Below are 235,968 nucleotides of genomic sequence, written 5' to 3'. Positions count from 1 at the left end.
GGAAGTCCTTTTTGCGTAAGACGAAATTCAATACCTCGGAAAGTTTCAGACTGCACGTGTGCAGGCAGGCTGTATAAAAAACTTGCGAACGCGTGGCGGTCCAATTTATTCTTTGCACTCTGCGGAATTCTTTCCATAATCTTTCAGAACTGAAATAAATTCAAGGGTGAGTGAAAAAAAAAAAAAATTTCAATGTATAATTTCGATTCTGTCTTTTTCAAGTAAGATGTCTGATTATTTTTTATTTTATTTATTTATTTTTTGGCAGATTTTTCCTAAATTTATATCACGTTGCAATGGACAAATGATTGTTTTTCAAGTTTTCAACTTTGCATTGATACGTGTTGAGCATGTATATATTTTTTATTTTTGGAATGGACAAGCGTTCAACGAGTCACAAAATGAAATTTTCCAAAACGTGAAAATCGAGGTAAAAATCTATTTGACAGAATATTTTATGCGAAGGAAGTCGAAGTATAGAAAAATAAAAATAGGAAAGCGCAAGCATAGAAAAGCAAAACGGAGAATCGTAGTAATTTTGATATATTCTTATTCATTCTGCCATTGTATTTTTTGTCTTTTTATACTTTGACCATTCGTCATTCTCACTTTTTATCCTTCGATTTTCTATTTCAAAAATCTTATACAACGGACTTTCGCATCTATGAAAATTCGATACTTTGCCCTTCCTATTTTCTGATCCTTCTACGTTTTCACCTCTACCCGAAAATATTACGGTCAGGATATAAAATTTTTAAAACACCCGAAAATCGGATCTGCAGAATTTCACAATGTACAAATTTTACTTCACTTAAAGCTATGATATATAGAATCGTCAGAAGTCTGATGACTTCGTATTGTGCTTCTCTATACTTGAACTGAAATTTACGTTTTGTTTTTTTTTCCCCTATATTTTGATGGTACGAGATATTCGCCTATAAACTTTGAGTCGTCTTGAATATCTCTTAATCGATCAGAATTAGTAGATTTCTGTTTCAGCACTTTTTTGTAGAGCGTGAAATTTCTTGTAACAATTTATGTCTAGACAGTTTATAAGTCAAACTGTTTACGAGAGAAAAAAAAGTTCAAAAATTTTCCGATTTTTCTCACCTGTTATTTAAATGGAAAATGGAAAAAATAAAACAGGCATCTCTAAATATCAATATTAAAAGCTCATATTTTGCTGAGATATTCTAATTGAGATGTTCTACCGAAATTTTTATGCGCGTTTGAAAATAAAAAAAAAAGGGAAAATACGTTCTAATTCGTTTCATCCAAAAATGGTGAAATGTGAAATTGCACAAAAAATCATGAAACGATCGAGTTACGAGTTCAAACAGAATTAGCCTGAAAGATTCATCATTCTAATAAATAGTAATATACTTCAACATGTGATTCAGGTTTTCAGGATCGAAGACAAGATGATCCCTATTTACATCAATTCGAATGAAATGTGATGTCAAACATTCGTAATGTCGAAGAATAGAAAATCATTAAATTGTTAGAGACATCTGGATTGGAAAAATACTGTAGTGAATTAATCTGAGTCCCGTTTTCAATTTATTTTATTTATTTTTACATCTACTGAAATTGTTGTAATTTCAGACCAACGACCACCCTTCAATATATTAAGAGCACTTTTCAAACTTTGGTTTTTGTTATCTGCTTTGATAAAAAAAAAAATGACGATGCGACAAATATAACATGCATACTCGCTCGAAATTAGGTGAGCCAAATTATTTGAACTCACTTAAAGCGATGCTGACAGACATAACGTTGTTTGAAGTGACTTGAGGACATTTAAACTTCATAACGTGTATACAAATGAAATAGCGTAGCCATGTGAAAAGAAGTGAAGTGTTTGATCGGAGTGCCACTTGAAGTAATTTGACATCGATTGCAGTCGATTGAAGTAAAGCAAAGGCGTTTTAAATTCCCAAGTGCACTCTAAGTCGCCTTTTCTTGAACTCGGGTGTTACTTTTATCAGACAATATCGCGTTTTATCGAAGTATTGGATTTCAAACGGGCGGAGGAAAAATTGAATATCTTACACGTAGGTTTTACCGAGACACTCGATGATAAGCAAATTGGAAAATCGTAAAAGTCAGGAGCACATGTGCGTAAGTTGAGTTGAAATTGGATGACGCATAAAAACGGACGCCTGAGTACCTACAACTTCACAGCAATCAGTCTTTTTCGTTCATCTATCTACTCAGGTTACGCAAGAAACTGTACCGTCTCCGTTTATTTGTCTACAAACGAACTCCGAGGTCCGAAACCACTTATTTTTCGATCGGACTGCGTAAGACACTCGTATTCAACTTCGGTTCTCATATATTGGCTTGACTGTTTGAACTGCTACTCGAAATCACTTGAGAACAAACGGTATTCCAATTTCGTATTAAAGGTAATAAAAAATAAAGTCAGAGCAACGACTGCCTGACTTACGTAAACGACCAAATTTACTTGTTCACGTCGGACAGATTGACGATAATTTTTTTATACGTCAGTTTTGTACAAACTCGAGTAAAATTATCGACAAGTATGTTTTCATACGTCGCGAATAGAAGCTTTCTGAATTTGTCCAGTTGCTGTAAAAAACGAAATTTTCCTCGGTATAAATTACAGTTTTCAATGAAAGTTATTCAGCATTATCGACAAACGAATACTAATAGATTCTAAAATTTGAATAGAACCGCTGCTCAAGTTACGAGTAAACCGAAACCACTCAAAGTGTAATCTCTCGATTAAATATTATATTTATATGGGTAACGTAAATAAAAAGTGGATGGATGTAAGCGCAAACAAAGATTCCGGGGAATTGGAGATTAAAATGTAAATTACCTCGCTGAAACACACAACTTATAGAATATGCGTCCGGCGTGAATTTAAAACCATGAATATGCAGGCTTTGCAACTATGAGAAAAAAATCCAAATCCAGCTGCGCATATTTAATTGTAGGTAATTTTCATCGGGCGTAAGGGTGGTTTTCGTAAAAGCCTGAAATAGACGCACCGGATACACCATGCGATAATCATTTTTACGGACTCAATAGGCAGTGCCCGTGATAAACGAGCTTAGATTACTCTCATGCATATCGTCAGCTGGGGCTTTCGAAAATACAATTATGCTAATCCAAGCACCGACGACCTCTGACAATGCCTCTAACCTTTCGATTAGAGCGCGATCGTTGATACCGATCGAGTTCAGTGCCCGCGCATATTTAACCGTAATCTATCGTACGAGTGAAACTTCACTACCAAACGTCGATTTTATCCCGATTCTTTAACGTTTTTCTATGGGTATAATTTTGTCGTCGTTTTTTTCAACTTTCACAAGATATTTTCAAATAAATTCGAATTGACACGTGTCCTCGAGTTCGCGTTGTGATGTTAAAGTACGATTCTGCTCTTCCATGGTAAAAATTCTGTTAAACGAAGAAACTGTCCAAAAACCGTTTATTTACGGTTTTTTGGTACGGTTTTTCTATCCGCGTCTAACGAAATTTTTACCAGGATTGCCGAAGGTCCGATTTAAATTGAGATTCGCTGTTTCTCCGAGCTTCCATAAATCAATCGACTAGAATCTTAGATATATTGAAAAATCGCGCAGCCTGCGGTGAAAAAAAAATTTTCACGTCGGACTGTACGAGATAGAGTTTCCAGAAAATATTTTATCAAAATTTTAGTACTCAAACTGACTTACAATTCGTCATAAACTTGATTTTCCGTATGTTCGCTTGCAACTCCAGAACCACTGAACCGATTTTGATTCGTTTTTTTTTTTGTGTATAGTTACGTCTGACTAGATTTTAGGCTTTATTTCGTTACGGTCAGATCAACAGTTTTGGAAATATAACGGCTTTCTCAACACCTCAGTTACGAAATTCAGTTTTTTTCTTCTTGGCGCGGAAGTTCATTTATACGTTTCCTGTATATTTTTCGACGCTGAACGCGAATCTGATGTGAAAAATTTAATAAAGCTGATAAAAACACCCGAAATGGGCTAAAAACTGGGTAAATTATCAACATTGTTTTAGACAGTGTTCTTGAATGAGATTTACGTGAATATATATATTTACAGACGGTACAATTTCAGGCCGAGAATATGCGCAACCCTCTATACTATCTATACGCACCCCTAAGGAGGGTGAAAACTACCCCTGCGCATTGAATTTAGTAAATCGAATGGCCATTCTGAGATCTCTGTTTGTCAACCAATGAATACCAAGCGTTTTTAATATACGTTCATCGTCAAATTTCTCCGCCAACAAAAAATTAACAAAAAATTCTCATCGTTCCAAAGTTCAATAATTTTTTTACCCCAAGATTGAAAAAAAAATACAGAACCTTGCACGAAGCATAAAAAAAAAAAAAAAAAAGAAAAAAGGGCGCCACTGTAGCGGCTTATGCGACTGAAAGGGTTAATCCGAATCGGAAGGGGATCGCATACTTATGCGAAGGCTGACTAAACTCTTACAGATAGGGTAAAATTGCTTTCAAGCTCCAGAAAAAACAAAAAAACAAGTTTGCCAGAACATACGGCTATGTCCAATAGTTTTTCCACAAAAGTAATAATTGAAAATATATTATCGAGCAGAGCCGTAACGGGCTGCTTCTGTTAAGACGTCGTTGCGAAGAGCGGTGAAAATTATCAGTTTATATCCACGGGAATGCACGATGTGAAAGAACCGCGTTCCTGCGCTGAAATACAATTATGCAAATGTTCCTTGTTCGGACGGGGTGAATGCAGGGAATTTTTGCAACCCCGCTGTAAACTCGGAGGGTGCATCAAAGCGCATGGCGTCGGGACGCCGCGTCGGGAGTTCGTTCTTCTGATAGTAAAGCGGGTGGTATGCGAAGAGCCTGGCGTCGTTAGTCGGCGGGAATCGTTCGGTGAATGAAGTGCTCTCGTGGAGCTAGACCGCGGAGAAATCCACTCCGAAAAGTGCCTGAAGTAAAATTTGTTCTTACCGAATCGCGCACGCATTCGTGACTTGATGTCACGGTGACGCGAAGTTACACGTTAAATGTGAGAGCAAATTTTTATTTATACACGAATGTCCGAGCCCGTGATTCGCGATAAATTGTGCTGAACGATTCCACGTGTTCGCTTGTGTTTTCAGGACCATTTTTCGCTTTAAAATCGAAGAATTAAGCTCGCGTTCATGCAATGTAATCAGCGCAGCTGTCGCTGTATGGAAAAAGTGAGCGAATAATTTTTCACCGTTACGTATTACGTTCAATTGACATTTGCGAGTGACTGGAAGAATAGTGCGATTCGAGAAGTGAAGACGATTTTTTTGTATGTTCGTTGGAAATTTTTGTTTTTTTTTTTCAACCACACAGAGATTTGTGATTGCGCTTTTCCAAGTGATTAACTTATTTGGAAATTGATGGATTGATCGAGCCGGAGCCTGACCTACCAATTTCAAACTTTTGACAGCTAATTGGCACGAATTGAAATTGAGTGAAAGTGATTCAACGAACTTCAATCGTGATTGGGAACAGTGCGTAGAATGAAAATTCAAATACTCAATATGAATTAGACCCAATTTTTCGAACTGAAAAATTATTCAGTTACAGAGAAAGGTAGGAGGAACAACGAGGCAGGTGACGGAGAGAGTGAATCGTGTCACTAATTAGTAAGTATACTTAAACACATTTTTCCACCATGATTTGTCATTTTTCATAAATTCTTAACAGGTGTAACGTAAATGCACTCGGGTTTTTTTTTTTTTTCATTTTTTACTCAAAGTGTAACTCGAGACGGTTGCTTAAAATTTTTATCTAGTAGAATAGAATTTGACGATGAAAATGGTGAAAAATATATTTGTTTAAACTCGTCGAACATTCGATGAAACAAGACTATGAAAAGGCGGTACTAACGACGTCGTTTATTTGACTCGAATATATATATATGTCTTGTCGAACCAGGCGAATCGAATAAATTACACAGGTGAACAAAAACAACTTTTTCTACCATTCATTCGTTAGGAATTAAACAAAGCGTGCTTAATAGATTCTCAAAAGCAAAATCCGAATCTGAACGTGAATCATCTCTGTCACACGATGCTGCAGTTATTTTTCTGTTCTTCTTCTCTTCTCTCGGACCCACGATAAACGTGGTTTTTTGGAAAACTGTGGAGAAAGAAGTAATTCGAAGACTAAAAATGACGAGTCATAATTCGAACCGCACTCTGGGATTTATTTCAGATTCTTGGCTTGTTGAAATGTTAAAAAAGAAACAGAAAAATGAAACGCCAAGTTTTCAAACAAGCAGATTACGATACACTGCATCCAAAACTCTAAATTTCCAGTTTTATTTTGCAATCAGATGATTTTCGTCTTCTCCGGAAATTCGAAATAATTGAATTTTCTTTGGAAATGTACGTTGAATATTTACCTTACATGTTTGTACTTAAATTGTGAACTTATAATCACCCCTATGTCGTTACGCTGCATGAATGTTTTATCAAGTCTCACAGTTATGCGTCGCATTATATATATTTTCGTCCCGATATCACTCGTGCGTTAAACCGCACCTTAGAAACTAATCGTGTAACTTTATCCTATTCTTTTCACTTTGTTAAGACATGAGCTTTTTTTTTTTTTTTTTTATCTTCAAACTGTATCGCGAAACAATTGAAATTCATAAACCAGACTCACGTAGTTTGCGAACTTGTAAAAAACTTGTAAAAATCCATTTGCAGTTCGATCGGAAAAATATTTGAACCGTAGAAAAGAGGATTGTCAAATTTCGAGTCAATCGTTCCATTTATCTCATTTTTCATATGTAAATGTATTTGATTTTTCTTCCTGATTTTTTTTTTTTCTATTCGACTAACAATTTGTTTGATTCAAATAACACGCAACAGAATCTAATAATTTGTTTAAAAGATAAATGCAATGATTTTTTGATTCTGTATTTATTTTCTAACAAAAAGTCAATATCAGTCAAGGACTAGTCCAATAATCAAGGCCTTTGAAATCCTTAAAATATTTGCTTTATTGATATTATAAAAATTTAATTTACGTAAACTTTATTCGATCAAAGCGATTATTTGACAATTTCAAATCGCCTAAAACTATCCGAAAAGACCTTAGACATTGGACAATATTTACTTGTTGATTGATCTTACGATTAGTAGATTAATTATATTTCAGTTCGTCATATTTGAATGAAACCAATTATTGATGGAATGAATATATGGGTATTTCTCACCAAATTCTCAAATTTAAGTCCCGAGTAATTAGTACCGAGTCACATGAATTTATTATCGATGTAACATTTGTATTTAAATGCGATTTATTTACAGTAAGATTATTTGAAACGAAAATCGAAACATCGTCATAGAAAAAAAAAAAATGCGGTTTCTTTTCAACACTGAAGTGAGTTGTGTGAAAAAGCATTTGGCTGAAATTATATCGAAATTGCATTTTTCTTTGTCATTACCTCACTGTACGTATATGAAGGTAAATCAATATGTATGAATGTTTGAATTGTTCTTATTGAGTTTTGGGGAATAAAATGCGTACAGAAAATGTTAAAGCAGTAGCTTTTATTCGAAGTCGTCGTTCCTTCGTCACATTTAAAAGTGAGGGAATGACTTGTGCAACATTATTATATCTAAACAACTTTAGATAAGATTGTCATTTGGACTTCATTAGTGTTTTTCTTCAGCTTATATAGCATGATTTTTCAATTTTCAACAGATATATATATATAGCGAAAAAACATAAAAGACAAAAGAAGTTGAGTGACGAAGAAAAGAAATTAAAAAGAGACAGTACATTGAAATGGACCTCATTTAGCAAAGCTTCTTATTTCCGCGATAAAAAATGTTTTGCTCCGTAGTAAAAAAATTTTATAAAATCAGAACTGAAATTTTGGAATTCGGTGAGAAATATCCATGTTTACTTGTACGACCCTTTGAGTCATAGTGGGAAGTATATCTTCCCATCTGTTTTATATCAATTTTTTGCATATTTAGAGAATTTTTCAAAATATCTATTTGCGGTTTTTTTGCTATTTCTGACAGTATACTAATAGAATTTCGATACCCTACAGTCGTTATTGCGATACGATGTGAATTCTCATTGTTAGAAACAATTTTATTGAAAAAGATCGTCAAAGTTGATGAAATAATTCATTACCGAGAAAGTTACCCCTCTACGCGTATACATGTTTTACATAAATTTTATGTTTTTGGTGTCGGTGATTACGAATCTTAAATCAGACATTGTGAATTCAAGATGGCGGATCGAAAAATTACGAATCTGAAATCAGACATTGTCAATCCAAGATGGCGGATCCAAAAATCTGATTTCAGATTCGTAATTTTTCGATCCGCCATCTTGAATTCACAATGTCTGATTTCAGATTCGTAATCAGCAAATTGTTGTCTTGTTAAAAAAGCTGACTTATTGTCAGTAGCATAAAGTATGACTCAAAGGTATAACAGGAATTTTTGTGACTGCGTGAAGTTCCGATTATCATTATCGCTATGTGAAAAAAAAAAGTATCGCATTGTCTGAGAAAATTGAGTTAACGACAAGAGAAACGAAACTTTCATTTTTCCTTCAAACAGGCTGGCTGGTTGACGTTGGTTGACGTTTTAATCACACTGCGGTCCAACCACGAAATCGGAAGCTGCGGTTTGGCCTCTGCGAGTTGATTTCTTGCGACTTCTGATTATTGTTACGTCATTTCGTAAGATCAACACGCATCACGCCACGTTGTCACTATTTGGATGTAAAATAACGCAATATTTTTGAGCCTCCTTGCCTGCATGCAAAAACCACATTCATCTCACATCGCGTTACGTGCGAAGTTCACGATCGTTTAACTTTCAACTCCTTCCATCCTGCGTTTCAGACCTTTGTCGTTCTTTTCAACAGACCGGGATGACTTCTCTGGCAAAACTCGTTCGCGCAACGAGTATTAAAATGTGTGATTCACCCTCTTGTTTAGAACCAAACGGGTCGAAAGAAAGAAGAATAAAATGAAATCGGGTGGGATGAAAAGAAATTTTAACCCTGCAGTTGCGCACTCGCGAACCTGATATCCCGGCATTGTTTATCAAACTTCGGTTAGAAAACTGCGCGTATGTTTTACGATCCCAGCATTGAAATACACAGATTAATCTACACTGAGAAAACTTTCATTTGTTAAAGTAACTGGGGAAAATTCAGTGAAACAGGTGTCGTTAAAAAAAAAAACTGTTTGAATATTGTTGGAATTACGAAAAACGAGGTACGCGTAAACATTTTTGCGCTATTGTCGATCCTTTTTTGGTAATTGCAACGCAAAATCAATTTCTGAGGTTTACTCTACTTTTTTAATCAAATAAGGCTTTAACGTCAATTTATTAATAATATGATAACAGTGATCGTAATGAGAAAGAATAGTAACGGATACCAGACTTTCGAATGAAAAAAAAAGAATAAAACTATATTTTTCGATTGTGGTAAAAAATGAAAATGGTCAAGGACTGAGCGGTAACCGGAAATAGAAATTTCTCTCATTGTCAGTGTATTACATTGAGTTTTCACGCTATGAAAAATAAGAGGAAGAACGATATTTTTTTTTTTGCGATATCGGAAACAAAATCAAGCAAAACACGGGATATTTCCTGAACACTGAAGCCGAATTTAATTGCAAAAAGTTTCTTCTTTTATAAATGACGGAACTTCAATAACCTGGAAACACGCGTTTTCAGCATATCCCGATGGAGTTTAACCTGAAAAAGGAGTATAATGAAATTTTCAACCAAAGCTTTAAGCCTTGAGCCACGTTTCGAACTTCGTTTGAACAAGGGAAAAGTTCATTCGTTGTTTACCTGCGACCAAAAGCCACTGGTAAACATGTTTTCCGCCATTTTTCACTGGCTAAATTTCGGAAACGGAACATGCAAGAGGTTCCGACCGAAACTGAAAATACAACGCGAATTCCAAGCAACAATTTCACTTTTGTTCGAACCCTCTCGCGTGTTTCATTGCCGATTTATAATATTTGTCCAAAGCATGATGAATACACGAATCTCGTGGTTTCAAACCCAATTAACAACCTACAGAAATGTTAAACTCGCCAGAAGCTTTTACGTAACAAATTAAATACCGAATAGAAAGTCGATCGTAAACGCGCACATAGTTTAATACCAGATAATTTTTCGCTGTTAAACAAAGTCGGTTATTACTAACTTACTCCAAAACTCATTCCAAGCTTCTAATTCGCCTCGTTCACGATACATATGTATATAATTCGGAAATTTTTCGGAAAAAGAAATAATATTTCTTCCAACTTTGATGGGTTGTTTAGAAACAGAAAGCTCACTGCAAATAAGAGATACTGCCTTTCGTATATATACTCAGCAGGCTCCGCTACGCGTCCTACGTTTTTAAAAAAAAAAAATAGAGACGTTCTTCGCGTCTTTGAACTTATCTTGCAACCCAATTTTTTTCCTTCACTCACCAATGGCTCTATTCCACTTCCGTCCGTCATAAATGACAGGTTCAAGGCTTGAAAGATTTTACGTCGTGCAACGAAGATGCGATTTTCATTTCACAATCCAGGTGTTAACTTGCTCAACGTTCTTATGCTACGAGTTACATTGTCGCAGGTCATCCTTGTACCGGACATTTTTTTTTTTTTTTTTACTACAAGTGAGAAAAAGAAAAAAAAAACCAAAAAAAAATAGGACGCATCAGTTTTTGGTAAAAAAAAAAAGAAAAAAAAATACGCGCGTCAACTATATTTCGTTTTTTATAAATGTAGCAGATTTCATTCAACGAAGTATGTATCACCGAAAAAAAAAAAAAAACCGAATCTGATTCTTTCTTCTACCGCAACTTTGAGTAAGATCAGCTCCTTTATTCTCTCCGTGGTGGCTGCGAAGGTGGATGAATGGATGGTGTGACGGCGGTTAATGCAACAAATGATTGAATTTGTCTTAATCACTCCGCGCGTTCGTTCATTCGTTCTTTCGTCGGACATCAATAGTTTCAGGAACGAGACTTTAATTGGAGTGAATTAGACTCGTCGCCACACTGCGAGGGTTGATACACATATATATATATATATATAAAAATAATATATATGTACGCACATTCGTGTATAACGTACAGCGATACAACCTCTTTTTATAGACTTCATGTGTTTAGAGTAACTGCGTCAACATCCTACCGTGATAAACACGACAAATGATGTATCTAAGGGTGCGTATGTATGTATGTACGTTTATACAATATATACATATACATACATACATATATATACATATATATATATAATATGTATAAAGTTCCAGCGGTATTGGGCTTGTAAATGGTTCCTTGTTTTCGGTAAAGTCTTGTTATTTTCACATTATGCAATCCGATCACGTGCAGCTCCATGAATACGTGCACAATTATCACCATGGTCTCATGGATCGAGATTTATAGTATAAAAGTGAAGTCACGTGGCGCAGAAAATACTGTCAAAAGAACAGTGTGCGAAGAGCGTGTATCGGTAGATTTTTTTTACACATTTCATTCACGATATTGGATTTTAAACTTACACTTTGTTTCGACAAATTCTTTAGTTCCTAAGTGATAAATCATTTTCTCAATGATTTAACGTTTGTTTTTGTCAGTGGGTTTTTTTTTCCAATTTTTGTCACACATAAACGAACAAACGTTCGATACACGTAGTCGCAAAATCTGTTCACGAAATATTTAGCTAAAACACATTTTTTTTTTGATTGTTTTTACCCGATGCCGAATTAGTTTTTAATCGCGCTTTATTTCCGAATCTTTCCGAAAGCAAAGAAAAAAAAAAAAAAAAAACCACATCAACAACGACGATCAAATTGTTTCAAGTCCGTCGGGACTTCGCATTTCGACCGCGAATCTGCTGGTGATTGTCACTTCCGGTTTGTAGATAAAAAAACAAAAGGAAAAAAAAAAACAAATACAATGATTATAAAGGACAATAGCCTGCAATCTTTCATCTGCAGCTTGTCGTCGGAGATTATTTTAAAAGCCACTGGAAACCACCGATTATCGCACGAAAGTCTGATAACGAATTGACAAAGAAGCAGGAACAGAAATAATATGAAAATAAGTTTTACATTGTAGTTTGAATGAATATCGACGAAATAGAATGTTAAATTTTATTTCATCGGGGACAAAGCTTGTCGATTCAATATATAAGGAAGACAAAAGGCAACGGTTATGATTCAAAAATTATTCACAATATTGATTAGTAAAACGTTGTTGTTTCGATTAACGAAAAGTTGCTTGAATTGAATGATTTTTTCGATTTTTGGTAACCCAAATTCCAGCAGCTCTTCTTTTCCACTGAAAACAATATTATAGCGAGGACTTACAAATAACACGATTTGCTGTCAATTCGACACTATCTGCTGCTAAATTTTCGTATTTAGTCCAAAAATTGGGGGGGAGGGGGGGGGGGGGGGGGGGATAAAAATTTCAACGCAATTTGACACTCGGCGATGAATGGAATGCGTCATCAACCCGTGATTACGAATCGTGTAAACAGCGAGTCGGAAACGTCACTCACCGCTGAGAAACACTCGAAGTTAGGATCCCAATTAACGAGTCGAGGCTCTCCAGACGATTAAAACAAGCATCATCTAGGTACCTAAAAATGACTTTTTGTCCTCGGTCGATATTTTAAGGATTCGTCAAACTTGTAGGTCTGTCAAAGTCTCGAAAGAAATAAATTACGTAACCGAAGTCAGCCGAGCTGAATTCGAATGAGACGCTGTTCCGTTATTTGCCAAAAATTGAAAAATCTTGTTGCGAATAAATCGCGTTTCTTAACGATTTTTTGAGACAAAATAATATCCGTTAAATTTTCATGAGAAACGTGATTTTTCTCATATTTTTGGTGACAGTTATTTCAGACTAAATACATTGGTTTAAATTTACTGACACCGTTTGAATTAAACTGTGAATACAGTCGAGTGGAACGGACCAATTAATAACAAATTCAGAGAGGTTACATTTGTTCTAGCTTTGTTTTTTTGTTTTTTTTTTTCTTTTTTCAACGCCAAAAGCGCAATTGCGATGCTAGTTGAATTTTAACGAAGTAGCAAATATTTCGCTTTATTTCTATTCGAATTCCCTACAAATTGAAAATTCACAAAGTTTTTTCCATAAAACAATTACAATTAGCTATTTCTCAGTAAAGGGCATGTATAGATATATATATATATAGAAAATTTTTTCGTGTTTGAAAAAGGTTGCGTCAACTCTTTTTAAAATTTATTTGTTTTGTTTTTTTTCTCAGCAGTCTGTACGGTTGATACATCTTTCAGAGGTTATTAGGAGGAGTGATAACTGCATGGTTGCTGGTATGTAATAACTAAACATCAATTTCATGCTCGTCAAATTCGTTCCGGTGGGTGAAAAAACTAATTAGTGTATAGCTACACATGGTTTGTTATAGAATCGATCGTTGCACATATTCGGCTTGAATTTCCACGTACGCACAACAAAAATATATACGTACATCTTTTTTATCTCTATGTATGGGGCGTTCCCCGCCAAGGTAACCAGGGTTTGACACTCGACCTCTCAAATTTGATCCGCAATTTTTTATAGCGTTATTCGAACTCTAAAATGCATTCAAATTTTTTCAGTTTTCGTTTGAGTAAATTTACTTTACTTATCATTTTTGAAAAGCAGCATGTCTTCTGAAGAGCTAATTGAAAAATTGAATGAAATGCTGGAATATGCAGAAAAATGTTTAAACAGCAGCTTGCAAAAGTCTAACTATTGAATCTAATTTTTTCAATTTTCATTTTTAGTAAATGCTCAAAAAAGAGTAAAAGCAAATGCCAGCTAGATCTGGGTCTGGGTTTAAAGGTTTTGATACCTGACTCAAGATTTTTGAGAATTTTCTCAAATTTTTAAATCACGTTCAAAGACTTGTTGGTTCTCAAAAATCATAAATAAGATAAATTGATTCAAAAAATTCTGAGAAACAGGTTAAATACCTTTTAGAGCTGGAAGAACAATATAAAAAATCTCGAACCAAATCCGAGAGGTCAAGGCCACACCCTGATCGATTTGGCGTGGAATACCCTATATATAAAACTCAAAGTCTGTCCGCATATTCGCTTATAACTCCGGAACTACTGAACCGATTTTGATTTATTTTTTTTCTGCGGATAGGTACAACATCTGGCCACGTCTTAAGCTATATTTCGTTACAACCAGATCAATAGTTTTGAAGATGTAACGATATTTGTAAACTAAGTCAGAACGGGATCACACACTTATACGAAAGGTGACTAAACTCTTACAGATAGAGGTTAGCTTAGATTAGGCTGTCATAAAAATATTCTTGATTGTAAGTAGATAGATCGTTTTATCTCGATAGAATTTTCATTTTGTTACATTAAATTTGGATGCGGCCGAAACCGGGACGGACGGTCAGTATTTATTTATGTATACTCATAATACTGTTGATCTAAACAGCTTACGTAACGAACGTTGAATGAGACGTATTAACTGCGTATCATGTAAGAAAGAACGCTTGTGGTCGGAACGCTTGAGCTAATTAGGTGTACAATTGGCTTTTCGTGGAACGCCTAACGGCCGAAGCAAAATGAATAATCTCCAACCACGGTTCCGGAAAACATACAGGCTTTGACTCGGATAAATCTTATCGAATTAACTTCGTGCCTTAGGGAGAGAAAAAAATACCATCTAATGGCGTAATTACAAAATGTACAGGCATGATAGATTGCATGAAGTTTACGGTCTCCGTGGTTCCAGGTTTCGGGATATAGAAATTTTTCTACTCTTACATCTCGAACCCAATTTTATAAATTTAGACTGCAGGATCTCCTCATTTATCGAAGAAATTTAATTTCATCTACTGCAATGAAAATGAATTTCTCCGGGCAGTTCGAATTAGATTATATAGATAATTCATCTGAATTAGATGACGAGCCAATTCTAATGCGCAAACTCTATTTGAACAGGAATATTAAAAAATGCTTCAACTTTAATTTTTTTTTTTATTATTTTCAAACGATGAATTCAAGCAACGAATAATATTGAAACAAAGAAAAAAACAGTTTCTCTCCGTTTTTTAAACCCTTTGATTGCAGACACTTTATAATTCTCCTTTTCGTTTAAAATCGTGCAGTCAATATTATGCTCAGGGTATAACGGACAAAATTTTAGTTCAGTAATCTATCGCTCTAATCAGTCGTTTTATGTTGGATTTCTTAATAGCTTGAGCCGGAGGATAAAGTCGTTGTAAATAACGGGCCAAGTGCTTCTGGGCCAGAGGTCCGTAATTCCTGTCCGTCATTGTGCACGTGTAAACTTTCGAAATCCTTCAACCGACAAGTTTTTACGCATGAGCCTGATCTGGTCTTTGCACCTACAACCTTATGGTGGTTGAGTGGTTCGAAGATAAGATTTTCGGATGGTCGGACGGAAGAAAAACCCGGGACTTATTCCCGTTTTTGCTGTTTAACGATAAGTGAATTCTAGCTTCCAATGCAAAAAACCAAGTGTTTTTAGTAAACTTTATTTTACTGATTATTACAGAAACGAATTACGTGCGGTCGTTCGTTTTAGGTTTAGTTTGATTTGTTTCGGGTAGGATTAGGTATACAAGCTTGCTGCAACCGATCAAGCAAACTTTTTAAACTCTCTACCATTTTTAACCTTACCAAAAATCCAGTTACGGAAAGAAATCGTATGGAATTTGGAAATAATCATATCCTCACGATCAGCCGAAGACCATGATGGTCTGTTAATCTTGAAGGATCTTCTTTGCTCATTGTATCCTCAACAAACTATCGAGATTAATGCAAAAACCAATTTCTACCCACTTTCCGTTAATCCTAAAATCATGTGAATGTCTGTTTCTTCCTTTGTGTGTCACGTTAACGAATGTCTGGTCAATGTCAAAGCATCTTTGACTGTAAAAGATAAAAGTGGCTCTGGCTAATTAGTGAAGAACCCCAGACATGTACATTTAATATATATACCAACCGATTCTTATCAGTACTTTAATTTACCACGCATAATTAGTGACCAATGCGGTGTGTAGACGTTTTCGTCCCGTATAACTGAAAATTGTATTTCCCAGCGATCATAAACTAGACGAAAAAGAAAAGCCCCGCATGACCTTTAACTTTTTCTTTCGCAGTCCTTGCCAGGGCTTTTTTTAGTAATAAGAATCTTATACAAGTTTGGCTTTTGTGCATATTTCGACTTTCTCGGGAATGAAATTGGTGAAAAAAAATGCGGTAAAACTGAAGTGGGTATCAAATTTGAAAAGCGAAAGTACTTATATATTATAAATTATGAAATACGAACGGTAGACTCGTTTCGATAACGATAAATGCTGCAGCTGTAACGGATATTACAATCATTCAGAGAAAAACCAACGGAAACGTTCTTTACATAACGCTAGTATGTTCGAAGCGTTTTTTCAACCCGTGTTTTCCGTACACAAAGCTCCAGTTTTTATGACGGTAGAGCGAGTCTGGCACTGCGCATGCGCGTAGAACCGAAAAATATCTATTCCTTACTGCGCGCACGCGCAGTCGCAAGTAAAACTGACATTGCGCGATCCTAACCTCAATTTTGTGCTTCGTACTCTTGTTACACAAAGAATCTTGTGCAACAAGGAATCAGCGATCTTTTCGCCTCGGTTATTTGCAATATTCGTCTTCGTCTCACCTGCGACTTAGTTTTAAATTTACGCTCGGCCCGAAAAGACCCGGTTTGCCTTCTTGCTACACAAAATAATATTCATCAGTCATCGTTTGCTTGGACTTAAAATTATCATAGATCTTAAAATGGACTGTTTGCAAGCCTGAGAGTGCGACGTATTTTCAGTATCGTGTAGCAATTGATCGGCACTACGTATTTCCGCAATTTCAAAAGCTGCAGATGCCGATGTCTGGAGGCTGTCATTCCCGCGCCTCACGCGGCAGATCGTAAAAAGCAATCGATCCGACTTGTGTACATATTGCGGGTGGTTAATTACGATTTCCCCGAGATATTATTCAACCTGCAATAATCCTAATCCGTCTGAACCCGCGTCAAATGTTGTTCGCAGAATTCGTTTGATACGCTCATCGCCAATTTCCATATCGCGGATTTCGCAGGAGAGACAAGACGGGTTGCCAGTTTGGCACCGGTATTAACCGGGAGAATAATTCACCGAGTACGAAGTCTGTTTAATTTGGGATATATAGTCCATGACATAGTGTCAATAAAACCAGCAACAGATCGTTCCGAGAGCGATATATACGCGCAATCAACTCACTCAACGCTCGATATTTGGGAATATTACCGTCTATAAGGATTTTCAAAGGTGGTTGCAAGGCCCCCACTAATTGGGCAAATAAATAGTTCATCGCGGAAAATATCGCGGCAGTAGCTTAGACGCGACGTCGTTTCTACAAAGCCTTAAAATCCTCGTCTGTGGATATTATCTAACTTGAATTATACCGCAATATGTGCCAGAATTTCGACGAGAATAAACGGCGGCTTCAACGCGATATAAAACATTTACATATTCGAAACGCTGTACGAGAGGATATAATAAGCCAATTTTAAACGCGAGGAGCCACTTCCGGCACCGAAACGATTCGGTTTTTCGAAACGGAACGTTAATAATGTTGCACGATGCACGTTACGGTTCTTGAATCGACTGTGCGGCTCAAAAATACTCCTCTAACACCGAACGGTAAATACGATGGGCTATTTTCACACTTTATGCACAAATACGATGCGCGTGAATTCGAATTAGAAATTCATCGATTAATCTACCTTCGGGGATTCGATGGGATTATAATGGTACAACACATAGCCAGTCAAATACGCAGTGCCCGATAATTGATTGTGTACGTTTGGGTCGTATTTGTATTTGGTCAAACTTCAGGTCCTGTTAATTATGACAGTGTTTGTTCTTTGGCGGGCAGTTATAACTAAAATCTAACAGCAGCTCTGCAAACACCACTTTTCATCACCATAAGACGCACATGTATTACCATGCGTCTCCTCACGGATTCAAATCTTGATGGTAAATTTTTTTCCTCTAGTGTCTGGGATCCCATCTGAATTCACTTTTGAATCAGCAACAACCGAGCTTAGCCGTTTTAGACTAGATACAAAGGAATTTGAATAAAATAAAAATTTAAGTGAATTTTTTACATCGGTCATGATTTGAGATATTTTTGCAAAGTTTCGTGACAAATTTTATTCGCCATAGATACAGTATCTCATGATGTACGAGCTACTCCAGTTTTTTCGCTGTTCGACTGAAATAAAATAAAAAATCATCACGTATATTTTTTTTTTAAATTCAAATTCTCATAAAAGAATTGAGAAAAATTTTGGCGGTAGGTTTTTTTGAAAGCGTTTGAAACCTGATCAGGAAATGTGGGGATATTTGTTTGCTCGTGTTTTAATAACCGTGATCGGACTATGCGGGGATTATTATACGAGACATCGGATGAGATATTTTGAGGAAGGGTGAGTAAATCGTCTTCACCACCAGTGCCGCAATAGCGTGAATCGTCGCCGCTGTGTAATTAAGGATTTTACGATTTTCACAACGGGCATTATACATACGCGCGGACCTGACAAACGTTCTAATTTTAAATTCACCCACACAGGACGGTTTTAATCGCTATTATAAGTCAGCTAGGATGTTTCAATGCTGAGAACATCGATGCCAGAAAATATTTTTGTTGTAAAAACTAACAGGATAAACAGAAAAGCTATTATAGTTCTTCTTCGGGTACACGCTCGAATAGCGCATACTATCAAGGACGGTGTAAAAGTTGAACGCCGATTTTATTAAATTTCATACAGAGAGAGGCAATTCACGAACCGGAAGTCATCATCGATCGAAACTTTTCACAAGACTACAATTTTGTTCGTTTTGAATTTTAACGTGGAAAGAATTTGTCCTCGCTATTTCCGAAAATGCTCTGCACCCAGAGCCCCGAAAGCGGGCAATTATGGAGAGACGGTGATTGTCCTAATTACTCTGCTATTCTTTATTGAGAAATTATTTTTCCGAATAAATCGCAACGTATTTTTCTCTGTCTATGAAAGTCATTAAAATATTCCAACAAAGCAAACTGCGGCAGACGTCTGCAGGCTACACGGCAATATTATTAAACAGACACTCGGATCAGTCATTTGGCCTTGCTCGAAGCATTTCTTAAGATCGTGCAGTATTCCTACCCTTACCGACCGAGCATCTTTTATCCACGAAATAAACGTAATTCCTAGTTCTCGTCTAACGATCTCAATATTGCTTGAAAACAGTCTAACGATGGATTATTTTACTTCTCATTCTTTCCGGAATTGCGCAACGCATCTCAGCCATGCACTTTTTGGCTCCTAAGATGCGGAAAATGTGGGATTACCAACACGTCTCGGGATATGAATAAATTTCTTGAATTCCGCTACAAAAGAGCGATGCACCGTCGAAATTCGAACCCTTTCGTCACGTTTGTTCGTTTAATATAGGAAAAAAAGAAGGGCGAGCTTACTCGGTCGGTAAGGGTAGGAGTGCTACATAACCTTAAACCTTACACGCTCCTTTATACGATCCCCCGTAAAATTCACGATATTTTTCGGCTGTCCAACGAACTTAATAAAGACATCGTAGAAGCTACCTCGTAAATGAATTCATGGTCACCAAAGTAGACACGTATCAAGCTTCTGCAGGAATGCAGCGATGTGTATTATATACGTGAGATCGAGTAGCTGTCGTGTTTGTGGGGAAATCCTACGGAGACATTGTCAGTGCAAATATTCGAAAAAAAGTTGTACCCACGTAGGTTTTACGTCTGCATCGCCGACACTCGGAGTGAATCGAGCTCAGGTACAAAGGAGATCGTAAATTGAGAGAACATCTGTCTTCGCTTGCGTATAACAGTGAAATACGCATGTAACCCAAATGATATCGCAAAAAAAAAATTTTTATTTGCAGTAGATCTTAGAAGACTGCAATAATGGTTTGAATGTTTTTGGAATCACAAGAAAATATGGTGCAAGTAATTATAATATTTATTGAAATTACACAAAGAATTGAAAACACAGAGATGGCCACATTTTTTAGTTAATTAAGGTCTCAACGTCAATTTTTTCACTCACTTACATCAAATTATCGCATATATTGTAATAGAATATAGTACGAGTGATTCTCTGGTTACAGCGACAAAATTCATTAGCATTCTATATCCAGAAATACATGTATATTTTTGTCATGGTAATAAACAAAAATAGTTGAGAAGCTAGAAATTTCTCTCGGTGTGTGTCTGGGTCAGTTTTTTTTTTTTTTTCTGTCCGGTTAAAGTTAGTAACCTTAACGTAATGAAATATTTAAAAAATCTTACTCTATTTTGCAAATTAATAACGATCGTAGATTGGTTAAGTTTGTAGAATTTGAATGGGAATTTTATGTGTTATGTACAGTTTACTCACTGATAAGAATTTCATTTGTTATAGTAACTAGAAAAATTCAGTAACACAGGAATCGTTAAAAGAACTGTTTGAATATTGTTGGAATTACGAAAAACGAGGTACGCGTAACCATTTTGCGCTATTGTCGATCCTTTTTTGGTAATTGCGACGCAAAATCAGTTTCTGAGGTTTACTATACTTTTTTAGTCAAATAAGGCTTTAACGTCAATTTATTAATGATATGGTAACAGTGATCGTAATGAGAAAGAATAGTAACGGATACCAGACTTTCCGATAATAGCTACAAAACTAATTTTCATTTTATACCTAGAACTATATTTTTCGATTGTGGTGAAAAATGAAAATATTTAAGGAGCGGTAACCGGAACTAAAAATTTATCTCAGTATTCAATTTCAGGTAGGTAACCCTAAGGCTGCGAAAAAGGAGTTTTTCCTCAAAAACTCATCGACACACCAACGTTACAAATTACCGAATTTTTTTCGTGATGATTCTTCCGAATTCGTATCAATAAGAGAGATCTCTGAATTTTTCCCATCGATTTTTCTTTCCCACACAGTATAGATAAGAGAAATTTTTTAATTTCCAACTTTGCATTTAGAATGTGTGTCCATTTGTTACTCAACGATGATTATCTAGTTGTATCCATAATTCTTCGCAAAGTCTGCAAAACATATATCCTTTGGTTTAGTACCTATAGTATATATACAATGTATGTATACGTATGTATAAGTAGGCATGGTAATATCACGTGCGTATTTCAAGGTCAAAAAAAAAATCTTTACAAAGGAAAAACTGAAGCTGAGGGCATCTTTTTACGTTCTCTTATCGCGCGACGCCTCTTGGATGTCAACCTCGGGTAATTAATCACTTTCCAAAAATCTCCTCCACGTGTTTAACAGACTTGAACCGTTTTTCTGTAAGACAAAATTTTTTCTCTCAACCCCACGTCTGTCACCGAGTTGCCTGCTGTGCACTTTTCACCGTTTGCGGTGAGGGTATTTTTTTCTTTTTTTTTTTTTCAAAAATGTGGTCATTTGGTCGATCAGTCCCCAAGGACGATTTTTGTTAGAAACTGGCCCGAAATAATAATTCATACTCAAGATATAATTGTGTTCGCAGCTATTCGAGAAATATGATTGATAATGAAGTATTTATTGATTTCTGTGAAAATTTTAACTTTGATTGTGGACAAATTATAACCTAGTGGAGATATAAGGTAACATTTCTGATTCAAAATAGGCAAAGAAAATAAATCTTCTACTTCTTTTTAGAGTCAGAATGATGTTAGAGCAAAATGTTGTAAAAATTTTCAAACGAATCATATTGCAGCAATGCAAAATCGAGAAATAAGCGAAACAACATTTTTTACGAAACACGACCGATCAAGCGAAATTTGAAATTCATTTTCTCGTGGTGAAAATTGAATTTTCTTTTACCGTAATGTTTTTAGTGAGTAATGTATGAATATGCAATTTAATTCGAGGATTCTCGTCGCTGCGGGAAATTTGAGCAGATGTTAAACTAGATTGGCTCCAATTTCCAGCAACTCGAACGAAAACAAACGGTATACGTGGTCGTGTATTCGCTCAAAAATTAATCAGAAGACAACGTGTTTTTACTTACGTTGTTGTTTTTATTAATATCACAGTGTCAACCGATCCAACATGTGCGAAATTTCACCGCAATTTCTAAGTTTGTTTTGTACCGTGAATTTTAATTATTTAAACACCGTATGGGATTTTCATTAAAAGCCGAAGTCTGCTCAGGGGCGGATAAGAGATCACATCAACTTTTTCCCACTCACCCTTGTTATTTTTACCTTCAACGGGGCACATACGAAAAATGATCTTATTAATACAGACAAACTAAGAATGAAATTGAATTACAATCGATTCGATTCGTCTCGAAAGCTTATTCAACTCCAATAGCGGCTTTTTTCCGTATCAACATTTCTCATGAGATACCTTGAAGTCTAATCGTTGTCCGAATTGAGCAACCGTAATTAAAAATTTGTAAATCAAACTTTTGAATACGTCTCCGACGGAGAAAGCTTGTCGTGATTCATAAATATTTGCATTCGGTATTTTTCTCTGCGAGATTTTTTCGTATCCACACGACGAGAGCATCCAAACCTTTCACGGTCTTTTTTGTACGACGCACCCTTTCCGGAGAGAAAATTGATGTTCCTGCCGAATGTAGCACTGATTGCGGGGAGGGTTGCCATGAATGCTGTGGAAAAAATGTTGGCACGTGATGAATTTTCACACCGCTTACCTACAATTCTGGATTTTCATTTTTCAACCCTTGACACTTTCAAAATTGTTACCAATGGAAATTACATATATGCGATATATTTTTCTTTTTTTTTTTTTGGAAAAAAAATGTTGGAATTACGCTTTTACTAATTGACGTAAGAATTAATTGAGCCATTTCAATTACTATTTCTTGTCAATTAGCCATACAAATTCTAAAAGGTCGGCCGTAAAAATTGTACAATGATTCGAATTCCTCGTTGCACAAGATGAAAAAGTTCAATCCATAAATAAAAAACCATCACCTTATCCTTCAGACTTTCGCTGGTGATGGTTAATATTTTCAAAATATTGTTGAAAAACTCATGTTATCTGACATGTTATCTGAGAATCATATCGAACCATATGAAAAAATATATGTTACGAGTTGTGGTTAGTCAAAGGTAAATATCTAACTTTTGTTTCTTTGATTTCAGGTGGTAACAAAAGATGAGATTTATAAAACTGTTACATCGTCTGCGAATCGGAAAAATCGATGGTTCCGAAGTATCTGAAGAACCGATAAATCGCGGTTTCGAATATTGGACAGATTCCACGTGTTAATGGAACGAATATTGCTTCTTGTATAGAAGATTGGCTGGTTCAATTTTCGATTTTTGTTCTGATTTCAAACTGGGCTGCTCTTATACAGATCGGCTTGAAAGAATCTCCTCAAGAGTAACACGTGTGAAGGAATAAAGGGTGTAATAAATGTGGATGAAATCGAGGATAAATCGCCGTCACATACGAATATCTCCGGTTCAACGGCAGATGTTTGATTACACTATAGTGCGAGTCATGACTAATCTCAATAACGATTTCTACGGTAAAGTTCCGGCATTTACTGCTGCAGACGTTGAACAGTGTTGATATTTTACGAGTAAAACGCAAGGAGGAAAATGAATTCATCTTATCTTTGGGGCGATGACGAAGAATGGGGTCCGAGGTACTTCTTCACCTACTACAGTCAGTTCGGTGAACGAAATGGAGCCAGCGGTGTCGAGGTGAGTCTCGCATTTAGATTATTCAGCATGGTTGGGTCTCACCGTTTGAATAAAAAATTAGGAAGCGAGATAAGACCGCTCGAAAAATCTCGAACAATGTTATTTGATCCAATGATAGCGGTGAGAAATGAAACCAAATCCCTACTACGTTATGGAAGTGAATCTGAACAAAATTGAATAACTCAAGCCAACGTATCAAAGATTCGACAAATGGTTTTTTCATTAGAATTGATCAAACCGTGATAATTTTGACTCTATTCCATCGATTTTGAGCTCAATTTACTTGTCACTGATTGGTTAAAAAACATTCACAACCTTATGGCAAAGCTGATGCGCCTAAATTCAACAATCGACGAAGATCGATCACCGAATTAATTCTTATCCACTTTGAAGATAATCGTTAAAAAAATTCTAGCGATATCTATAGATCTGTGAACAAAGTAAGCCTGAAACCATTATAATCGGTTTAAAAACGAATCAGTTTGAACGTTCTAATTAAGAAATATAATCTAGGATTGTTGGTATCTAAGTTGAGTTATTCGAATTTGCTTCGATTCATTCCCATTTTATAGTAACTTTTGGTTCAAACGGTGATAGTCATTCATTCTTAAACGATAAAGGGTGTTTACTGTTTCATACTCATTACTCTCTAATGTGACTAAAATATCACCTTTAAATTCCACCTGACACTGAGTTTGGGATGCGATTTTTCAGTGATTATTAAAACATTGTCAAATGAAATTTTATCCACATCCTTGCGCTAATAGTAGTAAAAGAATGACTGCTATAGGAATGTGGATACAGTATATCGATTAAACTGCACTAGTTTTGCAAACGAATAGATACTATATAATATAGCCGTGTCTCAAGATGCAGTAATCCTTTCCCAAGTTCTTTACAACTTGGTAATAAATCAATCCCACTCATTCCGTAGGCCAAGTACCCACAGTTTCTATCTCACATTAAAGCCACCCACGTTGCACTTTTTACAACTTTTCTTTTTTTCCCACCTTTTGCGAGCAATTAATTTTTTACCACATTGCACGATTATCTCCGTCTGTATCTTGGCAAAATATTTGACGAGCGGTGGAGGCTGCTTCAAAAGTTCGTAAGTGTATTCGAAAAATAATGAGAAAAACTTGAAGAGATTACTAATCGTTGGTAATTGCGAGAATCTAACGAGAAGCTCACGTTTCTTTTGAAAAGAAGTTTCTACCATAAGGCCCACACCTGTCGAGACTCCTACTGTTTTACCATAAAGCCACTATCTGTTTTATCGTAAGGCCCTTATCTGTTTTACCATAGGGTCCTGCCTGTCTTACCATAAGGCCCTACCTGTCATACCGAGGCTGGCCAAGAATCAATACTTCGTATTCATTGTATTATCATTCAATTATGCATTCAGCATTTACCAAATTATGATATTCACCGGCTACAAAGATTTCTTTAAAAATACAAAATTCCCAAATATTGAAATTATAAGCAAAAAATGATATATGGATGCTTCGTTTCATATTGCTTCGAATGTGTGTAGAATCTAGTAAATTCGTTCGATTTCACTCTACGATGGCACATTCTGTCAGAGAAATTAAACGAGTTTTCTTTTTTTTTTCTTTTATCATGCCGGTATCGTTCAGCATTGAATTTCACAAAACATTGCTCCGATATTGATTACGAACAATGAATAGCTATATTGTATTGACTGGTAAAAAAAAAAAGAAATTTGATTTTTGGCAAACCAACAAACCTTGACACACGACTCAAAGCACGCGTCAGGTATTGTATTCGAATATATGGTAGGAATTTGTACCTGTTTGTTGAACCAATGTGCTACACAGCTTGAGGCAAAAAAAAAAAAAAAAAACAAACGCGAATAAAAAGTTTGATTGTAAAATAAACCGGAAAAATATTGGACTGTTATATCGACACCACGCGCCGGGCTGCAATTGAACCCTCATGTAATAACTTATCGGAGTTTTTAACTCCCAGAGTTCAACGGACCTGCACGAAATTGTTACAGACATCCAAGTTTTTCGTACGATCTTGACTCGCTCAGTTCGTAGAATCAATGTACTGTGAAGAGTGGGAATTCGAATTGCTCGAATGATTTCCCTTGCCGCGTTTGCCTCGCTGAAAAAAAAGAAACGACTTCGTCAAACAACCAGTTGGTCTTTGAAACTAAGGGTGCAGCAATCAAGACCCTAGGTACCAGTGAAACATGTGGGCTTGATACTTCGTGCAGTGCTTTGCATATAAATTGGAAGCTTAAAGCATAGCTCATTACCGTAAACTGTGCGAATATGCTCCCCGACACACGTTGGCACATGCATTCAAATGTAATATGTTTCAAAGTGCTGCCTGAACGCGTCTGCTGTTACAAGTGGTTGCACCGGAAATCAACATTTCAACCTCTTCGGCACAGCTTGGGCAACTTTGAACACGATTTGAAACAAAGCCATTTTCCATTTCTCAATCTGTTCGCTCTTGATTTACCTTAGTTTCTTACTTGCGATTATTTTTTAGATCTTATGTTCTGATTTCGATTATGTAGGGAAACATCGAACCCAAAATACTAGATTTTAGTCTATCCACCATCTCTATTTTTTCTCATAATTGCAATATATTTCAAAAAATTTATTGTAGGAAATAACTCCTCTGGCTAATCGATGTATTGATAAAGTCCTGCAGACTTAATTACAAACTTGACGAAGTCAGCTTGAATGAAATGATACAAAAGCTGTTGGTTGACTCGTGAATTTTTCTTCCGGAATAAAAAATGTCTCAGGTTTCGAACAGAAGTTTTACGATTTTTTCACCAAATTTAAAAAACTTTGCTGACGTCTCTAACCGTTGTTGAAAAATTCGACAACTCGTTGACAATCAAATACGCTCTTTGGTGAAGATGCGAGAAAAAAAAAATATCAAAATCCACTTATCACTCTGCAGAAAATGTGGCGTAGAATTTAACACCGCTCCAACTCTACGAAAGATGCGTGACGCCGGTTTAGACGTGTAACATTTGGAGTTAAATTCAACACCGAACAGCTGCTGCGGAGCTGGAAGAACTATAAAATTTGAGCAAAGTGTGAAATTGAACACCGCGTTTTTTACACACCGTGCAGAACACTTGAAAAGCAAAAATAAAACTAGACGGGTTATACCGAGTGATGTGGGATTGCTTGAAACTTTTCGAACACAATTTAAATTGCCGATGTTTATCCTCGACTATTTTCCTATCCAAAAATTCATTGTTTCCAAAGTGAAAATTTCAAATTTCATTTTTTATTCCAGGTGGTTATTTTGGCCGTAACTTTCGTCATCGCCGTGATTGCCAACCTGGGTATCGCTGCCTGCGTTTTACGGTACAAGGAAATGCGGACTCCAACGAATCTCTGCCTCGTCAACCTTGCCGCAGCCGATCTCCTCTTCGCTCTTGGAGTGCCCGCCGTTGCTTACACTAGGCTCACACAGAAATGGAGACTCGGAGACTCTGTTTGCAGACTGCTGCCCTATTCTCAGGTAAGTCCGGGATTTAATATAACGATGCGTCAAGTGTACAGTCTCGGTGAAAATTGTTTTGACGAAAAAAGCAATCGCGTAAGTGATTAAAATCCAATAACGAGACTTTGAAACCATTCACCACGTTCCTTTACAAACGGGAAACCTCGATTATCGATAAGCGCAGAGAGATTCATACGTAAGAAATGTTAGTGAATTTTTGTAATGCGCAAAACGTATCGGCTAACTTTCTTGTTGATCAATTTTTTCATGCAATTAAAATTTCCGGCGATGATTTTTACCCTCAACTCGTTATCCAATCACAAAACCTTAGACTACATAGGTTTTACAGGTCACAATGAAATGAATCCATCTAATATTTCATCAAAACGTAAATTAAGTTTGAAACGAGCCTTGGTTTAACAAAAATAGACAAACTTTGATACGAGTTTAATCTTTCAATTTGTCTAAGGTTAAATTTAAAAGTTGAAGTTATTGAAGTTATTTGACAAATAATTTTCCTTTATCAAAATATACGGTTATTAATATTTGTTTTTCACGCGGAGGAAATATTCTGTGAATTAAATCAACTCAATTACGTTCTACAGTTTCGCTTTTTTATCCCAGACTTGATCATTTGTGTATTTATATTATTTTTTTCCCCTTTGGTACAAGGTTTCTTTACCGTAATTTCGTACCGCTGTTAAATGTTCAATTCGCGAATAATCAGTCGAGAGAAAAAAAAAAGAAAATGCTCGGAGCTACAAAAAGCAGCAATGTATCGGAGTTTGTTTTCGATTAAAGCTGACATCGCGGTTGTTGCCGTGAGTTGACACGGTCGTTCCGGAAATTAAGTGACCGCCGGTCTTTTAATAATGCCGAACATCAAACCAACCAACTGCAAAGTGTGTTCGCTGGCAATTAGTTTGATTAAAGTGCACGTTCACCGCGTTATCAAGCGATAAATTAATCACATTTCCGGGCTAAATACATACCCATGGTATACAAACATTTCCACGTGACGTGTCACAACTTTCCGCTTATTTAACAATAAGATTGAAATACTGAAATAATGTAACTAAATTGGAACGACCGTCGGCTGCACGAGTTCCGGTCCATTGTTCGGATTCTGAAATATTACAAGTTCCGGTGCGATTGACCGAGTAGGCAGATAACAATGTGCGCTTTTCAGACGGCATGACATAAAATTGACAAACTTTTGTCGACAGCTGGGCCGTGGAGTTTAAGTATAATGACAAGAAAAGGTAAACGGCATTGAGAAAGAAAATTTGCTGCCCTAACATCTGGTGCTAAAACGTAGAACGCTTCGACTGCCGGCTGTATTTAACTATAAAACTTGTTTTTCCATTTACTTTGTCTATATAGTGGCTTGCACAAAGCTTTCTCATGTGTCTTGAGGTATTCGCATAATTTTCCTTGTAATACGAATCTCCTTGTAGAATTGAGAGAAGATCTACAGAGATTCTAGATTTTGGTACGTATTTCAGATTCCGTGATGAATTTAGAAAATTTGTTTGAAACGCGAACGTTTTTCGCACTCCATAAGAAAACGGAGAGAACGGAGCGATGATAAAAGAGAAAAAATGGCGTTGCAAGAATTGAAAAAAAAAAAATAAAAATGTTCTCATTATTTTCTCATTGTAAACGTTGTTTATGGAATGAAATTCTGTTTTCTGACAAACCTTAAGTATATTTAAAAGAATTTTGGTCATTCCTTTTACGGTGAAAATATTCCGCCGAATATTGCATTTAAAAATTTTAGAACCGCGCGATTCCAAGTAGAAAAAAAAAAAAATAAAAAATTTCGCTGTTTTGATGCAAACCTTAAAAGATGTTTTCAAAGACACACAATGATTAGGTACTTTTGTTTCAGAAAAAATTATTTGGTTAAATTCAATTCAATGATGAACCGAAAAACGTTGATCATTTCCGAAATGTTTAGATATTTTGTTTGTCGAAACATTGAGAGAAAAATATTCATCACACTTTGACAGTATCGATCAATTAGCTTACAATTACCGCAATGCGCGACAACTTTGTGATTAATCGCTTATGATTAAAGTTGAAACGTGTAGAACGGACAGGCGGACAGTGACAAAATAGCCTCCGAAGATCGATTCCGTTCTTCAAACATCCCAGCAACTTTCAACCCTTGCATTCCAGACTTTGTTATACCCAAAGCAAGGCGCGAGATACGAGCGGTTGTATGCCCGACACGGGAAATAAGGCAACAACTCATGTCGTTTCACACCTTCGTAGTTCTGTAAGCGATTTTTGGGGTGTCGACGACCGCTTCGGCGTTCTGTCTTTGGTGTAAGGCCGAAATAGAGGAAACACGTGCGACGCGGCTGCTTCGTGCAGACGCAAAAAAGTTGAGAAAGAACGGTTTACCACGATTTTCAAAGGCCTCGCTCTGCTCGCGAAGCGCAATTCCCGCTCATCCGGTCTCTCAAACTTGTAACTTCTCAAGTATTTCGCGTCAGTGCGATTCGGAGCAAATTTAATATACGCAAATTTGAACTAAGCTGGTTCGGTTCACAGTCATTTTTTGAAACTTAACAGCGTGCGATTCGTCAATTTTTATTGCATCATGCTGCAATTTCGATACACAATTCTTATTGTTCGCAAGTCTGATGAAAATGGAGTGACGAGGAAAAGTGAGGATATTTAAATTGAAACAAATAAGTGTGCGAGAAATGTTAAATCGTTTCAGTTTACGTTACATTTCCTTCACGGTTCTTTCGATATTGGGCACGCTAAATTTTCGTTAACAGAAGAAACACGTTGCGATCAATTTTATCACGCTTCCGAATTGTACACGAGGTTTGTCTTCAAATTTTCGGCACTTACTGTCGTCGGAGAAAAACATGATCCGAAGTGTTTTTTGTGTCCATCGTACGTCTTAAAGTAGATCCTCAGGGACTGCCGAGGAAACACGTTTTTAACAACAAAAAGTGATTGTTCTAATTTTTTATTCCAAAAAACCGGACATTTTGGATTATATCGTAAAAGTTTTTTATTGGGACGAAAATGGGACGATAACTAAATCAGTACAAATATTCCAAGGATGAAGAATATACTTGTTAAAAAAATTTCAGATTTCGGGAACATCTGTACGAATACACCGTCATTTATGATCCCATTTTATATCCAGTAAAAACAAATTCAGAACATGATCGAAAATTTTGACTTCCTTTGGTACTCGTCGCGACGATCTTCGGGATTACCGTTGATCTGCGTGTTCTTTGTCGGTTTCGTTTTTCTAAAGTCGCACGCTTTCGGTGATCGGTGTCTATGTTTTTATTTGTACCTATTTCTTCCATACCAAAGTAGTCGGTGATTTACTACCCAGTAACGCAAGTACGTTAACACCTAAGAATGGATCGAACCGACGCATCACTAAGAGCTACGCCATTCGAAAAAGAGTAATGCGGCATGGACGGCGGTACGCATCATACATATGTATTTGAAATTTCGCAATTTTCTTCGATGCACAGAGCTTTCAGACAAATCCACTTATTCACGCTTTATCACCTGATCGGTACGTGTCGGTATGCGATGGATCGACTGATCTTATTACATGTAAATCTGAATATTATGCATGTAGACTAGCGGCCTAATGTCAGAGATGATCAGTATTCGGTCTTCTTCAATGTTTTCTTTCACCGTAAACGAGTGTCTTTGGTTCTCAGAAAATGTTTACGAGTTTGCAAAATTAAACTTGTCAAAAACAAGCTGAAAGGATTTGGAAGACTCGTGCTCTGATGTATCTTTGCGATATGCTTTGAGGCAATTCTTTCAATTCTTTCAATTTTTTTTTCGAAGACGAAGGATGGAAATTTGGTTTAAAAGAGTTTCACTTGCTGCCTAGAAGAAGGCCAGCCTCGACTTAGCCACAAATTGAACCCCATCCATTCCCGCTTATCTCTTACCCTACACGTGTCCGCCTGACATCAATCTTTTCAACTTACTTCAAGCAAAGATAAAGATCGAAGCTAATGGTACAAAGAAGCATTCCACCCAGCGTGAAAGAACCCGAGAAATAACGTGTAACGTGAATAAAAACGTTTTTGTATCTGTGTTCTGCCGCTCATCGTCGGTCATTTCTGATACGTGAACTGGTATCCCAAGAAATTTCGTTCCTGCGTCACTGTCCCATGATAGACGCCTTCTTGCTTCCAAATTTACAACTTTTGAACCATTCGTGTCATTCACTCGTCACGACTGATCCAACCACCGATCGTGTTTCAGTTTGTATGCGGTTTCGTATTGCTCTGGACGTTGACTCTGATATCGATGGACAGGCACAGATGCCTGGCCGTTGCACCGTACAGAAGTGCGCTAACCGGTCCTCGAGTCGTTGCTGCAAGCCTTATCACTTGGGTGATAGGAGCCTCGTTATTTTTGCCAGCCGCCTTCTGGTTCAAACCGAAGGTAAAGAGACTCTTTGGAAACGACGCACGTATCGCGATGGAGACTTCGCGAAACGAGAATTTGCGTTTCTAACACATGCGACATTTTGTATCATTCGCAGGAGGTAAACGGAGACGTTATTTGTACGCTGATATTTCCAAGGAACGAGTCTATCAACGTCTCTTTGTGCTTCACGATACCCATTATCATTCTCGCCTGCCTCTTACCCATGGGACTTTTGGTATACCATTATCAACGGATATTTCAGAGAATATTGGACACCAGAAATAGATGGGCTGTATCCTGTGTAGCGCAGGTAAGATTCCCACGCACATCCTATCGTCTGTGTTTCATGGAGAGATTTCATCCCCTTTGAAGCCAATCGACTCTTCGTGGCAGTCATATTCAGCGTCTCATCGATTTTATTTCAGTAATATAAGCAACTTCATCACTCACTTCCGTTTCATTGAAACGTAGATGACTTGGCCATGTTCGGCTATTTATTAAGTCGACATGAGAAATTTTACAGTATCTGCAGCTTCGTCGATACATTAAGTTCATTCTTTGTCGTATTTGAACATATTTTGTATGGTTTAAGAACACATCGATAAGATTTCAAACTTTTTCCGTCGATTCTTTGTTTTATAAAAATCCAACTACCAGAATATTCTTGATATTGTATTGTAATATTTTTACTACATTTTTCCGCTATCCATTCGCTTTTCTTTATATCGCAAGCCAGTGGCGTGGTTCAATGGTTGATCACAAGATTGCAAATTGGATACCAACTTTTAGAAGAATACCTTCAATGTTAGCCATGATTTAAACCAAAATCTATTCAGAAATTTAGGCAGGCAAACACCTGAAACCTTACCAACGTGAATTAGAAGATCGGATGTTCATAAAAAAGTTTTCAGTTACGCTGACGTGTCCGTTGATTAAATATGCTTCTGAATCAGTACACCGAGACAATCATTTGGCGATGTATATTGTTTTGACAGGGTGTCGTGGAAGGCGGAACCGTCCGACGGGACTCCGAATTGTCGGTTGTCAGTACGCTGGTTCCTTGGGCCGGTAGAAAATTGTCAACAGCTTCGATGTCCGGTCGGCAAGGACGCGCAGGAAGTTTGTCCCACCACGAAGAGATTCGTTTGCACAAGCACCTTCGGGTGGTGCGAATCCTGCTGCTAAACGTGGTGGCGGTTCTGGTGATGTGGCTGCCGATCACGATAGTGATGTTCCTGATATACATCGACGGCCGTCGTCCCAATGAGGACACGAACTTCTTCCTCAAGTCCCATCACTTTCTTTGGGCGTTGGTTATCGCCCAGTTGAACACCGTTGTCAACCCGCTGCTCTACGGCGTGTTTTCCGAAAACTTCCGGTCATGCTTCGCCAAGTTCTGGGGAAGGGGAAGGAACAACGACCGGACCGGAAGTGGGGAAAGAGGAAGCGGCGGGACCGGAACTCGCAAGGGTGGAAGGTCGCTTGAGGCTCTTCAGGACAGATTAGGACCCAGAACTCCTAGCAGTCTGCGAACCGGTGGCAGGCCACCCAAGAAGAGCTCGAGCTGCAGCATCGGAAGCATCATCGAAGTCCCGAGCTCTGAAAAGCTCTAGGTAATCCCCGTACTCATTGATCCCCGAAAACTTTGCTCACTGATTACCGAAATTGACGTGACGAGAACGGAAATTGGATTCGGACGTAAGTAATTTTCGTCCTGCGGCAAAGTTTCTTACACGGCAGTGTCCTCGTTATTAAATCAGACGGTGCCAGTCGATGTTTGTGACATCACGACGCGCTGTGCTCGCTGTCAGGATTTTCCATGACAATGCTAACTTTACGACCACGTGAATTTGTGTTTTTTCTTGCGACTTATTCGCAGTTTATCTATAATTCGCGAGCCAAATCAGAAACGGTATTGGCCAACTCGATGTTGGAGAAATTGTTCTATTGTTAATCAATTTTTAAATATGTATTAAATGTAACTTGGTAAATGTTCGCAAATGAAAATCTCTGTATTACTGATATTGCAGTAGACCCGATTTTTCAAAATCTGGATTTCTACCGGAAAAATCACTTTCTGTGTAATACATAATTGAGTCTCTGCTAGGACAACACCTAGGCTAAATGAATGGGCACTACGGCTGTTGATCACAAGCAACTTAGGAATAAAGCGATGTCATATAATTCGATGTCAGCAGCTGTCATCTTGTGCGTACATGTATAACATAATAATGTATATGTTAGGTTTATATCTGCGATATTTACTCAATTCGTAACATATATTTTTCGAAGTTAATTACTCACGTCGCGCGTCGTGTGTATATTTGTAAGAGCATAAAAAAAAAAATTTATTTTTAAATTCTCGCCCTCCCACCAACTCCATTAAAATAATACCCTCAACCTTTGTGGGATGTACTGGATTTTTTGTTTTTTTTTTTTTTCGGTTTATAAATACGATGCTATTATAATTAACCCATGCGAGAAACTGCGAAGTAATTACGCCTTTTATTATAGCGATGCGTGGTTTCCACGTGAACGATTTTATATCATTCTATACGATTGTATGTCAGGTTTACAAGTCGGGAAATAGAAAAAAAATCCAGCTTGTGTTCTAAATTTGGACATAAGATACTTTTTATTTCAACTTTGTACCAGTTTTTTATAAAACTGAATACTTTTTTACGCAATAATTGAATCGTGATTCCTTTGCGTGGAATGATTGACGGGTGAAATACAGGCACAAGACACTTACTTATTAAATAACTTATCTGTACATAACAGGCGTTGTAAAATATAAGAACAAGAAAATCGTAGACTAAAAATATTCTGTCACGTTCATCCAAAAAAAAAACTCTTGAGAATTAAGTTTCTTCTGACAATAAGATTAAAAGGCACAAGAACGAAAGTCCAAGATTGCTGTATCATGATGACACATTCCCATATGAATACTCTGTTCGTTTTATGCTGTAAAAATACTTCTCGTAATAATTTTCTCAAAGAATTGAGTCGTGGTAGATTTTCTCCTGTCCTTTCACATTGAAAACTTGTTTTCCAAATACGGCTGAAAAGTGATTGTGATGGGTACATTTTTTTTTAAATAGATATAAACTCAGATTACTGGACTTACATTTTGTAAACTGTGTGTATAAGTGTAATATGAGTGGAAGTTTTGATCGACATGTTTCTGCATTTGTGTATAAAGTGTACTTCAATTTGGAAACAAAAATATTTAAGACCTTAGATCCGAATGGTAGGTGCGAGGTGACCGTAACAAAACTCAGACGACGTTTTCGTGGTACAAACACTTTACTTAAAAATTTGTAAATATATAGTTCGTAAGCTAATAATTATAAATTTTTCTACTAACGTCGTATACATATATTAATGCCCAAGTTGTGAGTATTATTTTATTACATATTATTACAGTCAAATTTTATACAATTATCTATGATACAAATAATTATACACGATGTATATTCATGAATAAATGTATTTATTACGTCAGCTGACGAGAAGGTAAGAAAATGAAAATAAAACCGTGCTCACCCCATTCGAGGAAATGGGGAAAAATTGAAATGGTAAACTACGCAACTGTTGGGAGTCAAAATTAGCTTTATCACTTCTCTGACCGACGTTGATTAACTATTATACTATTGCAGGTTTCCGCCAGGCTCGTCCTTGGCTTTTTCTTCAAAGAACAATACAGCCGTGGAATGAGCGCGGGGGTGTGTCTGTCACGTGGAAAGTAGATAGACGTAAGGCCAACTGCGTCAGGTTCCCAAAGCGAGCTTCGAAATCTAGTCTCTTTATAATACGAACGGGCACATGGAACGACACCGAGGCTCGCGACGTGGTCCGTAAATCAATCGGATTGACTTCGATGTATGTGAATTTGTGTGCGTGCATTCACGTATGGTCTAGTTCCATAAAAATCGTTGTGCGTTTGCCGGGTATTTTTAGAGTTTCACATTTTCACGACGCACAGTATTTTTCAACGTGATTTCTAACAGGGTGTTCAATGTTTGGATCGACGCTACGATCTACTACTGTTTAGAAATGTTCAAGAGTTATGGCTAGACACAGTTAAAGCTTTATTGCTGCACGACGGGGATAAATCGTAGGTATTTAAGACGACTGACAATACGGAGGTGGATGGATGGCGTCAAACGATTTAGAATAATTACTCGGGGGACTGAATTTCCCGTGGTATCATTGAAGCTGTGGTATTTTAGTATAGAGTGTAAGATCTCGTCAGAAATACTGACTGGTTTTGTTTGCAATTAAATCGGTGATTTTTCATTTCATCAATTTCTTTCCATCGCAATTACGTCGGAAAATTGTGTGAATTAATATTCCCGGTAAATCGTTAAGTTTCAGACACCTTTTTTTTCTCAAGATACTGCCGCCTCCCTGTACTTTTCAAAACTAGTATGTTTTTATTTTCAGATACATATTTCTATAAAACAGAAATTTGACGTTTTTTCTACACGTCAATTTTCTTAGACACGAAATTTTTCTTGCAACCTATCGTATGAAGGGTGGGTAAATGATGACTCTTTGTTTATTGAGTATAAAAAGATCTCATTTATTGACATTCGGTTAGGTGTGTAATATAAACAAAATAGTGAAAAAAAATATTATTTCAAGCGACATTAAATTCCTTTCTCACACCATTTATTATAGAATTTAACTTCGCGATGTCTAGGTTGTTTTCAACTTTCAGGTTTTGCAGTGCAGTCAGCCTTGCTTTAAGAAAGTTGATCTTGCGTTCAGATATTTGTGACTCTGGCTGATGGCCTGCTGTGTCCTTGACGCAATTTTTAATCAGGCACCAAGAGGAGCCTTCTTCCGCCAAGGTGATCAAATCAGTGGTAACATCCAACTCATGATCGAGCATAGAATCCGGAACAGAGAGTTCGAATTGCTTTTCATTTTCAGCGACTTGTTTCGTAACAAATATTTTCCGCCCGCAACATTTCACCGATAATGAAAATAGACATTTCTCTGGCATAGATTGTCCGAATTCACAGTTCAGAACTGTTTGTTTCGCTCTTTTTTCCACACGCAGTTTCGGGACTAAAATATTCGGTTCACAAGTAGACATGCTGATTCTTTTCAGGACATTCTGTTGCTCGAGCAACTTATCGTCGATCGATTGCAGCTCTTTAACTTTTCTGCAAGTCTCATCGACGATCGAATTGATTTCTTCAAGCATTTCAGGTTTCAGGTTAAAGAAGTTATCTCTGTCATCCGTATCGTTAAATTTTTCATCCAATCTTGCTTCCACTGTTACCAACTCACCGCTTGAAGTTAGTCCTAGAATTTTAGAACCGTGACTGCATAGGCAGGTAATATTCTTTTCACTCAACTCGACGCTCTTGAGATTATCATTATCCAGGACTTTACGAATCTTGTAAGTCTTCGTACCGTCGGAATAAATGATCCACACGACGTTTTCTGAAACTTCGTCCATGATGGCATACGCTGTTTTAACCTTGTTATTAACTTTGACTTTTTCGAAACGAAGCTCGTTGTCCTTAGCATACATAAGAATAACAGCGTTTTTCTTCGTCACGTACAGCAGAGATGTGACTTTTTCGTTTTTCTCAATTTTCACGACATCGACGATAGGGCTAGAGGAGCTGTACAGAATTTTCACCGAGTTTTGGGCGATTTTATAAATCTCATACCCGTTGCTGAATATGCATATCTCGCCATCTCCAACGGATTCTTCTAGCATGACGGCCAGCAAATCTTTATCGACTTTATCTCCGAGTCCTACAAAACGTGTCGTGACGCCCTCTTTCGGTTTATGCTTCAGTAGGAGCTTGGACGTTTTCTCTTGTTTGTCGATCAAGTATATGTAGCCTTCCTCCAGTCTGAACACCTGATAAAATTTCGCGCCGATACCGATCGCAGATTTGCTCAGTACAGCGAACTGATAATTTTTCGCCAATTTGTAAACACCCGACGTGCTACATGTGACGAAAATTCTTTCGTTAAAACTTTGAACGCATTCAACTTTTCCCGGAACCAATATCGTCCGTGGGGTCGAATCGCCTGCCGCATCGTCGTAGTTCCATACTTTCAATTTGTTCGCATGCCAAGCGAACAATAATGTCTCACCGTAGAATTGGAGGATATCGAAATGCTCCGGAATAAAATCACCGCCTTCACTGTATAACCGCATCGCAATAAATCGATAATTGCGTATTTATTGACGTGTCTTGATTACGATTCCTTATTGGCACGTAACTGATTGTGAGTAAAAAAACTTAAAACTGATTTTAGCCCTAACCTCTTTTGCCATGTGCAAGGCACATGTAAGGGCGTGTTCAGCTGAATTTACAAAATGAATCAGGCGTTGATGAAGGAATTACTCGGCGGATAAGTAGAGTCGAGGACATAAAAGGTCTTGTTGGCGATCCTGTAGTTTCTTTATCGGCGGAAGCAGTCCCATAACAAATACCAGACCGTAATGGGGTAACCCGTTTTCAGCAGTCTTTAGTCATCGAATAAAGCAACGGATTAATGTGTGTATTTGAGCATTAGTTCAAAAATTGCTTCGTAACCTACCGCGATCTACAATTATAGCAGATCGGTACATTGTCTGCATCACCGGCATTACTGACTGACCTGCTGACAATGATCTTTCGTCTCTTCTTCTTTCAAATATTAGAAAAAGATGACGAACCGACGATACCGTCGGTAGGAGCGGGCTGCTTGCAGCGAATCTGGTGGATACAAGGCGAACAGTAAACTTCTGACTGTGCGCGAGGAGCTTCTAACAGCTCTTGAACGTTCACAGGCAGCAGAATGGCCTTGCATTGTGGATTTCACCGACCGAGCTTTCTGGATTAACGAAGTGATTCCGAGCACTCGTGCATTGTGCTGATTGTGCGTGATAACAGGCTGATACTAAACAAGATGTATATTTATACATTTTTCTCGAGCCCGATGGATTTGTGAACGGTGTTAACGGTGCCGGTGAGTCGCGGCAAGATTATTTACCCTCAAATCGCCATTTATACACTAAAATCACACAGCTATATAACTGATTTTCTGGCAATAAACCAGAGTCCGCCGCCTTGCCTTCGGCACGAGCGGATTCGCTTAATCATAAATGTATCAATGATCATTCTCTTAAAATTCTTGCACGTTGTTGTTGACTTAGATTCGAAGGCGTAGCTCCATTCAATCACACCTCACATCCACGTGCGTACGTGCCTAGGCACACGTTTTTCATTGTGTACGAAGTTCATACATGCCGTTTGATTTTCTATCCGTGCACACGCCGTCGCATTATGTCATAATTCGGTTCATCGGACGCCTCTCGAATTTTCCCTCACAACATTTTCATCCTGAATTTCACTTGTTTACAGATTCTTCCGACCCTCCTCCCCAAAAAAAATTTCAGCATCGTTCGGTACTTGAATTGAGGAAGCGAATCGATCACATAAAATTCTGTTTTTTCCGTAAGTTATTCGCTGCTTTAGCCGTCATCCCAAGCATACATTTTAATGGTTTCGGATATTTTATCATTCCGTTTTATCTACAGGCGTGTTTTCAATTAAAAACTCGTCAACGCTATTCGAATTTACTGTCTTTGATGGTTTCATAGAATTAGAGCCTCTTTAGTCTGTTGCCAATGCGACTACCTTTGGAATCTTATATTCGGCCGAAAACTTCAAATTTCAACTTTGAACCTGATGATTCTCGGTTACTGTTGATTCATTGATAATACAATTGTTTATACATTTTTATCAGTATATCAGCAGTGAAGCTCACACTTTACTCACGTGTCACTTACTTTGTCAGTCGGTTTATTTGCTTCAATCCTGTTTTTTTTTTTCTTCTTTATCAACTTTTGTGGAACGATAATTTTGAAACTAAAAATCGTAATTAATGCAGGTCGTCGGTATTTACCGTTATCAAAAATATCTTTTCATCCGATGGCTAAGAGTCTTGACGCATAATAATTAGGACTGATTTTGAACGGATCGTGATATTCGCATTTAAGTTCTCTGCGTCATTCTGCTTATCCATGTAACATAAATTGATTTTACGCGAATAATTGTTTTTCCGCCGCTGAATGTTGCACTGAATAAATTTTCGGATAGAGAAATGAGGATGATTATATGTTCCCAGTTTACCATGCATGCCATGCTTTGTTCTTTCATTTGTAGCTAAGTATATTGTTGATGCTAAAATTGGACGCTGTGGGATTTTATGCTAGTAGACCATCTATTATTAACTTATTCAACTGTTAACGACGATCATTATCATCTGTGGCTACATAATATCTGTGCTTAAGAAGATAAGCATATTTGCGAGAGTTTCCTTAATAGATGATACAAAAATTATAATTATTGAATGAAAATTGGCGAATATTTGTTGAATAATTCAGACAAGAAATATGAACTGATGAAGGCAACTTCAACTGGCGTCTAAGTAATTTCTCTGTCTTATAAAGATAACGTATGTTATGTACAATGTACCTTTGCAAAACAACGATGACCTAAATTTTTTGATTACGACACAGATAGTCACGTAAAAACGTGTTTATCTTGTCTTATGATCAAAATTGGCTTTGGGATTCATTGAATTATGTATTTTTGGTATCATGTATAATTCATGAGTTACCGAGACTCAGTTGTCGATGATTGACAAATAAAAAAAAAAAGGAAGGCTGGACACTTTCAATTCTACTGTTATCAGTAAACGATTCCCATCGTTGTCCAAAAATTTTTTGCTTTTGTACCTCACATTGAATTCAACAATCAGAGTTTTACACAATAACAATAATGATCATAATAATAATTGATATTCTACCTGCAATAAAATTATTCCAAGCTTTCTCTCGTCGCACTTCAATAGAATATTTCTTTTCCTCTGAATTCATATTGATACTCACAAAATTTATTATCACTCGCACCAAGTGACATGCTCCGTTCCACTCCATAGGTACGAAGACCTACGATCTTAATGTCCTTATATACACATCGTTTATCAGGGTGAACGAGAATAACCCAAAAATATTGACTGATATCCGTGAAGTACGTTACGTGGTCGGATAATAAAATTTCTCATCGAAACTTGTCCATTGAATTTGTTTCAAATTGTCTTGATTTGTTGATCGGTTAATGTGTGGAAGAATTAAATTAATTTAAAAAATTTCAGTCAAGTATGCGGTCTGAATTTCTTTCACAGACTCAGGACAGAGAAGCTTATTCTCTCTCAAACTAACAAGATATTTGTTTTAATCAATTGTTAAATCAAATCTTCACAATTGAAAAGATAAGCGATCATTTTTTTGCACTCGACGGAATGACGGTGTGCTTAATTACATCATATATATCACGATTACAAAATTTATTTCATTCAAAAGCATCCCTCACTTCAGAAACAGTACAAAAGAAATGTTGTTTCTTGTAATATCAACGAGTTTTCAATATAAGACAATTTTCTATTTATATCATATAAGATGAGGAGTCTTGCGATAACAATATTGCTGGGGTCAAGATAACCGTTGATAAAAACTACATGCACGCATGAATCACGAGACGATGGAACAAAGGTATCTGACTAGTTTGAAAATGCATGCTATATTTTTATTTATATTAAAAATTAGCATCTTTGCTCTAATTGTAAATGTATGTATGTTGTAGACTTTCTCATTTAGCATACAAATAAACGGGATCTACGACCCAATTGCTAGGTAAAATAATTGAAATACCGTTCCAGTTTCAAAATCTAATACGATAATATCCCGAGAAGATTTTTATTCCGTTGATCGCAGACGTGAAAATTAAAGAAGTTGATGAATAGATTGCACAGTTTTGAGTTTATGAGTAAAAATCAGAATTCGAACGAAGAGAACATTTTTTCTTGTAACCAAAACTTGTTAGGATAGAAAAAGTGCGGAAAATCGTTTGTTTCACTTGTTGTAACATTTCAATGCCGATTAACAAACATGTACGTCACTGCTTTTCTTAATTATACCATGAAAGTTTTAAGAACAATAGTGACTTATTTGGAATGCACTATATTTCTGTTTCAGGTGTGACTGAATTGTAATCCACAGCGACTGTTGAAGTCTCTCCAATACTGTGATAAGATCTTGAAATTTGGAGACACGATAAATGTTCTTAGATAAAGATTACTTCGCTCTGTTTGTGTTTGAACGAAGCGCCAACGCCAGAATTAATACCGAGTAACTTTAATCCCAAAGTTACGTGCTCAGATCCATTCCTCATCACGTATGCATCGTATTGTTTGTCGCAATAAAATCACATAAATACAAATAACGCAAAAGTCATATTGTCATATACGTTCCAAAAAACTTCTATCAAAATGGTTAAATATTTTGAAAGTAGTACAGTATTCCAATTCAGTTGGGAACAAGTTGCTCAAGGTTACTGGCATCGCTATCCAAATCCTCACAGGTCAGTGAATAAATTTAAAAACCACTTACCAATATTCGTAATGCAAAGTTTCAGTCTAATTTTTCACTCAACGTAATCATTGGACTCTGAGTCCTAACCCAAGGAAAGTCTTTACCTTGTGTTTTTACGTTTGATTGAATATTATTACAGCACCCATGTCTTATCCGAGGATACGATATCAAGAGAAGTGAAGAACAATAAACTATATTCGAAGAGACTTTTAACAAAAACAAACAGAGTGCCAAAATGGGGTGAACGGTTTATTAGTAAGAATGTCGTGAAAATTGTCGAAGAAAGTGTAGTCGACCCAAAAAAGAAAACCTTGACTACTTACACGAGAAATTTGGGATACGCCAAAGTTATGGTAGGGCCATAAAATAAATGACTGTTTGTAAACAACGAAATGTGGAACGGAATCGTTATTCGGAAATTCATCGAAATCTGTTCATATCCTCGTTAAATTTTCATAAATATATTTCGTTTTAGAGCGTCATTGAAAAGGTTGTGTACAAGGTGTCCGACGAGAATCCTAAATGGACGGTGGCTGTAAGATCGGCTTGGATTGACAGTCAAGTTTACGGATTCAGCCGGGCGATTCAGGCCTTTGGAATGGACAGATTTAGAAAGAACTGTGCGAAAATGTCGGGTGGATTCAATTACGTTTTGGCTCACATGTTTCCGGGAACTACGGAATATATGAATCCCAGCCTGGTGCAAATGGGATACATAGATAAGGTTTTAACAAGTTTTTATTTTGAGAGAATAGTTGACGATATGTTCAACGTTGCACGGTGGGCAAATCATAATTATCCGTGAGTGGTATAACCTTCGTATTTTTCATTTCAGACGGAGCAACCATCCATAGCGAAGTTGACACATGCTGCGGGTGATATCCAACATTCGTTCCACGATAAGGCTGAGAAGATGAAAGATGCTGCCAAGAAGGCGACCGATCTTGCCAAGCAAAAGGCTGGACCAATTTATGCGTCTTGTCAGCCAAGTCAGTCCTAATGGTATTATTCGATAAGTCTGTACGAACGTGTATAAAAATTAAATCACACCGCATGATAAAATATACATGTGTGAAATAAGTCTGCATTTTCGATGCGTCGATACTGATGTTCAATAACTGCAATGCAATTGTTTCTAGTAGTTTACAGGGAATAGAATTGTATAGATACGCTTAGAAGTACGTCCGAACAGTGTTTGTGAATTGTATGAATGTTATATATCCTGTGTTACGATTCCACGAGATACAGTACAGTATATTATTAATTTCAAATTCAGATTAGGTATAACTAACCATTCATAATGATGTTTCGAAAGACATTGTCTAAAATCTTATTTTTTCACAAGCATCATTCGTTTCTGATGTCATTCTTTTTTTTGTTTTTCATCTATGTTTCTTTTTTCTTATACAATTGCAAACTGAATACCGATGTGTTGTCATTGGCAAGAATTTATGTGTAAGTGTATATATAAAAGTCTTGATTCGCGTGTATGGCCGACATACGCATTTAAAGATTGGATTTTATTGCTCGTTTTTGATTCATTGTAAATATTTCAAGGTACAGTTTGAAAAAAAGAAAACGAAAAAAAAAACAATTGCTATGTAATAACTATATAAGAATCAATCATGTAGTCAAAACGCAAATATCAACAAATTCGTTCGATACGTTTCTAATTTTTCTCCACCTAAATCGTAGAACATATAGTATGTTATGTTAAAGTATTTTCTTATTTTGTTTTTTTTTCCATTTTAACTCTTGTCTTAAGAACTCGGGTTAAAAATCTTCGTTCGAAATATCCGTTGTATTGTTGTCGAGTAATTCTAACTTGCCATGTGTTTAAATATCGAAAATATATTACGCGTTATATGATACTGTATGCCATAAGTATACCTATAATTATAATGCAAATGAATATTCTGAAGAATACGATTAACGGTATTTAGATCTTTACTTGAAAAAGGTTTCGCAACCAGGGTATGGTTATTTCCACGGTGCCCCATAATTTAGTTATGCTTCCTCGTCAGTTGCATAATGGCAGGACGAGTGAACGACTAAACCTTTTAGATTTCGTTAAATGTGTGTACTTGTAAAAAATTAGGTTTTCAATTTTAAACAATAGCTGTTTGATCCCAGCGATGTAATCGTAGTGATAAATATGTCGCGAATATTTCGTCTAGTGAACAATTGCTGGTCTGAAAATTACCTCGATTCGAGTTTGAATTAAGAAAACCGTACAGAAAACTTATTATAAAACAAATCAAACGGTTGAACATAAATTTGTTATTAAAGCCACGGTAATTTTAGGTCCCCTGCATGTACCTGTAGTCTTAAGAAGCCTGAGGAATAATTTTTAGTACAAAAGTAAATGACTCGTCGAGGAAAGGAGATAGAGGAACTGGTATTACCTATAATATACTATATACATTTTAGATTAGGATTATTGACGTAGGTTGACTTTTGAAAATACATTGTTATCTGTTCATTTGCAATCGTATAACTGTGTATTCATTTTATGGATGAGGTTGAATAAAAAATCGTATATAGAAAACTTACCAGCTATTAATATCGTACTTAGGATCAACCATATTCGCACAAGTCAATCAGTCTGTAAATTATGATGAGAAATCTTTGCACGCATCGAGTGTCGTCTTGCAAAATTCCTCCGGACATTTAAATTCTAAACTTCGATGAATCTCATCGCGATATTTTTTTTTCATGCCGTGCAAGTTTATATTGAACCGGTCGAGGTATTATCTTATGTTTCTTCACCAGTTTTATACGTCGGAAATTTTTTATAAAGTCTGATTCAATTTGATTATCTACAATATTACTTCTACGTAGCTTTCTTACACAAACTAGTTCCTCTAATGCATTGCAATAATTCTTGTATTCAACACAAAAAAAGTTCATCCAATATTCATCAGAAATTCGATAACGACACGCTTGAGCACAGAATCGAATTTGCAATTGCCGTTTGTGACCTAAAATGTTGAATTAATCGTAAGAAACTTTGTTTTGTTTGTACTTAATTTGCCTAATCGTGCCTGACTAATTGAAAGTAAATTCTTATATTATGCTCGCGGTGTGAATGATGTTTTTTGGTGCGTTTCTCTTTTACTGTTTCATCGGGGACGAGACGCCGAATAATGACACCGTTTTTATCTACCATTATTAACAAATCTCCACTGTCGTCTCATGTCTCCAAAAATTTTGGTCTCTGTAAAATCCGACGAACAAAAATATTTGATACAATATCAATAAAAATTCATCCTTCGAATTTGACATAAAATTGATGTACAATGAAAATAAACAAAGTTAATTACGCGGGATAAGCTTTTACTGTTTCTTGGCTAAATCTCTTGATTAACTGTTCGCAGCGATTCAAGACTACGTGCAATCGTTTTCTCTCGTCAAATTAATTCTATATACTTTAACAATAAATTGGTCCAGTGTTTTTTAAAACCGGTTGAACTCTTGTACTCTTGCTTTTTTTTTGCGGCTTTCGAAGCCAATAACTTTTCCTCTTCGAATCGATTTAAAGCACCCTTTATAGACTTGTTAGACCCCGAGGAAGCCGAAAAAGAGATTCGGAACATCGTAGACCTATAACTAAAAAAATACAAAGAGAATACGTAAAAATTTTTCGTTTTTTGGCTGTAATTACGTCGGCATTGTCGCGATCTGCTAGACTGGATTTTCTATTTGTCGCTATAAAATATAAAAGGTAATCAAAATCAAGTGTGCATGTATATGGATATGAAGAATTATTTTATTTGAAAATTTTACATCGTTCTTTCGTTTTGTCTATAGTATACTGAACTTACGGTATCAGATTTAAACGTATATGACTTGAAAAGTTGACCGAGGCTCGAAATGCATAAACCCAAGTCTAAATTTGAATCATCATGTACTTGCTAATCGAGAAGCGGGTTGCACAACTTTTTTATTTGATAATAAACAAATAGATTTACAATATGTAGCTTAAGTTACGTGTTGTTCAGTGGAATGACAGCACTTAAATATCGTAAGAATTACAAAATAATAATTTAATATTCAAACGGTCGAAAACAGCCACTTGAAAAGGTAAATTTTTCGACCGTTATGCCCTGTGTTCGATAATGGTAGGACGATAAAACTGCTGATAAAAGAAAGCAGAACAATGCTATAGCGCATTTAATGATCTGTAGTAACTTTAACATGAACATGTATTATTCCATATTATATTCGCTACATTTTACACCGTTTCAGATGATCACGACCACCGTAAAGAGCGATGTGTGTATCTGAACAACTGCATAATGAGGCGGTCTACACCAACTCAGCCACTTTTTTTTATATCCTCTCGGATCTGTTCCACAATTGGTTATATAGTAGTAATACCTAAAGGTACTCTTTGTGAATTTGTTAATATTTTTTAAATTACTCGTTTCGGAAACGACCTTCTTTTTGTAAACCCGTATATCATGGAAGATTGAGGTAGGGTGAAAAAATTTATCACACGAAAAGTTATGTTTTTCTGTGAAGTATCCGGTGCAATATACGTTACATTTTTCATGGGATCAAAAGTCCTACTTACAGTGAAAAAAATAGAAATTATTTTTTTCTTTCAACGCGACACCTTTTATTTTGCTGTCAATTTTACAGGGCATTTGGCAGTGTGTTGGAAACGTATAATAAAATTGGCATCGTGGAACTCGAAATTCTTGCCGAGTAGAAAAAAATGTTTTACCGACAAGGTACACTTGAGTTCTGCTTTTCCATGAACTATTTAATGCGATAATGGGCAAGAATGTGATGTGAATGAATTGATGCGAAACTATGAATTCCAATTGTATGCAGAATGGGAAACGGAGAGTCGTTTCGCATGAATTAGTTTAAAGTTGGGTAAAAAATCGCACCTAGCTACAAGGCGATAACTCTTATGGATCATCGTAACAGTAAAACAGAAGCTGAATCGCAAAAAAATGGAAGACGAAGAAGTGAAGTGGGATAATATCTGTGTCTCCTGATGAGTTATTTGCTGAAGACTAAATAAAAAATTTGAGTTCTGTTGCGGCAGCTCATCACCAATTGAAGAAACGCTCGATGCACTTCGTGTGTCCACCGCACCAACGCTTCTGTTGCATCTCTCTTGAACAAGAACCACCAAACTTGGGTGGCTTCGTTAGTTTCCTGGTCCGCACCTCGAATCCCACTCCGCAGGATGCGCTGCAGGATGACCAAGAGCTCCAATGGCCCAAAACGCAGTCTACAGCTTGACCTGGACGGTACGAAACGCAACGGTTAATTGTTATTGTTGGAAAAGTAATGCAGTTACAAGGAAATCTAGTAACAGTGATCGTAATGAGAAAGAATAGTAACGTATACTAGACTTTCCGGTAACAGCTACAAAACTAATTTTCATTTTGTACCTGGTACTATATTTTTTGATTGTGGTGAAAAATGTAAATAGATAAGGACTGAACGGTAAACGGAACTAAAAATCAACCGCGCATGCGCCAAATAATCAAATCTCATTGGCCGGCGAAATCTTCCCGCAGCGATATTCTTGTCTGCGATGCAGGCGTGCCAACGTAAGAAAAATGTGTACGTTTGAATTTTCAAAGAGCATAAGCATTAAATTTCGACCGTTCTTTGCAGAATCAACTTTCCAGCCCGATAACGAATGCTTCCGAAACCTTTCCGAGTCACAGCCTCGATTATTTGATATTCTAACCTCGAAAATTCGTATCAACTACATCGCTGCCGGAAACATTTTGACAGCTGAAGACTTGGGATGGCCAGCCTGCAAGAACAGCCGATAAAACTCGCGCATGCGCAGTTGATTTTCAAGTTTCAAGAGATTGTCCCGGTACGAATACCGCTCATTGTCAGAATGACTTCAATAATCGATCACAAAATATACATGAGTTTCTCACGTGATGATTTTCTATGCACACGTTTAACGTGAGGCGATATGTGCCGATGACCATCGGGCGTAACCTTCCCAATGACGTTTGGCAAGGGAACTATAACTGGATTAGTTCTAGCAAGTTTGGTCCGCCTCCTTTTCGACCCTTTGAGGCCATCGGTAGCTCTATATATTCGTTCCTGAAAGCATACAATGTACCATTGCAACGTCACAAAAGACTGTATATCATTACTCTTAATCCAAAGTGTCCTTGACTCACCCTGGTTATATGAAAAGTCGCCAAAGGTGGAAGCGCCTCGAGCTCAGGATAGTAGAAGCTGTTCGCCGGGTGATCCGGATGCTGTGACGTGATCGCAATTATCGGCGACGTCGGTTCCGATGGCCAATCGGGGGCCGTGAAGGTGAAGCCGTTATCGGTCCCAGCGTCGAACGGCCCGACCTGCGGCAAAAGTAGAGATCCGCCATTTTCATAGGAGAATTTTCATCGAATTCCGACCACTTGCCTGAACCGATACGTTGCTTATCCATCTTCCATTCGAACAGAGTTCGTAGCTGTCCAATCCAACGAACCAGTCTGGCGATGGAACGATTTTTGATATCACTGAGACCTGAGAGAGAAATGTTGAGTTATCGGTGATGGCCTGGAGGGCATTTCCGACGATTTGGACATCGACAAGACTTTACCAAATGGTGTTTCCCGTCTGAGTAGAAGATTGTCTCGGTAGATCCGACACCTCGGACAACGGGGGGCGCCGCAAAAACGTCTTGAACGCCTTGCCTCTGCTCCAGAAGCTCTCCCACGCCCTTCTCAGCCACCATGCGAATTTCCTGTTTCGCTTCGGTTCCGTTACGCCATAATACGTAGGACGGATCGTGCACCATGCCTGTATAAATTGATCGAACCAGAATTGTTAGCGTGTCGGTATAAAATTGAATTGTTGATAGTGCCTTCGATGAAGTTATCCGAATCGAAAATTATCATCAATCCAATTGCATTTCGTGTAACTTAAGGAACTGATGTTGTGGTGAAATTTAATTGTGACGAATACAGACAGACTAATCGTCAGCGATGAACAATAAAATGAACTTGGGAGTTGAATAACATTAGAGAAAGTCGCGGCCTGATTGCCGCCGGCGTTTATTTAGCGCTGCGCTGTGACTCGTAACCTTTGACTTGGTCTCGTTTGAAAATTTTGAAGACTAAATTTCACTGTTATTTTTTACACGACATCCAATCTTTAATACAATTTGTTCATTTATTGTAACAAATTTAACACGATCAAATTACAGTACCAGAAATTGAAATAAACTATTTCTATGTTCGTTGCATAGGTCGAGTCTTTTCGAAAGTATAAACGTCACGGATAAACATTTTTTACGACGTCGAAACTGTACGTAAAATCGTCTACAAAAAATTAGATTTTACGATGTACGCAGCAAAAATTACACTTTGATAAGACAATCGCATGACGGTATACGCTGATCTTATTATTAACAATAAACTTGTCGCTGCATTTGCCATCGCTGTGGGCACTTCTCTTCATAACTGTGATTCATATCTTGAGAAAAATATAAGCGTTTACAACAATACAATTAAGATTTAAGATTATTACTGGATATGATTTCTGGAAAATAATAATCTATTTTTAGTTGAGTTCGTTTAGTTTGCTTTGATACGTGTAATATACCACATAACATGAAATCAACAACAATCAAGAAATTTTTTTACTCTGAATTATTTCAACATATTTTTTTTTGTGTTAAATATTATCTTTGTGTTGAATTTCCAAACACCTTCAGCGAACCAATTAGTTGTATCGATAAATTTTCGTTTCGCAAAAGAATCTGCGAGTCACTCCTTCACAATAAACCTTATCCGAAAATCAACTTGTACCTGTGCTTACGAAAAAATCTAAAAACAAGATGTAACTCGGTAAATTTTGCTGTGTAACCAAATTTACTTTATCGACTTTTGATTACAAGTATCGAGGTACGAACATAATATTAATGAAATTGCGTAGCTTTTTTCAAGCACAAATTCCGCGCATTTTTTTCCGATAAATGAAGGAGCTTTAAATATCCTCTTGAAATCGTATTAAAATAAGTCTGATCCTCTGAACGCATAAGAGCTCATTAGTAGTTCGACAAGACTGAGAAAAAAAAAAAAAACGGTTGCGAACATATGTAACTATCATTCGTAATTTAGTCATTCAATTGCGTGTCACCAGTTTCTTAAGTGAGAAGATTCGTGAGTGCCATTTATTACATAGTTGGAAGTTTCTTTCGGTTATGCCTCGCTTGGCTCGACTGTTCCAATTATGTTTCTACAGCTGTCTCTGGATAATACCATATTCGACTTAACAGCCGGGCCAGCAGAGACGACGCGATATCAAACCGTAATTAATTAAAATTAATTGAAAAAATAACACCGTGCAAGACGCGTGTAACGACTCCTTGGAACACCGAATCTATGTACGTACACTTCAAAGTTTCAACTGTCCAGCATCCTTATGATCTGATCCTCCTTCGCAGCGTTATAATTATTTCTGATTAATCTAACTCTGCGCCATGGGCTGAATCCGCGTATCGTGTATTACATACGCTGTGTGAAAGGCTCTTTTATGCGAATGTAATTCACCGTGAAAGCTACGTGCCAAGTTTGGACCTCCGGGTTACGACGTTTGAATCATTGATATCTTTTATATACAGTCATGATGTTTTCAAGATTTGTCTGGGAACACCAAGAAAAAATTCTTACTTTTGGTTACTGTACGGTATTCAACTATTTTCGTTTTTTACCATAACCGACATATGTCGGTCTCGGTATTAGAATGAAATAGTGAGTTTTGTAGTCGTCAATAAAAACTTTAGGATATAATCTTGGCATTCTTTTTCGTTACGGTCACTTGTACTAACTATGTTTTATTGTAATTAGATTATTCATGGCGTAGATATGATAGATTGATGTTACAGCGTTATTTGACTGAAGAAATTTAGCAAATTGAAGAAAGAGAATTAAAATCGCAATAAGGAGAAAGATTTGTATTGGCGACTAAAATTATTCTAAATAATAACTGGTAATATATTATTTTGCACTGCCAATTAAGAATGATTAAGCCGTTATTGTAACGGTATCTATTTAAAAGAAATTTCTCTCAATGAAGGGAAATGTCATGTCCAAAAATAATTCACAGTGGCTTTAATATTTTCCGCTTTTTCTAGTCGTTGAACTTGGTGAACTTGTATTAGGGCAAAAATAAAGATGATACAATATGAACGAGCGAAAAAGTGCAATGAGAGGAATTTACCTAGTAAACGTGAGAATTGAGCAGCTGGCCTGTAGAGCGGATACTGCTTTGGGAACGTTTCGTTTGACCAGTGCGTGTCCATCCGTAATTTGTAAACCGCCAACGTATTCGATTTGCAGATATCGTTGCGCGATACTCTTGCTTCGACGAAAATTGGCAGGATGATTAAGAACGATGCGAAAAACCACATCTTCAGATCTGCCATTTGAAACACGTGTTCTTCCGAATACCTTGATTCGTTCGCACGCGCAATGTTCGATTTATTTTTATCCACTGCCGATTTACCTCGATACCGATACGCGTTTCACCTTCATTACAAATTTCGACGTTGCACCGACGTGGTGCACAGCGTTTTCACAAAACTTCAAGATCCGCAGTTACTTGAGGCTTTTTAATCGAAGCTTCTCGTACTATCGGCCCGAGAACATCGTTTAGACGACTGCTACCGTAGTTTATTATCGAGCCGTCGCAAAGAAGTTCCGACATTGGTTGAACGAGTCGCGGTTTTAAGACGACGGGATTCACTCGACGCTTCACTTTCTAACGTTATCTTCCCCGTTTCGGTGCTATTATCTAAGACACGTGGGCGCAGCTCAGATGAGTGGGATCGGCGGTGAACCGAAGTCACGGCAGAACGTGGATGAGCTCTTTTACAGCATCGAAGTGCTGGGATGGTCGGGGCTCTCCGTTCCAGCAGCCTCGCCTTGCAAAACTGTTTGCCCCCGAAACTCTGCTCGATATTTATACCCGGTTACGTTACTCTGCCGACTTGAGATATTTCGAGAAACTTAACAAACGTCCAGAGACGATGCACGCCGGGCGTTATCCTTCGAGGATCGGCTGACAAGGTTTGGAATCCAATTCCTGTTTCAATTAACGACGTATCCCTCCCTCGATCACACATCGGCTCATCGATGTTGTTCGGATGCGAGGCCTGAAATTACACATCATTCTCTCGGACCAAGTACGATTCAGCTGTCGAATCTTAATACGACAACTTTGGCATTTATCGATAGATGAAATTTAGTCGATTTTTTACGGTTCTTTTATCGGCTGCTAATAACGATCGAGTTCTAGAGAGTGTCAAGCTACATTTATGTCGGTGTAATTCAAACGTGATGGAATAAAGCATAATTTTCTTCACCAATTTCCAAGGTGAATACTAATACCGATCGCCCTAACCGTGCTGGACCGCTGTCTTCTGATCCACGATCAATATGGCATCGTCGGAGGTGGGCGTGTGTCTGACATAGATTCAAGAAAGTGTAAGCTATCATACAAAAGCCGAGGACGTCGACACGTGAGATTGAGGCTTGCCCCCAGGTGCCGTTTTCAAAATATTCCTCCAGCATACTTGTAGCAGAACCAAAGCGAAATATTTTCTGTTGCATAACGTACAATAGACATCTATTTATAACTGAAGTACAGCCGCGAAACGGACCGTTGCAAATGCGTATAAGCGACTCTCCAGAATTGGTAGAACCGTGCTAAATCAGTGGAACTGTAACACATTGCATTTTAGTTTTGTTAGTTAAAGTCGAAACGTGAGAGCGCTTAATGACTCGAAGAGAAACACTTCGCAAAGAAAATCAAAATTTTAAGTGTAAATGAATTTTCGGTAATCGTGAACTGTTCGTTTAATTTCCAAGCTTCGAGATTACGATCTTAGGCTAATTCAAGTCAAGCAAATGTAAAGGCTCTCCTTTATTGTTTTTCAATTGGGCCACACTCACGCTCGGAATCTAAAAACAAACATACATTTCGGCAGTTTATTGCCGCGTTATGCAGTGGTTCTAATTCCCACTCAAATATGATACTCGTAAATCGCAAGTCAGCTCTGACTCATATCTTACGTCAGGATCGAAAAGGAGTTCCCACATAATTAGAAATTACGAAAATAATAAATAGCGGAAGATTTTTACGTACCAAAGTTGGTAAAAAGTTGTATCAAAATGGGTCACTTTGCAATAACATTTTACATGTCGTTGGAATTGCAAGCAAATGTGGGACACGTAACTATATGCATTACCTCCAAAGAAACCCTTTGGTATGAAAATCTGATTTTCTGGGAACAATTGATGGTATGAACGTACGACAAGCACATGCCTCAAATTTGTAATTTAAACGGCAACACGAATCAACACGAACAAACTATACGCGATGACGAAATTTTCCGCAACTTGATTTGACAAATTAATTTAGTTGGGTCATTTTTTGTACTTACATCCGAATATAATATTTGACTAAAAAAGTAGATTAAACCTCAGAAACTGATTTTGCGTTGCAATTACCAAAGAAGGATCGACAATAGCGCAAAATGATCAGGCGTACCTCGTTTTTCGTAATTCCAACAGTATTCAAACAGTTTTTTTAACGATACTTGTTTTACTCAATTTTTCTAGTTACTATGACAAATTAAATTTTTCTTAGTGTAGATGCTAAATTTCTCTCCTCGAGCTCACACTTTAAAACATTTTAAGATTACCTGGAGAACGAAGAATCTTTACTGATATGGTTTTTACAACGCGTACAAAGAACTTCAGCAGCCGTTAATTATTCAGGTAAATTATTTCTACGATCGGTCGCGATAAGCAACTGCTGACGTCTGTAAGGTGGGAAACCTGACTCCGTGAACTCAACGCGTTTGCTCTTGCAAATCTCCCTCCTTTTCCCACACGCCGCGGGCATTTATCTCACTCGATCCGCAGATCTCCGAATCTGCCTACGTCACTGATCCTTCCAAGCCGAATGGCAATTAACTAGATACCGAGAATATTCAGTGACGTCTCGCTTCTTCGTCGTACTCTCGGAAAGGGATAAAAAAAATTCCCAGCTTTATCCTTGTGACGAGATTTCAACTTGCGTATATCGGCGCCGCGAGATCGACCGATCCTGTCCTGCAAGTATTGAGGAAATTTAATATCGAATACTTAATCGTACTTTCAACCGTCTGGGCCAAAGGTCAATAAACCGCAGCATTATTGCGGAATGCATTTTGCAGCACACGGAAAGTAATTAATTCTGGAGTGTATAATGGGTACACCGCGTGTCTAGTGGCACAAGGTCCTAAGCGCCAAAAAGGCGATTTTAGTGGCAAAAGATGGTAGGAACAGATTATTTTTTTTTTGTCGCTACATTCGCTTCAAAAAAGTCGAAAGCACTTTGATCGATAAAAACGAGCAATTGAAAACCGTAATAGAAAAATATCGTACGTTGGTTGGTAGATACGATCGTTTCCAGCTGACAAATAATACAGCTGAAAGGAAACGAACACGGCAAAATTTCGTATCCACTAATTTTATTTGAAACACATGTTTTTATTGCAAACGCTGTAGAAATAGCCGAAACGCATGAATAAGTCGAAAACAACGCAAACTTTTAAATTGCCCTGAAAAATATTCTAACATCAAAGCAGAAGATCGTATCCATATTTTTTCACATCTGAAAATGCTTCAGAAATGTTCGGGACGCATAGATAAATCGAATTTGGAGGTTATTCAGAAAATTCCCAATTTTTACGCGTCAACATACGACCTTATACCTATAATGTATACGTATACTATTGATTAAAATGATGCTCTTTCGTGAAGTTGGGAACAAAAAGGCGCAGGCGCCAGTATATACGTCCTTCTTTTTTTAATTGTTAAATTACACAATCTCTAGGATTTTAAACAAAAGTTCTACATATAATGACAACAAGTCATGCAATATCACTTATGGCCTTTTACAATTACAGGGCCAATATACATATAGTGCGTCACTTTTCTCACTTCTAGTATCTTTTTTTTTCATATTCATTTTTTTGTCACTATACTTGAAAATCGATATGGCCGGGTGTAGAAAACTTGTAGATGCGTGGCACACGTGTAAGTATGGTAAATTCTTTGTTGCTCCTCAAAAGATGAGATCTTCAACTCTGAGAAAAACTTTGGAGTTTCGGTTTTATCGATAAATCAAAAATTCATGCCTTTTACGTGGTTATAACCGAATCGTCATAGGCAGAGTTGTTTAATTTCCTTGTTTCCAATTTTTTGTTTATTTCGTACATTCTTCAACCTTCTATTGAACGTATTTCAGGTGTTTCACGTCATTATTTTGAAAAAATAAATGATACAACTTTTTGATTTGTAAAATGCCAAACGGTCATATAATGTCACTTACGACCTTTTGACTTTAGATACGCGATACTGTTATCGGAAAGATCACCGCTTCCAAGTTTGACGTCACCAACGTGAATATAGAACCCCGAAATCTGCAGTGCCTATAATTGATCGTGATCGCGGTCAACAAGGAAAATTCTTCGGCTATGTTAATGCATCCTCCGCGTACAACAAATGTTCCTTGGATCGGACCCTTCCAAGCCACGCAGTCACCGTCCGTGCTGGAAAATGTACAAATTTTTATCATTGGCCGACTGTAACACATACTTATGAGTGCTGCCGACCAAGATTTCAAAGTGTGTGTTGGTACCGGCAGCGATGCCCATAGGAAGGGTTTTCTTTCGAGGGACATTCGCGTATATAAGACCTGAATTCACCTGGCCAGACTCAGTACACTTTCAATCACAACGTGGCCAAGAAGGGACTACCAACGGTGGTAATCAACCGTAACAGCAACACTTAAGTATTTACGTTATTGGACTGTTCGGCACATTCCTGAAGAGAGATAGTCAGACTGTCCATCATGAAATTAGCATTAACATCTCTTGTCATCGTTGCTGGTGAGTGATGTTACTAATGTACATTTAACTGATCAAACATTTTGTTGTTCCGTTTCCTTACCACATTTTTCCATTTTCTCGTGAAGTTCTTCGCACGTTTCATATTTCAATTGCACCGGTTGATTACCAATTTCTCCACTGAGCGAGTGTTATAATGGGCTAGACGATAGTCTGGATCTGAACAGTTTTTCGAGATGAATGAGATACATTTGTTACATAATCACTTTTGTCCTCTTGAATATGAACGAAGGATTCTTGTTGGTGATTGTCACTTTAATGAAGCTGCTTGGCGCGAAATTTTTGCACTCGATGTGCTTTTGGGGGTCAACTTGAACTCATCGTCAGCGGATGAGTTCCTCATTCATTGGAACAGCAAACGACCAAATTCCGAATCTGTCGCATAATCGGTACATTGACATTTCCACCTACAATCTTCTCATGCGATAGACGGTCGTATGTCTTATGCTACAATCATGAATGACCATTCGACGACTCATAATTCACCCTCACATGAATCCCAGTTTTGGCATGCTTCGTCCACGATGCATCAGCCCAGCGAAATTGGTGGGAAATAAACCAAGATGGTTCGGTGGCGCTCACAACCTCGAGGACGTCAACTTCCGCTCCGGCAACAGTGGCTACACTCCCTACAGCTTCCGGGTTGCCTGCCAACTGTCCATGCGTCACTACTCCTCAGTACAACCCAGTCTGTGGTGATAACAGAATCACCTATACCAATCCAGAAACGCTGAAATGTGCCCAAGATTGTGGCCTAGGTGAGTGTTTGTATCGCGGTTATGTCACGTGCTAACGTAGATATTTGAATGGGGATTAAGGAAGGTTTGCTTCATATTGTGGAGGATTTTTTTTTAAATACTTTCATTATACTGTCATTGTGTCACCCCTTACTGTAGTCATTTTGCAATCGTAATCACTTTGTAATCATAAAAACCTCTGCAATCTAACAGTCATTTTTTTGAATGTATGTTTTTTTGTAAAAATCGTGCCAGTAAGATAGATTTATTCGTTGCTCGTTCTTGAAATACAATAAAAAAGTTGACATTTTTTATGCTTTTTATTTAATTTATTTTCAATATGAAAATAACAGTAATAATCATAATAATCTACAAAAACATGTCTGTAGCATTAAGAGCATACAACGATCGCTCTAATCAATCTTCACGTCTGGCATCCCATCGTCAGCTAGGCGAGAAGTGTATGCAGTATACTTTGGTATACGCTATTTAACTTGTAAAAACAGAATCACTGATGTGATCACATATGATAACTTTTTTTTTTGTAATCACGGTAGCCCTGAAATTTGTTTGTGGCCATATGAAAAAGGGGAAATCTTTTGGAGTGATAAACATTTTTTATGTAGTCTCTGTGGTCTGCAATCACTGCTTCACTTTTTTCCGAGTAGCCGATCATTGCCTTGTGTCAAATCACGATCACGACTCGTATTACAGATATAATACAAATCATTTTTATTTCTTACCCAAGAATTGTTATTGAGTAACTTTAAAATTTTACCAACATTACCGATTCCATTGAAATGTTAGATCTGGAAGATAAAATCAGTTTCAGCTTTGGTATCTTAATATCGGATTTTTAATCTTCTACGATATTGATAGAAAATGTGGGTACGCTATATTTTTATGAAATGTAGAACTTTACTTTGAAATTTGAATGGTTTTATTCAACCCAATATTAGCAATGGGTATTTAATTATTGCATACTACCAGACGACCGTGATGAAAGGATAGAAATAGATTACGTAGACTACTGATTGAATGCGAATCGCTATATAAACAGTATCTATTGATTTCTCCTCACCGGAGAATCATTTCACTGATCGTGTTATACCATTTCGATAAATAATAAGTTATAATGCTTTGCCTCCTATTTTCAGCCGTGAAACTGCTCTTCCATGGACGCTGTGAAAAGCTTCCATAAGAAGTATAATTTGCCGGAGTCTTCAACATAATCGCAGTAATTAAACATCGTAAACTTGTACAAGAGCATACATGGAGATATCACAATACGACAGAGTAAAAAAGTGAACTTACCCAACAAACGTGAGAATTGAGCAGCTGGCCTGTAGAGCGGATACTGCTTTGGGAACGTTTCGTTTGACCAGTGCGTGTCCATCCGTAATTTGTAAACCGCCAACGTATTCGATTTGCAGATATCATTGCGCGATACTCTTGCTTCGACGAAAATTGGCAGGATGATTAAGAACGATGCGAGAAACCACATCTTCAGATCTGCCATTTGAAACACGTGTTCTTCCGAATACCTTGATTCGTTCGCACGCGCAATGTTCGATTTATTTTTATCCACTGCCGATTTATCTCGATACCGATACGCGTTTCACCTTCATTACAAATTTCGACGTTGCACCGACGTGATCCACTGCGTTTTCACAAAACTTCAGGATCCGCGGTTACTTGAGGCTTTTTAATCGAAGCTTCTCGTACTATCGGCCCGAGAACATCGTTTAGACGACTGCTACCGTAGTTTATTATCGAGCCGTCGCAAAGAAGTTCCGACATTGGTTGAACGAGTCGCGGTTTTAAGACGACGGGACTCACTTGACGCTTCACTTTCTAACGTTATCTTCCCCGTTTCGGTGCTATTATCTAAGACACGTGGGCGCAGCTCAGATGAGTGGGATCGGCGGTGAACCGAAGTCACGGAGGAACGTGGATGAGCTCTTTTACAGCATCGAAGTGCTGGGATGGTCGGGGCTCTCCGTTCCAGCAGCCTCGCCTTGCAAAACTGTTTGCCCCCGAAACTCTGCTCGATATTTATACCCGGTTACGTTACTCTGCCGACTTGAGATATTTCGAGAAACTTAACAAACGTCCAGAGACGATGCACGCCGGGCGTTATCCTTCGAGGATCGGCTGACAACGTTTGGAATCCAATTCCTGTTTCAATTAACGACGTATCCCTCCCTCGATCACACATCGGCTCATCGATGTTGTTCGGATGCGAGGCCTGAAATTGCACATCATTCTCTCGGACCAAGTCCGATTCAGCTGTCGAATCTTAATACGACAACTTTGGCATTTGTCGATAGATGAAATTTAGTCGATTTTTTACGGTTCTTTTATCGGCTGCTAATAACGATCGAGTTCTAGAGAGTGTCAAGCTACATTTATATCGGTGTAATTCAAACGTGATGGAATAAAGAATAATTTTCTTCACCAATTTCCAAGGTGAATACTAATACTGATCGCCCTAACAGTGCTGGACATCTATCTTCTTATCCACGATTAACAAAGCATCGTCGGAGGTGGGCGTGTGTCTGACACAGATTCAAGAAAGTATAAGCTATCATACCCCAGGCATCGTTCTCAAAATATTCCTCCAATGCACATACAGTAAAACCCAAGCGAAATAGTTTTTCTTGCACGAGGTATAGTAGATATCTATTTATGTGTGAAGTGCAACCGCGGAAACGATCGTCGGAAATAAACTACCCTCTAGAATCGGTAGAATCGTGTTCAAACAGTGGATCTGTAACATATTGCAGTTCATCTTCCTTACAGTAAGTCGAAATCGAAGCGTGACAGAGTGTTTTACGACTCGACGCTACTTCACAAACAAAAATGGATCTTAATTGAAAAGAAATTCTTGGTAAACGTAAATGTTTGTTGAGTTTTCAAGCTTTGAAATTACGATCTGAGGCTGATTGAAATCAAGCGAATGTAAATGCTTCCTTTATTCTTCTTCAGTTAGACAAGCGCTCGCTCGTAATACAAAAACAAACATACATTCGAAACGTTTATTACCGCGGCCCGCAGTCGTTCTTTAAGGAAGGGGAGGTACAGCTTGGACGGACTAAAATCATACCTATTTTTAGGAATTTTGTTTTTAAAAAAACCGAAAACACTTGGAGCAATTTCAGTTTAAGGGCTTTATTATTTATACTATCAGGATTGTTTTTTTCATTGAAATTAATAACAATATGGCGGCATGGCGCAAACAAGTATCGAACGACTCCGAACTCGAGGACTTTAATTTGCGGTGTCACATCTTCTGACATCACTGTCTAGCTTGTAACATTTACAAAAAACTTATGGGATAGAAATTCAAAAATTTAGCCACGAGGTCGAATCGATAAACAAGTTTTGAAGATTAGGTCCAAATTTCAAGTCGATAAGTTAAAAATTGACCGAGGAATCTGCGTCACCGTATTAAAGACGTGGTCGTTGGCTAATTATATTCGCCGTGCCGCCATTTTGTTATCAATTTAAATAAAAAAATTCTAAAATTTTCTTGAAATTTTAAGTAATACAGCCCTTAAACTCAAATCGCTCTGAGTACTTTTATTTTCTTAAAAAAAAAAAAAAAAAAACTCCTGAAAATATGTATGATTGATTTTAAACCGTCTCCAAGGTGTAGAATTACTGGATAGTTTTAGTAAAATGCATTATTTCACGACAAAATTTAATACAAGTAACCATTCAGTACGTAATTATAGTTTTAAGCACTACAATTTCTAGTTATTGTAACGTTATATCCTTTTGTTAATTTACTACAATGCTTTTAGTTTTATAAGGTCTCAAAACCAACTTCTTATTGTTACTTAGAAGAAAAAAAATTACAGTACAAGTGACTACGACAAAAGGAATAATATCACGTAGTATTTGTTTTGGTCAAAGTTGTGAAAATCATTTTTATTTCGTACCCAGTATATTTTTTTGTTACGATAAAAAAAAATTAAAATAGTTTAACATTGTACGATATATAAAACCGTACAACTAGAAATTCCTCTTTCCACTGAAGACGGAAGCTGCTTCATAAGATTCGCCTTTATAATCGCATTGTCCTTTCATTTATGTACAATATTGGTCGTACAAAATATTAAAAAAATGTTATCAATCTAATATTATTACCACCACAATTTATGAAATTTCGACATAAAATGTCGAATAAATAACCAATTGCAAGTTTCCTCACATAATGGTTTTTTTTTTTTCACTATAAAAAAAATTTTACGGTACAAAAATCTGAATTTCCAACAACAATTGACACGAAAAATTAGTCGAATGTTTGAAGAGTGAAGGAACGAGTAAATTCTGTTTCATAATTTTTCACATTTCCATTTCATTTCTCTATACAGGAAATTTCACCAGAAATGTAATTAATTCAAGACGATTGTAAAAATAAATTTCACTTCGTTTATCGGAACCTTGAACTCGAGTCAGGCTGGTTCTTTGACGATTGTTACCGTAATTCAATCTCGTTGGAATTCAGTTGACCTCGAATGTTCCGGGACTCAAAAACACTGTGCGAAATCAGTTGGTACGAACAAAGTGGGATATGCACATACCTTAAATTCGAACCTTGAACTCGATCTGTACGAATATTGCTGTAGCAAGAATCAACGAGGCGAAATAAGTATCACTTTTGTATAAGCACGCGTCTAACTTTGCGGTCTAACAGTTTGACCCAACAAAGTTAATTTAGACATTTGCAATCCTCGCACCGTTTTATATTTCAATAAATGAGGCTAATTCCCGCATGGTTGTGCAGAGAATAAGTCAACAGCCAAGTCACTATTCATACGCTCGTTCCCGACTACTTGATCCGAAAAACCTTCGGCAATTCTACGATGCCTTGACATTTTTAAACACGCGTCAAATTTCTATTCAGTACCAAAGTGACGATTTTTTTTTACCACACCAAATATGCACACAAGTTAAATGGTTTTATTATGAGTCCGGTTATTCGTCATCCTGCATTAGTTTTAACGGTAATTGAACCCATGAACTGTTTTGTCTTGCAGCTTGAACGATGGCTGGTATTTATCTTCGTTCGAGCTTCGAGTGTGAATCGTTGTGGATGTAATTTCTTATTCAACAATTTTACCCTGCGTAACGTCGCTCCGTGCGATTTATTCACAGAAATGAATATATGAGCAGTCAAATACTTTCATGTGAACTTTTGCCATTAGTGTTCATTTAGCGACGCCTTTTACGTTACGAGCTCGTTTTAAGTTGTTCCGAAATTGTATTCTAAACCAATCGCAGTTCGTATAATGCAACATTTCTTCGTCGATTTCGTTGCAGGAAAATATTCCGTTTACCTTTTTTTATTCACAATGTACATTACTCGAAATATTTCTCGTATGAATTATCCTTCAAATTGACTCTTATGGTGCAATTAAAGTTTGCGGAAAGTAGGTGGAATTAATTTAAGTTCAGCAAGTGACCGTAAACAGTGTAAAGAATACTCTTGATTCTAATAACTACGCAGCTGACGATGCCTAAGACGACACTTTCACAGCACAAATAACAATTCAATCTATCATAAAAATTGGTCCAATATTTTACGACCTTGGGCTTTGAATATTTTCGTACATGTTTGCGTGTGAAAAACACTGCCTAGCGAATGAGGAATTTTCAGAGAAATGGTTTGAAATATTCGAGGTAAGTCAGTTTTCCTCGTAAATTTTCTTTGAAAATTATCATCACAGCTGCTCACATTTAACTATTACCAATACGGTTTTTACATGTGCGCATCGAGAATTTCACCAGACGTGAATTGTTCGGATAAATTATTTCTGCGGTCGCGATGAGCGACCGACGAACGTCTGGAAAGTGGGAAGTCCAGCTGATTCTTCCTACGTGTAACGTATTTGTTACACCCTTGTTTTCCTTACGTGCCGGAAGCACATATCTTTCTGTAAATCCCCAAACCTGCCTACGTCACTGCACTACAAACTACAAAACTAATTTTAATTTTCTTCCTAGAACTGTATTTTTCGATTGCGGTAAAAAATGAAAATGGTGAAGGACTGAACGGTAGCCGGAACTAAAAATTTCTCTCAGTGCAAGCCGAGTAGTAATTTACAGCTATTGGGAATATTCAGCGATTGGAATCGCCAGAAGACACGATTTGAACTTGCGTAGACTCCGACCTAAAAATTTTGAGAAAATGGAAGATCGTATTTTGCAATTCAAATTTAGCATGCAGTCGTTGATTGGATAATTTTTTAACCGTCTCGGTCGAAGATGAACGCATCGAAGAATGATTCGGGAATGCTAATTAAAGTATTTACACGGAATGAAATTAATGTACATTTCAACTCAGATTTGACATAATTGCACCGCGATTCGAAACTTAAAAATGAACTCAAACGTGGAAATAAAAATTTTCCAGTATTTACTGTAATTTATGCAAATTCTACTAACAAATACGCTCCGTTTGATAATTACCACTCTTTTTTTCCGTGTACCATACCTCAGTTTCGTTATAATTACTTCTGGAAATTCTGTATTCGGTTATCATTGCATACGCTTGTTTTCCTTGTTTGTCGTACTGTCGAGTTTCGAAAGAACCAGAATTTTGATGAGCGTAAAAAGAAAAGAGGTAAACGGCTCGTCCCCACCGGAACGCTAATAACTGGAAATTATTACACAGCTTCCAAGTTCAACCTTATGAACATGAACATATAATCCGGAAATCCACAGATGGTTATAATTGACCGTGAGCACGTTGGACGAGGAATCCCGGGGCTACGGCAGTGTATTCACCGCGTATATAAAACTTGAGTTGACCTCGCCAGACTCAGTCGACTTTCAATCACAAAGTGGTAGAGACGGGACAACCAACGGCGGTAATCAAGCCTAACAGCAACACTTAAGTGTTTACGTTATTGGTCTGTTCGGCACATTCCTGAAGAGAGATAGTCAGACTGTCCATTATGAAAGTAGCAGTAACATCTCTTGTTATCGTTGCCGGTGAGTGATGCTACTAATGTACATTTAACTGCTCAAACATTTTTTTGTTCCGTTTCCTTACCACATTTTTCCATTTTCTCGTGAAATTCTTCGCACGTTTCATATTTCAATTGCATCGGTTGATTACCAATTTCTCCACTGAGCGAGTGTTATAATGGGCTGGGCGATAGTTCGGATCTGAACAGTTTTTCGAGATGAATGAGATACTTTTGTTACATAATCACTTTTGTCCTCTTGAATACGAACGAAGGATTCTTGTTGGTGATTGTCACTTTAATGAAGCTGCTTGGCGCGAAATTTTTGCACTCGATGTGCTTTTGGGGGTCAACTTGAACTCATCGTCAGCGGATGAGTTCCTCATTCGTTGGAACAGCAAACGACCAAATTCCGAATCTGTCGCATAATCGGTACATTGACATTTCCACCTACAATCTTCTCATGCGATAGACGGTCGTATGTCTTATGCTACAATCATGAATGACCATTCGACGACTCATAATTCTCCCTCACATGAATTCCAGTTTTGGCATGCTTCGTCCACGATGCATCAGCCCAGCAAAATTGGTGGGAAAGAGACCAAGATGGTTCAGTGGCGATCGCATCCTCGAGGACGTCAACTTCCGCTCCATCGACAGCAGCCCCGGCTTCCGGGATGCCTGCCAACTGTCCGTGCGTCACTACTCCGCAGTACAATCCAGTCTGTGGTGATAACCGAATCACCTACGATAATTTTGAAATACTGAAATGTGCTCAAAATTGTGGCGTAGGTGAGTATAAGATATGCGGTCATGCTTTGTCAACGAAGATATTCGAAGGTTTCAAAGGAGATTTGTTTCCTATTATGGATTTCTTTACAGCTTCGTATGTATTAATGTCTTATACCACGTAGGGAAATACGAGGTTGAAATATGAATAATCACTGTTAAGAGTGGAACCGGTATAAGCAATTTTTTGTTTTTACCTTTTCTTCGAGTTTATAAGAAAACGAAGAAAGAGATAAAAGTATTATGCATATGGTTAGAAGCCTAAGCAGAATTCGAAAACCATTCAAAAATTGTTCGCGACGGGCTCTTGGAGAAAATTATTTCATTTCGGTTGACCTGTAAGTTTTAAATTCATCTGGATAACGATTAGTGTATATATATTTACTTCTCAATGAATATTAGTGTCGTTTTTTTAAACTGCAGAAGTTATCACGCGTTGATAATTTACGCACAGAACCGGTTACGACAAAAACTGGTTTTTGCTGTTTGATTTAAGTGTAGGTGGTTGGAAGTGAAGTCGATGCACAAAATTGAGTGCCTGGATGAACCGGTTTTCCTTTTTTTTTTTTTGAGAGCACCATGACGCTCTTTTCAAAGACTGAATATTCATTGTTTTTATTTTTGCATATTTCACTCTGCGTTTTCGTTATTTAATCAAACACTTCCTCGTACGTTACGCATAATCAGTGGAAATATTGTAACATCTGTATTCTATCAGAAAATAGCAAGTATTTAAGTATAACGAATGAATAAGGATTGTTAGTCAATATTTATGCCATTTGAGGCGACGTTTTGAATTGTTTGTAAGAGGAATGTCCAGTTCGAGTTATTATTGTATAGGTAATTGTGACGCGAAAGTGACGCGTATAGATCCGAATGATTTTTATCTCTTATCTAAGAATTGTTAGCGAGGTGTTCCGATGTTTTAGGAATGAAAAGAATTTTATGCAAACGATCATGTTAGTGTTCAAAATCAGGAAAGCATAAATATTTGTTGACTGCATTTTTACAATTCTAATAATAATAACAATACTCGTGATTTCATCTAAAATATATATACACAATTATTATAAACAAATTTATCCACGAAAATATCCTGCGGCAATTAGAATTATCCATGATTGTTGAAAACTGTGATGCATATTTGAAGGTGATGTGAAATATGATTTTCAAATTGAAACGATTTCGTTTCAGATTTTGAAAATGACCATACTTAATGTTCACGTTGCTTAAATCTTATATTTTTCTATTACAAGATATATAATGTTTCACGTAATTCTCGTAATTAAGTTGGATTAAATGGTCGAAATAAGTTACACAGCTTTCTGATTGCGTGCAAATTGCTCCTCAACCGGTATTTACTACATTGTCATCTTGGGAGTATTATTTCACTGACAGCATGATGTCATTGCGATGAATGATTTATAATGTTTTGCCTTCCATTTTCAGGAGTAAATCTGCTCTTCAATGGACGCTGTGAGAAGCTCATATAAGAAGTGAACATCCCGCAAACCTTCAACCAAAAAGCCGCAATGAAATAACGTCTCTGTTCTCAATGTGTACGAGTGCTTGTGATTCTTTGTTATTTTACTGAGTTACCATGCTATTAACTTTTTATTAAGTAGAATATTTACTGATGATTTTCCACATTGCTGTGCCATAAAATATACACATGTAATTTCGTATTGAGAAACCTTTAAGTAGCTAATGTTATATAAAACAATAATCACTGGATATCTACATTTATTCATCTAACAATCAAATTATCATATATTATCTATATGAAACGCGATTCAAAGGCTCAACGAATACATGATTATTACAAACTTAGATTTTCAAAATTTACCAAATTTTGTACACGCTGCAATCGAAAAATTAAACCTTCCGCACATAATTTTATCAAAATTTATATGTGGGGGTCAAAACTTGGAAGAGAAAAATAACTACTGATCAGTGACACTTTCAACAATCAACATTTCGAACAATTCAACATTAGTTATTTTATTTTCACATATTTGAATTTTCGATATATCAGGCATTCGCAACAATGACTATTCCAAGTTTTAACCTTCACCGAATTTGTACATACTGTGCTGAAAAAAAGAATACTAAATTTTCGCGGGTTGCATATCATCAAGTGCCATCTCAGTGTGTATCAGATTGCCTGTGCTCAGGCGAAAGCCTCGCATAAATTGCCTGCTATTAGGCGCTAAAATTGCTCGGAACCTGAAATTCAGACGATCATGTAGATAACTGCAAACCAGCAGAAGATAAATGACGATACATTCAAGTAGAAATTAGTTGGGGTAAGCAAATGTAAGTGTGCTGCCCCCCCCCCCTTCTTGTCGACTAAGTACATCAGTCGAACTCCGGGTCGTCGCTAGAGGAGGAGCTCGGAATTTCTCCTCTTCTCTATCAACTGCTTTCGACAGGGCAAACGCCGAACGGCCATTTTGAACTTTGGTCGTAGAGGTAGAACGTCGGCGAAATTTCTTCGCAGTATCGTGCATGAAATGTGAAGTGCGGGACGTAGTTAGTGGCCGGTATCTGTTGGTTCGGGAAAAAAAGTGTGGAGTGATGGAGCGTCGTCCAACTAACCTTTGCTGAGAAAATGTTAACAAGAACCATACATCGAGGTGGTATGTAATGCAAACCGTATCCCAAGTTTTGCTTCCAGAGGTAAGTTTTACAATATTTTGATTCGCACGACCATTTGAAGACGGTTGATATTACGTACTTCAAATTCATGTAAATTATGTGAATCGACTCGAAGGACACGCGTGTTTCCCTTTCGATTTGACGATTTGAATTCATTATACTTATGTATTTTCCGATTATATGAGTAAGCTTATTGCGATGTTGTAGAAAATTTAATTTTTTGATATTTTTCAACAAAACGAAAAGTGTATTTCGATTCCACGACGTTCGTTTTGTATTAAAAGAGAGAGCTGACTCTGCCTCCTTGGATAACATCGAGATACTGATGTTATTCCAGTTCTTTTTGTTTTTAATAATGTTGAGAAAATGCCGGCTCGCAGCCTTGCATCTATTCGGCGACGGTGAGTCTTTTTTTTTTTTACTGTGTTCGTGTTGTATTCAGAGCGTAAGCAAAAGCGCCGACATCTTCTAGCGGGATTCTGTAGATGAAATTCGTTAACTAAGGATATCGTTAACCGCAATTAACGACGAGTGATTTTTAAATAATGGATGTTTAAGATGCATCGATGTTTGAAAAACGGATCGAAACATCGATTATTTCGTAATGGAATTTTTTTCAAATTAGATTAATATTCCATATATTATATAATATTAGATAAATTCCCAGTTCACATGTTATTTGATCAATATATTTCCAATCAATATTAAAAATTATACAATTTCACATTGGAAATAGTTGGGGTGCCAGATCGAGTCTTTAATCGGATGCTCCTGCATTTACTTCAAGAAAATCACAAAATTATTAATATGTAATCTTATCATCGTCACGCAGATTGAAAATAATTCATTTATTGTTTCATACGTATGTATAATTTAGTAAAATATTGTTCTATTCTTTATAGAACATTTGATACTCAGCTTGAAGATCAAAACCATAGTTATTCATTAGAAAATCTTGTAATAAGGTCTTAGTTGAAGGCTCTTCATAAAGAACCATTAATGGTGAATAATCACCAGATTCGAAAATCATTTTCGCCAACCTTAAAGTAGCGCGACCATTCTCATTTAAAGCCATTATTAATATTATTTTGGCTTACTCATTCAGAAAGTATATATATATATATAGTTAGGATAGTTAGATCAATCGTTCTCATTGATAAAACTGGTAAGGATTAACAGAGCATTTGAGATGCGACTGAATATCATACTTGTCGTGAAGTTAAATGACGAAATGGATAAATGATGGGATTCTGGGGTGAATGAATAGGTAATTAAAGTTTTTGCGATACTCCTTAACGAAACCAGCTTATGACGCGTGGCTTCTAGGGAAACGCTGAGATAAGCTGGTTTCGTTAGAAGGTATCGATTTGTGGTACCGAGGTGTGGGACGTCTCATTATATACTAAATTGTTAATTGTTAATGAAATCAAAGCACATCGTTATGATACAGTGACGGAAGGTGAAAATAACAAGACATACATATATAATCATAAAAATCAATTACATTGCTACAAACTAAATCTTTAGATTATTTCCCATTCTTTCCGGGTCAGAGAGCTCGAAAAATGAAGTTTTCGAAGTTCTTTGAAATGCTCTTTAATGAGGCCAGTCTGAGAACACATTCTCTCAGATGGCACCGAAGTCCCAACAATATTCACATATTGCTTCGATATTATAAGATTATTTGGAAATTAAAAATGAGGCTATATCAATATTAAAAATCTTTTACAAAGTATGAGGAGTAGAGTGCAAATTTTAATTTATTTATAAATATAACCACACATGAGCCGTCATTATGTTTAAAATTCATTCATTCATCCATTCATTCATTCGTTGGATATCGTTGAAATTATAAATCATTGTCAATCACTGTTTTTCGTCGAGGCACTATACTTTCTGATATCACTTTTAATGTTCTTCGTTTTATCGTCTCTTTTTAAATGTGGGCCTGGGTTTGGAGTGTTTAATTTTTAATTGAACAGGTATGTCCTCGTAGTTTAGATTTCCTTTATTCTCAGTTAGTCGACTATTTCAGAGAGGAACATCTCCGCACTTCCTTCCTCCTGGAGAGACGTAGACCAAGCCACTTAATCTTCTCCTTCTCAAATTTGACCAGGTTCCCCACTTCCTGAGTCTAGCCTAATCCGATAGTACCGTCTTCATTGCGCGGTTATATTTGAATCATTACAATATCATGGACAGCGCCGGAAATGAATGCTCAAGTGATTCCTAATGAACAAAGGGATTCTACAATGTAGATATCATTGGCTGGCTCAAATATTGCCGTATTTCCAGGCTGGTACTTTCATCGTTTATACTCGCACTCAAATTTTTCGATATAAGATAATCATGAATCTCTCAAATGCTTTTCGAAGACTTGGTCTGTTGGTCGAATTCTTTCTCTCATCAATGCGGCGGAGTATATTGCTCTGCGAATAGTACAAATTTGTTTCAGTATCTCTAGTACTTGTTACCTTCTATATCTTTAATCGGTGCTATTTCTTATCTGAATTATTCAACAATTTTACTGAGCAATGCTTATTTTCCTCGCTTCATTGAATTATTGCTTCATGATTGGTTAATTTTCTTTTATACAGTTCAATAGCGTTTCCAAAAATATACAAGCTCATTGTATTGCTTTATGATAGATATAATTCCCAAAATTTTATTAATTATCGAAAATCTTTACTTCAATATCCTTAGACCCTGGTTGTGTATGTCTTTTCCAAAATTGTCTAATAATACTTATAGTTTTGTGTTCTCTAAAGACTCGATAACTAAAGACTCGTTACTTATTTATCTATACCATCAATTGAGCGAAATAATGTATTTATTTGACCCTTGGGAGCTGATATTTTCTCAAGTTTAAACAGGTACAAGAGAAAAAGAAACTCATAAGAACTTGCGTCCTCGCCTGAAATTGAATCCAAATGATAATATGCTTCATATTATATTACAGACTACTATTCAAAACATTGCCTGATAAAGGTGGGGGGGAGGGGGTGTGCGTTCCAAAACCTAACCGTTGAGTTGAATTTAGTTGGATACAGCGTTGCCGGATGGGCGCAGAACACTGTCGCATGAATTCCCCCACTTGTGACGTCGGTACGGTACCTGGTGGAAATTTCCAGGTGCTGGACACTGGAATCGTTCGCACAGCTACAGTTAGACTCACATCAGTAGTTCGGGTCACCAATTACCGATAAAGTATTGAAATACACCGGACAACGGGCATTCTGTCGCTCTAATCGAACAAACCGAGGAAGGAGTAATTATTGGATAAAAGATTTAATTAACTGGCTTACCTTTTGAGAATAATCTGGATTTGATGACTCGCAGCGTAGATTGGCGAGAGGATTTAACGGAATGACTGACTTTAATATATTTGGATACTTTGATTAACTTGGACTTATTTTATAAGTTCAATATTTCAAGTCACAAAAACGTAGTTACTTAGTGTAAGATCTTAAATTAATATGACAAAATGGAGCTGAAAGCTCGCTGGACTTTTGGGCAGAGTAACGTTGTATGAAAAGTTTAAATGCAAAAGGCAAAAGGATTTTACCGCGAGATTGTACCGGAACAAGATGACGAATCTGGTGGTAGAAAACAAGAGGACGATCCGATGATCGGTCGCCGTTTTTATAGGTATCGATCGTTGCGCAGAACGATCTCCTTCTTTAGTTTTTGTCAACTTTTGTGCACCTTCTCCTTTTTCTAAGAATTATAATTAGGGCACGACATCTTCGCCGTATGCACGCCTGTGATCTTAGTTTTTTAGCTATTACTATGTTGCAAGCTTTTACATATGGTATAACGCTGCGCTAGTGCGGTGGTGTAGGTGCGGTGTCGTTGCTTTGTAATTTTCCATTCTGCGTGGACTTTGGTGTTGGGGCAGCAAGCCTCCCTTGGCCCCTCGGCTATCGTGCTTCTTCCCCCCTGTGGGCGTGATTTTAGCAGCTATTGCCTAATATGGTAATCGCAGTGCGTATGCGCTAGTGGTGACCCATTTTTTTTTCTTCGTTTTCTTTGTTCTGTTCTTGCAGAACAACCATTATCTGCAGGTTGAGCGCAACCGTGCAGTGATGAAGAAACATGCTAAACGGGAGTTTTCGAGGTATTCTCTCGTCGACCGTGAGCATATCTCTGTATGTCCTTTCCACCAGTAATGGGAAAGTCGAGAAGTCGAAATTCTGAGCATAGCTCTGTCTTACTGGTGTTAGTCCTTGTATAGGACCGACTGAATATAGGGGAGAGGATACTTCTGCAGTTTCCTCTTTTGCAGTGAAGTTGGGAATAGGTTCTTCCAACTTTTTGGGAGGGGGTGTGTTCCCTTCCCCTTCTTCTCCCTCCACTGCTGGGTCCGATTTCTCTGTCTGAGCAATCGGCCTTCGTTCTGAGGTTTGGTAGACTCCTGCTCGTATTTGAGCTCTACCTCATCCTCTTTTGCCCAATTTCCTTGGGCCTTTGCTTCATTAAAAGCTCGCATTCTTTCTCTGTTTCGATCCGGTTTTCCGGGAGTAGAGGAATGCTTCGTGTTTCTGCTAGTCATACTGACGATCGCGACATCCAATTTAATGGGAATTGAAGAAAAACGACTTCGTTCTTCGGTTTCGTGGTGTATGTTAGTGCCTTGTGCATTTTCGGGGTCACGATGCGCTGAATTCTAGTTCCTATTTACTTCTTAAATATTCTTACTATCCTGTTCGTTACAAAGTATATATTATAAGGGGGTCGTCTAGTGTTAAGGCTATTTTTTTAAATGCTTTTTTGGGGATTTTTTTTTGGACACACCATTAAAGTAAAAAAATTCTAAATTCCATGTCAGTTTTATTAACATTTGAACAAACTTTGTGTATTTTTTGAAGTTTATATATTAAACACAACCGGAGATACACCGTGCAACAGAAACACATATGGAAAAAAAAGTCCTCCACTGCTGCCATGATTCCGGCCGTTCTGTTTATCTGAAATCAAAAAACAGAACGCCATTTTGATTGTGAGACTTCAGGCTCTACGAGGAACTAAAATGATATCAGAATTCCAAAAAATTATATATTTTTTACGCTTTTGAAGAAAAAATTAAATTTCTCGCATTTTTTTGGGGTCTATTAAGCTGGTAAAAAGAAAACTAAAGAAGTAATCTCAATTATTTTAGATTAACTTGTAGTTATATATGGGCTGAACATGCTGTATAAATTTGAGCAGAATCGATCAACCAGTTTTTGAGATATTATGGCAGCAATTTGGAAAAATCGTGTTTCGAGAAAAACGCGTTTGAAAGTTATTGTATACATATATACACTGCATTTACGTCATAATTAAATTTCCGATCATATTTCAGTCTCCACGCATTAATAAATTATTCCGTTAATAAAATCGATGCCAACTTACCCTCATTATCTTCCCCACTGACAGCAGTCTTATTGAGCAAAGATTTCTTCTTTCTTTGAATCACCTAAAGCAAATCATAAAAGGAGCTGGTGAATTTGTGTATCAAAATTAGACGAATTTTCAAGTCCGGTAAGTTGAGAAACTTGTGGCAAACTTCTTCAACACATCATCAATAACTGGCTCACTCACATTGTTGGTAAAATTGTGCATGGTATTGATGTGTTTATTTTGTTCCGTTCCAAGCTGAGTGCGATTGAAAATTGCTGACGGGTGCAACCAAACTTTGAACATTCGTTGGTAGACAATTGCGAATGTCCTGAAAATAATGTAACAGCGATACAAAATTTTTGGAAACAATAGGCGTCACCTCAAATTTTGCTGCTCACTTTTCTGCCGCTTCCACGTAGCTGCAATCATTTTTAATCTGAGCTCTCATACTCACGCCCATAGTAGTTTCTGAAAGTAAGAAGAGATGAAAATTTCGTTCATCGGATATCACCCTAACTCCAAACCTACCGCAAATTATATCCAGAGTGCACTTCGATACGTAATCGAACACAGGAAATTCCGCCCCGTTTAGTTCAGCCTCCATTTTCTTTACCATCACGTTCGATTGGGCCGCGAAGACAGCGACAAAAGATTCCAGAATTTTTAGATTAAACGTCGGCCCGATCAGCTTCCGGTGTACACGCCATATTTTCTCTGAAAAAAACAACAGACAACTGGCCTCGATTATGCGAAGGTAAAAAATACAGGAATTGTGAATAGATGTAAAACTCACCGGGTGCCGTAAACAAGCCTTTTCCCAACCAAGGTTGAAAAAAATCATATAGTTTCGACTTCTCGATCGCCTTCTCGCTCCGTAAAACCGTCTGTGAAATATTACTCCAGTCATTTCATACATTTGAAAATGCAAATGAACCGAACAGGCTGATTTTTGTATGTTACGTAGAGGAGGCTTAGAATAACTTGACTTGAAATTTTCGACCAATATTTTCTATGTGCTTTCCCCGCCACCTTCAAAAAAGGATAAATTTTGATTTTTGCAATAACCCGGCTCCCCGTTGTGATACGAAAATTTCGACTGCATACTTTTTTGTTGCTTCCTTTCTGCTCTACAATTTCGGTACTATCAATTTCTCACTTACCTTTGATCGTTGTTGTGAACTTTGAATTTTTTCAGATTTTTTCGAAACATGATTTCTTCACTTCATCCAATAAATTGATTTCAACAATGTTATGATTGTTCGCGCCTACGTAGCTTCAAACTTGGATGACGTATGAAAAAAGTGCCTTCATAAAAATCTTAGGTTCACTTGTCAACATCCCGAGAGTATTTTTTTATATGTATCACGAGAAAGGAGAAAAAATGGAAAAACAAGTTTCAATTTCTTGATTTCTCATTATTTCGTTCGATATCTCAACAACGATCAATGATAATTAAAAAATGTATGTGACCGAAATTACAGAGCGTAAAGAAAGTAACAAAAAATATTTGGTCGAAATTTCTTGTCTAACGACGGGGAGCCGAGTTGTCGCTTAAAACATAATTTTTAAATTCCCCTTTTTTTAAGATGGCGAAGAAAGTACCTGGGAAATCTTAGTCGATAATTTAAGAGAGGGTTTTTTTCGTACAGATTGAGTGGACCATGTAACATATATATCGCGTAGTAGTGCTCAATCGCCCAGATATTTAATGAAGACCTTATAACCTTGACTTCCTCTGGTCCGGATAGGAAAATCAACGACTGAGGTCCGAGCCAGAAGCGATAAGGTGAAGGATACACACGCGACAGTTCGATGCACTTGTTGAAGATATCTGAGACAGCAAAAAGTAAAAGGAGGGTTATGGACGAAGCTGAATCAGTGGTTTTTTTCCAAGAGAGAGAATCTGAGCACACGAAATTTCACCTTCGGTATTTCCGAAGAATTGACAAGCGTTTCCCACAAACGGCAACGTTGGCGGACCGCAGAATTTTGAAGCCTTTTTGTACAGGCGCAGTCGCCTAAGATGATATATCACCAGGAGAATTAATCCACTTAAGAAAGTAGCACCAACTACGAAATGGGTTTCACTAAACATTTCGTAATGTTATATGCAACTTCCGTTAATTATATCCACAAGTTCTGCGATCTTCAACACTGAATCACTGTCATAAGTAGCAACTCGGAACTCAATTTCCGAACAGCGCTTACTAAATGTTCACCGACATCCACGCGGACCACTAATGGATCTTTCAATAATTATCTTCTCGTAATTACCGGCTGCTTTTATCATTCGAATATTGCTAACGTGTCACGATCAAGAAGCTTATTCGCTAACTTTTCGGTCCGTACCGAGAGATTTAGCGAGCGTTCCGCAGATTCAGCAAGAATCATACATTTCTTCACATATGCTGTTTTCATGTGATTTTGGATGGCTGTCAGTCGTATAAGGAAACCTTGGGACTATCAGAATAAATTAACCTGCATGGAGGTCATGTAGTATTCCTACTCTCACCCACCAAGTAAATTCGACCTTTTTCTTCGTATCGTTACGTCCCAGCCGGTAATCACGGGTGCGCCGCTTCCGCGCCACGAATTACCGACGGGCAATTACCATAATAGCGTCATGCACGCTCTTACCATAAGTTCTTACATCTATATCAATCCACACAGTTGCCATCATAGTGTACAACATTACTGCATTCGTAATTGTTATGCATCATACCATCGATCATCAAGCAATTGAACTCGTAAGCCACGCAATGCTAAGTAGCATGTATACATATAATTCATAATAAATTTTAATGTTTGTTGGTTGCCTGTTATTGGGTGTTGCCACGTATGCATCTTTGAGTTTATTGCGAGTTGATTTACCTTCAATCGTTTCGTCGGTAAGTTTCCTAATGTGTTCTCTAGATGAAGCTCTGTATGGCTCCACATTGGAGATCTGCATTGCCTTCAAAACGTTGCGCGTGTTGCCTACAATACGGCGTTACGGAGGAGAGTATAATTCATGCTGGATAATTAGTATTCACGGTTTTGAAGGTTTTGCAGTCTCTGGTTTTATGGATTATTGCAGCAGTGCTATCTTTACATCATATTGGTTATACATTTATCTATGGTTTTACAGTCTTCTATACTCCAGGCTATATGGTATAGCGTAAGTTGCTTATAGTATAGCTCTCAGCTACGAATGCACAAATGGCATTGTCGAGTGTTACATAATGATTGGATATAATCGTGTTAGTTAATTATGGTGTTAATATGATAGTGATATATAATAACGTATAATAATATTATAGCTCTTTGTAGTGCGAAGATCTCGTAACATGGTTTTTAAGAAACCGTTGCGAATTCTTTCATGGTTGGAGATACGATTCCGCCAAAAATAGGCGACAAATAATTGACGTTCATCAGTACCTGATATTCTCTTAGTCTTGAAGGGTCGAAGTTGTACTCGATCACGATCGCCCCCCCCCCCTCAGAAAAAATTGTGGGAACTATCAACTAACCGGACCGGAACAGAGACAGAATAAACCTTTTATAGTCTTGGAAGTCCATGAACTTGCCCATGTAGAGGACCGTATCCAACGGAAAAGCAATTGGCTGTGACTGGTAGTTCTGATCCAGTCCTCTCTTCAATGATGCCGCCGCGTTTTGACGCCACGTTATTCTTTTTCGAATTCATTGTAATTAGGAGGAAATACGGACTTTGTAACACGCGCAAAAAACTAGCGAACAGGGCGACGGTCAAATACGTTCTGTAGTTCCATGCGTTAACAAGGTACGAGTCAATCGCAACACTATCAGTTTCCATATTCATGGTCATGACACTTATCAATCGGTGTTCAGATGATACGAGATAGTGAACTTTGGCTTCTACGAAGACGGTGCGCAACAGTGAGCGTGTCCCACTCGTTAGATGTTCAAATTAAATATGATAACGCGTTTGAGTTAACCCTTATGTTAGTAACCGGGTACCCGGGTACCCACCGCGGTGTATCTGTGTGAATAGCTTAAAGAAAGTTCAATATTTCATTTTAAGCTCTCAAATCGTCGTTATTTAACTTGAAAGAAATCTAGTTGTGAGTTCATTTAATTGATTTATTTTTTATTTATTTTTTTTAAATAAGCTTAAACTCCAGCCATCGCCCCATTAGCAACCGGGTACCCGGGTACCCACAGTGGAAAGCATAGGAAATAAATTGAATTTAATTTCTATAAATGCATGCAACTAAATTTTATTAAAAAATATTACATTTTTTTTATAATTAATGACATTGAAGGCATTGTACACGATTAACTGAGTGCTCGTCACATACAGGTTGGTGACAATTGGCACAAGCCTTACGTGTCTTTCGCCGTCTTCTTATTGGCAAAGCATTGCAGACATGGCAAGATCCTGTAACCATTTTCCTTCCGGTTTTATCTTTTGGAGTCTCTGGACCAGGATTTACCACGACTGTTTCTGTCAGTGCTTGGCCTAAAATACTTTGAATGGCAATCTTTGTTGAGAAATGGCGCATTATTTGTGGATTTGCGGTACGATGTTCAATCATCGGCAATGCTAGTTCTTCACTTAGCTTACGCATAAATTGACGACGTTCTGTCGTTTTTTTGGCAATCATTTTATTATTTTCATAATAAATTATATATGCCGCAAGTGAAGAAATGTCTAGCATGTTGAAAAACATTGCCATTGGCCATCTCGAAGATCGTCGTTGGCTGGTGTATCTCCGCAACATTTGGTCCATTGTGTCGACGCCAGCTTTATATTTATTAAAAAAATTTATTATTTCTGGTTTTTTTTTAGCGTCATCACCAACTGATGCATCTGAATGCATTGTAGACATCAGAATGACAGCTTTATTTTTTTTAGGAACGTAAGAACACATGGTAACCTTTTCGTGAAATCCAAAAACTGTCGAATACTGCTCCCGTGTCTTATTTGCTCCCATAACACTAGGGATGTAAGGTTTATTTTTTTTTACCGTGCCAACAACAGTCATATTCCACGATAACAAATGTTTAGCAACTGGCAGAGTAGTAAAGAAGTTATCCATGCAGATATTTCTACCACTACCTCGGTACGGAGCCGCCAATTCTTTCACTACTCTTTCACCCTGATTCTTTTCTCGAGTGTTATCTGTTTTACCAGTGTACATAATCCCTTTCAAAGGATATGCGTTCTCTGCATCACAAATCCACCAGATCTTTATACCATATTTAGCTGGTTTCGATGGTATATATTGAGTAAACCCAGTACGGCCACGGTATGGATATAGTTGTTCATCAATCGTCAAGTTTGCGGTTGGTTTGTACATCTGAGCTAAATTGGAATTCAACATTGTCCACACATCACGAATTGGAGCTGCCTTGTCTTTTTTTTTACGTTCACTTCGAGTATTACTGTCATCGAATCTCAAAAAACGCAGAATATTATGGAATCTCGCCAATCCCATCGTCGCGCGATACAGTGGATAAGAATTGGAGTGCCACATGTCAAAAGTATGGTCTGTATTTGAATTATTTGCGCCAGCACAAATCAAGATACCGAAGAACGAATAAATTTCGGGTATTGTAACGGGCTTCCATTGATGCTGTGAGTTTGGATGGTCAGCGTTATATTCTTGGAAAATGGTTTCAGCTTTCTTGTTAGTGTGACGGACGATTATATCAACCATTTCGTGAGTAAACATTTTTTTGAAAGTCTCACTAATTGACAACGTTTCCGTACTGCGATGAGGCCCACTCCGCTGGCGTACAACATTATGAGCTGCGGTCTGATGCTGAGTTGGTGGAGTTTTGTTCCACACTGTCTTATCTTTCGCAATAAAACTTTCAGATGGTTCTTGAGCTCGTCCTAAAATAATAATAACAACATAAATTAATTATTTAAGAAAAAAAATTAGTATTCCAATCATTGTTAAAAACGAATATTTTATTACCTTCAGGCTCAGCAGTTTCTACTTCATTGTCGTCATCCTCACTCTCGCTATTCTCAACCTCTTCTTCTACTGCTGAATTCCCTTCAGCGATTTCTCCTGTATCTTCAGAATCTTCTGATTCGTCATGCCCTGAATTAGCTTTTTGATTTAAAATTTGACGTCTAGCTATATTTGCTGGAATCCAGTCTTCGTCATCACTGTCAGAAACCCCGCTCGAATCACTGTCATGTTCTCCAAGTAGTTTTTTCAAATATTCATTTCTTTCGGTTGCACTTAATCTAATAAATTAAATATTATATGATATAAGTCGTAAATAATTTTATTACACAAAATTGTAATTAAAATATTTACAAATGTTAAATATATGTAACGTTTATTTACCTAGCATATTCAGCTCTCGATAGTTGTTCCATAACTTTATTTTTCACTGTGAAGAGAACACCATAAATAAAACACGTCTGACTTCACCAAAAATCTGTTGCGTACTAAAAAATGCTCGAATCTAGTGCGCGATAGAAAACGAAGAAATAACCTTGAGTTTTTCTCTCTCTCCAACGGCATCTGCTCGGCTCCGAACAATAAAAACCGGCCGACTACCTGGAGTGCCCCAAATACGTTTCAGATGTCATTCACAACTCTACGTTGTTATTATTTTTTTTTTGTTTACATTGTCACTTACTATTAATATTGCAAGAAAAAAATATTTTGGAAAAAAATTTTTTAATAAAAGAAACAAAATTTTTAATACTCAGAATTGTGGGTACCCGGGTACCCGGTTGCTAAAAGACGTCGGTAAAGTTGGTTACTAACATAAGGGTTAAAATGAATGTTAATGTTATCGTCGCTATACGTTATCGCACAATGTCAGCATCATTGTCGGATTGACGCAATATGTTTTACATTATGCGCATATTTTTGACCTTGCATTTGCATTCTTATTCACGTGCGGACGACGCGCATTTCGGCATTTTGCAAGAAGTCAATGATACAATACAAAAACGTGGTGACACTAAACTCATACGGCTTTTTTTTTAACATGCAGCGTCGAAACAGCCGCCCAGACGTTTCTTGACGTGTAGACGTCTAGTATGGACGTCATATGCGCATAGCTTCTATGCCGTGTGGTCTAGCCGTATTCGCCGTAGTCATGTCCCGCTATGCATGTCATAAAATTTTAAGAACGCCCCAGTGGTAACGTGACGTTCACGCTATGAACTTCATTCTGTATCACTCTTGAAACGAGAGAGACTAGACAAACCGGGAACGAGTATGTTCCTAAGAACTTGCATTCCCACAACACTGTATAGCTTCGGTGGGGTCGTGGAAGTTTCTCTACTGGAGTAACGAACCCGCCGCATGTATGACGTGAGGATAAGTTAGTTTTAAATGCCTGCATGTGAACAAGAGCAGGCAGGCTTGTTACAATTGGATCGACGCTATGAAAACTGATTATGTGATACGGGCGACTCGGTGCGCACTTTTGAATCATTCGGTCGTTCTTATATTCCGAAAAAATTAACGTTCACGGCCTAAAATTGAGAGACATCGCATGATATACCTTTATTCCTTGAGTACTAAAATGTATCCATCGCCTACCTTCAATGCTCCATTTCGACGTTATAGTCCGTACGCTCATGTAACACTGACTGTATGTTTTTCAACATATACGAATTTTGAGTTTACATAAGTGAAAATGTCCAAGTTGCTGATTGCTATGGGTTTTTTGCGAGTGAACGCGTTTTTAGTCGGTTCTTCGATGATGAGTAGTTTCGGATGTTCGGTTCGAATCAACTCGTATAGGGTGTTCGATAGAATTGTCTTTTGCTCTGGTGAGGATGTGTGGTTGTGGAGGAGGTTAGGACATTTTGATGATGTTATATTTCGTCAGTGTTTTGTGAGATGGGAGGTTCTTATTTTATGCTTCGTCTTCCTTAATATTGCAGTTAATTCTCTTGATTTCTTCGACTACTTGTTCCAAGACGTCTAGCCCTTTCCTTGCGGTGAGCGCCCGATCTAGTTTCGCCGGGTCTGTAGCCACAGGTGATTTTAAAGCGGTGTCTGGGTTGGGTTTCCATCGGCTACAAGGCACCGGTCCACAGTACTTTGTTTTCAGCCAATACATCATGGCTGCGGTATTTTGGTATGAGCTGGAAATAACGGTCGCACGGGCAGACGGCCGACGCGGCAGCTGTAGCGCTCCGTTGCCTTCTTCCAAGAAATGCTGTACAGTAACCGGAATAATCTGAATTTCGGCATGAAAATTTCAGGGAATATTCGGAAGAGTGTATATTATTCGATAAAGCAAAAAAAAAAAATCGATTTTTTGAAAATTTCACACTGGAAAGCTCCCTTAATACTTCTGGGTACAAAAACACAGAAAATATAAACATCTATGGCACATACTGTCGATATTATTGCTACATTATGTGCGCTACAAGCACGGCGTTAATCTGCAACCAGCATTTACATGTTACACCCGTAATTCAACACATCAACTACTGAAGCACATCCACAATCCACAAAATCCACAATCCTGTACGTTTGCCCCGTGAACACAACTTATGTACAGTGGTATGATTGAAAAATATCGAGCAGTTTTTTCATCGCGAAATTTTCCTGTTTCGCGAAGCACAATCGAAGTAGCCAGGAAAAACTCTAACCAATCTGCAAGGTGATCTGAACAGTAATGGTGGAAATGACCGATGTCGCAATCGCCCACTTCGGGCTTTACAAATGGTCCATCCATCATCAGGTCCGCATCGTTTTCGAGATGACGTCTACACGAGGCGTATCGGTAATCCGAACATGTCTCCGGGTGAACAGTTGTTCTGGCGAAGTTGACCAAGTTTGATATCGATGTGAATTCACTGACACCTGGAGGGAGAAGTCCATGGAACAGCGGTAACATATCATTCACGTTGATGAGGATCTGTTCATCTTCTTTCCTCCAGGGATCCAGGTTGTACTCTACTCGTAGTTTCTTCCCGTTGAAAAACGTAGTCGTGAACTGGTGAGTTGTCAGCTTCCACAACCTGTGCGGATCAATGTGGTTCACGTCGTTTTTCGGCCAAAGTGCCTGTAAAAAGTTCCGATAATCCGGTAACTCCAGGGACTTCCCTATTTTGAAAATTATTTCCAAGGATAGATGAATTTGTTTCGACGTGGAAGGCAGTGGCGGTGGTGGCGCTGCGATATCTTGAGTCTCCACCACTTCATTTTCACTGCTTGAAATTATTGACATTTTTGCACAACTATACACAACAACTTTCTTCCTCGGCGTCGTGATTCGTTATGACTGTTCACCGAGCAAGCAGGATGTCTATATTTATATGCGTCTGTATCGTAAATATCTCTTACAGTCGACGGGCTCGCTCCATCAACGTTTAAATTTACAGGCTATATCAGTGTCGACATAACTAAATTATGAACCACGCAATGTTTATCTACGTTTTATAGAGGAAAATCCTAATGTTTTCATATATAGGTTTTGTAACACTTATAAACTTGATGTAAGCAAAGCATTTTGTATGACTAACGAGATCTAAAATTAAAACCAAAAGAATGATGTAGAAATACCTCTCGAGAAATACCATTACCTCGGCTCATCCTTATTAGTTTTTTTGCATAAAAACAACTCAAGTGATTGAAAACTGATGCAGATTAGATGTCTCGAGTTCCTAAAAATGTAAACCGAGTGTAAAAATTCGCATCTATGATCAATCGTATATGTAAATAGACAAACGGTCATTGTGCGAATAAAGTTATATCTGTGAATTCATTCATTTTCTCGATACACCAATATTCGCATGTTTTTTAATTTATTTTTAAATACGAGTAGATGGGCGGTACCACTACGATTGATACGGAGCGATACGGTCACCGTTATCCTCATTTCGCAACGGAACTATATTTTTACATTTTCCTTATCGTCCGGCTAGAAGGTAAATTCCACCGGGATTTACAAAATCACATAGCAACTTAGCAACTACCCCGTGTAGTTTTTGTAATATCCCGAGATAAGGTATTATAGTAGGGGAGCCCACGATGCTAAATGGGGATTTACTCGAGCGTCGTAAAGATCTATTGGGTTGCAAAGCTTAGACGATAAGAAGAAAAAAATGTTATATGATATATACCTTTACATCGGTGGGGGAAGCGGATATAGATTTTTAACCCTTAATTGGCACTCTTCCGCGCTCGAACGTAATTGGCACAGTGGGTCTGCTGGACTCGAGCGTGTTTAAACGTACATTCCTCAGCCTGTATTTGATATTTTTACTTGAAAATTTTTTCTGTACTACTTTTTGATATCCTTTTTAAGATGTCATTGGTTTTGTAACGATTAACTACTTTTAAATATGTTAAAAAAAATCTTGAAAAAAAAAAGAAAAAAATGGGTTTTTTCACTTAAAAATTCATAAGTCATGTAAATTTTAATATTAAGAGCTAAAAATTTAGGGTAATACTCTTGAGATACTAGGCTTTAAGAAAAAAATTAGTATTGTAGCCGAACTTTAAAAAAAGGTATTTATTTGGAACATTGAATATCGATTTTTTTAGGTATTTATTAAGTACACAATTTCCAATGTTTGAAGCTAATTTATTTAATTTTATTCAATTATTTATAAAAAAATACACACAAAGTAACTTATGAATATATAAAATTGAACTTAACAAAAAGTTAGGCACGAAATTCATTCATCAAATTTACATTTGCGGCACAAAGGCGATCGGTGATCGTTGCACATGGCCACATGGCAAACGGCACAAGCGAGGCTAGTTTTGCGATCTTTTTTTTCTGAGCAGAAACCGCATCTTCTCTTTTTTTCTAATAAAACAAGTTGAGTATCATTCAAGTCAAGATCGATACCATCATTCAACATTGCAGAAATTGCAACGCGAACGTCCTTCCGAATAGTTGCAGTTGCGCCTTGCAACAGTAAAGGAATGACATAGCTGATCGTAGGTGTCAGTGCCACCTTTTGTTGCGTTTTAGTGTCGAACAATATTTGGTTTGTTTCCAGTAATCTCATTCGACCGCATAAACGTAGACAACAGCAACACAATTTTATTTTTTTTTGGAGTGTAACACACCAAAGTCATATCATCCGTGTAACAAAATTTACTATCAGGAAAATCTTTGCTGGCTACTTTCATTTCAAGCGGAATCTCGTTCTTATTTTTTCGAACGGTGCCAGTGATAGTTAGATCATATGGATCTCTTAACATTCTAATCATCAAAGGAATAGTAGTAAACCAATTATCACACGTCACAGTGCGATTAGTTCCATGTATTGGAGTGGTCACTTCACGGAAAAAATATTTCGGCACTGACTCTGCGTTAGAAACACCATGAGTTTTTCCTAAATAAGGAATAGCATAGATCTGAAACAAATTTTAATTGTTAATTGTTAGTATTTTGAACAAATATTATTACATACAATCGTGAAAAAATAATACAGTTAATTTTACCAAGTATGAAGTTTTTGCATCGTTGAGCGTTTTCAACATCAGGCCATACTTATCCGGTTTTGATTTCATGTACACGCGATGCTTACAGCGTCCGCGAAAACCGTGAAGTTGCTCATCAACTGTGCACATGTTACTTGCATGATAATTTTTTGTACAGTTACTTATAAAAATATCCCAGATTTTTCGTATTGGAGCTAATCTATCTTCTTGATTTCTTTCTTCTTTCAAATCAAAACGCAAGCATGATGTTAAAAAATTAAATCGCTTGAAAGGCATTACGCATCGATAAAATGTTACTCCATTTCCATAACTCCAAAGTTTATCTGCATTTACTCGATGAGTTTTCCACATCCCTGAATGATACAAAATGGTAAAGAGAGCTTTGATTTCTACTGCATCCGTCGAACGATGATAACTTTGTAAACGTACATTGCCAGTAACAAGATCAGAACAGACTTTCAATATTTTATCATTAGTACATTCAACTATGATATCAATTATTTCGTCAGAAAATAATGCACTCCAAAATTCATGCATGGATTGTAAGTTAGCAGCATCACCAGTAGGGCCAGGTGTATAGTCAGGTGCGTTAGTGCTCAATCGATCTGAAAAGAAGAAAATAAAAAACTTTACTATTTAATTTATTTACATGAATAAAAGTTGCTATACAATTTTGAAATGTATGATTTTGGAGAGCGCAAAAAAAGACTACTACTATATATGAAGTATACAGTACTTGTATATGTATATATATATACATATACATGATGCATGTTAAAGCCGTCGTCTGGGAATCTGATTCCCACTAACGCGGATCTGCCCTCTGCATTTAGTGTGTCTATCGGCCCAAAGCCGAGAAAGTTGGGCGTAGGTATAGAGTCGGGTGGTAACAAATCTTCAATCAGGGGAAGCCAATCCTCTTCTCCCCTGAGCGTTGCTTCTATGCGATTCCTGGTTACGCGAGGAGAGATGTAACATTCATAAACATTGTGAGATCTCTCATCAATTGGACCAAATGAACCGCTTTCACCCGGTCGATCTGATACCCGAGGTCTGGCGGCGAGGGGAATGTTAAGCATAACTTCGTCCCCAGCCTGAGTGGATGTTTTTCCAATCATCGAAAGATATTCCGAGATGGGTCCTGGTAGAGTGATTGTGTCCAAATAGGTGGCTGCTTCACCTTCGATACGAGCAGCTCCCTCTCTGTTCTGCTCTTGTAATATAACCATTAACTGTAGGTTAAGAGCCACCGTGCAGTGGTGCAAGAACATTGAGTAGGGCAGTTTCCGAGGTATTCTCTCATCAACTGTTAACATATCACGATATGTTCTTTCCACTAGAAGAGGAAAAGTGGAGAAATCCATGTTCTGAGCGTAGCTCTGGCGAACTGGGGTTAGACCTTGGATCGGTCCAACTGAGTATAGAGGTGAAGAAACTTCAGCGGTTTCTTCTTTAGCAGAAAAGTTAGGAATGGGATCTTCTAACTTCTTTGGAGGGGCGGGTGTTCCCTTTCCCTTCCGTTCTCTCCATTGTTGAGTCCGGTTCTTTTGCCTAAGAATCCGTCCTTCATTTTGAAGCTTAGTGGCTTCTTGTTCATATCTCATTTCCACTTCGTCCTCTTTCGCCCAGTTACCTTGCGCTTTTGCCTCATTGAAGGCGCGCATCCGCTCTCTGTTCCTATCCGGTCTTCCGGGATTAGAGGTCGGTTTAACTGGTCTGCTGGTCATACTGACGATTGCATCATCCTACATCATATATTGCGTCATCCTACTACATATATATATATTGTATGTATATGTACATACAGTCTGTATATGATACGTTTGTACGGTGAGACGCGCACGCTTGCTCCGAAATATTTTACTCCAAAAACTTACCAGACTGACGCGTCGGTTGATTCAGACTCCACACAAACTTTTCTTTGCCTCTTCCTCCTTTTCCGTACAATTTCGATTGTGGTCTTCCACGAGATTTGCGTTGGCGATTTTGTAATCTTTCAGCAAGAGGTGTAGAATCGAGCGCATCTTCCTCTTCTTCTCTCAAACGCATTTGCTTTGTTGGAGGTGCATTTTCTAATTCCTCCTCGAGTTCATCTTCTTCTTCTGCATCCGTAGAATCAGTATCTCCTTCATGCTCGTAATCAGAACCATCACAACTTTCAGTTTCACTGTTTTCACCACCAATATTATCTTCGTCATACTGTGTTTCTACTAATTCGTCTCGCAAGAAACGTTGCCGTAAATTGTACGGCATCTATATGAAAAAAATGTAAGTCATAACATCAAAAAAAAAATTATTTCATCAAATATGATACACTTACCTTATAGATTGATGAAAAAAACTGAAATACAGTATAAAAAAATTTTTGTAAAAAACCGTATTTCACGCGTTAATGGCACACTGGGTCTGCTGGACCCGGGATTTTCGAGAGGTCAACTTTGAGCGACTGCTGAACTCACACTGACGCTTGCCACGCTGTACTAACCGACTTAAGTTACAGTTAGTGATGTCAATTAACGGTAGATGTCGACACTTGGTTCATTTTTCAAAATTTAGTACAATTAAATCGAGCTCGAAAAATCGCTCGGGTCCACTGGACCCACGGTGCCAATTAAGGGTTAAGTTGAATGCTACACGTGATACTTCGATATAAACTATCGTAATCGAGAAAGTGACTTTGATTTGTCCCATGGCATTAACTGATGTAGAATAAAATTTATTTACATCTTCCGAGTTTGACTGCCAAGTGACATATATTTTGTGAGTGAACGCGTTTTTAGTCGGTCTTCGATGATGAGTAGTTTCGGATGTTCGGTTCGAATCAACTCGTACCCGCATAATTGTCGACGTCCTTTCTTCGAAAAGGCGAAGGTTATGTCTTGAGTGGTAACTGTACATACTTCGTCATAGGTTTCATCGATGTTTCTGATTTTTATGGCTCTGCCTTCGTATAAGACGTCGTATCGGTCTAGTTAACAGGAATCCTTTGGCAGGGTTTCCCAAAACGTGTTTCCTCCTTCATTGTCTACGCAATTACCGTTGCTGAAGTCACATGTTGTTCCAGATCGAAATATAACTTTATTTGAATTTAGGTTTATTTTTGCAGTATATTCGGCTAGACTGATCTTTACGTATCCTTGGACTATTTCGTCGCTCCATGTTCCGTATTCGTCGGAGTATTGTATGCCTTCGCAAGTCCCGTCAAAATTCGTTGCTCCGCCAAGTGATATTGTTTTTGTCGTTGTTCCATTTGGTTTTAATAAGGATATAACGCTTATTAATTCCGAATCTCCACGATTTGTACAGGTGCATTTGTATGCATTCTTCTTTTGATACAAAGTGTATATATTCGAGTTGTCCGTTGCTAGTTGCCGAAATATGCGAATGCATTCCGCAGTGAAAGATCGATCGATGTATCTCTACTTTGCATTGCGTGATTCGTGCTTCTGAGTAGTCGGTGAGTTGTGAGAGCTGCATTTTGATGGTGCTAGTTACAGGTTGTAGTTTCGGCAGGTCGCATGTTCCTACTTCAAGGAGAGATACCGTGGTCAGGTTCATCATTTTCGATCCGCAGTCGTAGGCGATTAAGGCCATAGTCATCCAGATCAGTTGGGGCAGGATTGCTAGCCGGAGATCCATCTCGATCTTCTGTGGTCGTAAAAGAAAATCGACTGTAATTAATGAACATTCTGGTGTTCGATAGAATTGTCTTTTGCTCTGGTAAGGATGTGTGGTTGTGGAGGAGGTTGGGACATTTTGATGATGTTATATTTCGTCAGTGTATTGTGCGATGGGTGGTTTTTATTTTAGGCTTTGTCTTCCTTAATATTGCAGTTAATTTCCTTGATTGCTTCGACTACTTGTTCCAAGACGTCTAGCCCTTTCCTTGCGGTGAGCGCTCGATCTTGTTTCGCCGAGTCTTTATCCACAGGTGATTTTAAAGCGGTATCTGGGTTGAGTTTCCATCGGCTACAAGGCACCGATCCACAGAATTTTGTTTTTAGCCAATACATCATGGCTGCGGTATTATGGTATGAGCAGTTTAAGTCCGGGTTCAATTTTGAATGTTCGTCGCACGGGGTTCCGTAGTTTTTTATGTCCGATATACCCGGGCATCCGTAATCTTCTAGGTTGATTACCGTGTTGAAACGTTCACGCAGTATGGTCTCCTTCTCCCTGCCTTTAACGTATACAGTTTCCTCAGCGTCCAGCGAGTTTATTAATCCCTCCAATTGAGCGCGGGTGTTTGATCCGGCTTCCCAGGAAAGGCCGCGGAGGTACTCTTTCAGCTAGTGATAAGTCCTTTGAATTTTCGCGGGTAGGTTAGTCCCATTTGTCTTTGTGATGAGGATAAGGTGATGTATTGCGGTTCCGCAGTACCTTCTCACGGTGATTTCTTTAATGACGAACGTGTTATTTTTCCCTCTAAGTCCTTGTATGTCGATAACGTACATCTTTAGCCCTGTAATGTTACAACGTATAGGCGTCAGTACTATCAATTCGGTAAAGTTATGAGTTCAACAAATTCCTTTCATGGTGGCAAATGAATTCATTATGTCTGGGCTATCGAGTGGGCATAATAGTTTTATTATATGGGGTTTAAGAGTCTGATTATCGGTTTAGGTGTTTGGTTTGTTAGAGGATTGATGACGCGTATTCATATTAATTTTTTTTTTATGCTTGCATGTCCCTTGGGTTTAGACGGGGTGTTGGTTTTATTCGGGATCGTTGCAAACCTTTTCGATCGTGTTAACGATGTGTCCCAGTAAATTCAGGGCTATTTTCTTATATGACTCGGGCACCTCCCGTTTCGGTGTTTCCCGTCGTCGTTGACAGCTTGGCATTACTATTTGTGGGAGCCGATTAGGTTCGTTTGTCCGTTTGTCGCAGTTTACTGGCTCGCGGAAGGATTGTTTCATCCAGTGAAGTAATGCTCCCGTGCAGAAATTTAATTCCGGTGCTGCCTAGCACCTGGCTAGTTTTCCATGAATCTGGCTTGGCAATGGCTAGGTCAGCTGGGCTGAGCCAGTCCTGGCGTGTAACACATTTCTACGCAGTGCCTAGCCAGAAGGTCTGACTAGGGTCTAACCAGTAAAGTTAATAGGGTCTAGCCAGAATCCTTGCAAGTAGCTATTCATATAATTATCGGAAAAAAGGATAAAGGATAAATTCTAGAATGAATATTTCGCAACGTATGAAAGTTCTATTCATTTATATTATTATATTATTATTTTCTTCAATACATCATATCAGTCAGCAGTAAAGTACGTAGGATTTTTTTTTTTAAACATGTAAGTGAAAAATATGTTAGTAGTGAATTTCTTTTTTTTTTAATACATCACTAAATAGAAAATACGTAAGTAACACATATTTTTTTTATTTTTCAAACCCATCAGTGAGTAGAAAAGTACGTAAATAATGACTTTTTTTTTAATACTTTTTTTTTAATCAGTAAGCACAAAAGTACACAACTATTTTGGGAAGTTTTCGAATACGTTACTAAGAAGATTTGTCTGTGGATTTACGAGACAACGATTCCATGCTGGTGCCGCTGCAATGTACATTGACACAAACTGATTGGACTGCAGCGATTGTAGTACTCTTTGCAGCTTTTTTCTTTAGTCGAGATTTACGATGCCCATCCCAATCGACGGCATTACTCAGGCAGTTACCGAGTTCTCGATAAACACTCTTTTCAGTTACATGTGTCATTGATCCCTGCGCTCCCTCTTTGTATTTCAACAAAAGCACATCTGGAAGAAAAGACTTTAGTTAAAAAAACTAAACAACCCTGCTTTCTTTTTCTTCTAAAAGAGCAAATCGTGGTGGAAAGTCTATTAGTTTGTAAAGTTGGTGTCATCAATTTCAAAATTGCTTTAAGTCTTCACGATGATAGGTCTTACCTAGACTGAATCCAACTATACCTACAAGGCGAAGTCTGACATACCCTGAATTGTACTGTAATTTACTTCAAAAACGAAAAGCAGGCAGTTGTCTTTTCTCTTTTTAAAATGGGAAAAACCTTTTGGCATACCTATACGGATTCTTCGAAGATGAGTGAACAAAAATCTATCAGGTATGATTTAACGATTGAGGTTAACGATAATTGTGTTACCCAGCAATATTCCACAAAGTTGTGTCTCTTTGAAAATGCGTTTATCCATGCCAGCCTTCACTGCGTTGAAATTCAAGGCCACATCCCGTGAAATATTTTTTTTCAATAATGCCGTCACATTTTTTGGTAAGGTTGCATTGTGGTCGAAAACGAAATGCAATGTACTAGTCTATAGAGAGATTGAAGCAATGAGTGAGATATTGTATAAGTGACAATACAAATTCAGTATCCAAATTTTTTTACTCACGAATTCTTTACGAAATTTTTTGTCAGCTTTTAATTTCTCGTCGAATGCGTCAAAGTCCTTCAAAGTCGTTACAGGCAGGTTCAGATCATATTGTGTCGTAAAACTTTGGACATTTGCCCCATGAGCATCCATCGCTAAGGCCGATTTTTCAACGATGGCCTTGAGTTTGTCGATGGCTTTGGTTAGCATTTGAACATCGTATCTCAGTCCGCTAAGGATATCACAATCTCTCTGATTCAGTTCAGAGCTATTTTCTTTAGGCACATTTTTTGTGGATTTTGACACTTCACGTGATGATCTTTTGCTCAGTTTTCGTTCAATTTCTAGAACAAAATTTTGATGTAAAAAAATTAATTATAATGATGTATTATTCGACGAGGTTCTTGGTGTTTCTAGAAATTATTCATATCAAATTAGGTTCCAGAAATGTCGAAAAACGGCAATTGAATTAAACAATTTAAATAGTTTTTGTACACACCTTGAACGTGGTTTTTGCCGGTAGAGGAAGCATGTTCTTGTTTTGATTTTTGCTTCGGTTTTTTTCTGGGTTTGATCACATTGCTGTTTTCATCAGCTGTTGACTCATTGTCAGTTTCTGTCATATTTTTAAGTTTTGTATTTTTTTTCTTGGCCTTGATGCTGTTAATACAAGGAATTGGGTCAGATGTTTCAAAGGATGCTGTAACAATATATCCGCACTTCTGATTTTGCACAAGAGTGAAAATTTTGAGGGCCCTATCGAAGAAGCGAAAATTGCGCCGCCATTTTGGTCACCCAAGTGTCTAATTTATATATGTATAATATATATATTGTATATATTATATTTACAGTCTACATTTGATGCATAATCGTCATTCCTGGAGGTGTTAATGGGTTGCACTTGCATCAACTTTTCAGCAATTGCTTTATCGCCTTTGACTTTGATTCTCTGATATGCTTTTTTAGCTGCCTCTGATTTTTTTTCTGGTAACGTTCCATCCTCTGTGTATACAAATTTCTTGTCTGCTAATACTTTGAGACGTTTCATTGCATCATCATAAGTTGCTAGAAGAAGAAAAAATATAACAGAAATTTTTAACCTTCCATTATTTACAAGAAATGTTGCTCTCAGCTGAACTTTTTGATGCTATACAAATTATTTGGCAGTGAAAAATAAATTTTGATAATTTTAACTTTTTATTGCTCGTCTTCACATGTACACGATTCAAAATTGATGTGTTAAAAAGCTCAATGTATATTTGATCGGTATACGTCTAGATCTGAGATCAGAAGACACGAAATCAATCATGTGCTTGTGTTATTCGTTGCCACAACCCACAAAAATATATGAATTTTTGCAAAGCCGGCTTCTACAATATTGACTCTGTTAAAAGTTTCAGACGTAGACTATGTGACGGCTACACAGTGCAAGCTTGTGAGCTTCGGATGACCCTCAGAACCCAAGATTTTCATATCTTCTGATTTCAGCTCCGTCGACATATAACTGGGTTTACTTATAACTCTCTGAGAGCAGTGACTTTAAATACTGATCGAATCTTATGGCGTTATAGTGAGACTATACAGACGAACCTTTGTGATATGAACTGAATACGTCATCTTTTCAAAATTTAACAGTTATTCCCCTTTGATGATTATTTCCGAACAATATACAAATCTAATAGAAAACGCAACAGATCATTTACTTACTCGCATGTCCCTTGAGTGTTATTGGGTAGACAGGCCAAGATTCTTGTAGAGGGCTTTGTTCTTTGACGAGCCAACACAAAAGTTCAGAGTCCTCTACTGAATACGGAGGTGGCATGAATTTGCATTGGCATCTGCCAGTCGATGGGTTATAGGAAATCCAAGTCGATGGTACGCATTCTATCGTGCCTCGTTTTTGTTTTCTATTAGGTGGATCGAATTCGACTAATTGAAAAGCCTTGATGGCCTCTTCTGCCTCTTTATCATCTCCCATTATATGCTTAAAATACGAAGAGGGATTCTGTTCATAATATAAAGGCGTCTGTTATATGTATATATGCGCTGTTACAGGTTTAGTAAGATTAGGTTAGGTTAGGGTAGAGTACGCACGTGTCATATTTATATAAATAGTTTCTTATTGTGTCGTAATAAATATAAATGTCTGTACTTGAATATTCAAGGACAACTTACGAAGAATAGTCGATGGCACAGGTAGCTGTTATAAAAAATGATAAGCGATGCAATGTAAGGTTAGCACGTGGGATAACACGTTCAGCGAGCCGTTCGGTATTTGCGCAGCACGTTTTGTGTTTTGTACACTTTTGATCACTTCTCACTTCGTAAAGTTCAAAACAGCTTGCTTTCGTAATAATTTTAATGAACCACTTACAAAAAAATTCCAGCTTTTTCAAATGATTGCAATTTTCGTGAAAGAAAAATCCAGGCACTTCTAGGCTTTTAGGACGCTGTACACAACACGTGCCGGAACGACGATAGTCAACAAGTCGCCACTATCGACATGTCGCCACAGTCACGCGCGTTATTTAAATATCGAGACACATCAGAAACGTCCTCGTCAAAAATAATTCCAGTGTCGGCAATTGATTGACGGTCTTCCCATACTCAAACGAATAATATTGATATATGTATTATACATATATAATATATATGTATATTTATACATATATTATTCGTGAAAATAAGCTTGCGCATTACACCTTGTGACACTCGCCCTGAAATTAAATAGGGATAATAGTACATTTCTAAACAAGTATGGATAAGGCTTTTTGACGAGACGTGAGGTTTACGGCGCGAGCCGAAGGCGAGTGCTTGTAACACGCATGTCAAAAAACCTTATCCATACGAGTTTCGAGTTGTACTTTTCATCACTAGAGCCACGAAATCACGACGAAGTCGCGTTGGTCGAGATTTTGAGGTTAGAGTACTGAAAAATATTATTTATTGTTAAAATATAAAAAGATATCCAGCTACTTTTTTCGGATTAATACAAGTATATACGTAACATTACACTGTATACCACGTTTCAACCGACCTGTGTTAAATTAATGTAATAGAGATATTCCATATGTTTTCTCTCTTCCAGGCAAACGTAATATTATCATTTTGCGTTTGATTTGATCAATAGGGCACGTAATTGTAGTTGCAGATGATCTGTCTTCAAGCACCCATTCTTCCAGCACTCTCGAATCACACGGATACATATACAGCGACTCTTTGATTTTCCATTTTTTTCCAATAATTGTCACGTCTTCTAGATTGTCATCAGGGTACGACATAAGATTTATTTCGAGAATAGTGCCATTTTTAAGAAGAACTACATTATCGGGAGCCTTGACCGAAAGTATATATTTCCCTTTGAATTTCAGTTTCGATATCGCTTTGTGATTCATCCTACAATTTGGGATATCACTATTCTCCTTGAGTATCTCTACATACTGGGGTAGAGTTGCTTTATGATTTTTTATCGAAAATTTCTCATTCAAGCGGCGACAGATTTGAGCCAATGGTCGATTTGGCGAATGGACTAACTTTTTTATGTGACCGAGTGCATTTTCAAAAGGAAATGTAGTTATCTTTGTAAGGGAGCACTTCATGTTCTTAGCATCATCGGCCATATGAATTAAGTTATGAAGGTTCATGATTTGCGAATCTGGGCCATAATATTGGCGCATAACTAAGAAAAAACTTCTGAGATACTTCTTTGCAAACCTGTTGTACCTGAGGGCTAGATCTTCGCAGCATAAAATTCTGCATGCCGCATGAAATAATAAAAAATGTTTATATAGTCTATTGTTCAAAATACCCTTCAAGACTACAACTCCACAATATAATAGAAAAAATCTAAACTCGGTGGCCTTCCACTTTGCTATAAACGCTACGGACCGTGGTTTACGTTGAAATTCAGAAGTTACCAGAATTTTTAAATACTCCATTCTGCGAGACAGTTCGATTCGACTTCTGCGGCCTAGTCTGAGATGGAGATTGCCTAAAAGCCAAAAGTCTTTCAAAAGTTTCTTCATCACACCATGACAAGCTAAGTGCAAGAAATCGAGAATAAATAACAAGACCAAGTTTACTGCAGGTCTTAAACGTAGCAATGGCGAAACACTATTGTGATGCTCTCGCTGCCTTTGTCTATTAAAGTCCTCAGCACTTCGTTCAGGACAATCCGCATCAGGAAATACAGTAGATCTGCCAGGTCTGCATCCTCTCACGGTACACCTTTCACACGCATAATATCCAGTATGACCCTTAACACATTTGAGGAAAGACCTAGCTGGCGTATCACATATGAAACTTTGAATTTTTACTTGAAACAGTCTGCCATTAATGTCAATACCATTCGCTGATAGTTGGTTCATTTCCTCAATGAACTCATCCAAGAACTCATCAACTCTTTTTGGTTTTGTAGAACCTGCGTATATAGCTACAGGCACCGGCTCGTATATGTCTGGTTCGTGGACAACTTTACACAAAATGGGCCACAGTTGAGTGTTACTTGATTTAAAGAGAGGCAGTCCGTCGACATTAACTTGGATCAAAATTTCATTACCTATGTGCACTTCTTCATTGACACAGGCTCGAAGCCTTTCAGCAATACCAAAGTACACGAATTGTCCCATATTTCCATCATAATCTTCCATGTCTTGTATATCATAGGCCACTGCCGATGTACGTAGAAATGTTTTTGCTGTCTTTGGAAGTTCAGGCAGCAATCTTCTCCTCAAAATCACCAAAAGCCCATCCAATTGAGAATGACTAAGGTGTTCTTTTATTGCCCATTTTCGAATTTCCTCAGCTTCATTTCGTTCATTCAAACTATCGTCAGTCGCTTCATTTATAGATGAGCCGATATCACTGTTTTCATCAATGACACTGGCTGATGATACACTTTCTTCGTGGTCTATCTGAGAACCGTCACCTGAGTCACCATTCTCTTCGTCGATCTCACTTTGGCTATGTTCAAGTAATTGTTCAGAAATACCACCCTCGGATACATCTTCTTCAGACCTATTACTATTTTCTTGATCACTGACACCTGCAATTCATACTTGCTTTATAACAACTGAAATTTTATTTCACTTATAGGTTGATGCTTATATTACACACATTCAGTTTCGGAGTTGATGTCAGAGTCACTGTCATCATTTAGCGGATGGTTCTGTGGCACAATAGTGTTTTGATGAACGAAACGATGCCTTCGCACACGGTCGCGTGTTCGTCGTCGTTTTTCAATTATGTTATTCATTATGCTGAAATAGATAGACAATAAAACATAAAAATGATAGGATAGAAATTTTTAGGTTATGTTACCTTCAAAACATATTTACTATGGTATTCTACATTCCCATTACGAAGATTACGAAAATCAACTCACAAATATCACAGTGGACGTCTGGAGTAAACTTTAAAAATTATAAGTTGGAGTACTGATAAATAATGGTAAACACCGGTAATAAGTTTTCATCAGCGAACAACGACCAGTTTCTGGACAGTGTTGGCTAGGGAACGCGGAATTGGGCCGAACTCGCCAATGCCGAGGCAGGGCCTGTACAGGTTGCGCTAGCCAGTAAATCACTACGAGGTGCTAGAGAGTAGCCTGGCTTTCCAGTTCAAATTTCTGCACGGGCTGTGACATTGCGGAGTGGACAGTTGAATTTAAAATCCATAAAAGAGTGTTGGATGCAGGATACTCCGCTTTCTTTAATCGCCGCTAAGGGCGGGCAACCGTGGTCGTCCAGGTTTATTATGTCGTTTAAGTATGGCCTTAAGGTTTCGACCTTATCTGAGCCCTTTACGTAGATTCTTGTGTTCTTGTACATTACTTCTAATGCCTTAGTTACGTCACTGGCAACGGTGGTGCCATCGTGCCAATCCAGCCCGTGGTGGTGATCTGTTAATTGCTGGTTGAGCGTTTGGATTTCTGGCGGAAGAGTAGATTTTTCTGTTTCCATGCGGACTGTTGAGTGGTGTATTAATCCTTCGCAGCAACTCATCACTGCGATTTCCTTCATCATGAAGACGTGATTTTCCCCGTGGAATCCTTGAAGGTCTATGATGTACATTTTGGAGCTGCAATCACCATAGTTTTGCATCAGTTAGATTGTTGCTCGCAATTAATAATCCTCATCAACATTACGATTTCAACTACTACATCAACATTTCAATTTTGCAGATGATTCTTTTGGCAAACCAGGAAAAATTGGTCATAATATTCAGCTCAGTAGCTTGGGTCACCAATTACCGATAAAGTATTGAAATACACCGGACAACGGGCATTCTGTCGCTCTGATCGAACGAACCGAGGAAGGAGTAGTTATTGGATAAAAGATTTAATTAACTGGCTTACCTTTTAAGAATAATCTGGATATGATGACTTGCAGCGTAGACTGGTGAAAGGATTTAATTTAACCCTTTTAGTGCCGGGCGAAATGGAGGTGCCTATGCGAGAAAAACCGGCCGAATTTCACAGTTTTACAAGGGTTCGGGAAAATGCTTATAAAAACCAAACGAGAAACGATATTTACATGATTCAAAAAGCTGCGTATTATAGATGAAATACAGAACGAAACAATGACACTAGTTTTTTTGTACTCATTTGAGAATTATAGAAAAAACAAAGGTATATATGTTTATAAATGAAGTAAAAGTTGAGTTCTCTCGTACAAAACGTGTTTGCACATACAAACAGCCATCTTTTCACCACAATTTTATATGGGTCAATTATAATGAAGCATATACTTTGTATTTCCAATATATTTTGTAACAAGATAAACAATATTACGTAACAAAAATAAAACATAACTTGAAGGTACACGGTAGGCGCCAGGCGGATTATCTCTTTCGAAATATGTAATTGTTATCGGTAATATAACATTGCTGAAACAAAATTATGTTGTCATAAATATTTATATATATATTGCAAATGTGTAAAATTTTGTTATTGCAACTCACACAAATAATTTATTTAGCATTCGTGGCTACTAATGCACACTCCATGCAATCCTTTGTTGCACTTATTGCAAACTGTTCGTGATTTTCTCTTTGGGCCACCATCCTTTCTGCTGCACACCACGCAAACCCTTTCCAGTTTTTCAGGCAGTTTCCGTACACCTATGCGGGGCACATTTGTTGAAGTTTCCGCTAATGGTGTGTCGTGTGCTATCCTCTTTAGTGCCAACCATTCAGTGGTTATCGACTGGATAACATCAGTAATGAATTCCAGTCTTGTTTTGGTTTTGCCGTCTGTATTGTGCCGATATAATATGTAGGCATTCAACACCATTCGGGAGAAAATGGAGAAAACTACTTTTTTCCAATATTTGATGGCTCTTCTTTCATCTAAGTATGAATATAGCATCATGTCTGACGTGTCTACGCCTCCCATGTGTTTGTTATATTCAGCTACGATTGCTGGTTTTTCGACCTGTATTTGTGCATTCCTTTTCCTGATTGTAGTCGTTTTGTTCTGAGCCTTCTCAAATGTGGACATCAGTAAAACATTTTTCTTCTGCGACTTTTTTTCCCGGTACGCTAATAGTAAGACTTCATTATTTCGGGCGTACTTAGATGCGCCCTCTTGCAATTTAGTCTTCATAAATGATGGAATATATTTCCTGTTGCTGCGGATTGTGCCAGTCAGATATGTCCCTTTTTCAAACAGTGCTCTTGCTAAGGGAATGCTTGTAAAAAAGTTGTCTGCTACCACGTGATAGCCTTTCATAAAATAATTGCCCATATTCAATAATTTATGAATCACGACGTGGCCAAGACCATTCTTCTTTATTTCTTCTTTATCGGTTTGATCCCTAGCTCCTCTATAGCAGAAGAACGATAAGCAGTAATGGGTAACTGCATCAGTCAACATCCAAAACTTGATACCCCACCTGTGATGCTTTTTATTTGGCAGATATTGAATCAACGACGTTCTACACTTCGAGCCGACTAATGATTCGTCAATACTCAGATGTTGGTTAGGCGAATAATGAAATTTGAACTTATTGTTTGCATGGATAACGACTGGTTGAAATTTCGCTGTAGGGTCATATTCTGGATTATCACGTGCTGGTAATTTTTCATTGTCTACTACGTGGAAAAACCTACAAACTAATTGAAATCTGTTGCGACTGAACATTTGGCCAAACCATGGGATTTGTCTGTGGTTTGTTGACCAATAACTGAAAAGTGTCGGTCTACGTGTTATACCCATTTCCAAGAGCACAGCAATAAAAGCCCTTACTTCTGAAACTGTGGTTGCCTTCCACTCTGTTGTTCTGGATCCTGAGGGAACATTGATTCTATTGAGGAACTGCCTGGCATATCGATTCGTCTCATTTCTCAATAAGCTCAAAAATTCTTCCGTAAAAAAAAGATCAAAATACGCTCTCGGCATGGAATTTCTTGCTGGCATATGTTTAGGCCCAGCAATCTCCATAAATTGTGGGCGAGGATTATATTCGCTGTCGTTGGCCACGGTAACTTCACGGAAATCTCTCAGCTCTTCCTCGGTATCGTTTCCCTCTAATTCTGATTCGCTATCATCGCTCGCTTCACTATCACTGTAGATCTTACGTGGATGCCGACTTCTTGGTGCCACGATTTCTTCCTCGTCACTATGTGCTAGATTCAACTGGTCAACCATTCGGACTATTTCCGCGTCATCCATGACGGGTTTTTTTATAAAACGGTTGATGGTAAAATTTTCCTCAAAAGCAACAATGTTTGACACAAGCGAAAAACAACGGTAATAACACAAAACACGCTTTCAAACTGTAAATGGGACGAAATATACTGTTCACATCAACGATCGTGGAGAAACTAACTGATCCTACGTTTCGCTGCGGGAATGCGATGCTATTTTGTTATACAAAACACTGTCGACAAGTACCGATAAGGGTCCAAATCCACAGCGATTTACGCCGCAGATCGAATATCACCTGAGTGGCGACCATCGGTATTTATGTTAGACTTCGGTACCTCCAAGCGATAGAAAAAGGTCTTCGTCCACAAAGAGTTAAAACGAAAAACTATTTTTCTTAATTCTCTCATAGTGAAATTAGATCATTTATAACGTATTACAAATTTATTTTGAGATAGAGTTCTCCCGCAATGCGAATAGTAAAGCGCTACGAGGCGCGGGCCGATATATCGGCTCTGGCACTTCTCGCGAGTGTAGCAGGAGCCGATATATCGGCTCCCGGCACTCAAAGGGTTAACGGAATGACTGATTTTAATATATTTGGATACTTTGATTAACTTGGATTTATTTTATAAGTTCAATATTTCAAGTCACAAAAACGTAGTTACGTAGTGTAAGATCTTAAATTAATATGACAAAATGGAGCTGAAAGCTCGCTGGACTTTTGGGCAGAGTAACGTTGTATGAAAAGTTTAAGGGGTTAGGGGTAGTCAGAGGCCTGAAAAAACGATGATTTTCAATAATTTTTTTTTTGGTAGTTCATTGCTTCATTTTACAAAAATCAAAATATAGCTTTACTACATCATGTTTCGACTTGACTTCACCAAAATTTCAAAAAAAAAAAATTAATAATTTTAAAAGTTATCGATGTTTGTGTGGAGCCCGTTTCTCTAGAAGTCCCTTGCGGTGATCATCACAAGTCCTTGGAGATTCATCTAAAATCAATCGGACAAGAAAAATTAGTTTTATTAATAGATAATCTTGTGCCTGATCGAAGTTTTTTTTTTTTTTTTCAAAATTAACAAAATGGCGGCCTCAGGAAATTTTTTTCAGATTTTCGAGAAAAAAACCGACAGTTAATTGTTCAAAAAAATTCAAAATTTTTGAAAGAAAAAAAAATCCTTCGATCAGGCACGAGTTTTTAATGTTTTTCAAAAGTAGAATAAATTTTATTGAAATCTACCGAGCAGTTTGTAAGTTACAGTGATCACCAGTTCAAAAAACATAGTTTTGAGAAAAATGCATTTAAAGTTTTACTATTGATTTATGTCGAGTTATAAGAATTATTTAACGACTTACACTGAGTCATCTATTCCTGGACCATATAATAGTTCTTCAGCCGTCATAGCAGCTTCCAAAATATCGATTTGCTGGTGCCTACGTTGCAATCTACCTTCTCGAGTGTTATCATTAGCGCGCTTATCTGCCACTTTCATACGTGCAGCATCCATTTTTTTAGCACACCGATGAGAATTAGGCCCACAATCAAGTCCTAGTGTATTCATTATGACTAATAATGAATTTATACCTTCATTGAATATACAAATAGCCACGTATGCAGCTATTTGTACGATAGTATAACTAGTATTTACCGTTTTTGGGCATACTTTCCATACTAGTTGATTAAAGCTTTCATTATTATTTTGATTGAATCCACCTACACATCTTGAAAGTAAATTTTCATTACTGAGATCTTCGTAAATAGGCTTGATAGCTTTTAAAACATCAGGAGGTAAGGGAGAATAATCGTGAACATAAGTAGCAAGCTCTCCTCTTGCTTCAGCGCGCTGGTAAGAGCACCAAGAATCTTCGCCTTTTGGACACATATCATGATTCGGCTTTCCATCGCTCGAGCCGTAGTGATAAAAGGTTGCCATTATAGCAGATTTCATATTTTCAATAGACTCACAATGCCGGCGTATTGATAAACCATAGTATACAGTTAGTTTGTCTATTACTTTTCCTGTAAGCTTACCTCGACCACCAAGACCTTTTTGATGAGTCTTCAGTGTACGTAATCGAGTCCCCATCCGCTTTTGGACATGTCCTATACATTCCTTTTTATTTACGGTTGTATTTTTGTAAGGATCTGATTTTATAATTCCTGAATAGGTCTTGGAGTCACCATCACCGATATAGTTTGCATACTTGACTCCATATTTTGTTTCAGAATGCGAAAACATTTCGACCATCGCGTCCACCTCCATTTTTCCAGAAGACCCTTTGTGATTAGCAGAACACTCATATTCATGCGATTCATACCATTCCTGGAACTCAACTGTATTTGTTTTTTTTTCCAATACTCACATAGCTTACAATATGCACTTTTAACGTTTATATCAAGAATCTTTCCAGTAAAATAGCCAATTATAGAAGAAACTCCAAATGACGATGTATATCCCCGTTTTTGCCAGGTTCCATCTCCCGATACAGTTAAATGATTTATATCTTCATTTTCAGTTGTAGTCATTGCTTGCTTTTCATCATTCACAGCTTTCGTCATGAAGGCTTCTGCGACGGTTTTACCACAATTTAAAATCTGTTTCAGTAAAATTGTATGCGTACATTTGTTTAAAAAAGACGGCATGTCCATCAGGCCACAAAACTTACACAATCCTTCGTATCCTATTCCTAGTATTCTCATTACAAAAATGAAACGTCTGTTTATTTCATAAGAATGCCCAATGAAAGAACAGGAAGGAATATATTCATTTCCACAGTTATTACATGCAACTACAATCTTGAATCCCAGCCCACGTGTACTTGCTGTTTGAAACAGTACATTTCCATCACATTTTTTACACTTTATAAGAGCAGAAATCGCAGTGAATACCTTAATGAAATTTATTATTCGATATTCAGTACTGCTGTCTTCAGGTACATCATCTTCAGTGCTTTGTTTTAATTTTTTAGAAGATTTACTCTGAATATTTTGATCACGTTCCGCTGTTTTCGGATTATACATATTCTTTCGTTTGACTGAACGCGACTTATTAATCTTTTCAGAACTCCGAAGTTCTCTTGAAACCTTTTTAGAATCACGTCCCATGGTAAATCACTTGAGAAATAATTTATTTTAACACAAAACTATCTACTAATCAGTGCAACGACTACAGGCATACTGGCAACAAAAAAAAATATTTTTCTGCTCTTGTACTACCTAGAAATTGTGAATATATTTAGTAGGGTATTTATATGTGTATGGAATGGGGAGATATTATGACAATGTAACACGAGAAATCGGCTGTTTGCAACTGCTGCTAGCTACCAGCTCTCGAACGCCAAGTAGCGCCCGAGCGCACTTTGTTACTTGTTGAATAACTCGGAAAGAATTTCTCGGATTCACTTCAAATTTTCACACAATATTTTTAAAATATTATACTTTAAGAAAATGCAAAAAAAAAAAATCGATTTTTTGAAAATTCTGACTATCCCTAACCCCCTTAACCCGTTGAGGACACACATCGAAAAAGTAACGTTGAGGACACACGGGGTCCAGCGCACCCCACGCAGAAAAACAGTTCTCATTTGTGTTTTACGCTATGTATCGACTTAAAACCGGTGCGAAACTTTAATTTTATATTCTCTCTAAATAATCTTATGATTGTTTTAATCTTTTTATGATTTTAAAATACTAAAATATTGTTAAGAAAAAAAAACTCACGAAATTGAACTTTTTTTATAAAAATAGTATTAGAAATTTAAATTTTCAAAATATCAAAAAAAATCCGACGGCGTTTTATTCAAAAAACAATATTTTTTCGAGAAAAAAATAAAATTCTGATGAAGTCTGAAAAAAGTATATTTATTTTGAAGTTTGAAGTCACGAATCTCGGTCATTCTTGTAATAAAGAAATAGTACAACTAAACATGCAGAAAAATGTAAAAGCATAAATTTTTTTAATAGAAAAATTATTTATTGTATCAAATATAACATAAATATATAAATATTAATAATGATATGCGATAAAGAGAGGAGCATAGGCTGTGAAAATTTAAGTTTCTAATTGCCAATCTGGCAAACTTGGACACTATAAAGCGAACGGCGGAGCCGATCCCTCTAGTCATCCCATATTGAAACAGTATGTTTATCTGATGTTAGAACTAATACAATTTTATTTTTTTTGGGCATAAATGATACCAACGTCATACTATCTGTGTGACAAAATTTTGCGGCTGGAGGATTTTTCGAGGCTACTTTCATTTCGGCAGGAATGTCTTGCTTATTTTTTCTAATGGTACCAGTAATTTTTAGTTGATAAGGATCTCCTTTCATACGTTCCAAAAGAGGCACAGATGTGAACCAATTATCGCAGGTGACTGTGCGTTTACTGCCATGAATTGGAACTGTAGTCTTTCGAAAATAGTATTCTGTCAGCTTTTCGTTTGGCAGGATATCAGTCAATGGTATTTTGCCCAAGTATGGAATGGCGAATATTAAGTATGACGTTGATGGATCATTTAACGAAAAAAATTTCAAACCGTACTTATCTGGTTTAGATTTGATGTACATACGAAATTTACAACGCCCGCGAAATCCAAGTAATATTTCATCAACTGTACAATCACGGCTGGGCTTGTAACATTGGCTACAATTTGAAATAAAAATTTCCCAAATTTCACGGATACAAGCAAACCTGTCATCTGCATTTCTCGTATTTTTATCATCAAAACGTAAACATGAAATTAAAAACGTGAATCTCATTCGTGACATCACACATCGATAAAAATTAATTCCGTTTTGATTACTCCACAAATCATGAGTATCAACAGTTGCTGACTTCCAAGCACCACTTTAATACATAATACCAATCAAAGCTCGTAATTCTTCTTCATCTGTGTGATGGTGGTATGTCTGAAGATCAGTGTCCTACTGTATTAGTAATGCACATAGTAGAGGATCCGGCCCTAAATCGACCTTCACCGAGGTGATTAATGAACAAATTATGTTTTAAATTAAATTTTATACACTAAACAATAAATAAAAAATAGGTTGCCTGAAAAAATCCTGGCAAGGCTATATTAAATTGTTAATTAAAAAATGATTTTTTTTTAAAAATTGTACCGGTGAGATTAATGAAAAAATCTTATACCAACAGAAAGTATGAAACCTGTAGAGTGTGCAATCGATAGGTTGCCGATTTTTAACCTGGCCAGACTACTAGGTTGACAGGTATAAACAGGTGTATTAAAATTAGGTTCTTACACTTTTCATGATTAATGAAAAAATTTTATATCAACATGTGCGCTGTTTTATTCTGAACACGTTGATATAGGGTTGACTGCAAAAATATTGGCCCTAATAACGGTTGCCGAATTTTAAAAATTAAAATTTCGGCCGAACTGGCAATAGAGTGACAGAGAGGTCCAATCTAAATTTCCCATGCAACAGAAAAGGATGCAATACGGCAGCTGCGCGCGACGCGACCCTCGAACGAAAGTGAGTGCGCATGCGATAGAGAAAGAGAGCGATATTAGTAAACAATGAGTGTTATTTTGGAGCAACTGGAAGTTTCGGAAAAGATAATTAAATAATAATGTAATATTATTCATAAATAATATATTATACAAAATATTAAACAATATTACTTAGAATAAATAAATATATAATGAATTAATTATATATTTATAATATTATTCTGAATAAAGAAATGTATACTTATCTTGAATTTTTTTTTGCTCTTTCAGTATTAAAAGTAAAACTAAACCAAATGGACAATTAAAAATCAAAATCATAAAAAAACTTCAAGGATTTTGTATTAAGTAAAAAAAGTTTATTAGAAAAAGAGAAATACAAAAATGACATAAATGAAAAAAAAAAATTCAATTAACGCTTATTAATCAATGTCTGACTCATCAGAAGTAAAATTTTGATCGTCGAATTCATTAGATTCAGCAGACTCTTCCTTTTCTTCATTCTCCGTCATTTCTACAATGTCATGGATTTTCAAAGGGGTTTGGTCCCCAATAAACCCTGTTGGTTTTAAATAATCATCAAAATACCAACCGTAGTTTTCAGGATTAACTTTTGCACAGGTAGAGTCAGTTGCATTAATCTGACGCGCTCGAGAATTTCTGATGGTCAATTTTTTTTTACTAATCTGATCCTGTATCCTTCACGGGTGGCCTTATATATGGGCCTCATGTTTCGTGGATGTACTTGACCCGGGTACAAGGTATCCCCCTGTATATTAATCTGCCGCGCTTTAGTAAATCCCGAAATCCCCGCTTGGGCTCCCCTACTATAGTGTCTGGCTCAATTCCGGCGAGATCGAAGTTGTCCTGCCGATCGGTGAGATCGGTGGTCTCTTATCTCAGCCGCGGTTCCACTTCAGCAACGGGAGACCACGTGAGCTGATTGCGGGACGCGCTCGGCTGCGTGGGTGGCGTGAGCGGCGCGTGTGGCGTAGTGAGTGCTTTCTTCTGTGGCGCGCGACTGGAAAGCGTGAAACGCTTGTTGCGGTGCGTGAATTGTGCGGCGCGCGACCGACAAGTTGGTTTCACAAGGTTGTTGTGAACCAGCCCCCTGCCACTCCGTGTTTCAGAAAACGAGTCTATCTTGTCACACTCGGCAGAGAGCGCTAGTAGTACAGTTGCGCGATTACCTTGACGCTCTTGACGAGAGCACTACAATATTTAATTCACTTTTATTCAAATAATTTTATTTAAATAATTTTAATTTTAACTATTTTATAATTATTTACTATTTAATTTTTCAAATATATAATTCTTAATTATATATATAATTAAATATATAAAAATATGTAATTCTTAATTAATAAATTATTTTGAACATACTCTTAACAATAATAATTGTTTTATAAAATTAATAATAGTAAAATTTTTAAATCAAAATGTAAATTATGCGCTATGCAAGGGTCAAAAGAAATCAATAATAATTTTAAAAAATAATCAGATACAATGTTTATTCATAACTAAAATCTTACAAAAATAAATAGAGTAAATACAGTAAAATACATATTGTTTATGAAAGGGTATTAGCTGGAACAAAATTTAGCTTGTTTTTTTTTTTAATTGACTTTGTTTTTTATTACTTTTATTAATTTGCGATGCATATTGTTGCATTCGTAATCTAATATAGTAAGTGATTGCATTTAATAGGAGCTCTCCTGCATGTTTAGGACACGGAAATCTCAAAATATTAGAGAAAATCATTTCAGTCATTACATCTTCGAATACATGTACAGAATGGCAGTGTTTTTGAAAAATTGCTTCGAGTTTTTTAATAAAGAAATAAAAATTTTGATTCGGGTGCATAAAAATTTGATCAGACTTGATATTTAATGCTAAATAATCATCGTCGGATAAATCTACTGAACAGTCACGGATGCCTTTTTGACACTGTTCGCAAGTAGTACTTTTATAAATACGTGAAACTACAACCTCAGTAGCGTAATATAATATATAATCTAATGATTGAGATTCGTTATAGCCGTGGTCATGATTTATATCGAAATTATTATCTATAAAATTATCAATTTCTACAGCCTCACTTAATTTTTTACGTAGTGTTCCAATAGTTTTAACGGATTCAGTCGGAGATTTTTGAGAATAGATTAAGTTCTGATAAAGTAACAAGAGGTTCTTTCGAAGTCACCGTACAGTTTCCAGATTTAGGAGGTTTTAAAATGTTAAATAGTGATAAGATTTTATAAATCTGTAGAAAAGTTGGAAAGGTGGGGTGATCGTTGGATCCACTCGCCTGTCTTACTGTGCCAAAAAACCTCTATATAAAATATTGTGGGAAAAAAGTAAATAAACATTAGTAAAAAGTATATATGGATTAACCCGATTGTGACTACGTTTGATGTTCAATCTGTAAATGAACATTGTTATTTATTTACTGTAGCAAAGAGTAAAACTCTATTTTTGTTAGTATAAACTTATTGTTTTAAACAAGTAATGTTATAAACAAGCAATGACTTAAACAAATGATAGTTATTAATCATTGTTTGAAAATTCTTAATGAATTGTTCAAAACAATAAATTCGAGTATAAAAGTTATCAGTAAGCAGAAGAGTACAGAAATTCCCGTGGTAGTACCCCTTGTGGGATAAATTGTGCTCTTTGTCGGTAAAGAGAATCACGCCATCGAGCGGGATTGATAACTGCATTACCGAGCGCACTCCGTGAATCCTCAGGCATTCGAGTGGACCCCGTGGATCCTCGAACGTTCGATCGAGAATCCTGGCAATTGTCAGGTTTTGAGAGCTTCCAGGCGGTTCCAAAATATATAATCAATAATTGTGAATTTAGCGTGATTTATTCCTCAAAATAATCCATAAAATCATTATTGTTATCCTGTTCGCTAACATTATCATCATTATCATCAGTATTCTCGACATCAATAATTATTACGATAGTTTCATTCGCCCATTTTTCAATAATTATTTCTATACATATATCCCCGTAATTTATATAATGTTGGCTGTTTGGCCTCACTCGAGCAGCTCGCGCGTCCTCAACGAGTTCCCGAAGCTCCTCCAACGAGAACTCGCGTGTTGCTTCGGAAAAGCCTATAATTATCTCTTCCTCAGCCCCATCATCATCATCAGCACTTGAATCATACTCGTGATGGGAATGAGATGCCATTTTTCTAAAATTGATTCGTGATGAAAAATCTGTAAAAAGAGCAAACCGAAATAGAAAAGTTGATGCTGCTGCACTCACCATTTATATACATGATAAATCTCCAACCCAAAAAAGTTTGCACATATTCAAAATGAGTGATACGACGAAAGTATGAAAGATACTAAAATTTTATTTTTAATGTAGTGCTACACACCAATTCTCATCTGAATAATAGCCATCATCGTCAGCTCTATCGATGTCTCCCAGCATTTGATGGATTTGATCAATCTCATCAAGAAGCAACCTAAATCTGACGCGTACATCTTCGCAACCGTCAAAATCCATCTGCAAACTCCACCCGCTCGTCATCAACATCATCGTCATTCCATACACCCTCCACCTCCGCCTCCCCCTCATCCTCCTCCTCCTCATCCTCAACATCAGTCGGTGATGGTGATGATTCTAGATGATGCTCGCCACTCAAATTTTGCTCAAACTCGCGATCATCATCACCAGCACTGTTGTCAATACATGGCTCGGTGTCGATAATCAACGTATCGGCATCACTATCGATCATTTCATCATCCTCCTCCTCATCGTAAGCCACCTCTCTGCACACCCGCTTATAAGTCGGCGATCGTGGTGGTGAATTGGGTGGGGAGTCTGACGGTCCTCTTTTTCATCCATTAATTTTTTTTTTTTTTTTTTTTTTATACGATTCTAAAATTTTTCCAGAATTTTTATGGATATGATGGTGGGGAATACAGAAAAGTTGAAACAAATCGAAAAACTTTGTTAACATACTAATAAAATGCGATAATCATTACGGAATTCAAATCAGCTTTGTAATTGTCAATTCAAATCGGCACGATTATAAAACTTGAGTTTGATTACACTGGGAGATGTGTACAATCGTAAGAGGATATATTTTAACCATCAACAATAATTGTACCGGTAGATTCACAATGAATAATTAACATTCAATATCGTATACGGATTGATATTATAATTATTTATCGAACTCAAGAGTATGCAAAATCATATTGGCCAGTCGATATTATTATACGGTAACAGGATCCGTTAATATCAGCCACGTAATTGTGAAGGTTATTGTGTTTTCTATTACATCGACCCTATGGTGTACGTAGTGTAACGAAGGTACCTCCTTACCCTACATATTTTAAAAGAAGATTTCCTTTGAGTTGCTCAGGTGCAGATAATGACTCAAGATTAAAGTAATCATCAATGTCGCCTTCGACTTTGCAATGGGTGTAGTATTGATCAAGCGGTTCGTTTACACCACGATCACTCACTCGTAATCCGTCTTGCTGATTGCATATCAGCTGAGTCTTCTGTCCATCTGGGGTGAAGACTATTGGCTCGGAAAAGTATTTACCGGCCTTCTTATTTAGATAGTTCATCTTTGCCCTAAGATCGTCTATATCGTCTTGTAAATCTACCACCTGGTAGTTGGGCGGGATTACGTCGTTGGGATTCTGAAGAACTGGGTTCTCCGGATGCCCGTGCCAAATGGCCCCAGGGATGGGGTTGTGCTGATAAAACGCACGTCGTTGTTGCACTGGCGTGTCTTCTTGCGACAACGCTTCAACAACCTCTCTGAGATTAGAGAGAACAACTTGCTCACTCTGAGGTACTATTCTCCCCTCATGATAATTGTCTCTGGCAAGTTTGGGCACGTAAGTAGCATCATACACTACAACTTTCCCAATTGCGTTGATTACTGTGCTCAGTTGATCTGGAAGCACAACAACCGCTTTAGCGGTTTGAATCCATTCCTCGTTCATGGTATAATAAATATATGAATTAAATGGTTGCTGCACCAACCACCATTGTTGTAAAAGCAGTCCTTCTCTAGACACAAGCTTGAGAACAGGAATTTTGTGAATGTACGACATTTTCCTATCTTATTTTCTGTGTTTCACTGAATTTTGCTGTATTATCGGAGAACCGCTCAATTTGTTTGTAACATAAAAGTTACAGTAGGTATAACGGAGGGTAGTTTTTTCATCAATAATATTCGTGTAATAAAATTATGTAGCTCAATATATAATACGAGACGTCAAGTGCGAGGAACCGCGTATAATACCTTAGCATTCACATGAACATTCGTTACTCAATACCAGACGTGGGAACGCGCAGCAATTAGTCACAAAATTACTCAGAGCGAGCTGATAAATTAAAAAAATTAATTCCTCGTAGAAATGTCTGACAATGAGTTTGGAAATTTTACAGATTCGAACGGATCGGGAGTTTCCTTAGTCGTCTAATTTTCGTGTTTTTTCACACGAAACGCACTTTTTTCGTCTCAGAGCGTCGCCGCAACAGCTCTTCGTACGGTGTGTCTTCCATGTCTTCTAACGTCACGTGATGACTCTCCTCGGGAGCACGCGAGAGACAGCAAGAACACCACGTTCGTTCCCTTCGACAATCTATGTCGTAGCTTCCACATATTACAGGATTCACGCACGAATTTCCTATCGCCAGAATAAATGAATATTCCCGGAGCCACGTGTCGTCTCGCGGCGAACTCTCTCTGTCAAACGTGTACCTGTGAACAAGGAATAGTTGTTTATGCTACATGTGGGATAAGTAGCAAATAATCGGACAGTCGTGTTGTTGCGACATGAGCGTAATAGTCCAAGAGCTAGCGGCAAAAATCGACAAGAGTTTAATATAATCACAGACTTGCTTATAAGCAATACTGTGACATTCTCTTTCTTTATGGTACTGAGTTTTCTCCTTGGGCTGAGAACGCTCGCACTGACGAAGAAAATCATTCCGGCAAGGAAAATGATAAGCGATGACACGCTTCTCACGCACATGATCTTCAATTTTGTTAACGAATTCATAATCGTTAACTGTTTTCGCATTCGATATCAAGGAACTCGCAATGCTATTATTGTTCGATAAGTGCAATGTCAAATACCGGGAATGCAACCTCTTTCTTGCTTGACCGCAAAATATGCATAGATTTGAACTGCTAGCGGCGGTTTCCTCAACAATACCATTAAAATACACCAGTCTAAAATAAATTCATTTATTAAAATAAATACTATACCTCGTTTCCGAACATGATGGCATGTTCATTGGTATCGCGATTTCGGCAGCCGAATTACTCGCATATACGTCAGACGGTATCGGTACACTTGCATTTGAACTGTAAAAACGTATATTTTAATATTTTAATTAAGGATGTTCTATGCTGTCATGCGGGAGGGTGAACGGGCAGAGGGGTACCCTATACTTTAACACAGGAGAGAGCAATGGCTGTCAACTCGAAGTAAACAAATTCTTCTGTCTTAAAACTGTATAAATGACACTTTCGTATGAAATATATCAGTTAAAATAATTTTCATATAATTCCTAAAACTTTTTATAATTCACATTATATATTCCACGTAACTTTATAATAACTATTAACAAACATTTGATGAGAAATAGTAATTCATGGTTATGTTCACTAAAAACTTCTGCTAAGTTTACTAATACAGACGTATACATGTATACACGTATATTACCTCCTTGCAACGATGCCAAATCTCTCACGTGTAGTCGTATCAGTTACGAGAAATTTATTTTAATATTCAAATGCTCTTTGAATCGTTCGGAATGGCATATACCACATTTACGGAATAAATCTATGAAAAATATACTTTTTAAATATCCAATGCTTATTTTTGTCTCTTAACTTTTTCTATTAAAAAAAATCATGAAATTGAAACGAATCTTCGGCCGTCCATAAGAGCCCGTGTTATTTTGAGAATTTTCAACATCAAATTACTCGATAAAATCACCGACACGTAAAATTTTGCCAGATAAAAGATAGGTTTAGTTTTATTTATACAATCATGTTGCAAAATTCTAAAGAATTCTGTTGACTTTTTTTTAACCATAGAACATCCTTAAATAAAAATCAATAGAGCAGTAAATACAATATAAATACAACGATACAACTGTTACAAAAGCGTCATTTATAAGCTGTTAATTGAACACAGATACACTGTTTTTTGCAGTTGAAAATTATGTTATGTTAAATAAATATCTCTCTCACCTCTTCTGATAATCGAACGGATCAATCGAAGTGCTCGCTTGTAAATCATGAAGCGTCGATGTATTTTCACTCGATCTGTAACAAAATATATTTCAATTAAATAAAAATAATTTCGTGCAGTATAGACGATATAACAAACATTAAAAAAAACTTACTGTGATACAGAAGGTTGACTACCCGAAACTACTTTTCTGAAACGCTTTCCCAAAGCCGCGAATTTTCTGTAGCACTGAACATGATAACCTTCAATTTCGTTTGGAGTTGACGGCAATACTACATTATTAAAATTCAAATTATCCTCACAACGAACGCTTAATATTTCTTCGCATTTTGCAAGAGTTTTCTCAACAAAAAGTATAACGTGCTTATCTTTTTGCAAGCAAATGACGCAGATAGGAGGCATTTTACACGCACAAAACAAAATAATATTTCAGCACTGTACAGTGGTACGTCTGCGACTGATGCTCAGATGCTACACTAAACGCTTCTCGAGTTGGGGAGACCTTCTAGAACTTACGAAAATCTCTGTTCCAAGTATACAAAGAGACCCAGAGGGTCAACCACACCTGGATATACCTGCTGTCCCCTCGCTCGCATAACGATTTTTCGAGCAGGTTATTGAAACCGAATTTATTTTATTTCTGCTTTAATTTATTTTATTTAAAACATAAATGTAAGTTTTAATTCTTATTATTGTAAAATTACATAAAAACCAACCATTTCAATTATTATTTAACTATTATTTTTTATGAAATACATTTTAATACCAAGTGAAATTTAATGATAAACTATATCACTATATATATATATATATATATGTATGTATATATTTATTTATATACATATTGAATTACAAGCATATATCCGTCCGCGCTCCGAACAGACGCGCGTATTCGATATTCGCACTTTAAGCGACTGCCGACTACCTCCGTTCCATTAATTTGTGATCTGGCTATTTTTTTATTAAATAATATATAATAATAAAGCAGTATGGTAATTTTTCAGTTATTACTAAGGTCTTGCACCGACATCGTTCCGGCGACAACTTTTGTGGCGTGCTGACTCGCCGCGTTCCACAATCGAAAATCGTAAGTCTCTGAATCAGAAAACTCATCATACGAGTTTCCATAGAATTCGCTCAGCGTTAAGTCGGAATTAAGAGCTCTATTTATTTGAGCTACTGTCACTCTAATTTGTTCATTAGGTGCAGGTATATCATCATTCTCCATTATTTCCAAGTTCTCAACTTCTAATACATCACAGTCTAAGAATCTGTGGTATTCGGCATCTAAATTGTAATTATAAGTATTCAAAAGAAAGTCATTTAACAATTTTCTAGAAGCTGTTTCCTCATAGAGAACTAGCAATGGGGTGGTATTTCCAGACTCATAGATCATTTTCGCGAGCCTTAGTGTGGACCGATCATGTTCATTGATCTCCATTGCGCTAGAATGTTATTTTATTTATTTCTGCGCTTATCACTTACAGATTGATATTTAATACAGATTAGAATAGCAACACGACTGGTAAGTCGATAGCTGGTAAGATTTATTTTTCTCAACAACAATGCGGTCTGACCACTTTCTCCCCTTTTTTTATACTATAAACTAGCTTCTTGACAATTTTCAATTGTTACTAAACACTTGTAGAGCATGTTGTAATTTTACATATATCAAAGCGCGCCGCCGCCAGTTGTTCCCCTACCTGACCTTGCGAGTGGGTGCTGACTCATGTACCCCCTTGATACTAAACCATATTGAATTATGGACCATTACTAAACTCTTGTCGATTTTTGCCGCCAGCTCTCCGACTATATTGCTTCTGACATCATTCATCACAATATCGACTAGATGAGGCAAAAATGTTCGAGATACAGTGTTCCATTGTGTGTGGGATTATGTACCTCTGTACAATCACAATTCTATACTTGGACATGAAATGCGTCCTTTCAAGATTCTGCGGGACTGACGCGCAACCGTAAATCTGGTCACGGCATAATTATTTAAAAAAACTAGAGCGTTCGTGCACCAGTGATAAATGAAAATCGAAAAAAAAAAAAATTCCAAGGAACAATATGCGTAATGGCCGCATTCAAAGTAGAATAATTCATAACTTTAAATGGAAATAATAGGGGACCGTGATAGTGAAGTGGGTCGTAAACTACACGAACAATACTAGCACAAATGACTCGTAACAATTTCTTGAACGAGAAAACAGCGTGAAACACAAATCGAACGCTCACCATAACGTTAAGACGACATAGGGAGTCCAACAAATTACGAACGCCGTCACAATGGCGATGGTCACGCGGAGCGTTGTATCCTTGGTGCGTTTTATGGTGCTTATCTTTGGCATACGTGAAGTTTCCATTCCGACCGTGCTGATCTCATCGCTTCCTGATATCCCGACCTCTGAGGAATTTCACACAAAAATAATTCCGAACGCATGTCTGGTTTCGGGGGTTCGTCGACCGATGATAGTTTTAACATATTAGATAATTTATTAGATGAAATCAAAATGGCTGCTCATCCGACTAAGCAAAAATCAAAATGGCTGCTATCAAAATGGCTGCTCGTCTGACGGCAAAATCGAGCGAAAATACCGGTGGCGCCATGTATGCTAACAGCCGGTTACAATATCTTGGGTAAGGCTTACCATCGTGGGGGTAATATACCGACTGCCGGTAAGGTAGGGAGGAAGGAGGGGACCGGTACGCCGCCATTTTTTGGGTTAGAACACTACTAGTATACGGTAATTACAAAGCTAAGGTGCAGGCTTGTACTCCCACGGAAGCGTGTCGGTTGTATTTTGAAACACGATCCGCTTGTCGTTATTCCAGCTCAGTGCCACTTTCTGCTGTTTTACAGTGTATAGGTACCTCGTGCTTTCGACTTAATATTAAATGCTGATTTTTAGACAAATTTTCACGTTTCAAATCACATTCCAAATAATCGTTGAAACTTATTTTTCTCAACGCTGATGCTTCGACACCTTTGGCACGTTTATCGTCTTTCTCATCTCCCAAGACTCGGAATGGTACAATTTTGCTCTTAATCCTACAAACTCCAACATTATTTTCCCATTATTCTCGTCTTTCATTAAGCCGAGAACTTTTTTGTTCGCTCGAGGCATTCCATAAGCGTTGTCAAGCGGATAATCAGACGTATCGAATTCATGCAAGTCCTCCTTCATATGTTCGTACATGTCGGGGACGGTAAATTTGTAAATCAAACTGTCGGTGTCCGTATACATTAATTTTGCTTGGTTGCCAAATTTCCGTTTAATATAATTGTAATGAAAATCGTAGATATATGTTTTAGACAGATCCAGAATGGAGAAACCTGCATACAAGGGTTTATTCAACTTGACTTTCGTCTTACTCATTTCGACGATAATCATTTCTTTGTCGAAAACGGTGCAGCGGTGAAAATTAGGTTTGGCTATGGTAGCTCTGGCACCGTACCGCCCATCCCATTCGGTGATCAATCGAATATCTCTGTACTTCTGCACGTTTTCCATTGTTTTGCCAAAAACTGCGTTGTTCATCAGTTTGTAAAAATTTTTCCCGAATTCGTTGTGAGATTTTTTCCGCAAATCGGTATGCAAATCTATTAGTAGGGGAGCCCAAGAAGCTAAATGGTAAGTCACTTTAGCGCTGCGAGAACCTATTGGATTATAAAGATTAGATACTAAAAAGAAAAAAAGTTCATATGATATATGCTTTTTTACTGCTGGGGGAAGTAGGTACTAATTTTCAAAAATGTAAAAAAAATTTATTATAAAGAAATACTCGAGTGCGTTAGAGATTAATATCGTATACGCCCTATGTGCTTCCGGTAACAGAGAAGTATTAATTTGCCGGCTTACAAGTCGGGGGTGGCAGCACGAAGGGGTAGAAAATGAAAAAAAAAAAATTATTTAAGCTCATCAGATATTCAGGGGGAATGTTAAGTGACCTCTAAAAGGTATCATATTCAAAAGACTGACGATTTGGATGCAGTCAGAACTCACAGCCGATTTTTGAAAATGTAAAAAAAAAATAGTGACCTTGAAATACTCAAGCTCATCAGATTTATATGCAGACAGTTCAGCTCGATGTCCTTGTTGTGCTAACCTATAATCTGATAATTAAATGTGTAATGTAAAAAAAAATATATATATATAAATGTAAACTTTTACTATTCATTTATAAGAAGATGGTTTCATGGTAAAGGAAGTGTTAATAAAGATTTATTTAATCTTCATCATCAGATGAATCATCCTCGTATTCGGAGTTCGAATCAATTTGATCATCTTGCGTTTCTGTAATCAAAAATGGTTATGTTACTTGACAATATTGCATTTATTTCATGATATTAGTAGTGTATTAAAAAAAAACATACCTGATTCTGGAGTATCCCCTAAAATGTCAGGTGTTATGACGATATCCTCATATGCTTCTGGTAGTTGATTGCCGAGAAACCAAGTCATCTCCAGCTTGCCATCCACATTTTTCCAGCCAAAATGTGTTGGTGACATCTCTGTGACAGTTCGATAGTGGGCATTCCTCCATAAGCATGCAATGTATTGCGTTCGTAATACATGTTGCCGTAGCTCCGATTGGCATGTTGGTAAATTGCAAGCGTCGTAATTGCGCACGTTTAACCCTTAATTGGCACTCTTCCGCGCTCGAACGTAATTGGCACAGTGGGTCTGCTGAACCCGAGCGTGTTTAAACGTACATTCCTCAGCCTGTATTTGATATTTTTACTTGAATATTTTTTCTGTACTACTTTTTGATATCCTTTTTAAGATGTCATTGGTTTTGTAACGATTAACTACTTTTAAATATGTTAAAAAAAATCTTGAAAAAAAAAGAAAGAAAAAAATGGGTTTTTTCACTTAAAAATTCATAAGTCATGTAAATTTTAATATTAAGAGCTAAAAATTTAGGGTAATACTCTTGAGATACTAGGCTTTAAGAAAAAAATTAATATTGTAGCCGAACTTTAAAAAAAGGTATTTATTTGGAACATTGAATATCGATTTTTTTAGGTATTTATTAAGTACACAATTTCCAATGTTTGAAGCTAATTTATTTAATTTTATTCAATTATTTATAAAAAAATACACACAAAGTAACTTATGAATATATAAAATTGAACTTAACAAAAAGTTAGGCACGAAATTCATTCATCAAATTTACATTTGCGGCACAAAGGCGATCGGTGATCGTTGCACATGGCCACATGGCAAACGGCACAAGCGAGGCTAGTTTTGCGATCTTTTTTTTCTGAGCAGAAACCGCATCTTCTCTTTTTTTCTAATAAAACAAGTTGAGTATCATTCAAGTCAAGATCGATACCATCATTCAACATTGCAGAAATTGCAACGCGAACGTCCTTCCGAATAGTTGCAGTTGTCAACCTCTCTTGCAACATCGGCTTGGCCAGGTGAGCAATCAATTCTTCTAAACATTGCTGTCCACTAACTTTTGTAGTGTTTCCTTCGTTTATGAGCTTACATTTCAATAAAATCCTTGCATTGACTGCAGCCTGGTCAAGCATGCCGAAGAAAAAACGCAATGGCCATCTTTGCGTGCGCCTTGCAACAGTAAAGGAATGACATAGCTGATCGTAGGTGTCAGTGCCACCTTTTGTTGCGTTGTAGTGTCGAACAATATTTGGTTTGTTTCCAGTAATCTCATTCGACCGCATGAACGTAGACAACAGCAACACAATTTTATTTTTTTTTTTGGAGTGTAACACACCAAAGTCATATCATCCGTGTAACAAAATTTACTATCAGGAAAATCTTTGCTGGCTACTTTCATTTCAAGCGGAATCTCGTTCTTATTTTTTCGAACGGTGCCAGTGATAGTTAGATTATATGGATCTCTTAACATTCTAATCATCAAAGGAATAGTAGTAAACCAATTACCACACGTCACAGTGCGATTAGTTCCATGTATTGGAGTGGTCACTTCACGGAAAAAATATTCCGGCACTGACTCTGCGTTAGAAACACCATGAGTTTTTCCTAAATAAGGAATAGCATAGATCTGAAACAAATTTTAATTGTTAGTATTTTGAACAAATATTATTACATACAATCGTGAAAAAATAATACAGTTAATTTTACCAAGTATGAAGTTTTTGCATCGTTGAGCGTTTTCAACATCAGGCCATACTTATCCGGTTTTGATTTCATGTACACGCGATGCTTACAGCGTCCGCGAAAACCGTGAAGTTGCTCATCAACTGTGCACATGTTACTTGCATGATAATTTTTTGTACAGTTACTTATAAAAATATCCCAGATTTTTCGTATTGGAGCTAATCTATCTTCTTGATTTCTTTCTTCTTTCAAATCAAAACGCAAGCATGATGTTAAAAAATTAAATCGCTTGAAAGGCATTACGCATCGATAAAATGTTACTCCATTTCCATAACTCCAAAGTTTATCTGCATTTACTCGATGAGTTTTCCACATCCCTGAATGATACAAAATGGCAAAGAGAGCTTTGATTTCTACTGCATCCGTCGAACGATGATAACTTTGTAAACGTACATTGCCAGTAACAAGATCAGAACAGACTTTTAATATTTTATCATTAGTACATTCAACTATGATATCAATTATTTCGTCAGAAAATAATGCACTCCAAAATTCATGCATGGATTGTAAGTTAGCAGCATCACCAGTAGGGCCAGGTGTATAGTCAGGTGCGTTAGTGCTCAATCGATCTGAAAAGAAGAAAATAAAAAACTTTACTATTTAATTTATTTACATGAATAAAAGTTGCTATACAATTTTGAAATGTATGATTTTGGAGAGCGCAAAAAAAGACTACTACTATATATGAAGTATACAGTACTTGTATATGTATATATATATACTGTGACGTGGTATTTTGTACCCCGTCACTTTGTTTAATTATCGCATTCCCCTAAGTGCAGATATCGCTAAAAATAACGAAAGCACGTCTGAGGCCAATACTCCAAAAATGAACGACTAATTATCTTTAAGTTGAATTCTCTTTACTAAGCTAACTGTATGCTATTTTCTAATTCTGTAATGCTCTACGAGAACCATCCGCGAGACCTTCACGTCAAGATACCAGGACACTGCCTGACAGGGGTCACGTACCAGCTCAACATCGACCACCACCGACTACAGACGAACGAATACCGCTGAAACCACTCCCGATGGATGCCTATCTAGTTGTCGAACAGGGTCGTGCGTGATGCACAAACAGCACCTCCAACTATTTGAGACTTATCGGCCAGGAGCCGAACCACGAACGAATGCTTCTACCGCTCGGATGCATCGTCAGGCGGCGTACAGGGCTGTGCGTCAAAAACACAACAAAGCCTCCCGTCGACGATACTTATCAGCCTGGAGCTGAACCGACCCTAACATCTACTAAGTCGTTGACTATCCAATAGAAGACGGTTTTCTCTTCACGAACCGTCTTATCGAAGGACTGCGGCGTGGAATAGGCTAATGATATGCTGACCACGTGGATCTGGTGGATCTAGTGTGGGGATCCGGGTTGAGGGCCATCACCACCAGATCGTTCCGGCATGAGGGCTTCGATGAGCGAGGGCCGGGATGCAGCGCCGACGAAATAGCTACAACGGGGAGTACCAGTAAAGCAAGGAGTGAGTTACAGTCTGTCGCAAGTCCAGGAGACCGGTGACGTAACATTGCCGCACGCCTCAATATCGCAATACCTGAGCAGTACGACCCCACCCCCTTCTCACCAACGATACCGCATAGCGGCAGGAAAACATCTCTAACCACCTTCCGACGTCCTGATACCTCGATACCTGTCGTCGAGGGAAAAGAACAACAAGCGGCGAGGGATTATCGCCGCCTACCCGTGGACCGGACCTACGCGACCTGCTGGTCCAATTAGAATACCGCAAATTTTAGGAAGAATCACGTGACAGCAGCTCGACGAAAATCAGGATCATCGCTCATCTCGTCACTCTACGTTCAGTTCCTGAATCGCAAAGACGTGCTATTGTTATATCTAGTGCCACTACTGCTATCACTGCATTTAGTTTCTTGCTTTTGTCATATCTAGTATCATTACCGCTATCACTGTGATTAGTTTCTCGCTATCGTATCGCATTCTCTCGCACCTGTTATATCTTCTTTTACGTAAGTGAGGTTCCTTTCTATTTATCAGTTTCGCGGGGTACCTAAAACCGACAAGACTTGCCAAGTTATCAAATTTCGACGCCTTTATAAGTGATGAATTAACGCCAATAACAGACTTTATTCCCTTAGATAACACATAATTATTTCCAGACTTTAGAGCAAAAGAAATTTCGACATCAGATTTTTCGGCAAAACTAAACCTAGGCACAACTATGCACTTCTTTTCTGCCTTTCCAAAATTTTGAGAGGGATATACAAGCGTAGACACTTCGACGGCGCCAGCTGATGACCTGCCTTTTATAGCATTTTTCATTCGTCCTATCAAGGATCTTGGACTTTGCGAGGCGCTAGTTATCACACTCGACGTGTCAGATTCTACCACTTCTGTTATTCCATCAAGCAACCGCATCTGATCCTTCACAATCTCGTCATAATTAAGGTCCTCCGTTACACGATTAGCATAACCAAAACCGGTACAAACGAAATAAAATTCAGAATTACATATACGACTGCTTTTAGGTTTTATTAATTTAACTTTTTCAAAGGAAGAAGATAACAGATTCAAACTTTTATCTTTATTAACGAAATTGCAATGTTTTACAACCAGCGTTCCATCTCGCTGCAAATTAGTAATGGCAAAATCTATGGCTTTAAGTGTCAGGTCCTCAGACAGGTAAGTATCGGCGGCTGCAACGTCAGAAAGAACCAAAGGATACCGAACACCCATAGATTTAGGTTGGGTAATATCGATCTCATGCAGTATTACCCTTTCGTTTCCAAGCAATTCCTTATAATACTTAATCGTTCCGATGGAAAGGGAATCTATCAAAATATCCTCACGCCTTTTCAGTAAACAACTCACAAAACCGCCGGGCGCCCCTCCCAAATCCAAAACACGCGAAGGCACACTGATAGAACAACCATCAAGAATCTCGTTCAACTTAGTCTCTCCCCTATTTACATGGTCACCAGGTACTGGTGTGACCACGTCGCGTAGTCGCTTCATATACATATAATCGAAAACTTTGGTGAAATCTTTTAAAACATTCACAGGCGAACCTATATATTTGTGCAAATCATTCGGTAACAAGTCCACAGCCGCGACCGAAGCAGAGGCAAGACCACCCTCGAACGGACGTTCAGTTGACGGAACGTTAATCTCCTCACAAGCAACCAACACACAAGTTTCCGACTCCTCTTCACAATCCAGGCCATAGGCAGGCAAATCGGTTTCCAGATCGATAAGGTCAGGATGTTTAGGTCGTATCGAATTATCCCTGAGTTTTTCTGGTGATATTATTCGAGAGGTACGTCGGTTAATCTGTGCGGTATCCACTTGTTTTTATGTTCCCGATAGTTATGGCAGTTATGTTGTGCGATATTTAAATATTTTTCGACCTTGCGTTATGGATGGCGGTTAAGTCGTGCGATATTTAGATAATTTTCAAATTTGCGTTATTAGTGGCGGTTAAGCCGTGCGGTATTTAGATAATTTTTGAATTTGCGGTATTGATGGCGAGTAAGCCGTGCGATATTTAAATAGTTTTTAGTGTTCGGTATTTTAATTTAGCGATATCTAGGCTGTATTCGGTCGCAATATGGAATTCTAATATTCGAACTTTGGTTTATATCCAATCTTGGTCGCAGTAATCAATTGATTTAAATATGTTGCTCAATTGTCTGAGTTCCTCGCAATTTTATTAATTTTTGGGGTTTCTGGGGTTCGTAGTCGGTCTCTTACTTTTCTCTGGTGCTTTGACAGTATGCGATAAACTTTGCTTTCACCACTGAATAAGATAATCCCTCTTTATTGGCGTGCACGTTGGGTTACGTGCAACTATCTCTAACATCTCTAACGATCACCTAGTCACATGCAAGAGTAAGTAGTCAACAATGGTTTCCTAATGGCAAAGGACCTCCTCGGTCCTCCGTAAGGAGGGGGGAGTTGTGACGTGGTATTTTGTACCCCGTCACTTTGTTTAATTATCGCATTCCCCTAGGTGCAGATATCGCTAAAAATAACGAAAGCACGTCTGAGGCCAATACTCCAAAAATGAACGACTAATTATCTTTAAGTTGAATTCTCTTTACTAAGCTAACTGTATGCTATTTTCTAATTCTGTAATGCTCTACGAGAACCATCCGCGAGACCTTCACGTCAAGATACCAGGACACTGCCTGACAGGGGTCACGTACCAGCTCAACATCGACCACCACCGACTACAGACGAACGAATACCGCTGAAACCACTCCCGATGGATGCCTATCTAGTTGTCGAACAGGGTCGTGCGTGATGCACAAACAGCACCTCCAACTATTTGAGACTTATCGGCCAGGAGCCGAACCACGAACGAATGCTTCTACCGCTCGGATGCATCGTCAGGCGGCGTACAGGGCTGTGCGTCAAAAACACAACAAAGCCTCCCGTCGACGATACTTATCAGCCTGGAGCTGAACCGACCCTAACATCTACTAAGTCGTTGACTATCCAATAGAAGACGGTTTTCTCTTCACGAACCGTCTTATCGAAGGACTGCGGCGTGGAATAGGCTAATGATATGCTGACCACGTGGATCTGGTGGATCTAGTGTGGGGATCCGGGTTGAGGGCCATCACCACCAGATCGTTCCGGCATGAGGGCTTCGATGAGCGAGGGCCGGGATGCAGCGCCGACGAAATAGCTACAACGGGGAGTACCAGTAAAGCAAGGAGTGAGTTACAGTCTGTCGCAAGTCCAGGAGACCGGTGACGTAACATTGCCGCACGCCTCAATATCGCAATACCTGAGCAGTACGACCCCACCCCCTTCTCACCAACGATACCGCATAGCGGCAGGAAAACATCTCTAACCACCTTCCGACGTCCTGATACCTCGATACCTGTCGTCGAGGGAAAAGAACAACAAGCGGCGAGGGATTATCGCCGCCTACCCGTGGACCGGACCTACGCGACCTGCTGGTCCAATTAGAATACCGCAAATTTTAGGAAGAATCACGTGACAGCAGCTCGACGAAAATCAGGATCATCGCTCATCTCGTCACTCTACGTTCAGTTCCTGAATCGCAAAGACGTGCTATTGTTATATCTAGTGCCACTACTGCTATCACTGCATTTAGTTTCTTGCTTTTGTCATATCTAGTATCATTACCGCTATCACTGTGATTAGTTTCTCGCTATCGTATCGCATTCTCTCGCACCTGTTATATCTTCTTTTACGTAAGTGAGGTTCCTTTTCTATTTTGTGAAGCCACGAGATTACTTGCAATATATCGTACCTTTACCTTTATCTCTTTCTCTCTTTACCTTGCAGTTGGTCTGCTTGAGCCACCTGGGCTCGTATCTTATTTTCTCTTATCTCTTATCTTGTCCCTTTCTCTGTCTTATTGCAAGTAACTTCGCGACTGGTTGATTATTACTTACGCATTGTAGTGACTATTGTTTATCTTATTATCTTTCTCTTTTAGAATATTTGAATGTCTAATATCGCTGTCTAGCAGCGCGTTCCGTTGAAGGATAAATTCTTATCTTAGCTATTGAGCATTGCTATTTTGTTATATTTTCTCTGATTAGTTTCTATCTGTCTCTTTACCTATTATCGTTGATTATCGTATCTTAGTGAGAGTACCGCGGGAGCGATCTTATATCGCTGCGCGGTCCCGTTCGTCGTTCATTTGACATTGGAGTATTGTGCCATATCGCATAACACCTTTTTCACTATTTTCTTCGCTTATATCGCTGATCGTAGTTGTCCGTAGTCTATTTGGTTTGCCGTACGTTGCCTATTAATTATCTTGAATATTGTTTGTCTTATCTTGAATTGCCTTTTATCGTACCGAATATTATCTATCTTTCTCTCGCACTTACCGCAAACTATAGACTACGTATTATCTTTTATTCTCTATATTTTATGCTAATTTTCTATTTGACCTGTCGCTTGAATTTACCTTGTAATTCATAATTCCCTGTCTGCCTATTTCTGATTATTCTGGTAATGTGATAACTATTACAATTATTGTATTTCGCATGTGTTTATAATTGCTTCTCTTATTTTATGATTTATTTGCTTACCGCTTGATTTAAGTACAGTATATCTTTTCTGTTCTGCGTATCTATCATAAAACCGTGTTAATCATTACCTTTTAGTATCGCGAGCTTGCGCATATTTCCCGCTTATTCGGAAAACGTTCCGTTAATTGTTAACTCTCTCGCTTAACCTTTCTCTGGCTGTAAATATTCTTAATTATCGCATTTATCGTCATTGTATCGCAATCTCTTCAGCTACTTGCTTGTCAGTAAACTTATCGCTTCTTGCTTAATATATTTGACATTATTCCTGCTTCACCTGTTTCTTATTTTATCTATTGGATTCGACTCCGCCCCTCTACCATTATCTTGTCTCTCTGAGCGAACCGTGCAAAACCGTCGTAGAACCTGACCTTACCTTTATCTATTACCTTTACCTTTATCTTTGTCTTTTTCTCTAATTATCTATTTTTGACGCATGTGCGTCTGGCGCCCAACAATCGTATCTTTCTCCCTTAGTATCTCTCTCTATCTAATCATTCAGGTTAGTGACTGCGCCGTAGGGTAACCAATTATCGTTATATCGTTATTACCCTCAAAAATATTGGTTACAATACATATACATGATGCATGTTAAAGCCGTCGTCTGGGAATCTGATTCCCACTAACGCGGATCTGCCCTCTGCATTTAGTGTGTCTATCGGCCCAAAGCCGAGAAAGTTGGGCGTAGGTATAGAGTCGGGTGGTAACAAATCTTCAATCAGGGGAAGCCAATCCTCTTCTCCCCTGAGCGTTGCTTCTATGCGATTCCTGGTTACGCGAGGAGAGATGTAACATTCATAAACATTGTGAGATCTCTCATCAATTGGACCAAATGAACCGCTTTCACCCGGTCGATCTGATAACCGAGGTCTGGCGGCGAGGGGAATGTTAAGCATAACTTCGTCCCCAACCTGAGTGGATGTTTTTCCAATCATCGAAAGATATTCCGAGATGGGTCCTGGTAGAGTGATTGTGTCTAAATAGGTGGCTGCTTCACCTTCGATACGAGCAGCTCCCTCTCTGTTCTGCTCTTGTAATATAACCATTAACTGTAGGTTAAGAGCCACCGTGCAGTGGTGCAAGAACATTGAGTAGGGCAGTTTCCGAGGTATTCTCTCATCAACTGTTAACATATCACGATATGTTCTTTCCACTAGAAGAGGAAAAGTGGAGAAATCCATGTTCTGAGCGTAGCTCTGGCGAACTGGGGTTAGACCTTGGATCGGTCCAACTGAGTATAGAGGTGAAGAAACTTCAGCGGTTTCTTCTTTAGCAGAAAAGTTGGGAATGGGATCTTCTAACTTCTTTGGAGGGGCGGGTGTTCCCTTTCTTTTCCGTTCTCTCCATTGTTGAGTCCGGTTCTTTTGCCTAAGAATCCGTCCTTCATTTTGAGGCTTAGTGGCTTCTTGTTCATATCTCATTTCCACTTCGTCCTCTTTCGCCCAGTTACCTTGCGCTTTTGCCTCATTGAAGGCGCGCATCCGCTCTCTGTTCCTATCCGGTCTTCCGGGATTAGAGGTCGGTTTAACTGGTCTGCTGGTCATACTGACGATTGCATCATCCTACATCATATATTGCGTCATCCTACTACATATATATATAGTGTATGTATATGTACATACAGTCTGTATATGATACGTTTGTACGGTGAGACGCGCACGCTTGCTCCGAAATATTTTACTCCAAAAACTTACCAGACTGACGCGTCGGTTGATTCAGACTCTACACAAACTTTTCTTTGCCTCTTCCTCCTTTTCCGTACAATTTCGATTGTGGTCTTCCACGAGATTTGCGTTGGCGATTTTGTAATCTTTCAGCAAGAGGTGTAGAATCGAGCGCATCTTCCTCTTCTTCTCTCAAACGCATTTGCTTTGTTGGAGGTGCATTTTCTAATTCCTCCTCGAGTTCATCTTCTTCTTCTGCATCCGTAGAATCAGTATCTCCTTCATGCTCGTAATCAGAACCATCACAACTTTCAGTTTCACTGTTTTCACCACCAATATTATCTTCGTCATACTGTGTTTCTACTAATTCGTCTCGCAAGAAACGTTGCCGTAAATTGTACGGCATCTATATGAAAAAAATGTAAGTCATAACATCAAAAAAAAAATTATTTCATCAAATATGATACACTTACCTTATAGATTGATGAAAAAAACTGAAATACAGTATAAAAAAATTTTTGTAAAAAACCGTTTTCCACGCGTTAATGGCACACTGGGTCTGCTGGACCCGGGATTTTCGAGAGGTCAACTTTGAGCGACTGCTGAACTCACACTGACGCTTGCCACGCTGTACTAACCGACTTAAGTTACAGTTAGTGATGTTAATTAACGGTAGATGTCGACACTTGGTTCATTTTTCAAAATTTAGTACAATTAAATCGAGCTCGAAAAATCGCTCGGGTCCACTGGACCTACGGTGCCAATTAAGGGTTAATAATGGATTAATCGGAACAATTTCACCTTCTATTGGGATGCCTGCAGTCATAACACCAAGTGATTTTATTCTGTCATTCCGCTTGAATTTCACCGTATGAAAATCGCTGCCAATGATTTTAGAAATGCCAGTGCAACCAATTTCTTGAGCCATGTAACAATTTACATTTTCATCTCCAACAACTCCAGTGCTTATTGACATGATATCCTTTATTTCTGGAAAAGGTGAATGGTTGGACAACCAATCCATTAGCTTTTTTACATCGTCATTGTCGCGGCTTACTCGTGAACTTCTCATTTCGACGTGCTGCTCGGAACCATAAAAGGTAACATTGCAAAAGTTTTCTACTTCGTCGCAAATATTGTGCAAGAACACCATTCCTGAAGTCCACTTGGAAAGCACGCTTTCGTTGACTCCTCGTCCATGAGTAAGACCACCAAGGCATTTCATCGTCCTCATCAGCGATTGCTCAATTGTCATATCAGACCATGTGCCACACCAAAATTTGTCAGAACGTCTAATTGTAAAATATCCTTTAGTTGTAAAAAGTTCATATTCTTCAGCTGACATTCGTTTCTTCAAATCCGACATGTCCTGCAAATATAAATGGCAAGATTTAGCATATAGGAAGTGGCCACTAGCATGAAAATAAGGTATCATTTTCTGAATAGTGTCGAGATGTAAATTCCAATTGCCCATTCTTTCCGCTTCAATGAATTGTTTAACAAGTTTAACCATCCGGAAATACTGGACCCATAATTTTGCTGTACGGCCACGTTGTTCAAAGGTAACCAATTGACTCTCAAATTTCTCTGCAAGTTCTTGACAGCATTCTTCTTGGTCCGCCTCGAGTACCACTGATCTGTCGAAATTGTACAAAATTCTTTCTAATTCTGCATTGAGATCGGGTGTAATATCTATTGATTGTAGAACAATTTTGGCAATTGAAAGATGTGTCAATATATGTGCTCTTATCGCACGTGAATACGCATGTCCTGTCATAATTTTTTCAATTGAATTAGTTGCGTAAATAGTGTTAAAAAGCTCTTTTAATCCACTTCCAGTCATTATGTATCCAATTGATCCCAAGAATGACATTAACAAATGAAATCCACCGAGTCTTACGACAGTATTACTTAATTTGGAGTCCACATCGTACGAGGAAATAATGTCCCGCGCTTTGAAATACAGGGGCTGGTCAAATGTAACGAAACAAGTATGCTGATGTAATGAGCTATAGCTAAATCGTAAGTAACAATTATTTGCTCCTGTTGACATTTTTCGGCAATTTCGGTCGCCATAATTAACGTTTCATTTACTATTGCATAAGACGTCGGAGAAGAGTTTATTGGAGGTAAATACTCAATCTTCTGCTTTTCGCTGTCACCACTAGACACCAAGCAATTGAAACCCAACCACATGGGAATAGAATCTAAACTTGACAAAGATATTATCCATAACAAATCTTTATCTATTGCTATTTCTGTAGCACCTTGACATTTCTCTGTTGTGTTAGTAAACGAGTCCACGGTAAGTAGCTGCATAGTCGTTTTCGGTTTTGAATAATATGGTCGAATCTCTCGTGATATTTCGTTGAAACGTCTTCTTTTCCGTGTCGGACCTTCTTCTTCGTCATTGACATTCGATTCTGGTGCCGATGAAGTAGTAGCCTCAAGATTTTCAAAATTAACAGCACTAGGGAATTGGTATATAATACCGACAGTGTCGTGCATAGTATCTTTCCCGGAAGTGGTGTCGACAAAGCGATCAAAATTGTCAAACGCAACGTGAGTACTGAGTCCATTCTGTGCAGTAATGCCTGATGGTATTACGATGTTATTTTGGATTGACGTGTAAGTCATTTCAGTTTCTAATTCTTCTGCTAAGTTATATCCGATTGAATGACCATATCTATTTAGCATCGTTATAACTTGCCGAGAATTCGTTAAAGACTTTATCGCTAGTCCAAGAGTTAAATTTTTTGAAGGTTTACATCTACCTCTGGTAGCTGCATATATAATGTCACTACATATTGAGGTTATTTTTGTCATTGTTGAGTTACCGCTTTCTTCGTAAATGTTGGGTCCTTGGACAAGATTCCGTATGAAATCAAATAATTCTTGAGGAATCTCGCATTCTCCTCGTATATCATCAGCTGTCACATGTCTGCTAGGCAGAGAATGAATATCAATGTTCTTGATGCAGCTTCTCAAGTGATACGCCACATCTTCAAATTTATGTTCTTCTTTAGCTTCCAGAAACTTGGTGTTGTTTGCCATAACTGAAACCTCGATGTCCGTTTTATAAATAATTTTTTGGTTCCGTGGTCCACAAGATGCTTCGATTGTAATACGGTCGTCAAATACTTTCTCCAATTTTTTTTGCAATATTTCGGCTCGATAATTTTTTATGTCATCGGAACTTATTTGACGATCTCCAAACTCTAATAACAAAGCTTGATGTCTCGAAAATATTTGAGCAAAATACATAATTTTATTATTTTCAATTATTTCTTCTTCAATAAACTTTTTTATCGTTTCGAAAGCCAATTTATGTATATCACGATATTTTTTCTGACTGGAATCTTCTTGCATGGATCGTCTCTCTTTGGTCTGATAACTTGAGTAGCAAGACTGATGGTAGGCAACAGTCTGGTTCGTAAGCTTCAACAGGATCTCAGCATCAGCAAACTTTTGAGCCATTTTTTTTATTTGTTGAACTCCATGACCATCCGGGGGGAATATGAGACTTTGCCTTTTCTTCCCACATTTTTTTTGTGTGAAGTTGAAATAGTTATAAAAAATAAAAGAATATTTGATAACGGTGATGATAATATACTAATTGTGGATTAGTATATAGGCACACGAATTTCTCTAATATGTTGAAAACGCTCTCACAAGCGTCGATATCAACATTCCCAATGGTGATGAGAGTTCTTTGCAATTCCTTGGACTGTAATAACCGTTCGAAAGGTCTTTTTTTACCCTTTCGAAAAAATGTGGGATTATAATCACAGCCGGTGATTGCGTGAAAACCAGGTAAGGAATTGCACACCAAAGGTCCCATCTTTGAATAAATTTGGGAAACATTAACATACCGACGTGTATTGCCAGTACCGAAATCGATCCACATCTTGTGCTGCACTCACCATTTATATACATGATAAATCTCCAACCCAAAAAAGTTTGCACATATTCAAAATGAGTGATACGACGAAAGTATGGAAGATACTAAAATTTTATTTTTGATGTAGTGCTACACACCAATTCTCATCTGAATAATAGCCATCATCGTCAGCTCTATCGATGTCTCCCAGCATTTGATGGATTTGATCAATCTCATCAAGAAGCAACCTAAATCTGACGCGTACATCTTCGCAACCGTCAAAATCCATCTGCAAACTCCACCCGCTCGTCATCAACATCATCGTCATTCCATACACCCTCCACCTCCGCCTCCCCCTCATCCTCCTCCTCCTCATCCTCAACATCAGTCGGTGATGGTGATGATTCTAGATGATGCTCGCCACTCAAATTTTGCTCAAACTCGCGATCATCATCACCAGCACTGTTGTCAATACATGGCTCGGTGTCGATAATCAACGTATTGGCATCACTATCGATCATTTCATCATCCTCCTCCTCATCGTAAGCCACCTCTCTGCACACCCGCTTATAAGTCGGCGATCGTGGTGGTGAATTGGGTGGGGAGTCTGACGGTCCTCTTTTTCATCCATTAATTTTTTTTTTTTTTTTTTATACGATTCTAAAATTTTTCCACAATTTTTATGGATATGATGATGGGGAATACAGAAAAGTTGAAACAAATCGAAAAACTTTGTTAACATACTAATCAAATGCGATAATCGTTACGAAATTCAAATCAACATTCACAGTATCGTAAGAGGATTGTCGTAGCACCATATACATATCCCTTCGTCTGTAAAGGTATTTTCCGCACCTCTCGTCTGTAAACGTGGGTCTTTCGCGTCCGGCCATTATTTCACTCCCTTAATCCAATCAGAAAATTCTGAAAAAATTCATGTCACTTCTTGAAACATTCATTTTAAAGTGCCGATTGGAAAATTCTTGAAAATTTAATTTTTTTATTTATTTTTTGTTGAATAAATGAAGAAATTCCGGAAAAAATTTTGATTTACAAAAAAAATTGTAACTCAGAGACAAATTAAGATATCGGAATTTTTCAAATTTTAAATTAAAGGTAAATAGTGCAGCTTGAAGAAAAAAAATATTTTGTTTCATTTATCTAAAGTAAAGTGCTTAAGTTTTGGACATGAAAACAGGTAACAAATTACGTACGATGCATATTGGTTTTCACACATTTTATTAGCGAAAATTTTTTTTTTCATTTTTTGACAATGAAAAATACTTTCTAATAATAATTTTATAATGAATTATTACACATTACGCTTATTAATTATTCCAAGCATTGAAAACAACATACGGCGCGATGTTCTTCACATACGGGGTTCTTACATTTTACACAGCAGTACTGCGTTTTCTTATCTTTTTCAACTTTGCAATAATAACATCGCTTGCGTTTATCCATTTTATCGGACCCGAGCAGTGGTCTTTCTCCGATTTCGGTCGCCGACAAGATCTCGCGGATACTATTAGCCAATGATCGGTGCAATCCGGGCCGCGTTACACGCTCTTGCAAATGCGGCTTGATGAGCGACAGAGCCAGAGTTTTTAATAAAATGAAACAACAATTCAATATATCGATGGTAGGCACGCTCCGAAAAAATAAGCGTCAAATTCCGATTTCGTTCGCAAAAAATATTTCTCTTGGCACGACAAAATATGGGTACGACGGGCAAAACATTTTGCTATCGTATTGCCCAAAAAAAAATAAGGTTGTTTTGGTCCTGTCATCTAGGCATAAGAGCGGTAAAATAAGTGAAGACAGCGATAAGCCAGAAATGATCGAGTTTTATAACAAAAACAAATGTGGTACAGATGTTTTTGATCAAATGTGCGGAAATTATACGTGCGCTCGTATATCCTCACGCTGGCCAATGCGCTTTTTCTTAGGCATGCTGGACCAGGCCGGTCTCAACGCGAACATATTGTACAATTTTGTACCCGAAAATGAATTGACAAGTCGAAGAGAATTTTTAAAAATTTCAATTGAGGAGAACCAATTATCGCACGTTATTGTTCTGTTTGTGTTGTGGATGGGTTCACTCAATTTACGTACATAATAAGAAGGCACGCTCTCACCTCGCTCTGTTTGTACTTTGCCAGTATACGGAATAGCATTATACATGTAGAAGGTCTTTGCGTCGTTCATGGTCACTATTTTTATTCCATATCGCGCCGGTTTGGATTTTATATACACGCGCGCCGAGAAACGTCCGCGAAATGCCAACAGCTGTTCGTCAATCGTCATAAATTCACTGGGATTGTAATTGTTTTGACAGTTCTTCATGAATATATCCCATATTTCACGAATCGGAGCGAGACCGTCCTCGGCGCGTCTGGCAGCACGTGTTGTTTTGTCATCGAATCGAAGACGGCAACTTATAAATTCGAATCGACGCTGTGACATCGTCACCTTGCAGAACGTTGACCCAAACTCGTGTGACCACAATTCAGTCAGATTGACTTTGTTGTTCTTCTGGACACCGCACAAGTATAAAATGCCCAGAAATGCTTTCAACTCGGTTAGAGTAATATTTTGGAATGACGCATTATCAACGACTCGTCTCCTTGCTACAAATCGTTCGATTTCAGCATTCGTATATTTGACGATTATTTCCAACATATCCTCGGTGAATAACACACTCCAAAATTGGAGGGGTGTACGCGCAAGGACCACTCCACCAATGGCTTTCGGTACAATCACCGTTAGACTTGACCTGCGACCGCGAGTTTCCCGAGGGTCAAGGCACCATTTATATTTATCCTTGCCGTAGACAAATTTGCGGCGTCGAACTGGTTCAGTAGCTTCCTGCTCGTCCTCGACTTCACTCTCGCTCTCCGCCGATTCCAAATCAGAAACACTTATTTCGCTGGCCTCGCTATCTCTCTCTTCGATCGCGTCTATTTCCTCTTCACTGCTTTCACCGCCAAAATAATTTACTGCTTCTCGTTGACGCAGTACGCGCGCGATTTCTTCGGCCGATCGCTGCTCCATTTTAAAAAATACTGGAGAAAAAAATTCAAAATTTTTTGTTAAGCATACTGACTAATTACTGATGTCAAGATACTGTAAAACACAAAAAAAAATTTTACGAACTTACCTGTTTACTACACGCCGTCTGCAAACCTGGGTCTTTCGTGTCCTCCGCAAAGTTCGTGCGCTCGTCACCACTGCCTGGAAGGTACTAAAATTTCGAAACTTGGGCGTTAGATCCCCTTCCTATATAACTTTTTTTACAGGTAGGACGGAGCATTCGCCCTTCCCTTATTTTCCCGGTACAAACCAAAACTGTTTTCGCTCGGACACGAACGACCCAGGTTTACAGACGAAGTGTTAAAAGAATGATTGATCTTATTCTTTTCAGCATATTGAAAGACAAGTTTCAAAAATTCATTTTTAGTCAAGCCATAAAAAAGATCATCAACTTGAAAAACGTATTCAAGTAACTCTGCTTCTTGAGCATCATTGAAAACTCTCCGATGTCTCCCTAGATTTTTACTACAACTTCCTTTTTTCAGATGCCTTTGAAGCGTTGCAAGGGGAATGCCGTACTTCTTTGCGGCAGCTGAAACTGATGTTGTTTCGGATTCTTTCATCGCACTTCTCATTGCTTCTTCGGACCAAGCTGCTTGAGTCGTCTTCCTTTTATATTTATTAACCATCTATAATAATATGTAGAAAAATTAGAATTTAAAATGTATCAGGGCAAAGCGGGTATCTGCCCAGCTGATACTCGCTTTGCCCTACCCGCTTTGCCCGGAAGCACATTTTTATTAGAAACATAATAACCTCAAATAAGAAACTAAAAAAAACCCAGAATGAGCATGGAATCTTACAGGTGGATAGTGTTAAAATAATTTAGTAATATTGGCAATATAAATATTAAGCTGGTTTTTGACTGGTCACGAATTACATACCTTTAGTTTTTTTAATAAATTCGTCAATTATTTTGTTATTTATCTGGTTACGCCATGTTGCACCGCCAGTGGACCGTTGGGACTAAATGAAACTCGGGAGGGTTCGAGTACTCACGGCACACGTCGATATAAGCGCATGCGCACGATGCGGCAGCAAACGAAGGCCTACCCGCTTTAGGCGACCTACCCGTTTTGGGCCACTCTCCCCTACCCTTTTTCTCGCGCCATTGCTGAGTCCTGGCTCTCTGTCTGTTAAGCCGACTCTCGTTTGGCGGTTTGGCCGTTTCTTGCTCGTATCTGAGCTCGACCTCATCCTCCTTAGCCCAGTTACCTTGAGCCTTGGATTCATTAAACGCACGCATGCGCTCGCGGTTTCTATCCGGTCTTCCAGGATTATTATTTTGTTTTTGTGTTCTGCTGGCCATACTGACGATGCAGCTTCCAATAGTATTGGGAATTTGAAGAAAAACGACAAAAGGTTTTACTGAGAAATATGAATTCAGGTAGACGGAGAATCCCTAATGTCTTTTGTTCGATTAGATCCGGCCGAACCAGTTTGGACACCGGGTCAGCAAAATAGCTATATCTCCGAAAATAATTCGAATTTTTAAAAATCTTCTCGTAGACATATTCTTGAATAGTTAAACTTTGAAAATATAAAAAAAAAAAAATCGATTTTTTCAAATTTCTAGACTAGAATACCCCCTTAATTCGATTCGAATTGAACCCAGCACAATCCCATTCAGGACGTGGATCAAGATACGTCCGTTTCACTTTTTTCGAATCATTCTTATTCCTCCAATTCTGTTTAACATTCAATTCGGAAGTCGCTGTACTTAGATTACACGAATCTAGCTGCTGCTTCTCATTCTGACTCATGGATGCGGATATTGGGTTTGAATGAGAAACACCAGTAGATATGCAAGGGGGGTTCTGCGTAGAAACACCTTCTTTACCGACCAAGCCGACCAGTCCGCCTATATAGCCAATAGTTTGCCCCAGGCGAAAAATAATATTTTCCACGTACTTCTAATACATTCTTTTACGTTAATCGGCCGGATGGCGACATCGCAATTAGATTTCGCGCTAATAGTTTGCCTCAGGCGAAAAATAATATTTTCCACGTACTTCGAATACATTATTTTACGTTAATCGACCGGATGGTGACATCACAATTAGATAGACAGGGAATGCCGATGACGATCCGTAAACTTTCACGCTAATAGTTTACCCCCAGAGCGAAAATTTTACATTCGAAAAATATTAATAGAATTTATTGTATCGGAATCGTCCGACGGTGAGCGGCATGCGGTCAAAGGATTTCGGTGCGACGTTGAATTTGAGACAAACAATTCTCGGAATCGTCCGACGAAAACAATACTCGGAATCGTTCGACGAGTTTCGACTTGACGGCGAGCGGCCTGCGGACAACGGATTGCGGTGCGACGTTGAATTCTGGAAGGTTCTGACGTACAATCGATGACACATCATTTCGGTAGCTTCTAGAAGTTTCTCAAGGAATACGGATATAAAAGGCTGAAATTCAGGCCCGAAAGACAGTCTTGCACCTTCAGCTCTCATGAAGAGAACTCCAAGTAAAGCAGAACTAAAACAGCGAATCGATCTGTTCTTAAAAAATATTCACGACTTGAAAACCATTGTGAATCAGAAGTCAGAACTAAACACAGTGACAAAAAAGTTTGCAAATCTAAATTTATCAAAAAAACACGTAACTGTTGAACATTAAAAAAAATGGATTTCACAAAACTGAACAAAGTGGCAAGCATGACCGAATTCCTACCGACAAAGAAATTGACCGAGCTAGAAATTTTCAAAATCTACAAAGTCACCAATATTCGACGAGTTCAAACGAGGTTTGGACAGCGTATCGTCACAGATCTGAACGACGAATTCAGCATATTCTTACCGGCACGGGTTGTGCGAATGCTCAACGAGGACGAGACTCAGTAACAGAAATTGATGCAGACGACGGAGGAGGAGCGGCTGCTCTTGCAATATCTGGGCGGCCAGTATGGGCAAATCGAGTTCAAAGATGCGTCGGCTCTCGCCCAACTTGTACACCGTACCAGGACAACGTGTACAGCGTCTCCTTCTTACACCACTGTTCCAATTATATATATATATATATATATATACATGTATAGAAGAATCAATTACAATAATTAACATTTGACAAAATTGAACAATTGATCGATGTAAAAATTTTTTTTCAAAAAAATGTTTTATTGAATAAACAAAAAAATGAAATGTTTTATTGAGGCGTTGTTGCGTAAGATTTTATTCAAAAGCCTGGTATTTTGGGTTCCGAATCGAATCCATTTTGCAATTTCTGCCGGTGACGATTTTTCAGATAAAATCTTGAACGCCGTTTCCGTAATTTGTATTAATTTCAAACACTTTTCGGAATCCATGTTTCTTCTTCTTTCGATCACACACACATACTTGACAAAGATAGAGTTGCGAAGCTTGCTCTAGAATGATCGCTCTACGCTGGCCCGGTCTCTTTTATGGGTACTAATTTTAAGTAAAGCTGGGGATATTCGTCACAATTATATAGGTCAGGAATGTTGATGGCGATTCGTAAACTTTCACGCTAATAGTTTGCTCTAGGCGAAAAATAATATTTTCCACGTACTTCGAATACACTCTTTTGTGTTAATTGACCGGATGGCGATGTCGCAATTAGATAGGTCGGGGAATGTTGATGGCGATTCGTAAACTTTCACGCCAATAGTTTGCTTTCACTATCACTCTCCCAAATTCTTATGATCTATCTGCATATATTAACTCAACGCATCCGATGCAGACTCATCAGTCTTACACGACACATGCAAGTCAAAAGTTCATCAAAGTTCTGCAAATATCAGCGTTAAAGTCATGGCTGCTGAAACATACTCAAATATCGTCAAAACGATGGAGAACGCACGGGATCGAAATCGCAATCGCTGCTTTTCTCTGTTTCAGATCATTAGTGGACTAAAAGGTTAAAGAGAACAAAAAAATGTATACGCATTTTTTGTTTATTCAATAAAACATTTTTTTGAAAAAAAATTTTTACATCGATCAATTGTTCAATTTTGTCAAATGTTAATTATTGTAATTGATTCTTCTATACATGTATATATATATATATAATTGGAACAGTGGTGTAAGAAGGAGACGCTGTACACGTTGTCCTGGTACGGTGTACTAGTTAGGCGAGAGCCGACGCATCTTTGAACTCGATTTGCCCATACTGGCCGCCCAGATATTGCAAGAGCAGCCGCTCCTCCTCCGTCGTCTGCATCAATTTCTGTTACTGAGTCTCGTCCTCGTTGAGCATTCGCACAACCCGTGCCGGTAAGAATATGCTGAATTCGTCGTTCAGATCTGTGACGATACGCTGTCCAAACCTCGTTTGAACTCGTCGAATATTGGTGACTTTGTAGATTTTGAAAATTTCTAGCTCGGTCAATTTCTTTGTCGGTAGGAATTCGGTCATGCTTGCCACTTTGTTCAGTTTTGTGAAATCCATTTTTTTTAATGTTCAACAGTTACGTGTTTTTTTGATAAATTTAGATTTGCAAACTTTTTTGTCACTGTGTTTAGTTCTGACTTCTGATTCACAATGGTTTTCAAGTCGTGAATATTTTTTAAGAACAGATCGATTCGCTGTTTTAGTTCTGCTTTACTTGGAGTTCTCTTCATGAGAGCTGAAGGTGCAAGACTGTCTTTCGGGCCTGAATTTCAGCCTTTTATATCCGTATTCCTTGAGAAACTTCTAGAAGCTACCGAAATGATGTGTCATCGATTGTACGTCAGAACCTTCCAGAATTCAACGTCGCACCGCAATCCGTTGTCCGCAGGCCGCTCGCCGTCAAGTCGAAACTCGTCGAACGATTCCGAGTATTGTTTTCGTCGGACGATTCCGAGAATTGTTGGTCTCAAATTCAACGTCGCACAGTGGTCCCAAACCCCGAAAAGCTGGCCAAAAGTCAAAAGCGTATTCAATTCGGATAAAAGTCTGTACTCGGGAACTTTAGAAATTATGGTTGTGAATAAATGAAATAGAAAATGTAATGACAGTTGACATTTGAAGATTTGGGAAGAAGAGGATTGGAATACAGTAATTAATCATTATTACAATGAATATTTATAATATATTTCTTTGATTATTTTATTTTCAATCCATGTAATTTGAGCACTTCTTACAATTAATCGCTGTCCTGCGAACTGTCATCATCGTCCGATGTATCGCTCGTGTAATTTGAAAAAATTTAACTTAATTCTGGAAGTGAAGGTGGAATCAATAGTTCAACCGCGTATGAAGATAACGATCTTAGTTTCTTCGGAGGAAGTTTTCGCAAACTAGATATTATTGGATCTGACGTTACTAAAAGTTTGCAAAAAATGTCTTCCATGGTTTTGATGCGGTTACATTTTCGTGAAAAATCTTCTCGGAATCTTTTAATATACTTGTTACATGATTCCTGAGCTTCTTCAGACATTTGTCCGACAGGAAGTAACGAAGATTCCACGATTCCGTGACCGTGAATAAGAATTTTGTGTACTGTTGTTGGCATGAAGTACCACGAATACAGTTCGACAAATTTTCGTGCAGTATCTTCAGTGTATTTGCAAAATTTGGGTATATTGATTTCGAAACCACAAGAAATTACCTGCAATACAACATGGAATCGCTTTATCAATTCTTCATCAATTCCCGTTATCGAAGCGGAAATCTCAGAATTTTCGAAAAAACTCCTAGCTGTATTTCCGTCATTACAACTTCCATAGCCTGGTTTTGGTTAATCAACAAGAAGCCCTAATCTTTTACGAAAACCTTCTTGTATATTTTTTTTTCTTCTATCAACATTTTCTTTATCCTCTTTGCGCCCTTGCCAATTTTTTATTTCTAATTTGTAAGCGACATGTAAGCAACATTCAAAAAACCGTATCCAAGCATGCAGCGACGATATTCTGAATTTCAAGTGATCTTCATTAATCGGTCTTTGCAACATCTTATCAATATCATTATATTCTTTGGACGTAGCACCCCAAAGGTAACAACGCATACTTGATGATGTATTTGTGATAGAATTACAAACTTTGCCATCTATCATCGTCAACACAAGTTTGAAATTGACGTTAATTTTTTTGCCGCCAATTACCGTTTGAAAGGGCACGAGGGGTCTCTCTTGCGCTTCGATACAAGCAACTTCTGCCCTAGTTGCTTCGGCAGTTTCGTGAAAGAATTCAATTTTAATTGGCCGACAAAATCTTGGCGATGAAGGACGTGGATTTTTCCAAATAATCACGTGTGGATTGACTTTATCAAAGATTTGCAAGGGAACAAGTGAAATAAAGAAAATGTTGGCATCCGATTTATTGCCGTCTCCATCGATAAATTTTTGTTTGTAAGTACTTTGACCAGAAGTGCCATCGCATCCCCACTTGCATATCAATTCTAAATTAGCAAGTTTGTTCTCAGGAAGACTTCCAATAACGTCCGATTGTACCATTAATAATCTTTCAGCTGTATGATTTAGCAAGGCTTGAAGTCCAACTGTGGCTCCACTTTCAGTTACAGAAATTTCTGACTGTGCAGGGTAACATTTTTTTTTAGAATCCAATACACATTTATAAGGCGGGTATAACTTACAATTTTTTTGCACGCTTACAGAACGTATTAATTGGTATTGACTTTTGGTCATTTTACCTTCTACTACCAGTGATAATGCTTCGTTGCCCGACAGTACTTCTTCGAAAACGCGTTCAATAGACATCCGGTACCGTGATGCTTTTGATGGACTCCCTTCTGTGACATCCCTAATTACCTTAGAAGCTTGTAAATTTCCGGAAGTCCGGAGACTCATTTGTGTAGCGTAGGCCAATTCGTGGACGGTATGTTCGCTTCGAACCTTTTCTGTCCTACGTTTTGACCGATCACTTAAATCGTCCCAGCTTGTGGAAGGATGCTCCATTTTGTTGTCAGTAGAAAGATGCCCCATTGTGTTTTTAATGGGAGTCTTCAAACCTTCTTCTTTAATTGTGAAAGACACAGGAACGTTGAGCCACTCATAGAATTTTCGGAAGAATTTGGTTTTGTTCCTGGTCGCTTGTTGCCACTTCTTTTTGAAATTCCATACCAATTTACTCAGAGAATCTTTCAGAGTTTTCGGCAATATGTATGCATGATTCAATTTTTTTGACACCTCCTTTTCAACAATGTCAGTGACAAAAAAATTTCCTACAAATTTACCAAGCGGCATTTTCCATTACACGTATTTCCCAATTGAAACTTTCACTGCCGGGGGTGGGGGGGCAGGATACAATTAAAATATCGAACTTAAATTGGGAATGAATTTTTACTTATTCATTTGAAATCGATTAAGCACCATATTTAAAAGAAAAAAGAACATATCCTGAACAAGGACCACCCTAGCGCACACATCATCGCATAAAAATTATCCCCAAAACCGAAGTCGCAGCCAGATGCAGCTAATTTTTGGATATGTTTTGAAGAAATGTCTAAGCAACAGTTTCTATTTAGTTTTAGGGCAGGATTCGATGAGAGTTTTGACTTATTGCTTTTCCTAACACGACTTTTCAGAACACAACCAAGAAAAACACCACTACCTTTATTAATGACTTACTATTTCATACATTGTTAACAATAATTTCGAGCAACACATTCAAATTGTACTTACTTTCCGGAGAAGAATCCATTTTGTAGAATCAAAATCCGTTCCTTTGTCACGATTCTATACGTGTCTCAACTTTGACTTATTTTCGACGCGCGACGAGTAAACAATGCACCTGCTCTAACGGTCACGAACGGAACGCGTTCCCAAGCCAGGTAGGGACGATCTCCCTTACTTAAGGGTGGTAATACATACTAGGGGTACCACTACAACTATTCCAACCATTAAAAGTCCCTAGAAAAAAAATTTTTTTTTCGACTTTTGGCCAGCTTTTCGGGGTTTGGGACCACTGTGCGTCGCAGGTCGGCCCCCGTAGCGTCTTCTACCACCGGCAGCGCACAAGCGGCACCTTCACCTTGATAGTTTGGGAGGTGAGGTCGCTAAACGGCGACATTCTCGAGCGCCGTCGAGACCTATAAAAATCGAAAGATGAAGTACTTTAGAAAAGAAAAGCTCGTATGGTAAAAACCATTTTAGCGGTGGGTATGGCGTGTACGGTTTTTCAAAAATGTAAAAAAAAAAAAGTTACTCGGGCATTCTCGAGCGCGTCAGATATTCATACCACGTATGCCCCAAGTGCCTCTGATAACAACGGTATACTAATCTGCCGGTTTGCGTGGTGGGGGTAGGCATATAAAGTAGTCAAAAATCCGAAAAAAAAAATTACTCAAGCGCGTCAGATTTTCGGAAGGGGTGTTAAGTAGGCCCCAAGGAAGCTCCCTTTAAAAAAACTGACGATTTCACGTATTAATATTTTGACAATGCATTGCAGATGGTACTCCTGTGATTCCATATAAGTTTATCGTATGATGAAATCAGTCTCGATCAAAGTACGTATATGTTAATGCTTTGATGTTCTAACTAGCGATTTTTATCGGAGATTTGAATTGGTAGTACATATCTGATAATTCGATTGAAGCATTATACAGCATGAACATGAAATCGTACTGATTCAACTTTTCCTTAAACTCCGTTGGCTTGATCTTCTTGAACTGTCAAATGGAAGGCATAGCATGATCGCAATCGATCACCGATCGTCTGGCATATGACCATGTGTGTAAAAAGTACTTTAGAATACGGTTTGTCATGAGACGAAATCAGTTGGTTAGCAATTTCAATTTTTCTTTCTTTCTATGCTATAAATTGAATAATTTTTGATAAAACATCGGTGAAGGGTCACACATAATATAAACTAGTGGTGACTAGACCTACTTCATGTGGCATGCCTGTAAAGTAGGTGTTTTTAGGGTAAGGATAATGATTTCAGTCGAGCTTACTGAAATCATTATTCAAGCCAAAAACTCTTTACGGGCGCGTCCGATTCAATATTTTTTTCGGAAACGCATGAAAAAGTACCTTGTTGCCAGTTGAGATTCCCGCTTCGGACTGCGCAATAGAAGGCAGAATTGCCGTACCAAGTCTTTAGGCCGCGGTTTATAATGCGGATTTCCGAACTGCGCGGCCTAACCGCGATATTAAGACTTCATACGGCAATTTCGAGGTTAGCGATATAAAGTGACACTTAAAGAATCGTAAACAGATGTCAAAAAGAGACTTTCTCATTCCTGTCCCGGAAAAAATATCATTTTCGAACCCGTGTGAGTAAAATTGGTATGTCTTTGGTGTCGATTTCTGAACGTAAAGTGAACTTCATGCAAAGTGTATAAAGTAAAAAGCCATCCCGGATCTTCAATTTACACACACCTGCAACACTTCACACCCGTGCGTGCAAAAGTTCAGTCTCTCTCAGCAATCTGTACTGTATTCACGAAATTTACTTACAGGGGTCGAAAAATAATAAACGTTACTTGGGCGTAACTTTTTTGCACTTGTGTGATCAGCGGAAAACTCGTACGGAAAAGTTCGCTTTACTCCTTTGTTGTATAAACTATTATTACTTTTTTAACTTCAGTTGTACTTCTGCTGGTTTGAGTTAGTTTATCGAATTTGTAGACCATCAAGTCAGGTCTGTTGACTTGCAACGAGTAGTGAGAAGCACGAAATATTTTATACTCAGGATCTTTGTAAAAAAAAAAAAAAATCATAGGGACAAATCTTAGGGCATGAATAAATGCACGAGTTACACATAATTGTGTATGAATTTATTTAGTTTCTGAATAATTTCGTTAAAAAAAAAACATCATTTTACTGGCATCAAATTCACAAGGTAAAATCAGCAAGCCTGGATAGCTGCAATTCTACTTCCTAGTAAACATATCAACTTTCTCAGGCCACAATATGTGAAATGAAGAAGATTAATGCGGCATTTCGATGAACCGAGAGAAGAACGAAGCACCAAAAGTTAAATAACTCAAGCATTATATTGGCAGTCTACAATGGATACGAAATTCGGTGTATCCTGAAGTCATATTGGCAGCAACGATCCTGAGAGAAGAGACAAAACATGTTGGATTCACCGTATTCGAAGACTGTATTAAGAGTCTCTTAATCAAGGGGACGTGAAGTGTGAGTAGGTTCCGTTTCTACTGGCGGACTATCCGACGAAACAAACTTCTGATAAATGCAAATAGTGCGAAGGAAACTGAACACATGTTAAAACATATCTTCATAACCACTGACACGATATTCTCTCGTAATTTCGTTGGATAGAATTTGTAAACCCAATTGGCTTCTAATTACATTCACTATGCAATGGTAACGGTTCCGTTCCAACCACTATGGTCCATAGATATGCCTACAGGTTGGGTCGCATCGCTAAGCTTCGCATATTCATCAGTACCTGACCAGTTTTTAGTCATACGTCCATCTACTTGTTTGTTCCAAAACCAGAACAGGTCACACATTTGATTGGACTAGTTTGGTAGCCTGACTGTTCTTTGATTGGGTCAGTGGCTAGGTAAGCCCTCATGACGTTTCCCTGGTATATATATATACACCATATCAGTGATGTACCGTATTGTATGGCTCCGTTGAAAACTTTTTGTTTACTCATCTGAGTCATGAAATCACCGAATAGTGCGTAAGGCACCAATCTAATAAGAGCATAAGGAATACATTCGCCACAAGTTATCGTCAACTCCAAAAGAATCGAGATGATCATTGCGAACACGCTGTGTTTCGCTCATCGGTATAAATTGCAAGCACGAAATAGTCGTCGAATTGATGATGGGAATTGTGAATCCGTTACCTCAACCCTCTTTTCAAGAAAACGACGATGGTAAGGGTTTCCACTAACGCCAGTTCGATATTTCGCCTCATCATAGAACATCGCATCACTTCGAAAGCAAATCGCTCAACAAAACGGTGGGAGATCTCCACAAGGAGTCTTAGATCGAATGGAAATGACTCATCATTTTAGGAAGTTTATCAAACATGAGGTAGTAACCATAAAGAGGAAATCAATGTTTGGCAAATATTTCTAGTATTTAAATAATGCAACGATGAACTTGTTATTACGAGAAAACGAAATTGCAAAAATCATCGGAGCTTCATTACAGGCTAGTTTGAATAGATGATGACGAAAATAATTGCGACTTATGAATTGCACCTGATTGAGTCTACATAATTTGGTTCCTTTTTGGACTGCTGAAAGATACGGACAACTGTTGGATCCCAGAAGTGACGATTAAATAGAGGGCAGAGCAATTTAATGATGGTAATCACAACGTACAAAATACAAACATGGTACCTTACGAAGATTTTGGATGGCTGATAGATTTGACACCGGCGTTAGGAAGAAAATGGGAAATATGCTTTTCTTCAAATACCTACATCCGAGAGTCTGAAATTTTTTCAAATTTATTCTCCTGCAATTCTGCGGCTAAGGCTCTTCATTTACCTATGTGAAGCAAGATAATGATGCATTTTACTTTTTTTTTTTTTTAAATCCTATGTGCATGTAAGCAACTATCAATTTTTGTTTCAAATTAATGCTTAGTACATATACACCGAGCCGGTAGCAATTAGAAATCTTTTGAATAATTCTATGCTGTACAATACTACACCTCATGTGGATAGACTTTGAATTAGTTGGTCACTTGGTTAGACGATTTCTGATAGCACACAGCACAGAATTTTTCACAAGAAGCTAGATTAAATAATACATCGACAATTGACAAATTTTAATATCAATCGATTATGGTCGTAGTTCAATTACATAAAATTTCGAACTATATTCTATTGCAGTTGTTACTGAACAAAATCAGGATAATAATCATGGGATATAAAGAAACGAATAGATGATGAACTGATATTTTTTATGTCAAATCAACGAAACAGCAAGTAATATGTTATATTTCCGACTATCTTTACTTCAAGTTATTTTAACATGAGAAATCAGTAAACCAACATCTTACCGATATTTTGCTGAAATTAAATTTGATGTAGTTAGCTCACGTGTTAATGATCAGTTTGATTTCAATAGACATGACCTATCGTAGAAAACCATCAGGTCGGGTTTGTCGACTTGCAACAAGTAGCGAAATCGAATGCTTGTACGGTCATGGTGAGATTCTGATTTACTTAGGAACGATTAAAATAAAAATACATGCATAGATGTTATTCCATTAGTTTTCATACAGTACGGCTGATTCCTCTATTCAGAATGAAGTTATAGTTTAATGAACAACGGTGAAAGTGAAAATTTTCACTTTTGATTATGCCAAATCAATAAAGCACTTTCTGAAACTAGTTCATGCGAATTGTAACTGATTCGTTCAAAGACAACTGACTAAAAGAAGTTGTGAATTCGGAGAAATCATCTAAGATTTTTCTTAAAAATAAACCACGCAGTCAACCGAAAGCATTTGTTTAGTTTAAAATTTTCAGTTTCGAGGCAGAACATTGTATTCAAACAAGAGATCGTGTATAATACAAACTAGATCGATCTTAATATGAAATATATGATGAATATGAAAGTCCACTGATTCGTTTCAGTTGAGTGGACAGTGATTGAGGAATTGGCCTCTAAGTTACACGACGTAGCTACACTTTTTATGACATACCGTATTCACAGTCTATTTCATGTTTTATTGAGATTATAATTCGTGTGGAAGTGAAGTCAGGCCGGGAGCAAAAGAAGCACAATTATTTTTAAAGTCTTCATGAGCCTGACTCGAGACGGAAGCTGCTTAAAAAATTTGGCAAAGATATAATATCAGCACGAGAAGGATAAGTTCCTTCCAGAACAATTGGCGTTAGTGCGAGCACATGTAAATGCCGTGGGATTTGTACGTCTCATAGACATTTGGAGTACCACCTGTAATGTCATTGCTTAAATATATAAATTTCTTTGATTTTTCTTAGGACATTTCTCAAATTTTGTATTCTGGATCGGTCTCATTTACCATGAATTGCGTCGTTATTATAGCAGTTTTTCACTGTTCTTCTGTACACCATCTTATGTTCAATATATTTCCACTTGAATTGTAAGTTCATCAAGTCCATTCTCTTCATATAGCTATGTGCTCAGACACAGCCGTAGTTTCCTTCACACTGAGCCTCGGTTTTCTATGTCATCCTCTAGATTCTTCATGATATCATTTTATTTTATTTATTTATTTTTTTTTTTGAAGCTTCAATCTTATATAAGTTTATACGTATAGGATAATTTCGGGGGAGTTGACCATAGTTTTTCTAAAACGCCATTAAAAAAACTCGCACATTAGTACAAAAATATTTATTCGTAATTAAACTTTGAACAATTAACTTTATATAATTAATTATAACGAGATCACACTTAAAAACTTACTTTTTTTTAATCACAATTGGCCATCTCTCCCGGAGTATCCGGAGGGGTCATCGTATTTGACATTATGGCGCCTCCGGATACGTATTGAGCGAATGCAACCACGGAAAAAATTTTGTTGCTTTTCGTAATTACCGAGACTGTAAAATTGCTCCCACACTCGATGATAACAGTCCGCTGCCAGTGCACGACACGAGAAAGCGCATTTGCACTCAACCTGTACGAAAAATAACAAAATAGCGTTATAATATTTTGTTACATCGACTATTACATTATCAATTATCGTTATCAATTATCGTTACATATAGTTCACAAAGTATTGAAATATTACTGATTTTATCGCACTCTAACGTTAAAGCATTATAAATTCCATAAAACGACAAAGAAAAGAAAACATCGTAACGTAATCAAACATAACCTATACCTCTGCAGGCTAATTTATTTTCCATTTTCAGTTTCCAAAAATTGTTGTCGCGAATAATTTTGTCAAAGATTAGTCCTTTCGGCGTCCAAACTATGGAATAGCACCACTTCCTTTTCGTAATGTGGAGAAGACCCTGAACCTGATAAAAATAATTGTGTGACGTGATAAACTTGACTTCACGATTCGTAATGGACATAAATTCAATTTTTTTTTGACTCTATGCCCTCCATTGCCATCAGCTTTTTGGCAGAATCGGGACATTTCACCTCGATAACCGCGTCCTTGTCCACTAATCCATCAGGTGACGCCCATGACGTAACCAGTATACTCGCTCGATTTTGCTGTGTGACGAGCGGCCATTTTGATAGCGGCCATTTTGATTTTTGCTTAATCGGATGAGCAGCCATTTTGATTTTTTATCGTCAGGCAGTTTGATGATGTGATTTATTGCTTGGCCGGATGAATAGCCATTTTGATTTTTCATCGTCACCCGTAAACTTTCATGAATTTCTAAAATAGAAAGAACACTTCCATCAAGCGTTCATAAATAATAATAGTCAAAGCAGAACTATTCCATGTGCAAATCTGACATCAAAATTATACACACAGTATTCATTCCACGACCCATAAACTTTCAATCAAAATGTAATTAAACTTTTAATTGTTCAAAAGAATCTAAATCGTCATTGTTTTCTTCAAACGTCACAGTACCAAGATCTACATTGTGTACTCTAGTAATACCATCTGTAAGAGGTATAACGTTGAAGGTCTTTTCTGAAAAGTCAATCCTATGTTTCGGTCCAAATATAACATGTGGAGAGCAACCTCCAGAAAGTTCAATCTCACAATTAAATGAAACACCAGTAAGAGTAGTATCACTTAGATTTGTATCCCACATTATCAGCAGGAGACCAATCTCCTCATCAAGTTCACGTGGACGCGCACAATAAGCAGTTTTATCGCGCATCTGATAGTTAATCGAAAGATCATTTCGAGCAGAAGTGACTTTAGAATGGGGCATAGCCATAATTTTTTGAAAAGTTTGTGTAGATAAGACATTAAAATGTTTCTTATCGTGAATCTCAAGAAAAGGCACAAACACAGCTACCCATCGGCCAGATCGTTCAGAATTCTGGGTCACATTTCTAAGTTGAAACTTCAACCACTTTATACTAATAGGATGACCAGGAAAAGAAAATCCGCCAGCACTTTTAGCTAAGAGAGGTGAGTTAATCATTAAACTCTCAGGCGTGATTTCAAAAGCAGCGTAAGCGCTACTGAAGACTGTTTTATTACCAGATACATATTTTATCAGGTTGAAAACAACGTCAAACAGAGTCTTAAACTCCTTACCAACAGGCAAGGTAGTAAGAATCGTTCTAGCAAGGTTGAGATAAACAATAATGCTATTGTTCGTTGTAACCACAGATCCAATCATCCTTGATCTAAACGTTCGAGCAGAGGCTCGTGTGCAACCGCACAGACTGCACAGGATATATGTTAAGGACAAAACGTTAATCCTGCATTTTCAAAAATGGGAAAATGAGGTGATCGCAATGTTTTTGGACATCGAACCAGATGACGATGAAAGCGAAGCCGATTGGATCGAGGCTCGTCAGATCAACGAGGAATAAGATACGTCCCGACGTATGATTGTGCGCTGAAAAACGTTCAACGACTGCAGCAGTGTTTGCGCTCAGGGTGAAAATAATATTTTCAACATACTTCGAATACATTCTTTTGTGTTAACTGACCGAATGGCGACATCGCAATTAGATAGGCTGGGGATGTTCACCACAATTAGATAGGCCGGGAATGTTGATGACGATCCGTAACGATCCGACGACTACACAAAATCTATAGCCAGCTCTATCGTTTCTGCGTCCAACTGTGGAGACTTGCTTGTTTCCGGTTCCATATTATTCTGAAATAAAATCGATATCTCTGAAGGGCAGATACCTTTGAGTGCCAAAAAAGTTAACGATTTTGTTGATTTATTTTCTTCACATAGAACCCCCCCCCCCCCCCCCCCCCCCCCCCCACTTGGTGAAACATGCGAGGATACATCAAAGACGAAAGTGTATTTTTGTTTATTGCAAAGCAAAAAAAAAACACTTTCGTCTTTTATGTCCCTTCCAACATTCCAACAAGTTTCGGGGGAGATGCTCACTATGAAGAAGAAAAATCGACAATATTGGTGATTTTTTCGCATCTCGATGGTATCTTCTCTTAAAATTATATATTATCTCTGATTCTTTCTTCAGACGCCCAAATCAAGCGAAGAATGGCTTTGGATTGCGAAAGATTTCGAAGATCAGTGGAATTTTCCACACTGATTGGGAGCTCTCGACGGAAAACACATCGTTCTTCAAGCTCCTAAGGATTGTGGCAGTTATTATTACAATTACAAAGGCACCCACAGTATTGTTTTAATGGCATTAGTTGGCGCTAATTATAAATTTCTTTACCGCGACATTGGCTGTAACGGGAGAATTTCTGATGGCGGAGTATATAATCATTGTTCTCTTGCAAATGCTTTGGAAAAGGGTGATCTTCGTTTACCGCCATCAAGTTCATTACCAGCTCGAGAAAAAGCGGTACCGTGTGTGGTTGTAGCCGATGATGCATTCGGGCTATTCCGCGTTAACCGGATCAGTCATCTCTCAGATATTTTTTTAATTTAGCATGTGGATTGTGCAGGGGGAGTTAAATTTTTGTGCCAAAGCACGAATCTCATAATGCAAAATTCGATTTTTTAATAACAATAACAAATTAGACTCCCATTTTTTTCAAAAATTCATCACTTCGGCAAAAAATTAGACACAATATTTTTTTTCTCAAATTGCGCGGAAAGCTCGATAGAATTTAAAAAAAAAATACGAAGTGGTAAAAAAAAGTTGTCGTCAATTGTTTATTTAACAATTAATTCTTCAAAGATTTTTAAAACAGTGACTGAGACGACCAAAAAATTTTTTTTAAATTCTGACATGTTCCTTGAACTGTACTACAGCCTGTGAATTAATTCCAGAGGGGTGTTTTTTTTCGTTTTCGAGTAAAAAATCATTAAAGGTGTCGATGCGCATGAAATTGCAGCGAGCCGAGTCTCTACGTAATGGCCCTACATTCTACAGTTTTTATTGACAGAGGTAAAAATGAATGAAATCGTCCAGTGCCTTCGACCGTTATTGCTTGGTTCAGTCGCGGCTTCAATAATTTTTCATGTTCTTCATGTTCGCTGTTGCTGCAGAAGTCAAACGTGATATTTTTCAATGCACTCACACTCCATTCGAATAATTGCCTTGGAGTCAAAATATGATTTTCATTAGGCCGCTGTAGGCTTGCACGTACAGCAAATCTTTTCACAGTTCCACCAATGCCATCACATGGACTTTTTCCATGTGACGTTGCAAAGAAATGCCATTCAGCCTCGACATTAAAGTCGTCAAAATGATGAGTCAAATTAATGAAGTTACTTTTATTTTTATATTGTGCACTAGCACCGTCAGTAAAATAAATCATTTTCTTGATAACTTCACTACCGAAGAACTCAAAAAGCCTACTGATTAGTTTGTTCTGAAACAGATGGACCGCGACTCTATTATGTTGTAGATTTTCTGAGATAATAACGAAGCTCTTATGCTTTAAGTCCTCATTTTCAACATAATACGCAACAAAAGGATGGATGGTAGCTTTATTGTTATTCCAGTGGAAGCTTTGAATTTCATCTTGAACAACAAATGCATAGTTTTCAGCAAAGTCACCCAAAACTACCACCGTTTGTAGCTGATACTTTCTTCGAAATTATCGTCGAATAAACTTTCCATTTCATGTGTAACCATATAAAAACTTGGACAACTACTACAATCACCGAGATAGCACAAAGGATTTGGAGTGTCACACGATATCTGTTTCATCAAATCGTGGTACGTTCTTTTGAATGTCTGACAAATTGAGCTAACCGGCACCAACATAAGTTTCACATTCTGGTGTATTTTGCAAACACAAACTGTATGTGTTCCTGTTGGTCCAGCTAAAATACAGTGCTTTGGGCGGAGTTCCGCGAATTTTGTGAAACCAATTTTATCATTCGGACGCTGTTGCTTGAACGCGGCGTAAGCATCCTTCAGATCACACAAAACAAGTCGTTTTTCAACTTGATGTTTCGAACCATCCGCCTTGGCACAAAAATCTAACTCCCCCTACACAATCCACATGCCAAATTAAAAAAATATCTGAGAGTTGACTGATCCGGTTGACGCGGAATAGCCCGTGTACATTGGCATGGATAGTCTCATCTATAATTTCACAGTACCGAATGTTAACGATTTCGGCAAACGGGATATTTTGAGGTTCGATACCTCTGATCATCCTGCAAACCACGTCCATCCTATTCGCAAACAAAAAAGTTTTGGGTCTTATGAAAGTTGAAAACAGGGGGAAGATCATGACGGAGTTTGTAGAATCACGAGCAAATTCACACACACACACACACACACACAAATTCTGCGCCTTCAGAATCCGAGATAAAGGTGATAAGAAGACGTCTAAAATCATCAAAGGCTTGGAATTTCGGAAGATCACATCTGATAATTACGAGCGGTGTCTCTGACCAGGAGGATCTCACAATCCAACAATATCTGATGCGTAGCAAACAGCACGAGAAGAGCATTATCACACACGAAAAGTTGACACTCAGTAGCAACGATGATAGTACTTTATCTAATAATGAGTGATGGTGTTTTTTTTTCTGAATATATTATTAATTATTAATTTGTACTAATTGAATTTCTTTCAATATTGTCAAAGTCTTTCAGAAAACAGTTGGGGATAATGTCGATGCATGCTCCGCATATTTTTTTTTTTTCTTTGTAACTATTATTTAAATTTGTATTTGTAATTCTCTTATACTCATTAATCTGAGAATGAATTTTAATTTCACATAAAGATTTTTTCAATCGGTTCCGGTTCACAGTAAATCGATCCGTATGTTCAAATTCACAAAAATCGTAACTACATTTGGTCAATAAAGTTAGAGAAGTTGATATCGCATGTACGAATCAAACAAGTACGCTGTAAAGACTCGCAAAATCATTTGTTATTCGTATTTTGACGAGAGTGAATTATAAACTTTTCTAAGAGGATCGACCATTTATTGTTGACAAAGTTTCTCAAACCATATGGTATTTGAATTTAGCCAGACACACAAAGCCACCCACAGAGTCCGAATTAATTTAGATTGATTACAAGGTAGGTAAAAGATTCATTGAAACACTCTTCCGAACAAATATTTTCACCATTGATTTGCGGTGAATTCCCTACAAGAATTTACCTCAAATTCACCCTTCAATTATATTTCAATTTGATTATGTTACAAGTAAATATTATTTAAACCAAGTTTGTGACAATACTCATCATGTTGATAATTATTTTGATCTAATAACAGTTTCTCTGATTCGACCATTGACCAACTACATACTTGTGCTCACTAGCTTATATCTGTAATATATGCGTATATTAATATACAGATGGAGAATGGAATGAATTTATAGAAGAACTCGAACGAAAAAATACTAACGTCGAGCAATTTGATGTAATATGAACTAGAAGTTGAATCTCTTTCGTGAACTTCTTGGTAATAAAAATTGCCCTACAATTGTTCATTTCTATGTCATATATGAATATGTATTATATTGTATTACATTAAAATATATATAAGGAAGCTGTTAATAACTCGGATTGCTCAGGAACGTGTGAACAAATCGTTCCTCCTAGAATATTTACGTTGCTTATAAACCACGGTTTTATGAATTATTAATATTCATCATATGTAAATCTTAATTGAATAAGGAGTGAATGATCATCCAAAATGACAGTGAGGTTTGGATTTATTTGACGATTTTCAAGTTTGTCTTGTATCCTACTAATTTCTAATACACGCTGTTCGAACGGTTTTTTTTTAACATCATCAGATCGTTGCGATGAAAGTTCGATAAGTGGTCTCGCACTGCTTCTCTGTCGGTCTACGGCGGCTACTTCCTCTTCTTTGTTGTCAGACTTTGTTTCGCCCAAACGTGTAAACAAGTTCATAGATTAACCCAATGAAGCACTTGAGAATTGAATGCTTTGTCCGTAAATGGTATGTAAAAGATTCCATCGATATAAAATTCAACTGAATTCCAAAATATTCTCCGAGAGGTCTAGATTCTGTGATTTAGAATATTGTAAATGCGTTGTAAGTTCACCATGGTCCTTAGTCTGTGATTTTAACTAAGCCGTCCCTTTCGAAACGTCGTGTGTCCAGTTTTTCGCACGGACCAGTTATTCGATGTGTAGATTCCGCTGATAAATGACGAAAGCATAAGTTTCATATACAGTCTCCACTGGAGTTTAAACGCTGGTCTCAATTCGCTCAGTAATTCAGCAACCGCAGGGACAACGGTGAGAATCCGATCCAAGTTTCAATCAATATCTAACTTTTCAAAGTATTCGGCTGTTAATCGTCTCATTATCTTTCGTTGAGATTGAAGTTTTCGAACGAACAGGTAATTGTAATTCCCACGTAAATAGTACCGATTAGTTTCAAAATGTGTTTGACGCATCGTGACGACGTCCATCTGTTATCCATCAATGATGACTTCAACTGAGCGCCAAGTATAATCAGTCCTAATATACTAGTGATATTTTTTCACTCGGCTACTTCTTGAGGGATACGATCACAGTTTTCAGAAGTTTTATTTCCCATTATCGGCTGGTACAGTCCTGTACCTTCGTATCTTCAATCCCGTAGCAATAATCAAACGAAATTGACATTTTATTCAATGACGAGTGTGTAACTCCTTCACAGTAAAACCGCTGTCAGTTTGTGTCTTCATGGCGAACAAGATCCATCATGAGTGTGTATTCCTTCATTTTCGAAACGAGGGTGATGATTTTCTCCATCCCATAACGCTGACCATGTAATTCCTACCACATCCGTCAATTTCCAGTCTTCTTCATCACTTACTGGTCCTTTGAATTATACTAGTTCTTGGATGTAAGTTGCATTTTGTGAAAATTTATTCTTCTTCGGTATATTGTTCTCCGACTTCACTATCCATCCAGTCCTCGGGTTTCGACATACATTCCTCAACGGGATGCGATCCATTCCCACTTCAAATGTAATTTCTGTCCACGGAAATTCCAAAAATTGCAGCAGTTGCAGTTGAGTCTTTCGTGGTATGATCTTCTTTGCTGATTGCGTTGACTTGAAATGCATTTATTGATGCGCTTTCACAATCGTAACCCACCAACGCTCGACTAATCGTGGATATCAATAATATTGCCCTTATTCGAATCACTATTTGCCTCATCGTTTTTTTACAATGTTTAGAATAGTTGCTTGAATCTCCAGTACTTCTATACTATTGTTCATCATTTTATAAATCTTTTTGTTATCAATCATTTTAACGAACTACTGCACTAGTGGAAATCGATTGTCTCTACTTGCAGTTCTAAACTAACATGATATGTAATTTATTTTACAATGAATAACCTTAATATCCTCAACATCTAACCTTAGTATCCTGGTGGATTTGATTCCTTAATCTTTTGTCGAATTTTACAATATATGCAGAAGTTAAGTTTTCCAACTTGTTACATTCTATTTTTACTTATACATCAATGCAGATACTCTCTCTGAGTGATTAGTTTTTTTCACTTATACTCGTACATATTAACATGAGAGTGATTTATGACTAAGTTTTGAGAATTTTTATATTTTTTTTTTCAAACTATGTTTGATAATTTATTGACTCGTTTTTACTCTTACAAAATTTCATCTCGCAAAAATCCAACTGGTGATATTGATTTTTATACGTTCATAATTCTTTCATATTTAATGAGAATATTTCGTTTACTGGTTGATTATGTAATAATTACATTAAATTTCAACCAAGAATATTAGATGTAACCTTTAAAGTGAAACATGGTTTTGAGTATGCGTAAAGTGAACCTTGCTAAGTTGGCAAGTTAAGCATTAAACTGCCCGGGGTTATCTTAAAAGCCGCGTAAGCACCACTAAACATAGTGGTCTTTTCTGTTGCGCCAGAAACGAACTTTATGATGTTAAATACAACGTCAAACAATCCTGAAAAGTCTTTACCAATAGGCAAAGAAGTAAGTATCGTTCTGGCAAGGCTTAGATACCCAATAACGCTCGAATTGTTCGTAGTGACAGACCCTCTCATTCTAGATCTATATGTTCTAGTATTGATTCTTCGACGCCTCGATTTTGACTTCTTGATTTTGGCCATTCAAAGCGTTCCAAAAATTTGGAAGAATTTCAAGTAAGTTCTTGAGGCTTCTAGTTGAAGATCAAATAGTTTGTTCATTCAACTATCCAGAAAGGAGAAAGCCGCGCGCCTTTTTCGGGAGGAGGATCCCATGTTTCATTTTAAAGATTAATGTTAAATTATTAGTGAGACGTTTTCTAGATTGAGAGTAAAGACGGGTATCATTCAAAATAACCTAATGATATAAAATTTATTGTTCTTGAGGCAATCGCGTCGTCACTCCACTCTTATTCAACTGTGTCTTAACTCTAGATCTACAAAACTGGTATTGAAAAAAATTATAATGAGAAACTTAAATGAAAAAGATACCATGAATGACATCGTGTGAAGTCCACAAAACAATTCAACTTTCATGATCTTATACTTAAAATACTGAGATTATTTGTTTACTCGAGTATACATTTACTGTGTATTGCGTATCTATTTATACTGAAAGTTTCTTAACACAAGTTATTGAACGAATTCGGAGTAACTGTAACTAATATCATAGAAAAAACGTGATACATGTATACTTTGAAAAATGTTTATTTGTGGGTGCGTTGTGTGCCTGCACTCAATTCTGACATATTTAGTGAAGCCATCTTACGTTACTGATCTATACTCCAAGATATACCGCGACTGCAAAAATACAAAAGCACTCGGCGAACTTATCGATACAATCTGACAACATATTCGCTTTCTCAAGAGTCTGGGTGAACCAGTAAAAGAATGGGAACGTTGCATTACTTATCTCATAGACTTCCTATCGTGAACTTTAGTATCCACAGTACGTGATATTTATAAACTTTACATCGAACGTGATGGATCTGAATAAAATAAACCTCGTCAGTCGCCTGGAAACTCTACCTACCAAGAAAATGACGGATCTGGAGGTTGGGGAAGAGTAATAACGTGACGGGAGTAAGACGCGTCAATACCAAATACAACTCGTGTATTCTGCTTGGGCTTAATGAACAATTCGGAATATTCCTACCACCGAGAATCGTATGTCTTCTGGAGCATGATGTCAATTTGCATACTTAGCATTGCGTTATTGACATGTTTAAAGCCAAATAGTAGTTGATCATATAATGCTTTCTTATTAGCGTCGTCCGTTCCAGTGGATTTCTTCGCTCTGAAGTTTTCATTTCTTTTGCCGCTTCTGATGGACTTAGCTTTTCCTTTAATAGGATCAGCAGATGTCGATTCGACGGTGGTTGAAGGTGTAGTAGGTGTTGACATAGTGATTAATTCACAGAAAAGTTTAAGATAACAAAAATTTGTTAGCCAGGACGGAAATCCAGTACCTGAAAAACATCGCACAGGACGCTATCGTCCTATTAATCGACAAGAATCAACTTTGTATGCAGTGGCACCTGGGTCGAGTGGTCGAGCTACATCCGGGAGGCGATGGCGTGGTCAGAGTCGTCACCGTTAAAACAACTCACGGAACTTACAAGCGCAACACGAAATCGATTTGCTCATTGCCCATAAGTGCATGAAAATATCATCAACCGCTAAACGATATTCGATAAAATAACATACTTCATATATATATATATATATATGTAAAGCGCATAGTTTGAGCCCTACTTTTTTATTGCGTAGGAGCATGCGAGGTGGTCATACAAACATGGTACAGTTTGTCATTTTTGATATATGGGAGTACTTCGATATTTATTACAGTTTGAGTACATAACGCATGTTTCGAAGACACTGGTATAGAAAGCATGATTTGAGGACAAGTCTCCAAATAATACTTTACATTCAATCTGCACCAGTCCTTGAAGTATGCCTTCGGCATAAAGGATATATATATATATAATAGTATAAAGAATGCATGATTTGAGACCCTATGTTTTTCATCCATAAAAATACGTAGAAGCGACTCCTCAACGATAAAAAATATGTCGATTCTTATATATGGCAATAATTCACTATATATACCAAAGTTTGTGTAAATCGCATGATTCGGGGTCATTGCAACTCTTATGGCACAAAATCACGAAGGTGGCAAATTCTGACTTTGAATTCGGATGAAAATATGTTTCTTCTTGAAAATTGGCTTGGATCATTGCTAGATGGGTCTATTATAAATATTTAAAAGGAGCACGCTTAGAATTTAAAATTACGGCAATTGACAGCAATTTATGGAGACCATGTTACGTGATACCGCCATTCCGGGAATGTTAGAAAAAAAAAAATTGCTAGTTTGTTAATACACAAAATGGATTTTTTTATCATAATAGACATATAAGAAAGGTGTGTCTTAGCTCAGGCAAGTAAACCCACTCCCGGAAGTAATCTTCGACTTTATTTCCCTGTCACATAATGTACTTTCTTTAACTTGGATATTAATGATCTTCTTATGTTGGTTTTTTTCAATACTTATCGACAAAAAACATCAAACAAATAGGTTTTTTAATACTTTCAGTCCTTCCTAATTTTCCACGGATTGTCAGTCGCGCAAACTGCTTTGCGAATTGTTGTGATTCATCCGATAGCTGATGAAAAAGATCTCCATTGACATGTTCGTCAATCTCGGTTCGATTCTCAAAATCGCTTATCGAAAGTCTTTCAATTTCTCCGGCCCGTCTGCGGTTGAAAATCTGAACTAAAATCAGTGTGCATTCAGTTAAATCTTTCCATGCTGACAAATTAAATTCTGCTTCCAACGTTATCAACGTAAAACTCAACCAACCGATATCAGATTTTCGAAGATCTTTTTCGGCGCTCGTTAGACTTCTATGAGTTTTAGATGTAACAAAGCTGTAGCGTAGTATGCAACTTCTTCTCTAACGATAACTCTCTCGAGTTGTTTTTCATCAGAGCGAAAGCCGTCGTATGTCTCGGCTGCGATGTCCACTATTTTTCGATAGTTTGTCGAGAAGCATTGTCTAGATATTTATGAATTTCTTACGATTCTCCGAAACCACTTTTGCCTTGGATAAAGAATCAACTTTGACTTGTAAGTAACTGAAAGCCCTAATTTTATTTCATTTCTTTCGAATAGAATCTTTTATACACCGGCTTTTTAAAAATACACTGCAAAAAAAGAAATCAGGCATTTTATTACTCACAACTAGAACATGATTTTTAGACACATAATGAAAATAAAAATGCTGTTGACAAATCCCGAAAAATTCTCATAGATTCTAGGTTGTATATAAAATTGTTTAAGCAGCAGCCTACACTAGACTCAACTGCTGTGGCCGATTATTTCTAATTTTTACTTCTGACAAAAAAAAAAAACTGAAATACAAAAAAAAATAAAAAGTAACGGTTGGCGCACCCTAGATTTAACCTTCATAATTTACATATCTGATACGATATTGTCGAGAATTTGTTAACATCTTTATATGAGTGAATACTATCATTTACAAAAATTTGAGTGTCCTTGAGAGTTGGAACAACACGAAAAATTGTGGACCAAATCTATAAATCGTTAGGAGTTACACACGGTTCAATTTGAGGTGTGCTTCATATGCTTCATATATGTATTCATACATACATACTATATTCGATCAGTACGTGCATTTTCGTTAGTAGATAGTCCAAAAATCAATCTGTGCTATGGAACTGGCGTGAATATCTTACGACTCGATTGTCTGTTAACAAACCTTAATCAACAATCGAAATCGAACATCTCTTACTCAGAATGAAAGAAAATGTTGTTTATGATGTTCATATTTTCAGAAATTTCTTACCGTCCACAGCTATGAGATGTGCTTCATATTTTGATCCTTCTTTGTATTTCACAAGACAAATATCATCTTGTACAACTTTGACTTTCTTCGACGGCGTCACGTAGTATTTGAGGTTATCGAATTTGACGAGAGAAAACATATTGAAAAGGATTCTCGAACGTACTTGTAAACTTTTTTAAAATACTGGGAATGTGAATCGAAATAGTGCTGGTAAAAATTAAATTTTCTAAGCCTTGCTCCTCCGCGATGCCGCTCACCACGCTGCATAGTCACGTGCAGCAGTTTCAAATTTTTCACCACTGACCCACAGTAATGTAGGATGTCTTCCGAAATATACTTGCAGTACTGGCAACCGCGTTCCGAGATAGTGCTCGCTGCAGTCATACACGTTATTGTAAAGAGGCCGTTCTCTAATTTGGAATCATATCATTTCAACTAACTTGTAGGATGGCGTAGCGCCGCTTCAGGGAAATTATAATTTAAACTTAGAGCAAAATTTCGGCATAGCGAGCAGATTTTGCAAAAGCAGATTCAAATGTTAGAAGTTGTATAAGCATAGAGCTTACGACAAATAATTCATGAGCCGTACCTAAGAATACTTGCATTATTTTATTTATTTTCTATTTTTTATTATAAGTTCTTTGCATGATTTTTGTTTTTCATTGTATTGATTCCTCGAATTATTTCTGTGAAATGGGAAAATCATTCAGTTCGAGTCGAACCTACGTTCATTTCAAATAAAATTCGTCGCAATTCGGGAACACGCAAATTGAGTCAGCATGAAATATGCATGCTTACGGTTTCCATCAACTTCTAATCCGGTTCTGTTGGGTGGGGGGGGGGCTCATTATAGCCGTGGAATTTTCCGCTTGAACGACCCTCTTAATTTAGTCTGCATAACAGTGTCAAATGAAAACCATTAACCCTCGTTACTGTATTTTTCCCGTTATTTTTATCGTTCACGGTTATTCTCCGATAAGTCAAAATGAACGGAAGTGTTTGACGAATATGACACCATGGCGCGTTGACTTGTGAGACATGGTCTACATTTGATTGACTATGACCCTTGAAGTGTATGGAAAATTAGATAATTTAGCCTGCGCCCGCCATGTGGTTTTTTACTAACGCTGCCTGCCAAGATGGACGATTTTTTCCTGGGCTGCTTTTTCCCCACTTGGGGCTTTTCAAAAATTTCCCAATTGATATTCCAATATTTTGCATTATGTAATTTACAATTAGTTGATTAGTCTTCATTAAACGTATTGTGTTTAAAGTCATCTTCATTGTTCTGTATTGACGCAATTCCGCGCTGCACGAATTGAACTTTTGCCTCTAATACGGCAAGTGAAACTCGATATAATTGGTAGATTGAACCTCTTATTGGGACATTATTAAATTCAAAGAGACACGAAAATATATGTAACGTGCTCATACCAATAGCTCTTGTTGTAATAGTGAGTGTTATCGCTTTTGACGTGTTAAACGCCTCGAGACGATCCATTGCACTCATCTCGTCTTTAACCCCCGGGTATAATTTCTTCCTCAGCTCGTCACTAAGTAAATTTGATGTTTCGTTATTACGTTCTGAGCGATGAGAGGAGAAGCGCTTCTTTTGGTAAGCGCCGCGGGAGGAGCTAGCCCTGGTTCGGGTACTACCTCGGTTCACAGCAGGCTGGACCTGCAGTCGTGCTTCTTCGTAGGCTCTGTCTGGCTGATCATTATGCACAAACTCTGTGTTAAATGTCTGCCTTGGACGGTAAGATCGGCTATTTCTAAAATTTGACATATTGCAAATTGAACTTTTGGGCTGATATCAGGACCTCAAAAATCGCAAGGCAATCGTTAGGCAATGAAAAGTTTCCGAGACATCAATAAATTAGAAAGTCAAAGTTGACGGTTCCAACATCGTGGCCAAAGGGGTCCAATGAATTTGTAGAAAAATGGTATATTCCGTAGAACAAGTAAAATAAATTCTAAAGTAAAATCGAACGAATTTAACTGATTTTCAATCATTTCAGTACGATTTGATGTGAAGCGTCGCTTCCGTTTATAATTCCGGTGTTTTCTATTTTTGTATTGTGACGAGAATTTTTCAGCACTCGACTCACTAAGAAGATTTTTCTGATTACTTAACGTGAGCACAATAATTCGGCGACCCGTGATATTAGCTGCAAAAGTTGAAAAGATATCGCAATGTTTTTAATTTTTTTTTTTTTTTTTCACCGTTTAGACGAAATCAACACGCCTCGTAATCGTCACCGTTGATGATCCGCAGCTGTTGTACTCGGTGATTCAGTTATACCGCGAAAAGATTAGGGTTAATTTCTTAACAGAAAGAAACAAATTCGTTAACGCTACGCAATTTAATAACACAGAACAAAAAGAATATATTGTGGATAAGCAGCGATACAAAAACAGAAACAAGAGAATACTAAACTCGCTCTTCGTAAGTCAAAAACCAAAAGCTAAATGAATCGCTAAGATAGAAGAGAAACCAAAAATTGAAGAAAAATGATACTGCTCAAACACGCTAAGCGCGGCTAATCTAAAATCTACATCTATATCAATTTGCAATCGCAACAATTCCAAACTTACAGTTAAGTACTTAACGTGCTCTAATCGCAAGAAATCTTAAACTGCCACTAAACTGAGTCACTAATCGCCAAATATCCGAAACCTACAACTGAATAAACGCGCTATCGCAACTACGAACATCTGTACACCTAATTAACGCGCTAATCGCAATGCAATCTGGAGAACCGAACAAAAAAAGAAAACCTTGAAGAATCATTCGATTTGAAATGTAGTAACTGATCCGAACTGTAATCATCTTAAACTAAACTCATAATAATCTAGAAGCTAAGCCCTGCACACCGATAATCGATGACCTACTGATACGTTATTATAAAGTTGTACGTAGATTTCTTGGCTATAATGCTTAAAAAATGCTTCGTTAAAATCAGAACCAAATGTGGCAAGATAAATTTCTTCCAGAATAACCGCACCAACTTCCAGTGTTGATTCGAGGTAGACTCACACGCTACATTACGCAGTGAGTTTAGAATTTTTATGGGTGTACTTATAAAGATTCGATTCCTCAATTCCTCAATTCAAGAATTACGTCCCCCTTGCATTACACGCAGTCTATAACTAGTGTTAACACAATGTGTAGATATATGTAGGAGAGATGCATATATATATCATATATTAAAGATTCATGTTGCACATAGAGCAAGAGCCCGTGAGTGCCAGACCTTCGGATTTTTATAAAAGCTGAAAATTTTTCTATGTGTGTCCCTAGTACAGGTAAGAATGATCCCCACCCATGAAGCTGAGGCAGCGGTGGCTTTGGCAGGTAACAGGTAACAAAGGTGTATAAAATTCCATCTCAAATTTATCATAAAATAAAACTGAATTTTTTTATATTTGATTCATAATAATATCAAAACTCGCGTTGCTCATTGCCAGACAGTTGGTATGGTTGCAACCCTCTGCCGGACACCCTTAAACTGTTATAATTTATAATTATACTTACGTTATATTATAAAACCTAAATTTTATATATAATGTTTTGGGGGCCTATTAATCTATGTTTACATAATAGCCGGACAGTTTCGACGGTTCTATCATCTTGCCAGACGCATTCAAAGTGAGCAGTAGTTCGGAGAGCAAGAAGCGTATACAGTAACTAGTGCGAGTGAGACAGAGCGCTTGGTCTATTGCGGCCCTTCACTGCGCATCCACTGTTATTAAGTTCAAATTGTGCAGTTTATTTTTTTTTTAATCAAGAAATTTCATTAAATAAATTTTTACAGTTTGAATAACAAATATTTAAAACAATACTCAGTAAAATTGTTCTAATACAACTTCAATCATATCGAAACTGTAATAATTTTATTTATATTATTTTTCATTTTTACGAAAGTTTATTATTTTCAATTCTATCAAAATTGTAAAGTCAATGAATTAAAGTAAATCAAATTTTATTGTTTATTATATCAAAGGGCAAATTTTTTTTTAAATAAAAAAGTTACAGGGAAATACATCTATTTTGATTAAATCTTTAAACATTTTCATCATTTTCATCGTCGTCGTCAATACATCCATATTCCTCGTCACTATTATTCCATTCTGTGGATTGATCGTCTTCAATATCGCCTTCTTCATTGTTTTCTGCAATTGTAAAAAAACCAAGTTAATTTAATTACAAATAGACCAAAATTAATATACAATAATTTAACATAATTATCAAATACCTGGAACTGTTTTTAGAGATTCGCTGACATAATTCGGTAATTGATCTCCTTCAAACCATTTGAAATAGTAGTGGTCATTTTCCAGTATCCAACCATTATTTACTGGTTTATATGCTGTTGGCTTTTGTAAGTGAGCGTTGTTCCATATGCTACATATGTAATTCGCTCGCAAAAATTGCTGCAATAGCTCACTTTTGCAAGGTGGTAAACAGCTAGCATCGAAATTTTGCAACTTTTTTCGATTAAAAGCTTCGTTCACATCAGATACTGTATACGAATTAATAAACATTTGTAGCCTAGCAGCATCAACATCGTTGATATCATTCATATTGTATAGATAGCATATAAAACTTTGAATTATATCGAAGATTAATACTTGTTCATTGTTATTTTCGATGATTTTGCTGTCACCAAACTTCATGAATGCTAGTTGAAATTCTACATATTTTTTTAACAATTTATACGGTTTCAATTTTGCTTTTCTGTAAAATGCAGGATTGTAATCACATCCTGTGAAAGCGTGTAGTCCAGGTAAGCTTCTGCAAATAGATTCTCCTAATTTGGCGTGTATTTTAGTTAGGTCCACATATCTTAAATTATTTCCAGCTCCTGTAAGCATCCAAACATGTGATCCATCATTAAGACGATGCATATGACTTAGCATTATAGCAGCAACATCGGTGTCAACAGTTCGAATCACAATATTTGCTTCGTAGTTAATTTTACACGCGTGGTACACTATTTTGTTGTCTGCTTCTTCATGCTCTGGGCAAGACAATTCCTCATTTATACTTGACATCACTTTGTTGGCCTCATTAACAGTAAACGAATGACATTTTCTGAAATTTATATGTATTATTTTATTGCCAATAAACGGCGCCATTTCGTCAGAAGCCCAGTGTAAAATAAAAAAATCAACTAGAGCTTCTTTGAAATTAGAATTTTTTAATTCTTTGACAAAGTCACTAGGACGGACTTGTTCAGGCCCAGCAATAGTATACTCCAATTGTGCAGATTCAAATCGCATAGAACGTTCGTATCCTTTTATCGATGGGGTAAAATACTGGTCGAAAATGACATCAATTCTTGACGCTTTTAATTGAGTTACCATCTGCAACATTTTTTTAGAAATGCCTCCAAATTTTCTAGGAACATTTTTCATAGTATGTAACAAAAAGAAACCGTCAATTATTAGAATATCAATTTGAGATGGCTCTTCATGCTCGACCTCTTTCTCTAAACATTTCATCAAAGCAGATTTATCGGTCTTGCAAATGGTCCCATCCAAATGACACATTGACAATGGTACTGAAGTAATCGGGTAGGATAAGATTTTTGAAATGTCAATGCTGTAATCCATTGAGATTCCCAGCATACGTCCAAATAAATCCCTTTGAATTTTAACTTCTTGAATTTTTCCACCGACTTTAATTTTTTTTTTTTCATAATCTTTAGAAAAATTATTAATAGATGTTTTTTTAATAGCTTTTTCAAATCGCGTAATATCAGATTGGCATTCAGAAATGAATGTTCTTCGGAGGCTATCGCCATTAGCTTCTAAATTTAATAGAAATTCTTCTACTGGCAGTGATGCGGACTTTCCTGATGAAATATTTACTAATTGGTCTTTGGGAACTTCTAAACTAAAAGGATTGATAAATTGATCGAAAGTTGCGACAAATTGTTGTAGTTGTTTGGCGTTTTTCCTGATATTATGGGGATTCAAATCTGTTGAAATATCTTGATGTTTTTGTAGTCCAAGTTCAAGATAAACTTGACTTATAATTGTAGATCTTACATCATGGTTTCGAGCCCACCGTTGTCGCGCCGAAATTGAGTTAGTGAAGTGTATAACACCTGTCAGCCTTCTTGCAGCTTCTGCATTTATAGTTTGCTCTAGAACCAGGTCAATAGGTTGTCTCGAAAATGGCTTGGTAGTTCTTTTAATTCCAAAACAGCCTTTTAGGAATCCTTCATACAAATCAGGATGAGTTTTATCAACTCTCAGTAGACTATCATAATATTTGACGCTCCACCTAGCATAGTTTTGTTGATTCAATACAAAAAAAATGCTTGTAATTTTAGGTAACACTGATTTAAAGAGTTGAAAATTTCCAGTACGAATACTTCGAGATAAGTCCAAGTAATGATGTATAAGGTTTATATATATTAGATAAAATTGTGACGTTTTACCATGCTCCCCGTTAAGGGTTTGTTGTTTGTAGATACCGTAGTTATTCATCAGCTCTTTAAGGCCATCATTTTCAATTTCAAACAAAGAAATTTTACAATTTTGGAGTCTCTTAACTTCATCTATTATATCCTCAGTTAAAGTAACCCAGGCAGCACATTCATATACCAGTAACGTAACAAATACTTGAATCTTGTTCCTTCCGAAATCACAGCTACATCACATGTGCTCTACATGTACCGTACATGTACTCTATTATGTCCGCCACAAACCATTATGGCAGCTACGTAACAGGTACAGAACAGAGATACGTATCAAAGATATCACAGATATGGATGAGATTCATGCCCTTGCAAGTCCGTTATGTATCATTTATGTTCTTATTTTTTGCATCCAGCGCAGTTGTATATAGTAGTGACAGTTCAGATTCATAACTGCTGCGTAATACATCCAAATCAGACATCCATTGAATAAACGTACTTAATACGTATCTGTTACTCCGTGTAACATCCGGCGATTCATTTTATGCGCACGTGCACGCTGCTTAAAAAAAGCACATAAATACGAGGATATATATGGAAAAGATTATTTATTACCACCCAGAATATCGAAATACCATGTGTCATAAAAGTAACCAGCTAGAAATGAGTAATATAACAAAATAACAAAGGTACTAGAATCTAGAAAATCAAGATGTAGTGTCATACAAGTGACAATAGGGAAACGGGTATACAATACCGTTATACGTATTTTGCTTAATATAATACAGGTAATAGAATATCAAAATTCAACGTGTTACAGCGAGAAATAAGTACACACTACTTAACATGGTTCTTGGAGATCATAAGAATCTCACAATTTCACCCGTAGTATCACATAAGTAACAATATTTAGGTACTATAGTAGATATCAATCACAATCTATAATAAGCGCTGAGGACTCGAACGGCCCATAGGAAAAAGTAAATAAAAAAATTGCCATAAGAACGTAACTGAAAATTTAATCAGTCCGAATTTCAAGGAAAATTAAAGTTTAGGTTTTTATAAAAAAAATTATAGTTCTTTCCAATTTGATTGACAAAAACGAGGTTTTCTGAATCACTACAAAAATCTACAATTTTTCAAATGAACCACGGGATCTACAATTTGTTGATAAACTACAAAAAAAAAAAAACAATAATTTTCAATGAAAACTGTTCCAATTTCCCTAGAAATTCGTAGAAATTCCCACCAGGGTATTTTGTACTTTACATATCATATGATAATGAACATTTAAAAAGAGTAATACTACAACCAGTATCTGACTTTTACGTTATGAAACGTATACGGAACTAAACAAAAAATTACTTAGGTACATAGATAACCTATGTGGAATCAAGTCAACACTGATGTGCCTGTAATGTAACTTGTGGCTGTATTATATGGTATTATATTTCGCGATAAAACAAGAATTGGAATCCTTTCAAAAATACGTAAATTCAAAATGAACGTATAGGCTATATATAGTGGCTTCGCAAGGTAACTACCGTTATATCATTTTTCCGTGTAGTTTGTTTATAATTTTTCTATCCAACTCCATGTCGAATATGTTGCTCACATCACCGGAAAGTGGGACAATATTTATACTGTTAGTATGGAGTTTTACTACAAAACCACAAAGTACATGGTAAACATGATACAATTGTGGTTTTGATGTGAAACTACTGCACCGTAAACATTCGAGGTATGAAATTAGCTTCAAACTATTTAAGATTAAGATATATGAAGGTATGAAAGCTATCAAATGAACTTAAAAATCTATATGAATTGCAGTTTGTAGGTGAGTATCATGAATTAACTTGAGCCAGTACAGATGTAAGTTGTAAAACAAGAATAAATTGAAATTAAATATAAGATTGACTCCAATTCGTTGAACTGTGGTTAATTTACAGTATGAACTTGTGCGATTGCTCGTGCTTCCTCTATGCTCGTGCTTTGGCCTTCGCCTTCTCTTCTCTGATAAATCTTTGTTTTCCTTGACGGAACCACTCACTGCAAGTTTCTTCAAATTCTTTGTCCGTCATGTTATAATTCACCATTACTGCATCTAGGAAATAAAAATAGATCTAATTTTTATAAGGGAAAGGAACATTCCGAGTCTGAATCAGATGAATTACATTGGATAAATCCACTTCGCGGTGAAATTTTTCTGCAATGGCATTACAAAGTGAAGAAGACTTTAGTGGTATCGCAAAGATTAATTGCAATAGCAATAACTATTGCTAGCATATATTGTACTTACATACATAATTAAGACTCAACATCATGCGATTTTTTTCTCGCCCCTTGCCACTATCCCAATATACGTAATTTAGCGAACTAAATTCTCTACCGAATTTTTTGTGCAGAAATTACTTCCCAGATCGCATTGAAATGAAATAACGTAACACAATCTCTAACCTTGCTGAATGTAAAGAAAAATTTGTTTATAGAGACATAAAAATCTGAAAACTAGTGCAATGTGCAATTGGCCGCTATTGACACACTTGTAATATCGTTTCATCTCTGTGATAATTTTCGGCACTCACTAGCTATCCAGTGCTACTTCATGCACAGCAACATTACAACAAGATTATGAGTACTTCACTTTGATGTAAGTTCTAATAACTAAGAATGCTGTCCGTAAAATTCAATTGTATGTGTGTACATGAGTGGCAAAAAAAATTGCCTGAGGTTCAATCTTAAGATTCTTATCATATGAATTGATTATTACTTGATTGTTGATAATTAATACCTTTGGTGATCTTTATTATAGCCAAATTTTGGACTGAAAAATTATCACGTAGGCCCAACCAGGAACAATTCTGAGCCACTGCATTTGAGAAAACTCTTCGAAGAATACGCAATGTAGTATCTTTTGCTCCGCTACCTCCAATTCGTTTGAAATATGATCCCTACGGTTATTCAAAATGGTCAACAAATCAATTCTATGACATAAAATTCAAGAAAATTGAAGAATAAATTAGTTCGTACATTCTTCATACTTATATAATTTTGGGATTTCATTTTCGCATATATTCTGAGAAAAAAAACCTCTAAACAGACGTAAGAAATTATCATGAAATTTCTCAAATTGTTTTACGCTTCAATGTAGGGAGAAAATCAATAGCAAAAAGTGCAACGAATACATATAACACGTAATTTTATACATAGCATGATCCAAAATGGCCGTACTTTGTCATAATAGTTGCTTTCTTCTGAAAATTGAAAATCAAAATATACAGTAAGAAAATTTCAAGAAGCCAATTGATTTAATCAAATAAGAGCTGTTTCAATTACCTAATTAGGAGGCAAAAATGATTTCACCATGTTTCCGAAATTTTGGTCGATCAAACTTATTATTCTCAAATTCTCGCTAATGCAAAATGTCGAAAAGCAAAGAACTTAATTTAGACAATTGTTTGCAGGAATGAAACCGTGGACTTGGGATTAACAATTAATCTGAATTAGCTGTTTGTTTTTGGTATTTTAAGTCAACGAAAATTTGAATTGCGGATCAAGTTCGATCCATCAAAACTTCAGACAGATATTTCACGTCCGGTCTGTGGCTTCACAACGTTTTCGTTCAGCTGAAGCTGTGTACTGACTTTCACTTTATGAGTTGATATTATTCTGTGTTTCTTGGGTAATGGGCTGCGAGTTCTTAAATCCAGTGGGATTTATAACTGCTACCACATTGATAACGTTTGTACAAATTTAATACATAATAGAAACGGTTAGCTTCTTGACATTGTTTCTCTCAAACATTGAGTCTTCTAATCTAAGACCTTCCTAAAGAATCGTTCTCGATTTGAGCTACCATAAACTCAAGGGTTCTACTGTCATTCCAATATCAAATTTTCGAGCTAACAAGAGTAACACTATTCAAGTACTCACCACACTAGATTTTAGGGTAGCATTTATTTCCAATTGGTATTCAAAGTCCTTCAGTTTATCAATTGTAGGAAATGGTAACGAATCTGTGATCATGAGCAGTTCAGCACTTGCAGGGGTGTCGGTGTCATCATGAAATCTTGTTTGTAATTTATTCAAACTTGCTGTCAAAGATTTTACCTCTACTGCTATTTCAGCAACTTTTTTGAATAATTTATTAAAATTATCTGTAGGAAAATACGATTGATTATTCTGCTACTCAATAAGACTGTCATATCTGACCACTAATTCATTACGTAGAGGATAATACAAACCTTCAATAATTCGTACCAAAGACTCGGACCTATCTATAAAATACCATAATGAAATATTAGAACAAATTTAGAAATGTCAGAATGATGGCACCGAGATTTAACTACAGGGAAATCAACCTCATGTTATTGTTAACAGATATGCCAATTTTCCAAAACTAGTTCTGAATCACAAGTTTGGTGGCACTGACAGTCGTATACACATACAGTTTACAACTACATTAATTCTTCTTTTGTAGTTACAGTCTCGGTGCTATACTGACAATGAGATGGTCACAAATGTAGGTACCTTGTGTATACGCATCTGATCTGTTAGATGTGTACAATGGCAAAGAGGTAGTTATTGCATCATATACTGGTAGTGATGAACTTGGTGCTACAAGTAATCTCTGCTCTGTAGATAAAAATATCGATATTTTTATGCAGTTTTATGAAATACATGCTACAAAGGCAGTATTTTCGTAAAAGGGCAAGAAAAAGTTTTTGTGTGATTCAAGGCCTACGGCTTCTAGGCGTGTTCCAAGTAAAGAGAAGGAAAAGGACCTGAAAAGTACCCAACAGGTACAATCTAACTATATAAACGCAAAATGCCTCGAACCCCCAAAAACTTTTTCGAATTGACAAACTAATACAGACTACAGGGATTTTTTTAAAGGTGTTTTAGACCAAGAAATATCATGCCATGATATTATGTAGTTGACATCACCTGTTTCAATTGGAGCTTTGGTAAGTACTTGCTGCGATAACACTTTTGGGACGTTGCGTGTGGTTTTAAGTGAATCTGACAATAAAGAGTATATATGAACATGAGAATACGCAAGTGTGAGAAACGTATAAAGTGCATTGTGTATGCACGATTATTTGCTCACAACTGAGCTTGATACGTAACTTATTGCTTCTACAAAATCGATAACGAACACTATAATTGTAAGTAGAATGAAAGAAATTACCATTTTGTGTTAATGTTTCGTGAGGCTTATCGGTTGATGATGTCATTGTAAACGCACAAAACGTCTTTACTGGACTGCAATTCAGTGTTCTAATTGAAATGGAGTCTAGAATGAAAGTCATCAGTCAACTTAATCACTACACGTATCTCAGAAGTATTTTGATTACTCATCAAGTTACATTAATTATAGTAAAACTGCAGTAATATGATAGATGATAATGCCAAAAATTGGAAGTGCACTGGGGGGGCTATACTATTACCAGAAACTTGTACAATCTTGATTTTAATTAATTGCTGTTTAAACAGTATGTTCACTTTTCAAATGCAATAGTGTACCAGGTCTTAGCTCATTTAAGAAAGCCATTTCTGGAATACTCATTTACTAGTAATTTTCGAAATATAAATACCAGGAGACTAATCTATTTCAGGCATCAAAGTCATGGGCTCTCGAGCTTCCAAGATGCTGGATACTTTAGCTATGTATCTTCTGATTCAGGAAATTTTTATTGGAAAACATATCTCATATAAACATATATTCTCGCGGGCAATAATCAATTCCGGAAAGTTTCAAATTTCAATAAATTATTCAAATTTTTGTTATACAAAGATTGAAGGACACAGAAAAGATGATGAGAAAAAAAAATGTAGATTCTTTTTTTCTTATGAATTAATTTTTTGAACATTGTGAGCAAATTAATACAAGATGTTATAATAAACTACGTATATAATTATCAAAATACAAAAAACTCGTGACTTTCAGTTTGTGACTTTTAATATAACAGCACATAAATTTTCATATAACTTTTTAGCTTCAAAACTGATTTACGCAACAAAATCTTTCAATGACAAAATTATGGGTTCGCCTATTTCAATGTAGAGTACCCATGAACATCATCAAAGGCTCAAAAGCACATGAGAATAATTTCTACCAATATAATGATCATTATAAATTACAAGTGGCGATTTTATTTAGAACACTCCAAATTTTGATCATTTTCTACGTGTTTGTCACGTCATTCATAAACCACAGTCGTGTTGAATAATTGTTGTATACAAAAATGTGTACCTGATTTCTTTGATGTGGGTGCCTGACAGTCAAAAGTCATGTTAGTTTGTGTTAATGGATAACCTGAAATGGATTAGAAAAACAAATGTAGAATGGGACAAATTACACTAGTCCTGATCATGTGTTCATTGTATGTACGAAGATGAATATTTGTCTGCATGACTTTGGATTTATATACCTTTTGGTTCATCGGTCTCTTCATAAATAACAGGAATATTTTCAATATCGAACTGCATGCTGTTGTTAGTGACGTAATTATGTGGTAGATCAGGAATTTTTTTAAGCATGTTTCTGCATGACATTTCTTGTTCGCTGTCTGAATTTCCAATAATTTTTTTTTGTGACATAGATTTCTTTTTTCTTTGAATCCGTTTTCTATCTGGTATATTTTGTTCATCACTTGATGAAATACTCTCAGCTTTTTTTCTGGCTTTTTCCAAACTCTCTGCATGTAAACAAAAAATATATTCATAAATTGAGAACAAAACGAAAATTGAAAATATATTGGTCATTAATTCTCTTTAAAGAAACGAGTCTGAAAATCACGGCAAATAAGGTAAATGAACCAATCATTAGACATGAACCTAATGCTGGACAGTCCTAGTAACTTGACGTTTTTGACCAATCCAGTTGATAAAAAACATATGGTTATTGGGACTCTCAAGCTATTGGTAAATGTCCAAATAATTATATGTTTGTTTACTTTATCTGATCATGTAAATACCACTATCTCTGCTGTTAATCAGGGTTGCCATCAAATCTGAAATCAGAAATTGCCTGACTTTTCTAGGTGTTTCAGTACCAAATTAATTTTTTTCCCTGACCATTGTTTTGCATGTAACATTTGTTTAGTCACAGGCAATCGAAAGTATTAGTAGATCATGACAGTGCTACTTCAGTTAGAGACCTATCTGAAAATAGTGCTGTACTTTTATAATAATATTATCAATTTCCCATGACTGTGAAGACATGCATTGGGAAGCGTGATAACAAATTTTGATGTTTGAGGCGTTGAATTTGAGATTTAAAAGGTTGGAAGACTCGAAAAAAATTCCCGACTTAGTGAAATGAGACAAGATTCCCTGAGTTTTCCAGACAGTACAAATTCCCTGACATTTCCAGCTTTTCCAGATTTCCAGGTCTTATAGACACCTGCTGTTTATAATTAACAAGCTGTAGCTCTTCACCCAATCAAATGTGTGACCTGAAGGCAATATCTTCAGATTCATTGGACTAATAATATACAATATTAATACTCTCATGGAATAAAAGCTACATGCCTGAAATTCCAAACCTTTATTAAAACGAAAATTGCAACAGGTTTATATACTAGGCTGGTTTTTACTAAAATTTTCCATAAATTGAAACTTGAAGTGTCAAAAAATTAAACTCTACTGTTGAAATCAGGTTTCAATTTTTCCCGAATTTTGGCTGACAAAATAACATGGTAAATTCTTTAAATTTTCGTTCAAATGAAGATTCAGAACTTCAGGTAGTAAAACAACTACGGTATCGGAAATATGTACTAATAATGCAAATACTAAACACATAATACATTAAAATTAATATTAATGTTTATTGGTATGGTATTCAGGAAATTTTTCTAACTATTACCCAACTACGCATGACCTGATAATCATCTGTATTTTTGTGAATACAAGGCTTCATTTAAGCAACTATTTTCTGTATATACCTTCTAAAGAAAACCAGCATATAAGTAAAGTAGAAGTTTTTCGAGCACATCCACCATGAAAAAACCTTGACTTGTATTCGCAACAATACTGTTAAATCGAGCAAGTTTACGATGATATAATTTAAAACATCGACTGTGATATAATTAATCGACAGATTTTTGCCTATCTTGATCATTGCTCAAGACAATAAATAAATAGAAACTTTACCAAAATAGTTTTCGAATATGACGTCGTACAATTCCCACTTAGGATCTTCAGTATCGGGCAATACTTTTTTAACCATGAATGCACTTATGTTTTTTGTCTTAGGCCACCAGCATTTTGTATTGTTGGGAGTTAACCAACAACTCGGGACCTCAGATGTCACTTGTTCATCGTCAGAATCATCATTTGAAAAAGATACAACAGCGTAGGGCAACGGCATGTTTCTTGAATGGAAAAAGAGGACAGTTGATGAATTATCATAGCGTGTTCGTCTAATCATAATTAACAGCGATAAAGCGATCACCAACTACGTATATTTTGCGGCTTGTGTCTGGCTATCGCATGTTGGACGGTTATGTACAGAATTGCAAAAATTTGTATACGTAAATTTCGAGCATCCCAAAACGAGGCGGCTATCCACATGGTTGAGGGACACTCACAATCAGTCGCGCAATTCACGTGTAAGTTTTACATCTGAGTAAAATATCATGCAGAAGAGGTTAAAATGAGTTCGAAATCTTTGATGTCGAAAATACACGCGCGCGCGATAGAAGCCACGATGCCGGTGTCTGTCACCCGCAAAGCATAACTTGTGAATTTTTAGGTTAGATTTAGCGTAACTCTACTTAGGTTACGTGCCCGTTTACGTGACTTAAATAGGATCACGGAACCGTGTAAATAGACGCATCGATGAAAAAAGATATTCGATTTATATAGGAAAATATTCAAATAAAATTACCTATAGATTGTGTAGATGTAACCGGCAGAACCAATTCTGATCAGTCGGTTGATTATTGAAGTCCGAATATATCGTGAGAATGACGTAATGACTGCGTACAACACTAACTGCACTGACTGCACTGGACGCAATAACACTAATCGAGATCAATCGATCTATGTATTTCAAGTAATTAAATTATTTAATGCGAAACTTCAATACTTGGACACGTGGGAGCTACGACCGAAATGCGTAATAAAACAATATGGCCACCAGCCAGCCCGGAAATCTGTAGAAAAAGCGAGAGCGCGAACATTTGTGACACGCGGGACTAAGCGGGAAATTTAAAATAGATAAATCGTGAATTTAAGAATGACGTTGTGTTTTTACTATGATATTTATAATTACTTTACGTGTTATGAATGATGCAACAATGGAGTGACCACATTTTCACTATCGGTTAATTTGAATTTTAGACATTTCAATTTAATGTTGGAAATGCAAACTTTCACAAGTTGATGCTGTCTATCAACAAGTTGTATTCCAATTTTTGAAGATTCACATGGTATTTTGAAGAATGATTTCGGGTTTAAAAATTTCTGACCTGTTAGATATATTATTTTATTTTCGAGATGAATTCTCGATACTTCGATAATTGCACCATCTTTTAAGCAACAGCAATTGTCAGGAATTTTTGTACTTATAAAAAAATCACGATACCGAATAGATTGAATGTTTTTTTTGCCATTACTGGTCTCTTCAATGTTTGCATATTTTATGATTGGATATTCAAATTTTTCAGATTGGACGTTGATTTTACATTCTTCTTGATGACGTTTTATAAGTTGTGCTAAAGGCTTGCTGGATGTTATTAATAACTTTTTAATTTTTTGCATATAATTTTCAAATTTAAACGCACTAAATTTATCTAGAGGCCCTTTCAACTTTACATCATTACAAAGGTGTATCAAATTATGCACGTTGTATGACACATGCTGGTGACCATAGAGTAATGGAAAAGATTCAACAAAATACTGTAGCAGTTGTCTGGCATAATCGTTCAATTTTATGTGGTATTCAGGGCTCGCTAAAATTCGAATCGCAACGCTCAAGCATAGGAAATGATTGTATTTGTCACTCGGCAAATTATCGAGAAATACTATTGGTCCAGTATATAATAACAACTGTCGTAGTTCAGTAGCCTTGAACCGATCTACTTCCTCCAAAGGTCTTGCCTTTCTCGAAAATTCTTTTGATATGGATTTATTTAATGATAGTAATAGATCTGACGCTCGTTTACGGTGAAAATTTGTCATTCTAACATCTTTGTTTCCTTTGATCCAAAACTGTAACAGTTTTTTCATTACACCTAAACAGACCAAGTGCATATAATCTATTGGAAAATCTAATATCATGTCGATAAATAAGTTTTCAAGGATAGATGTTTTTTTGTGATGCTCTTCATTGGTTTTCAGTCTAAATGATTCGTTAGTTCGTAATCTTGCTGTTGTCTCAGGGTATGTCACTCGATTATCAATGAATTCTCCTTCCTGCACACATTTCCCACAGCCAAAATAAGCGTTATGCCCTTTGGTTCCAGTAATGAAACATTTCGCAGGTGTATCGGAAACAAATGCATTAATTTTAATGGGAACTGTTTTATTACCTATACTCAAACCTGCATCAATGATCCTATCACACTCTTCGGTGAAGTACTTCATAAATTCATTACTATCATGAGGCTTCTCATTACCATGATATAGACCGACGATGAAGGGTTCGGTGTAAAAATCTGTTTCGATAGATGCTAGTATAGGCCAAAATTGGCTGCCTGAACTTTTTGTCAAGGGAAGTCCATCGACATTAATGTTGATTTGTAATTCTTTCGGACAATTTTCAGTTGAATAATACTTGGCAACACTTCTTACTAAACCTTGCGCTAGACCAAAATGATAATAATGCCCAGGACTCATATCAATAATTTCCAGCTTTCGAGGAGTTTGAAGTAAAGTTCTTGCATCTAGAGGTACGTCGTGTCCATGTTTAACTAAAATTTTCAATAAAGCATTAACATTGCTATGATTGATGCAACAATTAACAACCCAGTTTCGAAGATCATTCCGTAAGTCTGATTTATCAATGTTAGGGTCCGGCTTGCATTTTTGAGGCAAGCTACCACCACTACTGTCACTAAAGTTGACATTATCATTGAGGTTTTCGTGAATAGGTTCACTTAAGGCAATATTGTTGGAATCTATTGGATCAAGCTGTACGTCTGCAGTAATGCCACCATTGTTGAACTCAGCTGTATTAGACTTTGTATCTGTACAAGTACAAACTGTTGCTGGGATATGGCGAGGAATCGATGAATTGTCATTGGTATTACAGAGTTTCCGATACTCTTCTTTAATTTGACGTCTTCGTTGCCTTCTCGTCACATACCGAGAATCTTTCAATACCTTAGGCATCTCAATGAGTATATACAATATACACACACATATAATCTGTAAATAAAAGATAAGGGTTCTTTGTGACATTCAGGCATTACTATCGGTCAATTTATTAAGGTTATACTTGTGAACTAAGGACTCTGGTCCAGTGTACAGGGTGTCCAGTGACTGAGAAATATAAAATTCTCTGAAAATTCCAAATTTTTCACTGATTTATAAGGGTTTTTTCTGAATAAAAACACCACTTCTACTACTTAAATGACTAGATTGTGTAATGTAGATGAGTAAATCGAACTCACATGGCGCACAAATATAGCACTGTATTCAATAATGCCATCAGTTAAGAAGAGCAGATTTGCCACAGTGGCTAAATAAAATACTATCAAAATTAAATGTTTGCATTATATGGTGTTGACAAAACCAGGGTAAAAAATCATATTAGATAGAGAAAAAAATCCGAAATTCCAGAAATAACTCGAATTTCTGGGAATTTCCTGAAACCTCCATGAACATGAAATTGCCTATCAATTTCTTGTTTAAAGATGTTCCCTGAGCACTAGACTCCCTGAGCACTAGACACCCTGAGTTCGCAATCCTTATCCTTTTTATTTACGTATCAAGGAAATAAGAGGCAGTTAGTGGATCAGACATAGTCCATGGTTCACAAATATACCTTGCATTCACAGCAATGTGGCAACAAAAATTGTTATCTTATTTGTACAAAATATTCGGATCGAGAAAGCACAAATATTTCATTAAATATAAATCAGATCTCAATAAACCAAAGAAGCAAAGCCTTTTTTAATTTGCACCTTTGTAAACTTGATGAAGCTGAAGCTAGTAGCCCAAGTTAGTCCACCAAGTGCACTAATGTTGATTACTAAACCCTCTCTGGAAGCTGGTGTATTTCCACTATAATTCTCATCGTCAGTTTTTATCTTACTTCAAGACAGTTGCCTTGCAACGCCATTGACTCACAGGACGATTTGCAACTAGATTCAAAACTGTTGACGCTACGCCATGCAGATTATATCTATGCACTAACTCGCAGTCATTCCACTACCGCGTGGAAAGTAGTGCACGCCATTCGCCAATCCCCTACGCAAGGGGGTTTCCAGGCAAATCTCAAGAAAATTTAACACTTTTCTAGTACCGTAAACATATTTAACTGTACCGTATTATTCTCTTCAAAAGAAGTGGCCGCTAACTTCAGCTTCATGTAAACTTGCTGGCCATGTCATTCAGATAAGTGAAGACAAGGGCAAAGTGTTAGAGTTTCAATGAGGGTGCTTGTTTCCAGAAATTCGAAAATAACTAAATGAGTATATTAGTCACCTCTATTTTTTTTAAATGTTTACTGTTTTACCGTTACTGTTCTATTTTGGTTGGTAGCTATTTGCGTGGCTGGTCATAAAACTCCTTATCGAATAGCCGGATGCTAGGATGATGAAACCGAATGTAGCAGTGGGCAGCGGGAGTTGGCAATGAAACGTGCTACACTGATAATCATGAGGTGGCGAAAGAAAATAATCGAGAGCAAATTTTGTGGAAAGAATTGCATTTTTTATCTTACTCAGGAGAAGTTCAATGCACGGGCTACCAGTTTCGTAAAGAAGTTCGCACGGCAGTGACGCAACAAGTCATGCCAAAGACGCGCAGCAGAAGTTTGAATGAATTTGGGTAAAATGTGCACTTACCTGATACTGGCTCAAGTCTTGTACACATAACACTACTTCACTTGTATGTTGTTACTTGTATGACACTGGGTGGAATAATACATATTTAGTTAATTATATTTTGATACGACATCAGATGGCCGCGGATCACACCGTCTAAGGCGGGCGCGGGGAAGACGTCTCCCATGATGCCTGCAAGCCATGCTGCAAGCCGAGTTGATGATGACAATATGGCTGTCGGAAGCGGAAGTCACACTTATTGACTACGACTATATACAATAATGGCTTTAGTATTATTAATTATACTATGCCTGTGTTTCGTTTGATAGGTGAAACACTGTATGAAAATGTGCGACCAAATATTACATCGAGAATTTTGCTAGAATAAAAATACTCGGATATATATTACGATTACATATATTAATACAGTCACTGTTTTGCATTCTCATCCTTACGTTCGGTTCCGATATCCGCTTGGCGCGCAATATCAAATATTATATTATCGTATTAGTACATAACGAGTATGCATAAGTCTTTTCCCTACTGAAAATCTCGGCATGGGATCTAATGTGCGATTTTATATGAGATATCATACGAGCTCACATAAGACCTCATATTGGCTTAAATGAGATCTCATATCAGCTCTTATAAGATCTCAATAACGAATTTGAACACAGGAACCGAATGAAATCTGATGAAACGTCGTGTGAGTTTTGTATCAGATCTCATATCACATCTCACGGTACGGAAAAAACCTGTGTAATATAAACCTACGTATAATTGTCAAATATGGAGAAAATGACCTCACTATGTGCTACGTAATGCATGATTGCACCCAATTTTGCTGAAAAAAAAAAATTTACACACGCACGGGAATTGAACCCAGGGCCGTCTAGTTCCACAATCTGTTACCTAGCCACTCAGCTATGGCACTGCTTGTATGATATGTGTTATTTTACGTACATATTGGATGATTGCTGCTGAGGATTAAAAATAAATTAAATCGGTGTGGTTGTGTAAATGAACGACTAACTTTCATAGCAGATCCAATTTTACATTTCAAGAATAGCATGAAAGCCAAGAAAGTTGACATTCTCCATACAATAACCCCCTTTTTTATTAATTTCTTTGACAATTATACACAGGTTTACATTACATAGGTTTTTTTCGTACGGTGAGATGTGATATGAGAATATCTGATATAAAATTCACACGACATTTCATATGAGATCTCACTCAGTTCCTGTGTTCAAATTCGTTATTGAGATCTTATGTGAGACAATATGAGATCTTATTTAGGTTCGTATGATATCTCATATAAAATCGCACATTAGATCCCATGCCGAGATTCGATTTTCAGTAGGGTTTGACGAGACGTGAGGTTTTCGGCACGAACCGAAGGCGAGTGCTGTAACGCACGAGTCAAAAAACTTTATCCATACGACTTTCGACTCGTATGTTTTATCACGAAAGCCTATTATAGAGATCGAGACGAAGTCGCGATTTTGAGGTTAGAGTGGTAAAAAATACGATTACAGTATAGTAAACCCGTAGCGGTGTTCCACACGAAAAGCTGGGATAGAAAGCAACAAGTGGAATTGTTCTCAGACACATATAGGGACGAAGTCATATAACGCAGTTGTAATCTAATGTGATAAAAATAAAGCAATGAAAAATAACGTAAAGTAAAAAATAAAGGTGGGGCCTCATATTACATTACAACTTCGTTCCCATGCGTCTGACAATTTCACTTGTACTTTTCCAGTCCAATTTTTTATGTACAGCGCACCGCTATGGACTTACTATACTATACACCATTTTAGGACCACCGGTATACTCGTACGTATCGCCGGTGACGGGTCCTAATGAAAAAGAGCCAACTCGCCGGGCTGGTTAGAAAAGAGCCAACTCGTCGGGCGGTTGGAAAATAGCTATCTCGCCGAAATGTTGGCTCTTTTCTAACCAGCCTGGCGAGGTTTTCTAACCAGCCCGGCGAGTTGGCTCTTTTCTAACCAGCCTAGCGAGTTGGCTCTTTTTCATTAGGGCCCGTCGATATGTATACGGTTTCGAATACTGCAGTCACTGTTTTGCATTCTTCATCCTTAGATTGCGATTCGATAGGCACGCCGCAGTATGACAGAAACTCTCGAAATTCAAGCAGGAATCAAAAATTTTCGAATGCTGAATGCTGTTATAGTTCTCGGTGTCCACAGGCGATTCCCTTTTAGCTACCTTAAAAGGCGTTATACCTATGTAGTCAGTGTTTACCGACTGTATGAAATTTCATTCAGACTACTACCATGCGCATATATACATATATATAATTACGTTGCAGATTTTGCTCACGTAAACATAATTATGTAATAAGGATATCAATTCTATGAAACACACAAAAAAAGATCCGCTGGAACATATGAAATACGTTCGCAATGGTCTATAATCGTTACATAAAACGAATTATGTAACGAGGATACAAATACTTTGAAACACACTAGAATAGATCCGTTGATACATATCGGTAATGTTAACGGCGATATATTTTATTTATGTACACGTCATTACGTAACAGATATATCAATTCTTTGGACCACACAAAGACGAATGCTTAGAGACCTAAATGTTACGTAACATCTGTTCTGTGGATTTTACATCAAATTTTCACGTAGCAGTTACGTTACAGTGAGGTCAACGTACCTTGTAGGGCACATATGACATATCAGTTATGTAAAAAACCAGATGTATCATTGACTTTTTCATTGTGATCAGGCAGCTACGTGAATGAAGCAAGTGTGCTGCCTGGGAATGTTATCATTTTGTAAAAATGACTTAAAATGTAGTATTTCTAGTCCTAATGCTACTAAAGGATGCAATCTTTTGCAGCGATTAAAGTGTTTTCCATCTAAAAACCCATTAACTGAACCGTTTGCCAGCAAACTACTCTCAACCATTACCGTAGTCAACCCACAATCACTAATTACTTTACCGATAGCTTTGAAGTAAGCCATCATTATATGAAATGGTCCTAAATGAATGAATAAATTATCAAATGTTGGATTTTCTGTAGCTTGTATTTGTAACGCTACTTTAGCTATAGCTAGATCGTAGGTTACCTGTATGTAGGGTTGCTGTAAATCTTCAGCTATTTTTTGGCTTTGTTTCATAGTTTCTAATACGATTGATGTACTGGTTGGAGATGCATTTATCGGCGTCAAGTAAGATATATGTTGTTGTGGACTATCTTGATCATCAATCCGACTATTGAAACCAACCCACATAGGTACGTCAGGTAATTCTAAAGCGTGACTAATCATCCATATGTTGTCAATTTCCGTGTTTATTTGAGAGTCTATACATTCTATATCATCAACTGATAATTGTAACTCACTCGTCATTTTGGGTTTCTTAGGGTATGGCATTTCATCTATATTTATTTCATCAAATGTTCTTCTTCTTCTTTTTTTATTTGGCGAAGTATTTTCACTTGAAACTTCGGACATCTCAGGCTCGTCAGTTGTATCTGCATCGATATTTTGGTATATTATTCCGACTGTGTCGTGTAAAGTATCCTTACCACTAGAAGTTTCAACGAAACGATCAAAATTATCGTATGCCACACCAGTAAAAAGCTCTGGTTTTTTTTTAATTTTTTCTGGACATAAGCTAGACTTTTTCATTGATGTAAATGTAGTTTCAGTTTCTAATTCTTCAACGCCTTGATAACTAATGCAGTGTCCATATCTGTTTATAATGTCAATTATTTTTCTGCTGCTTGTTAAGCTTTTTAGAGTCATACCTAACATGATATGCTTCGACGTTTTAACTCGACCATCATGAACTCCGAAAATAACATCTTGACAATAAGAACGAACTAGACGAGAACATTTTTGGCCAGTCTTTCGTTTTTGGTTACATCCACCAAGAAGGGTAGAATAAAAGTCTGATAATTCTTCTGGTATTGAAACTTCTCCGGATATTAAATGCTGTGATGTTATATTTTTTGTTGGTAATTTTATTTTTTCTATTTGGAGTATTATTTTTCTCAGAATCAATGCAGATTTTCGTAAAATGTTTTCTTGTTGTAAATTATCCAGTACTGAATCATCGATGGCTTCTAGATATTTTGGAGCTAGTATTTTTTTATTACGAACAGTAAAGAATTTTATATCCTTAGAGAATACTTTTAAAATTTTTTCTTCAAGGTGGTGTGCTGTGAAAGTAGCTGTCATTTGAATAGAATTTTCTTGAAAAATTTTTTCTAATAAATCGATATATGATTCATGTAAATACACTAATAAAAAACACCGCCCTTTTTTAATCACGTCTTCTTTAATGATTGTACTAATTTCATTAAAAACTGTTTGATGATACTCCCGGTGATAATGCCACTCCTTTTTGCTAGGCGTTGCTTTTAATGAAGATAACTTATTATTAAAATCAACTCGGCATTCAGTATGATAATAGATTTTTGAGCCAGAAAAATTATCCAATTTATTAGAAAAATCTGTAAACTCTTTATGACTTTCAATATTAGGTTTGACACTATCTTTAAATTGCTGAACATCAGCTGCATGAAGCGGAAGCATTCTCGATCGCACTTTTTTCTTCTTTTTATTACAAAATATACAAACAACTTCGTTATCATTTTTACCAGCAATATTATCAGTCGAAATATTAACATCTTGAGATACAAAATTATTATCACTAACTTCTGGTTCAAAAACGTCAGAAATATCTTGAAGAGTTGCAGATTGTAGATCTATTGATTCACAAATTGGAGCTGGCTGAGATGTCGTGGGAGATTCTGTGGATACAGACTGTAAATGAGATTCATTTTCAGATGTCGAAGGTTGTGTTTCTGTGGACTGGGATAGTGAAATTAGTTGAGATGAAGATTCTGTTGACGGAGACTGTGGATCAGGTAGTTCAGAACTCAAATCTCGTATTGACGACAAGGTTGAAGATGAGTTGCTTGTAATTACACAACTCCCTTGTTTTTTTCCTTTTTTTTTTTCAGCACTCAATGGTTGAGAGGTGAAATATTTTTTCATAAGACCTGTAAATACCTTGTAACATACTCTGTGATAACCACTCTCGGTGTATTCGCTGGGTAAAATAATGTCTCTGTACTTTAGGTTATGTATTTTTCGTAATTTAAGAATAGTCTGGCATTTTTTTAAAGTTTCCTCAGAAAATATTATTATATGTTCATCACTTTTCTTACAAACAAAGCAAACTATTTTTTCGTCACTCATGATAGCACTTTATTACAACTGATCACATTTATTTTATAAACTGCACAGAAAAATAATACATTTATTATGAGCATAGCCGTTCACCAGATAGGTACAATAAACAGCAGCTGATGCGCAGTGAAGGGCCGCAATAGACCAAGCGCTCTGTCTCACTCGCACTAGTTACTGTATACGCTTCTTGCTCTCCGAACTACTGCTCACTTTGAATGCGTCTGGCAAGATGATAGAACCGTCGAAACTGTCCGGCTATTATGTAAACATAGATTAATAGGCCCCCAAAACATTATATATAAAATTTAGGTTTTATAATATAACGTAAGTATAATTATAAATTATAACAGTTTAAGGGTGTCCGGCAGAGGGTTGCAACCATACCAACTGTCTGGCAATGAGCAACGCGAGTTTTGATATTATTATGAATCAAATATAAAAAAATTCAGTTTTATTTTATGATAAATTTGAGATGGAATTTTATACACCTTTGTTACCTGTTACCTGCCAAAGCCACCGCTGCCTCAGCTTCATGGGTGGGGATCATTCTTACCTGTACTAGGGACACACATAGAAAAATTTTCAGCTTTTATAAAAATCCGAAGGTCTGGCACTCACGGGCTCTTGGACTAACAGGACTAAATCGGTCGCTTTCTTGCTTTTGAGCTTGCAAATTTGTCGATAATTTTATCGGTCTTTGCCATATCAACAAGTTCTGCGTTCGCAGATAAAAAGGCGAGACCAGAGAGACGGCTCTGACCCATCGTATTCCGTAAATAAGTTTTTACTCTTTTCAACGTCGAAAATGAACGTTCCCCGGTAGCGTTACTCAAGAAAATAGTATGATTTTCAACCGAGGTCCGTGCACGACCACCGTCGTCTTCGTACTAAGCTAGGGGATAGAAATTTTAACGTTTATCGTCGCTTCATGCGATATAAGTAAATATATTATACCTATCAAGTATAGCGCATATTCCGAGCAGCCTTATAATGCAAGTTTGAAAATTCGTGGCATGCTCTGACATCTCTCATTAAATAGACCGGATAGCGTCGGCTTCTAGCTATTGGACTTTCTCCAAGCAATAGTAAATTTCCTTTCAGCTGTTCAGGAGCTGTTAATGACGCTAAATTATAATAATCGTCTATATCCCCCTCAACTTTGCAGCGTGCATAGTATTGATCAAGTGGCTCGTTCATCTCACGGTCACTAACTCTCAATCCATCCTGCTGGTTGCAGATTAGTTGTGTCTTCTGCCCATCTGGCGAAAAGACAATTGGATCGGTAAAATACTTGCCTGCCTTCTTATTCAAGTAGTTGAGCTTCGCCCTCAAGTCACTGATGTCGTCTTGCAGGTCTACGACGTCATAGTTTGGCGGTATCATATCATTGGGATTCTGCAATACCGGATTTTCCGGTTGCCCGTGCCATACCGTTCCCGGAATCGGGTTGTGCTGGTAGAAGGCCCTGCGTTGTTGCATGGGCGTATCTTCACGCGCTAACGCCTCTACGGTGTTTCGTAGGTTAGATAAAACTACCTGCTCACTCTGTGGCACAAACCTGCCATCATGGTAGTTGTCGCGTGCGAGCTTTGGCACGTATGTTGAATCATAGACGTTTATTTTGCCGATCGCATTTACGATCGTGCTGATCTGGTCTGGTAACACAACCACTGCTTTTGCGGCTTGTAGCCACTCTTCGTTAAATGTGTTGTGTTTATAGTCGTCCTCATTATTTTGTATGGACGAGATGCCGCGCTGAACAAACTGTATCTTGGCTTCTAGTACTGCCAATGATACTCGGTACAGTTGATAGATTGATCCACGGATAGGAATGTTGTTGAATTCAAAAATCAATTTTATATACATAAAAATGATGCAAAGTTGACCCGTATACCTTTTAATACACCTTTTGGATATTTTTTAAAACAAGGAATTCACGTAGTTTGTTCGTTTTTCTTGAAATATTTTCTTCTATTAAGGACTGATTGGCTTCTTTTCTGTTTTTCAAAATAATCAGGCCCCTAAGTCGTCCGTCTTTTTATCGCCAACAGTTGAATTATAACTTTGAGCAACAATTTTACCTATAATATTACCATATCATAAGGCTTATTTCAAAGTGTACTATTCTTAACTCAAATACGATATAGGCTTCTGGATGCCCCGCCGAACCCGTCATAACCCGTCGAATCGACATTTGCGAATTTGAGAATTTTAGCCACCGGCAATGTTGAAGTCACGAATATTTTTCAAATGAATTTTCGTCATCGTGATCTAAACGTTCTGCAAAATATTATACCGGTCACGTAATACGTAAACGGGACTTATATGATTAGAGTAAAATTGCATTGAAAAGTAATTTTTGATTTGATCAACAAATTTAGAAAATTAATTTCGAAGAACTATCAATTTTTTCAAAACACATTCGATCACAAAACGCAAGTGTGCAACTATTGAAAAAATTTTATCATTATTTCAATGTAAAAAAGGTATCTGCGTGTAAGATTTTGAATAATTGCCACCACTCGTAAAAATACGTAATAGAATAAATCTTCTGCTGACTCCAGTCGCATTCTTTTGGCTATTGGCGCTGTTGATTCGTTTCTCGGGATCTCTTGCTGACCTTTGATCTTAAATAACTTTTGAAATAATAGATTCATCATTAAATGATAACGGACCTTTTTTGAAGAGCGTCCATTTCTCTATAAAAATATGTAGTGGTCTTATCAGCACGCTAGTGCGTTGACGAGTTATAAAGTTTCAAAGATAAAAAAAAAAAAAATTCCCATGTTATTGAAATGGGAAATAAACAATCACGATGAGGCACCTCTAAATATTAATATTTATTATTATTCTCATCCTTTGAAACAATGTTTGCGACTCGTATTTCGAAAAAAAAAAATTAGATTTTTTTGATACAGTATATTGTACACGTTGTATAAACTAAGCATACAACTTTTGGAAGTACGTTACGGTCAAATGAATTCTATTGTACCTTTGGATGTTGATATTTCTATAGTCTCGACACTTGTGTATCAGTGTATTCGGTAGATCTGTTTAATGCCTCGTATCTTCGGTCACCCTTCGACGACAGGAATAAACGATACCTGTTCACGTGTGATACTTATCAACACCACTTACCGTGGGTTTAACGGATTTCAAACGCCTCGGAGATGAGAAGTTCGCGACGCAAGACTGTCGTGTTGTTTCGAATTTCTTAGGATGATGAAAAAAGGGAGAAAAATACGCTGCTTGTGGAATAATGAATACCATTTTAAAAATATTTATCGGTTGGTGAATTTGGATATTTTTTTTTCACAGCAAAATGTTTGGTTAATTTGAAATTTTCTTGATAGGCATATTGCCTCGTTAGCATTTGACATTAAAGTTACCTTTTAATATATCAATCAATCTCTTTTTCTCTTTCATACAGTTATTAAAAACAAAGAAACCATCAACGTACAAATGTTCTCTTCTTTGTTTTTACAAACACAAAATTCACATTTTGATTGACCGTAACCTATGCTCAATCTTTCGATTCCATACTCGACCAGCCTATTTCGACCCGTATAAATTTTTCTTGCGCAAACAAATTTTATAAGAATTTTGATGATTCATCAAGCTCACCATTTGGAAACGGCGTCGACACGTCCAAAAGTTCCATGTTCGTTTCAATTTGATTACCAATTGCGAATAATAGTCCTATTGTTGAGTGTCTCACGACTCGTGCAAACGTCTCGTTAAAATCGATATCGTATTTTTGGCTGTAGCCACAGGCAACCAGTCGAGCTTCGTACCGTTGAAAAACCCCAGAGGCGTTTTTCTTAATTTTATATACACATTTACACCTAGCAACATTATGTTTTTGTCGGCTATCAACTAAGCTCCAAAAATGACTGTCTTATAGCGGCTTATATTCTGTAATCATTGCATTATCATATCTGTAGACATAGTCGACTTTGGAAGCTGAAACTTTGCAGCTTCCTTTCACCCTGTAATCAGCCTTATCGTAAATACGACAATCATTTTTACCGAATAAAATAATTAAGGAGTTACGTGAGTCTTGAACTTTGGAAAAATCCATTTTTTCTATCGTTTTTTTCTAAATCTAATAAAAGAATTATTTCGATCGAACTTAAAGTACATGAAAGAACGATGTAATTATCTGAGGATTAAGCAAAACCTTCATTTTCCCCCAGCTTTTGAAACATCAATACATTTCGCGTTGGAATTCGCATTTTGGCTGATATGTAGTTGCAAAATATTATATTGATTCCAACGCTTGCGTGAAATTTAAATATTTATCAGAAAATTAATTCGTATCGGTTTCCAAATCCATCGATTTGACGAGTCGTAGTTTCAAAACATACGTCTCGTCATATTTTTCTTCCGCCAAGTATTCGACCGAGTGTACCGAACATTTGAAACACGGCTTACCGACGAATTTTGCCGATTCGAATCACCGATCGCCAAATCTTCGCGCACGAGGATCGAGAGCCTCAGTTTTCTGTGAGCTGTCCCAGAGCGCGGATGCTTTCAGTGTAAACAAGCCGATTCCACCGGTTCGCGAAGTTGCAAGTATGATAAATCTGTTCGTATCACTACGTTTGCCGTTTAAACTCGCGTTTGGATGATAAAATATCTTATCGTCAAATTCAAGTGTTGCTGCCGATTTTTCAACCCTGCAACAAGTGGTTTCCTGTCGATGAATCGCCATTTTGGACATCGTGTAGCCAGCTTCGTGGTCACCATATTGGTTCGATATTATTCATTTATTATCCTTATCTCAATAATTTGGGTTTCGCATAATGTCAAAATCTACGCAATAAGAGAAATTACGTGATTTAGACAAGTTTATATTTCGTCTATACAATTGTAGTCTGAATTGTGTAAATATTATTTCCGTCTGTACACATTCCAGTTCCAATAGGCGACCGCTTAAGCAATTGAAGTTTTGCTCACAATCTACTGAACTCTTTTTTTAGAGTTAAATGAACTTTTCTTAATTCTATTGAATTGTCGGTTCGCCACTCGAATCTGATTTATTCGTTTTAACGCATTTGAGTTGATTGCATAGCTGAATCCTTGATTATGAGTTGCCTAAACAAGAGTAGGTTTGCGGATCAAGTTTCACTCGTGAAAAATTAAAAATCTTTTGAATTTGAATGAAATATACTCTCTTCGCCAATAACCACGAAGAATTAATTGCTCTCAGTATTTCGTGTGCTTCCTGAAATTATACTAATTTGAGTCTGGAAAATATTTTTGACACGTTATTCGCGGTTTAATAATTATAAACCAGTTTGAATTTATCGGAAAATATCAACATCCAAATTTTGGAAGTACGTTACGGTCAAATAAATTCTATTGTACCTTTGGGTGTTGATATTTCTGTAATCTCGACACTCGTGTATCAGTGTATTCGGTAAATCTGTTTAATGCCTCGTATCTTCGGTCACCCTTCGACAACAGGAATAAACGATACCTGTTCATGTGTGATACTTACCAACACCACTTACCGTGGGTTTAACGAGTTTCACACGCCTCGGAGATGAGAAGTTCGCGACGCAAGATTTATCATAAAATGATAACAGGCTTTTTCTGAAGAGCGTTCATTTCTCTAGGAAAATATGTAGTGGTCTTATCAGCACGCTAATGCGTTGACGAGTTATAGTTTCAAAGACAAAAAAAAAAAATTCCCATGATATTGAAATGGGAAATAAACAATCACGATGAGGCACCTCTGAATATTAATATTTATTATTATTCTCGTCCTTTGAAACAATATTTGCGACTTGTATTTCGAAAAAAAAAATAGTAGATTTTTTTGATACAGTATATTGTACACGTTGTATAAACTAAGCATACAACTTTTGGAAGTACGTTACGGTCAAATGAATTCTATTGTACCTTTGGGTGTTGATATTTCTATAGTCTCGACACTTGTGTATCAGTGTATTCGGTAGATCTGTTTAATGCCTCATATCTTCGGTCACCCTTCGACGACAGGAATAAACGATACCTGTCCATGTGTGATACTTATCAACACCACTTACCGTGGGTTTAACGGATTTCTCGCGCCTCGGAGATGAGAAGTTCGCGACGCAAGACTATCGTGTTATTTCGAATTTCTTAGGATCATGAAAAAAGGGAGAAAAATACACTGCTTGTGGAATAATGAATACCATTTTAAAAATATTTATCGGTTGGTGAATTTAGATATTTTTTTTTCTCAGCAAAATGTTTGGTTAATTTGAAATTTTCTTGACAGGCATATTGCCTCGTTCTTAAACGTATGTAATATACATTAATAGTAATATATATTAATGTAATATACATTCGATCGAGTGAAACTCGTTGCTGCCAGTCGTGGTCCGGCAGAGATTGTGGAGCGTTGTTTCGCCCTGCATGGAATAAATTAATGACATTGTATTAACGTAGCTGGTGAAATTCAGTAAATTTTAAATGAAATTGTAGTAGACAAATTCGAATACGTTGCAATATCCCCATACGAAAAGGTGTTGTCGAGAAGCGACAGTTTTACGGAAGGACTTTTTTTTTGTAACCTCATAGAAGGACAGGGTGTCGGAAAACGTTATTTTACATTGAGCTATTTACACGTGGTAGATTCCAACTATATCTAAAAACCGGTGTCACTCGTTGGGCATAGAATAGTTTTAATTTGAATTTGGTTATCGAATACCCGTAAAATTGATTCATACTGAATTATTAGATGAGGTTTGAATTTCGTGACCGTGTTTCTTGTATGATTAAATTCTCGTTGGTATTAACAGTCAATAATGACAAAATACAATTCATGTAATGATGCTTTTATTTACGAATGAATTTATTAGAGTGAGGGATAATATGGCATGCGAGTGGACAATAAGAATATAATGAAAGAACGTTTGCAGGATTACCGGGTACTGGGGCTGATTATAGGTCAGGCATAAATCTGGACGTGGTTGTAGTCTTGTCAGAATGATGAATTTCGTCGATGAATTCTTCCGAGGTCAGTGTGGGAGGGGACCGTGGTTCGACGAAGGCATCAACTTTCGACAGGCTTTGCGGTTCTTCTGATAACTCGTGAAAATCAACTGGCGTGACGAAAGATGAGCCAGTAGCCAGGAATGGTCGGTACGGCAAGAGGTAAATCGGCCGATAAATCGAAATTGCGTTCGTTTTGGAAAAGGTCAGCAGGAGCCGGCAGTGGGACTACTGTGTTTGTTTGAAGTTCCGGGACCGTGTCACTTGCGTTCATCTTCGGATGTTTTCGTCTTTGAGTACGGATTCCATCGTCCATAGGTGGCGTCAATAGTCGTTTGCGATGTGACCTGTCCAACAGTTTCATCAGGGAAAACGCTCCTGCTTCAAATGGATTGAGATAAGGCACCACGGGATAGTTTCTGGATTTAGGTGATTTTTCGCAATCGGCATGAAGCGTCAACTTGACTCTGCAAACGCATAGCATTACGCACAGATTTGCTCGCTCGTCCAGTAGCTTACCAGGAGCACCAATCCACGACTGGGTATGAGGTGTGAGAATTTTTTCGAAGAGATCATCTGGATTTTGGAGCCTTCTAACCTTTTCGTTAGTTTGCAAAATCGTGTTTTGTATTCCGGGATTCTACGTTTGCTTTTTTTGCGTCGGCATGTTGAATCTGGCAGGTTGAATTGTGCTTTTTCGGCCCTAATTTTGAACCCTTGCGTATCACAGACCGCATCTGATTCCCGAAATTATCACCATTTGATTGAACTACCGCATGTTTGTTCATCAGATGTTTTGGGGTTCTCAAAAGCAACGCTTCATGTCACTGAGCATCGAGGGCGACGGGATGTACTCGTATAACCTTATAAAATTGACTGCATGAAAATATTGTATGTAATGATGTGTGTAACGTGTACGCTTCAAAATGCATTTATTACACAGGACAACATGAATTTTGACTTTAATGAGAGGGTAATTTTGATAGATTTATCGACAGTTGGATGAAAAAAATATTTAGGCCCTGAAAAAGTTTGCTTTTCTATCCAGGAGAACGGTTGAAGAATATTCTAGAAAATCCATAGTTAAAATTTTTATTTATTGATAACTCGAAACAAATATATTTTTATCAAGTTTTACTATCATATCAAATTACAAAATGGTGGAAAAAAGTTTTAAAGCGAACCTTATTACTTTTTTTTTTCATGTTCATAAGTACTTTTTTCCACTAAACCCCAAATGTCACCCATCATATTTTCGATTTATTGGCCCTGATAACGTTGTTCGAAGTTCATAATATCTTGATGAAAACGCTCTCCTTGTTTTTCTGAGCACGCCTCCATGTTGTTTTCAAATTTATCTAAATGAGCATGCAGCATATGTACTTTTAGAAACATTCTGCAACCCATGGTTATAAAGTTTATTGACATATTTTCAACTAGAACTTGGTAATTTTCATCTTTGTTATTCCCTAAAAATCCAGAGACTACTACTTTAAAACTATTCCAAACTTTTTTTTTGGCGGTATTTTTAAATGTACCAGAACTGCTTAATATTTCTCCGATAACTGAAAAGAATGTATTATTATCAAAACTACTACAAAAGCAAACTTTATATGGAATATGAGTAATTTTCCTTTATTTTGTAGCCTAATGAAAAGAAACATCATAAAATAAATTTTAGGAAACGGACGAAAATTTTTTATGTAGAGTTGTGTTATATACTCAATTCTATATGCATATATGTATATATTATTGCATTTATATTAATGCATTTAATATGTATTATTCTGTATATTTCTAGCCTGTCACGGTAGTATAGTTCTGTTACTCCCTTATCTTTACAATTTCAAAGTTCAGAAGCGTTCACACAAGAACAATTGGTTATTATTACAGTAGTTTTGTTTATTGGATATAATGAAACTAGTTATGAGAATGTGTCAACTATTAGGAGTGTCTATTGAAACCGTCCTGTTAATGAGGGCAAAGGACCGTAAATATCTTGTGCAATAAATTCATTTTTGTCACGTGGGATGTAACTAGAGCTTTGTGAGCCCATACATATATTTTGAGGTTTGACCCATTGAAATGGGCCACATGAGCTTATGTATTGACGAATTGCTCCTGACATCCGGGCCAAATATGGAATCTGTCCGCTAAATTGATGCATATTTGTTTACCAGCGTGTCTCATTGTTTCATGAATATATTAGATGATATTTGATACCATTTCGAAAGGTATAACGATTCTCCAGGTTGAGTTTATACGGGTTCGTTGGAATACTATATCTCGAAGCAGGCAGTAACGATCGTTCTCAAAAGATGGGTCGCCCGCCAATTTGTTGGTTACTTTTCTTATACGGAGATATTGTCTTTGAAGGTGTGAAATTTCTTTTAATGATTTTGTTAAATAACCGTGGATAGGTAGTTCGTTATTGCATGTTTATTGATTAGGATAATACATAGTGCGACTGCTTCTTTCTTATTACCCTTTTTTTTACAGCCTGTGTGTTGTGCTTCTTCTCTTGAGTTTAGTGCAGCTGGTTCGCCATAGGTGACGGCACCATACAGAGATAAAATACAAATTTATACCAGCATTTAACAGATTTGATAAATGACCGTTTCTCTTCTACTTTCCCTACAGCTATGTATACATAATTCTTCTTCATGTTTTCTACCTCGATTGTGGTTGACCAGGGAAGGTTATTAGCATCATTCGTCGGTGTAGAGATGGGCTCCGCAGAACGGTGAGGTGGAGGAAGGTTGCGCCATTGGCGGATGATTTGGTACTATTTTCCGACGTAACTACTGCGGGGTATGGGCTGGGTGGATACCCGAAGGACGTTGTTAGTACTTGTTAGGTTCCGGGGCTTCGTTTTCCTTGGTTCTCGTTGGGTCCTCGTCAGCGGGAGTCGGAACCAGGGATAATAAAACCACCCACTCGGAGAGTCGAAGGTGGATCGCGGGCGGTAGTCGATGGTCTTATCTCGGGTGGATAGGCGGGTATCCGGTAGATCCATCCCTCGTGGCCAGTACTGCCGAGTTACCCCGGTAGCGGATTTCTTGGCCCAGCATAACGCTTCTCTCTGAGGTGGCGTCAACGAAAGGACTTCAGGAGCTGGTAGCCCCGGACAGGTGAATGAAGACGTGGTACTGAAGCGAGGAACACAATAAGGAATATAAAAGGAAAGAGGGGGACAGAAAGAGAGAGCTAAGATAGATAGAGGGGACAAGTAGGTATATTTTATTATACAGCAAGAAAACAGGTGGATAGTGGGTGTGGAAAACAAGACTGATTCCTTGCTTTAATAGCGTTTTCTTTATTGAAGGATTCAACGGCGTCGGTCGGTTTGCAGTCCATGTATCGTTAAATTCGATTTAATTATATCGATCACCCAGGTACTTCGTATCCAACCCATCTTTCTGCGTAGCAGTCGTCGTGTTTTGGAATAGAACGGCACCCTTGTATAATACTTTTGCCATCCGCGACGGCAGGCATATGTTGAACGTCTGGTCGACATCTATGACTACCCGTCAACCAAATCATATCTGCACTTTCCCGATACTCGTGACTTCATAATTTTTGAAAATCATTAATTCTGACAGCTTTCTGGTGGCTAAAAATTCTTCCAACTTGCCAATTTCGTTGGATTTAAATGAAATCCATTTTTCATACAGTTTTTTAACTCTTTGATTTTATTCTTTATTGACAGTTCCAACGTTCCAACTTTGTATTACTTCGTTGAGCGGAGATTTTTGATGAATAGCTTTTTCGGATCTTAGATATCTTCTAAGAATACGTCAATTCGCTCTTGTAGTTCGACTAGTTGCAAAGTTCTCTTTATCAGAGGAGAATCGATGTGAGGCTCATTTTCTGAACTAAATTTTCAAGTTTTATGGTCGTCTTTCTCCCATCATGCATACGTTACAATCATTTATTACACATAAATTCGTTTATCATCGAAGGAGATGTGGATCCACAATCGGCCGCTGAATGTCATGTCTCAACTTGTCAAACGATCTGTTTGTTTTCTGATAGTTCAGCATCGATGTAGGTGTGATCCACAGAAGCTTTAACGTCTTGCCGATTGACAAGGGCCTCTCAACGTTGCGTAGCAACTTGTCTGACGATTCCGAGAAATGTTGACTTCCTAAATTCTGAGAATTTTTCGTTGCCAGCCTCACAATGTTTGATTCCCTCCGCTGATCACCAGAGTGCTGGAAGAAGCTTCTCGATGATGAATCTCAGCGCCGTGCCTTGACAAATTATCGCCCTGGGCAGTATGAAACAAATGCGCCCCCTTTCGCCCCAGCGCTGAATAAGTGCCCGTTAAGCCCAATCTAATAGAATATGGTACCATTAATAATCGTTCACCCGATTTGTTTAATACGATCATAATTTAATTTTATTGATCGATTGCACAGTACAGAGAAGCTAGATCAAGTTGTAGCGCTAATTATAAATTAGCTATTTTCCTAAATTCATCAATTACTTCTTGATATTCCAAAGCCTTAGCTAAATGATTTTTCACAGATAGTATAGCTAAGCCTGTCAATCTTTCCTGTCGCATCGTTGATCTCCAGTAAGTTTTTATGAATTTCAGTTTACTAAAGCCTCTTTTGCAAGATGCAGTAATAATTAGTATCGTCAAGAAAATGCGGTAAACTATCTCTATATTAGGATAGACTGGGGTCAGCGAAGAATCCCTGATGCTATTAGGCAATTGTAATGGCATCTTTTTTTTTCAATTTGGAAAAACTGATGCCGCTATGAATTTAAAACTTTCTACCTCGCTAACAAACTCCGCGGGTTCTGTGTCTTTAGCATGCAATAGGCCCAAGTCCATGGCGTGTTTCTTTAGATTCTTTTTCTGGCGAAAAGTTCGTAAGTTTTTGAATGATAAATTCATCTAATGCGGTAAAAAACATCAGAAAACTGGCATCGATCAGTAGAAAATTGCAAAAAAATCACTCCTTCGAATTTTCTCCAAACAGACATTCAATTTTCAACATTTGAGTGAGCCGGCTGAATTATTTTCATACTACAAAAGGGAGAATTCGGGATAGAATGAGTAATCGGTTGCTTTGAATAAAAACACGCTATTTGCGTGGACAAACCAACAACGAACAATAGCTTGCTGAGGTATAAAAACCCGCATGGAGTGTAGAAATAAGCTTGAGCAAGCTAACCGAAGATACTGAATTTATTCAACAAATCACATAAAACCCAAGTACATGAAATGGTGAACAAAGTGCTGCAAGGCGATGTCCGAATCTCTAACTTATGTGAAACTATTTAATGAGAGAATGATCATTCGCCTGGCTAAAAAAACTAAGGGAGCTATCTTATTTGTCAGAGGGAACGGCCCTCTCAATATTGGAGCAATACTCGGCAATTGGAGGGGACAACCCTCGCAATACTGTAGCAATGCACGGTGTGCGGATCCCGGGTGGCAAAAACCCAACTAGCTACAGGTCTCCCAACGTCTCAAGGACGCCCTGTAAACGACTTCGGACAGCACAGGTACCTCCACCAGATAGCCCAATGATGTCTCACTCACAATGAATTACAGGCACGCAGTAATAAAATACCACAGCACAATAACTATATGTATACGTAGTGACACAGCCAAATAATGGAATTTGGGAATTATAACAGACCAAGAAATTACCCAGACTTAGGGCTGCTTATTATTATGTCTGTCCTGAATCGAGATCGAGTCTCCCGAACGCTTGATCGTGGGCCACCCTCCCCTACACAAATTGCTATAAACAGCCGCATGTTGCCCTGAGTCCATGCAAGGAGCCCACCAAGGCCTTCCCCGGAAGGTGCCAACTCAGGCCATTTTCTCATTGCGGCGTATGCGCGAGCGCTAGGTGAGCTTCCCACTCGGGACTGGGTTTTGTTAATTTCAAATTATTTAATAATTATCTATACATACCAAGAAGGAAGGAAAGTTTCACCCAACCCGTCGTTGTCAGTTGCAGGCCCCTCTGGCTTTTTCGAATATGCTGGTCGAACCATGTGGCCTCCCATGCTACCAACTCGAGTACGAGAAAAGGCGTTTATAAGACTCAAAAATAAGAAATGAAAGTGAAATGCAATGAATGATTCAAAGTTCCAACGAAATCGAAACGGGTCGGGTTCAAACGTGCTTGATTTGGCTTAGAAGGTCCCATATATAACAGGATTGCTGGTGATTCGAATTATCGTTTGATTCTTGAGACGCCCAGAATCAGGTCAGTTTGTAGTATGCGCATGACCGAACCACATTCGTTTGAATTATTCCAAAATATATCAGTGCATTCCAAGCACTTTTGTGCATGCGCGTATGGTACTACTCGTACGTTAATTCTTTTTGGACAAGAGGAATTTTAAAGGATCTTCTTGAAATTGGGGGCAAATTGAACATTACCAAGAGAATTGCGCACGATAAAGCTTACTCTGTTACAATTAATCAAGACTATATCCGAGCTGCAAGACAGAAATGTGGTCATTGATTCGACGAGTCATAAGTTCAAATTTAAAGATATAATATTTTGCAGTCGATTCGATTAAACCACTACCATTAAGCCACTGGTGAAGATCGGTGGTCGGCAGGATAAGCTCGTTCCGGCTGATAAAGTATTTTATTTTCACCATATTTTGACCATTTTTCATGTTTTCGAATTTGCTTGAGAAAATACTATTCGCCAGTTTGTAAGGCTGCCTCCAATCGCTTGATTGCTAGACGCTTAACATTCACGAAAAAATTGCTGAAATCGAGGTGCTGCAGATTAGTGATGACACCGGTTCAGAGCCGTCGTCCCATTGAGCGCGATGTTTATCACCCGCAGGAGTGTTGACCCCTGGAATTTTTCCACCGATCATCGCAAGTATAGTTTCCAATTTTATAATATGTCGCAATGAATGAGTCGCCGCATCGATTTGTATTGCGTAAAAAGTGTTCATTGCCAAAAATTCGAGAGTCACGGTGAGAAGACTATTTTGCATTGTGAATATTTTACCTAATAATTAAAAAATGGTTTTTCCACAAAGATCTTGCATGAAAAGCTTTTTGAAACTTGTGAAAACTTTTGAATAGTTTTTTTCAAATTCAATCTTAGATTTATGATGAGAAGTTAGAATTGTGTGTAGTCTGACAATTCAATGAAATAAGACTGCTTCGACAATCGATAAAATCTGATTGATATGTACCTTATTTACTTTACAAATGCTGTCTCCAACAATATAGTGTGACAAAGAAATATGGATGTTGGGCACCAATTGCTTTCTGCATAATAGTAATTAAAAACGAAACGGAAATATCTAAGCGGCGAGCGACAAGATCCTTCTCAAGAAAAAAATTAAGGTGTGTGTTCAAAGAATTAACGGGATAAGAGGAATACATACCATGGATTCGAATAAGAATTTTGTATGTTTGAAAGTTAGCACTATTTTAACTGTATTTGAGATTGATGGGTCCTTAGGATAATTCCACTTCCACTGGCGGATAGCTGGACATATAAGAATGATAATGAACTCCAATACTGGAAAATCGTGCGCAGGAATAAAATGGTAATTAATAATATAACCTTAGCTGTCGGATCGTTAGAGAATTAATAATAATTCGGCCTTTAGTTTGTCCCTGTAACTCCTTATGAAGGCCTGTTGACGAATGGTAATTTTGTAATTGAAATTACGAAGATGACAAGAAGTGTTTAACTCTTGATTAAATGTAACGCGAGAAAACGTCGTTTCGAAAGTTATTTATACTTGATTTTATTTGAGCGAATAACGTGGAGTTAAGACGTGTGATGAGATATTAAGATCTGCTACTTTCAAAAATCGATAATTTAATGAGCAGAAGGACCAAAGTCTGCTGATTTAACTCGTCATATCAAGCGTTCCGACAGGCAGAAAGACCGTGATGTGATTTTCGATTCTTTCCCCCTTGAGAAAATTTCACTATTTTAAATTCAAACGATATTGGCAAATAGAAGTACCGAAGTACAATCCTCGATGCATCTACTTGATGCTTTGATTATCAAAAGCAAGACATTAATAAAAATATTGGGATTTGACAAGCAAAAAGACCAAATCTCAATATGTATGAGCAGATCTTATTCGCTGATATTACCGATTAATTAAGCCCTAGTTATTCATAATATTATACTGATTTGTTTATAAGACAATAAGTAAAGAAATCTGTGACACGCCGCAGATTGAGTGAAGCTCGTTGCTGCCAGCCGTGGTCCGGAAGAGAGCTGGGAGCTTTGTTTTGCCTCGCATGGAATAAATTAATGACATTCTGTTATGCAGCAGGTCTGTCTCAATGAATCATAAGTAAAATTACAGTAGACGGATTCTATCACCTTGCAACATTCCCACAAGAAAAGGTGTTGTCAAGAAGCAACAGTTTTTGGGAAGGACTTTTTTTGTGTAGCCTGATAGAAGGACAGGGTGTCAGAAGACGTGATAGTACATTAAGCTGTTACAGGAGGTGAATTCCTGCTATATCTAAAAACCGATGTTACGCGTTGGGAATAGAGTAGTTCTTATTCGAATTTGGTTATCGAGTACCCGTGACATTGATTCTTGCTGAATTATAACAGTGAGGGATAATGTGGAACGCGAGCGGATCATAAGATTATAATGAGAGAACATTTGCCGGATTACCGGGTACTGGGGCTGATTATAGGTCAGGCATAGATCTGGACGTGGTTGTGGTCTTGTCAGGATGGTGAATTTCGTCGATGAATTCTTCCGAGGTTAGTGAGGGAGGGGACCGTGGTTAGACGAAGGGATCGAGTTTCGACAGGCTTTGTGGTTCTTCTTATAACTCGTGAAAATCAACTGGCGTGAGGAAGGATGAGCCAGTAGCCAGGAATAACTGGTACAGCAGAAGGTAGACCGGTCGATAAATCGAAATTGCGTTCGTTTTGGAAAAGGTCAGCAGGAGCCGGCAGTGGGACTACTGTGTTTGTTTGAAGGTCCGGGACCGTGTCACTTGCGTTCATCTTCGGATGTTTTCGTCTTTGAGTACGGATTGCATCGTCGACAGGTGGCGTCAATAGTCATTTGCGATGTGACCTGTCCAGCAGTTTCGTCAGGGACAACGTTTCTACATAAAGTGGACTAGCATAAGGCGCCACGTGGTAGGTCTGGATCACGGTGTTATAGACAGGTCTGGGTACTCCAAGCCCCTTCCTATATAACGCAGCGTGACTGTCTTGAAGCCTGTGTTTCTCAATTTGTGCACGAAAGGCCGGAGCGCTGCAATCTCCGAGGCCGGTATATGCGGACTAACTAGGCCTCTCCCTCACTAGCGCTAGCGGCGAAAATTCACAACATCGGCTTCATTTTCGATCACGGTTTTACAGCCGGAGTGCCCAGACCTGTCTATAAGACCGTCGTTTGGATTCAGGTGGATCATCTCAACGGCCTTAAGCGTCATTTTGCCCCTGTGCACCCGCATCGGATGGATAGTTTTGCTCGCTCGTTCAACAGCTTACCAGGAGTGCCGACCCACGACTGCATCCGAAGTGTGAGAGCTTTCTCGACGATATCGTCTGAATTTCGGAATCATCTAACCTTTTCGTTAGTTTAAAAATCCGCTATTGGCATTCCCGGATTCTATTTTTGCATTTTTTGCGTCGACATGTTGAATCTGGCTCCAGTTATCGTTGATTGTGGTATGGGAACTGTGCTTTTTCGACACAAATTTTGATCCGCTCCGTATCACAAGTCGCGTTCGATCCTCGAAATTATCACTATTTGATTGGGCTACGGCATGTTTGTTCTTCAGATGTTTTGGGGCTCTCGAAAGCAACGCTTCGTGTTGTCGAGCATCGAAAGCGATGCGATATATAACCTTATTGAATTGGAATGTGCATGAGAATACTATATAAAATAATGTGTGCTCGAAAATGAGTTTATTTTTTACCTAATTATATATGTATACATTTTTTTTTTTTTCACCACTGGCCTTGAAAATTTGATCCGCTGCTGCACGCTCCCTAGGTCTCGCATTATTCGTTCGGATAAGTTGCTTTGTGGATGATGAATTGGCAAGTACAAAATGTCAATATCATTTTCTCCAGCAAATTTGCGGTATTTACCGGCAGTGGATTGGGTCCCGTAATCACATAATATGCGTTTAATTTTCCAACGCGATTGAAATTTAATTAATACAATTCGTTGCAGCAGCTTTTACCATTGGATGTAATGAAACAAGTTTTGAGAATGCGTCAACTGTTAAGGTATGTATTGAACCGCTCCTGTTGATGAGGGCAAAAGGCCGTAAATATCTTATGCAATAAGTTCATTTTTGTCACGTGAGATGTAACTAGAGCTTCGTGAGCCCATACATATATTTTAAAGTTTGACCCATTGACATGGGCCACATGAGCTTATGTATTGACGAATTGCTCTTTGATATCCGGGCCAGATATAGAATCTGTCCGCTAAATTGATGCATTTTTGTGTTCCAGCGTGTCCCGTTGTCTCATGAATATAGGTATTGGATTATATTTGATACCATTTCGAAAGGTACAACAATTCTCCAGGTTGAGTTTGTACGGGTTCGTTGGAATGCTATATCTCGAAGCAGGCAGTAACGATTGTTCTCAAATTGTTTGATTATCTCTTTTTAGCATACTGCTACCATCTGTAGTTCATTAATGACAATTTCTATCGAAACCAAAAAACAAATTTCTATTAAAAACAAAAGTCTCTCAGTTTTTCGGCAGTTGAGTTAGTATCATTGCAGTCAACCGACTATATAAAAGAATACATGACTTTGGGTGGATATTGTCGGATAACATGGTAATTAATTTCAAATTACGACACGTGGCTGTCAGTTCGTGATGCTCTATGTATCCGGTCATAAAAATACTCCGTAAATGTAACCCCGGTATTTCTCTCCGATCGTCTATTTGTCCACTCGGCTATCTTTTGCAAATTCTTCATAGGAAGTGATTTTACTTTTATTCGCGTTGAAACAAAGTTTAGCGTTTCCTTCGAAAATTGTACGACTATTTTTTAACTCGACAAACCGTGATTCTCCGAACATAGCTCATTTTTAAACCAGTCGTTTAATTCGTCTAAGAATTTTAAAGGGAAGCTGTTGTTATTATTTCTGAAAGTAGGCATTCTTTTGCGATACGTTTCATAACGGCTGATAATTGGTTTTCATTTGTAGGACATAGGTGTGTGATTTTGGTTTTTTCTTCTGCCTGATGTATATAATTTCCTATCCTAACGTCGTGTCACTTTTGTGTCGTGTGGCACATATGTGGGCATTTGGAAAAAATATGTTTTTGCTACATCGATTTGACTGTAATTTGGTAAACGATCGTTTTTAAGATCACTGAATTATAGGATGAATTTATATCGTTTGTTTTTTTCAACACAAAAGTGGCACACGAGTCTTATTGTAACCTGATTGCTAAGGGGTTAAGTGACCTCCAATCATACCAATATTTCCTTTTTGATATCAGTACAACGAATTTAATCACCTGATAACTTTTCAAAAATGCAAAAATAAGTTCCACAAGTTAATTTTTTTTTTTTTTGTCTAACGATTTTTGAATGTCTACCACACTTATTTTCTAACTGTGGAAACCAATCAGAATGCGTTTTTTTATGAAGTTTCAAGCATTAGTAATTAGTACAGCAAATCAGTTAGTCCTTCGGTTATTCTGCCACTGTTTCTTTAAATTCAAAGAGCTAATCTGTTTGTACTTCGGTGATCCAGGCTTTGTCTGCATAACCTTTTTGCACATAGGCAGCGTTTGCGATGCGATAGTACTCAAACCTACCCTATTCTGTAAAAATTATTTATTTCTGAGCAGTTCAGGGTTATCTAGTGTAACAGTTTGAATACGCCCACCAAACTCAAAGACAACTTAGTTAGTAGGTAAACCTACAGGTGAAGACTTGACCTTGTCGGTTACTTTGACGGTTTTCGATTTGACAATCACTCACCCCCATTCTTTTGACGACGACTGAACGATCGAAACCTATTTAATTCGTAAATCTACAACTGTCCTTAGATTTTTATATTTGCGGTCAGAAAACCAAATAATACCAAGTTTACGAACAAACGCTGGTGGGATAGAACGAGTGTATAACTGAGAATTATATCTGAAGTGATACGGTGTCTACGAAAATAAAAAGAGGAAATGGTGGCCGGAGCGAGGCAAAAATCCTAAATGGGCTGTTTATGATAAGTTTTACAGTTATACGTGTCATTTATACAGTTTTTATCGTTATAAATATTATTTATCAGTTTTATAGTTATACATTTTCTTTATATATTTTTTTTATAGTAATCCATTTTCTTTATACAGTTTTTTTATAGTTATACACCTTATTAATACACTGAATATAGAAATCTACATGCCGGTATTTTAAACGATTTTTAAAGTGCTCGTTTTAACATATGATTTGTCAAAAAAAAAAAAAAAATAATAAGATAACGTAAATTTTTTTTCATTAACGAAAGTATCTCATGTTCAATTTCAATCTGTTACAATAAATAGAAATAAGAGAATTCCGTCACACTAGGTCCCCCTATCTGTCTGCTTTGAGTCTCCTCTTTATTCAAGTATACATGTAGCGATATTTTCAAAATAGACTAGAATCATAAGTGAATAGAGTATCATTAGACCAGAAAGAAATAGGGTTTAGATTTCATAAATCGCAGGAATATAATTCATATATATCAAATCACATTCGATATTAAAGGAAATTGAGAATTTAATTATATTATCTTTTAACTTACAAGAGTCCTGAGTTCTGTAATATTAAATACTCCACAATTTTGTAACTGTATCTGTATTTTTTTGATGAAATGAAGGGAGATTATATATAAACTGCAAAGGTTGTTACCTTCAACCCAGTTGTATCGATGAAAATGAGAATGAGAAATTTGACTTAGGCCCAGGAACGTAATTCCAAACTCTGTTAGATTCTTCTTTGCTCCCCGATTAAAATATTCAGTGCTGTTCGCAATTGGCGCCCAACCATAAAAGAAAAACAGTACCGCAAATGACACGTAAGCTTCGTTGAATTATTTTTTGGAATTTTTCCCGTGAACAGATGAAAGTTGCATCCTACCGCTTCACTACATCACACTTCTGGTGGAGCATTGAAGTAGGAAAAAAGACTCGTCCAAATCCGTTTCCCGTTTAATACGGTCTATCTCAAGGGGAAACGAACAGACTTTTTTGAGCATATATCAGTACAAGTCATTTGGTTCCAAACAACAATGCATATTATTATTATAATTATGCAGGCCTGGCGACAGAAATGTTGAAGCCCGTTACTCTGATTAACATGCGGGCCTTAATACGTTGATTTTTCTTTCGACAAACTTGAACGTTAATATCTTTGAGTCCAAATACGCAATTTCAAGACTTGGCGAGTCAATGCGATGTATTACACAGTACAGCTATAGCTACAGTTACAAAAATATTACTTGGTAGTTCTTGACATTGCGTATCTGGATTGGAAAATATTATTACTTAATATTTTTCAAAAGAAAAATTCATCCCGAAAAAAGAAGACTACCGCGTGTTTTATGACACCATTTGAGAAAATGATGAAAAATTCGTCAAAAAATTCAAGGACTTAAAACTGTATGATTGCGTAAAAAAAAAAAAAAAAAATAACTTGTTATGGTTGTAATCGGATTTTTCGACCTGAAATATATCTAAAACTCATGCTTTCAAAAGTCAATATTCACCTGCGACACCAGAAACGTTGAACTATTTTGTATTAAGTGGTCAAGGGGTTACATCTACCTAGGACGACGTGAACTAGGATTATATTTGAGAATTTTTTTAGTTATCTAAACTGAATTTTCCTGAGTAATCATTATATATACCTCGACGTATGACATTTCGTCTACATTATGTGAAAAGGTGGTTGAAAAATTTCAAACAGTGAAAAAGCGACTGGCGTTTTCCTCGGACGTGATTTTCTTGATAAAATTTGTTGGATCAGACGTGCCTCAACCACTTCGATTTTTTTTTTTTTTTTCTTCTTCGAAGCTGGTTTTTTTCCACGTCGGGATGAGCAGCCAGCTAGCAAGGCTCGTTGACTTCAAATTCCTTACGAAATATGTCCATTCGCATCTTCTGCATTTCTTCTCTGCTTCGCAATTCCCTTGTTGAGCAGTTTCTTGTGACCTTTTGTTCTTTTTCTTTTTTTTTAGCTATCGATCTCACTTGTTTCGCACGTCTCTTCTTTGTTTATATAATCTCCTAGATACTCAATATTTTCGAACTCGTCGAACGGCGTCAGGTCGTTCTGTTACACATAAAATAGTTTTGTGTTCCTCATTTCTAGGTTTGGTATATTTTTTACATTTTATTTATACTACATGTACCCTCATGTCCTGATATTCGTTATCAAAATCATTGATTTTGTCATTTTCTACAGTATAAATGTGATTGAAAAATGTTTTAACAATGTTTGAATAGAATAAGATATTTCAGTATTCAAATTCGATAACAGAATACACCGCTTTCAAGCCCGGAAGAAAAAAAGAAATTTCACTTATTTCCATTTTATTACGAGCATATTTTTTCAGATATTCTGTCTGATATCCTCGTATTTGGTTCTCAATGCGTGTTTAGTGCGACGGGTTATGGAACATGAATTTCATGATTCCGTGACAATGTCCCGTGCTTTGTTTTCTGTTCGCCACGTTGTAGCATCCGTTTTCTTACATTTTAATAATTACCTTGTTTTCAGAAATTATTGAGACAAGATTACTTATCTTGTCCGCCGAAAAAGTGGCGCTTTCCCTTTACCGGTCATCCATTTACAGTAAAATAAAGAAATAATTTCACATTCTACCCATGTCCACGTATTTAAAAAAATATTACTTTTACCGTTAATCGTGAAAGAAATACTTTTCATCTGTATGTGGAATGACAAAAAAAAAAACTTACCTTTACGCGTTCACTGGATACAGAAAAGCAGGAAATACAACACAGTCGAATAATAAAGGAATTGAAGTAGCAGTTTACAGAAACAAGATATTCACAGATATATTCAGGATATATATACCAAAAGAGAGATGACAAAGAAAGCACTTAGTTTCTAGGTTGCGATATATGTGGCAGATAAGAAATAGCGAGAAAAGATGGAAAAGAAAACAGATAATCTTAACGTATTAGGAAAGAGGATAGGAAAAATATATTAAAACGCAATATATTACAAGCTAGAGAGACTACGGACAAATTACGTAACAGCTGTATCAGAGGAGATAAATAATAAGAAAGGTGTTATTCGATACGGCGCAAGACTCCGATCAGCCCAGTCAATAGGTAGTTTGAAAGTGGTGTTTGGTGCAAAAAATAAGGAACACGGGATACTTTCAGGACTGTTAGAGGGGTGTCTCCTGAGTATAAATCTAGATAGTTGACTTCTTATCGCTATCAGGATCGCCGCTATCTTGGAAATTTAATAATGTATAAAAAAGGTCTCTACACATTTTGTCGTAAGGTCGACGGTTCGCGAGATATAGAGCGAAAAGCCTTTTCCAAGATGGCGGCGATCCTGATAGTGATAAGAGGTCAAGTATCTAAATTTATACTCAGGAGACACCCCCCACCAGTCCTGAAAGTATTCCATGTTCCTTATTTTTTGCACCTCAAAACTACCTATTGACTGGGCTGCATATCATAGAACGACGTGTGACACCCGCGAAACTTTTATGGTAATGAAGCTGGTCAAAGAAGTTCGATAATAAAGCGACTAATAATCAAATTAGGAAAGATAGAGAAATATAGAGACAAGATAAAGACATGATGAAGAGAAAACGTGGAAACAAGATAATAATCAAAGATAATCGTAAGAGTTTGTAAGCTAACTATCGATTATTTATTACAAAGAACAACAGGTAAGAAAATTCAAGTGAAGCGAGGCAAAAAAATATTTGCTAATCAAGCGTAAGCGAAACGATACTAGAGCGCTACTATTCAACGGTACTAGATAATCAGATAATTGAAGCAAAGCATGATGAAGCTGAAACTGACAGAAAATAACAGAAATTTTTGCAAAGAAAAGTATTCTCTTTGAACAAGGCCGTTTATTTTCTTGATTGACTTTTTGAATTAACGAGTCAAAATTCGTATGCAATTACTATAGGTCTTGGCATTCGAAATAGCGATCAAGAATTTTTTATAACTTTTCAAAGATCATGTTTCACAATCGCAAATTATTTCCAATTTCCAGGGTCAGTGTTAAATATGTTTCCAAATTTACAAGCGAAAATTCGTATGCGACAACATTTCCGAACATCAAGTAGGTCTTGGCATGCGAATTAGCAATTTTTACCAATTTTGCAATTGCCATCCCCCGAATTAGTGATTTATTTCCAAGTTCGGGGGTCAGTTCTGATTTCGTTTCCAAATCTACAAGTTAAAATTTGCATGCAACGATGTTCCAGAGAAGTCACAGTGCACCTTTGCGCATGCGTTTTGCTTCTAGCGCCTCAAGGTACGAGTGTCAGCGGTGCTCAGTCGCGTGCTGCGCGTAGCCGCTAGCTCTGACCGCTAGTTTCAGCTTCATAGTTACTTGCGGTATTAGAAAAGAGAACAGAACATAAGGTACGAGACACGTAGCTCACGCAGAGCATACTGCGAGAAAAATAAGAAATGAGAAAAGATATAGTAAAGATATAATAATACAAGTAAATTCGTGGGTTCATAGAATAAACAAAAGAAAACCACACTTACGAAATAGTAGAAAAGTCGTAGAAACAGAAATTAGGTTGTAAACTCGGTAGGCTGAACGTAGAGTTTGCCGCGTCGACAGATGATCCTGACAATCTCGTGTCATTTTCGGCGTGCTGCTGTCACTCGATTCGCGTTCTTTGTTGCTCTGCGCTGATTGGGCCAGCAGATCACGTGAGACAACTTCGCTCGTCTTCTCCACATGCGTGGTCTTATATTGAATTATCGATCCATCGCGTAATATTTGGAGAGGTTAGGGTCAGCCGCTTCGCGCTAGGTGTGAGAGGGAAAAGTGTACCCCCCTCACGGTATTGCGATTTGGATGCATGAGAAGGTCATGCAGGTAAAACGATGACAATAATTCTACTCAGGGTGCGACTGTATTATTGAAAAGGTACAGATCCTGTTCTGACTCCTTGCCGTGCTGGAACTATCCGTACTAACTATATCTTCTTCGGTGTAGATGTATATTGGTGGAGGACAACTATTGGAACATCTTGGTGGCGATGATTCTGACACGGTGTTTCCATCCACAAGTCTGACGTGGCCCACTACTTGCTAACTCTGGGCTTGTTTTCGCGCAGCAACCCTTTGTCAAAATGTGTGTAACAAGCAGACACGTTCTTTTCGATAGTCAACGGAACAGTAGACGGTATGGTAGGCTTAACTCTAGGTTGGAAGTGGCGTCGATGGGTGGACGGCACCATCGGCGACACATCCTAGCGGCAGTTCCGGTATTTCCATGGTTCGACTCCTGGCCCATAAGTCTAGACAATGGGAGCTCTGGGTCTTGTATCGTTTCCAAATCTACAAGTTAAAATTTGCATGCAACGATGTTCCAGAGAAGTCACAGTGCACCTTTGCGCATGCGTTTTGCTTCTAGCGCCTCAAGGTACGAGTGTCAGCGGTGCTCAGTCGCGTGCTGCGCGTAGCCGCTAGCTCTGACCGCTAGTTTCAGCTTCATAGTTACTTGCGGTATTAGAAAAGAGAACAGAACATAAGGTACGAGACACGTAGCTCACGCAGAGCATACTGCGAGAAAAATAAGAAATGAGAAAAGATATAGTAAAGATATAATAATACAAGTAAATTCGTGGGTTCATAGAATAAACAAAAGAAAACCACACTTACAAAATAGTAGAAAAGTCGTAGAAACAGAAATTAGGTTGTAAACTCGGTAGGCTGAACGTAGAGTTTGCCGCGTCGACAGATGATCCGGACAATCTCGTGTCATTTTCGGCGTGCTGCTGTCACTCGATTCGCGTTCTTTGTTGCTCTGCGCTGATTGGGCCAGCAGATCACGTGAGACAACTTCGCTCGTCTTCTCCACATGCGTGGTCTTATATTGAATTATCGATCCATCGCGTAATATTTGGAGAGGTTAGGGTCAGCCCCTTCGCGCTAGGTGTGAGAGGGAAAAGTGTACCCCCCTCACGGTATTGCGATTTGGATGCATGTGAAGGTCATGCAGGTAAAACGATGACAATAATTCTACTCAGGGTGCCACTGTATTATTGAAAAGGTACAGATCCTGTTCTGACTCCTTGCCGTGCTGGAACTATCCGTACTAACTATATCTTCTTCGGTGTAGATGTATATTGGTGGAGGACAACTATTGGAACATCTTGGTGGCGATGATTCTGACACGGTGTTTCCATCCACAAGTCTGACGTGGCCCACTACTTGCTAACTCTGGGCTTGTTTTCGCGCAGCAACCCTTTGTCAAAATGTGTGTAACAAGCAGACACGTTCTTTTCGATAGTCAACGGAACAGTAGACGGTATGGTAGGCTTAACTCTAGGTTGGAAGTGGCGTCGATGGGTGGACGGCACCATCGGCGACACATCCTAGCGGCAGTTCCGGTATTTCCATGGTTCGACTCCTGGCCCATAAGTCTAGACAATGGGAGCTCTGGGTCTTGTATCGTTTCCAAATCTACAAGTTAAAATTTGCATGCAACGATGTTCCAGAGAAGTCACAGTGCACCTTTGCGCATGCGTTTTGCTTCTAGCGCCTCAAGGTACGAGTGTCAGCGGTGCTCAGTCGCGTGCTGCGCGTAGCCGCTAGCTCTGACCGCTAGTTTCAGCTTCATAGTTACTTGCGGTATTAGAAAAGAGAACAGAACATAAGGTACGAGACACGTAGCTCACGCAGAGCATACTGCGAGAAAAATAAGAAATGAGAAAAGATATAGTAAAGATATAATAATACAAGTAAATTCGTGGGTTCATAGAATAAACAAAAGAAAACCACACTTACAAAATAGTAGAAAAGTCGTAGAAACAGAAATTAGGTTGTAAACTCGGTAGGCTGAACGTAGAGTTTGCCGCGTCGACAGATGATCCGGACAATCTCGTGTCATTTTCGGCGTGCTGCTGTCACTCGATTCGCGTTCTTTGTTGCTCTGCGCTGATTGGGCCAGCAGATCACGTAAGACACCTTCGCTCGTCTTCTCCACATGCGTGGTCTTATATTGAATTATCGATCCATCGAATAATATGTGGAGAGGTTAGGGTCAGCCGCTTCGCGTTACGTGTGAGAGGGAAAAGTGTACCCCCCTCACGGTATTGCGATTTGGATGCTTGTGAAGGTCATGCAGGTAAAACGATGACAATAATTCTACTCAGGGTGTGACTGTATTATTGAAAAGGTACAGATCCTGTTCTGACTCCTTGCCATGCTGGAACTATCCGTATTAACTATATCTTCTTGGGTGTAGATGTATATTGGTGGAGGACAACTATTGGAACATCTTGGTGGCGATGATTCTGACACGGTGTTTCCATCCACAAGTCTGACGTGGCCCACTACTTGCTAACTCTGGGCTTGTTTTCGCGCAGCAGCTCTTTGTCAAAATGTGTGTAACAAGCAGACACGTTCTTTTCGATAGTCAACGGAACAGTAGACGGTATGGTAGGTTTAACTCTAGGTTGGAAGTGGCGTCGATGGGTGGACGGCACCATCGGCGACGCATCCTAGCGGCAGTTCCGGTATTTCCATGGTTCGAATCCTGGCCCATAAGTCTAGACAATGGGAGCTCTGGGTCTTGTACTACGCATGTGTGATTCTATTCACCATTTCGGCAATCATCCATCCACAGTAGGATTTGCGGCATTCTGCCCTCTGTGGCTGATGGTATAACGGTGGTGATCTAATAAGTGATCTCCGTACTGCGATATCCGATTCCTCCAAAAGATGTTCTTGTAGACAGGTGCCTAGTGTTATATAAAATTAAAAAATAGACAAACATTAACTTAATAAATTGATGTCACTTTAAATTACCTAGTTATTTATTCGGAGTACTGGCCTCAGACATGCCTTCGTCATGTTTCGCGCTATTCGGCGGAGTAAGGAGTGATTTACTTTAACCCTCGTGATGGAGTATAAAATACCACGTCACAAGCTATTTAAAAATTTGACGATCTGTGTTACACATATAAGATTCGTAAATTCAAATGATTAAATATTTGAAACGCAACTTTTTCCTCGATGAGTGACAGTATCGTGTTCTTGTGTCTCAAGAAGCGGTTAGTTTTAGTACAAGATAATATAATCTGGGTTTCGCATTATCAAACATTGCTGCTTTTCCTTTATGTAGTTTGTTTTCCTACTCACCATACTTTCATGAGAGAATAAGTGTGAAAATTCAGGATAAACTCGCCTTACAGTAGGCATGATTTAACTTAACTTAGAGTGACTTTTAATTTTTAACCTATACTTGCCACCCCTGAAATCTATACGTAATGACGAAAAAATAGTGTCTACATTATTTGAAATTCTTAGCTTGATCGAAACGGGCGCTGAAATCAATTTCAATTAGAAAATGTTTTTTTTTTTCAATGCGCAATTTTCGAGTAAAGGAAGAAAACCATTGTTTGATTCATTTTATTTGGTCAGAAATAAGGGAAAAATCTGGGATGACAAGAAAAAAAAAAAAAAATCAAATATTTTCAGCAGATTAATGTACTTGATGGTGTTCTTATCACATTACAACGTTGTACAGAGTATATTTGTTTTACATAAAATGCTTATCTATGTTATAAACGTTATAACAGTTCATATGTCATTGATGGGTTTAAAAACAGTCGCTGTAAAAAAAAATGTTTATTTAGAAAAAAGATGCAGGATGAAATTCTCTACCAAACCTATCTTGTCAAATTGAGTTTTGAGCAAGTTAAAAAAATATTTTTCTGGACAATACTTATCCGGCAAAATTTCTTTTCGTCCCCTTTTTGTTGCAGGACCCTCAATTATAAATTTTCACAAACCTTGTATATAAATTCCCAGCTGCAAAGATAACTGCATTTTTCCCATAAAATTCTTTATTTACGATTCACTTACCCCATAATCACTATCATGAAGATTAGAAAGAAGGTATTTTTAACGTACTTGGCGTTGGGATTTTGCACCAGTGGTGCTTTTAGATGGGATATCACTACTTTTTATAAAAATTTTCTTCTTACTCGTCCGTTTGTATAATGAAATAGTGGCGCGTGTTCTGCGCTTCGATAAGTCCTGTGTGCTTTTGGCACCTCGCTCTAATTTTGATGATGTGTTCTCAACCATACTACATGATGAATGGATGAGTATGAAAGACGTCGGGGCAAGTTTCAAATCACTCAGTTCGCTGGTTCTTGACTTCATCTGTCAGATATGAATAAATGAAAGAGGCGATACGTATTATTCAATTTCAAAAAGTATACACTGTTATTAAAAGATATTTCTGCGCTACCTCTGTCAGCAATTTGACTGATTTATAGCTTTTATCAGCTTTAGTGCTTGTAAAAGTTGTCTTTTAATCCCCGACTTTGCCCTCCCCCCGACCTAGGTGTAACCAGAGTCAATAATAATTGACAAGAACTATACAACAAAAACCGAAGAGCTACCTCAGACGACGAGTTGAAAATTGTTCGCAGCATCCGCGTTTCCGGGAATGAGTAGTTGAAGAAGAAGAAGAAAAAAATAAAAAAGACGAACTCGTTTCCACACCACCGCGGGGGTAAAGTTCAAGGCGCGTTCTTCTACGTGGTATTCCCAGTAGGCTTGATCCAAGGGTCACACGTATTAAAACAACGAAACAATTTATACAGCATTTACATCGCGTAATTAAAAGTGTAATACAATTTGTACAGTAATTACATCGCATGTAATTATTAACTATTTATATTGCATAAAGAATATATATCGTAACGCGGATTTTCTCTGCTACTCAACCACTCGGACAAGCGATCGAGAACTTATCATGTGCGCATCGATTCGATTCATTACGACCCTACTATAAATTCTTAATAACTAACGCGCTAATCCCAAAACTAATCAATATCAGAAATCAAAAATATGTCTCAATTTAACAATCTCAACTTAAGGCGGCTAACCGCGATGTAACCGAAGTTCGAACATTGAGCAGAACCCAAAATTGAACAATTATCGTATCGCTAAATTGAGTGCTCACACATAGCGATACGCGACCTACACTTTCTAAACACGCTAATCCGACTAGGCTCCGTGCAGTGAAATTTGGCTGCATAAAATATACCCAAAAATATGCCTCTACTAAAAACCGTAAGTCGATTCTAAATGTCTACACAATCAAAAGCTACTCCACGCATTATCGCGAAAACTCAAGCTGCTACTACCAAGCAAGAAAAACTGTTCACGCGTCCGCGTCATAATTATTGGAATTAGAATTCTAATTAAAGGATTATAGGTACTTTGCGAGATAGATATTGTTTGACTCACAAAGTACTATTCATGTTCACACCAAATACGTTTTATAATTAATCGACTTGTTGTAGAGTTCCAGTTTTTATTGAGTTGCTTGAGGTTTAGCTATTAGTTGCTAATTATAAGTGAGTCAAATCCATAGTCTTGCGATTTCTGATCACTCGGAATATATTATGCATTATTCAGAGACACGTCCTGACGTTTTGAAATGGCCCTAAATCTTTCGGTGCCTATTCCATCTGGTACGTTTCGTCTCTCGTTCCTGTTGGTGTACCAGTCATCTGGCATTACCCACGGTGTTACTCCGACTCCAATGATGCAGCTCCAGTTTGCTGTTTTCTCATGACGAGATTCGCCTGGTCCGTCTTCCTTGTATAGCTGAAAGCCAAACAAGTATGACGCTCCCATTTGCGATGTTGCGCTGGTCGATGCAGATGTTGGTTGAACGTTACGCTCATACCACTTCATTGTGTCTTCGGTTTCACTAGGTCGTGTCTTGATGACCTGTGTTTCGCCTCCCATCACTTGCTGATTCTTGAATACTGTTTTGTCGATTCTGTAAGTATCGAAACGTCCTACTATATCGGATAGGGAAAGTATATATTTCAGGTTAAACCTGGTCCCGGCTACATATTCAGTGAAGGTTGTAGCGGTAATTCCGTATACAGCTAGACGCTGTCCAATCTCTGGTCTTCCTGGACCAATTGGATAGTATTTCCCGGCTAGTGATGTCGTCTATTCAGTTTGGGGAGGTTTCGCCACTCGAAAATTTGGCGTTGGTTCTAAATCAGGCATGGCTAGTGACATAACCATATCTCCCGCTATCCCTAGACTTGGGATTTCTTCGAACATGTTATGTGTGTCCGTTGTGATCGCTGCCGCATGGTAGCCTCCAAAGTTTCGGACTACAGTCGTTGGCAAGGGCGGAATCGCTAATAACGTCTCTTTGCCCATGCGATCCTTATATAACAAATTTTAGGATTGGTGGGAAAGAGACCTGAAGGACATTAAAGGTGCGAAAAAGATCAGGTGAAATTTAAAAAGTTGAACAATAGGCAATAATTTCGCGACCACGCTGTCTAGGCTGGTTACCATACATATCTGCCGACCAACTGAATGTTGTAAAACGAGAAAAGCTCGTGTTAAGGGAATTTTTACGCGTTGATTTGCCATCGAGAAAGGTATTTTTAGTTCAATTGTAGAATCCCGAGTAAACATATTGTCTTGCTAGATGTGTACTGGTCACATACCGGAATCGGTGTATCAGTACTTAGAATTCTACAATCGGTCTAGTTATAAAAGCTGACGGTAATTTTATAATTAAATTAATCTGTCGAATTTACTTATTTTAATGTAAATGTATACGTCGCAACAAAAATGGCAAACGAATTTCGAGTATCTTCGTAACTAAATTACCAAAACGGCCAACCGTTAATTGTGCGCTGATCTAAATTGTTTTCGAAATCGGTCCACAGAAAATTAATAGCGCTTACCGGGTCTCAGTGACACTAAAAAATCTCCCACAGTGTAGTCAGACATCCGGGAGGACTTAGCTCTCAATCCAAAAACACCGCTAACAACTATCTCCACTAACTCTCTCGAAAAGTGTCGAAATTCGAACATCGGTGCTACAGGTTGCGAAAAATTACCCAGATCTTATTCGTTCTCGGGTTAAGAAATTTTTGAAGTCTAGCTTATCGCTAACGTTGATTTGCTGTCAAGCTGTCGGTGCTCCATCGTTCGCTAGTTGCGTGTCGACAGTTTCCTGACGTTTTACGATGCTGTAATTTTTCGGCTACGACTCGCTGTCCAATATGAGGAAATCTCTTCGGCCTTGGATTCTCTTGCTTTGGGAGTTCTTCGTTGGCGCTCTCTCCACATCCCTTCGATGCGCCGGACTCGCGGTGTAGCTTCGCTCTTTTCTTTCCTATGTCAAAGTTCTTCGTTTATATTGCCGCAACGCGCTGTCAAATTTCCCGCTCACTCCATGCCTGCTGTCGCGTATACTCGAAACAAAAATAAAAAAAAATCTTCAAATGTTTAATTCGCTACCCTGTAAAGTGTCCCGTATCGGAGTCTGGATGTGTGTCTCCAGTGCAGATTCAACCCTTCATCCTACGTTTATGCCCTTGTAGCTATGAAGATTTAACCCTCTACCCCAAATACTCAATCCTTTGTACATGTACATTCCTATACCTACAAAAATCTGACCCCTTACAGCCTTCCCTCCCCCCTTCCATTAAAACTCGACAATGGAAATTGGTGCGCGAACCTCACAGGGGGCTGAAGCTTCTCTAGTATATACATATATATATATGTCAGATTACACGAAATTTAATTCACTGACTGCCGCAGTGACACGGTTAAATACAGTTTTATTGCATATGCAGGTCAATGATACAATATTCAAATATCGGTGTAATGATCTAGAACGTCTTCTCTCGGTCGTGGTCCCAAAAGAAGTGTGTCAAGCCTCCTTTTCTTTCCACTTCCAAAAATCGCCGTCCCTCCGTCACGTAAGCCATTAGTTGTTTTTACCCTCCACACCACCCGTAAGGGGGTGAGTCTGTTCCCAGAAATGCACCCATAAGGCGCAACCTCTTCTGCAGCCATAGAGCCCGATCCCTTGGCGCCTCGCACTTGGGTTTGCATAAGCATCGGCCGGGAATCGAGAACACTGTTTGGACGCAGCGTCGCTTGAAAATCTCGAACTCCTTGGCGATGCGACATATATATTAATTTATAGTATAGTAATTTAAAAAAGAGCGCCAGGATAAGAGTTATGCATCAAGACTTCGAGAGGGATCATCCAAACAAGTTGAGATTCCGTGACCCGATGAAAGATAACTGGTAGTGGTTCGTCAGAAAGGTCATTCAAGGACTATGGTTTTGAATTTGAGCTTCAACGTTTCGATCGGGTGATCCATTTTAACAGGCGGTGGGGAAATCTTGCAGGTAACCACTAAATTTATTATTTTTCGCTCACTGTGAGCTTCGCTAACCCCCGTTTATTGTGTTGGGGTTTTAGTCGTACATGACTATTGAAATATATGTGAACGCTGACAAAATATGACAACAGGTGACTCTTGGATCGGATTGTACTTTCGATGAAAACATTTCCTGGAACTTACAAGTTTTTGTAATTGTTATCGAACAGTTTCTAATTGACAAACGGTTAAATAGATACCGAATCGTAAAATTACTGTAGCAAAAAGCATCATTTATCTTTTGAAAGCCTTTTGTTCGCGACTGATTATTGCGAGATTAGTCTACGATTATGTTGTGACATGTAGATACGTTTATTGGAACAGATAATTTGCAGTGTTGCACTTTTCTTTAACGCCGATCGATGCTTCAAATCAAATGTGGATATTGTGAAATAACAGTAATTTTTTCAAAACCACGGTCTTTAAGTGGTTGCTGAGGTGAAGGATTCCTCACGTAAACTTTGTTCCAAGTCTTTGGTATATTTGGACACAAGATTCATAGCACCAGTTGCTATTTAGTTCGAACTCCACGTCGAGAACTTATCTAAAAAGTTGATTTTTCGATGAAGCTGACTTCGACGCTGCAATTCTGTACTCAAAGTATCAATGACGGCATTGTATATGTTGGTTTGGAATTGTTCTCGAGCATTCGGCGACTATATCATTTAAAGTTTCTTGATTGAATTTCATTTCCAAAGTGTTATTTTTGGCTTTCTCCTGTTTGAGATTTTTGTCTATGTAATTGTTGAACTTGTTTGAGACAAATAATTCAACATAGTCCAAACGTGTCATTGACTGTGGTACTGTCGGGTGATTAGTGAATGATTGACGCCAGAGATTATGGTTAACAGTAATATGGGATTAACAAATACTTTATTAACGAGAAAAGTCAGGTTACAGAAATTAGGATGGCGTAGTAGGAATGCGAAAGGCAGGGAAAAAATGAAGCTAACTAATATGTGCGTATGCACGAAGAGCGCGGCGAAGACTGATCAAAGATGTGAAAAAGTGCAGGCTCGCCCCCGAGTCGAGGCGAAGAGTCAGCGTCGCGCCATAAATGCCACATGTAGGGAAATTCCCGGCCCTGTCAAACCTTTGGCTCTCTCAGCTAGCGAGGCGAGGCCTGGGGCCGGATTCCGAACATCAAGTGAGTTCGTGTTCGTCTTTATGGAAACGGAAATGTGTAGTGTGATGTCAATCTCTTCTTTTCTGAATAGTGTATGGCTCAGGAACTTGCGGTTTGTGCCATCTAGCGGCTAATAAATCGTTCTCTATCTGCTCGTGGTAGTTGCCCACCCACTAGCACCCCGTGTTATTTCTATTATTTTTTTGCCTGTGGTGACGGTTTCTAACGTAACCTCCTATGACGCTTTGACCTCCTCGGTGACAAGTGAGTACAACAAAATTCGCATTCTAGTAAAATAACTCTAAAATAAGAAGTATACAGTATACTCAACACCCAACCTTTTGAAAAGGAATAAGAGGTTATGTATGGTTAATACAAACAAACGTCAGAACTAACATCTATTTTTCTCTCTTTTCTTAGCTATCGCCGTCTATCAACAGCGTGTGCCACTTCGTAACAATATTTAACATCGATAAGCTCTGTACCGACCGTGATGTTCATTAACCATCGACTATAATAACAGTATGGAGAACGGAAAACCGTAGAACTCACTAACTCAAACTCACTTGATGGTCGGAATCCAGCCCCTGTATGTAAGACCGTGGTCATGAAAGAGATAGAGGTCCTAGCCAGAGGGCGCGCGCGTCGCGCTGCTCTCGCTCCGTCTCTCCGCCTCTCCGCCGACCGGCCGCCGAGTCAGAAAATCTCCAACGCTCAGCGGAAGCGGATGTGCCGGTCTGATCCTCGCTCTACTTTCTCAAACCAGTTTTCCGTGTGTTTCCACAATCGATTCTCATCCTTTTCTTTGTAAACGTATTATTTACCCGCAAGAAAAGTAAGTACGGACGAAACAAAATATAACCTTACCGATGAACTCGACGTGCACGGCTCCGAATTATTCACGACCTTCCCATGGTACGGCGAGTCTCAACTCGACAATTTTCAAGAACAGACATTGCATTAATAAATATTGATACCGATACTGTTTTTTTCGCAAATGCGGGAGAATAGTGCTACTTTTTTCCAACAAATGATGAAGAAAAGTAAAGAGGGAATATATGCCGCTTTTGTTCCGCTTTTCATGTTGGAAAGGGAACATTACGATTGAGTCAGAAACAAAAAGGTTTTGCTCATTATACAAAGACATATCATTGCTGTGCACGTTTTACCCAGTTTAAAGAAAAATTATTTTCAATCATTTAAAAACAAGCTTCAAATACTGTTTAATTATTTTCAAAGTGTATTATACTTACCGATTTTTTGCTAAAATTTGTTTGTCATGTTGATTTACACTCAACTAGTGATTCAGATTCTTTCGTTGACTAACTTTTCAAAGGTATACAAAATATCAATTTGTATCACGTACTGTTGTATTTTTTCGTAACAGTTACGAAGCAGTATGAGTATGCAATAACCATTGATCTTCTATGCGGTGTTGTTTTGTAGTCATGCTTCAGAAATTACAATATTGTCACAGGCAACTTAATTGTCAGTAAAATTGATAGTGAACGCGTACTTAAAAACGCTTGTCGTTACATGTCATGATCAGATTTTTGCACGAATCTTATTCAATTTTATGTACAATGGTCGAGGTGGCATTATTGACGCGTATTTTATTCTGGTGACAATTTTTAGTATTACATACACCTGTGTAATACATATAGATTAATGATAGTTTTTCAGAAGTTGCATTTTGCATCCGTAGCTTCTAAGATATTGCGTATATTTCAAAAGGTAACAAAATCCGTAGCACCTCATTTATAGTGTGAAATTCTATAATTTACTTCACTAACATATATTCATTTTGTGATTTATTTTTTAACGCGGCGAAGCTTTTTTTCAAATAATATGTACAAAGACAGTTTATTTATCCAAGAAAATTTTTGGATGCTTACTTATATCGATTTAGTTATTTATGGTTTTTTTCTTTGCGTAGATGCTTAATGGTAACATTATATGAATAACAGTTTCCTGTTGACTTGTTTACAATCTCTTTTTTGGCCTTCTAGGTATATATAGAATTATTCCCTCACTCATCCATTCATACCGCTTCAAAAGGTTGTCACTGGAGCAGTGAAATACATGTAAATTAGTTTATAATGAGTACGTGAGTATTTATATTATCGTTATTTGTTTATATATAAAGAAGTAGGAAGAGAAAATTATCAATTAACCTCACGTTTATATCGAACCATAATAACTCCATAACCAAGATTACCATTTCAATTCAACATTCTGAGGTCGAGAAAATACGATTCATCATCTTTATTTCGAACTGTAGATGTTATTCGAAATGAGGTGGAGATGAGATGAGGTGATCGAAGATGATCATAGAAGAAATTTATCGTTGATATCTTTTTCGTAGACTAAACCTTTATATATTTTCTTCAACTTCGTTTTCATAGTTCTTTATATATTAATAATGTATTTAGTTACAAGTTGCGATGGCATTTATAAGAATAAATGTAGATTACCAAATCTCCGCCACATTCACATTGTTCAATTAAGCCTTTTCTCTCGAAATTTAAATTTTCTACGTATTGAATGCCTTCTTCATATTAATGGATTAAGTTAATCTTGTTTCATTTTAATTTAGTTGTAACATCAGTATTAAAGAGATTTATATTTCACAACGGTTAAATTGTACTACTTGACTAAAGAACTTCTTTACATGTTATCTCTATCGCTCGTCTTCTCAAAAGTGATCGAGTCTTTATATCTGTTTCACTTGCTCTCTTAGTAATCAAATTTATATTATACCTCCAGAGTCAAAATTCTCACTACGCGGTGAATTTGAACTAAGAGTTCTCTTCACAATAGTCACACCAATTAACTACCGACGTGAAATGTAATTTTCTACATTTCCAACTATCGCTGTTTTAATATTCAATTTCAAAATAACGAGCCAGAAAAATGCTTCAAGGAACTTTGATTATCACAATCACATTATAGGAATTAATTTTGCTCCGTTTTCAAATTATATTCTTATGTAAAACGCAATGCGGTGATATTCGTAATGACGCCGATAAGAACTACTCGACAACGAGAAGATGCACTCCAGTTTCGTTCGTTGGAATCTAAAATGAAGGCTTGTGGCTTCCCAGTTCCACCAACTGTAGGGAACGCTTTCAAAAGAACGCGAATTTACGAACAATCGACCACTGATCGTTTATTCACTACATCATCTAGAAATCTTCGTATTCGTGAATAGTGGAACAACAAGACGGAGTGGTTGAATTCCACAATAAAAAACAAATGTCCAATTAACATGAAAAAGCTTTCACCAAGGCAAGGCTTCGCATGCGTGAATAGTTGAACAACGAGATGGAATGGCCACCAGAGGATGCTTCTATCCTACGTATTTCGATTAGTCTGAGATGAAAGACTACGAACGTAGTTAACGACTGATTTACCACCGATCGCTTATTAACTGGATCATCTAGAAATCTTCGTATGTGTGAAGACTTGAACACCGAGACGGAGTGGCTGACTTCTGAAATCAAGAACAAATTTGCAATCAACATGAAGAGGCCATCACCCTGGCCAAAAGAGTTGCCTGCTGCAGATATTTTGCAAGTTTCATCAAACGCGGCGAATGCTTCTAAGAGAACGTACGTACATAATGATCAGGCGAAATTAGATTCAAGACGTGTCATTCAACTCACTTATCCAACATGGTCTGGTTATTTCATGAGAATAGTAATTGGATCATATAAAAATCTTCGCATGCATGAATAGTTGAATAACGAGATGGAATGGCAACCAGAGGATTCTTCTACCTTACGTGTTTCGATTAGTCTGAGACGAAAGACTTCTAGTGTAATTGATGAACGATTGACTACTGATCGTTCATTCACTGGATATTTAGTCAGTGAATCATCTCGAAGTCTTCGTATGCGTGAATAGTTGAACAACGAAATGGAATGGCCATGTAAGGATTTTTCTACACTACGTAATATGATTAATCAGAATTCAAGGACTTCAAGTGTAATTGAAAAGAGAGGATTTTACCCCGGAATGTCAGGCTCTCATACTCCATCTGGTCTAGAATCAAATATCAGGGGGTACATTCATCATCTTCCTTTAACGTTCATTTGGTTTACGAGTACTTCAAGCTTATGGTTAGTACTACCGAGTGAACAGAATCTACGGGTCGATTGTATCATTTGTCTTAACTACTGTTTTGAATCATCGCGTTTAATGGTGCCAACCGAAGTTCATAACCGCCTGCAGGCTCACCAGTATATTATGCATCACAGCGTTGAAGACTAACGTTGCATTATGGGAATTACCCTATTTACACTATTTCCTGAATATGTTAAATACACTTATAGGTTAGATTAGTCAACAGTATAGTCTAAGTTAGATCAATTCATTTTTCCCATATTTGTTTCTGTATGTTGATTCATTAATGGTGATTACAGTTCAGTACTATTCACTGACCAATATTCACCCATTATTAGTTTAACAATTTCTTATAGATAATTTTCCAAAAACTTGATATTATGCGTAATTAGAATTTATGTAATTTTACTTAGTACACGAGTAATACAGCTAGATAGTATATTCAAGTTCCTCGGAGTACTGTTTTTCCTTTTTGGTCTTTTACCACCTCACGTTACATTGGTTATTCAGTACTCGTGGAGGTGATTAGCGTCATCCACTTATTTGCACTATTTTCCTCATATTCACGATTTTTTTTATAGTATACCTAAGTGAACGGCCGTTATTTCGAACAAATAATGTAATAGTAGTTTAATCTACGATTTATCTTACAATTAGTTGTGGGTATTTCACTAGCAAACCCAATAGAAGGTTAAGTCTTTTTTCCGATATCGAATCTTGATTTTTAATTCTCGATTGTTTTCTGAATTCTTATCCTTTAATTTCCAAAATCGTTTGATTATAATACACAATTATATGTCTTATACATCTTTCAAAAGAGTAAGATTTCGCCGCTCTGTGGCGTATAGCTTGTAAGTATAGCATTTTTGGATTATATAAGCATCTTTCGACAGAGTTGTGCCAAAGTGTAAACGATTTTTCGTTATTTACGCTAGATTATTTTTAGGTTTAACTCGCGATACAATATGTATAAAAAATTGCCACCAGAATGATATATCTACGAGTACGTGTGCCAATGGTGCATCAAATCTGATTTTAACATGTGGCATATCAGTCTACATCAAATCTAATGTTTCCCTGACTGACCACATCATTTGTCTTGAATTTTTATTATATTTATAATTCATTTAACGAATTTGAATAACAACTGATACGAAATGAAATTATCTGAACAAGTTTCAGTACTCAATTCTGGTTATCCTAAAAACCAAACTGACAATCGAGAAATAATTCTCCGGAACTAATGTGGACTCGTTTCTCCGAACTTCGGACCCTTCCACAGAGGTTCCGGTTCCTGAACCTTTGCTACCGAAAAAGCGGAACCTGGACTTTTGATAGATGCCAACGCTTCAACCGAAAGCTGTATTGCCACAAAAAGACGGCGCAAAAACTGATTCACGTTTTTGCGATTACAGACTTGTTTCTGGTTATCGAGAAACCTAACCGACGATGGATAAATTATTTTCCATGACGAATGAAATCAGCATATGCTGTTTCGTTCCGTACGATGCTTTAGGAGTTTTAAAAATATTCACACTTGACGCATCGTTCGACGTCGCATTTAGCAACGAAGATGACAAGTCAAACGAGATCTGAAGCCGCCGCACGATCGCTGAACGTAATTATTTACAATGGAACAGATTTAAGGAAACAATGTATTGACTCGTAAGGTAGAAAGTACACGTACTTCATTTCTGCGTGAATTAATATTTGGCACCTGGTGCGAATTAGAGGTTATGATTGTGACGAAAAATACTCGGTATGCAAAAATCATTTTCCGGGAGCAATTCATATAAATTATCACAATTCACAATTTGGTGACACAGCCATTGGACGAGACCATATTGAGCTACGCAATCGAAATCAACGCCATTTATACTTAGCTCTGTATCAAGACCCGAATGAGCTGATTGTTTTAAATCGTTTATTGTGGGTTTGCTGATGTTCGATAATGAGTTCTCGACGGTCGATATTCGATAGTTTAGTCATTATTAATTGGAAAAATCGGCTAGAGAATTTTTGTGACATTAGTCCCTTATAGTCATATTTTGCCATCGAATAGAGTTCTACTTTTGCGGAATCGTTTGCGGATGTTTATTACCATTTCCCCAATCTTAAATAGTCCCTCAATTATCTTTAAAAATTGAAAAAAAGATTTCTCCCTCAAGAAAACAAACTAAAACGAATGTAGTTAGGAACTAGTTCCGGGAGCTCGTACAATTCCATCGCATCTAACTTACGACAGTTCCTCATTAACTGTAAATTGTATTGAAATTCACCAATACAATGATTCATCGTACGGAAAATTACGTTAATGCAATTTACAGTTAATGAGAAGCTATCGAAGTTAAATGCGCCACGGCTGCCATGGACAAACTCAAGGGACTAATGCCTCACTACAAATGTTTTAATTTTTACGACTAGCAAGCATCTGGATTGCGTCAAAAAACACCTACAAACGACCAACAAAGGATTACAGAAAGCCTTACAGAAAATTGAATATTAATGGATCATATCCGCTTGTTTGTACTCCGTCATTGAGCTGAGTTGAGATCTCCTCGTCATTGCGTCTTTTCGACGCTACCTGTAATATGTTTCAAGTCATTTCGATTTACTTTGCAATTTGATAGAGAATTCCCTTGTTTTTATGTACTTTACAAATACATGTCCTATTTCTTTGGTAACTTTGACTTGTTCTACGTTATCGCGGTCAGAATATGATAGAAACTTCTGAGAGCCCTGCCTGACGGGCAATTTGGCTTGACAAACTTGTGCCTGGATACATCATCATTGCTCCATTTATTTTGTACATTCCATCTGTGAGTATCCGCTGACTTATAAGTTAATTGGTTTTTTTTTTTTTTTGTACATAATTACAAACTACTTGGTTGTATGTTACAGTTACATGGTCTAGTTCGTATTGAATTTCCATTACCAACCCAAGGCCCGCGATGATTTGAGATATTGGCAGGCTCAATTCCTCCGTTTCCGTCAGGGAACACCACCTTACCTATGTAACGGTTGAAAGTAACGCATGGTGAGTCAGGTAGGCGCTATGTCATACATCTACTGATTTGCCCATCCGAAGCATCTGCATTTATACTAAAATGTAAGGAAATAAGGTGGAACAATACATTATACGCTTTAGGTGAACCAATCAGAAAACACATCGGCGGTGACATCATAAAGGCACCAAATTCTAACCTAAATAACGTCAACGTAATTATCCTTTGTAGGTCATGAAAAAAACTTGATATTTTGTCCTTCAGCGTTTATGACTGGTATTTTCAGCAAACAGAATATTCGAAACTAAATAAGAAACCTCAAGCAATCTACTTACGTGCAATCAGTTGTCAGATACACGGGTACCATGTTACATTTCTGTGACGACATCTTTGATATGCGCAGATTGTAGATGTGCAGTTTTTCAATTTCTTCATCATCTCTTACCAGATTCTTTGCCGTCGGAGTTCGAATCGTGCATCCTAGTCGCACCGTCTTGGTTCCCAATTTAAACTTCCCTGACGCCTGATGATGACCGCCAATGTCCCATTATCATCGTAAACTTCTTTTTACTTTTCAGGAAACGCCTCCACAATGGTAATAATTTGACTAAGGATCTTATAACACATAACAACCTTATATACTTTGTGTTTTTGCAACATGCTCTACCTGCTTCGTAATGTCAAACTCATCTGTTTCTTGTTTGTTTATATTTCTGCCAGCTGACTTGTGTCAGTTTGAAACTTAGCCTCTGCCAACTCTGAAATATCTTGTCTCCTATCCCTGCCTTGATTCCACGTTACGTGTACGCAATAACTATTTTACATACAATTGAAATAGGTTTACATGGAACCGGCCGCGTTTCGCTCCTGGAATCGAATTTTCTAATAGGTAAGTTACACTTCCTACTTGCTTCTTTAATTATATATTATAGAATTTCGATATTTTTTGGAAGAAATTTAAATCATTTGATAGATTGAGTAACCCTAAGTCTCCCATCTTGAAGTTTGTCATCTTGTTAGTTGCATCAAACCTATCCGCACGAATTTTGCCTTTTCGATCAATTCGCTTATTCCCGATAACAATCTTATAGTTTAATGGAAGTTTTTAATTGATCCTGAAGGATCCACACTTCCCAAAATCGTTTCGGTTTTTCTAACGCGTACACGATTGCTAACAATTCTTTTTCCGTAGTGCAATAATTAAGTTCTGCTCTTTTCATTTTACTACTACGGAAGCCTATTATTAAATGTTCTTGATTTTTATTTACCTATTATAAAAATGTACCGATCACGTAATACCAGCATTACATCGAGGATAATATCTTTTACTAGGTGTATCGTCATTGGCTTGCAAAATAATTTTTTTATTCCTTCAAATTGCTCATCACGCTCAGCTGTCTATTTCTATTTCATGCCCTTTTTGTATAAATTAGAATTTGAGGCTGGAAGAATAACGCGGGTAAAGGTTTGCCGATTTTCATTCAAGAAATTCACCAAATTTTTACTATAGATCCAAGCAAGTAACTGAATAATGTTACTTGTTATGAATTTCAATTACGATACTAGTTCCTAATGTAATATTTTCAATTTCATTATTCTAGTTGCCACCAAGACTTTATCATGAGCAGCTTGGAGTGTGATGTGCTGGCCGTGATGTCGGAGTGGTCGGTAGAATATCCAACGGACCAACTTGAACGATGGGAGGAAGTGTGGGACTGGATTTTTGAAAAAACATACTGCTTGAAGGAAAAATATGTGGTTACCAGAAGTGGAGAGGCAGTATCCCGGGACTGTTGCGATGGTTTTCTCGATCCCTACTCGACGAGGGAGACCCACTGGCTCGTAGAAAGACACAGTACTCCAGGTATGGTTTTATGCGCAGGTTGCAATCAGCTAGTAGGGCGATTGGCATCGTATAAGTGTAAAACCTGCGTTTCCGAGTATGAATATGTTATGCGGAGGGAAGATTCCATCATGAGGGTTTAATTTACTTGCATGCTTCCTGATTGCTTCCTTCAATTTTTATGGAAGTTGTACCGATGTGGAAGATTCACATACGTCGAAATAATATTTGGGCCTTCGTATTCATTCTGAACCACTCCTTGCCCTCTGGGTCTAGCATAGTAGGTTAGTGAGGCCCACTCCAGTCTTTCACACAAGTGTGGGTAAGAATTTCCATGTAAAAATGGAAGGTACCAATTACGAAACAGGTCAAACAATCGCACGCTAAAGAATGAACTCAGATGAAGGTTGCAGTATGCAGCATCAGGGCAGTTTTAAAACGTCATCCACCTAGAACAGTTCTTCAAAACCCTCTAACCGAGGCAGTTCAAGAAATTTTTTTACCAAGAACACTTCAACGTGAACCTACAATTCGAATAGTTTACAAAATCTCTTAGAAACAAGGCAAGTAAAATAACTCTGCAGGAATGTCGTGCCTGTCTTCTTATTTGAATAAACATCGTTTTCACTGTAATGATCAATCACCATAATTTCGATACAACTAAAATTGAATGAACCTTATCATCGTGTTAAATCTATATTGTGAATTCACCAAATTAATTACCTTCATAAGGACTAAATCAAACTGGAAAATTTACTAAACTATCTTCGTACCGATTTTAGTATATCCGTTAGCGTCCTATCTGGCATTGGTTAATTCTTTTTCTCTACTTTACCATTTTCGCAATTGCAATTGCATCATTCATTAGTCCACCGGCGCCCTATTTGGCCTGGGTGAATTATCCTTCTTTCATTTGAAAAACCTTCCACAAAACACCACGGTAGATGCCACAAAGCTAGATCTGAACAGCTAAGAAAAGGAGGTTATAAATATATACTTATAAAAGTGAATTTTCTGGAGATTTTACATATTCCTTGCTGTTTTAAATTTCTATACTTTCTGTCATGCCGTGAGCGGAGTTACTGTCTTAGGGATAGGAAAGGGTCAGTCTTCCATTATTGGTTGATTTTTGTCTGGTTGGGTATTCGGGCACTGGTCTGTCTATATAAGTCTGTTTCATTGAAAAATTTCGTATTATTACTTTGAATGTCAAGTAAGTCTTGAGCATCACGTACCGCAATCACGAGATCTCCCTTCCTGTCATTCTTTGTCATAGAGACAGCCAAGTATCCCATGTACAAACGTTTCTGGGTGAACTCGCTCATGTTGCTTTGGCAGAATTTGATTTTCCCAGACTGGATGAGCCTGCGCAAATCTGCCATAGGTATGTTGCGTTTTTGCATAGAGTGCTGTTCTATTTACTATATTTATCTCACTTATTATGTGTGTCTTATTAATACTCCGATTCATTTTGCTAATAACGTACACGTTTTACTTCGTGACGAGTCCATCGAAGCTTCGAGATATCCTGCTCAGGTTGCATCAAAAATGAACCTTGCTATTCATGAGGTTACGTTGTTTGACCTTGATGAAGTTTAGTGCTTAGTGTCTGATACTTCGAACTATGAATCCGAAATGTATGTATGGAATTCAATGGCTTACGGAGGAACGATGTGGCGAAGAAGCTCCCGTTTAGAATTAAGTCTATTCCATTTTGCCAATCCCTGATGGGTTTTGGATTGATTACAACCCCAATTATTGATTGACTTTAGTAACGTTGATCAATCGATGATTTTTGAATTATTTCCAGTTGGCATTCGCGGTCCGCTGCCACCATTTTATTTATAAGTAGATCAGTTACGTTCTAGAAGGAACATTGCGAGTTAATTCTGATTCGCTGTCTGATTTAGTTACACCCTTGACTTGCGTAGCTGATGGTATATGAATCTGGGAAATCTGCTGAGCAGCTCCTTAGGACTTCTCGTTCAGCTCAATCAAAGTCTAAGTTTGTCAAGTTTTGGGGAGAGCCAACGATCGTTACGGGCGATTGAACCAATAATCGGTAACAACACTTAGATTTAATACCCGTTTATTCATCCAATCTCCTTCAAGATCTCTACTAGTAGTTTGTTGTACAATTGCTGTACAAATTCATTATTATCACGTATCACAGTCACAAACTGTTACTTAGTCTCGCGGGTCTAAAATGATTGGTCGAAGTTGATTCACTTGATGGTAAGGTTACCAATTAGGGAGTAGAGTCTTGACGGGGTGTAAGCACGAGACGATTGGTTCAGGAAAGCAAGCGGTGAAGCGCTAATTGGTAAATATTCGTCTGGAGGATTACGTCTTTGGGTAGGGGTCAGTCTATATAAGTCTATGTTTGAGGAAGTTTTCTTATTACGCTTTGGATTTCTCGGTCCTAACAAAAATATGACAAATTATTCTCGAAAATAGTCTAAATCTTGAAAATCACTGTGAGTATAGTGGTCTCGTACAATTGCACTAAGTTCAAATCGAAGGGTGTGACTTGATTTTCAAATTGCTTTTTTGTTTTGTTACAGTCATACGTTTCCCTGAAGAGGTTCGTGAACATAAAGGACATCGAAGATAGGCGCTACACCAAGTCACTTATCCGGAGTGAAGCTAATGGTTTGGAAAGATCGGCCCTACATCTTTGAGATTCGCAGGATGCAATAGATTATTGTGGAGTTCGGTGGCTCGTCGAAAGATGGTAATGGGGAAGAGTCCCCGATTTATAACTGGAACCAGGTGGATCGTCAAGGGCCCGAAGGATTGTGGGCAGTTTATAATCCAAATTATGAACATCACTTCAAGTTGCAAGTTTTATTGTAGAATTTGTCAAACTTTTACTTGCTTCCTTTGCAAAATATATATTTTGACATTTTTCTATATTCAATTGTCTGATTGCTTTTTTATTTATATAAGTGAATTGATAGATTATCCGCATTCGCGTCTAGTGCGCTCCAACGATGTAAAGTGTAGCGTAAGAGGATCTCGTCTCTCTTAAGGGGGGGGTAAGGTTAATTCGGTGAAAAAAAAGCATGTTTTTAAGATTTTTTTTTGGCAATACGGATGGTGTTAGTTTATTCAGGCAATCCATACATGATAATGTAACATCTGAACAATATTTCCCTAAATTTTCATTGCAAAATATCAAAAATTGAGCGACTGACGATGAATCTCCGGAGGCGCCTCGAGAAAAAGTTGTTTTGCGGTGCCCATCATAACTCGCAACCAAATCATGTGAAACGAAAAAATCAAAATGCATTTGTTAAAGGAGATCTTTGTCGAGGTATTCACGGGAGGATTTTTTTTTTTTTTCGATTTTTCGATTTTTCGTAGCACTTGGAAGCCAAAAACCAGATTTTCGCTAAAAAAAACGTCTAATTTGCTGTTGTAAAATTGATAATTATTGAAAAAAAAAAAAGCTCCCGACAATACCTGGTGAATAATGTGAAAAAACACTGTGCAAAATTTCAAAACGATTGGTCCAGTAGATTTTTAGTTATGGTGGGCACGGACTTCAAAAATGACAAGTCTCAGAAAAACGCTTTAGAGTTTTGCGTACTGAAAAATTCAACATAAAATTCGATAATTTTTCTATACTCCCACAGAGTCGTCGATGCCAGGTCCGTAGAGCAAAAGGCTTCCATCAAGATGGTCTAGAGCATCTTTTTGCATTTGTCTACGCAAAACTCTTTCTTCTTTACTGTCACGCGCTGCTTGCTCCTCTGCTTTACTAATTCGCAACTCGTCAGCTTGTCGTGCCCATTCGTGAGAACTTGGCCCTGTCGGGATGTGCATCTCTTGCATAAAGGCCAGCAACGCAAAAGAACCTTCATTGAAAGTACATGCAGCTACATGAGCTGCAATTTCAACGATTGTAGCGGTGCCACTGACAGACTTTGGCTAATTTTTCGGGGCATTTTTCGATGTACGAACACGAACGATAACAAAGTAACACTTTCGATGTACGAATTGAAGGAAAACAGAGTCAAAATTTTAGCGTCACTTGTTACTGCTCAGCACGGCGTACAGTGTTTAACTGATGTATATACCATGCCTCGAATATTCTTGACTCTACCTGAACAGACCCGTTCGGTTTTAATTGGGCCGGGTGAGCGCGTCGCGTAACTGTCGGTCAGGTATAAAACCTCATCCCGGAGCAACGGACGCTTACTCATAACTTCCTCAATTTTGCTTCAATCGACTTGAAATTTAAACACAATATTCTTGACATATTGTGCAATCAATTAGAAAAATAAAAAAAAATTGAAAAAAAAAAAAATTTAATACGTTACCCCCCCCTTAATCAAAGAAAGAAAACGGCCTAAGTTGGGACCATCCAGGGAAGGCCTAGGTTGCCTCCTTGCATGAACTCAGGGGGCTATGCGGCTGTCCACGGCAACGTGTGTGGGAAATGTGGCGCACTGTCTGGTCCTCAGAAAACACTGGACTCAGGGTACAAAGAAAAGAGATCTCAGAGACAACGGTTGTGCATGCTAACTCGAGTCTATTCAATTCTTGCACTGAGAAAAGAGTGTTGTTGTAACAAATAAATATAATTCGTTGACTATTTTGAGAAAGCATTGTTAACTGTTGAAAAAATTATTAACATGCAATAAACATGTGTGCTGTTACAACTACAATCGAAATTTTGTAGTATTGGAAGCAAATAGAATACTAACCTCTCACAAAAATACGTTTATTATTGAAAACATAATATAAAATTGTAGCAGGCAAAGTCAGAATTGATTAAAAAAAATTTCTCTTTGACCAAAAAGTTAGCACTAATTTGAGGGAATTTCATTCGTTGTTATTTCGAATGAAGATTTATTAACAGTTACCAAATCTTGTTTGAGGATTCGAAGCTCGTAAACCCACCAATCGCACGTTCCAAGCACGTTCTTTACATTTTACACGCGGTTCGTAGGCCGAGCGGTTGACTTATAATAAAAGCCAGTGTGACAGTCCAACAGTAATGTTATGCAACTGATATTAAAATGTTAGGGCTTATCCGAGCTTCTCCCATTATTTAAATGTTGGCGCAGTGGATTTTCATAGAATTTGTTGGCTCCTTGCGGGCATATATGAATTTGTTACTTCGTTCAATAGTAACCTAAAATATATCTTCATTAGACATTTAATTGTATCTTGTTTTGTGTGTTAGAATTTATTATCCTTCCCATAAAGTAGTCTGTAAGTGAGTTTGTAAGTTATTTTCAGACTTTGGTCCTGATTTAATAGTATCCTCTGTCGATTGAGCTACTTGGTTTTACTGAAATTTTCATTGCTCAACGCAAGTGAATCTTTCGTTATGGTCCAGCATCCATAAAAACAGAAGGAACCAAATGGGAAGTACGTTGGTAAACTGCACGTTAAAGAACAAACTCTAAAAAAACGTTTCACTGTTCAAAAACGGGGTAGGTTTTTTTAAGCCTTTTTGGCAAGCGGTTCAAAACCATTTTTTCACTAGAGAAGTTAATTGTTATAAAATCTCTCAAATCGGGACAAATTCTTTAATATTACTGAAGAAATTCCATATTTCTCTTCTTTTGAAGAATATCATTTTCATATTAATATTAATCATTCTAATTTTATTTCAACTGAATTTGAAGAAACGTCATCATTATGTTTAACTTTTTTTTTATTTGTGAGTTTAAAGACAGAGAAATGAGAAAAATCATATCTCTAAGCAGTGAAGATTTTAAAGTGATTGTTAAATATTTCTCATTTCTTTGCTATTATGTATACATGCATAGTTTCTACCAATGTTCGAAATTTTGACGCGAGTTTCTGATTCTAATTTCGATAATATTATTTTCCGTAGTGTTTCTTGATCAGGTGCTAAGTGTATAATCTGAATTCAAATTCTGTCTTTGTGTTAAAGGAATTTTATTGTGCTAAGAGATGATGCATATATATTGGAGATATGTGTATAATCTGAATTCAAATTCTGTATTTGCATTACAGAAAATTCTTTTCTCCAAGAGGTTCGTACACTTCGTGGAAGGCCGCCGACTTTGAGATGCCGCGACTTACGTCGGGCCAGAAGGGATCGATTTCTACGTGATTCGTTGGCTCCTTGAGGGCAGATGGCGACATGAGTCGCACACCAACGATTGGGATCACCCTGCTTGGTACTCAACGAGGGAACTGTGCGCAGCTTAGGACGAGGATTATTAGTCTGGCACTTCAATTGTTGGTTTTATAAAATACATGTCCAGTCGACATTTAATTGGATCTTGTTTTATGTGTTGGAATTTATTTCTCTTCCCATGAAGTAGTCTGTAAGTTAGCTTGTAAGATATTTTCAGGTTTTGATCTCAATATAGTATTATCCTCTGTCGATCGAGCTACTTGATTTTGCTGAGGTTTGTTCCGTTATCCCGCTATGTTCTGCACTTCGTGATATTTCTGAGAGTGTCCGTATAACGTTTCGATTTTCGAAAATATTTGTGTCGTCTGTGGTGTCGTTGATCGTCTGCATTTCTTGGTCTGCATTCCGTTCTCGCGTTCGTCTAGTTTTGTTCGGTCGCTTGCTCAAGTGTAGTAATAAATTGGTAACGGAATCCCAGACTGCGCCGATAAGCAATGAGTTCTATCCGTACATTGAATCTGCAATACGTACTTGTGGAGACACCAGTTTCGCCTGAATAGAATCTTAATAAGATCTGAAATATCGACCTGCGACAAAAGTCGATATGAAATGTGAATGTAAACGTGATTTTGAGTAACCTGGCGGAAATGTTAGTTTTGTTTCGCGAACTCTTTCTCTCTGATAGATCATTCTGAATCACAGAAATCTCACATTCAGAACCTTCAAAGTTCAGTACAACTAAGCATGTGAATAACGAATTTGTAAGATACAATCTCAGGAGCCGATTTGCAGAATATCTTGTAGATGTTAACCGTTCAAAAATCGGCAGAGAAGTGAGGCTTTCCATTCTTGCGAAAATTTTCGCGATTTTGAAAAGTGCTAACATGAATTTTTTGGTGCGCTATTCCGACGTAATTTTGCTAGAAAAATCGATTGGGCGCAGTCCCAATACGCTGCGATCGACGCATCAAAAGTTACAGCCAAAAAACGAGGACCTGAGTTTTCGACGTTTCTTAGCAGGATTTTTTTGCTCGCCATTTCTCTCCTCTTGGTCCTACGCTCTTTTTGCTGCGTTTTCTGGGTTCCTGAGGGTCCAATTAGTCAGGTAAGCGTCATTTAAATCGAATCTGAGACCGAAAATTTTCGGCTCAGAAATTGAAGAAAAAGTAAGGCTAACCCCTTTGCATTTTTGGCGAAAATTTTCGCGATTTCGAAAAGTGCTGGAATAAATTCGTTCATGCACTATTCCGACGTAATTTTGCGAGAAAAATCGATTGGGCGCAGTCCCAATACGCTGCGATCGACGCATCAAAAGTTACAGCCAAAAAACGAGGACCTGAGTTTTCGACATTTTTCAGCAGGATTTTTTTGTTCGCCATTTCTCTCCTCTTGGTCCTACGCTCTTTTTGCTGCGTTTTCTGAGTTCCTGAGGGTCCAATTAGTCAGGTAAGGGTCATTTAAATCGAATCTGAGACCGAAAATTTTCGGCTCAGAAATTGAAGAAAAAGTAAGGCTAACCCCTTTGCATTTTTGGCGAAACTTTTCGCGATTTCAAAAAGTGCTGGAATAAATTCGTTCATGCACTATTCCGACGTAATTTTGCGAGAAAAATCAATTGGGCGCAGTCCCAATACGCTGCGATCGACGCATCAAAAGTTACAGCCAAAAAAGGAGAACCTGAGTTTTCGACATTTTTCAGCAGGATTTTTTTTGCTCGCCATTTCTCTCCTCTTGGTCCTACGCTATTTTTGCTGCGTTTTCTGGGTTCCTGAGGGTCCAATTAGTCAGGTAAGGGTCATTTAAATCGGATCTGAGACCGAAAATTTTCGGCTCGAAAATTGAAGAAAAAGTAAGGATTTGCATTTTTGGCGAAAATTTTCGCGATTTCGAAAAGTGCTGGAATAAATTCGTTCATGCACTATTCCGACGTAATTTTGCGAGAAAAATCGATTGGGCGCAGTCCCAATACGCTGCGATCGACGCATCAAAAGTTGCAGCCAAAAAACGAGGACCTGAGTTTTCGACATTTTTCAGCAGAATTTTTTTTGCTCGCCATTTCTCTCCTCTTGGTCCTACGCTCTTTTTGCTGCGTTTTCTGGGTTCCTGAGGGTCCAATTAGTCAGGTAAGGGTCATTCAAATCGAATCTGAGACCGGAAATTTTCGGCTCGAAAATTGAAGAAAAAGTAAGGCTAACCCCTTTTTTTTTTTTTTTTTTTTGATAACGCTGGTAAAAATGCCTTATGCACACCCTGGAGCTTCGCGCAAGAAGCTTCAGGGTAGTGTGGGACTCGCACCCACTAAAAAACCAGCGGCCACTCTGGTACGAGTAGGGGGGACTCCCCGGAACCGCGCGAGGCATAACCTCAGGGATCCCCCCGGCATCTTCGCGGTTACGCGCGGACCTTACTCTAACGCCTATCCAGGAGTTGCGCCTCCCGGCTCCCCCCCGCTACATCCTATGCTCAGTGCCCCCTTGCGAAGGACGACCCTGCCCGCTGGTGGGGCATCTTCTGTCGCCGCTACGACGAGAGCTCCGCTTAACGGAGCTGCCAAGCGTATGGAGACCCCCACTTGGTGCTCGATTTTCGCGATATTGAGCGCCCTGCCCTTGCGGATCCGGGGGAAGATGAATCCGGCGCGACCATCACATCCGCCGTCCCCGGGCCGGGGGCCGAAGAGAGAGAGGCAGAAGAAGAAGAAGAAGAAGAGGGGGCATGGCCGGAATGACCCTATCGTCACCCTACCGCCTAACGTCTCACCTATCCTGGCACGAAATTCCAAGTTGCCCTGCACCCCTCCTCTCCCCTCCGCCCCCGAACCGCGGCCCCGACCCAAAGGACGGGGCTGAGGTCGACCGGTGTCCCGTCCCGCAAATCCGTTTGGACCCCTGCCCGCGTAGGTCTGAGCCTACGTCATGCCCGCGCTTACACGCGAACCACCCCCGTTTCTCCCGCTCACGCGGGTCGCGCGGTGCACGCTGCGCTGCGTTCGCTGTCGTAACCGCTCCCGCTGTTCCTTGGCCGTCATAACCCGCTCCGCGAAGCTAGCCACCGCCACCCATCCCTCTCTAGACCCTACCATAGCCCTGATCAGGCCAGGCGGTGTCAGATCCTCCCCTACGACGCGCTTTAGGGCATCCCTCTCGTCTCTCCACGCGGGGCACGCCTCCACCGTGTGACTCACCGTGTCTTCCTCCAGCCGGCAGTACCAGCAGGTCGGCCTCTCCGTTTTCCCTATTCTATATAAGAAATCCGCGAAATACCCGTGGCCTGTCAGGACTTGGGTCACACGGAAAGTCATGCTTCCGTGTGCCCTGTCGAACCATTCCGTCCAGTTCGCTAGGATAGCTAATCTCAACCTCTCGCTGGGGAGCCCCGCACTTCCGAGGTCCACCCTCCATTGCTCGCGGGCTACGCGCAGTTCCTCTTCCCTAATTGCTTTGGCCATGCTCTGGGACCACGTCCTGGTCGACCGCAGTTCACGCACTCTGTGGAATGTGCGCTCGTACGCATTAGCCACTAGATATAGTGGCGGGGTCCTGGCCAGCATCGAAACGGCCACGAAGGAGGCCGTGCGATATGCCGCAACTACTCTCGCGCATATCCCTCTCTGACACCTCGTTATTACCTGCTGGATGTACTTTGAGGACCTCGCCACATCCCCCCACACCGGAGCGCCGTACATTATCACCGCGAATAAAGTTTGCGCATAAAGCCTACGCCTGGATTCGGATGGCCCCCTCAGGTTTGGCATCAGCCTCGCTAGTGTCCTCGTGACACCCCCTAGCCTAGTCTCCATGGACGCGAAGTGCGCTTTGAACGTCAGGCCGGGATCCAGTCGCACCCCCAGGTACTTCATGGACCCCGACAGTAGCACCCTCTCCGCACCAACCCTGACGTCTGGGGTGTTTGGTGCATCCCCCCTTTTCAAGCGCCGGAATAAGACAGCTTCCGTCTTGCTCGCCGCCACCGTGAGGCCTACGCCCGAAATTCGCCGGACTACCCTGGCTACCATCGCATTTGCCAGTGCTACCGCTGTGGATGGATCCCCAGCGGAACTCAAAACCAGCGTGTCATCCGCGTAGCAGACAATAGCACAGTCTGCAACCCCCTCCCCCCGCAGAACCTCGTCGAAAGTCAAGTTCCGTAGCAGGGGGCCGAGAACCGAGCCCTGTGGGACCCCGGCCGTCACTGCCAGACTCCTCAGTTCTCTATCTCCGTTTGTGTATTCCACGTGCCTGTCCCACAGGTAGGAATCCAGGACC

General features: G+C 37.7%; 14 protein-coding genes across 39 annotated transcripts; 4 read left to right on the top strand and 10 right to left on the bottom strand.

Moving 5' to 3' along the window:
- Positions 1 to 4,871: 4,871 nt before the first annotated feature.
- LOC107223577 (free fatty acid receptor 4-like) lies at positions 4,872 to 35,088 on the top strand. Its single transcript, XM_046733369.1, has 7 exons — positions 4,872 to 5,033; positions 5,128 to 5,646; positions 23,218 to 23,784; positions 27,076 to 27,303; positions 31,555 to 31,737; positions 31,838 to 32,032; positions 32,718 to 35,088. Exons 3-7 carry the CDS (start codon positions 23,680 to 23,682, stop codon positions 33,333 to 33,335), a joined length of 1,329 nt encoding a protein of 442 aa, XP_046589325.1. The 5' UTR covers positions 4,872 to 5,033; positions 5,128 to 5,646; positions 23,218 to 23,679; the 3' UTR covers positions 33,336 to 35,088.
- A 1,198-nt stretch (positions 35,089 to 36,286) lies between these two features.
- Positions 36,287 to 38,075, bottom strand: LOC107223575. Its single transcript, XM_015663288.2, has one exon. The coding sequence runs from the start codon at positions 37,910 to 37,912 to the stop codon at positions 36,365 to 36,367; it is 1,548 nt and encodes a 515-aa protein (XP_015518774.2). The 5' UTR covers positions 37,913 to 38,075; the 3' UTR covers positions 36,287 to 36,364.
- Positions 38,076 to 38,518: 443 nt separating this feature from the next.
- LOC107223580 (protein preli-like) lies at positions 38,519 to 47,132 on the top strand. Of its 3 annotated transcripts, XM_046733372.1 has the most exons (7): positions 38,519 to 38,709; positions 39,105 to 39,197; positions 41,207 to 41,299; positions 41,783 to 42,167; positions 42,318 to 42,531; positions 42,654 to 42,902; positions 43,014 to 47,132. In XM_046733372.1, exons 4-7 carry the CDS (start codon positions 42,076 to 42,078, stop codon positions 43,176 to 43,178), a joined length of 720 nt encoding a protein of 239 aa, XP_046589328.1. In that variant the 5' UTR covers positions 38,519 to 38,709; positions 39,105 to 39,197; positions 41,207 to 41,299; positions 41,783 to 42,075; the 3' UTR covers positions 43,179 to 47,132. The 3 variants fall into 3 exon arrangements, with proteins under 3 accessions (XP_046589328.1, XP_046589327.1, XP_015518782.2); XM_046733371.1 differs by lacking the exon at positions 41,207 to 41,299; XM_015663296.2 differs by lacking the exons at positions 39,105 to 39,197; positions 41,207 to 41,299.
- Positions 45,928 to 59,141, bottom strand: LOC107223581 (spondin-2). 2 transcript variants are annotated; one of them, XM_046733370.1, is made up of 6 exons: positions 58,187 to 59,141; positions 48,774 to 48,973; positions 48,593 to 48,697; positions 48,349 to 48,528; positions 48,097 to 48,268; positions 45,928 to 47,438 (listed from the first exon to the last, which is right to left on the bottom strand). In XM_046733370.1, the coding sequence occupies exons 1-6, from the start codon at positions 58,389 to 58,391 to the stop codon at positions 47,242 to 47,244; spliced, it is 1,059 nt and encodes a 352-aa protein (XP_046589326.1). In that variant the 5' UTR covers positions 58,392 to 59,141; the 3' UTR covers positions 45,928 to 47,241. The 2 variants fall into 2 exon arrangements, with proteins under 2 accessions (XP_046589326.1, XP_015518784.2); XM_015663298.2 differs by lacking the exon at positions 58,187 to 59,141 and adding an exon at positions 51,398 to 52,207.
- LOC107223576 lies at positions 55,754 to 66,775 on the top strand. Of its 4 annotated transcripts, none has more exons than XM_046733376.1 (3): positions 55,754 to 56,117; positions 56,639 to 56,893; positions 58,030 to 58,325. In XM_046733376.1, the coding sequence occupies exons 1-3, from the start codon at positions 56,081 to 56,083 to the stop codon at positions 58,071 to 58,073; spliced, it is 336 nt and encodes a 111-aa protein (XP_046589332.1). In that variant the 5' UTR covers positions 55,754 to 56,080; the 3' UTR covers positions 58,074 to 58,325. The 4 variants fall into 4 exon arrangements, with proteins under 4 accessions (XP_046589332.1, XP_046589331.1, XP_046589330.1 ...); XM_046733375.1 differs by lacking the exons at positions 56,639 to 56,893; positions 58,030 to 58,325 and adding exons at positions 64,396 to 64,735; positions 66,088 to 66,775 and having other exon boundaries at positions 55,945 to 56,117; XM_046733374.1 differs by lacking the exons at positions 55,754 to 56,117; positions 56,639 to 56,893; positions 58,030 to 58,325 and adding exons at positions 63,619 to 63,874; positions 64,396 to 64,735; positions 66,088 to 66,775.
- Positions 66,776 to 67,018: 243 nt separating this feature from the next.
- Positions 67,019 to 231,846, top strand: LOC124293678. The gene is made up of 5 exons (XM_046735588.1): positions 67,019 to 67,317; positions 223,633 to 224,331; positions 224,575 to 224,625; positions 225,338 to 225,600; positions 228,144 to 231,846. The coding sequence occupies exons 2-5, from the start codon at positions 224,276 to 224,278 to the stop codon at positions 228,191 to 228,193; spliced, it is 420 nt and encodes a 139-aa protein (XP_046591544.1). The 5' UTR covers positions 67,019 to 67,317; positions 223,633 to 224,275; the 3' UTR covers positions 228,194 to 231,846.
- Positions 72,107 to 76,088, bottom strand: LOC124293677 (cytochrome P450 4C1-like). Of its 2 annotated transcripts, XM_046735587.1 has the most exons (8): positions 74,602 to 76,088; positions 74,403 to 74,509; positions 73,472 to 73,562; positions 73,207 to 73,392; positions 73,077 to 73,146; positions 72,880 to 73,006; positions 72,691 to 72,754; positions 72,107 to 72,263 (listed from the first exon to the last, which is right to left on the bottom strand). In XM_046735587.1, the coding sequence occupies exons 1-8, from the start codon at positions 74,771 to 74,773 to the stop codon at positions 72,166 to 72,168; spliced, it is 915 nt and encodes a 304-aa protein (XP_046591543.1). In that variant the 5' UTR covers positions 74,774 to 76,088; the 3' UTR covers positions 72,107 to 72,165. The 2 variants fall into 2 exon arrangements, with proteins under 2 accessions (XP_046591543.1, XP_046591542.1); XM_046735586.1 differs by having other exon boundaries at positions 73,207 to 73,562; positions 74,326 to 74,509.
- Positions 76,901 to 79,072, bottom strand: LOC124293674 (piggyBac transposable element-derived protein 4-like). The gene is made up of 3 exons (XM_046735572.1): positions 79,005 to 79,072; positions 78,624 to 78,901; positions 76,901 to 78,538 (listed from the first exon to the last, which is right to left on the bottom strand). The coding sequence occupies exons 1-3, from the start codon at positions 79,034 to 79,036 to the stop codon at positions 76,947 to 76,949; spliced, it is 1,902 nt and encodes a 633-aa protein (XP_046591528.1). The 5' UTR covers positions 79,037 to 79,072; the 3' UTR covers positions 76,901 to 76,946.
- LOC124293675 lies at positions 89,306 to 92,948 on the bottom strand. 5 transcript variants are annotated; one of them, XM_046735576.1, is made up of 7 exons: positions 92,811 to 92,948; positions 92,144 to 92,420; positions 91,286 to 91,501; positions 90,936 to 91,136; positions 90,458 to 90,780; positions 90,211 to 90,379; positions 89,306 to 89,848 (listed from the first exon to the last, which is right to left on the bottom strand). In XM_046735576.1, exons 2-7 carry the CDS (start codon positions 92,412 to 92,414, stop codon positions 89,595 to 89,597), a joined length of 1,434 nt encoding a protein of 477 aa, XP_046591532.1. In that variant the 5' UTR covers positions 92,415 to 92,420; positions 92,811 to 92,948; the 3' UTR covers positions 89,306 to 89,594. The 5 variants fall into 5 exon arrangements, with proteins under 5 accessions (XP_046591532.1, XP_046591531.1, XP_046591530.1 ...); XM_046735575.1 differs by having other exon boundaries at positions 89,307 to 89,848; positions 92,144 to 92,441; positions 92,811 to 92,939; XM_046735574.1 differs by lacking the exon at positions 92,811 to 92,948 and adding an exon at positions 92,612 to 92,751 and having other exon boundaries at positions 89,307 to 89,848.
- On the bottom strand, positions 93,016 to 96,031 carry LOC124293672. Of its 4 annotated transcripts, XM_046735568.1 has the most exons (5): positions 95,820 to 96,030; positions 95,552 to 95,694; positions 94,995 to 95,480; positions 93,474 to 94,907; positions 93,016 to 93,153 (listed from the first exon to the last, which is right to left on the bottom strand). In XM_046735568.1, the coding sequence occupies exons 2-4, from the start codon at positions 95,688 to 95,690 to the stop codon at positions 93,484 to 93,486; spliced, it is 2,049 nt and encodes a 682-aa protein (XP_046591524.1). In that variant the 5' UTR covers positions 95,691 to 95,694; positions 95,820 to 96,030; the 3' UTR covers positions 93,016 to 93,153; positions 93,474 to 93,483. The 4 variants fall into 4 exon arrangements, with proteins under 4 accessions (XP_046591524.1, XP_046591522.1, XP_046591523.1 ...); XM_046735566.1 differs by having other exon boundaries at positions 93,474 to 95,480; positions 95,820 to 96,029; XM_046735570.1 differs by lacking the exon at positions 93,016 to 93,153 and having other exon boundaries at positions 94,625 to 94,692; positions 94,782 to 95,480; positions 95,820 to 96,031.
- LOC124293743 (piggyBac transposable element-derived protein 4-like) lies at positions 97,410 to 99,107 on the bottom strand. The gene has a single exon (XM_046735968.1). It carries the CDS (start codon positions 99,105 to 99,107, stop codon positions 97,410 to 97,412), a length of 1,698 nt encoding a protein of 565 aa, XP_046591924.1.
- On the bottom strand, positions 161,837 to 183,190 carry LOC124293671. Of its 6 annotated transcripts, none has more exons than XM_046735562.1 (4): positions 181,609 to 183,190; positions 180,619 to 181,332; positions 162,646 to 164,982; positions 161,837 to 162,562 (listed from the first exon to the last, which is right to left on the bottom strand). In XM_046735562.1, the coding sequence occupies exons 1-4, from the start codon at positions 183,065 to 183,067 to the stop codon at positions 162,453 to 162,455; spliced, it is 4,620 nt and encodes a 1,539-aa protein (XP_046591518.1). In that variant the 5' UTR covers positions 183,068 to 183,190; the 3' UTR covers positions 161,837 to 162,452. The 6 variants fall into 6 exon arrangements, with proteins under 6 accessions (XP_046591518.1, XP_046591517.1, XP_046591521.1 ...); XM_046735561.1 differs by having other exon boundaries at positions 180,619 to 182,629; positions 182,879 to 183,190; XM_046735565.1 differs by having other exon boundaries at positions 182,522 to 182,557.
- Positions 165,409 to 174,081, bottom strand: LOC124293676. Of its 7 annotated transcripts, none has more exons than XM_046735582.1 (12): positions 173,711 to 174,078; positions 172,975 to 173,195; positions 171,798 to 171,833; positions 171,252 to 171,518; positions 171,074 to 171,136; positions 170,009 to 170,113; positions 169,765 to 169,839; positions 169,348 to 169,452; positions 169,062 to 169,094; positions 168,751 to 168,974; positions 167,609 to 167,768; positions 165,409 to 166,940 (listed from the first exon to the last, which is right to left on the bottom strand). In XM_046735582.1, the coding sequence occupies exons 2-12, from the start codon at positions 173,189 to 173,191 to the stop codon at positions 166,900 to 166,902; spliced, it is 1,326 nt and encodes a 441-aa protein (XP_046591538.1). In that variant the 5' UTR covers positions 173,192 to 173,195; positions 173,711 to 174,078; the 3' UTR covers positions 165,409 to 166,899. The 7 variants fall into 7 exon arrangements, with proteins under 7 accessions (XP_046591538.1, XP_046591535.1, XP_046591540.1 ...); XM_046735579.1 differs by having other exon boundaries at positions 165,409 to 166,921; positions 173,711 to 174,073; XM_046735584.1 differs by lacking the exon at positions 167,609 to 167,768 and having other exon boundaries at positions 165,409 to 166,921; positions 173,711 to 174,081.
- Positions 174,097 to 178,030, bottom strand: LOC124293673. Its single transcript, XM_046735571.1, has 2 exons — positions 177,837 to 178,030; positions 174,097 to 176,193 (listed from the first exon to the last, which is right to left on the bottom strand). Exon 2 carries the CDS (start codon positions 176,155 to 176,157, stop codon positions 174,106 to 174,108), a length of 2,052 nt encoding a protein of 683 aa, XP_046591527.1. The 5' UTR covers positions 176,158 to 176,193; positions 177,837 to 178,030; the 3' UTR covers positions 174,097 to 174,105.
- Positions 231,847 to 235,968: the final 4,122 nt, after the last annotated feature.

Source organism: Neodiprion lecontei, chromosome 3, assembly GCF_021901455.1.
Source record: "Neodiprion lecontei isolate iyNeoLeco1 chromosome 3, iyNeoLeco1.1, whole genome shotgun sequence".
NCBI lineage: Eukaryota > Metazoa > Arthropoda > Insecta > Hymenoptera > Diprionidae > Neodiprion > Neodiprion lecontei.
This window is presented reverse-complemented; position numbering and strand designations above follow the sequence as displayed.

What these genes read in the sequence shown, in the direction of transcription:
- LOC107223581 (XM_046733370.1), bottom strand. Translation starts at nt 58,391, where the DNA reads ATGGCAGATCTGAAGATGTGGTTTCTCGCATCGTTCTTAATCATCCTG. An exon ending in CAGACGGGAAACACCATTTG is followed by an intron (nt 48,698 to 48,773) that starts GTAAAGTCTTGT and finishes TTTCTCTCTCAG; the next exon opens with GTCTCAGTGATATCAAAAAT. An exon ending in TAAGCAACGTATCGGTTCAG is followed by an intron (nt 48,529 to 48,592) that starts GCAAGTGGTCGG and finishes CTTTTGCCGCAG; the next exon opens with GTCGGGCCGTTCGACGCTGG.
- LOC107223576 (XM_046733375.1), top strand. Translation starts at nt 56,081, where the DNA reads ATGAAATTAGCATTAACATCTCTTGTCATCGTTGCTG. An exon ending in ATCTCTTGTCATCGTTGCTG is followed by an intron (nt 56,118 to 64,395) that starts GTGAGTGATGTT and finishes CATGAATTCCAG; the next exon opens with TTTTGGCATGCTTCGTCCAC. An exon ending in ATGGATTTCTTTACAGCTTC is followed by an intron (nt 64,736 to 66,087) that starts GTATGTATTAAT and finishes TTCCATTTTCAG; the next exon opens with GAGTAAATCTGCTCTTCAAT.
- LOC107223580 (XM_015663296.2), top strand. Translation starts at nt 42,076, where the DNA reads ATGGTTAAATATTTTGAAAGTAGTACAGTATTCCAATTCAGTTGGGAA. An exon ending in CGCTATCCAAATCCTCACAG is followed by an intron (nt 42,168 to 42,317) that starts GTCAGTGAATAA and finishes ATATTATTACAG; the next exon opens with CACCCATGTCTTATCCGAGG. An exon ending in TGGGATACGCCAAAGTTATG is followed by an intron (nt 42,532 to 42,653) that starts GTAGGGCCATAA and finishes ATTTCGTTTTAG; the next exon opens with AGCGTCATTGAAAAGGTTGT.
- LOC124293673 (XM_046735571.1), bottom strand. Translation starts at nt 176,157, where the DNA reads ATGCCTAAGGTATTGAAAGATTCTCGGTATGTGACGAGAAGGCAACGA.
- LOC124293675 (XM_046735576.1), bottom strand. Translation starts at nt 92,414, where the DNA reads ATGGGAGATGATAAAGAGGCAGAAGAGGCCATCAAGGCTTTTCAATTA. An exon ending in TTATGCATCAAATGTAGACT is followed by an intron (nt 91,137 to 91,285) that starts GTAAATATAATA and finishes ATATTGTTACAG; the next exon opens with CATCCTTTGAAACATCTGAC. An exon ending in ACTTTGTGGAATATTGCTGG is followed by an intron (nt 89,849 to 90,210) that starts GTAACACAATTA and finishes CTTTTCTTCCAG; the next exon opens with ATGTGCTTTTGTTGAAATAC.
- LOC124293672 (XM_046735567.1), bottom strand. Translation starts at nt 95,690, where the DNA reads ATGAATAACATAATTGAAAAACGACGACGAACACGCGACCGTGTGCGA. An exon ending in CATCAACTCCGAAACTGAAT is followed by an intron (nt 95,481 to 95,551) that starts GTGTGTAATATA and finishes TATGAATTGCAG; the next exon opens with GTGTCAGTGATCAAGAAAAT.
- LOC124293676 (XM_046735579.1), bottom strand. Translation starts at nt 173,191, where the DNA reads ATGCCGTTGCCCTACGCTGTTGTATCTTTTTCAAATGATGATTCTGAC. An exon ending in CTACCCTAAAATCTAGTGTG is followed by an intron (nt 167,769 to 168,750) that starts GTGAGTACTTGA and finishes GAATAACCGTAG; the next exon opens with GGATCATATTTCAAACGAAT. An exon ending in TATAATAAAGATCACCAAAG is followed by an intron (nt 166,922 to 167,608) that starts GTATTAATTATC and finishes TTTATTTCCTAG; the next exon opens with ATGCAGTAATGGTGAATTAT.
- LOC124293671 (XM_046735560.1), bottom strand. Translation starts at nt 183,067, where the DNA reads ATGAGTGACGAAAAAATAGTTTGCTTTGTTTGTAAGAAAAGTGATGAA. An exon ending in ATTTTTACAAAATGATAACA is followed by an intron (nt 164,983 to 180,618) that starts TTCCCAGGCAGC and finishes GTGCTGCCTGGG; the next exon opens with TTACTTTAACTGAGGATATA. An exon ending in ATCTCTAAAAACAGTTCCAG is followed by an intron (nt 162,563 to 162,645) that starts GTATTTGATAAT and finishes TTACAATTGCAG; the next exon opens with AAAACAATGAAGAAGGCGAT.
- LOC107223577 (XM_046733369.1), top strand. Translation starts at nt 23,680, where the DNA reads ATGAATTCATCTTATCTTTGGGGCGATGACGAAGAATGGGGTCCGAGG. An exon ending in GACTGCTGCCCTATTCTCAG is followed by an intron (nt 27,304 to 31,554) that starts GTAAGTCCGGGA and finishes ATCGTGTTTCAG; the next exon opens with TTTGTATGCGGTTTCGTATT. An exon ending in CTGTATCCTGTGTAGCGCAG is followed by an intron (nt 32,033 to 32,717) that starts GTAAGATTCCCA and finishes TTGTTTTGACAG; the next exon opens with GGTGTCGTGGAAGGCGGAAC.
- LOC124293674 (XM_046735572.1), bottom strand. Translation starts at nt 79,036, where the DNA reads ATGGAACAACTATCGAGAGCTGAATATGCTAG. An exon ending in TCGAGAGCTGAATATGCTAG is followed by an intron (nt 78,902 to 79,004) that starts GTAAATAAACGT and finishes TTAATTTATTAG; the next exon opens with ATTAAGTGCAACCGAAAGAA. An exon ending in AGAAACTGCTGAGCCTGAAG is followed by an intron (nt 78,539 to 78,623) that starts GTAATAAAATAT and finishes TTATTATTTTAG; the next exon opens with GACGAGCTCAAGAACCATCT.
- LOC107223575 (XM_015663288.2), bottom strand. Translation starts at nt 37,912, where the DNA reads ATGCGGTTATACAGTGAAGGCGGTGATTTTATTCCGGAGCATTTCGAT.
- LOC124293743 (XM_046735968.1), bottom strand. Translation starts at nt 99,107, where the DNA reads ATGGATGACGCGGAAATAGTCCGAATGGTTGACCAGTTGAATCTAGCA.
- LOC124293677 (XM_046735586.1), bottom strand. Translation starts at nt 74,773, where the DNA reads ATGTTTAGTGAAACCCATTTCGTAGTTGGTGCTACTTTCTTAAGTGGA. An exon ending in CACTCTGGATATAATTTGCG is followed by an intron (nt 73,147 to 73,206) that starts GTAGGTTTGGAG and finishes TCTTACTTTCAG; the next exon opens with AAACTACTATGGGCGTGAGT. An exon ending in TACGTGGAAGCGGCAGAAAA is followed by an intron (nt 73,007 to 73,076) that starts GTGAGCAGCAAA and finishes CATTATTTTCAG; the next exon opens with GACATTCGCAATTGTCTACC.
- LOC124293678 (XM_046735588.1), top strand. Translation starts at nt 224,276, where the DNA reads ATGTCCCATTATCATCGTAAACTTCTTTTTACTTTTCAGGAAACGCCT. An exon ending in CAGGAAACGCCTCCACAATG is followed by an intron (nt 224,332 to 224,574) that starts GTAATAATTTGA and finishes CAATTGAAATAG; the next exon opens with GTTTACATGGAACCGGCCGC. An exon ending in GGAATCGAATTTTCTAATAG is followed by an intron (nt 224,626 to 225,337) that starts GTAAGTTACACT and finishes TCATTATTCTAG; the next exon opens with TTGCCACCAAGACTTTATCA.